Consider the following 288,358-nt stretch of genomic DNA (forward strand, 5'->3'; position numbering starts at 1 on the left):
GGGGGGCTCGAGCCACCTCAACCCCAGCTTGGATACGTGCTATTGACAATAATAGGGTTATAGAACACTCTCCGTTTTGTCTCGATAATTATTTCTCTCAGATATATAAATTTATTTTCTTCACATTATTCAAGACGCCAAAAATCTAATTTTATCTAGTGTAAATTGAAAAATTTCCTGAGGGAGGGGGGGGGCTCGAGCCATTAACAATAACAGGAGTATAAAACATGCTCCGTCTTGGCTCGATAATTATTTCTCTTCTTACATTATTTTCACATTATTTAAGAAGCCAAAAACCTAATTTTATCTAACGTAAACTGAAAAATTTCCTGGGGAGAGGGTCGAGCCCCCTGTGCCCCATCTTGGATACGTGCTATTATCAATAACAGGGTTACGGAACATTCTCCGTCTTGCCTCGATAGTTATTTCTCTCCTTAAATTATTGTCACATTATTTTATTTCACACCACAAGAAATCAAAAACCTCATTTTATCTAGTGTAAACCTAAAACTTTCGGGGGGCTCGAGCCCCCTAAGCCCCCCTCTGGATACGTGCCTGTACATGGACATTTAAAAGGTCATTAAAGTAGTTCTTCCATCTATTTAGAATATCGCATTAGTCAGCTAGAAAATCACCATCTTTATCTTTTATCAAGTTTCCTTTAGGTTGCCACCCCTTTCTAAATTCATTTACACCTTTATATAAATCTCTGATATTTTTATTTTTGCTGTTTGTTTCAATTTCGTTAATTTTGCTTTTCAAGTAATCTCTTTTTTTACTTCTAAACGTGCGGTTAACTTCTCGCTTTATTCTATTATAATTGCTTAGATTTGTATCATACGAGTTATTTAACCACCTAAGTCTAGCCTGATTTCTTATTTCTATTAGATTATGACATTCATTATCAAACCATGGCTTACTTTTTCTTGGTTTATGGTATCCTATACTTTCTTTAGCTGCTGATTCTATTGCATTACGTATGTGCTCCCAATTCTTATTTACGTCTGTTTCAGTTATATTTACTCTTTGGAACTTAATACGTTAAAAGAAAAAGCGAAAATAATTACTTGGCTTTTAAAGGATTAGCACTATTAATGTCAATAGGATGTTGCAAAAATGCTGCTAGTGACTCTAGCTTCTATGAGAAAGTGATAGATCATCCTTTGTAAAAAAGAAGTATGAAATTACCAGAGTTCATTTGAGGTTAAGTTTTCAAAGAAAGCTCATACTTCTTGCCACAAAAGATAAACAGGATAATCTCCATCCTTTTTCCTTTCCTTCTCAGTCTTTCAAATAGACGACTGACGTCATCCTTATCATAACGTTTCACTTTTTACCCCGTTGTCATTAAGAGATCGCTGGCAAAGGGGTGGAGAGCTTTTTTCTTATTTCCTTTTGCATGGGTAATCGAAGTTGATTATACGTGAATGATGTATAGGTTCTAGGATTTGGCGATATATCGCCGTCCACTCCCTCCTAGAGACAAGAAAAGCTAAAACATACAAAATGTAGTAGAAAATAGGGAAGAAAAGTGACGGAGAGAGAGCGTTTTCTACAAGGAGGGGGAAATGGCCGCTGACATTAATATCGTACTTCGCTTCAAAAGAAAAAAAGATTGGAAAGAACGAAGAAGAAAAAGGAAGGAGTAAAAAAAACTCTACAAAGAAGGATTTCGATGCCGTCGGCGTGTTTTTTACCTCTCTCTCGCATTTACATCACAATAGCTGCTGAAATACTGAGCATTCGATTATCATAATTGAATTGGATATTGAGTATGAAATGCGGTCGAGGAAAAAGCTGGATTTCTTTTTGAATCATGTGACTTTATGTGACCAATTGCTTCCAACATCTTCGTTTCTATAGTGGGGAAACTAATGTAATTCTCGTCAGGAAGAAAAGTTTCGTCTGACTGATTTAAAAATTACTCTCCCCTGCAACCTTTCCGTGGTTGAGGAAGAATTTTTTTTACCCAGAACCAGAACTGGTAGAAAAATATGGTTCTCTTGTAATTCCAGTATTGAGAAGTATATCTGTCATGAAAATCTAGCACTGTGATGCCAGTATTGCCTGGTTCGAATCGTGAGTAAAGCATGAATGTTTGCGTTTATTCTTTCCCATTATAATGGGAAATAATTATCAACATTTATATAGGTTAAAAAGCGACATACATTGATTACAATACATTTTCAATCAGAAGCGAAGGATGTGGTCATCACAATTGCCATATCCTTCAAGTTAGGCAATACAAATCACTTCACTAATTGGTTGGTTTGGTATATTTTGCTTCTCCTTTCTTCCACTTTTGGCTAATCACGAAAATAAGGATGAGTGATCATTGATGAAATTGATGAAGGAACACTTACAAAGAACATGCATGCCCAGGCCGAGATTCGAACCCAGGAACGCTGGAGCTGTGCTAACCACTCCGTCGCGGAGGCCGGCACAAATTGCTAATCATGGAAGGATATCTGTTCCTGTGAATAAGAGCAATACAAAAGGTTATGGGATGGAAACACTAGCAAATAACGCATTTCCAAGTACTAAAATTTACAGTCACCAGTTAGAAAGTTTTGAATTATGATACAATGATAATTTATCAAAACTCTCAATACATCGAATGTAAATTTTAAAAGAAATATATTCTCTCTTGTGCACCATTTACTTTATAGACGCTGGTAATGTACTGTCCGCGGAAGAAATAAATAAAACATATGTCGAGGTTGTAAGCTAACACCGTGGGTGGCATATACCACCATAACAGGAAAATGTCGTAGCTGGCCACACTGGCTGAAGTTAATCTGTGGTGTCTCTCAGTTATCCATGGCGAATACTGGAATGGTAACTTTAGAGAAGTTCCTTCATCAGTTCCTTATTTCCTCACATCACCCATCAAATACCTCTAAGACATTAAATGTTGACTACATGCACAAATTCAAATATTGAATTTTGCATGAGCATGATCTTGCAGAAGTTATTACCAACTAATTCAAACTGGAAATTATATTTTACAGGGCAGATTCCTGAATCCAACTGACTCTTGCGTATGGATCTACACAAGCCAAGAATCTAACGGCATTGATATTTATTGGCCATATTATGGGCATGCAGCGGTGGTAGAAAGCAATAAACCGAACGGATGGCTCATCTGGAAGAGTACGAAAGGCTTGGGCGGTTAGAGGAAGACAGAAGCATGCCGTCTGCATTCCCCACAAAACCCACCATTCATTGCTCGTTACATGAGAAACACAAGTTCCTCTCCCGCAATAATTATGTAATTAAAATCAGAGCTATTGATCGTTAGTTGCTCCGACGACGTCCATGCCGATGGATGCCGTGCCGAAGTGTTTGGCTGGAAGCGTTTTACGGCGAGGGGCAACCTATTCGCTGCACAAGTCAACTTTCATTGCAGCCGCAAATGCTTTCATATCTAGTGAGGGCCCGCTGCGAAAGATGCAGACGTGGAATGTTCCTCTGCTTGCGGCACAAATCAAAGGCTGCTTTGATGGCCCATCATCCCTGAATAGAGAACAAGGGGAGATGCTCCTTTAGAGTTTTCTAAATATGTGAACTGAAAATAGAAAAGCCTCAAGATTCAATGTTAAATGAGTTTTGAGTTTGAGATTTTGTTTTAAGTCCGCTTAATGCACAGAAAGGTGACTTGGTGTTTTAAGTCCATGTTGTGTACAGTAAGGATAATAAGGACTGGACCTACAGTTTGAAGTGGGATCCGAACCACTGTGTGCCTCCACCGGTGTATCGAACCCGGGATCTTAATGTTAAATGATCTAAATATGTTAAAATTCTAAATATGTCTTAAATAATTCGAAGTTTAACTCCTTATGATTCATACATTGTATTATTTGTTCATTCCATATTGTTAGGGACATTGAATTTTCGCGATGCGCGAAATCGCGAAATGTAAAAAAAAACAAACAATTTTGAACATTCTGCACGTAACTACACCCCCAATGATGAAATATGCAGGAGTTTTATTCGCGAAGTAATGCGAAATGTGTGCTTTTCCACGAAATGAACGCTTTTTCGCGAAATAACCGTGAAATATCATCAAATTAAGTAGAAAACACGCAAAAACCGGCAATCGAGGTTGCGCGCGCAAACTGTTGATTTGTAACGAAACGTTTGCCTAAAGTTTCCTACCACTAGCAGCTGAAGAACGTTTTATCTTCGATCACATCAGGAAGACGCTGCAAATTGGGATTTCCCATGCACATAATCTCAGTTCGAAAACTTCGCTCCCTGTCAAGCTGCATTCCTTTCTTCCCCCGAATGTCTACTCAACTTCCAGTTTCATTGAACTTGCTAGCTGTAGCAGCGATAAGATTAGTCTGTTCCCGCACATCAAGGGAAACAATGGTGTCATTGGTGTTCAGTCATGAATGAATTTTGTTTATCATCATGTGATTTTTAACATGTGTTTGTGTATGTACAGAAGTGATTATTTTATTTGTTGGACAGCAAGGATATCCTTTAAATACATACAATGAATAAATCACTTGAGATAAGCAATTTAGAAATGAAGTGATTTTGTGTTGATGTTTTCTTTTTGCTTGGACAACTAAGTACTTGTGCATGTGTACAGTTTATAAAAATGAAGTAGTTTATCAATTTATAGGTCTTTTGTATGTTGTTTCCTCTCATAATGAAAAAGTGTGTGCATTTTTTTTTCACCGCTGGTATATACCGCTGATCTAACATTTTATTTACCGCTCTCCTCAGTTTTTATTTACCATAAATTTGTGTCCCTACATATTGTCATTACTGACACGACTCCCTTGTATCTCAAAAATCCGCAATAAGAAAGTATTGATATATATTTTATATATATAGATAGATATATTTGTCCCTTTACGTGAATTTTTGTGGGAGGCAGAAAGGGCCCTGACCCCCCCCCCCCCCCTAAGTTGGCGCCTATGGTCGCCAGCTGCCGCTAAGGTAACAGTAGGTACTTTACTTCATAATAACACATTTCCGCGAACTAAAAACAACGTAAAACGTTTATAAACAAAATAATCTTCATAAACCATGCATTTTCTTAAACTTTTAGCAGGGGTACAGAGGGTTAAGTCAAGGGAACCGTTACTTCTATTGCAAAAAAGTAACTTGTCACAATTACATTAACTTCCAAACATGGGACTTCGAAATAGTTCAATGCATTTTTTAAAAAAGGTTTTTATGTTCAAAAATATTCAAATGGAGACTGTAGTCACATTAGAGAACCATAGGCGTCACAATATTTTCCATCTTGCGCAACATTTTCTTACAATAACTGTGAATGAACAGTATTGTTTCTATAAACAGAATACGAAGTGGCACTGATAAAAATGACACTTGTATTTCAAAACAGCCGTTCAAATTATTTTCCTGTAGTTTACATTGCATATGCAAAAAAGTGCAGATTACAGCACGTCACTGATAGAGAAACTAATATAATACTTACCTTAACTGTAGTTGCAGCAGAGCGTATAGAAGGAATAGTGTGTGCACTCCCTGAGTTGCCGTGGTCCACCGCCTAGATGGCAGTGGTGACGTTTGAGACTGCGCGGAAGATGTTCGCGTTGCTTACATAGCTAACTACATAAGAAACAAAAATGCATGTTACTTACGTTTGGAGAAGAGCTCAGCAGCTGGATAGTTTCGAGAATTTCAGAGATGATTTTGCTGTCTTCGAGGCACTTAATTCCTTTCTTATCTCCTTGGTGCGGAAGAAAAATTGACATTTCAGATAGTGAAATACGAGTTTAGGTAGCGTACGCAGCACATGATCTTCACAGCATCCTAATTGCGAAGTTTTTACAGCAATTATATTTAAATTGTCCGAACACTCAAAAAATATATCACCCCATAAACTATTAGCACATGATAATTTCTCTGCAACAACATCTTCCACTCGTAACAGCACATCATAAACACTTTTCGATGCATAGGTAAGGTATTTACAGCCGTCACCCGAACCATAGTCTTGGACAGCGGCGCCGACTTGTCAAAATTATTGGGGGGGGGGGCCTGTTCACTGAAATAAATTAATGAATGAATCACTCTACATTTTTTAAGTTTTGGCCTCAGTGTTCGGAATCTCATAAAAGCCCATGAATTCCTCAAAAATATCAATTTTAACAATACTCATAATTACATACTTAGTATATAATAATAAGTCATGTGTTTTGCTGTCTCTGGTCTTAGCCCCCCCCCCCCCCAAAGTTGATGGTCTAGAACATTTCAAATGTGAATTTAAAGTTAAGTTCATGTGGCACAATTCAGCCCCATGGAGTCGGCGCCTATGGTCTTGGATTAGCGTAAGTGAGGCAGGTACGTTAGTTCGTTCCCCGTGCAGAAAAGTTGTACACAGTTTACAATGCGTCACTTTTGAAATATACCGCACTGTGTATCCTGCCAAATGATACACCAAGTATTCTTTATCAACACTTTGTTCATTTAAGTACGGTATGTTGTTTTCCCAGTCCGGTATTTGAATTTCATCTTCAACAATGGAAATTTTTTCCCTTATTTTATTTTCAGGTTGCTTCTTCACCGAAAGATTTTTATTTTCGGTTGCTCTTGCCAGAGTTCGCATTTCATTAACAAAAGACGTCAGAGGAGATTCAGTCCTGTATTCACAGTTTCCGCCCGGAAATAAAGCAAGTTTTGCTGGTACGTAAATTGATTGCACATATAAGTGCACATATGTAAGTGCAGAAAATCCACAGTGGAGGGATGATCATCACAAGTGAACGACCGCAATATACCAAAATGGTGTTCTAGGGGATCTTGATTAAATTTTCCTGTCAAAACGTACTTGTAATTGTTCTTCCACAAATATTCGGATACTTCTAAAGTACTTTCTAAAGTCACTCTTAAGGACTGAAGCGAAGGAATTTCGATTATCTCTAAGGACAGCATTCCATTTTATTAAAGTTGTATGTGCTTCTGATCCTTTATATATTGCCTGTGCAGGAGCCATATCCAGATCTACAGCCGGGTACGAAACACGTAGTTTTCGCTCGCTGCTGTCTCAAACACAATAATAATGCGTTGAACACAACACAAACTAGTCACAACGGATCAATCACAAATCTAACGACACTAAACTGAATAACGTAACAACGTTGTCATTAATAAAAGTACACAATGTTATTCTAGCACAACAAAACACAACGCTCTACATAATGCGCGGCCGCACTGCAAGCAGAAGACGCTCGTCGCAAGCGTAGGTGCTGCCAGTATTTCGGTGGGGCACCGCTCTATTCACTTGGCTTACGGGAAGAAACCGAAGTGCGCATTCGAACAGCACTGCTGATAGACGAACGTAGAACTACACGGTGAAACAAGTTGTTTCAAATATCTGGATGCTGAATGTTCAATTTTCACTAGCCACTTCATTGTGAAAGTACACATTCACAGAAACTTTCGGCTGACAAAGACGAGTCGCGTTAAAAAATGTGGTAATTTACAATTCATTCGGTGCTGCAGCAACCTTGACCCTTACCAATAGCATGTTTTAAAATATTGGAATTAAACAAGCTCCATTGCTCAAACACTTTTCACAAACACACAAAAAGGAAAATAGTAAATATAGCACGTCTCAGTGTAGAGATTTTCCGTTAAAAATAAAACACCACCACTTCATCTGACCCTTCAACTGTTTCACTCAACAAGTAGACTAGTGGCGCCACCTACAGAACGTAGGTTGAAGGCATGAGTCATGTAGCTAGTGCAAGTTTGGCTCCTTCCTTGGAAAGGTAGAAGGAAGGAAACCTGCTACTTTCGATCTCGTTTGGCGTTGAGCAGTTCTACCAGTAAGTTAACCATGGCCATGGAATGAATGAATCGATAAGACAAAATTGAAGTTGAAAAAAGATCTATATCTCAACATGCATTCGTATCTAAACAATAGGGAAGCCTGCGACGTGAAATAAAAAGGAGATATGACCCATGTTCAACTATTTGAATATTCTAACATTTTGATAATAAACCTGGCCAACAATTCACATGCATCTGTATTCCTTCCAACGTTATCGTTTCTCTTACTTTCCGTCAAGTTCTCACCTCTGTATGTTAATTACGATGATTGGGCTTGATGATTGGAAATATTTTTTTAAAAATAATTTACGAGAGGACGTTCCGGTGTAGCGGTTAGTGTATCATACTGTTATAATACAGTACGTCTATTTGATTTGGTCTGGCGTTTCATTGCATAAATTCAAAACTGAAATTCATGTCCCAATTTACCCAATGATGTTTGACGCGGCGATGAGCATGAGTGATGATGAGATAAAATTGGTAAAGTACACTCACAAGGAATAACCATGCCCGGGCCAGAACTCGAAACCGGGAACTTCAGTGAACGTATCAAAATTTGATCGCTTAACGCGCTTGCTACAAAGTCAGCTTACCCAATGCAAGAAACGCGACATAATATTTTTGAACTGGTTCTCTAATATAATTATAATATAATAACATCAATATTAATGTCGGCGCTTTGTAAGCAATGGGTCTCGGGTTCAATACTCGGTGGAGGCACACAGAGGTTCGGATCCCACTTTAAACTGTGTGTCCAGTGTTGATTAGCCTATCTGTGCATAAAGTAGATTTCAAACTGTATATAAATATCTGATCCTGAAGGAAAATTTGATACAGTACATGAATATGGGTTTAGTATTGTTCCATCCAGGAGTGTAAAGAGTGGACCGTAAAGCAGGTACCAAATGTCAAATTTTCTTTTACTTAGTACACCCTGTACTGCATTTTGAAGACTAACGAGGGACTGGCGTTTGGTCTCACAACAGTATAATTCTCTGTGTGGCTCGTGTCTTGCTCTGTCCATGTGTGTTTTATGATTTCATCAATTTCGTCTCGTCCACATTCATTCTCACCTTCCCGATTAGTGGCGAAAAAGCGAAGTAAAATAAGCAAATCAATCAATCAGTCAATAAGGATTGTTTCATTCGATATCTTAGAATTTTTCTTTTTAAATATTACAATAAGGCCCGTAGCCAAGATTTGATTTCGGGGGGAGGGGCTCATCCCCAATCAGCGCAGGCGTAGAGGGGGCAACAGGCCACTGACAAAACTTGATTAGTAGAAATAATAATGGCAATAATAATTATTATCACGGTTATAATTGTAATTTTACAATAATAACTATTATAAGTTATTAAAAATAAACCAATTTTAACTCCAAATTGATTGTTATTATTATAATAATTGTATAATTGTTATTAATATTATTATATAAATGGAGAGACTTTGCTACTCGATCTCGATGAGTGAATATTCAACACAAGTGCTGTTATTCTTACATTTTGTACAGTTAGTGTACTGAAATTTATAGTTATTGTATTTCTTTGCTATTAACTTTCATACATTCCGTTAAAAAAAAGACTTTCAAATTTGCTGCCAAATTTTACTCATAAAGTTTATATTGTGTGAACTCTCACAAAGAAAACTATACATTTTGAGAGCTGTGGATCCATTTATTCTTTGGATTAAGTGGTAGAATATAAAAATATAACCTTGTTCCTATATTATACACTAAACTTTTTTCAATCTAATGTTTAATCCTGCTAAGGAAGTAAAATTAATTACCACTACACACTAATTAAATTAGATATTTGTGGGATTTCGGGGGGCTTCAGCCCCCTTAGCCCTCCCCCTGACTACGTGCCTGATTACAATTATATACATATTCATGCAATCATCTAATCGGTAAAGAGAAGATTGCATTTGAGGAATAATACACCCAATTTAGTGAGCAGGACTAGATATATAAACTATGTATCCTCAATTCACACTATTGTTAATCTTGAAAAGAAGTGGAGAATCTATGTTTTACACAGTAATTGCTTTATGTTAACAAAATTGTTAGACTTATCATTTGTCTATGTGTAGAACTTTCCCATCAAGGGGTAGGTTTTCTGACAATTGTCAACTTCGTGAGAAATAGTGGAGTAGTGGTATTTATGTGAACTACTTGTGTAGTTAGTAAAATGTGTTTGGATTGATTGAGTTGGGGTTTTAAGTCTACTTTATGCACAGTAAGGTTAATCGGAACTGAACCTACAGTTAAAGTGAGATCCGAACCACTATGTGTCTCCTACGTATCGAACCCGGGACCACTTGATTAGAAGGCGATGATGCTACCACTACGCCATCGGGGTTTGGAAGCAATTTTTTAAAAGCTTTTCTAAAAGCTTTGTTAAATTTAAATTATACAGAAGTTTCTTTAATTAAACTTTGAAAATGAAGGGACGCACCTGATACCTTTGCCCACTTTTTTCAAAAGCAATTTATCATTTAGCCACATTGACAGGATTGCCTGAAGTCGTGATAAATTGCCATTGAAACTCAATACCTCAACCGTTACCCAAATATAATCTGCAAATACGATACGAATTTCTTGCTGCGGCTTCTGTTCTACGTGAAGAATAACCGACGCAGGTTGAAGGCTTAGAAAGTGACAACGCAATGTAGGTTCTGAACGGGGCATTCGTTCTCTTCGCTTCCAACAAAATCCCTGCACATCCGTCATCTTCGACGGAATTTCTCCTTTGAAGAAGGTCCGCGACGGAAAATGTGGAAACGATTTTCCCGACTCCGCTGGAACAAATCGCGTTAATAATGGCGTCTCGGTGTTTTTTGTGGGGGACAGGGGAAGGATGTCCGTCCAATACTGGAAAGTGATTTCCATTTCTACGATTCTTCTGACAGACTAAGATCACAGTATGGCAAGTAAGAATGTTATGAGCGCTAGGAGTACCATGTATTCAGCTTCATGTAACTGTTATTTAATACACGTGGAAATTGTTTTGTTCATTCATCCACTTCATGATAATAGATCATCGTCTGCACCATAATTACTATGATTGACCATAAATACATGACATCCAATCGTCATTGTTCAGTATTGCAATATAAAGTTGCTCGCTAGATGGCACTGAGATGCTACTGTGCAAAGGGTTAGTAATGTATGACATAAGTATACTTGAGTTGTGTGTGCAAGAGTGAACGCGGGTGCAGTCACGAATCGTGGTACTTTGGCGTCTTCAAATTGTGTTATTTTTTGTGTAGTACATGTGTTAATTCAATACATTTTGTACAGTAACCTGTGTGGGCTCAACACAGGTTCTACACACTCCAGGACTTACAGAAGTTACGCCAAGTGATGGAATAGTGTAATGACATTCTTTCAAGGATTTTTTCCAGAAAAAAAATGTAGGGGATTAAGCTCATTTAGGCTGATATGAATGTAAATCTATTACCAAATGATCATAAAAACATATTTGTGACAAATTTCAGTAGCTACTGCAGTACACTGGGCGATATTGGAGTTGTTCACTGCGTCCAAAGATCAAATTAATAGATTAACTAAATTCATCCAAAAGAGACAGAAAAGCTTGATTGATTGACTGATTGATTTGGTTTGTTTTACCTTGCTTTTCTGCCACTTTTGGCTAATCGCAAATATGAGGATGAGTGATGATGATATGATTAAATTGACGAAGGAACACTCACAAAGAACACCAATGCCCAAAAAGGGATTCGAACCCGGGACTCCAGGCGCCATAGGGTACTGTACTAACCACTCCGCCACGGAAGTCGGCATGGGACTTACAAGAATCTGTGACAAAATTCTTGATTGATTGATTGATTGATTTAGTTTATTTTACTTCGCGTTTTGTGCCTCTTGGCTAATTTGCGAAGATGGGGATGAGTGATGAAATGATGAAATTGATGAATGGACATTCACAAACAACCAAGCCCGACCAGGATTCGATCCCGGGACCCTTGGCGTCGCAGCGCGATGTGCTAACCACTCGGCCACAGGGTCGGGCTGACAAAATTCTTGTCTGTTTTCTCCAGCGGTCCCAGCTAAAGACAACTCAGAATTTTCGGAAATCAATTCTGATTCTCCTCATTTCCAAGGAAGTAGACTTATCTGCCCCTTTCTCTCTCTCTCTCTCTCACACACACACACACACACACACACATTCTTACACACACACACACACAGAGAGAGAGAGAGAGAGAGAGAGAGAGAGAGAGAGAGAGAGTGAGAGTAAAAATTGAGTAGCTCAATGATCCTGTTTTGAATTCAAAATCTCCAAACTTGGCCAGTTCGATATTAAAAGAATGAAAAATGTGGAGAGGTGGTTTCCCCCCCCCCCCCCGGCTAAGATAATTCCCCAGTTAGCTCATTGTCACCGTGCCAAACCAAGGGAGCATCATCCCCCAAGCTAGGCCCATGGCTCAGCCAAACATTCCCCCGGCTAAGGATTTCTACTTCAAGCGCTGGAAGAAGGTTGTTTTGAAGATTTCACGTAATCTCACGGATACTTGTGGGTTGCAGCGATCCTATTGAAAGTCAACGAGGTCGTTCCAACCCAGACGTGTCCGTGACTGTACATGTTTCTCCACAAGAAGTCACATCCTTGAATGAAACAATGTTTTCTTTTACATGCTTGATGTGTGGGCAGACTTGAAACTATGCGATGCCTTCTAACACAGCAACGCTTGTCTTGGTAAAGAATGAATGATAATAAGAATGAATGGCTGGTCGGCTGATGTGGGAAGAGGTTCAGCCGAATAAAGGTGCAGAAGAGTCAGTTCACGCCTGTTCTTTGCTATGACTAACGAGTAGCAAGCAAGATTTACACTCCACCAGTATTTTCCATGAACTTACTCGTGGACAGTCAACTCCGCACGGAAAATTAAATGCATCAGCAGAAACAAAAAATGCAAGAAGTCTGTATCTCATACAGAATGTGTAAGTGCATCGTCGAAAGACATGCAGGAAAGTGCATCAATCGCTGCATTTCTGGTTCATCAAATAGGAACACATTTTATCTAAATAAATGCCATTAAAACCTAATTACATTAATACATAGCTATATCAACATTGATTTTCTTTTGTTTTAAAGTCCACATTATGCACAGTAAGCCTAATCGGGACTGGACCTACAGTTTAAAGTGGAATCCGAACCACTATGTGTCTCCACCGGGTATCGAACCCGGGACCCCTTGATTACAAAGCGACGACGCTACCACTGCGCCATCGGGGAGGCACATCTGTGAAGCAATGGTACCAAATAATTCTGCATAATCAGAGGTATGGTCAGTAATTTCGTACTTCTATATTTAGACAGTTGTGTTAAATGGTGGCTTTCTCTCTCGCTTTTCTATTTCTCTCTTTCCTTAGCTCTTCTCTCTCTCTCTCTCTCGTTCTCTCTCTCTCTCGTTCTCCCTCTCTCTCTCTCTCTCTCTTTCTCTCTCTCTGGCTTATCTATTTCTTTCTCATGTCTCCCTCGCTACTCGCTTTCCCTCTCTCTCTTTCACTTCCCTATTTCTTTCCATCCATCTTTCTTCCCTAGTTGCCTCTCTCTGGCTTCCTTAGATCCCTTCTTTTCCCTCATTCTCTACCGCTTCTTTTTATATTTTTTTCAGTCTCCCCCAAAACACTTCCTTCTTATGATGACATGTAAACATGATGTCAATATATCTAACTCAAGGGCGCAACTTTTCGATTTTGCCGTCCCTTGGAAAAATTTCCGCGGGAACCTATGTAGGAACTACACAAAATATTGTAGTATGTTCATAAATGGTCACACATATTTATTTCGTTAAAATATAGTGTTGTTATTTTTATTCTCACCTATAAAAAGGTGCATGTACGGCGTGTATATATATATATATAAAAGTACTGATTAAATGCAAAACTGTTTTGTAGTCACTGTGCAGAGTAGAGCAAGGATGTAGAACTGACTTTTAGGCGTAATTACTTTCAAATAAATCAGGGGTACCCAGTCCTTCAAAGGCCATCATGTCACCAAAAAAAATCGAATTATCCAAAATTCGAATTATAAAAACACGCATTATTAAAGAAAACTAACAAAATTACTGCATTACAGCATAAACAAAAATAATGAACATGCAGTGGACCTTATCGTAAAAATTGCCGTATTTTGTGCGTGGTCATATATGGTGAAAGCCATAAACAATTCCTCTGACAGTACGGCTACCAGTAAATGAAAAACACTTTTAAGTAAGTACACTGTATTATCTCACAAAATCACATACACTTGTAACAACATTAGCTACCTGTTCTCAGTTAAATAAGTTGGTCATTTCTGTTTACTTTTGTTTGTTCATTTTCCCACGATTTACAAATCTTCAATTTCAGCTGCCTTGGAATTATCCAAATAAGAGGTTCGAAAATTCGAATTACATATCACTATTTAACATTGGTTTCAATAGGAGTTTCAAGGGAAATAATGTTTAGTTCGAATTACCGAAAAATTCTGATTATCCAAGTTCGAATTAAAAAGAGTCTATTTTAAGGACAATGAAGTTAGTAATAAGGTGTGTTTTGTACAGCGTATAAAGTATACACTTGTAGATTTTATTGTATCTTCTGCAAATATGCTGTATAAAGAAACAAACTGTCGGAGAGTGAGGTGAGTGTACATGTTGAACTTTATATTATTTTATGGAAAAAATCCCCCTGGGGGCACCCCTTAAATGAAATTGGAAAATCCACATCAAATGTGCTTGCTCTTTCTAAGATGTTAATACTTACAGGCATTTATTACAAGGACAGTCACTAAACAGGCAGCAGGACATCAGTGACGTAGCATAACAGAAGAGTCTCCCTTTGCCTCTTTCTTTCTGCATGCTATGCAAACAAAACGGAAGAAAAATGGCCGTTATTAATGATGGGAGATATGGCAGGACTCTGTTCCACCTGAGTAACCATTCTAGGAGAGCAAGAAACGCTAGTTTGAAAAAGAGGATCATTTTTCCTACGGATGAATCCGGATTCAGCTGAAAGCATTACTCGTACAGGACGACAGTGTGAAGGTTGCAGACAAGCCCGAGTCATTCCTCACCATCAAACTGTGCTATCTGTCATACACGGGGTGGGGCCGTGTTTACTCGCTGCTCTCTCAGGGAAATTTACGGGCGAAGGCTGCGTGTGTTGGAAGCTAGCAAACCCTGACGACTTTCATGTAGGCTGGTTCCTAAAAGGCAGATTGTTCCTGCAGCCTCACCCGTGATATTCATCAAAGAGACAATGCGACCGTTTTTGTTTCACTTCAAAATATAGGGTGGAGTGAAGACCAGAACTCTTGGTCTTCACAAGAGTTTCAACGAGTTAGAAAAAATAGACAAAAAAAGCCACAAGAGAACTTCATTCATTAAAAACTTTCATTTAATTACTTCCACTTACATCTTTTGACAATGCTAATTAATGAAGCGTGGAAAAACCAGACAGAAGTGAACACAGGGTACAAAGGATGGCATGTGGATGTTACATACTGGTAAAGCTGTTGTATACATATATTACAAACATACCAAGCTAAGCCTTTAAGAGGTTTTTCCACGAACTCCTCTTTCTACCCGGAATATCGAAAACGCACACGCACATCCACACAATAATGTGTGTTAACATTTCCTCGTGTGCGTGCTTATGTGTGGGAGAAAGGGGAAAGGTGGCTGCTCAAAGTTAGAAGCTTATTATCAAAAAGGTTTTTTCATGTTTCAGAACGTTTCCCATTTTAACATAACATCACAGAATCTATACCTCTGTGCCGGTTATCTCTAGAGCAAGACCGCGCATAACGGTAGAGAAGGGGACAAATCGAGTGGAAGAGTGAAGCAGTACACGATGCTGCGAAGGCTGGCAACTTCAGTCGCTTTCCCTCCTTCACGCAATCCCATTCCCTCTCACGTGTTCATTGCTACTTGCGCAGAGACTTGTTTTCCTTCGCTTGCTCCAGAGATAGCCGGGACAGAGTATATAACATATGATAGAAGATGAAAATCTGCAATATTTGTTTCTGAAGATGTTTCATATTATTTTCCAGACAGATTTTGCGATGCAATTTTCTTGCATTCTTGCAAAATATCCAACAAATGTTATAATTTCTACATATGTGTGTGTGTGCATAGGTACACCCAGGAATTTTCTACGGGGAGTTCAACCAGATGAAAAATTTGTGGTTGTTCTTATTCTCAAGCAACAACTTTGCTGGGAGATGAATTGACATTCCTACAAAAGGGTTCAAAGATTGATAAATGCTGCTGTTTCTGTTACTTAAAAAACACATATGAATGATGAGAAATGTTCCATAATAAAATTGTGGAAAAAGTAATTTGCTGAAAAACATGATGACCCAAGGAGGGAAGATTTTTGTTCCCCATAAACCCCCCCCCCTTCGTGCCCATGCTTGTGTTTGTGTGTGTGTACTAAAAACACATCGATTACGATTTTAGATGTTTCCTTCTCTTTGTATGTATATAAATGTATACTTCTCTGTTTCATATTTTTACTTTTTAGTTGCTGAAGAATTGGTCTGATAGACAACTCCTGTCCTACGAGTTCTCCTTCGTATGATCCTCTCAAAGATATCAATTCTCAGTACCTACCGGGATAATTCATTCACTTATGTTAGCCTCTTCAGCACATTACAGTTATAGTGGAACCACAAGGAAAGAAACCTGCGCAGACCCGCGACTCCCGTGCAACGTACTGCCGCGAGGAGGGGAGGGGGAGAGTTGACCATGCTTCCTTATGGCCCGAGCTGAAGAGAAGAAGGGAAAGCTGCGCGGGGACTTTTCGTCCAAGGTTTTTTCCTTGTGGTCGCTCTATACTTTTGTGGAATTCTAGCTGTAATTGGATACTTTTAAAGATAAGGAGCTGTAACCGCAATAGAGTTACATCTTTGCAATAGAAGTAGCATTATCGACATTTACTATTTGCAGTTACTTTACGACACTTAAAATGTTTGTTCGATACCCGGTGGAGGCACATAGTGGTTCGGATCTCACTATAAACAGTAGGTCCAGTCCCGATTAGCATTACTGTACACAAAGTGAACTTAAAACACCAAATTAAATCAAACCAAAAACTTCAAATGTTTAACTAGAAAAGTTGTGACTCGAGGGTAGAGCTATATTTGGCAACTCTGTTTCCAACTATGTGTTTTCTCTGGATGCGAAAGTGAAAGGATTTCGTGGAATCGCCTAAAACATTGAAGCTAGGCTTCATTGCATGCTAAATTTATGCAATTTGTCATTTCTAATTGCACGCGAAGACTTCGATGTTTTAGGAAGATTGCTGAATTCATTTGGGACGTTGCAGTCGAGCTAGAAAGATATCATTGTCAAAGGAGCTTGTAATGGAAGAGAAAGAAAACAGGTGTAAGTAAAATCAATGGCATCAAATATAAAGAAAATAAATTATCATTCAAGCATAGTTGACACCTTGTTCCATCATTTTTTATTTACTGTAATCAGTAATCAGTGGCTGCGATTAGGGGGCAGTTGCCCTCCTCTTTTTGACCCGAACTATGGCCTATTAATGTTAAGCCTTGTCTGCTAAGAGAAAGTAAACTGTCCCAGTTTTGGCACCAGTGATGAATCCAGCCACTTTCTCCCCCGGGGGATCAAATATCATAGGCACCAAACTATAATACTAATATTTTTACAATGTCCCTTACCTCTGATGTGCAATTAAATTAAATTAAGTGTAATTAGGTGTAATTAACTACGAAAAAGTTGGAAAAAGTACGTTCTGCATTAAATTATAGTTAATGATACAAAGCGATATAGTCAACATGGTGGCCAAATTTCTTAGCTGTTGTCTGAATGCTCTGCCAGGGTATTGAAGTTTTCGTTGGGGGTACTTTTTAATATCCGGAATTCATCACTGTTTGGCAACCAAATCGCCGCCACTGATTGTAATAAGAAAAATACATGAAGACTTACATTATGTACCAGAGACATAAATAAAACACATCAAATATATTTTTATTTTGTTAGCGTTAATGTGTAAACCCTGTACCAGCTAACTGTAGACCAGGCGAACGAGAACAAGTCTCTGCGCAAGTAGTGACGCGAGACGGCTCCACCAATGAACAGTGAGAGAAACGGGATTGCGTAATGAACGACTGGAGTTACCCGATTTCCCTGCTTCGCTCTGCAGCGTTGCAAACTTATGAAAACGATAATACCAAACGCACATGGCAAACGGACCGTATTTTTGTCTCCAGTTCCGTACGATTGGTTTAAGAATTTCTTAGGGAAATATTAGGGATATAACAGGAAGTGCAAATTTTGACAAGCCGTACATTTAGCGTAATGATTAAGGTCTGTACCGTAAGTCCGTACAAGCCATGAAATTTCCGTACATTTACGATCAGGACCGTACGGTTGGGAACTCTGCGCTTTCACCACTCGATTTCCCTCCTCCTCCTCTGCCGTTATGCGCGGCTCTGCTCCACAGTTAGCTGGGTCAGGGTATAGTTTGTTTGTTTAGCAGTTTTTACAGTTACTTTTCAAGTACCAGTAACTGTGACTGAGTTACTTTTTTAGATGATCAACTGTAACTCAGCTACTTTTGAACTATGTAACTGTAGCTGTAGAACAGTTGCTTTTAAAAAGGAACTCTCCGAACACTAAGATTCAAACTCACGTCATAAATAATTGCAGATTTTACAATGCACAAAAAAAAATCCAATATTTCCTCATTTGTGAGGACTCTACCATGGTTCAGAGAGCTTTTGTGGCAGGTGCAGTCGATGCTCATATATTCCTCTGCCGTACTCTGAATAGCAAATGTGCAACCTCGTGTTCGATATCCACATCTGCCAACTCCCCCCGAAGACCTCACAATAGTAACCAGAAATCAAGATAAATTATTATGCGTGCACCCAATATCTAATTTAAAAATGTTCGAACAACCAAGAGAATATTTATCACGATGGTAGACAAAGGCTCTCCAGATAATATAGTGAGAAGCGAGCTTTAGTGATTAATGGTAGTGGGCAGAAGGTAACATATGTGTTAGTTAAGTTACCAATACCCAGGAACACGCACCGAATCAACGCGAAGATAGGTACGTACCACGTAATCATCAATAACGGTTGTCTGCACCCTGAACAATGTAGCATTTTGCTACTGTCAAACGCAAAATTACCTCGCATCGCTCCCACAATTCGATTATAGTGCGAACGGTAGAGGCAATAGTGTTTTCATGTTGTGAATAGTGCACGAATTGAAGGAAAGCAAGTATAATGTACACCCAACAGAAACAGTAGGCGAATTGTCCGCCATTATTTTTATTCGATCTGTATTACACAATGAGATGATAATGAATTGAAATAGTGACGTCAATAAGCAGAAGAGGGCAATGGCTGCTTCGAACCAACATAGTATCATTCATTAAAACAACATAGAATGTAGAATAAAAAAGTAATATTTGCCGTTGACTACCAGGCACGTTTCTAGAAATATATTTCTGGGAGGTCCGAACCGAGTCTCAATAATAATGACAATAATAATAATAATAATAATGATAATAATAATAACGATAATAATAAATTAAAATAATTATAATTATATGAAATTAAAATAATATTAATATGTAAATTAATTTATATCGTATTATTATTACATGAATACGTATAACAACTGTTTAAGAATAGAGATATGACCACATGTATTCATTATCTAGCTTACGTCTAGTTAGGGCCTCCCCGATGGCGAAGTAGTAGCGTCGCCGCCTTGTAATCAAGGGATCCTGGATTCGATATCCGGTGGAGGCACATAGAGGTTCGGATTCCACTTTAAACCGTAGGTCCAGTCCCGATTAGCCTTACTGTGCATAAAGTGGACTTAAAATACCAAATCAATCAATTACGTGTAGTTAATATCGCCAACAACAACAAAAACAACTGCCTGCCAAGACTGTTTCATTCATGTCAAATAGATAGAAAATTGAATATTTATTCAATAACAAAAAAAAAATGTTATATCCAGTTGACGAAAAGAAAAGTTCGTGATTAATATTTTAAACATATTATTATAAGTAGTAGTATGCATAAATCTTCTTTGGTACTCACTTCTTTGGTCACTCAAAGCCGTTTGATCTGAATCTAATCCTTGCCTTCCAGTAAGGTCGGAGAAAATAAATAACCTTCGATTACACAAAAACGCTAAATAAGTATATTTTCATTATTTAATTTTAGTACTTGGTAAGTCTTTCGTAGTACAATTTTACAGCGATGCAAAACAAGTATTGAACAAGTGGTTCGATCCGGTCCCGATTAGCCTTACTGTGCACAAAGTGGACTTAAGACAACAAATCAACCAACAAACATATATGGACAGCACCAGTAGCGTAGCATGGACATTTCGGGTGGGAACGCCAAGTCCGAAGGAAGGGCCGGCCCTTTCTTGCTTAATAATTTACTTATGGTATTAGTCGCCACAGGTATTGCTTATTTGCCTGAAGTCAGCTGGGTTTTCAGACCTACTATAACGGCTGGGGATACGTCGGGCTGACCCCCCGACTATTCCAATACTTGTTAAAGATCTCTACGGTTAGAGGTGACGAAGGAAAGCTTGGGAGGGAGACCGGCAGTCGGTAGGTATACCTAGGCCCTTCATGGGCTGTTGCGCGACGGATTTTTTTAATGCATGTTTTAGCATAGAAAACCTAACTTTTCTATGGTTTTAGCTAGAAAATTAGATGCCTCACTATGCCACAAATGTTTTGAACTCTGGTGTTTTATACTTTTTTTAATACCTTTCTGCATGACGCAAGTCATTAAAAACCTACCTGAATCATAAGTGCCTCTGCACAACAGTAGACGTCATTGTTGTGGATGATCCAACTACTGATTGATTTGGTTTATTTTATTTCGCTTTTCTACCACTTTTGGTTAATTGCGAATATGAATATGAGTGATGATATTGATGAAGGGACACTGACAAAGAACACCCGTGCTCTCGCCGGGATTCGAACAAGGGACCTCTGTCGTCTTGGCGCACTGTGCAAAGCAGAGTGGATGATCCAAATATCGTACACTCTACTGACGTAACAGTGCCGATTAGTAATTCAGACCACTGTTTATTACATCTTGAGAATGCTGATAAACATTTTAAAATAATTTTGTCCAGAGACCATTCGATGTTAAGAGTTTTCAAATGAATGCTAAACATTTCCATTGACACAATAATAAGTAGTTAGATAATAACGAAAAAATACAATAAAAAAAATTAATAGTTTTGCGGGTTAAGTGGTAGAGCAGCCACAGGCTGAATTTCTACCACGAGGACTTCACCAACTTACTTGACAAAAACTGTGTTGATCTTTTAGTTTCTAATGCACATCGCTGTTCGTGCGATAAATTATACAATGCAGTGGCCATTAAGAAACAGTATATTTGAGATTGGTAAAGTTACGTCAGTCAATATTGCGTATTGTAGCATCACATAGCACGAGTTGCATGAGCGCGAAGAGCAAAGAACCGGGTAGGAATTCTACCGCTGTCGTCTGCTTCAGAAGGCAGGAAGGGTCACATGAACCAATCACGGTAGACCTCTCTGCTCCGTACCGTACGCTGGCGTACGAGAGAGCATTTACGCGCGTGTTGTAGAAATCGAAGCTTACCCTCCAGAAAGGCAGCACGGAATATAGAATCCTGTACGCCGAACCTGCTCGGCGTCCGGCCTGGAAAGGCATTGAAAAGAGATGCTAGAACGAGTGTTGAGAGTGGAGCGTTGCAAGCGGATCGCGAAAAATAGCTATTATAATGCCATGAAGGTCAAACATTTATGAAATTAGTCACGTTTTACTTTATAATCACAGCATTTAAGCATTTTTGAAATTTTAAATCTGGGAACGCCGGGCGTACGGGCGTACTATAACGCTACGCCACTGGACAGCACACAACAAAAGTCCCACAGAGCATTATACTGGCCATGGGTGAAGACGCCAGTCTCTCATTAGTCTCCAAAATGCAGTCCAGTGCGTACTACGTGAGGATGACATTTGGGTGTCTTCCAAAAGGGTCACATGCCGACCTCCGTGGCGGAATGCTTAGCACAGCGCGTTACGACGCCGGGTTCGAATACCGGCATGGGTGTTCTTTATGAGAGTTTTTATGGCATTTTTGGATACCAATTAGGGCCGTACTAGTGAATGTACATCCTGAACGGTGCATGCTGCGTTGAAAATTCAAGCACTTAACATTGAAATTCACCTACTTCCACTAACTTTCGCCTCTTTTCATTTATCGCTATATGCACTAATAACGGAGTTGCACATGGAACCGAACTTTTGAGTCACCCTGTATTTCTAATAAACGGGAATTTAAACATCATATTCATGTATGTTAATTAAAACAATATTGTATTCGATTTCTATTAGACCTTTACTTTTGAATATTAGGAATTTGTCTATCAAAATCTGTTATCATTCATTACCTAACCTACTCTAACCTAATCTAAATCTAACATAACTCCGGATTCCATTGTCGTCCCATTTTTAAATTTTGTATTCTTATTGAGTAATAGTGTATGTATGACATGTAACTTTTTGAAAAAAATTAAGGAACCATTTTTAAGGAACCATTCTTTACACCACCTTCAATTGTTTTTACCCTGGCGTAGACATGCTATATCTCGTGTGAAAGAGCCCTTCAAAACCTTTCCAACGCCGTCCGAATCACTTCTATAGCTGCCCTGGTTGACGAAATATTGCATTTCAGAGTTAACAAGATGTTTTAAGAAATGGTCAAAATCGCACAGTTTGCAACACTGTAATTTCGGAAATACAAAAGATATGGATCTGCAAAGTTGCATATTTTCCTACCTCAAGTGGCCCTTCCAGTATGCCAAATTTCAAATGAATGTAAGGTTGAGGACCTTGTCGATTTGACATGGAATGACTGACCCACGTGCTTTTATATCTATATTCTTATACAGTCTTTTTACCTATTCATGTAATAACAGCAATATAATATTAATTAATTTACATATTTAATTGATATTATATTAATTAATGTAATATATTCTAAATTTACATTATTTTATTATAATTATTATTGAGACATTTGGTCGGACCCCTCTCTGAAATGTATTTCTATGCCTGACGAGTGCATCTCCTCTGCTCTAGTAACAGGACCTCTTTGCTTTATCTCGAATGTCTTAAGCTAGGATTATTTTACAAGCTCTTTGGTGCGAGTCCAACCATTTTACCGCCATAAAAGCAACCGAGAACTTATAGGTCTGTTCTGCAATGTGGCAGAGGGTCAGAGTTAATTTCAGTCGAGAATTTAATTTCAGCAGTATTGGCGTTAGTCCAATTTCGTTGTTACGCGTATCGCATATACAAGTATGTACGAATTTCTCTTGCAATGAAGGATGGATGCTGCATTTAATTGAGCAGTTTAACTTATGCAGAATCACGGCATTGGCCGACCACCATCACGTGCTAAAGTTGAAGAATCCAGAGTTTAGTTACCTATATTGGTTTCGGTAGTGATTGCTGCCATTACAGTTTTAAGCAATATGATTGGCTGATGTGACGCTAGGTTAGGTTAGGTTATTCTGGGTTGGGTTAGATAGAAGAAGAAGACGAAGAAAGAGTGTTGTGGTACTAATTCCTACCTATTTTTTCAACCACTTTTTTAAAATTTAAAATAATCAGTCCTTTGTCTGTATGTTTATGTAATTTTAGTCGAAATTTCACACACCCCAGCTTAGGCTTTACTCACTTTATTGGCTTTAAAGAACATATCCATCTAATAATATACATAGCCGCACCCAAAAGTTTTTAAGGGGGTTCATCTGGGCAGGAAAATGCAGCGAAATTATTATATTGACCTCTTTTCTTCAAGAAAAGTAAGTGCAAAGGGAGATTTTGACCCCCTATAACGGGGGGCCTCTATGCTAATATATAAATTTCGCCTCACCATCTCAGTTAACTTGGAGGGCTTCGTATGACTGAGAGCAAGTAATTCTGTATTTATGATAAGACACATCAAGGAATACTTAAAAAAGTAGTGTATCGCTAATGCGAGTTTCTTCTGATAAGTGGGTTTGTGAACAGAAACAATGCGAAGTTCTGAAGCAAAAGATACTTCACCATTTCTTTAAGGTGTAATTTCTCGCAAGGCTCTTGGAGGTTGAGGCTGAGGCCGGCCCTTTGTAGGCTGAATATCTCTGGTTGCTACACGCCTGATTTTTGTGCAGTCGCACACGACACCTCTTCCTGTCAACATGCCCTCTTCGCTCACATTTCAGGGAGAGGCAAGGAATCTGAGACCCATTCGCTTGCTGAGCTGCATGACACCTGTTTTGAAAACGACTCGAAAGGAAAAATTTGGCAACGCAGAATACCACGAGAATTTCCCCTCACCACGGCAACTGGACAAAGCCGATTGTTTCAGCAGTTCATGTGACCCTCCGTGGCTTTCAACAGAAAAAATAAAAATAGAATTTCCAAGTCCATTCTTTGGCCGGAACCACTGTATCTGTTCCTATCCTGACCAAGATTTATCCACTCTTTTCCACCCCTACCGATTTCCTTCAGGTTCATCTCCAACGATGTCCCTCAATCCTTGTCTCGGCCTTCCTACTGGTCTCTTGCCATCAAGTTTCCCAACAAGAATCCTGTAAACTCCTCTGTCCTCTCCTATTTGTGCCACAAGGCCTGCCCACCTAAGTCTTCTTGATTTAATCATTCTAATAATATCTGGACATGAGTATAAATTATGTAGTTCTAAATTATGTAACCTTCTCCATTCACCTGTCTCCTCATCCCAATTAGGTCCAAATATTTTTCTAAGGATTTTATTTTCAAATACTCTTAATTGATGTTCCTCTTTTAATGTAAGGGACCAAGTTTCGCTTTCATGTAATACTACAAGCAAAATTAGTTTTGTATATTTTAACTTTTAGTTTCTTACATATTATATGAGAAGATTAAAAAGTACTTCTGCCGAAAATAACCATCAACGGCTTCTGCTTCAGTTTTACAAGAAAATCGTATTAATAAAACTTACAAGTTTCATCACCAAAAAAAGATTTAAAAAAAACGACCCTCTAAAAATGCCTTCTCTGTGTCACCCCTAGTTACTTTGAACTGGTGTCCCCCATCAATCTTCTTATATATATATATATATATATATATATATATATATATATATATATATATATATATATATTGTAACTTCAATTATGCTGATCTAAATCCCATGCATGTAATCAAGGGTATGTTATACAGGGAGGTTATTTCAGTCGTTTACCGCGAGCGTGTCGGCCGCTTAGCGGCGCCTTCATGCAACAGGTCACGGCAAATTGCGTTACAGGAAGTCCGTAACAGAAACAGCACGTTTTGTAATGTTTCCACTTTTCACAAGTACAGTTACAATTACAATTGAAATAAGCACGCACCTTGTCGCAAGGATGCTGGAAAAGGTGTCCTCCCAAATACAAATATTTCTGGCACCTTATTTCTGACATATAATCTTAGATTAGACATCGCTACTTTATCCTCAGTTGACAGAAAGGGAAAACAGCATCCCGGCGCATAAAGCAAACCGGAAGCGTAAAATGATATTTAAAAGTAATAATAATGATGATCACTAACCTCCTGTTTTATAAGTAGAGCCCGGAAGTTCAGGCATTTATTTTCGTTAAAATAGACAGGCAAAAAGGCATTTATAATGTGGAAAATAGGCACTAAAAATGGGAAAAAAGGCAAAATAAACTGAAAAAGGCACATTTGAAAGTCACTTACTTTTATCTATAATTTCTGGCAAAATGTTAATGAAGCATACATAAAACAAGCAAATGTAGCTGGACTCATTTCGATAACAGCTTTTTTACCTTTTAGAATATCACAAATTGTTTTCAATTGTTTCAAGTCATCATTGCACTCACTACCCATTTGCACTTTTCCACAACAGCTGATTCCTTTTCTCCTGACACGTCCATCATCTGCTGCATAGATTCCTCGAAGATTTTCAAGGATACTACAAGAGTCTCACCTCTTTTTTCTAGCTTTGTAATTGTCTCTGGCAATGCACCATAATGTGCAAAAATAAACGACAGTTCATTCTTCAGTTCTGAATAGCACAGGAGTTTTTTCACTTCACGAATTGAAGCCGCTTCATTTTCTGGAAGAGCATCGATCACCTCACTGATATATAATAATATATAGCTGCTCCCCATCTCGTCAAGACTGGTTGCGGAGGTAAACTAAGCTCAGGTGCAACTTCCTGAAATGTTCGGGTTCGAGAGGGAGATTTCAGAAATATCTTCTTTGTGTTCGAAATCAACCTGTCCACTTCTGGGTGCAACACTCTAACTTTTTCAGCGATTCTGTGCATTGCGTGGGCTACACATGTGATATGAAGCATGTTCGGGAAGAGACTTTTGAATGCTATAGCAGCCTTCTTCATATAGGGAGCTGCATCACTGATAAAAAGTAACATGTCATCATGATGTACACCATCTGGCCAATAACTGAGCTATTGACGAACCATTGGCTCTCTCTAGTAGACGTGAGAAGAAATGACGAGGATTCTCCGCATGTTGGTTCCATAGTTCATATGATGACGTTGGCTATTCAGCGTCCCATAGCGTCAGTACTTTCATCTGTTTAAATCCAAACCTTCTTTCCACCAACTTCAGCACGAATTCTTTGCAGGGCCTCCCCCATGGCGCAGTGGTAGCGTCATTACCTTGTAATCGAGGGGTCCCGGGTTCGATACCCGGTGGAGGCACAAGTGGTTCGGATCCCACTTTAAACTGTAGGTCCAGTCCCGATTAGCCTTACTGTGCATAAAGTGGACTTAAAACACCAACTCAACTCAACGAATTCTTTGCAGAACTTCTTCATAGCAGATGCTTAAATATGTTTTCCGCAGCGTAGATTCCGACCGCACCGTTTCTTTAGTGTATTTCTCCAGGAATTTCCTCAGTGACTTGTTTTCCACTTTCCAGAAAGGTATCCCTGCTTCCATGAAAGCTTTGCACAGTTCAAGAGAAAACTGAGATTGCCTGTTGGATGAAGTGCCCACTGTTGAAATTAGGGATATCTTCTTCTGTCCAACCTTTTTGGCAACTGCAGATTTATGTTTTGCTGTTGACACATGCTGAGATATAAAGTATTTTTTCTCATGGTTGAATGTTTTTTCACATATCTTGCAGAGAAGAATAGTACCATCTGTCAAAAATGTGCTTTCACCAAATTCATGCACGTAACCATGTATCTTACCACTTAATAGCACACTAAATTTCGGCATGATGACAACTACACGATCCTTTCCTTCCAAAGTGCAGAACTAAACTTAAGATAGAGAACTTGATTTTGGAATTCATGCAAAGGCCCTTGGGCATTAGTGCTGTTTCTTGTCAATAACCTCCTGACATGAACGCTGGACGTGATGACGTAATTGTGCAGGTGTTCTGCAACAGGTTTTCAGCAGTCAATCATTCACAAGGACATGTTAACGGAAAGGCAATATCTTAACTCAGCATGAAATACTATTTTTTTTTAAACACACTTTTCTCCTTCAGCAATGTTGAAACATAAGTGAGTTCAATATTACTTAAATAAGGCGAAAATTATTCACATAATAAACGGAAGAAAAATAAATGCCAACAACGTTTTTTGGGAGAAAAATAATTTATTTACACTTTTTTTTAAAAAATGTTCAAATTTCATTGAAAAAGGCAAAAAAAAGGCATTATAATTAAAACTAGGCAGTGGGGTCCCAAATAGGCAAAATAGGCAAAATGAAAAGGCTTCTAAAACATTCGAAACAACATAAAAAACGTATATCCGGAAAATTTTTATCAATATACGCAGTAGATAAAAAGAGGCATTTTGCCAAACTTCCGGGCTCTAGTTATAAGAGATGTTGAAAATGACCTCCTTCAACAGCAATACAACACGTTTCTTAGGTTCAAGAGATCCTGTCTCTCGTAATTGCCTGACCACTTTTCTGCAAGAGTTTGTTTTAACGTAATTATCGTACATAAAAACTCTTTGTTCAAGACTATATTTGTTTAGCGGAATAACTAATGAATGAATAACAATTAACACACAATAAAGCACTAGCACACCAACTCAATAACACAGTATAAACAACACGCGTACTGATAAACTCAAACAGAATTGAACATGAGCTTTAACGCACTACGTCTGGTAGCCGACGGTGTTGCTAACCATTTTCCGGCAATGTCCCTAAAGACGTAGTCAAAATCTCCCTACAACTGACCAAATGTCCCTACGCCAAGTAAAGCGACTAAAAAAAACATCACCTCAAGAGCATGCAAAACAGAAGATAAAATATACACATTTACTTACCAAATCTTTCTGCTCGGTGCTTCCACAATTAATGAAGGAACGAATTTACAATACAGGACCCCTCCCCGATTTTTGTAATATTTCGCATTCTCACTAATTGAGGCCTCCTAATCACGAATTTGAAGTTAAAATTTGGGGGTCACGTGTAGAAATTGCAAAATAAGTTAAATTGAGTGGTACGCGATCGGCACGATTGCTCATTATTTACTGAAAGATTTTGTGTTTCCAATACTTAAGAAACGAAATGTACATTCCTGATATTACTACGACCCTAAATTTTAACTATGTTTGCCTATCCTAACCTAACCAAACCGTGAATGGTTCGTGGGACTATCCGTCAATGGTTTGTGGGGTTAACCGTGCATGTTTTTTCGACCCCAAATTTTAATTATGTTTGCCTTGCCTAACCTAACTTAATCTAACCTTACCGAGAACGGTCAGTGTAGCTATCCGTGAATGGTCTTGCGCTAATTGTGATTACGAACCGATAAAAAAAGGAAAAAATTCGTAGCAATTTAACGGCAAACGTTCATCATCGAAGACGCCATTTTCGTATCCTGCAATTTTACGATGGATGCACTGTTACCAAACTAACATGTAATCAAATCAATCCACATTACACGTGTTCTTCTACATCGTGATTTGCACTGTCACTGTCGGGCAATATACCGAAATCCATGAGTTTATTAATTATCCCACGGCCATCCTCCTGCACACTCCACCTAAAAATCTGTACAACATTAACAACTTTTTTACTGTGCTCTTCCGCCATTCTTACACGATCCATGCTCTCCAAGTATGAAATCAACAGTGTGGCAACGCTGTAGACAGCGTAACTAATTGCGAACGTCAATTGTTCATATCAACAAATATGGCTACCATACTTGTATACGGAGAATCATTGCGAGAATTGAAAAGCTTATTTTACAACTTCTACACGTTAATGAACAATTTTTCACCTCACCGCAACATGTTAACTTGAGCTAAATCATCATGACTAATTATTTCGTGAGTATAAGACGTAGCATAGAAATTACAGAAGGGTCCGGTATTGTAAATTCTTGCCTTAATCAATAATAGGGGTGTGCGGGACAGAATATTTTGGGTCGGGACGGGATAGGGACGGATTTTTTTTTTTTAAATCCCGACATTCGAGACGAAAAATTTGCAATTTCCGCACATTTGCGGGACGGGAAATGTTCGAAATTTCCCGAAGCTCTGGAAATCTCGAATTCTACACGTCATTTTCACTTTAAGTGATTGTTTTTGCATTTCTAGAATAAAAACTTACAATTTCCGATAAGTTCCAGAAACTTACAATGCACAAAACGTCCTGAATTTTTAAAGTGACCATTCGGTATTTCCCGACTGCTCGGGAAACCGAAAAGTCGGGATCGGGACGGGAAATATTTTTCCCGATCCCGGTCCCAACTGTTCGGGATCCCGCACACCCCTAATGAATAACGTTGAGTCATTTACTGTTGCTTATGTTATTTGAAGTCATACATGCTGCTGCTGTGAAGAGATAGATGTTGGTTGGTGATGCTGTATTTCCTGCAGTCTTTAACAATTCTGGTCCCATTTTATTTCTCTTTTTTGTTTTTGTATCACTTAACATTGAAAATATTCTTTCCGTTTCCGCGTTAGAATGTGGCAATGTTAGCACTATTTTCTTGAGAGTGGAAATGTTTTAAAAAAAGAACTTGCCTTAATAGTTCTTGGTAACCGATAACATGTTCCAAAATTCTGATGGAGATTTGTTTGTTAGTTCTTTTTTTCTCCTCCTCGCTAAAGTATCCAGATAAACTAATCCATTCATTCCAAACAGAGCACGAAGAAAGTGCAACTGACTGGCGAGTAAGCTTTGCACCTTTGCACAATAAAATGTTATTTTCCAAGATTGAAAAAAGTCCCTACGTTTTCCCTCATTTGGCAAATCTGTCCCTACGTCTCTACGCGGGCGAAATATAGTGAAAAGTCCCTATGCGTGCGGACTTCCTGTAACGCAATTTGCCGGGACCTGTTGCATGAAGGCGCCGCTAAGCGGCCGACACGCTCGCGGTAAACGACTGAAATAACCTCCCTGTATATATTTGTAACTATAATTCTGCTGCATCCATCCCATATATGTAATCAAATTATAGTTTCTTTAAATAATGAATTTCGAATGTGTGTATGGATGGATATATGTTCGTCCTGCAGTTGCATATATTTTGCTTTACTTATCTTGAGTGTATAAATGTACTTGTGTGTGTGTGTGTATGTATGTACTCTGCACTGTTATATGTTCATTATTTGAATATAATATGTAAACTTTCCTGTACTTGGAGATTTTTCTCTGTTGGAGGCAAATAAATAAATAAAAGTGGACATATTCGTACTGTAATTATACTGAAATATGTTATATGTAACAAGATGACATGTTCTATCCTACTACAGATAGAAAAAATCAGTAAGAGAACAAGTACTTTTCAAGATTTGCAATCTTCTGTAGTTGGTGGTACATCAGGAGGTACTCTTGAGTTTTCAGTGAATGAAGGAGGTAACATAATAAATATATTTTCATATTTATGATGTTAATTATAATTTAACTAATATTAATTTTAAATGGTCAACAGCAAAAAAACAAGATCCCACTTGCAGTTCATGTTTATAATACGTGTTTCAAGAGTTGTATCTTATCTAGCATGAAGTAACTGTTACTTTTAAAGGCACCTTCCAAAGATGGATTAAAAAGAAAGATGAACATCTTTAGAAAACATATTACTATATCATTCTGTGCTGTGTTAAATTTATAAAAGTTTATTCTGTGTTTTCTTATTGAAGGAATACATTAACAATTACAATCAAAAATGCTGCATATTGTTTTTAGTTTTCACTTTTGGTACACCTATGCATGACTTCTAATCTTATCACAAAATTTCACTTGAAGATACAGGTTGCACTGAATTTCTAAATGTTTTACTTTAAACAGAGTAAAAATATTTGAAAGGAAATGTTGCCTTCTCCTGCAGAACATTTTATGAAAATTTGAAGGAAATTACGTATAAGTCAGATTTAGTAATACCATATAATTTATAACTAGGACCCAGATTTTTAAGTAGCCAAGACATGTGAAATATGTACATAAATATATATGTAAAAATATGCAAGTATAATGATAAAATGAAGTTTCAAGTTTAATATACTCTATGTGATCAGAAGTATCCGGACACCCACCTGAAAATAAAGTATAAGTTTGGGCAACCCTCCATCGGGAACACTGGCAGTCAATACGGTGTTGGTCCACCCTTAGCCTTGATGACAGCGTTCACTCTCACAGGCATACTTTCAATCAGGTGCCGGAAGGTTTCCTGAGGAATGGCAGCCCATTCCTCGCAGAGCACCAAAATAAGAAGAGGTACTGATGTGGATCGGTGTGGTCTAGCACGACGTCGGCATTCCAAAACATCCCAGAGATGTTCTATGGGATTCAAATCAGGACTCTGCGCAGGCCAGTCCATTAGTGGAACGTTGTTGTCGTCAAACCACTCCCCCACAAGCCCTGCAGTATGGACGAGGGCTCGGTCATGTTGAAAGACACAATGGTCATCCCCGAACTGGTCTTCAACGGTAGGTAGCATGAAAGCTGTTAAAATATCAACGTAAGCTTGTGCCGTGACATTGCCATGTAAAGCAACAAGAGGGCCAAGCCCCCTCCAGGAGAAACATGACCACAATGTAAACTCGCCACCTCCGAAGTTCACTGTCGACACTATACAGGCTGGTAATGTCGTTCACCAGGCATTCGCCACACCCACACCCTACCATCGGACCGCCACATTGTGTACTGTGATTCATCACTCCACACATTTTCCACTGTTCTATGGTCCAGTCTCGATGCTCCTTGCACCACACGAGGCGGCGTTTAGCATTTGTCTGTGTGATGTTGGACTTATGGGCAGCTGCTTGGCCATGGAAACCAAGTTGCCGCACCTTGTGCCAAACGGTAATGGTGCTTGGAGTAGATCCTGATGCAGTTCGGAATTCCTGTGTGATGGTGGCAATGGATGATTGACGATAATGCTGTACGACCTTCTTCAACACTCGATGGTCTCTGGAGGACAACATGGGAGATTGGTATGCACGCTTTTGGGTTGCACACATCCCTTCACTATAACATCGGAAACAGTGGACAGAGGGATGTTTAGGAGGGTGGAAATCTCACACACAGACTTCCTACACAAGTGGCACCCAACCAACTGACCACGTTGAAAGTCTGTGAGTTCCTCAGACCATCCCATACTGCTGTTTCACACTGTCTGCAGACTACTGAGTGTGCTGACTATGTGTTCCATGTAGTAGATGGCAGTACTGTGTCGCCCTCTATGACACCTCTATCGCGGTGTGTCCGGATACTTTTGATCACATATGGTACCATTCACAATTTCCCTCTAAATTGTAGAGTAACACACTAAATTTAATTCAAACATGTAGCCATACTTCTGACTTGCTCTGTACAGTGGGATCCACAAGTATTGCTCAGCAAATTGTCCATGACTACTTTCATTAATTTCACTCTTGTATCCTGTTAGTTTTTTTAAGGAATTAATTTTTACTTATGTTGATGTAGAGGTTCACAGCAGCCTATTTGGTGTTTTGTTTGAATTCTTGAAGCTCTCATTGCGTACAATGGAGTCAACTTAGTGATGGGACAATTTGCTTGGAAATACTCATGAATCCCACTGTACAGGGTCAACGAAGTTAGTAATAAGGTGTGTTTTATACAGCGTATATTGATACACGCGTAGATTGAATTGTATCTTCTGCAAATATGCTGTATAAAGAAACAAACTGCTGGAGTACTTGTTAAGGCGAGTGTACATGTCATATTTTTTGCAGTCACTTACGACTCTCAACTTATTGCTGTATGCATAAATTTGTCCACATTTATTGTTACCGTTTTGTTGCAGTCTTTCATAGACTGAATTATGAACCATGAATTCTAGTGATCGAGTAGCTATGCCTGGCCATTTTCATTCTATGATATTGAGTAGGGATGGGACAGATTAATCGGCATCAGCCGATGTAAGTATATCGGTAAAATTAGTTTTACCAATCTGATATACCTATAAAGATTTTATAATTTAGTGCAAAATTCTGTAGTTTTGTTATAATTTTTATGGATAATATCCATGCCCTACTTTTAAAAAAAGTAAATGTCTAAATATGCAACTTCTATTGCATTGCAATCACCTCAAAACATGCATTTATTAAGGAAGTCAATGAACCATTCAGGTTCTTCAAGGACCATTTTGAATTTTATATCAGATTGGTAGAATATCGGTATCTGCCAAAATTTCATATCAGCCCATCCCTAGTGTTGAGCCTTGATCCTTGTGCTCCCTGCTCAACACAACTCTCAATATTCGAGACCAGTTTACTCCTTTTATTGGTTTTATTGGGGAGGCGAGATCCTGCTGCATCCACTACCAGCTGTCCAAGAACTGCTTCAGCACTGTTAGTCAGTAGATAATTTCAGTCTTTTCTAGAACAGTGCTTCACCTTTGAGAGACCACAGCCTGGTAAATGTTTCTTTTTAAATTGTTGAAATTGGAGCATCGACTTAACTCATAAAAATGTTTTAACTTCGCATATAAATTAATACAACCATTGAAATTAAATATTAATAAATAAATTATGATTAACTAGAGAAATTATATAGGGTGTCCCAAAAAATGTACACACAATTTTCTGATCTATTCAGGTTTAATCAATTTTAAATAATGGGTGAAGCCAGGCTAAGCTCTGAACAAAGGAAATTTAGCCAGAAATGCTACCATAAATTTGAAAATGTAGTTGAAGTGCAAAGGCTGCTTAGGAGAGAGTTTCAGATCCACCTGCACTACTTACTGTCACTCAAATTGAAGCAGATTGAACTGTTCAGAACGTCAACAAGAAACATTCCAGAAGACCATGAACATCACCGAGCCAAGAAAATCAGTGAAAAGCAGGTCTAAGGTATGAATTTCAAAATCAAGTGTTCATTGCATTTTGAATCCCTGGCAATGGAAGAATTACATTCCAAGAGTTCCATCTGCTCTCAATGCAAAGTTCCACTTTGCACCAAACCTTACACCACTCGACTTTTTGTATAAGCATTAAAGATAAAGTTTACAGTACAAAACCAGCAAGAGTTGAAGGCAGCGATTGAATGAGAATGCACCCAAATACCAAAAGGAATTATTTGTAATGTTTGACACTCCACTGCCTCGAGTTTCAAGCAGTGCCTGTACCAAAAGTCATCAGTTTGAAAACATTGACATGAAAAATAATATTCATGTCCATAAAATATTATAAATTTGGAAAAATGAACTATCTTAATAAACACTGATGTTACAATCATTCAGCGTGTATTCATTTTCTTGAGACACCCTGTATTCAAGATTTCCCAGACTCTTGGTGATAACTTTTTTTAAAAAATGGAACACACACAGCAAACTTTAGCAAAACACTTCAGTGATGAGTCAATTTCACAGAGATTATACAGTGGAACCCAGATTTTACATATCCTGCATCATACATTCAATCCTGATGGTGCCAACATAGTAAAATGCTATACAATTTTCCTCAATTTTGCATTTTTGTTTCTTCTTCCACCTGAAAAACTTAAAATCGAAGTTCCACTGTATTTTATTTTTCCTGTTAACCACTACAGGCTACCACCACAGCCTTGGCAATGACAAGACACGTTCAAGTTCTGAAGGTTTAGCCTCCTGTTTTTCAGTAACTACGAGGTTTACAGAAGACAATTTTGCATTTGTTTATACCTCCATAGTCCACTACAGTCCCATTTAACCGAATCGCTAAAAAAAGCAGTTACTCGTGCGTGACAGTGTTTTACGTGGGAGCACCGACGAAGCACTTTGGTCTAACAGTTACTTATCAAAGAATAAGTTCATTGTTACGATGCATTGGCTGTACTCACCTATTCCCCATCTATTTTTAGCACGCGTACTGTGCGGTATGCTCAAGGACAACACACACCTGCCAGTTGAGATTTGTAATTCAGTTTGGTCCACCCGAAATATTTTTGTTTATGGCTACACGCTGAAATACATATGTACTGTATATCAAAATACTGTACATAATAAAATTCACGTACTGTATATCAAAAAACCTTTATTCCGGTTTAACCAAATTTTCGTTCAACCAAAGCACCATCGGTCCCATCAAATTTGGTTAAACGGGACTGTAGAGTATCAACAAATACACCAACTTTCACTGAAATCTGAATCGATGTGTTTCATGGCCTGCGTGATTCGACATAGAATCAGTCTATAGCTATTTATACATGCCGATAAAACACTACACTGAAATTGCTACTCAACACCACGTGTACCACTACTACTCAACTGTCAATCCTCTCTGCAAAACTAGGAAGTCTACATCTGAACGTCTCCATTCTTGGCTGCCTCTTTCTTCCAATTCTACCAGTCCATTCAGTTTTTTATTCTTCTCTTATACAAAGAAACTTTCCAAAATGTTGCTATCCCCGATGGTGTAGTGGTAGAGTAGTCACCTTGTAAACAAGGGGTCCTGGGTTGGATACCCGGGGGAGGCACATAATGGTTCGGATCTCACTTTAAACTGTAGGTCCATTCTCAATTAGCCTTACTGTGCATAAAGGGGACTTAAAACACCAAATCAACCAGCCAACAAATTGAAGGAAAGATTGAGATCTATACTGAAAGACAAAAGATGTTTGATGTAAAATAAATGTTAATTGAATCATATAAAGTTGATAATTCAGATGATGGACAACCCCGATTGAACAATTAAGTATTACATAAGTAAAGTATCATGTTTCCTCATTGTAAATTGGATTGTTTTTTCCTATTACTCCATCCCACATGCTGTATCCTCAGTTAATGAAAGAAGCAATCCTTCGAAATTAGTCCCAAAAAGCAATCCAATTCGCAACGTAGAAACACTAAACTTTACTTACGTAATTAAAACCACATTTACTGCACCCTTCATGAAATGTTTAGTATGTTTTATTAAACTTATCACAAATACAGTGGAACTTTAATTTCACATTTTTGGGGGTACAAAGACGAAACATGTTCTTTATTGGAACCATGAACTTTGAATGCAAAATGCTGGAAAATGTAAAATTTGGGAATATAAAAGTGATGCTCCACTGTGTATTCCCCCTTCCCTTGCCTGTGTGCGCATTCTTGCAAATGCAGAGATCAACTTGTTTTGGGATAAATAATTCAAAGACTTTCCCAGGTATTTTGAAAATTAATTTTCAGCCCACTCTGTGGTGCTTTAACATGCAAATAACCACAGTTTAATGGTTAAACTGCACTTGCTATTCAAGAGAATGATGTCATTCAATACTTCAAAATAAATAACATTTTTTATGTAGAATATCTCCCACAAAGAAGATCCATAACGCTAGAATGGTGTTTTCTTTAACATCCCACTTTGATTTTTTTCCTCGAAATTTTGTGACTTTTCATAATTCTTTGTCCGTTTTCAGATGGTATATATAAATCTACAAAATATAAGTTATTTCTGTGAAATTTCATGTTATATCCCTAGAACAATGGGAGGGGAATTTGACCCCTATAGTTTCATTTATAGGAGCTGCAATATCAGCATCATGTTGCATTGCTGTATCATCCTGTTTTGAGCATGTTCCCACATGTCACAGTTTACATGCACATCCTCACGTAGGTAGTGTTCTTGGACTGGGAAGGATGTCTCCGAATATGAAATGTTGCATATGTAAGTGTTCAATTGTTGATGATTATAATTTGTATTCAAATTATATTAAAAACCACCTAAACACTTTCACTATAATACCTAAAACATAAAAATAAAATAAAGTTCCTATTACAAATTAATTTGAAAATTTCAAATGTACTTCTTATGAGGTTGCCTTTTCGCTATTCTAAGGTTAACAGATCTTGTGCCGTTCTCGTGTTAAAGACAAAAGTGGCTATTCATTTCCAAAATTTTGTCATGTGATTTCCCTGATGGATGCAAGTACACATGAGTTTCTTCATCTGGATTTGAACTCAGATCTCTAGATTCTAAGCACACAGAATACACAAGCCAGTTAAGAAAGGTTTACAACATTACAAATAATAAAAACTCATACTACAAAAGAACGTTCTTTACTAGGAATGAACTTTGCTAACATATACACCATCAGCAACTGACTTAGCTTTTAGACAAAATTTTCCATAAATGTAAAACTAAACCCCCCAAAAAAGTATCTAGTGAGGCAATTGCTGTACCCAGGTGAAGTACACGTACTTCACAGAGGCAGACTAGGAATTGAAGACATTGAATTTGACATACAGCACACTTAAGTGTAACAGCACATGTGATAAGAAAAGTTAATTGCTGCTGTCAACTTTCTCAAGTTGATTGCAGGAAATATTTTAAAATGAAATAAACAGAAAATTATGGAAACAAAATATCACCCTACAGCAACACATCCTTTGCCAAAAAAAAAGAAAGAATAATTTCACTTTTCTGTTATCGACAGTAGTGGAGAAATTACCATATTTTTTATCTATTACATGTTTACACTAGCATTTTTTTTTCAAACACACATGAAATATAAAACCCTATTACTATTCAAAGTGTCACTGTGATCTCATGCAACACATTTCAAATTCACAAACCGAATGCTGTGCAAAAAATGAAGCCCACAGAAAATTAATTACAAATGGAGGAATACATAATCAAGATGTTTACACAACTCTATCAACAGAAAATAACATTTGAATAAGATGAAAGAAAGCAAGGTAATGGAAAACTTTTAAAATACACAGATTTACATCTACAATAATTAACTGATAACAAGTATTAAAACACACACATATGGGTTAAATAAAAAAATAAGTATATGATTTGATTGTTCCTTAAACTTTTAACACATATGTATGTCTCACTGTCCAATATCCTAGCCATCGTCATCTTGCCATTTCTTCCTCACAAGTAATTAGAAAACACAATATAAACACGGATTGAAAAAGAAATATCAACATTTGAATGATACCATCGATGTCCCTTTCTGCACAATACTTGTTCATCAATCCTCACTTCAGCAGAAAAAGATATTAGTTTTATATGGAGCAAATTGTTTAACAGGACCACTGGAGTTTTTCTTAATGTACAATAGTGTGTATAAAACCAGTAGCAACATTGGGTCCCGAAGTTCACAAATCACACATCTCAATCATCTGCCCCTTCTCCAGCTCCTGCTTCCCTGTTACCCCCAGCTGCACCTTCTTCACCTGCAAGAAAAGAAGTTGAGTAAAAAATTTGGCACAAGAAAATGGTATCAATAGTAGTACAGCAGGGTGGCTACTTTAGGACCATGATACAATTCAAGTATAATTCCTTGTTTTGAAGGCAAACTTTCCCAAAATCCATGGGTACAAGCAGATGTTTACTTTATTTCAACCTTATGCCTTACCACCTATCACCACTCGCACACAAATATATTAACAATATAACGAGTTTGGGAAATTCCAATGTATCCAAAAAATTAATTCAATTAAACAGTTATACATTTAAAATATTTAACATTTGCCATTTCAGATACTCTTGACTCAAAATACATCTACAAACACAAGCCACAAATGTTACGGGATACACTGATCTATGAAAAATTGTTAATTGTATAAGAATTTCAAACTAAAATTTAAGTAATCAACTGCAAGACATCTTATCTTGCAAAAATCTTCCATCTGTTACATGGACTGTTCTGCAAGGACACTAACAAAGTAAATGGATGGAGAATTTTTTTTTTATTTTCTACACAGCTTGCTTTTCCTTTCTTGATAGGCTGATCTCGGGGTCTAATTTTATGGTGGCTGGCTAATGACAAAAGTTCAAAAATAATTATTGAATTTCCAGAATAAATTTTCAAAGTTTCAATGCAAAATATTTTAGGGTGTAAACATTAAAAGAAACTTTACTGTCTTCAGACCTATCCCAGAAATGTTTAAAGTCTGATAGTAGTGATATCCCAGCCATGAAAACTAAATTTCGTTAACACACTTTAGGTGCATTTAGTCTTTAGTTTTTGATGGAAATGTGAAATAACACCCTATAATGTACATTTTCCATGTCTTTGAAGGGTGCACAGTGAATTTCCCAGCCCCATTTTGTCACAAATCGAATGGCAAAATGAAATCTCATACATGAAAACCAATCAGGTTGGATCAGTTGCCATGGTGATGGGGAATTCTTGTGGTATACTGCATTGCTAAATTTTTGTCTTGGAGCAACAATTCAGGGTCGAAAGCACCATTAATCATAACGGATTAATTAGCATGGCTTGAGAATTAAACTGTGTGCTTTTGCTGATCAGGTCGAAAACTCTTGGAATCATTTGTCAAGTTCTCGATGTTCTTGGAAGACTGCTGTCAACAGAATTTCTTTTAGTTTGGTTTTTGCTCTGAAATCAAATCATAAAACAGGACATAGCATGGGATTATATGAATGTGTGTTATCATATTTCCGCTGCAAAAGAGAGCCTCTCACATGATGCTTTTTTGTATTCATATTTTTCTTCTCGTGTCACTTTTCTGACAGTATTGCCTAATTTGACACCTACCATCTGGGAACATTGTTCTATCAAGAAGAAAAACAAAATACTACAGAAAGAATGATTAACAGCAGCATTGAAAGAAAAGATGAAGGAAGAACTGAGGGACTCTCTTGTAAATTTTCGATGCTTTTTACAGTATGAAGGACTAAACTGATTCATTAATTTGGTTTATTTACTTCACTTTTCTGTCACTGTTGTCTAATTGCAAAGATGAGGATGAGTGATAATATAATGAAATTGATGAAGGGACACTAACAAAGAATACACATGCTCAAGCTGGGACCCCTGGTATAATTTCGTCATAGAGGTAGGTAAGCTGCTTTCTTTTTGCCAACAATACTTTTCCACAGCTGACCTCATGACAGAGTGGTACAGCACTCTACAATAGCAGGGGTTCCAGGTTTCAATCCCAGCCTGATTAGCTAAAAGTGGCAGAAAGGCGAAGTAAAATAAACCAAATCAATTATGTATACATAGAGTATTTCCACTCATATTTGGAGGTAATCAATGAAAGCTATCAGTACCCTGCATCTCTTGCTAGAATGTGACAATATTCATGTAAATATGCCTATGAACATTGACATATTCTAGCAAGAGTTACAAGGCACATAATAATTTTCATTGATTACTTCCAAACAATGTTTTCTAAATTACAACCTTCTTACAGGTAATAATTCAATTAAAAAAAACACATTAACATGAAAATCCTAACACACACAAAGTAACTCTGACCTGAAATTTCCCCACATTTTAAAGTTCTTTATCCTGTCCCCTGAAAGTTGTACAACTGAAATTCTGCTGAATTTACACTGGTCTTTTAAGTTACAAAGCCTCTTCCATTTAAAATTTTTAAATCATTTATTTTACTTATCAAGGAAGAAATATCACTGAATTTTACATGGTGACTGCCACCATGAGGTACTGTGGATTACAACCAACAGACCTTGTGCATGTGTGACATGAGAAAAATGTGAAAAAGTGCTCTATAGATGAACATAGCACAAACAAATGCAAACCAGAAAATAAGCAGGTTGATACTAAACTAAAAGCATTAGTGATACAAAAAACAATCAAGAACATAGTAGTATACAAATCAATCATTTTATATGTTCAGACAATCTTTCCTGGTTTCAGAAGCATAAGACACATTCCAAGTTCCTGTGTGTAGCATTTTCCAAAACCATTTCACATGTGTTTCTTTCTCATCCATGAATCTGTCTGCCCCTTCTTTGTTAAGAATTTGCAGGGCAGAATGACAAAATACCACATTTTCGGAACATGTAATGCTCAACCGCCAATTTAAAAAATGAAAATATGCAAAATGTTTTAACTTTTAGGAAATTTTGAACATTGGACCCCAAATTTAAGCATATTGTGAATAAGTTCCTTAGCTTTCATTATTACATGTAAAAGTAAAATATATCACCAAAAAGTAGTGGTTGAAGAGTAATACCACATTTATAAATTTTATTCCATCACGTTAGAAGGGAAAAAGTTGAAATTATCAAATTGCATTTGTTAATAAGTGACAATTAATATATTGTTTTCTGATTCGAGTATGTCATACCCTCATATGGACACACATGAACAAAATGACAGAACTGAAATATTGTGTGCATTTTTGAAGAAATGTGGTAATTGCTGCCATGTGGAAATGGTATGACAGGTATACAACTTGGCTTTGTGGAATATACAAGCTACATACTCATACTCTAAAGGTTAATGGTGATTAGATGTAATGGATCAAGGGACAATAAAGGTTCGCAAAATAATCTAACAAGTTTATTTTTAGTGGTTTTTATTTTATTTTATCTTTTATCAGGAAAAAAAAACCAGTTTACCTAGGAGGAAATAAGGACACACAGGACACTTCATTCCTTAGAAGTGTAGAGTGACTAGCCATGTGAGGTTGTGTTATTGTATCTTAGTGTAGTTTGAAAATGTTCTGGAAAACCAGAACTAAACATGGCAGATAAAAGATAAAATAAAATAAAAACCACTAAAAATAACAGTGTTAGATTATTTTGCATATATGGATATGGAATACCAACAAAACAAGAATACCATTCCTGGGGTGTACTACATGGAAGAGAGATTGACTTTTGGGTAGGAATAATACCTAACTACAGCAAGGTAGTAAAACCCATTATTTAAGCACTTATCAATGGTGCTTACCTACAAATAAAAATCAATTTCCCTTTTATTCTTTGCACAGTTGCAAGTCTGCAGTTTAGGACTTCGAAAAAAGTTGACTTCATAAATTCACAATTTTTTTTCTTCATATTTACCACATAATCATAGACATGCACCAGAAACACAGTTGGTGGCAAACCATAAAACCTTATCATATTAATCAAAATATGTCAAATTATGTGACTGAAACTTCTATCAAAGATATATATTTTTATTATATAAATAAATAAATATAAGGTAAATGTTAATTACTTACACCAATGTGAGTCTCCTTCATCAACATATGCTAAGTTTCGAATAAGAATGTGAAGCTTCTGTAGATTTGTGAATTTTGGATGGAAAAAAGTACACCCAAACTTGCACTGTTAATTCATTTCTGGATCCCCTTGTAACAATGTCAAATTAAAAAAAAAAAATGAATGAGGCATTACAACAAAAAGACCAGTGTGAACAATTGTATGATTTTCATGTTATTAACATTAAAAGTTACATGTTCTGTAACTTCTAAGTTACATTGTATTGATACGTACCTTCTCGCATTGAACCTGTGCCTCAATATTTAGTCATCCCGATAAAATCTCACGAAACCATTCTCATCTGGGATTGATTCTATATCACTAGTATGCACCGAACTATAAGATGAATGAAGTGAATGTAGAGATGAACTATGAGAAGTGATTTCTTCACTTCCACTGTCTCGGTCTCCTGCTTTGCGAGCTTCTTTGTCTTTGGAGTTTTCCTTGCCTTCGGCGACTTCTCCACCTGCGGTGACTTTTTCATCTATGGCGACTTCCCCACATGGGGCAACTTTTCCATCTGTGGTGACTTCTCCACTTCCGGCAACTTTTCCATTTGTGGTGACTTCTCCACTTCCGGCAACTTTTCCATTTGTGGTGACTTCTTCACCTGTAGCGACTTTTCCATCTGCAGAGACTTCACCTGTGGTGACTTCACCACCTTCAACCACTTCATCACCTTCAATGACTATAATCACTTCACCTTCTTCACCTAATACCAACAATATTTATTCAAAAAATGTGCATAAAGATAGACATTTTAAATTTGAATAATGTGCAGTGCACAGCATAGAAGTAGTATGTAATGTTTTAGCCATCCACACATGCACTATCAAGAAACATGAAACATTTAGAGAGAAGGAAGGATTAGAGAAGTGTATTTCAAATACGGAACAAATTACATTAGATGTACTGCAATTGGTTCTAACTGGAGTTAAGCCATTCTAGAAGTATCCGTTTGATTTAATCATCAATCCCAGCCAACACTGCTTGAAATTAAGCAAAATGACCAATATCACTACATAATACATTTTGACGCTGTGACAAAAGTTGCTATTATGTAGCTAAGTTGGCTCTAATTTTTATGATATGGGAGGCAGGGGGTGGGGGTGGTTGGACTGTCCTCACCTGAAATCTTCATGGGATGGATAACATTGAGTCTCATAAATTGGTAAGTAAATAAATCACTCTTTAATTAGTTATGGAAACTTGAGTTTCTTTTACAGACAGTCTACAGCTCAATGGATAGCTGGGGGGGGGGGGGGGGAGATTTTTCCTCCCCTCCCCCCCGCATCCATATATACATTCCATGTGCATACATTGTATGTAGTCCGAATCTATGGTTCATTCCGCGTATAACGGTACTTGATTCATCTATCTAGGGCAATTAGCCTCCAATATACAGGAGTTTCAAGGTAACTCTGCAATACGAGGCTTGAGTCAGTGGCGCACAGACATGTCGTTTGGGAGGGGAGGAGCACAAGTTGTGTTCTATTGCTCATATGATAACAGTGCAATTATTTTCTTGTTCCAGACATGCCAGCGAATATCCTGTACTTTGTTGTCCACGAGCGGAGAAGGGAAATTTTGAAATTTTCCAGTTCCTCCCCTCCCTCCACATCCATATATACACTAAACATGCATAAATTGTATGTAGTCCGAATCTATGGTCCATTCCATGTATAACAGTACTTGATTCGTCTGTCTAGGGAAATAAGCCTTCAATATGCAGGTGTTTCAACGTAACTGCGCATTTTGCTAAATGGCTGTGGTGTACAGACATATAGTTTTGGGGGGTACAAATAGTGTTGTATTGTTCATATCATAATAGCGCAATTATTTTCTTGTTCCAGACATGCCAGCGATCTTTCCATGTGTATTTTGACAATGTCCTGTACTTTGTTGTCCAGGGGCATTTTTTTCTGAGTGGAATTTTCCGGTCCCCAACCCCCCGCATCCATATATACACTCAATGTGCATAATTCTATGGTTCATTTAGAATAAAACGATATATCATTTGTCTGTCTACGGCAATTAGCATCCGATCTAGTCATTTTTATAAAACTCTGCATTTTGCTGAAAATCAGCTCAGGTGGCAAGGGGGTTACACGCGAAAGAGGCTCGGGTGGCTAAAGGTTAATGTAGGTTCGAAACGATACTGGCTCATCTCACGTTCCAACACAAAAATAATCCACACCCCCACACACACAGAAAGAGACAGCTGAAGGAAGGAAGAAGAGTCAGAAGGGCTAATACAAAAATAATACAGAGAGAGAGAGAGAGAGAGAGAGAGAGCTGAAGGAAGGAAGGAAGAACAGTCAGAATGGCTAATACAAAAATAAGACAGATAGCTGAAGGAAGGAAGGAAGGTCAGAAGGACTAATACAAAAATGAGAAGGAAATCTGAAACACCAGACACTACATGGTTCTGGATGTGACAGTAGGCTGTATCTTCAACCAGAGTTAATTTTTTTCTCTCTCTTGCTGAAGATGCAGCCTCTTTCTGCCAAATAATCAAAATCTTCAAGTGTGTTGAGTGTTTCTTATTTCCTTACAGTTTAATTCTCCTTGACAGAGTATGATGGCCTTTGAAACCATTTTTTAAAATATATTTTTATTCATTTAGCATTCATTATTGGGAGGTACAATGTACTACTCTATGTGATCAGAAGTATCTGGACACCAACCCGAAAATGAAGTACAAGTTTGGGCCACCCTCCACATCGGGGAACACTGGCCATCAATACAGTGTTGGCCCACCCTTAGCCTCGATAACAGACTTCACTCTCGCAGGCATACTTTTAATCAGGTGGCGGAAGGTTTCCTGAGGAATGGCAGCCCATTCCTCACAGAGCACCAAAATGAGAAGAGGTATCGATGTGGTCTAGCATGAAGTCTGTGTTCTGAAACATCTCAGATGTTCCATGGGATTCAAATCAGGACTCTGCGCAAGCCAGTCCATTAGTGGGACGTTATCATCAAACAACTCCCTACAACCCCTGCAGTATGGACGGGTGCTCGGTTGTGTTGAAAGACACAATGGTCATCCCCAAACTGGTCTTCGATGGTAGGCAGCATGAAAGTGGTTAAAATGTCAATATAAGCTTGTGCCGTGACATTGCCATGTAAAGCAACAAGGGGGCAAAGCCGCTCCAGGAGAAACATGACACATTGTAAAACCAACTACACCCGAATTTCACTGTCGGCACTATACAGGCTGGTGGATGTAATTTACCACACCCACACCCTACCATCGGATCGCCACATTGTGTACCATGATTCAACACTCCACACAACAGCTTTCGACTGTTCTATGGTCCAGTTTTGATGCTCCTTGCACCACACGAGTGGTGGCATTTGCCTGTGTGATGTTTGGGTTATGGGCAGCTGCTCGGCCACGGAAACCCAAGTTGCCGTACCTTGCACCAAACAGTCATGGTGCTTGGAGCTATCCTGATGCAGTTCGGAATTCCTGTCTGATTGTGGTGATGGATGATTGATGATTACGATGTACACCCGATCCTCTTCAGCACACTGTGGTCTCTGGAGGTCAACATGGGAGATCGGCCTGCACCCTTTTGGGTTGTACACATCCCATTACATTTCCACTTCACTATAACATTGGGAACAGTGGACCTAGAAATGTTTAGGAGGGTGGAAATCTTGCACACAGACTTCTTACAAAAGTGGTACCCAACCATGTTGAAAGTCCGAGTTCCTCAGACCATCCCATACTGCTGTCCCGCACTGTACTGTGTCATCCTCTATGATAGACACACGTTTCGTGGTGTGTCTGGATACTTTTGATCACAAAGTTCACCTCCACTAAAAGGCCTGTCATTCAGGGAGGAGGATTTCATCTCTACAATAATTAATTCTTGAGCAATGGTTTTTTGGCAAATTTGAAAACAGAGTGCTTGAAAAGACCCATTTGGAGATGCCATACATGTGTGCGAGGCTCCATCTGCTAAAGATTAAATAATGCAGGGGGAGGGTGGCACAGGTAGAGTATTTTCAACCTGCATGTTTTCATCCTTCCCCCATACACATGCTGCTGGACATTGTTGAAAAAAAAAAAAAAAAAAAAAAAAAAAAAAAAAAAAAAAACGCTGCTTTAACTAAGACAGGAGAGGAGGGACAAGATGTGGCAAATACGGGGAATCAAGGTAGGTTCATCATACTCTGGCAACAGAAATGATTAGGGCTAAGCCGATGCAGATGTATCTGTACTGGTTGATACCAGTGGTATCTACATCTGAAAGTATTGGTTGGAATTTACTAACAGATACCAGCCAATACTTTTCCAGCATTTTGGTCTCTCATGCAACCTGCAAAAATGGGGAGTCTAATTATCCTGAAAACTATATAAAATTCAAAGTTTAATTTTATTTGGCACCAGTTTGTGCCAAAAACTGGATATTGAGATTACATGATATGTATTTCAATATTCTGATGTAATTCTTGTAAAATTTAAAGCAAAACCCTTGGTGAAATGATTCATATAATTGAAGTGGAATACTTATGCACAATATTAATCAATATTTAAAACAACTTTTAATAATTACAATTTTCAAGCATAGGTAAAAGTGGGATTCAGTGATACTATCGTTCGAAGTGGATATCGGCTCAGCCCTAGTAATAATGATAATGGAAACATGGATTTTAATGTAATTTTCTCCTAAAATATTTTTTGTTGAATTGCAGTGAATTTCTAATTAACATTGTTGCAGCATGAACCAGAAACAGATGTTACACTTGGGAAAACATTACACCAGAACTTAGATTTTACAGAAAACATTTGTTAAGTTGAATGTAGGATAAAATGAAGTACTCTTTATTCCACATCATTCATGTTTCCCCAAACAATAGTTAATGTTTTATATATAAGAATAATGATGATTTGCACCTGCGTACAGGGACATCGAGAAAGTCAACAGTCATTGCCAGTATAATCGTCTTGGTAATAAATATGGTACCTATTTTTTTCAAGGGAGGAAAATAAAACCTGGAAAGTCGTGAATCAAGTCTTTCTGCCTGCTGACACAACACATTAACTAATCTGTCCCTTGAATAAAAGGAAAAGCCACAAGATTGTCTCATCTCTTGTTCAATCTAGATTACACAGGAGTCATTTTCTGTTAAAAATTTACTTTTTAAAAGTTAGAACAGTTAAAGAAATGCATCAATGATATTGAAAACTAGTGCACATCACGGTAAGAGGAGTTGTATTCTTGGGCTGGAGGTGACAAGAGATTTTATGATTACTGGGTCTGACATGGAGGTGCTACCTACACCTACTTGCTTGTAAGATCACCATATCAGAAGTCTAGTTACCCACGTAACTGCTCTAATTAGGGATTTCAAATACAGAGTGGTCCAAAAAAGACTTTACAACTTTGTAAGTGTATGAATGAAATCCCATAAGTAAAAAATTGAATCTTGGTATGTCAGATCAGGTGAACAAGGTGGCCATGCACTTGGCACCAACTTGGATATTAGATATTGAGGAAATCCCTGACTTCGGTGAGGTAGTGAGGTGTTGCATCATCTTGTTGGAACTGGATGCAGCTTTCAAACAAAAAAAAAAGAAAACACTGAGCTTGCTTTTCACCTGTGAAAGCAGCCACTTTTAATGGAACTGCCATGGAACTTGCAGAATTTGGTATTATTTCACAACGCTAGTCAAACTTTATATATTTCCTCACAAAATGACACCACAACCAGTTCTGTAACATTTCCAAATAATTTTTTATACACTTACAAAGGTGTAAAGTGTTTCTTGGACCACCCTACATAAAACCAGCAAATGAATGAATATTACTACAATTTATGGAAGAAGAGGGAGGGAGGAAGTAAATGGGCTGCTGGTTGTCACTTTTTACTATCTATCTTTTTTGAAAAGTTAAACTGATTCACCTTCTTCATTAAGGATCATTCTTGAGCAATGTTAGATGCAGAAAAACATAATTTGGAAAACATTAAATGCAGGAGAATCTTATTTTTTACCTTAACTATATGGGAGATTTACTGGGACTGACCAAAAAAAATGTTAGATCAGAAATTCACTGAAGTTCAACAAACCTTAAACCATGCATTTGACCTTGATCTACTATCTAAAGTAGGGATGGGACCGATTAATCGGTACTCTATCGGTATCGGCCGATATAGGCATATCGGTAAAATTACCGATTATTTTACAGATCCGATATATCGATAAATATCTTATAATTTAGTGCAAAATTCTGCCATTTTCTTGTAATTTTTATGGATAATCTTGATGCCCTACTTTTTAAAAAAGTAATTGTCTAAATATTCAACTTCTTTTGCACTGCAGTCACCTCGAAACACACATTTATTAAGGAGATCAATGAACATTTCAGGTTCTTCAAGGACCATTTCTAATTTTATATCGGATCGGTAGAATATCGGTTATCGGTATCGGTAAATTTTATATCGGTACTTTATCGGTATCGGCCAAAATTCCATATCGACCCATCCCTAATCTAAAGTCAGGAACAGTGAACTAACAAGTATTTGTAAGTGTTGCATGTAACATGAACTGAAGTATCAGTGAAAAATTAAGTTCTACTTTAGCACTACCATCACCATATCAATTACGAAGTGAAAAAAGGTGAGTATTTTGGTGTTGTTTTGTCCTAATGTAGCATTGAGGCATGCAACTACTTTCAGCATTGAAAATCAAATAAATACATGCAGTTGTGGTAGCTGAACATTTCTGGTGTTCATGATGTAGCTCACTGTACATACTGTTGGTATGCCAAGATAGAACAGACTATTTTCAAGTTTTCTTTGCAGAATCTGTTAATTGCATTCTGTGTTAATTTCAAAAGTCAGCTGCCTTCTTTGTGTTCAGATAATGAAAGCATCATGAAGTCTCTTGCAATTTGGTATTTTGGTGTTGTTGAAACTGTAAAAAAACATCAAGGTCCCTAATAATCAATCAGGAACACTGATTTTTACCTTGACGTTTTGATAGATTGCCCACATACCTTCATCACCTTCTTCTGCAATATCGTCTCCATCACCTTCTTCTTCACTTTCTTCAACCATAACATCTTCATCGTCATCACCTTCACCTTCTTCTCCTTCACCTTCCACATCTTCCTCATCTTCCTCTTCTTCCACAACCACAACGGCATCATCTGCATCATCTTCACTGAAAAAAAAAAATATGTTATAAAATACAAGTAAATTATGAACCATTATCAGAGCCACATATTTATGGTGAAAAAATATCAATATTTTTGGTCAAAAAATGGGCACATTTCAGGATGAAAAGCAGTATATAAAATGGCAATTTTTGTTAAAGTAGTGAATCTAAAACTAAAAACTACTAAACTTGTTACACAAAATAAACATTTACCTTCTAATAGCATATTTATGAAGTTACCAGAGTATTAAATTTATTCCTGTGCAATGGAGTCCATTTTTTGCTTCTCAAATATTTACAGCAGAATTAATCAATTTTATAATATTTACACAACTCACAAGATAATTCAGACTTCAGAAAGTATTCCATTGCTAAATAAACTCTAAATTTTTTGTTTAAAAGTTAATTTTGCATCTTGCAGTTCATTTCGCATCATTTCATGACAAAACAGATAGAAAAATGAACCTCACACCCTTCAAAAACACAAAAATTGTTATTTCACATTTCGGTTTCCATCAAAAACAAAATATGCATGCCTCTCATTATCACAAACATTCAGACAAATAAATTATGCACTGCATTACACGAGATCCTTTGTAAGGATGCAAGACTCGTTCTACTAGAGTAAAGATACCGTACAATAGCTAAAAATTAGAAAGAAGCTGGGACAGCACTAAATACACTGGAAACAATTTCACATTAAACTGAAAAGACTTAAAACTGTAGGAAAATATAAAATCAGGGTTCCATTCTATCTTTATGGATCTATTGGAAATTTTGCAAAATTCTTACACCAAAATTATGCAGCAAAATACAGGAAAAACTCAATATGATATTGGAAAATATGAAGCACCCTTTGATTCAAACTTCTTAACATTCTCCAGTAAATAAGATAGGATTTTTAATGAATGATATTCAACAAACAACTTCCCCACAATGCATTGCATGAAATGTACTCACATTTCCAGCAAACAAATCAGATCCTGTGTTGAAAATATGCCAGGTAAACATTGTGCAAATGATTTTTGCCGAAGTGATGCAAAGCATGATTATCATGATCATATGAGGAACATGTATGTATAAAATATGGCTTTAACTATGGGTGCGTTTCGAAAGTCTAAACGAAACTAATGAAAGTAACTGGCCTCGTGAACCTGGTGAAACCAGTTATTTCTCAGACTTATGGCATGCTCTAGATGAAATCTCAGGTGCAGCTTTTTGTTTATAGAAATTTTCCGCATGGCGTCCAGTGGAAGGCATGTCCTTCTGGCAGAAATAAACTCTGCTGCGAACAATGTTACTCATTTTAATCACATTGTAAGAAAAGTTAAGGCACACTAATCTTGCACATGTTGCTTCATATCGCTCTGTTAAAATTATAATACATTTTCCGAACTAGTGCAGTTTGAAGCCATCATGCACGCGCGTTGTCTGCAAGCAGCAGATGATTCTCACCGAACAAACCAGACTCCTCGCCCATGCATTTGGTGAATATCATTCTTTCACGAGATGCACAGAATGTGACTTTTGGGACAGGCAGTTACCATAACTCGTTTTGGGCTGGTTTTTCAATGTCCAGTTATCCTTCCTGTTAACTATCTGCCAGTTGGAGATAATCGCGACTCTTAACCAGCACCGGGTTTTTCAATGTGAAAGTAACTGGCAGTTAGCAAATCGTAACTTTGTACTCCAAAATTATATGTAGGTATTGCTGAAGTGTGGAAAAATAGCGGATCGATCTGTGCACCATCTATTAGTATAGTTTCAAACCACATCGATTGGCACACAGCCTGGCGTTTAAATATAGAACTACATGTGTGCCTCGTTCGAAAGCACGTTATTGAATAGGAAGCGATTGGAACAATGGCTGCGTATCCATTCTGTATGCTTACGAAATAAATTAACAAAAGCAAACACTACAGATTTGGCTTTCTTCTAATAAAGGTCAATTCAATTCCATGTTGGAGAAATGCTGATATCAGGTGCAAGCGCAGATACTTTCTTGTAGAAGAACTCTGAAATAATACGTGTTTAACTATGGACAAACTAGTACTCACTTTATCTGCGAAACTGTTTTTTCTTCTTTGCTCTATTAATTTCAGTGGCCACTACCACCATCCTCATTGGAACTCTCTGTACTGTTGCTTGGCATGTGTCTTTGTAGTTCTCCGGGCACCGCTAGGTGCACTGTTGTTAACTGTACGTCTGCTGCTATTTCCTGGTGTTAACTGTTCTAGTAGGGGACTCCAGGCGTGGTGTGCCTGTCCGCTATCGATGTTCATCTCATGCGGGAAGTGCATTATGGCATGTATTTCCTTGATTTTGGTGTCTGAGTGTGTTTGACTTAAACCTTTTGAATTTTATGGCTATCGTATTTGATGTGTTTGGCAAGGCCAGTAGTGGGTTGCGCATTTTTTGCATCCATTAGGTGCTGTTGGATTCTTTCACTGACAGATCTGTCAATCAAATCAAACAAATTACTGATCCTTAAGAGCATCTGCCAGCAAAAGCACCTAATCTTGTGTGCTCTGCCCAGAAATTGCAACAAATCATTGTCCCAGATTATCTCCACACATTTGCTAGCACCAACCTGTGCTAGGTAATGAAGGTAAACCAACAACGGTGCCAGAGGATGAATTTCGGAAATTTTCTCGCTGTACAGTTCGCACCCACGTTTAAACCATAGACCCAGTCCAGATTAGCTTTTCTGTGCATGAAGTGGAATTAAAAATTAACTCAAACTATCAAAGAAATAGCCACACTTATGTATGCAGAAATAAGGCTTTGGCGCTAATCAAAGGGGGACATCCTGGTTTGGTGACCATCCCCAGAGGGTGGTGCCCTGGTCAGTTAGCCCTTAGGCCACCCCTGTGTAAGTTCACAAATAAAAAGTTTATTCACTACTGCTACTGCACCCTTCCGAAGTCACAAATATGGTGCCTTTACAACTCACAATCTGTCCCAGATATAGCAGTAGTGAATAAACTTTTTCTCTATGTTCCATCGTGGACTTTCACGGGGGCGGCTTAAGAGCACCACCCTCTGGGGAGGGTCACCAAACCAGGATGTCCCCCTTTCATTAGTGCCAAAACCTTATTTCTGAATACATAAGCATGGCTTTTTCTTTGTTAGTTTGAATTAATTTTTAATTCCACTTCATGCACAGAAAAGCTAATAGGGACTGGGTCTGTAGTTTAAGTGGGTGCCAACTGTACAGCGAGAAAATTTTCTGGGAAAGTACTAGGAAGGATTACGTAAAAGTGCCTGTAAATAATTGTGAATAGTGATTGAGCCATGTTCTCAGTCCTCCACATATGTTTTTGTGGAGGGAGGGAAAACAAAGACACCTTAATCACACTTTTAGAATGTGTAAAAACTATTGTTTTGGCAATAGTGCACTTGTTCTCCAAGCTTAAGGCAGGACTTCAAGGTCGCATGGTGAATGAATGCAACGCAAGGGGGAGGGGAGGGGAGGGAGAGGTTGCCTGGCATACAGAACAGGCTTCTGGCAAATTTTGTCATCGGCAGAGTTTGGAAAACATATAAAGCGATAAACATAAGATCGAGATAAATCCTAATGCTCAACATGGTTTCTTGCAGGGAATTGGCTGAATGGATTTCTCGTGATTTTACAATAATTATTTAGAACAGATCATTGCAATACAGCAAACTTTGGTGCATATGTAGTACTCCTTTTCTTTCTTTGTGTACTTAATTTTATCATTTTAATTATCTTAATACGTTTTCCCCCTTCTGTCCCACATAAAACTTACAACTGAGATTTCACTGTATCTAAATACACACGCAAATTCCTTTAATCTTACCATTTTAAAAACCTGCTCCCTGTGCACTGGCTGACACCCTCGCAAAGGGAATGACAAGCTCTGGCTGGCAGAGAACAAAGCACATGCCATCTCTAGCACTCTTTTCTGAAACCACTCACAGACGACAGATAACAGAGTGGCAGGAGCAAGTGCAGAGCTGTCAGAATTATTCCATGTGTAACTTGGACCATAGTTTTTTGGGGTAAAAAATTTTGGAAAAATATGTGCCTTATACGTGTATAAATACGTTATTATGCTCTTACCTGCCATCTTCTCCTTCCACGCCATTTTCAACTTCTATGTCTGGCACCAAGTAATACTGCAAAGGATTGGGCCACATATCATCCTTGATGACCTGAAATCAGGAGAATATCAATTAAGACATGAAAGGAAACAAAGAATAAAGAATTAAACTGCATTAGGAAACTGGTGTTTTACACAAGTCAAATTTCTAAAAATAAAAGATTTGCATCTTTTTTCCTCATGTTGATTCATTTCTTTGCCACTTTGGGCTAATGACAACGATTTTTTAAAATTTTTTTTAAATTATTTTTATTTTTAAGAAATACCCAAACAGGTGATGAAAACTGGCACCTTCGTTGGTGAGATGATGAGACAACCACCAAAGGAGCAGGAAAATATTTGCTTTAATGTGAACTACAATTTTATATAAATGTTCACAGAAAAAAAATTATAATCTTAATAAAACCTTAAGTGGAGATGACCTCGTTACACCTGAAAGCATCATATGATGACAATATTTACACCAACAGTAGGGATTGGTTTTGTATTTTTAGAAAAAGAATTTGATTCTTGTGAGAAGTGAAATTTTGGTGTACACTCTTCAACAAGCACAATTAGAAGAAAATTTAAATTGTACACAAAAGTTCTGTAAGTGTGGTACAACAATTGAGAAATTTTTAAAACCATTACAAACTTCATCGTAATATAATAGTAATAATTGTATGATGCAACACTATGTTCACTAAGTAGGGGTCAAACATGGGCTAATGAAAGTCCATTGTTGAAATTATGCTTGGAAATGCTAGGTTACAATACTTCTTTTTGTATTGTGGAAATGTACATTACTTTTTATTTATGATAAACTAATCAACAATTTTCAATTAGACTTTACATAATTGTAGGTACATAGCGGCATTACATTTTAGAATTTCTAATCATTTTCGTTTATTATGGGGCCACAGTGTCATGTCTAAGAGGAATTTATTGGGTAAAATGCCAATTTTTTTTCCTTTTAATTCTACTTGTATGGAGGTGGGATTTCAACATTTTACTTCCCGTAAAAGTCCTGTCCTTTATATGCAAAATATGGGGGCAAATCTAAAAGCTGCTGTCACCTCCAGGAATCTAGACATTCTTCCCCTTTGTTTTAAATTTCAATTGGAGTCGCCTCTGGCAGTGATCACCCTGTATACACCCCAGTATGTTTTTTTTTCTCTCAGGGCCTAAAAACTTATATTAGAGCATGCCATATTTAATTCCTAAGAACTCTGGAACTGACTTGTGATCATTGTGGGACCACTGTTAGATCACTGCCTGTGCATATGTGGTAATAAGAACTTTGAGTGAATTCATTATTTGCCAGCATCACACTGGTAAGATAAAATGTTAGTTTATGTCTAATCCCCAAAGATGTGCAAGTCAGACGAAACTGGATACTTTTGGGTTCCGCTGACCCCTTGCAAGTGTGATAATTCACCTGCATAAGCGCAAATAGAGCACAACAGGAACCTTATTACCAAGCATAGGATGTGGCATAAATCCCCCCCCCCCTTTTGTTTGGTTTTGTCCTCCATTCTGCCACTTTCCTCCCTCCTATTGACCTGTGGGTGAGCACTGCGCAGAACAGGGAACCTCCCACTTTTTGACAATTTGACTTAATCCATAACCTTTACAAACGTTTTAGTACTTAGAATGATACTCTACTCCTCCGGGGGACAAAACCCCCTATACTATAGGTATGACACACCACAACACTTGTATTAATACCCACACATAAGCAGACGTACACATACCCAGACTTAGTTAGGATTATAATCAGCAAATGCATTGATATATTGATGCACCTCCGTAGTTAGAATTACTATGGTTGGATTTAGTGAACTAGTTTCAGAGGGGCCATATTTGTACGCATGTCCTTCTATTGTTGTCTACACTATAGAATCTGATGGATTTATGTCAGTTAGCATAATGTCTTAAATGTATTAAACACTAAAAACCCCCAGGGGTCAATGTGATCATCATAATAACCACGCCTTAGAGGCCTATATATATTAATCCCTGTATTACACCTACTTTTTATTCTTTATTTGTTTTGTTGCTTATTAAATCTTAAAATCCAACAGTTTGTTTTATGTTATTCCCATGACTATAAATATCGTAAGTCCACAGTGACTGTTAGTAAGGTAGTAGACTAAAGATTTATTCTAAGATTAAGCACTAAGAATGCCAAGAGCAGTGGTGTCTAAGGAGGAGGCACTCCTATCATCACAGTAGAAAGAGATGTTTGGGACAATCATATTTAATGTATCACCTAACACATACACAGACTCCCCCCTCCCTTTCATTTCTCCATTCAGGAACACCTCTCGCACAGATACATTCTTCCCTCAACATTCTAATTGGGAAGTTACTAACTTTATGCACCAAGATAGGTAAGTCTAGTCCGTAGGCACATAAGATAAAGGTATGCCTCCTACTCTTCCAGTGAACTCCGAATACAGACAAACTAGGTAGAGTCGAGTGACCAGCCGATGATCCCCACCACACCAGGAAATAACTACCCCTGTGTGCATCTGTTTCACCCCAGGATGTGACACTGCCCGTATTTTTTTCAGAAAATATTAGTGTTATTGAGAAACAGAGATATACATTCAATGCAATAGTTTTTCTTGGATCTGCCCAGTTTTAACTCTGCTGCTTCATGGCACAGCACTGCTGTTAGTTTGAAAAGATGGCTGTAGTACTAAACACATCCACATCGTATCAGCAGTGATGTGTTATTAGTTTTCTATGGAGCAAGGAACAAACCAAACGCCCATCGAAATCCATAGGAAAATGCAACTGACATATGGGAACAAGTGTCTTACTTTGAGAAGTGTACGGTGGTGGTGTTGAGAGTTCGAAAATGGCCGAAAAGAGCTTCATGACAATGAGGGGTCCTTGCTCACAATGGAAAACATTGCCCACATCGATGCAATAGTGAAAGCGGATCGGTGTGTGCATCTGAAGGACATTTCCAAGCTTGGCATTTCCTACGGCAGTGTTTACAATATCATTCACAAATCCTTGGGGTATACAATACTCATGTTGCACTGTAATTCAAGTATGGCATACCTTCACATGTATATAAATGAAACGAAAAAGAAATCATTAGTAGTTTTGGAGAATTATGGGATTATTAGCCATGTATACATACATCTCACAGCTGTCATGAGAGGATTGCATGCATCTGGAAATATAGTGTGAACTCAGATTCTATGTTCACAGATTTTACTTTTTCCTTTATTTTAAGTTCTACTGTACTAGTTATCAGTCTTGAAAGATTTACATGCAATAAGATGTGTGTCTTGGCCATCATTTACAAGTAAATATTCCTTCAATGGTTAAGCACTTTCTCACTGAATAAAGTCTCCATAGTATCTTTTGTCTTGCTTTCTAGACTGAAGTCTGCTACTTTTGAAATAACTCTCAGTATGTTGGGTGAACTAGTCTGTGGGCCAAGTAGCCAAAATCAAGTACAGTTGGGAGCTGAGAAGACTGCCAGTGCGGGGTGAGGTTCGGGGGTGAACGGGGAGGTAGTGTGGGGAGGGAAGCTTCGACTTGGTGTTCAATTTTTCAGTGTTGCCAGACATGCAGAAGTCCCTGTAGGAAAGGGTGAGAATCTGATAATGGAATCGGGACTTACAGTGTGAGGTGCAGTATGGCGTTCGCAAAAGTTCGTAACCATTCTTGAACCTCCACGGATGATGTCAGCCACGGGACATTTCAAAGACCAGCAACGGCATAGGAATTCACACTTCTTCCGTGTTTTCCGAAATGAATTTGTTTTAAAAATCGAATGAATGTTCTGGCGTGTGTGTATAAGTAAATGTATATGTATAGAGCAGACTATCTAGTAAACTGGGTCGCTGAAGGTTAACTATCAATAGAATTAACATGCAACGAAAAGAGGGAAAGCCGACTCGGGGGTTGAGCAAAGGTTTATTCAGGTTTTTTTTTTATTTGAGGGGTGTAAGTTTGTGTTTATGTGTGTGAAAAGGTATACTTAGAGCCAAAATGACCATAAATTTGTCCTTTTATGAAAATTGTGTGGGGTGTTAGCATGGACGTCCCCAGGATTCTTTCCAGGGAGGGGCAAGCAAGGTATTTTTTTCCAGGGAGGGGGGAAAGGACACATATTTTCATCTAAAATAGTGATGCCCCCTCAAAAAACACCGTTTCAGTCTGAAATTATCATGTTTCTTCAACGAATTTATAATAATTAACATAAATTACTGTGATTGAAATGAAATTATGTGTGAATTATATAATTTTTATGTACACATTCATTTTCCAGGGGGGGGGGGTCGTGGTCCCCTCTTGCCCCCTCCCTTGCGGACGCCCATGGGTGTTAGGGCGTAGTTGGTGGATATATCAATGGGGCCGAGACATTACAACTTCATGTTCCATAATCCGAAAGTTGCAGAAAATCGATGCTACATACCAAAATGTAAATACAAACGAGGGAGAAAATGTACTACCCTGCATAAGTTAAAATTAATTGATCCATGTCCAGGAAAGAAGCATTAACAAGATGCTAGGAAATACACAAAAAGCACGCACACACCCTTACTTTCTTAGTCACGTTGGAAGCAGATTGCTTTGATTTGTGAAGTTTTATTCCATTATAGTATTGCTTTCACTTGTTACTATGTAATATGTTCCATTCATTTGCAATGCGTTTTCGTACCATGCCTTTTTTATTTATGTCGCTGCCACCCTGAAGGGAAGATGAGCTGGCTGCACACGGCGACAACAGGCAGGTCAGTTTCGCATTCCTCAGCCTTGCAGTCTTCTCAGCTCCGAACTGTACAGTGGACTCCTTTTAACCTTTGGACTCCCGAGCAGGTTTAAGAAAATACCCCCGTTCTTGCTTGGGCTTCTCGGCGGGAATTTTAAATTCTAACTCTATTTGGAGGAAAATTGTTATAACTCTGGTACTATGGGAGCAAAATTTTGTTTTGCAGCTAGAACATCAGCGCATGCAACCCAGTACAATTCAGAATGCCGGACCGAGGAAGGGGAGTTTGGGGTGGCACGACCCCTGAATTTCAATGGAAAACACAAAAATCTGGAGTTTTCCCCCTCTTCTCCTGCTATTTTGGGGAGAAGGCGCAAACTTTAGTATTCTCTTCAAAGAATGGACATTTCTGAAGAGAATGTAACATGTTTCATATTCCTGGCTGCCATACAAGTTGAATAATGAGCCAAAATGTGAAACTCTGTTCGGAAATGTGGCATGGATATGTTGCAGAGGGGGGAGAGGGAGGGGGAGGTTGGTCATCAATGAATTTCACAGGCTTGCTCCAGACCTGTGTCAGAGTTTCCACCCAAACATAAGAGTATTAAGGTCCAAAAAACACATTCATTTTGTAATCAGCATCATGATACCATTTCGGGAGAGTAAAGGTTAATTCAAAATTGGATATCTTGAACATACGTTTATTCTCCTTGAGACCAATCTTAAAAATTCATGTGTAATTTGAATCTTCGAACCTTTTATTTTAGATAATTTTAAGGCAGCTGTACAGATACAGTCGTAGGTAAGAGAAAGTTTGTTTGCTGCCATGCAGCCTTCATCCTCTTCCTAACAATGTGGAATTGCCAAGCCTTTTGTGTTGGTCCTTGAACCCCCTCCCCTACTACAGAGTGACTACAAACAAAATAACCTTTGGCGAAAAGGCTCCATGCACATCCCCCTTCTTCCATTCAACTCTGGCCATAAGGAAGCATGCTCCACTCTGCACCTCCCCTCCAAGTGGTAGTAGGGTGCACAGGAGTTGCGATTTGTGAAATTTTTCTTATCTGCTCTCAACTGTCATTATGTGATCAGCTGGCAGTTGGTAGACAGGCACTGGCCCTCATGGGCTGTTACACCAAGGGTTTTTTTTCCTGACAATATACATGGCACATTTATTTATAGAAAGTGACTGGCAACAGCGATCAGATCACGCCTGTGCAGTAACATGTACTGGTCTATTATACTGAACACAACTCTAACTGGCAGCTGGGAAACAGTGAATCAGCTATCAGTTGAATTCTCTTCGACTGACATCAGGCATTTTCGAGTCACAAGGTACCGAACATTGTTCGCAGGATGAAACAAATGAGCATTGGGTCCACCACATGTTGCCAAACGTACTGCAAAGTGCGTGAGAGTTTCTCAGGCAATGATATTGCCAGCACCAGAAATCAGCGAGGTGTTAATGGTACAACTGCACCCGTGGTCCTACAAGAGGGAGTTTCACACGTAAAAATACAACTGGCAAAAACATTTCACACTTAAATATACAACTGGCAAAAACATAATGTTGCAATGTTGCTTCGGGAGAGCGATGTAACCCCTTTTGCTTTTACTTCGCACCTGAGTTTGTTGACACCCATCGAGCCTCACACCCCCAAAGATGATTGTGGGACAGAAACAGCAGTTAAGGTCAGCTGGCAGTTGGAGTTGCTTTCAGTATAGCAACCCAGCAAGTGCATTTTTGCTAGTCTGCTATTGGCTATCCCTTGAGTTAGAGCATGTTAAAATGTCTGCATGATAACAGTTGAAAAGTATGGTCTGTGATTCGATTTCCTAAAACCAAAAGGTCAAAATGCTGCTGAAATTCACCAAGAATTGCATGAAGTGTATGGTCAGAGTGTAATGAGTGAAGTAGAAGTACGGCAATGGTGTCAGATTCAAACCCACAAAGGGCAAAAAAGTTCAAGCAAACTATCTGCATGAAAAGTCTTGCCAACTATTTTCTGGGACCAACAAGGTGTTCATTTGGTGAATGTCATGGAGCCAGGGAAAACAATCACATCGCAGGCATACTGTGAAACACTATAAAAAGTATGACGTGCTATACAAAACTGACAAACTATGTTTTCTTTAGCTGTTCATATCCATGACATCTCCGACCGCACACTGTTGCCATTACTCTCCAGATGATTCAGAGGTTCTGATGGGAACTTTTGATCACTCCCCATCTAGCCCAGGCCTTGCACCTAGTGACTATCATCTCTTCCTGCACCTCAACAATTTGACGAAACTTTAGCATTGAAGACGGCAGTGTTGGATTGGCTCAACTCCCAGACAGTGAACTTCTATACAGAAGGTGATAAAAGAAAAAAACTTATTCCAGGGTACCCAAAGTACTTGGAATATAATGGTAACTATGTTGAAATATGAAGTGGATATGTAACCACTAATAAAGTGTTGCTACACTTCATCTCTTATTTCATATAATCAATCACCCCACCAACGTTTTTATTATTAAATGCACCTCGTATGCGAATATTACTGCAGGAAAATACTTCACACACATTGTGTGTAATTCCAGTGCGAGCCTCAGCTACTGAACAGGTCACAGGTGGCAGATAGTGAAACCTCCCTCAGATATGAAAGCTGTGAACAAGGAGAAACCCAAATAAGGAGTCCCTTACCAAGGTGGCACGGCTATCAGGCTGTCCAGTGACATGGACACACTCAGCATATACCACAGATACCCATTGACAGCATTGTGTCATGGCAAATAAACACCGCCATAAAAGTGTTTGTCCCCACTGCCTTGTGGGCCTGGAGGGATCCAGAGGGGCTAAGGGAGTCTGAACCCCAACAGAAAAACAAGGGTGTACCTGAGAACCCACAGGTGGCAGGCAGCCGAAAACATAAAAAAATCAAGAAAATAAAGAAGCAAACCGGACTGGAAATTGGAGAAGATGCGGGCTATGGATAGGGACATTGAAATTTGGAACACTGACAGGAAGGACTGAAGAAATTGTAGATCCAATGGAGAGAAGAGGAATCGACATCTTAGGAATGAGCAAAATGAAATTGAAAGGAAGAGGAGAAATGAAATTGAGGAAAGGCTATAAACTGTACTGGGCAGGTACTGAAGAGGGCAGGAAAAGTGAGGTTGGATTTGTAGTCAGAAGTGGAATAAGTGAGGAAGCAGAAAGGGTAAATGACAGAATAATGAAATTTAAAAAGAATGTAAGAGGGAAAGTAATAGAAATAATTCAAGTGTATGCCCTACAAACAGGATGTACAAGGGAGGAGAAAGAAGAACTTTAAGACTACTTGGAAGAACATGTAGGAAAGGAATGGCAAATTGTGATTTTAATGCCCAAGTGGGAAGAGAGAGGAAAAGGTATACGGAAACATTTGGAGCAGATGGATGGGGACAGAGGATTGAGGAGGGAAGGAGGCTACTGGACTTTTGTAAGAGACACGGACTGTTAGTAGGTAATAGCTGGTTTTAGAAGAAATATGACAGCCATGAGATTACAAGATACAGTTGGAATAATGAACAAAAGTCTGTAATAGATTATATATTGGTAAACAATAGGGATGTGCCAAAGCCGATTACAGATGTATGAAAATCGGCCGAAACTGCCTAATCGGCATCGGTATCAACAAAAATCCGATATTTAAACCGGTACAGATTATACTAGAGTTTTTACCTTCTAATAAGTTTTATATTCTAGTTTTGTAAGATTTATTGAAAATTTGATTATGATTCGTCATTATTGTAGAGTTTTTGTAATAAAATTATTGCAAACTCATTCAGAGGATCAACCTAACTATAAATCTGAAATAAAACAGTACATTGCTGAACCAGGATCTGCTGTTGTATTGGAAATTCAAAAATGAATATTCAAACCTGAAGCAAGTGCTGAGAAAATACTTGGGCATACCTGCTGCATCAGTATTCAGTGATTGAGTGTTCAGTGTTGCTGAACAGATTTGAGATAAGAGAAGAAGTAGGTTACTTCCTGAAGTGCTTCCAAAACTCGTGTTTCTAAAGTTGAATCTGGCAGAATAGGAATTCATTTTGCACTGAGTGGCCACAGTGGCTCAGGCGGTAACGCGTCTGACTACCATTCTCAAGGTCCCGGGTTCGATCCCCCGGCCGGTTCAAATCCGGGAACTTTTCTAACGTTGGAAGCGGCCCAGCGCTCAACCAGCATCGAATGACATGGGTACCTGGGGGGTAAAGGTGGTCAGGGGTGTGATGCTGATCACATCACCCTCACTCATGACCAGATCAAGAAAGTGTAGGGCGTTACCCCCACACCCCCTATATGCCTTCATGGTGTGGTGCTAAGCACAGGGGAGCACTTTACCTTTTTTATTTCAAAGAACTGATTGTGTACTAATGTTAAACCTCTTGGGAATCCATGTTCTTCTTAAAGGTTCACATAACATTTTGTAGATGCAAATGTACATTCGCATCTCTTGAGAATATATATGTATATACATATGATATAGAAATATACATAGCAAATTGATTTTTGTCATGCTGAAAATAACATCCCATTTCTGTTTAATAATCTCATGTATCGGAATCTGTTAAATATCAGCATCGGTTCCAAAAATTATCAGTGAGTACATCGGCATTGGTAAATTTTCAGGTTTCCTAGTAAACAAGGAAATAAAGAAGATAATGAACAACATTAAAGTAATACCCAGTGGGAACTTAGTGACCAGAGGCTACTAGTAGGAGATATGAGGAGATGGAAAATAAAAGATAGGAGGGAACAAGTAAGAAGGATGAGTGGAAATTGAAGGATAAGATAAGAGAGAAATATCAAGAAATATTGCATACTAAAGTGCCAAGAGATGAACCCAAAGGAGTAAAAACAGAATGAATAAGATTTAAAACAGAATTAGTAGAGGAGGCCGAACAGGTATGTGGAAGGACAAGCATGAAAAGAAAGAAACCCCATGGTGGAATGAAATAAATTTACAAAATGGTTTAAATTTAAATCACAAAAAGAGTACATGGAAAAGAAGAAAGAGGCAAGAACAGCAGTAAAGGAGGAAAGAACAAAGTGGATGAAAGAATGGGCCAAAGTGCTAGAAGTAGATGTAGATGGGAACAATACAGTCTCCCACAGACTGTGATGTAGCCTACGTGTAGTAATCATATTTTTGCAAGCTCAAAATTTGGCACAGTCACTAGCAATCATGTGAGGTGTGCAGACCAGATGTCGTGAGTGATAGTATGGTCAGACGATGGTGCAGCCAATTCACGGAAGACAAATCGAATGTGCACAACCTCATACCTACAGCTGAGTACATGCGGGCCCTTTGCATCACTTCAGGTGAGAGATCTTGGACCACTCCCTGTACAGCCCTGGCCTTGCATGTACCGACTTTCATCTCTTTGTTCAGCTGAAGTGGTTTCTGGCAGGACAAGGATTTGACAGCTACATCGCAATAGAGCTAGTTCCAGTCTTTGCAGTCAGACACATATGCCATGGGCATACAAAATTTAATGCCATGCTACAGCAAATGCCAGAACAATGGTGTTGATTATACCAAAAATTAGGTTAGGACTCACTGTTACTAATGCAATAAATTACTACTGATATTCTTGTTTTTTTAATGCCTAATCGGTAGGGAACTTGATTTTTTTGTTATTTTTTTTTCAAATTGGTGAATTTTTTTTATTTATTACTATTCGGTGTTATTTTCCCCAAAATTTACATGTTCATTTTAGTGCATTTTTTGGCAAATACCTGAAATTATACATTCATTGTGTTTTTAAACTACCATTTCAAATTGTAAGTCACATGGCCTATGCCGCTTCATGCGAGTTTCATACCGTGGAAGTTATTTTGGGAAAGTTATTTTCCAAACCACCTTTTTAATTTTAAGGTAATTGAATTTTCCCCCATATATACTGAAGGGTGCATAATGACCATAAGTGGCAATGTACCCAAAAAATTTAAACCAATCAATCTCTTGTAACAGATACCGATATATTATGGCACCAAAAACTGGCATTATCTTTTTTTGACTTGTAAGGGCAGCCGCACACCAGATCTGACACGACAAGTCACGATGCGACGATACGCAACACAACGGGACACAAAGCGACATGACGAGTCGCTTTGCTTCCAACAAAATGAAACAAATATTAATTATTCTGATCAGTGTTAGTTTTCGGTACAAGTTAGTATGTTGTTATTATTTGTTATTGTGTTTATCATAAGAACTGCTCTAAATATTGTGGCATATAAATGATCATTAGACCTCGGATTTTAGGTATTTAACCTATTTTTTTCCTTTGCAGGTAAATGTGAAATAAAAGTTACATCAGCGTTTCATTAAAAAATGCAACAACTGATGAAGTTTTATAGTGCCTAAAATAACCTACTGCTTGTTAGAACCTATTTTCGTTTTTTTTCCCAAATCAAACCTTTTCTTAGGCTTTGTATAATTTTTAAGGCTTTATATTATTGTTACATCACACAGAGGTATTTGTTGTGTTTCATAACGAAAAAATTCAATGACTAACTTGTTTGAAACATACTCTAGAGAGCAAAATTGCTAATGATTCAAGTATTAGTTTTACAACAATTAGTGGAACATTTTGAAAATGATGCATAGAAATAAACATTTGGTTAGAAAATTAATATTTTTGATGGTTATATATTTAACAATTGTATCTAATTAGTATTTTTCAGGAACTATGAACCTACTTCAGGATTCTTTTAGTCTAATTTAATATTTTTAAACATATTTTAGGAACCTAAAGTACATTTTTAGAACCAAAAAATCAGAGGTCTAATGATCATGCATACGTGTACTCTCACAAACACACACTTCTTTCATTAAAAATAAAATTATTTTAGTTTCATTCTCACATATAAAGATTACCGGTACCCCTGAAAAAAGCATTGATTTTTATTATTATTGCATCTAAAGTAAATGTATAAACACAAAATCTATGACATCTGTCATTTCAGAAAATTAGGTTTTCATTTGCATCTTAAACAAATAGCACTCACTGCAATATATTTCTTTTCTACATTTCCACCGACAAGATTACAAATTTAGTTTTTATCCATTTCTTCTATTCTTTACAAGAATTAATGTAACAAAGAATGAACTTTTGAATGGTGCATTACATAAATAAAATGGATGTCCAATGTCGCAGCAGGAACTGAGTTTTGCCAGAATGGAGTTCCAGTGGATATTGGCTCACTTTAAACACGGCTTCCCTCCAAAAAAGGAAAAAGTTTAATTCTCGTGCTGCAACCACATAGTTATTCGAGGAATAAATATCAAACTGCCCTGAACATTGTTTTCTTGTACAATTTATGAAATGTTTTGTACATTACAAGATAATTTCTAAGAAGTCTATTTCTTTCTCCTGTGCCACCTCATTCCATAGCACATCAATTTTGTCCTTATTAATGTACCCATAACCTTGACCGCACTGTCAAACTTGCATATATATGTGCTGCCAAGCAATACAGTGAGTCATGCAGGTGGTGTGCTGAGTGGAAAGGATTCGCGCAAGCACAGAGCATTTTGTCGCATCGTGCTCCTCCAAAACCAAATTCCCGGGACCTTCACTGTTCTGTCGCAATGTGACTCAAGTCAATTGTATCATCCAGTGTGCGGCGGCTCATAAGAGCCCCATGTTAAATGTTCCCTCGAGTGGGTTTGCAACAAAATGACTCGTCACATCAGATCCGGTGTGCGGCTGGCCTTAGTGTTAAGTTTCCCAACATTCTGCCAAATATACCAATACTTCCATTGTGCTTTTAAACAATTATTTTAAATTGTAATCCACATGGTCTATGTACTTTCATGACAGTTTGATATGTTGGAACAGATTTTTGAGGAAGTAAAAGTAAAGTGTTCCCTGTGCTTTGCAGCATGCCATGAAGGCATCTAGGAGGTGTGGAGTCAGGACCCCATACTTTCTTGATAACAGCCAAAGGTGGGGTGATGTGATCAGCACCATGCTCCTGGCTACCTTCACTTCCCCAAGTTTCCTTAAGGGAACCCACTTGATACGATGCTGGATGGGCACCGGAGCAGTTTGAACAGGTGGAAAAGATCCTGGTTCTCCCTCTCTGGGGATCGACCCCGGATCTCTTGCATGGTAGACAGATGCCCTAACAATTGAACTCCAATATTTCTTGCTCGACAATGCTGATGGTGCGCATTGAGCTTGGTAATTCAAAATACATTTTGCACGACAAATTATTAAGATAAGGCTCCCGTGTGGTGGTAGATACGCACTCGATCTCATGTTAAGCCCGGGATCAACTTATTACAAACCAGCATAACGTATCCCCGTTTCGTATCAATTTTTTCGAAAAAACTTGCAACGTTCAGTTTCAAAATGTGAGAAAAGATTGCTCATTTGGTTGTTTTTCCTCATCAAATCAAAGGAAGGATATAATATGCGGTGGAGGGGCATGCACAAGTTCCGTTGCCTCGTTGCATCATCCTTCAGAGTGTAGTGAGCTCTGTGAATGAGAGTACGTTCCATTGTCAATTTATTTTCTTTATCATCTTTATTTTGGAGTGGAATAAGGAAAATATTATTGCATTTATTGATATAAAGTTTTTGTATAATCCGCTGATCTGCAGGAACCACAAGTCTGCCAATAAGATGCTTCCATTATACAGTTCACGGTTCGCATACATGTTTGTCATCCACCATCGTCATTTCAGACCAGACGGAATAAAAAGAACGGACCACCGTATCATACTCCCGTATCAATTATGCTACAGAGTGGATGATACGGAATGCAGTCATGATACGCAACAAATTGGGATCCGTATTGTATCAATGATTGATATGGGATGGGGATACAATAACACTGGTTTGCAACAAGTGGATACCGGGCTTTAGAACCCTGCCACTTTGCTGTGATGCAAATTGTTTTGATAGAAGTTGATAAAATCGTGGTAAATACAGGATTTAAAGTGGCTGTCAGAATTATTCCACGTATAAATGAATAAAATGTTGGAAAACTTCTATGTACACAAATATGACACATTTTGTTTCTTTAAGCCTAGAAAAGTCAGACAAACTTTCTTAGTATAAACATATAACAAAAACTTAACGTTTCCACCCTCTAACAGGGTCTGTTAGACCTGATACAGAGTGGACATGTTACGTTTTTAGTGTATATATTTTATAAATTTTACCTTGGTCAGCATTTTAATATTCTATTAACATGGAAACAAGGCTTAACAGTGTTGACATTTCTTTAAAAAAAATTGATAAAAATGCATGTCCAGACATCACTGCACATTCACAAACACAACTTCCCAGAAATTAACATTTTTCATGGTTTTCAAGTTTGCAAAAAATTAAGGTCCTACTAATTGGAACTTCCTTTCTGGGCACCCCTCATATAAATCAGCAGATGAAGTGAAAATTTAGCAGGGCTGCCAGATAAAAGTCAATTCTTGAAGAAAGTGATATGCTCCTGTGATTGAATAATTCAAGCAAATATGATATTAAAATATTTACGTATTTATTATTAGTAGGGGCATGCATATTTCGTTTTTGACGAAAAAACGAAATTTGAAAAAACACATTGTAGTGTTAATTTTTCATGTTTTTGAAAGGTGTGAGATGCATTTTGTGACCATGTTTTGTCACGAAATAATGCGAAATGAACTGCAAAAAGCGAAATTAACTCTTAAACACGAAATTTACCATTTATATACCGACGCGACACTTTCTGAAGTCTGAAGTATCCTGTGAGTTATGCAATTCCCGGAAAATTGATTAATTCTGCTGTTAATATTGGAGAAGCAAAAATGGACTCCTTTACACAGAAATAAACTTAATACTCTTATAACTACATAAATGTGCTATTAGAAGTGAAATGTTAATTCTGTGGAATAAGTAGTTTTTAAATCAAATTTAGGAAAAACCAAAATTTCTTTTTATATACCACTTTTCATCCAATTTTTCACCGCTATAACACCGATATTTCATTTTATTTACCGCTTTTGAACCCGAAATTGACTCTGTTTTTGTACCGAAATTTTGCTTTTTTATTTACCAAAAATATGTGCCTCTAATTATTAGTATTATACCGTGCGTCCATTTCGATCTGCAGCCGAGAGATCGGGAGAATCGTGGCGGGCGGCACTGACGGAGATGCCGACATTTGTGGCCTGAAAAGCCCACTTATTTTTATGGACATATGCAGACATTTATATAAATATTGCAAAACGAGCACTAACCTGTGTTATAAGAGTATGGTTTTCATTTTAGCAGCTTAGTGACTGTATGTGCCGATGATTTTGACATGCCCACCTCTTGTGAAACACGGCGTAGAGGTTTGTTTGGAGAACGTTCTAACGCTGCACCAATATCATCGAGTTTTGCTTCGGTTAGAATCCGTTGTTTTTGCTTAGGTGTTTTAAAATTTAATGATACAGTTTCTCGTAATTTAAGGACAAGATGTCTAACCGTATCTCTGTGTGGAGTTGAAACGCATGGGAATTTCTGTACAAATTACCTACACACGTCTCGACACGAGTTTGTTTTCACGTAGGTACGTGTCATACATAAAAAAATATTTGTTCTAACGTGAATCTTGCGGCTGGCATTCCAATCGTCTCACTGACACGTCACACATACACACTACAATAACACAAACAAGTAACTGCAAGTAACCAAGAATAACACTCTTGCGCACAGTACGAAATTAACATGCTCTTGGCTTACATTGCTCGCCACTATATTTACAACTCTGTCTTCATCTAGTCGCGAAGGAACAAAAAACTCGAGCTCGGAGATTTCGGATTGCAAGGAAGCTCACGAACACTATTGACTTTTAACGGTTTCTTCTACAGCGTAATCTTGATACAGTGTTGCACATTCAAAACCTCCAAACGATCCCCATCGGCACAAAACTCTTTCAAGGATATAAACTTAAACAGGACGTTACTGGTCAAAACTATGATTAAAATGTTTTATTATCTGTGGCTCTTAACATCGTTTCTAAAGCGTATTTTTTTGTGTATATAAGAGCAGAACTTGGATGAATTACAGAAGAACTTTTGCGTGTTATAACACAGGTTAGTGATCGTTTTGCAATATTTATATAAATGTCTGCATATGTCTATAAAAATAAGCGGGCATTACAGGCCGCAAATGTCGGCATCTCCGTCAGCGCCGCCCGCCACGCTTCTCCCGATCTCTCGGCAGCAGATCGAAATGAACGCACGGTATTTCATAATATTGGACATTAATCTCAGTGAGAGATTAATGACCATCTCTCAAGAGTTTAAACAGACAGGACAGAGGGTGACGTTAATTTCATTACAATACTAGAGTTACAGTAAATTTGAGGTTGGGAGCATGCACTTGCCAAATTTTTATAAAGGTCACCAATCCAGATTTGTGTTTCACTTTTTCGTGATAGCATTCAACATATATCTAGTTTTGTTGGATTCTCCTTGATATCTAAGAATAGTGCAATGTCATTGTAAAAGTATGTTAATTTGTGCGAAACCAGTACTACATCAGGATGATGAAAGAAAACCTTCCTAAGCACTACTACATTAAATAAGGTTAAGTGAGCCAGAAGAGTAATAAAATTCCAGCAGCATATTTGCAGTGTAAGGCTCTTGTTTATGTATGCGATTTTTGTTGGAAGACATTAAACAAAAATCAATTCCATAAGATTGCCATGCATGAAATTTCTGTCGCATGTTGTAGTGAAATACTTTGTTGGGTTGCGATATTCGACAAAAATCATATGTATCAATGGAACCTATTTGTTTCCATGTTCTTTCAGTTTGTCCAACAAAATGCCTTACTACGACGTGACAACTATTGGACGAAGCCACCCGCTCCCACCCCCCTCCATCTGTGGACAGTTACTTACTACTCCCATATGGACAAGAAAAAAATGATAATTCAATGCACTTTCCATGTAATATTTAGAGGCTTAACACATTTTTCTGCCCCTCCGGAAAGTCTCATTCTCTCTCTCTCCCTCTCCATGCCGTGCCGTGGTTGTGTTGTGCATAAGGGGCCTAAAAGTTGGGGCCGAACCTTAGCAACAAGATTTTCTGTTCCTGTGCAGTTAAAAAAAAAAAAAAAAAAAAAATTTCCTGACTTTTACCAGTTTTCGCCACCCTGATACTGTACTATGAGCCATCACCTGTGGCACAGCAACGAACTTTCGCAACTTCGACACAACTAATCTTGCTCGTGCTCTCGCCCGCTGCCTTCGGCATAAAACAGCTGCAGTACAAAGAGGTCTATGTAGACTAGCTCATCACCTCGGTGGTCATGGACAGTAAGCTTTAACTTCGTGCTAGTAATTGTTAATTTATAGGGCCATGCATATTTTGTTTTTGATGAAAAAACAAAATTTGAAAAACAACATTGTAGTGTTAATTTTTCATGTTTTTGAAAGGTGTAAGATGCATTTTGTGACCATATTTTGTCACGAAATAATGCGAAATGAACTGCATAAAGCGAAATTAACTCAAACACAAAATTTAGGGTTTATTCACAGACGCGACACCTTCTGAGGTCTGAATTATCCTGAGTGTTATGCAATTCCCGGAAAATTGATTAAATCTGCTGTTAATATTGGAGAAGCAAAACTGGACTCCTTTACACAGAAATAAACTTAATACTCTGATAACTACATAAATGGGATATTAGAAGTGAAATGTTAATTCTGTGGAATAACTGTAGTTTTTAAATCAAATTTAGGATTATATTCACAATTTTAAAACCAAAATGTATTTTTATATACCACTTTTCATCCAATTTTTCACCGCTATAACACAGACATTTTATTTTATTTACCGCTTTTGAACCCGAAATTGACTCAGTTTTTGTACCGAAATTTTGATTTTTTATTTACCAAAAATATGTGGCTATTAATTTAATATGCTAATTTAAATTAATAATGTGGCTGGGTGCATATTACTCACTACATAATTTAAAGTGCTCCCCTGTGCATAGTACCACGCCATGAAGGTGTATAGGGGGTGTGGGGGTAACGCCCCACACTTTCTTGATCCGGTCGTGAGTGGGGGTGATGTGATCAGCATCATGCCCCTGACTGCCTTTACCCCCAGGGTTTCCCCTAGGTACCCATGTTATTCGACGCTGGGTAGGCACCGGGGCCGCTTCCATCATTAGAAAAGTTCCTGGAATTGAACCGGCCGGGAATATAATATAAATTAGGGATGGGCCGATATGAAATTTTGGCCGATACCGATATTCTACCGATCGAATATAAAATTAGAAATGGTCCTTGAAGAACCTGAAATGTTCATTGATCTCCTTAATAAATGTGTGTTTCGAGGTGACTGCAGTGCAAAAGAAGTTGAATATTTAGATATTTACTTTTTTAGAAAGAAGGGCATGGAGATTATCCATAAAAATTTCAACAAAATGGCAGAATTTTGCAATAAATTATAAGATATTTATCGACCGATAAACCGATATGCCTATATCGGCCGATACAGATAGAGTACCGATTAATCGGTCCCATCCCTAATATAAATACTAAAAATAGTATAAAATTAGTTTAAAGAACTACTTACGTGAGTATGCAATTGTTGAGGAACGACTTTCAGGGTACAACTGCCCCATTCATCAGGTTCATAATTGTTTCTAAGCACTACAACATAATGATGCGTTGTAAAGTGTAATATGAGGATTAGGTAGAGGGTTTGTTTAAAAACACTTAAAAACTGTTAGGTTCTTTTTTCATTGCTTTGTCCCACTTTTTGAAAAGCCTCACCCATCCCTCTTCCAATTACCATCATCCCGATTAAGTTTTACATTTCTCCCCTTGCAAATATTTGCAGCCTCGTAAACATTTCTATTCAATTTATTCCTTTCTTTTCTGATAACCTGCTCCTGATTATATGCTCCGATAGCCCTGTTTAGGGGAACCCTTCTCTAATGTCATCATGTTCCCATCTTACACGCATGCTTTTACCCATCTGTCCTATATACTCTTTTCCACATTCGCATATAATTCTGTATACACCATTAAATCCCTCGGGGTTTCCTTTCCCTTTATCCCCCTTTTTATAATCTGTAAAATGATTTTCCAAATTCTGGGTGGCCTTCATCCCACATTTAATACCATATTCCCTTACTGTATTTTCAATTTTCTCCGATACCCCTTTGTAGTATGGGATCTCAACAAAACTAACTATCCCTTTACTTTTTTCTTCCTCTTTCCTGTTTTTCTCATTCATGTCTAAGTTTGTCTCTCTTGATAATTCTCTGTGCTTTCCCAGCTATACTATTAAATTCATGTTTGGTGAACCCATTCTTTCTCCCCACCTCCATAATCCATTCTACTTCCTTTTCTTTTTCATCCTCTTTGTTGCATAATCTTCCTGCTGTAATGAAGAAATTAAGAAAAACATTCGCTTTTATTTTCCTGGGATCTTCTGATTTTTTATTTATGGACATGTCCCTGGCTATCTGTTTATGGTACATACCTGTCTTTACTCCCTTATCCAATTTTGTAATACTAAGATCCAAATAATTAATCCTATCGTCTACAAGGTTTTCCCTGGTTAATTTAATCCGTGAGTCTTGTTTTCTTAACTCTTTAAAAATATTATCAAACTCTCCTTTCTTTAGTATATCATTGACATACCTCCTGTAAAATTTGATATTAACCCCTGTTTGCAACAGAGCTGCCTTTTCTATATAGTGCATGAAGATGCTGACTACAATACCGGAAACTGGGTGCCCATTGCTAGCCCTTCTTTCTGCCTATAAATCCGATCGTTCACATAGAAAAAGTTATATCCAGTTACCAGTGTAAACCATCTAACATATTCCCAAGCTATTAATACATCAACCCCTTTCTCTAATAGCCATCTCTGTAGATAATCTGCTGCTTTCCCTCTGGGTACACTTGGATACAAATTGACCACGTCAAAGCTGCTAATTTCATCCTCTTTCTCAATTTCTATGTTCTCAATTAATTTCTTAACTTCCAACGAGTTTTTGACACTGAACTGGGTGGAACCGTTCACTTTATTAATCCTATTCACTAAAACTTTGGCTAACCCGTAACCTGGATGTTCACATGTTGGGATTATGGGTCTCAAGGGGACAACTATTTTATGCATTTTGGGTATACTGAAAGCTGTTGGAATCCCGCCCTCTTTGACATCTTTCATAAGTTTATTTTTTCCCCGCCTCCTAATGTAATACTGGTTTCAATCCTCTATCAGACTTCATTCTTAATTTTGTTAATCAGGTTCCCCGTGATTTCCTCAAAATGTTTTTTACAAGTTCCTGTTTCTAAGGGATCTTAATGGATATGGGTGTTTCGGTTTTAAAGGTCTTTTAAATAGTGAGGTTTTTTAAATTGAAATATGTCAAAGACAGTTTTTAAGTGTTTTTAATCCAACCCTCTACCTAATTCTCACATTACACTTTACAATGCAGCATTATGTTTTAGTGCTTAGAAACAATTATGAACCTGATGAAGGGGGCAGTTGTACCCTGAAACGCCGTTCAACAATTGCATACTCACTTACGTAAGTAGTTCTTTAAACTAATTTTATACTATTGTTTATATTTTTTAATATGCTAATTTGTTGTTCATGAAATGTACTTATCATGAAATTATGTTGCGAGAGATTACTTCAAGTAGCACACCTATGAGTGGAATTGGGCTACATATTCATGTGTGGATACATTACTATGCTAAGACCACAGTGTGAAGTACGTTCGTGCAAACAGGCCAAGTAAATGGAATATAAGTAGAGTTCGAAGTAATGTGTATCAGTTAATTGTCCCACTTGAGTTCCTTGACCTACCCAGCACATTGGATTTGATGACGAAGAATTGATGCCGATGACCAAGATACGAGCAACACAAGTCGGATAACCTTGGAGCCCCCTATCCATTCTCGAAACTGAGGAAGTAACTTGTGCCTCCATTCCAGATTCATTTTTCATCAATCAGAAGTAACAGGTATGTGTGAAACTCTCCAATTAAAGAAGTGCCAAGTCATAATTCCCTATACTCAAAAGCGTGCTTGTGCGTCGACAGCAACGTAAGAATCTGCTTCGCTGCAATTGGTGAATTAGATTTGTGTTCGGAAAATATGAATAATTAGTAATGGCAATTATAACTCTAGAACAGTAATTGTGTTTGGCGACTAACTAATTAGGAAAAAATCACGGCTAAAGCTTGCAATATACTATAAACGAGCATTAAACCTAGCCATTAGATTCACCCCCTTCATTTAAAACTTAATTGCATATTTCAAGAGTATCTATTAACAGTAGTGAGAGGACGTGCAAATTTATCAAAGTAGTAAGTAGAGAGAAATGGGGCATACTGGGCCACATGTTTTGATTTTTACTATCAGTTGATTGATATGAGTATTAATTGAATTGTGCGCAAGTGCACAAATTAAAAGGGTTTAATACAAATTAAATTGACTTGTTCTACGCATGTGTTGATATATTTGTGCAATGCATAATAATGAATACATCATATAACGACGCCAGAGAGATTTGATGCTTACCTTGTTGCAGGACTTTTTCCGGGGGGGGGGGGGGGGGGGGACACCCTTACTTGAGTTTTTCCCTCAAAAAACATGGGGGCCCCTTCTGGATGTCCATGGTAATTGATACACGTTAACCTTTACACTCCCGAGCAGGTTTACGAAAGTACCCCCTTTCTTGCCCGGGCTTCTTGGTGGGAATTTTAAACACTCTTTCGAGGAAAACTGTTACAACTCTGGCACTATGGAAGCAATCTGATTCGGATAAGTATTGCTTTGCAGCTAAAAAATCAACGCATGCAACCATGTACAATTCAAAATGCCGGACCAAGGAAGGGGTGCTTGGGGGGGACAAATAATAAAAAAAAAATCTGGAGTTTGCCCCCTCCTCTCCCGGAATTTTGGGAAGAGGGTGTGAACTTTAGTATTCTTTTCAAAGAATGGACATTTCTCAAGAGAATGAAACATGTTTCATGTTCTTGCGTGCCATACAAATTGAATAAGCCAAAATGTGAATTTTTTTTTATGAAAAATAGGTAATTTGCATTTTTGGAGGAAAATTGTTATCACTCTGGCACTAAGGGAGCAATCTACTTCGGTTGTTTTGCAGCTAAAACATCAGTGCATGCAACCGTGTACTATTCAGAATGCCGAACCGAGGAAGGGGATTTGGGGGGCGTGGCCCCGGAATTTTAAAGGAAAAAAAATTGGAGTTTGCCACCTTTTCTCCTGCTATCTTGGGGAGAAGGCGCAAACTTTAGAATTTGTTTCGAAGTATGGACATTTCTCAAGAGAATGAAACATGTTTCATGTTCTTGGGTGCCATACAAGATACAAGTTGAATAATAATAAGCCAAAATGTGATTTTTTTCTTTATGAAAAATAGGTTGGTTGGCCGCGGTGGCTCAGTCGGTAACGCGTCTGACTACCATGCTAAAGGTCCCGGGTTCGATCCCCGGCCGGTTCAAATCCGGGAACTTTTCTAACGATGGAAGCGGTCCCAGCGCCCACCCAGCGTCGAATAACATGAGCACCTGGGTGAAACCCTGGGGGGTAAAGGCGGTCAGGGGCGTGATGCTGATCACATCACCCCCACTCACGACCGGATCAAGAAAGTGTGGGGCGTTACCCCCACACCCCCTATACGCCTTCATGGCATTGTGCTAAGCACAGGGGAGCACTTTACCTTTTTTATGAAAAATAGGAAATTTGCAATTTTTGGAGGAAAATTGTTATAACTCTGGCACCATGGGAGCAATCTACTTCAGATAAGTTTTGTTTTGCAGCTAAAACACCTGCACATGCAACAGTGTAGAATTCAGAATGCCGAACCAAGGAAAGGGAGGTTTGGGACACGACCCCCAAATTTCAATGGAAAAAAACAAAAATCTGGAGTTGGTCCCTCTTCTCCTGCTATTTTGGGGAGAAGGGGCAAACCTTACTATTCTTTTCAAAGAATGGAAGTTTCCAAATAGAATGAAACATGTTTCATGTTCCTGGGTGCCAAACAAGTTAGTTGAATAATGAGCCAAAATGTGAAACTCTGTCGGGAAGTGTGGCATCAATATGTTGCGGATGGTGGGGGGAAAGGTAGTTAGTCATCAATGTGAATTTCTCAGGCTTGCTACAGACCTGTCCAAGTTTCCACCCAAACATAAGAGTATGAAGGTCCAAAATGCACATTCATTTCGTAATCAGCACCATGATACAGGCCCGTAGCTAGAACTGATCTCCAGGGGGGACTCACGATTTATCAGGGAGGCTTTGTAAACCAAGTCCACTTTTCAAAAGTTTAACAGTATTATATAAAGGTAAAATGTGTGTGTCGGGGATCATTAAGATAATTTAAAATATAAAATTTAGAAATATCATTCAAATACTACAGTTTTTTTCCTATAGCCTATATTCTAAAACACTTCTTGTTCTTGAAGTAGTAATGACTGCTACTAACACCATCCATTAATACACACTCCATGCTATTCTTGATGATACAGATATTTATATCATACATGTCAAAATGTACAATATTCACTTCAACCACAGTGCGTAGCATACATTCCAAACCCAGCCGAAGCAATAAAACTCCCCTTCCTTCTCAAAACTTGGGATCTGTTGACATTTGACGCAGCTGTTGAAGGAATGTGGATGATGATGTCAAAGTCACAGATTTTTGTCAAACGAGAGGCTGCAACAGGGGCAGGGATGATTCAGATAAACAAGGCTCCCTATGAAGGAAGTTTCTAAAGTCTAGAGAATCTTAGACTTCTGCTCATAAACAAGATGAACAAATAATATATTTTGTCTACATTTTCACTCCTCACCTCAAACAAATTAGAAAAAAAATAGTTTTACCTAATTTCAAGGGGGCTGGTGGAGTACCGGCGAGAGGGGCTAGCAGCCCCTGGCCCCTGCCTGGCTACGGGCCTGCCATGATACCATATGTTATCATCGGGGCAGTACGACCTTACTCGGATGATACCATATGGTATCATTGGGAGAGTAAAGGTTAATGAATTAAAGGTTAATGAAGGTAACAACCTTGTTATTAATTTCAAAATATAACTTGTTCTTGTTTCCTCGATTTAAAACCTAAAAATACAGTGCCTTTGAGTATAGGTTCAATTCTTGGTAAACACTGTTTAACATATATGTCAGCTGTGTGTACTTAATACTGTATTTCTTTTACAGGGCGATTGTAAGTTTTTGGATTGACTTGATTTTTTTGCGGGGAATTTTGACAATATTTGACATTACCTTGACCTTGCAAAGTGATCCTCTAACGAGATGGAAGTAAACGTACTACCATACGTCATAAACTTCTAAACCACAAGACTTTTACGCTTTACTTGGTCGGGGAATTTCCACCACCCAACTTCCTTTAACGACCCGAATAATGCCATAAGATGTAGGCAGTGGAGATGAAATTTTTAAGGAGTACAGGAAAACCTCGTTAATACGAAGTTCAAGGGACCAAAAAATGTCAACTTCGTATTAAACGACTTCGAGTTATCCAAACTTTTCAAGATGGCACCTGTTTTCAGGTGTAAATAAAGTAGAGTATAAATTAGCCCCACAAAGGATATTTTATACTTGGTGGTAGCTCAGAAAATAAGCTTTATATGTACTATATAATAATATTGTACGTTTTAAAGGAAGTGTAAAAAATGTTACACAAAATGAGAACACGGAGCTTAACGCGGACACAAAGATTCCATGGAGTAGGTTAACACCATTTATCCTGCCTAGTTATACAACCGGTTATGCACGGGATGCATGTCGTGGCAAAAAGTCTTATAAAAAACGGTATTTTCTTTTTAATTGTGCAAAGTCGTTGCTCTTCCACGAAATTCTTACAATTTTAGTTCATAAGAAACCCGTTTGCACGGAGACCTACGGAAAAGAAAACAATAGAAAACAATATCGTTTATTGCAAGAAGTGAATCTTGACAGTAGTCACACGATATCACGCGAGCAAGAGACTGGAGATAATCGAACAGAATGAATATTGGATTTTATGTACTAGAACATTGTCCGTTGCAGGATTAACTGGTAAGAGAAGATTCTCTTGGGAGAGAACACAACCTTTCCCTGGCACAAAACAAAACAAAAAAAAATCGGGCCTGTAAATTTCATTCTGTTTCGGCTGTCTAAAACACATCGTAAAAAAAAAAGTCACGTATTCTTTGCTTCAGTTAACTTCATATTCGCCCCCCTCCCCTTTTTCAGGGAGCAGTCCAAACTCTTCCTCAACTTGCATTGTAATCCACTCTGTAAAAGTAAACCCACAACTTGCGATGTTTGCACCCAATGTGTATCCTAGGACACATTAAACAGTGCCGCACTCGATAATCACTCAGGTTTGGATCCCACTTTAAACTGTATATTTAGTCCCGCTTAGTTCAGCAGTATAAAATGAACTAAAAACAAGTTTTACGAAACTTGCGTATTTTCAGATTAATCGACAATTTATTGTAGGTTTCAGGAGTATTCTGGAGGTCAAACACTCGCTCCGCCAAAACTTTTCCTCTCGTATTCCTACATTGAGCATTGCATTTTTTTTTTTAAACAGCAGCACGCTAATGGTTCTGAAGAAAAGCGGGGATTATATGGCTTTGCGAGATTCAAAACAATGAAGCTTATTCCTTCCCACTGGATGAGTCACTGCAGTTATCAGCAAGCCAGAGGTTTCCAGATGCTAGACTAAACACTGGCGCCAGCTGCAGCGTAAACACAATGAGACAGGCTGGAAGTTAGAGCAGCAGGTGGCAGAAGGGAAATCATCGGCATTTTAAAGATAACGCAGTTGTGGAAGACCGAACTTTTATCAGCAGTGTGAAAAATCACATTACCATGCACACCAGTGGCGGATAATGAGCTGTTGTAGGAGAAGGAAGGGGGTCACTTTTGTTTTACTTATCATGCGGTTTTTGTTCGTTTTAAAGAAGGTTTTCAGTACTGTTTGCTTTTTTGTAGACGCCAAAGGAGCCGGTGTGCGCACACGAGGAGCAAGAATATCAAGAATATCGTGGCTGAAACAATTAGCAACGGAACCCCCCTCCCCCCCGTTTGCTGATAGATAAAGGGGAGAAGTCACTCGGACAACAAAACACTGTTTTGGCAAATTTTATGACCGGCACAGTTGGGAAACGTATGAAGCGGGAAACTGGAGTTGCAACATACGTAAGATCGATGTCAACTTTTGCGGGAAACCTAGATGTCAACGCATTACGCGGGTTGACGATCTTTAGTTGGCCTATGCGGCTTTGATTATCTGTAACAGTTTCCCTTTTTTTATGAAATTCTACAGGGAACAAAGAACACGCTTTTAATGATTTTAATGAAAGTGGTTACCGGAAGTTGTCTTCTACCAGGCCAAAAGTTGCTCGCTCACGGGAAATTGCTGTATATCTAGCTCAGAGCTAGACAGATTGGTGAGACTTCCAGGCGCCACGCGTCTTGTATTTTGGAACATTCCTGCGATCTTATCTCGCTTTTCTCATCTGTCACTGATGAATATTTCCAAGGTGGCGCATTCAGCGGGGAAAGAGCTTGACCTCCCATGCACATTGACAAAGAATGTCAATGTCCAGCGGGCATTTCGGGCTGCTTCCCTCGAGTTGTCAGCAGCTCTTAGGACAAGGAAACATGTCAAGGTCAAGTTAAAATAACGTCCAAGCTCTTTCCACATTCGATCTTCTCTTGTCGACTTACGCAGGTGTCTATTTCGAATTAAGCGAAACTAGTTTTAAGGGTCTTGTAAACAACTTCGTATTAAAAATTATCCGTATTTCGATTTATCCGTACTGAAATACATTATAAATCCTATCTTATCGGCTGGGGAATGGGAAGAACTTCGGATTAAAGGGTACTTCGTATTAACCAATATCGTATTAACGAGGTTTTCCTGTATATAGAGGAAGACTAGAAGGGATAGAATAAGGAATGAGGAGATACGACAGACAGTGGGGATGGTGAAGCTTCCAGACAGAATAGATCAGGCACAGATTGGATGGTTTGGACACATGAAGAGGATATGCAGAAAGACTGCCAGTAAGAGCTTACAATGCACAAGGAGTGGGAATGAGGACAAGGGGAAACCAACATGTCGGTGGAAATAGCAGATAGTGGAGTGCATTAGGAGAAGGACAATATTGGAACACCATGGAAAGAGAGGAGTGGTGGAAGACCAGGGGAAAATGGAGAGGCCTGACTTCTATGCCGATCCAGCCAGAGGAGGAGGAGGATTTAAGGGGGGAAAACTAAAGCAGAAAGAGGACAACAGGGCTTTTTAACAAAAATCAAACAAAAGCCTTCATCTCTTAAATTACTCCTTGTAAATTTCAGATTCCAAATTGCTTAAAAAAGGATGAGGAAATTTTTTGAGAAATTAAAAGTATTGTCCATTTCAGTTTCGGAGAACTTCCACATACAATACTGCCTTTACTGCATGGCCAGCATGCAGGTGGTAAATTCTCAAATACTTATTGGCCGTCATTTAACATGCAGCCATTTCTAGTCAAGAGACAACTGCAGTTGTCAGGAACTTATCTAACATATGATGTGTGAACAATTGAACTGCACAGTCTTTCAAGTGTGCATTTAAAGTAATTTGCACATAATACCAGAAAGTATGTAAACAATCAAAAATGTACATATGAACTATAAATACAAATTATTTTACTACCAAAATGTTATAAAAATTCTCCTCAATTTTAAGTTTCTTTTCCAGTTTGGTCCACTGAAAAACATAAAATCAGACCCACTGTATGGAGTAAATTAGCTCTCCAACCCTGACTACCATATTACAGCACTTACCTCAGCTATATCATCTGCAGAAGGGTCGCCATGATCGGTGAACCACAAAAAGAAGTTCTTCATCTCGGCTAAACGCTTCCGACCTTTACCAGCATTCTTAGCTTTGCCTTTCTTTGTCAGGTCATTGCCCTCTTTCCACTTAATGGTGGTGCTTTGGGATGCTGGGTCACCTTGAATGTACACAAGAAAAATCTTTGATAATTTATGCCTGCACGTGTATAACATGTTTTATTCACATGTTAATTTTCTCTTGGAGTACAAATCGAGTGCCAATATACAAACAGAACAAAGAAAAGTAAAGCCTAATTTCCAGAGTACATGAATCCATTCCAAAGCAACAATGGCTACAATAATATAGTCACAGAGTTCAGGGTTGTAACGATCCCACAGAGCCAATGGGATTGTAACAATCCAGAAATGTCCGTAACTGGACCATCTACAACTCGAAATAAAGTTATTACATTTTCAATAATTTACAAGATGGATAAAAGATTCACAATGAGATATTCAATAGAGAATTTGGGCAAAATAAATTAACTTCTAAAGTAGAGTTGGAAGTGGTGTAAAAAAAAATGATCTTTTTTCGCAAAAAATTAAAATTAAAAAAAAAAATCCTATTTAAGAAATCTGGACTGGACCTACAGATTGAAATGAGATCCGAAGCACTCTGACCACTGACAACTGAACCTCAGACCCCTTCTTATTACAAGGCAACAGCATTACTTTATTCCACTCCAGAGGATCATTCATGAATATAAAAGGAACCTTCTATTAAAAAGTCACAGGATGTGCGCCATTGAAGGAGATTTCAGACTGAAGTCACAGATGACAAGTGACACAGTCTCCTTCAGTACACAGCAAAACATTCACCGTGCATGCAACAAAACAGACCAATGAACGCCATTGAGGAAAAAGTATAGTCCGAGAACATGCAAGTGACATTAGCTCATCGTCGCACATTGGTTCAAAGGGTTGAATGGATTACTGACGGTCTGCTTACAAGTGACACATGTCACGTCACTTGTAGTTTTGGTCTGAAAGTTCCGAGAAAACTAAACAGGCCAAGTGACAAGTGAAACTTGCAGCTTATGTTGCTTCGGTTCGAAAGGTTGCATTTACTTCTAAGGGTTGGTTTTCAAGGGCCATGTGTTGCTTCTGTCTCAAAGCTCCGTTAAACAGGATATATACATGCATTCATGTAATATGTAACCATCTGCACGTGTGTCACGAACAGTAAAATATATTTAATTGTCCCGAAACTCAAATATCTTGTTATTAACATTTGTTTCATATTTTATGACATCAACATTTAAATTGAGATTCAAAACATGTAAAAGCTTGTTTTAACCTTTTGCCGCCCAAGCATCTCGAACGAGATACTCAAAAGTAACCTTCACGGAATCAAGGTCGTAGTTTTTACGTTATAACTTTTCTATTTTTGGCTAGAATTTTGATTTTATTTTTTTATATTGTTCCTAACACATGTATTTAACAGAAATGGTTTTTTGCATTTTTTTTGTCTTCATGAAAATGGAGGGGGAAAGGGACTTCTCCTTTGAGTCTCTTTTCAAGGTCAATTTCGTGCCGACAAAGGAAGACCAGCTTTGTTGTTCTAAAGCAATGCTTTTTCACTCCCTCCTGATAAGTGCATTCGAAGGAAGCTTGTTTATCAGTATCCGATGTCAAAATGAAAGTTTTCCATGAGGGGTTGGGGGAGGGGGAAGACTGGTTGTTGAATCTGCGTTGCGAGAATGGAATTTCGAAGGAAACCTTTGTCTTTTTTAGCACAGGTGTCCACAAGTGGCAACAGGGGTTACCCAGCATTGTCTAAAAATAGAATTTTAAGCAGCTGCAAGAATTGACGCTCATTTTTTACTACGTTCTAGCTTTTTGTCCGTGAATGTTGTGCATAGGTGTAGTTTTGTGCCCAAGTGCGAGGACATTTTTTCGGTGGCGACAATTTTTTAAAATAATTTTTGGGGGGTTTTCTCCCCTCCCCCTCCATATATACACCAAATTTGCATAAATTTTGCATTTTGACATTTTTTTTCGGGGCGGGGGGAAACCATTTATTTTTTAAGAAAAGTATTTTTTTGGGGATTTCCCCCATTTCCCCCTCCATATATACGCCGAATGTGCATAAATTATATTGCGAATTTGCAAAAATTTCATATAATCTGAATCTCTGGTTCATTCCGCGTACAACGGTATATCACTCATCTCTCTAGGCCAATTAGCCTCCGATCTACACTCATTTAATTGAAACTCGGCACCGGCAAAAGGTTAAGTCCATTTCATGGACAGATGTGCTCATCAGGACTACATGTTTAGTTTCAACCCTAGTTTTACCCATGCCACACAAGAAACTTACATACCGGGGGCCAGCTCACAGGCCCTTATCACTAAAATTGAAGAAACTTAATTAAGAAAAGAAATTGAATTATTGAATCATTACTTCTGTTGCTGATTATATATGTGTAATTATTTATTAATTATAATAATTGCAAAAATTACTATCATTAATAAAAAATAACCAATTACTGCATGAGTGTGTCACATATACAGGGTGAGTCACATAAAATTACCACCGGAAATATTTCGTAAACAATAAATATTGAAAAACCTCTTCCGCAGATATATAGGTATGAGAGGGGCTCATGAAATTAGTGGACACAATACGTTCAACTATGTAAGGAAGTACAATTTTCAACCGAAACTTAGGTTTTTTTCATGGGAACCCCATTTTATTTTCAGTTCATTTGAAAGTATGGAAAAAATATTAAGAATTGCGTTTGTTACATTGTAGTATGTCAAGTGGATCTCAAGTAATTGTAACGTGCATACAGCCTGCACGCTTGTGCTGCATTTTTCCTACACTCGCCATAGATAAGTATCATCTCGGCCTTTTCAGAATTTCAAAATACTATTTTCTTAGCAACAGTTCTGACATATGTACAAACTTCTGGTTATCAATGTACTTTGTTAGGCCTTTGCCATGTTTCATAAATTTGTTAAATCAATTTGATAGAAAGAAAAATGTATAACGTGCAACGTATAGATGTTGAAAACTTAAAGATTTCTAATGACCAAACGCAAAGAGTTGATTGTTCCAATGTAATAAAAATTATGACGTAAATGAATGAATGTCAATTAAAAAAATAGAAAGATGCTAATGTACTAACCTTTATGAATGTAACTCATGGTGGAATGTTTAAAATTTATACTTTTTAATGTAAAAATATTTGTTAACTTTGAAAGATGTATCAGCACATTTTATTGTAACCCGCAGTTGTAGGAATGGAAAAACTTTCCTAAGCACAAAGCATAGTTTGCAGAAGAGTAACAAGTTTTTATGATACCCGAATGGCATCAAAAAGGGGGATATGTATGTTACGACATACAAAACTTGTTAGAATGTTTGTTTCAAGCATCAACTTCACGTTACAATTACATGAGAACCACTTGACATATTACAATGTAACAAATACCATTCTTAAATATTTTTTCCGTACTTTCAAATGAGCTGAAAATAAAATGGAGTTTCAATTTTTTTAAAAAAAAAAAAACTAAGTTTGTGTTGAAAATCGTACTTCCGGTGGTAAATTTAAGTGACTCACTCCGTATATTATCATTCACTACAACTAACAAAATCCATTAAAAAATTTTATTAATGATTTTTGTTTGTAGAGGTGCAATTGATTATTACATACAAAAATTACAATAATACTATCATTACCAAATAATTCTACACTGTCAATGGCATGAATGTCTTGAATGAGACACATTTCAAGATGGTGCCTGATATGCCCACCATGAGCATTTTGCCTCCTAATTCCATTACATTTAGGTTTTTATGGACAAAAGTAACAGAGAAATATTGGGAACATCCTAAAGAACAATGTAATTTATTTTCAGTCAAAAAATCTAAAAAATAGAGAATATAGAAAAGGAAAGTTAAAAATTGTACTTACGTATGTGAGTATAGTGCTCTTATTGTAGAACGACGTTTCAGAGACTGACTATCTCTTTCCTCAGGTTCGTATAAAAACTAAGTACTTGGCATAGTACTGCGTCAAAAATGTAATATGAGGATTGTGGTTAAGGGTTGGTTAGGGTACATTTAAAATATTAATTTTTTGCTATTAGAAGTACGTAAAAACCAAGCCGTTCCCTAATAAAACTTGTACAGTAGACCTATTCACAGGTAAAAAAGTTAAAAAAGTTAAAATTCTAAAAAAACCTGCATAAATCACAATGCAAACTGCAGGTTTGGCCTTTCCTACCCAACTGTGCTTATCTATCCACATGAAGGTCAATTCTCAAGGAATATTTCCCCTCCCCTTAATATTCTCGTTTCCCCTTATTACGTCACAAATCCAACGTGAATTCACGTTCCTCTCTTGCAGCTTGCATAACTTCCGGAGTGACGTGGAAACCGATATTGGGTTCAATCTTCCAGGCTTTATCCCATTTTTTGAGGAAATTGATCCACCCTTCTTCCAAATTTCCTTCGTCCCTATTAAGATTACTCTTCCCCCCCCTACAAATACTCGCTGTTTCATACACGTTTCTTCCTAATTTCCTCCCCTCTTTTCTGATTACCTCTTTTTTTGCGATTCTATGCCCACTTTCCAAAATATGTTCTGAGAGACCCGTTTTGGGAACTTTTTCCCTTATGTCCTTTTCATGCTCGCTCCATCTTTTACCCATATTTCGGCCCGTCTGTCCTATGTACTCCTTCCCGCATTGGCATTCTATTCGATAAACCCCCTTCTGTTTTTCCGGTATTTCCCTAGTTGTCTTTCCTTTCTTATAATCGGTGAAGTATTTTTCTACATTCTTTGGTGCTTTCATCCCGCAAACGATTCCAAAATCTCTCGTTATTTTTCCGATACGGATTGATGGTAAGGGATGCCAACGTACTTTACCCTCCTATTTTCGATTTTTTCCCCTTCTTTTTGATCCCCTTCTTTCCTAATAATTTTCCGTGCTCTCTCCGCTATCTTATCCATTTCTCTATTTGTGTATCCATTTTTTAATCCTGTTTTTCTTATCCACCGAATTTCGTTGCCTTTTTCTTTTTCATTATTGCATAGTCTACCGGCCCTAATAAAAAAGTTAAGGAATACGTTTTTCTTTGTTATTTCGGGGTGCGCCGATTCCTTGTTAATATATAAGTTCCCCGATAGGGGTTTATGATGTACTCCTGTTCTAATCCTATTCCCTTCTTTCAAGATACTAAGATCCAGGAAATTGATTTTTCCATCGCTTAAGTTTTCCCTAGTGAAGTTTATTCTTTCGTCTTGTTTTTCTAATTCTTCAAAAACCTTGTTCAGTGCTACCCCCTTTCCTATAATCAAGATATCATCAACGTATCTCCCATAATATTTAATACCCATTCCTGTTTTTTCCAAAGCTGCCTTCTCAATGAAGTGCATAAAAATGCTCGCTACTATACCCGAAATGGGGTTTCCCATCGCCAAGCCTTCTTTTTGTCTATAAATACTGTCATTGACATAGAAAAAGTTACACTCCGTTACAAGGTTATACCACCGTACATATTCCCAAGCCGTTAGGATGTCTATTCCTTTTTCTAACAGCCACCTTAGTAAACAATCTCCCGCCTGCCCCCTCGGCACACTTGGGTATAAGTTAACAACATCAAAACTATTTATTGTATCCTCGTCATCAATTTCCAGATTTTCTATACATTCTTTAACTTCTACGGCATTCCTAACGCTATATTGGGTGTTCTCATTTACCTTCCTTATTCTTTTTACCAGCAATTTTGCTAGCCCATATCCAGGATGTTCGTATGTTGGTATAATAGGTGTGTCTTAGGTATTCCAAAAGCAATTGGTATGTTGCCAACTTTAATTTCCTTAATAAGGATTTTCTTTTCGCTTGTGCCCAATGTAATGCTTGTCTCTACCCCTTTTTTGATCTCTCTTCTAATCTTATTAATAGGGTCTTTCTCTATTTTCTCAAAATCGTTACCTTTAAAGCTATCTTCTAATTTTTGGTGATATTCCTCTCTGTCCATGATAACCATCTTGTTTTCTTTATCAGACCTAATTAGAAATACGTTATTCGCCTTCACCCATTTTCTTACATTTTTTAAATCGCGTCTTAGGTTTTCGTTTACTTTCTCTTTCCGTGTTCTATCCCCCCCCCTTCATGTTAGTTTCCTTTTTAATTTCTTTTTGCAAGTGTTGTTCTACAATATTACGTATCCTTTGTCTAACCTCAGTTTTATCCTCCCTTTCGTCAATAGTTGTTACGATCGTTTCTGCTGCTATTATGAATTCCTCTTTTTCAAGTTTCTCTACCCCTATTGCAAATTTCTGCCCCTTGTTCATAATCCTAATCAACTCTTTAGGTGGTTCGTGGGTGGTTAAATTTAAAATGTTCTCATTATTTCCCCACTCCTCTGTTTTTTGTTTCTTATTCTCTAGATTATCCTTCCTATTCAATTTTAATTTCATCAATTTCCTCTCTCTAGTATTACTATCCCTAAATTTGATGAAATTAAAATTGAATAGGAAGGATAATCTAGAGAATAAGAAACAAAAAAACAGAGGAGTGGGGAAATAATGAGAACATTTTAAATTTAACCACCCACGAACCACCTAAAGAGTTGATTAGGATTATGAACAAGGGGCAGAAATTTGCAATAGGGGTAGAGAAACTTGAAAAAGAGGAATTCATAATAGCAGCAGAAACGATCGTAACAACTATTGACGAAAGGGAGGATAAAACTGAGGTTAGACAAAGGATACGTAATATTGTAGAACAACACTTGCAAAAAGAAATTAAAAAGGAAACTAACATGAAGGGGGGGGGATAGAACACGGAAAGAGAAAGTAAACGAAAACCTAAGACGCGATTTAAAAAATGTAAGAAAATGGGTGAAGGCGAATAACGTATTTCTAATTAGGTCTGATAAAGAAAACAAGATGGTTATCATGGACAGAGAGGAATATCACCAAAAATTAGAAGATAGCTTTAAAGGTAACGATTTTGAGAAAATAGAGAAAGACCCTATTAATAAGATTAGAAGAGAGATCAAAAAAGGGGTAGAGACAAGCATTACATTGGGCACAAGCGAAAAGAAAATCCTTATTAAGGAAATTAAAGTTGGCAACATACCAATTGCTTTTGGAATACCTAAGACACACAAACAAGGCATACCACTTAGACCTATTATACCAACATACGAACATCCTGGATATGGGCTAGCAAAATTGCTGGTAAAAAGAATAAGGAAGGTAAATGAGAACACCCAATATAGCGTTAGGAATGCCGTAGAAGTTAAAGAATGTATAGAAAATCTGGAAATTGATGACGAGGATACAATAAATAGTTTTGATGTTGTTAACTTATACCCAAGTGTACCGAGGGGGCAGGCGGGAGATTGTTTACTAAGGTGGCTGTTAGAAAAAGGAATAGACATCCTAACGGCTTGGGAATATGTACGATGGTATAACCTTGTAACGGAGTATAACTTTTTCTATGTCAATGACAGTATTTATAGACAAAAAGAAGGCTTGGCGATGGGAAACCCCATTTCGGGTATAGTAGCGAGCATTTTTATGCACTTCATTGAGAAGGCAGCTTTGGAAAAAACAGGAATGGGTATTAAATATTATGGGAGATACGTTGATGATATCTTGATTATAGGAAAGGGGGTAGCACTGAACAAGGTTTTTGAAGAATTAGAAAAACAAGACGAAAGAATAAACTTCACTAGGGAAAACTTAAGCGATGGAAAAATCAATTTCCTGGATCTTAGTATCTTGAAAGAAGGGAATAGGATTAGAACAGGAGTACATCATAAACCCCTATCGGGGAACTTATATATTAACAAGGAATCGGCGCACCCCGAAATAACAAAGAAAAACGTATTCCTTAACTTTTTTATTAGGGCCGGTAGACTATGCAATAATGAAAAAGAAAAAGGCAACGAAATTCGGTGGATAAGAAAAACAGGATTAAAAAATGGATACACAAATAGAGAAATGGATAAGATAGCGGAGAGAGCACGGAAAATTATTAGGAAAGAAGGGGATCAAAAAGAAGGGGGAAAAAATCGAAAATAGGAGGGTAAAGTACGTTGGCATCCCTTACCATCAATCCGTATCGGAAAAATAACGAGAGATTTTGGAATCGTTTGCGGGATGAAAGCACCAAAGAATGTAGAAAAATACTTCACCGATTATAAGAAAGGAAAGACAACTAGGGAAATACCGGAAAAACAGAAGGGGGTTTATCGAATAGAATGCCAATGCGGGAAGGAGTACATAGGACAGACGGGCCGAAATATGGGTAAAAGATGGAGTGAGCATGAAAAGGACATAAGGGAAAAAGTTCCCAAAACGGGTCTCTCAGAACATATTTTGGAAAGTGGGCATAGAATCGCAAAAAAAGAGGTAATCAGAAAAGAGGGGAGGAAATTAGGAAGAAACGTGTATGAAACAGCGAGTATTTGTAGGGGGGGGGAAGAGTAATCTTAATAGGGACGAAGGAAATTTGGAAGAAGGGTGGATCAATTTCCTCAAAAAATGGGATAAAGCCTGGAAGATTGAACCCAATATCGGTTTCCACATCACTCCGGAAGTTATGCAAGCTGCAAGAGAGGAACGTGAATTCACGTTGGATTTGTGACGTAATAAGGGGAAACGAGAAAATTAAGGGGAGGGGAAATATTCGTTGAGAATTGACCTTCATGTGGATAGATAAGCACAGTTGGGTAGGAAAGGCCAAACCTGCAGTTTGCATTGTGATTTATGCAGGTTTTTTTAGAATTTTAACTTTTTTACCTGTGAATAGGTCTACTGTACAAGTTTTATTAGGGAACGGCTTGGTTTTTACGTACTTCTAATAGCAAAAACTTAATATTTTAAATGTACCCTAACCAACCCTTAACCACAATCCTCATATTACATTTTTGACGCAGTACTATGCCAAGTACTTAGTTTTTATACGAACCTGAGGAAAGAGATAGTCAGTCTCTGAAACGTCGTTCTACAATAAGAGCACTATACTCACATACGTAAGTACAATTTTTAACTTTCCTTTTCTATATTCTGGATTTGTGAGTAACACGCGACAAACCTATAAAATGCTAAAAAATAGAGGTGGTGGGCCAGCACACCCCTGCCCCCCTCGGTAAGCTAAGGATAAAATTGTATCTGAACCACTATGCAATATGTGTCGTCCACTGAGATTGGCCAATATCTGTCTCTTGGCTGCTACATCACGTAATTTCTTTAGCTAGTTGTAAAATAGGTTAACTGCAATTGGTAAAAAGCCAAAATTTCAGTTTTATTTAATTTTAAAAAAGCCTGCTTTATATCGAAAGAAAAAAAATTTAATAAAAAACCCGGCTCTTTTATAACTCTACTCTAAGTGACACTACAAGTGAAATAGCCACAATTTGTAAAATGTGGCCAGCTTTTTTTGCAACTAACTAAAAGTTACATTCACACACAAACAAAAACAACTAACCTGTTGATCCAAGGTGAAATTCCTTTGTCAACATATCATTCTCAAAGTAGGGATTTGGCTCAAAAAACAACTTGATCCTGTAGATAAGAAACAAAAATTTTAAAAATTAAAGATTTTCTTTAAGGCACATCAGAGGAACAAATTTTGCAATACTAGATCCAACAATTTCCTAATGCTTAATACATTGTTAATACGGCTGACCACAACAATATTACTACACCACCTACACTGATATTAGAGAAAGGCACGGAATGTACAATGCACATTAGAAAAATAATCTTACTTCATAACATTAACTCAGAAAAGTTGCTACACATACAATACACATGTATCCAAATTTTCAGATCTAGATCCTTTTTAATGGCTAACAAGGATATAAACAATATTCCAGGCTTGAATAAACATTTGAGGTCAATCTGACAATTTGGACACAAAAAAGGGTACTATTTGCAACTTCTGCCTGGGTTAATATTACAACGTTGGCAACATGTGGTGTTCAGCATCAATTGCTTGCGGTCATATTTGAGAATAGTTTTCTAACAATTCCATCACTAACATGAATTTCATAATTTGCTGAACTAACATGCATTTTAAAAATCTAACACACATTTTTATGTTACTATTCAAATGTTTCAATCAACTTCTCTTATTTGTTTACCCTTATGTAACAGCTTTTGTGCCATAAGGTGATTCTCGAAGATTCATATTTGCAAAATTTCATGAGCTTAGTGTTATAACTAATTTCATTATGATCATGGTCATAGATTTGAAAAGTGGTGCAAGAAGTGTTCACTTTTTAAGTGTGCAGTTATTTAAATGTCATTTTAACATTGAAGCAGTTCCTATCTTTATTTCTACTGCTGAAACTGACCTTAAATCCCAGGATTTTTTCCCAGGGCCATGGTTGAACACTCATGTGAAGTTTCTTTAATTATTCTTTTTCTAATCAATAAAAATAAAACACAAGTCGTTATAGACTATGCATAAGATTACTAGTTACGATCTGAAATCTAAGAAGAAATAATTTGCACAATCATCTGCTATAATGGTAGCAACAACTAAATGTTAAAGTAGTCTACAGACAAGAGCTGGGAAGAAAGTAGTAGCAACACCATTCAACAAACCCAGAGTCACTAGTGCATGGCATGCAGTTGGATGGGGTACAAAGCTGTTATATATACAGGGTAGGAAATTCCACTTGGATAAAATCTAATTTTCTAAGTGTGAACATGTGCATAGAGTAAAATTGAGGGGGAACATGGTAGGAATGTGAAAGACTTGATGTTCCACAGGTCTGATTCAAGCATATATTTCATATAGGGTGATGGTCCTCTCAAGGGATGTGCAACCTGGTTCACCTGCAAAGGCATAACACCATTTCTTGATGTCCAGGTGGTGATGAGACACCCATTGGACAAAATTTGCAATACCCAAGAATGCCATGCAACACGATTCTGTGTGGGTTATTATCTGTGGCTAACTTCCTCACCAATCCACTTCCAGCAGTGATAAAATAACTTCTACAAGAAGCAGTACACCCAAACATGATAGCTGCTACTACTTTCTTTCCAGATCCAAAAATACTGATATCTAAATGTATGGTGGCTGGAAAGGTAAATTAAAATTAATTTCTGTACAGTATAACAATTATTACATTGTATATATATATATACAATGTAATAATTGTTATATATTTGGTAGAAAAGTAGCCATATTGAAAGAGATTTAAAAATATTTTTAAGTAATTTCTTTCTATCTGAAAATAAGAACAGCATTTTCTTTAAGTATTAACATCTAAGAAAAATAAATACTGTCATCTTTGAACATAATTTTCATTAAAATGTCATCCCACCCAATATGCTGAATAGTACATGTTGTTAACCAATTACCATACAAAAAAAGTCAGATATATGCAGTTTCGAACTATGATTACATTTTGGCCGATATCGATGTAGTACCAATACTGGACAATATGGTTCATTGACCTCCTAAATAAATATGTGTTACCAGATGAACAAGCTTTTGCAATGCAAAAGAAGCTACATATTTAGACATTTATTAAAAAAAAATGAAAGTACGGAATGAAGATTAAATGTTTAAATCCATCAAATTTAGAATAAAGTGGCTGAATATTACACCAAAATATATTATATTTACAGACATTTTGGATTGTTAAAATTATATATCAATGTTTAATTCAAAGTATAAAGGAACAAATGAAAATCAGTTACATACTTAGTGAAGTGAAGAAGTAAGCTAAGCCAATGAAAATAGCATATTGTTAACATGCTTTGCAAGCAATAACATATTTTAACAAAAAGAACGACAACAAAGAACTCTGCAAATGAAATATTGCACCTTACATCCCATCTAAGGGTTGGATACCTTTGATATCCTTTACGCTCCTTTCTGAGAAATGTGATTCAGCCTCAACCCTGCATTGCTTTCAAGAGTCCACTTCACTAACAAACAATAACAAAAATTTTCCAGTGTGGTCTAACATCATGGCATTCTTCCAATTAAAGTTTCTTTCTCGTTCAAATGAATGCCTACAGGCTTTTCCCCAGTTGTCTTCTGTCAAGTTTCCCACTGTCCCCAAATAATTTTTCAGCACCAGAAATCCTGAACTTAGCTACATAGCATATTAATTGTTCCCACAATAGTTACATGGGACTGTGGTTCATACAAACTTAGTGGAACCTTGCAACAGACTCGCCTGGTTGCATTTGTACGCAAAGCTCTTCCATCCTGAAAACCTTCCACAAACACTAGCAACAATAACATCATGACAAACACAGCTTCAATCATAATTTTCATCTTGCATTATGTATTCTGGGCCATACTGTGCCAGTTTGGGAAATCACCACAACACACTGGCCACTGAAAATATCGAGAGGGGCGTGGGAAGCTATAGTTTTGTAACAATGGTGGCCAGTTAAATTATGTAATTGGTTTTAAGTGATACAGCCAATGACTGCCATCTGCTCTTTGGTGGCAAGTCTGTAGAGTTATGTTTTTTGTTTGATAGTCATATACATGCATCCAGTGGACATAAACTTTGACAGCAAAGATACAGATAAGTCCACTTAATGCCCAGATATGGTTATTGGGACTGGACCTACAGTTTTCTAAATCTTGGGACTACTAACTTTTTGCTCTAATAATGCAACAACTCAAGCAAATTATGCAACAAAATCAAGTGTATTATTAGATTAATATGTCTATCAAAAGCCACATAGAAATATACCATTTCACCAACCTGTAACCTGACTTGATGTCCTCAAATTCTTCCACTTCCAATTTTGACAGGTAATGCAGGCATTCCTCCTCATCCTCATCAAGAATCGCAGAAATTTGGGGGTGATTTACAAACTAGTAACTAAGGAAAATAACTCTCTGAAACAATACACACATACATATGTACAATATATGGTCAGTAATGGCAATTTTTTTTTAAAAAAAACTGCTTTCACAGCGAAGGGTGGAAACACTGATTGATTTGTTTTAAGTCCACTTTATGCACAGTAAGGCTAATCGGGACTGGACCTACTATTTAAAGTGGGATCCGAACCACTTGTGCCTCCACCGGGTATCGAACCCGGGACCCCTTGATTACAAGACAACAACGCTACCACTGCACCATCGGGGAGGCCCTGAAGGGTGGAAACAAGCAGAAAGACAAAATTAAAGTATAATTCCTGAGTCCAACATTCCAGAGTGGTGGATCTATTATGCACTCTGGAGTGATATACTGTGGTGCTCCGATCCACAGAGAACTGGGTTAACCCCCACACCATTTTAAAATATCAACGAAAACTGAAACCAACCACTACCATAGGGATTCTTTATATTATAGATGGATTAGCATGTGCTGAACACTGCCTGCTCAATTAAAATATATCTCATTTTCAGTTATTAATTTGCAAAACTTTACATGTGATACAAATCCTGTTGCAAGTATAAAAAAATCACACTTATAATTTGACCTTCCTGGCAGACTGGTTAGCACAGCATGTTACAATGCCAGGGGTCCCGAGATGAAATCGCTGCCTGGGCATGGGTGTTATTTTCTGAGACTCTCTTGATCTATTTCATATCGTTACTCATCCTCTTCTTCCTGATTAGCCAAAAGTGGCAGAAAGTGAAGTAAAAATAAACAAAGCCAAATCAAATTAATTCCAATATTGTGAAGTATAAAAACATGCAAGTCCTACCATTTGTAAATATACTTAAAATCTCAAATGTGCAACATGATTCTCATGTATTGTAAAATTTATGGCCCAAGTTCAGACTGTTTAACTCTGAATTTGTCATGGTGCACAGGGATTTTATAACGCTGCAAAAAGATGCTGATCTGACACACAAATATGAAACTATGGGAGTCAAACTTATCCCCATTTCATTTCCTTACCGTGAGCCCTGTCATCCTATCAAAACCACGAAGGCTTTGATTTGAATTGGGAAAATCATAGCACCAACATGAAAACTGTACGAGTGCATGATCTTTCACTAATACATACACAATGTTGGACACAATTAACAGAATTCATAAAAAAGAAGCATTACCACATCAGCACTTCAATCACGCCCATGGAAATATTGCAGCAACAAGTATATTCTTATATATGCAACATTATTTTGCTAGATTTTCCTCAAACAGCTGCACCACTGATGTTAAATTGCACTTCTCCAACTGTGTCAAAAGTGGCTAAAAAAGGGTCTTCAATTAAGGGGGAAAATGCAAACAAATTAAGAAAATCAGAAGAAAAAACATGAATCGATAAATCATGCAACGTAGTGTATAAAGTTAATCATAACCAGGCCCCTGGGCTATATGTCCTATAAAACTGTAAAATATGTATGTAATTATGTCACAAAAATATGTAAAAAAGATGCATACATATTCCCAGTAAAGCCAAAACTACACACAGTACTCTCGAATTTCTCACAGTAACAGATTCCTTTGCAGGAGGCAATCTATTCACTCACATATTTACACATTGATAAATGCCTGGTTTAAACAACTATGATCTTAAAACACCCGTAGTTGATTGGCAACCGATTGAGTTGGAGCTGTAGTGCACCAAGTGTTATTCTTACATTTGAAACTTGTTTTTGTGAAGTAAAGTACATCTGTTCCTTTGTGGGTTACCTTACTATGAAGCAGAATAGCCCAAAGGCTTCATGCAAGTGAATATAGCACCCGACATGACATTCCACAACAGCAGCTATAATTTAATGCCATTAGGTTAGGATTGTTAGGTTTGGGACTACCAGTTATTTTTTGTGTTCTTTCACTACATACAAATGGGGTTTACTAATAAAAAGTTGCTAAAGAACTACTAAGGCCAGCGGCAAACAGGATCCGACACGGTAAGTCATTTTGTTGCAAACAGACTCTGGGAAAGTTTAACATGGGGCTCTTACGAGCCACCGCATACCGGACGAACATTTGACTAGTCACGTTGCGACAAAATGCTCTCTGCACACGTGCAAATCCTTTCTTCTCAGTGCACCACCTGCATCTGACATCACTGTATTGTTTGACAGCACATATTATATGTTAAAAATCGAGCTTGATCTAGAACTAATCGTTCTTGTGCAAGCAAAGCCTCCGCTGTATGATTGTTCATCAACTGAGCTCAACTATAAGAAAAAAATTGATGCGCTATGGAATGAAGTGGCACAGGAGATGAAGTACATTGAAATTACATTGTGAAAAAAAAAAATAGGCTTATTAGAAATTACCTTGTAATGTACAAAACATATTGTAAATTGTACAAGAAAAACAATCTTCAGGCCAGTTTGATATTTATTTCCCCTTTTTAGTGGGAGCAGCGTATAAATAGAACCACGAACCATGCACGGTACAGTTAGATTAGCTTAGGCTAACATAGTTGTAGTAATGTCAGGATATGCCAGGAGTGTTAGTATTGCTGCTGTTTGGGATTTTTTGTACGGGAAAAATGAGTGATAGTAGTCCGGAATAGGAGTTTCTTGTGCTTACGCAGGTCATACTTTGCGATCAAATAATTTTGTTATTTGTGGTTTCCTAATGCTGGAACCACTTTTGTATTACGTAAAACGTCTAAATCTGTCTATTAAAAAAAATCAACATAATTCTCGAGGGGGTACAGTGGGTTTTCCGATGGCATAGAAAAATATATCAACGGAAAGAGAATAGTTTGAAAAATGTAATTGTCAGGCGGAAAAGTTGAAATCTACATTTGATCACCTGTAACTTGAAGTTGATCCCCCATAAGGATTGGATACAGTTTCCAATCAGGATAATGGATTTCTTCAATTTTACACAAGAAAAGTTTCTTTAGCATTTGGATACTTCGTGGAAGTATTCTCTGTCATTGTAGAATCTGCTGGAGCGGAAAATCATGTGTTTTTAATGAAAAATCTCTCTCCGACGCACATTGCCGTTGCTGTTCCTTGCTTGCTCAACGTGAACGGATGTTAGGCGAAATGCCTATTTTTTCCTGTTCGAGATATGATGAAAACGAATGTTGCAAAGGCCAGGGGGAAGGGATTAGCTTCATTTAAAGGCAATTTGATTTTGCCTATTTTGCCAATTTCATACGATATTACCTATATTATTTCATAAAAGCCAGACATTGCCTATTTTATACATTTTGTATAAAATTTGGAAGTCTCAAGCATGCCCTCCATAGAGTTGCAGAGGGAATTCATGAATCATTTCCCGAAGTTGACTCTTTAATTTCCAATGCTAAGAAAATATTCCTCAAACACCATCCCGGGTTCTTTTGTTTAAAGAAACAGCCCCTCAACTTGCTTTGCCTCCACAGCCAATACTAACTGGATATCTGCTGCAGTATACTACACGATGACCAGCTAACAGAAGGTGGCTGAAGTAATTAATTCCCAATCTGAAGATGATGCAACATCAATTCGCATAACACAGCATCTCTTGAACAATTCTGTTGTGTGAAACGACTTACGATTCATCACCACCCATTATTCAAATTTGCCAGACACAATAACATTACTGGAAGAAAGAAGTGAAACACTGATAAATTCTATGGACCATTTTCATTCTGCACTTCACCAGATTTGTGCTGTACCAGGTGCTAAAGGTCAGGCTGTTCATGAGAAATGTCAGCGAGTTATTCAAGAAACTAATTAGCACAGTTAAGAGTTTCAATATGTATTTTTACCATAGAAATTATGATTTAAAAAAGAGCGTAAGCGAGCAGCTACTTTATGTTTGAGGTTGACTTGCACATGCACTCCTAGTAGTGAGGCTCGAAAGATGTTTCATGATTGAGACCAGGTAGTACACGATTAGGTGTTGGAAGCATGTATAGATGTTATTTAAATGCTTCGAGCCCTAAACCTGGCCCACCTAACCTAACAACGAAAGCATTTATGGAGCATGCATAAGAAGTGGATGGCAGCAGCAGAAGAAGTAATTATGCGACATCGACCGGATGGATTTCTTCAAATTTACATGAGAAACTACTTACTGAAATCAGTTTCTGTAGCATTGTCCTTCGAGGTATTTTCTTTCGCGGAAACTGAAAAATTTCACCATAGAATGCTGCAGAACAAGAAATAATCACTCTCTATGTGAGGAACTTGCATTTTCTGACAACATTAAGCCGTTGTTTCCATTATGTACCTGCAGATGGAACGAGTGACGAAAGTCATGCGGTCTCACCAGTGTTTGCAAATGTGCCTGTTCCTTAAGAGGTTTTCTAACTATGCTTACCTAAACCAACCTTGCCGGAAATGGGGCTATCGTGAATAGGGTAACGATTAGATAAGCCGGAGACACATTTCTTGAAATTTACAAGAGAAAAAACGAGAAAGTATTTATGGACTTTCTGAAGCCATGGAAATTGTTTTTTTCGAATCGTGCAACTTATTTGGCCTGTAAGTAAGGTATTTTTAGTCATTCATGCATCTCCGTTGCATGATAGCTCGTGCCACCATTACCATCGAGTACGTGAATCAAATGTTCCACGCGTTCGATTACATAACCTCCTGTCAGTGCAGCAACCAGGCGGTAGTTTTACAAGATGATGTGTGAGCGGAATTTTTGTTTTCCAATTTAATTTTCTATGTTTGCCTAACCTGCCGTGAATGGTTTGTGGATTAATAACAATCATTTTTCGGTTAATAAGTGTTAGTGTAACAACCACACGGTAGTTTTATGAGATGACGTGTGAGTTCTTTTTATATTTCCAATTCAAATTTTCTATGTTCACCTAACCTAACAATCTAACCTTCTGTGAATGGTTTGTGGGTCAATTTTCACTTAAAAACCTTTTGTGAATAGTTTTATCGGTTCATAAGTTTGGAAACACTGCACATCGGCTGAGGATACTGCATATCAGCTGACGATAGACGTGAGTGAAAAATTGCCCACCGAATTAGCAAGGATCAATAAATCATTATAATGTTAAAAATATCACGGTAAAAATTTACTATCTTTTACTTTTTAGTCAATTTTTGACATTCGTACTTACGTATCTGCTTCGCGGAACATTTCTGAAGATGTATCAAAGTTGTTTTGATGAAATTAATTGCAATTTTTCACATTACCAGTACGTCTTTCTGATAGGCCTTTTCGCTTGCCTAACGAACTAACCTAACCACACACCAATGGTTCGCAATTATTTCCAATTTCTAGATCCTGATACTAACACGACACCAAATTTTAACTATGTTTCATAACTTAACAGAACTAACCTATCCACGTGCCAATGGTTCTGCATCGGAGAATTAATTTTCAACAAACAACATGAATTTCAGCTATGAAACATTCCTAGATCACACAAAACACCTTCCCGATGTTCGACAATGCTACAGGAACTTATTATGGTAAGTAGTTTCTTCTGTAAAAATAAATAAATGTGTCCGAAGGATAGTAAACAAGTACTAATTTTATTTGAAAATAAACGAGTTAAATGTGTCTCCGGCTTATCTAACTGGTACCGCGAATAGTTTTTGGGGCTAACCGTCAATGGTTTGTGATGACAATGAATACGAAAGTAGGTATTTTTCGGTGAAGAAGGTTGAAACACTGCATACCCACTCCAAATCGACAAAACACAAGCATGACGCACGATTATCCATGACGAGTGCACGCCATATTGTCTGTTACCCAAGAGGAACAAGGAAGACAAATAATGACACTTAATATGAAAAGTTGACACTATTTTATGGAAAAAAGCATAACCTCACCTTAAAGAATCTTCCGCAATGTAGAATAGGTAAGTATCAATGCTAAAATTAATTAAATAAACGTGCGAGAGGTGTTCGGGCGATATCGCATAATTACCGCATAAGCTGACAAAACGAATGGTTGCTACCAAACGTCGTATATGAGTATAAGGAAGGGGAAAATCGGCCTATAAAACCATATAATAAGTAATCACCGTGACACGAGCATGTGTTAGTGGACATATAAAGAATTCGAGAATGTAAATATACTTGTGCGCCATCATAGTTCGGAATGAAAATAATCGGAACTTTGGCTTCATCAAGACCAAGTATAAAAAAGTGCAATTTTCGTCACCACACTGTCCGTACATTACAACTTATCGACACACACTCTAATCTTACACCGGTAGAGCTGGCGGGAAAGATGGCGTGATCGTCTTTTGTTCTCTGTGAAGGTGGTGACCGCCTTCACAGGTACCTGCAGAACCATCAACTTATAATTTTAACATTATGACAATAATATTTATGTCATGTTTGCATTTACTACTACAAGGCAGTTTGTCACTTCAAACATGAAGGAATATTCCGATACTTGCCAAATACAAAAGAACATGGCGGACACGACTGGCGAAACCGGATCCTCTACACGCATTTTCATACAATATGTACACACAATAGCATAAAAGGATACAGCTGTAACCCAAAAATTGGGTATCCTTTTAATGATATCATTCCTTTTTTCAAAGTATGGTCGACGTAATTTGTTGTACTTTTGTTCCACTTTCAATATTTCTTCACTGGCCTTTTCATTCAAAGCGTCTATTTCGTTCTGGCATGCGTCGATATCTTCCAGAGCTTTCTGCGTTTCTGCATCATAATCCCGTGCGTCTTCGCTCTCTGCTACACTCGTTGATCCTTCGGTCTTCTTCACTTTTTTAGGAGTAGCCCCACTTGTCGACATTTTTGCTTGAATATAACAAGTTTATGTAGTAATCGCACCTTGCACAGTTTTCAAACCACTGATGTCTGATCGAGCCTGTCTTCCGCTTCCCTGATAACTTACAAGCATTGCTATTGGCTGTGGTATGCTGGAAATGGCGAATTGCCGAAAAACGCGGCTTGACTTCTACCAATCCCAGATCTGCTTCTAAAGTTAACTAGTTGTAGATTCCATCCGGGTATTGGACAAATTTCAAAATGGCTTCTCGTGCTAACAAGAGTTGTGAATCAAGTGATAAAAATGATTTAAATACTGATATCTCTCATAATAGCGGACTTTTTGCAGAAGCAGGGAAAGTTACGAATTCAACATCGATAATAGGAATCCCTCAGAAAGTCTTGCAAAAGCGTGAACTGAACAGCTACAGAAATTTCCCAGGATTGGTTGCGAGCGCCTCTTCAACAAACTCGGCTTCCGGTTTAGATACTACCGCTGCTGTCATAGATGCGGAATATGGTGGTCTGATCATGGAAGATAGCAACAGTGGTAATACACCTGACAGCGTCAGTAATTCGGAAAGTGGAAAACGTAAAAGATTACTTCATGATTACAAAAAGTTAGCTAAGGCTGGTTATGTGGATGAACCTGTCAATCGAAGATACTCAACTGGTGTGCAACAGAACAGTGATAGTGAATCCTCCAAGACCATGGACAACAATCAGCAGTTTACAGGACGCACGTGTGATAAACACTCTACTCAATTTACCACTTCAGACCCTAAAGGTAAATTCACTGGTAAGAGAACTATTTAATATAATTTAACGAGTGGCATGTAAATTTTCTTGTGTAACTAGGTCTAACATGACACCTTCACATCTACATCGAAATGAAAATATGACGCAATTACCTAACGTTAAATTGCATAAACAACCCGAATCAGGTAAGAAGTCTAGAACCAATGTCATATATATTTCATAAGGATGGTGTAAATTGAATATGTGTGTTCATTATTAGATTTGTTTCACACGAAATCAACAATACTTGGTCCGTACACTACACCCATGAGTACTATTACCAGGCTCGTACCAAAGGGGGTAAGCATACCCCCCTCGAGTCGTGATATATATTTTAATGTGAACATATAAAAACCTACAAAAATAACATTGGCAATTTTTCAGATTTTCAAGAATTTAAGTTTTGTTTTTTGCATAAATAAAAGAATGGGATTTTCTAGAGGTAGACAGGCTCCACAAGTCTGTAGTTTGAACTATTTGGTAATTTTAGTTTTATAAGCATTAGTGCAAGGTAACCGGAAGTCCTGATTTTGTCAGGATAGTTCATCCTTTTTAGTCCTTTTCCAGACTTCTTTCTCACTATAGCTCTTTTCAGTTCTTACGGCAGGAGCTCTAGAAGCTGGCAGCGGAAGTGGTGAGCGGGGATTATGCAACAGACCAACCAGACAACAGCAGTGGCACCAAGAGACTCGACGCGTCCGGAAACAGTACTACGTGAAACTCGTTCTACTGACCCCTGCATTTCTTATCGTGCTGGATTGGTCGCTTCCCTGCTCCCCACTTCCCCTGCCAGCTTCTAGAGCGCCCGCCATAAGAACTGTAAAGAGCTATAGAATCGTGATACAAAAATGTTGTTTTTGTTAACTCCTACTCAGAAGACCAGTTCTTTAGTATAAAAATCTTTGTCAGTAGCAGAGATTAGGGGGATGTGAGGGGCGACCGCCCCCTCATATTTTTCCCACTTTTTGCTCAATTATGGCACCTAATCACCGTTAATGGTTATTGGTAATATGTATAATTTCATTTATAAATATACTGTATTATTTTGTTCTGTTAGAAGACGATGGGAAGGTAAAAATTTACTATCAGTCGGACACCTATAACTTCTTCGTTTTGTCAATTTTTGACTTTCATTCTTACCTATCTGCTTCGCGGAACATTCGTTAATATGTATTGTTTTTTTGATCAAAGTAATTGCAATTTTTCACATTACGAGTACTTCTTTCTCGTAGTCTTTTCCCTTGCCGAAGACACAATATGGCACATACACCTTCCTACATAATCACGCATCGTGCTTGTGTTTTGTCGATTTTCATTCGTTATGCAGTGTTTCAACCTTCGTAACCCAAGAAATACCCGTGAACAAAGCTCATCTGATCCATTTTTTTTAAAAAAAAAAACAACTTTTTAACATTGATTTACGAAGAAAATTTTAATCTTTCGTGGTGCTATCCATTAATGGTTTTTGGGGCTATCCGTCCCTGAGTCGGTGGGAAATTTAAACTAAAAAATTATTTAGTCCTAATTTCCCACAGATTCCAGGCTCTGCCCTTGGGGTAATTGACCTACCATGGCCCCTCTGCTCAGGCTACCTGGCTTTCTCTATAGAGTCCCTGTTATAGGCATGATATAAATTTACCGGAGTCACCTGCCCTCAAATGAGCCCCAAACTTTTAAATTTAAAGAAATCCGTTTCCAGGATACGAAAAACTTACCTGAATTTCACCATGCATCCACGACACGTTATATTAGGCATATACCCACAGCCCATTCCTTCTAACGAGTAGCTTACATTCACTGCCACATTTTCGACATTCCTTTCCTTTCTTCACGATCCCGTGTTCAATTAAATTTAAAAATCCACTGGATCATCCACACCCGGTACAAATTTCACCACGCATCCACGACACGCCATGTTTCTAACTTCTGTTGCAAACACAGACAGTTCAAAACACTGGACACCCAATGAACATGAACAAAACACAATACTTACTAACTGAGGCCTGCTAACGACGAATCTGAAGTTAAAATTTGTCGGAAACGTCTAGAAATTGCAAAATAATTGTGAACCATTGACAATAGCCCCACGAACCATTGATGTGTGGTTAGGTTAGGCAAACAGTTAAAATTTGGTGTTGTGGAAGTATCAGGAATATATATATTTCCTTGTGAAACAAAAAATTTCACGAAATTAGACTGTTTCCATTCCGAAAACTAACTCCTTATTTTTGCTTATTTTTCAATTTCTAGACGTTTCCGACAACTTTTATCTTCAGATTCGTGATTAGGAGGCCTCAATTAGTGAGTATGCCAAATATGAAGAAAATCTGAGAGGGGTCCGGTCATCTTAACTGATGATATTGCAAGTCTATAATATTACATCTAGCTCCAATACTACATAAGCGTGTGTCACATCCAAGGTGTACAGTCACCGACAGTTCTGGTTTGTAAAGCTTCCATTGAAAGTCAATGGGTGTCTCCATGAACGCTAAACATAGTAGCAAATGTTGACCTGCTACACCACACAGTTGTATGGCCTTTCCTGGTTGCAGAGTTGAGAGGTAGTGACGTTCCAGCTGCTAACAGTGCACATTGTGTTTGCCCTGTGGCGACTGCATCCAAAATAGGCAGTTCATGTGCTGTTGAATACGGTGCCACTATTCATGGATTATGAATTAATGGTGATGTAGGTGTGGATACCATTTTCCAAATATAAGTGTGTGGTAAAGCAAATGTATAGATCTAGAGATACAATTGGGGAGACATGTTATATTCATAAATTGAGAGCTCTAGTTACAACAAATTCTCCATGGTTGCAATTTTCGGCGCAAGTTCCTTTTGTTTTATTGCGATTTCATCATGCTACAAATGCAGTTTTTACATGGTTCGATTTCGATGTACTTCTATTAACACATACTGCGGGGTTTTGGCGATTACGTAAGGTTTTGTTCAATATACACTCTCGTGGTTAGGTTCCCTTAGCATTAAAATAAAGTCCCTAAATGCATTCTACTAAGGTTCCGATTTACTTCTACATTCATTCCCACGCTATACTGTCGCTTGTCGACTGAGAATATCTTGTCCATGAGAAGTGCCTAAGGTAATTTTCAAGTTGTTGTTTTTTTTTCAACATGAAAGTGCTCATTACTTTAAGGAAGGTTCAAATTTTGTGTGACAATGATTTCCATAATTCTACGACAATTAGTCTTTGTGCTAGGAGAAATCATAAAACAATCTGAACTGTTACTGTAATACCCCCTTCCTCCAATGCATTTTCTTATATCATACTTCTTAAATTAACAGTGCATTTCTTGATATCACGCTCCCTTGAAAAGTATGTATTTCAGACAGAAAATAGTCTTGATACTTGATGCCAAGAAAATAGTCTCCATACTTGTTGCCAATTTTTCTTGCAAAAGAAGGGAGATTCACAAATAACATCCCGGAGAAGTTAACACAGCACATTACGACTCCAGGAGTACCAGGTTCGAATACTGGCCTGGGCATGGATGTTCTTTGTGAGTGTTCCTTCATATTTTCACTCATTGCGGTTAGCCAAAAGTGGCAGAAATATGGAGTAAAATCAACCAAATCCATATATCGGAGTTTGAACCCGGAACATAGGCATCGAGAGTGGCACAAGAAGTGAAGTAAAATAAAGTAAATCAAACAATCATTTCAGAATTTGTTTCCTTCTGTTAGCTTCAGCTGCTTTAATTTCCATTTTTGTCTTGTATGGGCTTGACGTCAAATTTCACTTGTTTCACACAGTCTTTTCCTCTTAATCAACCTTCTCTTAGAATTGGATGAAAGTGGGGAAATTTCATTGATGACATGCTGCATGTAAAGTTGGAAGTGGTTGAGAAACATGTTTTTTTTTGGGGTGGGGGGAAGGAACGAGTTTTTATTAGTGGCTTTTTTGGTTGGGCATTTTTCAGCTTTTTCCCCAAAAGTGTCTCAAATCAATGAAAACAGGAGTTGGCATATCTTTCCTGTTCCATGGTTTTCGTGTTTCTCACTACTGTAAAATAGACACTCATTTCTAAATATGAAATTCATAGCTAGATGTAAACAGTGTTTAAAAAGAGACAGCTTTTTTGAATGGACTGCTTTCCTAGTGTTATCTTCATATTTTGGTAGACTTATTAAATATATCAATGTAGTACAGGGCATGAAGTTTGAAGTCAGTTGCCGGACTAAAATCTTTGGTCGCCACTATTTTATATTGATAAATAATAAACATGAGCAATTATTAAAAAGAACATACCTAGGAATTAATGTTTGTGTAGCGCTGTCATTCTGCACTGAAGTACCACTTATCGATTGCTGCTGCTGGGTCAAGCTCTGACGGGGGTGGGGGGGGTCCATTTACAGAAACTGTACTGTACTGTAAGTAGCCTTGAGTCTGTTGTGACAGCTGAAACCTCTCACATGAAGCTGTGCTCACTGATAGAACAGCACAAAATGTCAAAATCTGGACCAAATTGGGGAATCTTATTGAACACTCCTCACTGTGAATCTTCTCCAGCATCTGATTCAAAGTCAGAGAAGGAAACAAAAAGTTTGTATTCTGTCCTCTCACTTACAGAACATCCATTTTCTCATTATAAAGGCTCGGGTTCAAGTACATGTAGAGCTTCTTTATTTCTTCTATCTCAAACTTTTTGGGAGGCCAACCCAAAGTGTTGAAAACATGCAGAGATGCAATCACATCTGTTGATATAGATTGCAATCTTTCTGTGATGTACACCTTCACATTGTTAATGAAGTTTCCTCTAACAGTCTGAAACTCTTGCTCTCCATTTTGAATGTTTGTGAATTGCACATCCCTGATCTTCCCTGAAATAAATAATTTGTCCAAGAAATCTTGTTTGCTTGGTCCAACATTAGATTCTAGGTCATCCAGTGTTCAATTCTTATTTTCAGAGATGCAATCAAAAGATTCTTATTTTGTAGTGCCATGCTTAAAGGGTTCAATTAGCTGTAGAAATCCAAAACGAAGTACAGAAGCTTAACAATTTAAATTGCTTCAAACTTTTCAGTAAACCCTTAGCTTTAGCGCCATCATTGTCTTTTCCATGGGCCACCTGTTCAAGATGGGTCACAAGAGCTTTCCATGATTGCAAGAGAGCTCTTACAGCACTTTCTTTGCTGGCTAACCACCTAATAGTGTGGATATCACTCAGTTTTAGAACTTCTGCCGTTTCTCTCAAGAGGTGAAGTCTTTTAGCAGAGCCATGATAATAAATATTCCTAATCATGGAATCAAATGCTCTAAGATATTCAACTTCACCACATGGATCCAGCTAACTCGAAACTGTGTGCAAGGCAGTGAAGATTTATCATTTTATTACAAATAGCTTTCATTTGCACAGCCAATCCTGATTTGTGCCTGACCATTTTTGCTGCAGTACCCAAGCCTACAATGTAACACTTGTTTCTGTATTTATTTGAACTTATTGCCTTATCTAAATAATCAGTTATGGCTGTGAAGTAACCAGCAGAAGTACAATCTGGAAGCTCTATTACTCCTAAAATGTTCTTCTTGATGTGACCAATCATTTGCATCCACGTATCAAACATACACATCCATCAATCAGAAGGCTGATGTATGTATTTTTCTGGAACCACTTCACTCACAGGCAACTACCATCGAACCAAAAAAAATGAGGTAAACAGAACACACGTTACTACCACGTCAACCAACGTTCACGAGTGCATTTATTGCATTCTTTTGTCAACAAAGACTGGACACTGGTGCGCGCGAGAGCAGTTCACAACTGTGAAAACAGGGTTTTTCCATGCACAAGCAAGGAGCCTCCGTTGGGCCAAGGTCTACTCCACTCTACCCCTCCCCTTCCTACGTCAAGTCCACGTGGTGTACGATGCACACATACTATCTGCTGTGTCGTCATTTGGAAACAACAGAGTGGAGGAAAAGCAAAGCAGGGAAAATGGGTTGGATTGGGTTGCATGTGCATCCAAAGTGGTAGCATCCCAACAGTTGCAGAACTGTTGTGCCGATTAGATGGTATCGGCGTTGAGTGGACACGGGGTTTTCAATTGGATTGCTTTCCAAAACCATGTACAAACGTTGGATTGAGATGTTCGGGCATGTTTGACACACATTTGAAACAACGAAATTTTAGTCGCCAGCCCCAAACCTTTCGTCACCAATGGTAACCTGGCGACCATAAATTTTGCGCCCTTATGTAGTATAAACATATTCACATAACTAGAGTAGTTTTGCATGTGTTCTTAATAGCACCTTTTGAAAATCTAGTATCAAATCTCTCTACATTAAATTTTGTGTTCAGTAAAATATATTTGTATTCAGGTATTCCACTGCATCATGTGTAATTTCATTAAATGGCAGCTAAACCTGGTCACGGGGCAACTAGTGATGTATTTTGGCTGCTTGTTGCAGTGGATCTCAACCTTCGTGGGACCACAGACCAGTAACCCTGAACCCAAAAATTCCACTCATCAATACATACCTGATCTTGAACGTTTATATGGAAGTGAATATGCACCCTTAATACTAATACTGTATAGCAACTATGGTATAATCAAAGTTCAATTATGTGTAGACTTGCTGTCAAATATAAAATTAGATTTATATTGCATCAACCCTTGGGTGCAAAGGGACCTTTTGCAGCCCGCCTGTTGAAAAACACTGGCACTAAAACTGACACAGAAGCAAATAAGACTGGCCACAAATGGCAAGAAGAAATCTATTTAAGAAATCTGGACTGGACTAGACCTACAGATCCTAAGCACACTGTTTTCACTGATTATTGAACCTCAGACCCCATCTTATTACAAAGCAAGAGCTTTTCTTTATTCCTCACCAGAGGCCCATTCATGATAATAAAAGGAACCTTCTATCAAGAACCAGCCTTTTTCCAGCAACAGTACTTGCAATTTGTTCTCTGTGATTTACAGGCTAAATTATATCATAATCTCGGATGAAGTAGCTAACGATCTTGCATAGAGAACATTCAGACTGAAGCAACACATGACAGTGGGGGTGTCACACAGAAGTGACAAGTGCCCCTTGATTATAAGCAATCATCCACCGCACATGCACAAACAAGACCAAGGCAACATTATGCATGCCATTGAAAGAGCTTTCAGATTGTGAAGTCAGATGACAAGCGACAGTATAAAGCAAAACATTCACTGTGCATGCAGGAACAACAGACTGAAGTGGCTCATGTTGCACGCCATTGAGAAAACAGTATAGTCCGAACAACTTGCAAGTCACGTGTTTAGCTCATTGTCGTACTTTGGATCAAAAGATTGAATAGTTTACTGAGGGTCTGCTTCCAAGCGACACATGTCACTTTTTGTTTTTGTGTGAAAGTTCCCTGAGAAAATGGTACAGGCGAAGTGACAAGCGACACTTGCAGTTTATGTTGCTTAGGTTCGAAAGGTTGTATTTACTTCTAAGGCTTGGATTCCAAGAGCCATGTGTCGCTTCCGTCTCATAGCTCGGTTACATTCATGTAACATGTATACTTCTGCATGTGTGTTGTGAACAGTGAAGATTTTTAATTGTCCCGAAACATCGAATATTTTGATATTAACATTTGTTTCATATTTTTTTTTACATCATTTAAATTGAGACACGAACATTTAAAAGCTTATTTTAAATCCATTTCATGGTCGGATGTGCTCATGAGAACTACATGTTTAGTTTCAACCCTAGCTTACCCATGCCGTGCTCTTAGGCCCACACTTTTTTTTATTTATCACTAAACTTTGAGAAACCATTTTATTATTGAATTACTGATTCCTTTGCTGATTATATGTGTGCAGTTATTAATTAATTACAAAAAAATACTATCATTAATAAAAAATAATCAATTACTGCATGAGTGTCTCTCATATATTTTATCATTCACTAAAACTCACAAAGTCTATAATAACTTTTTATTAACGCTTTTTTGTTTGTAGAGGTACAGTTGTTTATTAAATATAATAATTACCATCGTTACCAACTAATTGTACACTGTCACTGGCATGAATGTCTCGAATAAGAAGCATTCAAAGATGGTGCCTGATATGCTCACCAAGTGCATTTTGCCTCCTAATTACATTACAATTATGTTTTTATGAACAAAAGTAATACAGAATTATTGTGAACATAGGCAGGGCTCGAAAAATCCTGGTCGCCATGGTGATTAAAAATTTCAGCCTGGCAACTGTGATCTTCTGCTGTAATATGTACAAAATTTTGATGATTCTAATTGCAGTAGAGCGTAAGTTAGCAAATGATTTTTTTTATCAACGTTCTGAACATTCCATAGAGTCCATAACAATTTCTTACCCTTTGTCTCCCAACACCCCATTTCCTGCTTTCTCAAATAATTTAGCGATGTTTTGAATACCGTGATACTCAGCATCCTATACAGAGTGTTTCAAAAGTCACACAACCCAAACTTTGAAAATATATATAATGAAACCGTAAGAAATATTTACACCGGGTTTTCTGCATTATAAAGCCTCATCCATTGAGATATTTTTCAATGTGAGTAAGAAAAATATGTAAGAAATTATCGAAGGGTCATAATTAGGCATTTGAGGACTGATGCCATGTCAGTCAGTCATTTGCAACCGATATTAGTCATGTGCAACGTTTGATGAATTTTTGACTGGCGATTTTATGTGTTGAGTGAAAAGTGCCATTTTTGGGACATATCTCCATATATGGCAACACTAGCAGGTCGAAATATTGCCAACAATTGCATGCAACATGTGTGTAAGTATTGGCTATACCTTTATGTGAAAAATCGTAAATCAAGATTTTGTGCCGAAATTGAGACTCTTGAGAGAATCCTAGGCTGCCCCTGGTTCCTTGAATTATCTTTGCTCACTTTCGCCGCTACTGTGCCTGTTTTTTTAATTGATTCAGCATTCAGTATTCATTGGAGCAGTGCATGTGCAACCAGTCAAACACCAACAAATGATCACACAAATTGTTTAAGAGTTGGTATTTATTGTTGAAAATCAGTTCTCAGATATTTTCAGCAAATTAACAATGTTTTTTAAAATAACGTAATTGCTTTAATTTACGTAGATAAATGCTAACATAAATTTATGAACCCAGTGATAGCCTACAGGATTAGTTTAGTGCAGAAAACCCGGTGTAAATATCTCTTACAATTTCCATGATATACATTTTCAAAGTTTGGATTGCGTGACTTTTGAAACATACTGTAGTATGCACAATCGCTAGTAGGTGCTTTCCTGGTGCCTGATTTTCAGAGCTGGCGCCTAGCTTTGAAGATAATTTTTCAAGCACTGAACATAGGGAACCATGTAATTTAGTTTCAAACAGTTGAAAAATGTAAGAAATATAGGTGGTGGGATTACCCTCTCAGTTGAAATTGTATCTGAACAATTGTGCAATGTGTGTCCACTGGGATTGGCCAATATCTGTCTCTTGGCTACTACACAGGGTGGCGACAGACCTGGAAAACCGGGAAAAGTCAGGGAATTTGAGGTGTCAAAAAAAGTCAGGGAAATGTCAGGGAATTTCGTCTTCATTGACCTTTTTTTTTTCATTTATTTAAAGATATCGTTATGGAACTTTGCACTGGAACAGGAAATCTCGTTCGTAAGTTCTCAACTTTTAGGCCCCTTTTATGCGCAACACAACCACGGTGCCAGAAACAAGTGATGGCAGGAGGAGGGAGAGAGAGAGAAATTTCTCTCGCCCAGGCTTTTCAGCGGGAATTTTAAATTCGAACACTCTTTGGAGGAAAATTGTTATAACTCTGGCACTATGGGAGCAATCTACTTCGGATAAGTTTTGTTTTGCAGCTAGAACATCAGAGCATGCAAACGTGTACAATTCAGAACGCCGAACCGAGGAAAGGGGTTTGGGGGGCACGATCCCCGAATTTCAATTAAGAAACCATAAAAATCTTGATTTTGCCCCCTCTCTTCTCCCGCTAATTGGGAAGAAGGCCCAAACGTTAGTATTATTTTCAAAGAATGGACATGTCTCAAGAGAATCAAACATGTTTCATGTTTCTGGGTGCCATACAAGTTGAATAATAAGCGAAAATGTGATTTTCTTTTATACGAAAAATAGGTAATTTGCACTTTTGGAGGAAAATTGTTATAACTCTGGCACTATGGAGCAATCTACTTCGGATAAGTTTTGTTTTGCAGTTAAAACATTAGAGCATGCAACCCAAGACTAGTAGAGTAGAAGGCTGGGGCCATACCTGATCACGTGGTCCTTGACGTCAGGCATGACGTCACGCACGGACAGATCGCTCTACGCTACGGTTTCGCAGCCGAATCAAAGCAGTAATTATGAACAAAAAAGAGCCGTAATTATGCCCAGAAGCTAATTGGGAGTGAATACACAGACTTACTTAGGATCCGACATAACGTATGTCCTTACAGTTGGATTACACAGCCATTTACGCACACATTTTATCGGTAGTTTATAAGTCGTCACATTCCTCTGTGAAACATTAGTTTCATGTAAAATTGCGGTTAATACACCTAGTAATGCATTTTGTTAGGGCAGAAAGAAAAATATATATATATGTTGAATGCGTAAAATAATTTTGTTAAATAAAGAAAGGCAGAAAGCCAAAATTATGGACAAGTTGAATATGTAAAAGAAAACAATCTCGTCTATTGCTCTCTTTTAGGAGTGAGAGAGGAGCTGTTTTCACTTAACTTCTTCAAATTTGGTAACTTTGCTTCGACTATTGGTATTTATTTCTTAATTAATTTTCCTTATTCAGATTATAATTCTGAGTCTTACGAGTCTTTGAACTACACAGGGAGGAATGTGAGGAAGTTCCATGTGTATTATGTAACACACACTTTAAAAAACTTTTCACTGAACGAAAACTTGAGACATAGAACTGAAGAAAGTCGAGGGTCACTTTATATACTTATACGTATATATAATCAGTGGAATGTCGAACAGGGGTGCCTACAGGCGGGTATGTGAAAGCTGGTTGAGTCCACTTAACTTTGGGGGGGGGGAATTGTGATGAAAATTTGACTGAATAAATAATAGAACAATGGAGGTCGGAAGTTGAACTACGTTGTCATTTAAGCATCACTCGTATATAAATAGCAAGTTGTGTATTTTGAAGTGTATGGTTGCCTGATGTTGTGTAATGAGACTACTGGTATTGCAATCCACTAACAAGTCTCGTTAGATGCGATGTGTTCAGTTATATATTGTCGCCCCCTGTTTTTATTTTTTCATCGGAGATCACGACACGTCGCAACACCTCACTGAAGGCATTGTTAACTGTAACACCTCACAACCCACCAGGGTGCGAAATCATTGAAAACTGGTGAGAGGGAAAAAGTTCGTAACCTACAACCCCCCTCCCCACAAACATATGTGTGAATTATACGATGTACATATTTGTAATGTTATTAAAAGTAAAAATAAATTACTCAATTAAAATAATTATTGTGATTATTAATTAGAAATTAATTTGTTACTTTCATACATATCAGATAGTGTAAAGCAGCTAACTAATTTCTTTACTAACCGGTTAAAGATGTTAATAAATTGTGGCAGTTGAAGTGGTTTTATTATGTGTAAGTTTTTGTTTAGTTTGTGCACTATGTTAATATAAATCAATTAGATTTCATAGTTATTATTGTTTTGCATTCTTGTTTTACTTTTACTGTGCGTATTGATGTAGATTTGTTAATGATCTCTTGAGACAGAAAGCATTCAACACTCACAACTACACTAATTTGTGTGTGTTTTCAATATTATTCTTAGTAAAGTATATTTGAAATTTAAAGTAATTGCTTATCTTTTCATTGTTATAACAAAAACTCTTTCCCCCGGGAAATTTTTTGTGTTTTTTTTTTTTGTGTGGCCAAGATTGTTGGTGGGGGGAAATCCCCCTCGTCCCCTCCAGGATTTCGCACACTGAACCCAACAATCGAGAAATACAAGAAAAAAGGAGCGAAAAGAACAAAACAGATCAGCCTTTCCATCTTTCTTTCCGTATGGGGTAAAGACTCAGCTGGGTTTTGTCCGCCCAATGACGTCACACCCGCGGCAGTCGCGAAAAGAGGCGTGTTTGACCCCAGCCTTTCCTTCTAGTAGTCTTGCATGCAACCGTGTACAATTCAGAACGCCGAACTGAGGAGGGGGGTTTGGGAAGCGACGACTGAATTTCAATGGAAAAACCATAAAAATCTGGAGTTTGCCCCCTCTTCTCCCGCTATTTCGGGGAGAAGGCTCAAACCTTAGTATTCTCTTCAAAGAATGGACGTTTCCAAAGAGATTGAAAAATGTTTCATGTTCCTGGGTGCCATACAAGTTGAATAATGAGCCAAAATGTGAAACTCTGTTCGGAAATGTGGCATGGATATGTTGCGGAGAGGGGGGAGGTTGGTCATCAATATGAATTTCCCAGGCTTGCTCCAGACCTGTGTCAGAGTTTCCACCCAAACATAAGCGTATGAAGGTCCAAAAATCACATTCATTTCGTAATCAGCACCATGATACCATATGGTATCATCGGGCGAGTACGACCTTACTCTGATGATACCGTATGGTATCATCGGGGGATTAAAGGTTAAGCCTCTAAATATTACGTGGAAAATGCATTGAATTATCTTTTTTTTCTTGTCCGTATTGGAGTAGTAAGGGGACTTTTCAACAGATGGAAGGGATAAGAGCAGACGTCGTAGTTAGGCATTTTGTTGGGCAAACTGAAGGAACATGGAAACAAATAGGTTCCATTGATACATACAATTTTTGTCGAATATCGCCACCCGACAAATTATCTCACTACAACATGCGACAGAAATTGCATGGGCTGCAACATCCAACATAAATTGCATGCATAAACAAGAAGAGCTTTAGACTGCAAATATGCTGCTGGAATTTTACTCTTCTGGCTCACTTCACCTTATTTAATGTAGCAGTGCTTACGAAGGTTTTCTTTCATCATCCTGACGTATTACTGGTTTCGCACAAGTTAACATACGTTTACAATGACATTGCACTATTCTTAGATATCAAGAAGAATCCAACCAAACGGCATATATATTGAATACTATCACGAAAAAGTGAAACATAAATCTGCATTGGTGAACGTTATAAAAATTGGCAAGTGCATGCTCCCAACCTCAAATTTACTGCAACACTAGTATTGCAATGAAATTAACGCCACTCTCTGTCCTGTTTGTTTAAACTCGTGAGAGATGGTCATTAATCTCTCACTGAGTAAGGTTAATGTCCAATATTATGAAATAAAATACTAATAATAAATACGTAAATATTTAAATATCATATTAACTCGAATCATTCAATCATAAAAGCAAATCACTTTCTTCAAGAATTTACTTTTCTCTGCCAGCCCTGCTAAATTTTCACTTCCCATCTACTGATTTATACGACGGGTGGCCAGAAAGTAATTTCCAATTAGTAGGACATTGATTTTTCGCAAACGCCAAAACCGTGGAAAATTGTAATTGCTGCGAAGTTATGTTTAGGAATGTGCAGTGATGTCTGGACACATTTTTCGCTCATTGGAAATATCCAAATAATGCGAATTTGGCATAAAATGCAAATTGTTGGCGTTTTTAGCGATTTTTATTAAAGAAATGTCCTAAAACAAAGAAAAATTCCATGAAATTCAACATTCTTGTCTTTCTAGGCCATGTTTGTGTACATAGAACATGCACGTTTTCCAACATTTTAGTCAAGAGTAAACTATAGATTTATACGTACATGGAATAATTCCGACAGCCACATTAAATCATTTATTTCCCACTATTTTTTCAACTTCTATCAAAACCATTTGCATCACAGAGCAAAGTGGCAGGGTTCAAACAGGAGATCGAGTGCATATCTACCGTCACACGGGAGCCAGATCTTCGTATTTGTTGCACAAGATATGTTTTGAATTACCAAGCTAAGTGCGCACCATCGGCATTTGTCGAGCGAGTAATAATGGAGCTCAGTCGTTAGGGCGTCTGACTACTATGCGAGAGGCCCGAGGTCGATCCCCTGCGGGGGAGAACCGAAATGTTTTCTACCTATTCAAACTGCTCCGGCACCCACCCAGCATCATATGAAGCTGGTACCTTGAGGAAACTTTGAGGGATAAAGGTAGCCAGGAGCGTGGTGCTGATCACATCACCCCCACCTTCAGCCGTGATCAAGAAAGTGTGGGGCCCTAACTCCACACCCCTACTATACACCTTTATGGAAAAGTGCACTGGAGCATTTTACTTTTACTTCCTCAAAAATCTGTCCAACATATCAAACTGTCACGAAAATACGTAGACCATGTAACCTACAATTTAAAGTAATAGTTTAAAAGCACAATGGAGTATTAAGTTTTGGTATATTTGGCAGATAAATGTTCTAAAAAAAAAACACGCAAATTTTGGGAAACGTAACACTAACAAGTCAAAAAAAGATAATGCCAATTTTTGGTGCTATAATATATCGGTATCTGTCACGTCAGATTGATTGATTTTAATTTTTTGGGTTCGTCGCCACATATGGTCATTATGCACCCTTCCGTATATACGGGGAAAATTCCATTATCTAAAATCCTTATCTTAAAATTAAAAAGGGGTATGGAAAATAACTTTCAAGATATCAAACTCTCACTAAGAGGCATAAGCCATGTGACTTACAATTTGAAACAGTTGTTTAAAAACGCCATGAAGGTATAATTTCTGATATTTGCTAAAAAGAAAATGTGAATTTTGGGAAAAATAACACCGTATTGTAAAAAATAGAAAATAAGAAAATACAGCAATTTGAAAAAAAAAATAACAAAATATCAAGGTCCCTACCGATTAGGCATAAATAAAACATGAATATCCGTTGTAATTTATTACATTAGTAACAGTGAGTCCTAACCTAATTTTCTGCATAATCATCACCGTTGGCATTTGTCGTAGCATGGCATTAAATTTTGTATGCCCATGGTATATGTGTCTGACTGCAAAGACTGGAACTATGTCTACCACAGTGTAGCTGTCAAATCTTTGCCCTGCCAGAAACCACTTCAGTTAAACAAAGAGATGAAAGTCGGTACATTCAAGGCCAGGGCTGTACAGGGAGTGGTCCAAGATCTCTCACCTGAAGTGATGCAAAGAGACTGTATGAGAGGTGCAATCTTTAACCTAGAACTGTCCTTAAACGGCTGCATTGCAACTGTACCAGATTACAGCTACATGCCACTTCTTCCTGCCTGCATGTGTGTGTGTCTATCTCTGACCACTAGTGCTGCATATAGGCACCATTGGATCTATTTTCAGGATGCCCCTCGTATATGAACTTTCAGAAGCTTTTATTATTAGAGTGTTCCTGTTTTAATATGTGGTTAGCTAAATCAGGTACCTATACAATGCAATTCTATAAATTCCTTGCGTTAAATTTCTAATACCTACATAGCCATTTCGTCAGCATTAATGGTATAACTGCATGTTGTCAGTTTCACAGTACTTCACTTGGATATACTGTACTGAAGCAGAAATCCCATTGATAATGTAAGGAAATATGACACTTTCTTTTGTACAATTCAATTGTTTCACTTATATGCAAGAGTTAAGTTGTTTGCTTTACAGAGAAGAGAGAAGTAACTTTATGCATTGAAAAATGAGTCCGTAGTCATGGTTCTTTGCAAGCAGAGGGTTCCAAACCTCAGTTGAAATATCAACATATAATACCGAGAATGTATAAGGAGACTGATAAATTACAAATTGTATTTCTTAATCAATCACTCTTCACTCTTATCTCATTTAGTCGTAACTTTAAAAATAATCAAGTATTTTATTTTAAAATACTGCGTATGACAAAATTGCGTAATCCTTTCCTAGCTTGTGAATTGTAATAACTTTTCAAATTCACTATTTTGCAGTTTCAATTCAAATCATAAGAGAATACAGAAATTAAGTCAATTTCATAGAAGATAATATTGGTACTTAACAAATCCATACCTGGATCTGTATGAGTTAATTATTTCCATTTGCAAAACATCGATTTAGTTTAGTTTGTAATTGTCAGGGAAAAATGTAAATTTTGTGCTGGAAAACCTGGAAAAGTCAGGGAATTTCATATCTGCTTGTTTGTAGCCACCCTGCTACATCATGTAAATTTTTGTAGCTAATTGTAAAATATGTCGCTACAAACCTGTAAACTCATAACAGTAACTTCAATTGAAATAGGTTAGCTGTAATTAGTAAAAAGCCAAAATTTAAGTTGGTTTTTTTTTTTTTTTTTCCAAAAAAGCTGTCTTTTTTGCAACTCTATGCACATAGGCAGAGGATGATGAAGTGGTTCGGTTCGTCCATGGGGCGTTTGAGGTGCTGTGTCTAAATGAAGTGGGACTATTGTGATTGGTTTGTGTTGTCGTTGGAGATAAGTGTCTATCATTAAGAGAACCATCTCTTTCAAGTTGACAATGACATGAAGTAGACACTCTGGAACAGTGGCGTGCCCAAGGGGGGTTGGTGGGTGTTATAACCCCTCCCCCTTTGGCCCAGTATTCCTAAAAAAAAGAATGTCAAAGGTAGGAAAAGATGGCGAAATGTGGGCTGACTACCAGAAAAAGTGTATATAACACCTCCCTTTCGAAAATCCTGGGCACGCCACTGCTCTGGAAGGTCCAGATGCAGACACTGCAGGAACCTCAGGTAGGCCTTTGCAGTCAGGAAGTTCACGTGTTGAGCAGAGGAAGTCTTAATCTGAGAAGACAGTTCTGTGCATGAACTTAATTCTTGAGTGTGAATGCTTGGACAAAACACGCGTAGCATGTAGAACACCTAACTGTTTTAGTCTGTCTCCCAGTGTACTTTTTGTCTTTCCTAATCGACAATACACTTGTCCCCAGTTTCTCTATTGCACTTTTCATGTCTTCTTTAGTCCACCTCCCTTTGTTTTTTTATTCATTATGTGATATTCCAACTGAGAAAGAATAAAGCCCAATTGCAAGACGAATGGTTTGTACTTTCTTCTGTCCAGTACTGGGAGCATTCCTACCATCCAGTACTGCACCCCATACATGTGTTATGAAATTCCCTCACCGACAATGCAAAGTTAACATGATAACAAAGGTTGTTAATGTGTTTCAATATTACTTAATCATAAATCAATAAATACCTATTATGATTCATGGCACTGACCCTTCAGGAGAGATTGTTCTGCTGCAAATTATCTTACATTGTTAATTTTCTTCTTACGATGTACAGAAACCAAAACACAATGGTCTGTTGTGACGTCGATTATTCCAACTGCACCAGTAGCGCCATACAGGCATATATTACATTTTCATTGCTGTACCTGTATGATATCTAGCGGGGATACAGAGAAACAGTTACTGTCCAGTACAGTGCAACTCTCCCCTAGGTACATAATATTTCTTTAATGTGCCAGCCACATCTAGGCAAAGGAGTTGCAAATTCCATGCAAGGGGTTTGAAAATCTATTCTTGTCCTGAGTGCTGAAATCTGTAACTATAGCCCTGATAAGATAACATTTTCTTTTGAGAGAGCAACATGCAATGAGACATTAATGCAAGACTAATATAAGTTTGAAATATTATTGATTTTTACTGATGTAAAGAAATAAGTAAACTCTTAATACATAATAAAAACATTCAAACTATTTTGTAATTTCTTGACATTAACAACCAGTCGGTAAATGAATTAATTTGCTAAATCATGAATGCAGCAAATGCATTCCATTGTATATATTGATTGATATTATTTAACTATTTAATAAGTTATATTCTTGGCTGCATTTCATATCATTGCTAATGATGCATCCAAGATATTTAAAGCTGTCTACTTGATCGGTTCTCTTACCTCTGATACTCTTATTTATATTCATCCCAAACTTTTCACAGTGTGTATCATTTGTGCTAGCTTGGCATTTATGGTTCTTTCATTTTCTGCCAACAGGGCCATGTTAATCTGCAAATCTTATACAATATATTTTCCTTCCTCCCTTGCTCTGGAAGAAGTATTTGACTATTTCTTCTAAAGAGATGTTGAATAATGTAGGGGAAAGGCCTTGTACCTCTTCCATTTTCACTTTCCTGACCTATTTCTTCTATTTTCATATATTATGAAATGAAAGTAGCCTCCCTCCCTCCATATTCCAGGGGGAGGGGGTTGATTTGTCCCTCTGTCACAGTACATGCATTTTTTATATGGTTTGATTTCTATTTATGCTTGTTAACGCATACTTCAGTCTGGACAATGATTTTTCCTATCCGTGCACTCATATATCATTCTTTATTTATGAGCAGCCATTCGGTTACTATCAACTTGGGGAGGAACTGATGCTGCCATCTACTTTATGTGCATTGAGTGAAAGGAGGTATTACATCGCATTGTTAGCTTAAGTAGGTCAAGGTTAGGTCTTTCAGCACAATAAAAGATCCCTAAATTATTTCATTAGGTTAATTGGGTCAGGGTTAGGGCTCTTGGTATTAGGTAGCTGTTCTGAATGTATAATGATTTTCGCCAGTCTTGTAAGTTTCTTGTACGGCACAGTTAAGCTAGGGTTAATAATAAACGTGTAGTCTTGATGAGCACATCTGACCATGAAATGGACTTAAATACAAGCTTTTACACGTTTGTGTCTCAATTTACATGTTGATGTCATAAAATATGAAACAAATGTTAATATCAAGATATTTGATGTTTCAGGACAATGAAAAATCTTTACTGTTCACAACACATATGTAGAAGTATAAGTACCGTGCATTCATTTCGATCTTCAGCCGAGAGATCGGGAGAAGCGTGGCGGGCGGCGCTGGCGGAGATGCCAACATATGCAGCCTGTAATGTGACTGGAAAAAAAAACCAGATTGATGTTGCTGTCAACCAACTGCAAGCATATCAAGGTCAAGCAGTGTATAACATGATATCCTGCCTATCGACTGTGTGATTGCCCAGGGTGCATGGTGCTCAGTTCCTGCTATAGCATGTGGACGAAGTGAACTGTACATCTGTGCTCCGTCAGAAAAATGTTAAGTGTGAAAGTGGAACAGTGTATCAATGTGAAATTTCTTACGAAACTCTGAAAATCCACCACAGAAACTTATGGTTTGTTGAAGGAAGTGTACGGAGATGAGTGTTTATCATGCACGCGAGTGTTTGAGTGGTTCCAAAGGTTTAAAGATGGACGAGAAGTGATCGCGGGTGACTCGCATCCTGCACGGCCTTGCACGTCAAAAACTGAATCAACATTGCAAATGTAGGTGAATTGATTTGAAAAGATTGTCGCTTGAGTATTCACGCTATTGTTGAATTCACAGGAATTGACTAAGAAAGTATTCGTCAGATTTTACACAAAAGTTTCAACATGAACAAAGTGTGTTTGCAATTGGTGCCACGAAACCTGACAGTGGAACAAAAGGACACTCGAGTGAACATTTGTGGTGACATTTTAACAAACATTGAAACAGACCCTACATTCTTAGTGATAACCTGTGACGAATCATGGTTTTTCACCTATGATCTTGAAACCAAGCACCAATCAATGCATTCGAAGAGCCCGAGTTCGCCATGACAAGAGAGAGCTCAAATGAGCAAATCAAAATTCAAAGCAATGATGATTGTTTTTTTAGACATCTGTGGGATTGTGTACGTTAATTGGGTACCTGAAGGTCAAACTATCAACCAACATTATTACATTACCGTGCTGATGACCCTTCGTGACGAAAACCTGCTTTGTGGAAAAACAAGTCATGGATTCTTCATCAGGACAATGCTCCTGCCCACATCGCATTGTCAGTGTTAAAACATCCACCTTATTAGCCAGATATTGCTCTATTTTAAATTTAATTCCCAAAGGTCAAATCAGCACTGAAGGGAACCGGATTTACGAACGTAGGATCTGTGAGAACAAAATCGACGGAGGTCATGAATATGGTTTCAGAAAATGATTTCCAGCAATGGAAGATTCGTATGGAGCGGTGTATTGATAGTGCAGGGGAGTACTCTGAAGGGGATGATGTTCATATTGTACAAAATAACAAATAAAAGATTTTGTAGCAACAGTCCGTTTTCTTCTAGCCACACCTCGTATGTCCTCTTTAACGGAGCTTTGAGGCCAAAGCAACACGTGACTCTTCGAAGCCTTAGAAGTAAATGCAACCTTTCAAACCCAAGCAACAAGTGACATGTGTCACTTGGAAGCAGGCCCACAGTAATCCATTCAACCTTTTAAATTGAAGTGAGGCAATGAGCTAATCATGTGACTTGCATGTTGCTCGGAGTATACTGTTTTCTCAATGGCATGCATCGTGCCAGTTTGGTCTGTTGTTCTTGCATGCACAGTAAAAGTTTTGCTTTATACTGAAGGAGACTATATCGCTTGTCATCTGTGACTTCGAAAGCTCCTTCAATGGTGCTCATCATGTTGCCCTGGTCTTGTTTGTATGTGTGTGGTGGATGCTTGCTTATACTGAAGGGTCCCGTCACTTCAGTGTAACACCCCCACTGTCATGTGTTATTTCGGTCTGAATGTTCTCTATACTTAACAAGATCGGTAGCTTCTACATCAGAGATTAAGGTATAATTTAGTCTGTGAATCACAGAGATCAAATTGCAAGTACTATTGTTGGAAACAAGAAAGTGTGCTCATGTTCGGTGCAAGGGACATTGATTACATTTTTGGTGCATTTTTTTTTGGTAGCTCAGTACATCACTCTTGGTAAATGTACCATCTAGCAATTGGAAGTTGGCCCATCACATTTTTCATTGGAAAGCTTGATATTTCATACTAATAACATACAATTTTTGGAAACATTTCACACGTTGTGATTGTTTTCTTTATGCAGATGAAACATGTTAACCAAACGATTGTAGATATTTTTGTTCTTCTTACGTAACCATACCATGAAATGTACACTGTAATTTGTGTTGCTGGCAACTGCGGGCATGTTCAGTGCAATGATGCTGTGTTTGCTATTCTTATTATGGATAATGGTTCTGAATGTTTAATGATTTTCACAAAGATGTATAGGAAGTATTTTAGAATACTGGAAACGTTTGGGGAAGTATGTTCAAGAATTGGAGAAATTGATTAGCACAGTTAACAACTTCAGTAAATAATTAGCACAGTTAAGAACTTCACTAAATATTGGTTACTCGAGGAATTATTACTTAAAAAGTTTCTTGCACGAGCATCTGCACTTCGCTCTGATCAGCCATTCTTAGTGCCTCAGACACTGAGTTTTACTGGATTTTCATATGAGGCTGGCTAGATGGTGGTTGCTATAAGATGTAGGAAGCAATTGGTGTTATTTCAATGCTGAGGGCCTTTGAACCTGACCCATCTAACCTAGCATTTTTTTTCTTCCTTTCTATTATACCAAGATACATAAGCTTAACATGCCTCGGCCAATAATGAAACTATTAGCGATGTAATACATCTTGGACCTCATGCACATGAAGTAGATAGCAACAGCAGTTCATATCCATAGTGGCAGTAATGGAATGCAAGAAAAAAAAAGTATATTTAGAGCAGATCTAAGGAAGAATTCATTCTCCAAACAAGATGCAGTGAGTAAACCCTAAGTCTGTGAACTATGTGTTAACAGGCATAAGTAGAAATGAAACATGCAAAAAAACACTGGATATCATGCTTAATTAGTAATTAAACAATCTGAACTTGTCCCACAAAGACAATTGTTAACACGTTTTTAAGGACCAAGTTCCAGTTGTTTAAGGGGGAGATGGACAATTCCCCCAGGACCTTCTCTCGGAGCCAGTTGGAAGCACTGTTGTGAACTTACTCCTTTGGGCCAGATCTGGCTCTTTCTTGCACTTGTTTGGCTGTGAACTGTTGCACCCACCCACTGCCCCACTATGATGCCCTCACTAGCCCTGGCCCACATAGACCAATTTTGCTATGCGTATACATTTTGCACGTGATGTGATATTATTATTATGTTGGCTGCATCATCCCACCCCCTCTTACCTCCCCAGCTACTTTTATTAGCGCCTTGACTTAGGTGAAGATGACAATATTGTTATCCTGTAATCCCTCATTTTCGATTCATACAACCATCGGTGGATTATTGAGATCTAGACAGTGAAATCTGAGAATAGATTGTCATCACTTTATAGATACCGGTATTAGCAAGGCCACCCACCCACCCCCTTAACAACTAAAACTACCATGGGAGGCACTTTATCCAGCCTTCGTAAATCTAGCTCCTGAATGTCAACTTTAGTTCAATTTAACGTGAAATTTAGCTCTTTTATGCGCATCAGGTTTGTCAACACTGCCAGGATGGACGTGGGAGGCAAGGAGAAATGCAAGATGCATATTTGAGAATTATTTTATTCTTTTTCTTGGGATATCAAACTTCCGATGGCGGAAGAAAAAATATGATCGGGTAGAGGATCCATTGAAGATGATATTTTCACTAGAAACAGTTGAAACTCCCATTTGTTTAATCGTTACTCGAATTTGAAGTTCTCTCTCCATGAGGAATACACGGGATATGTTTCTGCACTCAGGAATGCTTTGATATTGCTTTTGACACACTTAATATTTTGGAGGAAATATAACTATGTAAAATATTGAGGGAGGACTCTTGTGCCCTGGATCTCATCATGCACACTTTCCACGAACCCTTATAAGTGAATGGTTATGACTTTTAATACAATACAGTGTTGTGGAGGCATTGTATGTATTGCATGCCATGAGATAAAAAGGAAAATTCTTGACATGAAAGTGGAGGCTATTTGGCATTTTTGGTGTTTTATATTAAGGTACCTGGTTTTCTTTCGAAAACACCCTGAAAATGTGTGCGAGATGGAACTTATGTAAAAATTATTATTTTTATCTCTATGTATGTTTCTCTCCCCCTCTTTTTTACTTTTTTCTATCTCTCCCCCTCTCTCTCCTTTTCACTTTTTCATTGTTTCTTTCCCCTCTTTTTCACTTGCAATGTTTTCCCTCTCTCTCTCTATCTCTTTAACACTTTTCCCCTCTTTTTTTGTTCTTCCTTTGTCAATATCCATCAGTCTAAGGTGAGAGGAGGATGGAATGTTTTCACTCTCTCAAAGTTATTATCAGTAATGGTTTGTAGTTGGAGAAATCATCAGTTAAAAGCAACCATCTAGTGTAGTTTTTGTGCAGCAACAGTTTGGTAAGTTATAATACTATAGCAATTACATCTAACATCCCCATTCAGTGTGTTGATACTAGACCATTTCTATGCATTTGTCAACAAGAACTCAGTAAGTATTTATTATTTCTCCTCAATTTGTTCATCTAACCATGAACCAACAAGAGATGTATGTGCAGTATGATGAGATAAGTAGTCAACATTTGAAAGTTGGGCCCCTAATTGCTGTGTATGCCAGGGATATTTATTATATGCAAGTGCATTGAAGTTCTGACATTGTATGTGTGTTTTCAGATCAAGACCAATTTATCATATACTAATTGTTTCTGAAACTGTGCTACATTGTGTTTTTACTGCCTACGATTTTCAGTCGTTTTTACCAAATGATCAAACAAACTGTGCAATATATTTATTTTTATTCAACTGATGTAGCAAAACCGATTATTATTACTATAGTCTATACTTACAACACTGTCAAGTGTACTTATGTATATATGCATCTTTGTTTCCATGGAAACATTTTTTAGTGCAGGGTCATTTGATTACCTGCTTTCAGTGCTTAGGCTTATTACTGCTAAGTTGTTTTCTTTGCCATATTTATTCTGTGTCAAAACCTTGAGAATGCTCAGTACAAGGACAATTATTTACGTGTTTTTCATGTATGTTCAGTGGTGATAGTAATTATTTTTTTACTTTTTAATTAACTATACCAGATTGTGTTCACCATGCATACTTTGCAGAATGTCTCCTAATTCTGTGTAGGTTCAGCGCAAGAGACATTGATCACATGACTTTTGCCTTATTTCTTAGTTCAGGCATCATTCATGATGAATGTAACATTCAGCAATTGGAAGTTGGGCCATGACTTTCTACATATGCAAATGATGCTATTTTCATGGTAATAGTAGGCAATATTGGCAAACAATTTACTATTGTGAGTTTATGTAAAGATTTTGATTGCATTCACAGATTTCTACTTTTTTTTTTTTTTTTTTGAAAATAAACTCTGTAGTTTTTTTATATATACACATGAAACATGTTAGCCAAGTGTTTTTCGAAGTGTTTTTCTTGTCCTTAAGTAACTGCACCAGGCAATGTAGATTATATTTTGTGATTCTGAGAACTGCGCACATGTTGAGTGATGCATGGTTTGCTCTTTCTTATTATGGTTCCGAATGTTGAATGATTTTCACAAGTTTTCTTGAAGTATTAGGAATCACCTCAATGGCATATTCTTCATGATGCCTGCAGTTAATTAAATAAGTTAAATAAGAAGTGTTGCCGTAAACTGGGTTAAATTTACAGAATATGCTGTTGAACCACACATTGTGAAAGGTCAATCGATTACACTATTGTTATTCCTTAAACTTGGTAGCACTGCATGTTTGTATTTAACTTTGCATGAAACATGTTGAACTTATGTATAACTAACTGTACTACTCCTTTAGTTTAAAGTGAAATGAAAAATCATTGGCACTACACAATATAGGACCCACGCCAAGTGTTTTTCCCTTCCAACATTTATCCTGTGTGGGAACAAAGGGCACGTTCAGAGCAAGGATGGTAACAGTTCCAAATGTTCAATGATTTTTTGCAAGTTGTTTCAGATAACTATGAAGCACTTTACAATACTGGAAACAATTATGAATGTGTGTTTGAAGCCTGCAGTAACTAATTAGTCCAGTGAAGGCTTACCGGAGAAATTATGTATCGAAAAGTAGCTTGTGTCATCTGTGCTTTGCATTGAGCAGCCATTCATAGTTTCCAGTTGTCTCAGACACTGAGATTTAGAGGAATTTCATGTGAGGTTATTAGCTGTTTCCATGCATAATATGAGATGGATCGTCAACAGATATTTGATGTATTTAATCACATTATTTTAATGCTAAGAACACTAAAGCTGACTCAACTAACCTAATAACAAAGGACTTAGCAACGTTATACTTCTTAACAATCCGTGCACATGAAGTAGATGGAAGCAGCAGTTCATGTCCAAGGCAACAGTAAATGAATGTGTGCAAGCAAATATTGACAGGCATAAATGACAGGTTTGCTTCAGCATCTCCACTTTGCACAAGGAAGTCAGTCTTATTTTCCGTACATCTCAAGACATGGAGTTTTTTTGCAGATTTTCATGAAAGGCTCACAGCTGGTTCCGTGCTTCAGAGGAGATGATACGTGGTCTGATTCAGTAAGCAATTATGTACATTTTGTTACTGCTAGGCCGAAGTTAAAAATGTTTAATTCTGAGGTAATCATCGTAGACAAGGTTTTTATTTAAAATGGTTTGATTTCTACTTGAGCCTGTTAATACATATTTTAGACTTTTAGTTCATCTTGCCCCATATGAGCATAATGAGGACTTAAAAGTTAAAAAAGAAATAATAATCATAAATGATTTGTTTGAGCTTCTTAAAAAAGTTTTGCAGTACTTCCATGTCATCCCACAATCAGAATTTCACCTGATTGACTGATTGATGTAGTTTGTTTTACTTTGCTTTTTTATGCCACTTTTGGCTAATTTGCAAAGATGGGGATGACTGATGATGTGATGAAATTGATGAATGGACCCTCACAAACATCCGTGCCCTGGCTGGGATTCAAACCCAGAACCCTTGGCTTCGCAGCACAATGCACTAACTACTTTGCTGCAGGGGCCAGCATGAGTTTTACTTGATTTTCTTGCAATGCTTGGAGCTTGTTTCATGCTTGAGAGGAGATTGTATGTGATCCGATATTGGAAGCATTTAGGGATGGTATTTTAAGAGGCCTGAACAGAATTTAGTGATTTTCTAAAATTCTACGCCAAGAGACCTAACCTTGCAGTCAATGCACTTAAAATAGAAATTCACTTTTGCAACCCATGTACATGAAGTAGAAGCAGTTTATAGCCAAGACAGCAGTAAGAATATCTGGCCCAAAATGTAAAATCATATTGGAGCATACATAAGGGAAAACTCATTTTCCTGACGAGAGACACTAAGTAATCACTAAGGCTCTGAAGTATGTGTTCACAGTCATAAATAGAAATCAACCATACAGAAATTGCGCCTGTGTAAAAAAAAATTAAAAAAAAATAAATAAAGTAAAGTGCTCCCCTGTGCTTAGCACCAAGCCATTAAGGTGTATAAGGGGTGTGGGGGTAACGCCCACACTTTGTTGATCCGGTCATGAGTGGGGATGGTGTGATCAGCATCACGCCCCTGACTGTCTTTACACCCCAATTTTTCCCCCCAGGTACCCATGTCATTCGACGCTGGGTGGGTGCCGGAGCCTCTTCCAGCGTTAGAAAAGTTCCCGGATTTGAACCGGCTGGGGATCGAACCCGGGACCTTGAGCATGGTAGTCAGATGCATTACTGACTGAGCCACCGTGGCCCTGCATATAATTTTTAATTCATAATTAATCTATCTAAACTTGGGAGGCCGCAAGGACAATTTTTAATGTTTTCAATGTGTTATGTTTTTCTTTTGGAGCTATCATACCAGGTTGTGTTTACTTTTTTTTTAGCATTGCAGATTCTCTTAAGCATGTACATGTTCAGTGTAAGGGCCATAGGTTACATGGTTTTTCAGTTCATTTATTTGGTACCTCAATGCGTCACTCTTGGTAGATATACCATCTGGCAATTGGAAGTTGGGCCATCACTTTTTGTAAATGCAGAGGTTGACATGTCATACTAATAAAATATAATTTTTGGAAACACTTCGCAGGTTGTGAAGTGCACATGAAATATGTTAACCATGTGACCTTAGATATTTTTAATCATCTTAAGTAAACATGCCATGAAATGTAGGCTATAATTTGTGCTACTGACAACTGCGAGCATGTACAGTGCAAGAATGCATTGTTTGCTATCATTATTGTGGGCAATAATTCTGAACAATTTAATAATTTTCACCCATTTTGTTGAGGTATTTGGAATCATATGCAGTGATAGGGCAATTGATCACCTTTTTTTAAAATCCATCATTATGCTCATTTAGCCTTGCGCCTAAATGGCAACGTTTCAGAATATTTAATTATTTTTGGCAAGGTGTATACGACTATTAGGAAGCACTTTAGAATAATAAAAGGGTGTTTCATAAGTGCGCAGTTTTTTAAATGCAATAACTGAGCCAAAATTGCATGAATGTTGACACTTTGTTTTTATTATTTTACATATTCACTATGATTTAATAATTTAAAAGTGAAAACTGTCCGGCATATGCCCGTATGCGATTTAAAAGTGAAAAGTGTCCGGCATGTGCCCGTATGTGATTTAAAAGTGTAAAATGATGTCTGGCATATTTCCACCTCCGTTTTCTAAGCAGGCAGTAACTTGATCAGTGAAGTTCACCATGACTCTTGTGCAGACGTTTCTGTCGATTGAACCAATTAAACGTTGGATTTCCCTCTTCAATTCGGGGATTGATTGAGATTTTGGTCAGGAAGTGTGATTGGCCCCTTCTTTTTGAAGATTGGAACGAAAATGCAGTTATGGTAAACGGTCCTCGTTATCGGGACATGATCAGAAATTTTGTGTGGCCTGCTCTGGATGAACTGGATACCGTGAGTATGTGGTTTCAGCAGGACGGAGCTACCTGTCACACATCCAAGGAGACCATAACCTTACTGCAAAAAAAGTTTCCTGGCTGCGTGATCTCACTTCGTGGTGACCAGGAGTGGTCTCCGAGGTCTTGTGACCTTACCCCATGTGATTTCTTTTTATGGGGTTATGTGAAGTCACAAATGTACATGAACAAACCTCAAACAATCCCTGAATTGAAGAGGGATTATTAAATTATTAAATCGTAGTGATTATGTAAAATAATAAAAAAACAAAATGTCAACTTTCATGCAATTTTGGCTGAGTTATTGCATTATCAACAACTGCTCACTTTATGAAACACCCTTTAGAAAGTATGGTGGAGATTTGTTTGATCTTCGGGAAACCAATTAGAAAGCTTTCACTAGTTTCTACACTTTTCACCGAGTAGTCATTCTTACTTTCAGCCATCTCGGACACTCAATTTTAGCAGTTTCATGTGATGCTTGAAATGGCTTTAACCTTTGAGGCAAGATGGTATGTGATCAGTTGTTGAAATCATTTACAGACATTATTTTAATGCTAAGAACCCTAAACCTGACCTATCTATAAACTAACGTAAGAATTAAGACATGCTTTATTATGCTAAGAGTTCAAACCTTGACCTGATAACATAACAATGAAAGCACTTAGAGGTGTAATACCTCTTCGTATGCAGTGCACATGAAGTAGATGGCGGCAGCAGTTCATATCAAAGACAACACTAAACGTAATGTCTGCTCCCAAATAAATAATCATGTAAGCACAAATGTAAGGGAAAAATCATTCTCCAGACATAATGCCATAAGTAATCACTAAGACTGAAGTATGTGCTCACAGGCATAAATAGAATTCGAACCATGCAAAAAATACCTGTGTACCATGCTATGTAATTAAACAGTCTAAACTTGGGCTGCAAGGGCAGCTGTTAACCTGTTTTTAATTGATATGAATTACGTTAGTGGTGGTAATGATTTTTTTTTCATTGAAGTATCCCTACCAGGTTTTGTTTAATTTTCTACATTTCGTATGAACATGAAACATGTTAACCAAGTGATCTTGAAGATATTTTTTTTGTTCTTCAGTAATCATGCCCAGAAATGTGCTGACAACTGGGAGCATGTTCAGAGGAAAAATATATTGTTTGCTATTCTTATTATTAGCTAATTTGAATGTTAAATGATATTTTGTGTTTTTTTATTATTTTTTATTTGCATGCAGTTAATTTTGTACTGTCAATTTCATTATGAACTGTTGTTTCCATCTACATCATGTGCAAAGAAGTATTACATCACTAAGTGCTTCCACTATTGGGTTAGGAAGGTCAATGCTAGGTGCATGTGCTAAATAAAATATTCCTGCATTTTATGATAGGTGTGCCAGGTTTGAATGATTTGGTAGATCAAGTGCAGTACTTCCATGTATTCTTTCCCATTTCTAAAAATTAAAAATACAAAATATTTATTACTTACGTAAAATGAGTAAGTAATAAATATTTTTTGTATTTTTAATTTTTAGAAATATGAAAGAATATATATAAAAGTAAGTCACACAAACCTGAAGTATGAAGTACTTCCATGATCAACATGATTCATTTTTATGCACAGTAAATGCAAAACATGTTATTGCCACGAAGATTAAGCACTAAAAGATGTGATTAGTTGACTTGCATTACACATGCTTGTAATTCTCTTTAAGAAATGTGAAAATTATTAAACATTCAGAACTATTGCAAATAATAAGGATAGCAATCTATTCATTTTTTGCACTGAGCATGCTCCCAGTTGTCAGCACATTTCTTTTTATAGTTACTGGATAACTACAAAAATATATTTAAGATCACTTGTCTAACAAGGTTGCTTTGCATGAAAAAGAAACAGAAATGAACTTCAACACCGTTGGTGTTACTGAAAAACTAACTTCGCCACTCGATTCCTCTTGAAAAGCTAATGTTTTTTGATATGTCACACGATCATGTTGCCATTTGAAATAAGAAAGTTGAATCCAAGATGGCCACCACCAAGATGGCGGAGGACCACCATAACCACGTCATAACGTTTCCCCCTCCCACTAACATTGATACCAACTGACATCCGATCACACACAAACCCGGTTTATGAGATATTTAGCCTGGTCCAGACTTTTGACCACACCCTGTAGTTTTGTTATTTCTTTATTATACCAAGATATCTAACCTTACCATGCCTCAGCCAATAATGAAACAATTAGTGACATAATACATCTTGCACCCCATGCACATGAAGTACATACCAACAGCAGTTCATATCCATAATTGCAGTAATATAATGCAGCTATATGATTCTTTTCTAAAGTACTAACTGGTGCTGCCCTCTGTTCATAAACATACACTACGAAGAAGTATTATGTCAATTGCAAAATTCGTTAAACACTTGGAACCTAACATAATCATGAAAACGCTTAGGCCCTTTTAGTAAGTTCATTATTTTTATTACTTTCCAATAATATTGTCATTGTTAGGTAGTTAGACTTATCTTCCGTCCTAAATTGTATGTATATATGCTGCATGTGTTTATTTTTCATTATTGTAGAGTGATTCTTCCAGGATGCAATTTTCATGTTACCTGTTAGCAAGGTTTTGTTTGTTAGCAAATAAGCAATACACAAATACATGTAGCTGAATAAAGATAAGTTTCTGCACTGAGGAATGCTTTGAAATTGCTTTTGACACACTTAATATTTTGTAGGAAATATAACTATGTTCAGGGGCGTGATGCTGATCACATCACCCCCACTCATGACCGGATCAAGAAAGTGTAGGGCGTTACCCACACACCCCCTATACGCCTTCATGGCATGGTGCTAAGCACAGGGAAGCACTTTACCTTTTTTTGAAATATTAAGGGAGGACTCTTGTGCCCTGAATCTCATCATGCATACTTTCCACGAACCCTTATAAATGAATGGTTATGACTGGAGCCCGGATGTTCAGGCACTGAAAAGTATTAAAAATGGCAGGCAAAAAGGCAACGAAAAATTGAAAAAAAGGCAGTGTATGCTGAATAAAGGCAGTCAAGTTTCAGAAAGAGGAAGTGAAAATTGAAGAAGAATCATTAAAATTTGAAGAGAAGGACTTAAATTCTTCTTAAATCTTTAAAAATGTATTTACAAATAATAATTTGAATAACAAGGGTTATTTATTGAAAAACGAAATCAAATAGAAGAAGAGAAATGTAAGTTTAAAAAATGCCTTGTCGGAATGACAAAAGAGGCAAAAATGTTTGAAAAAGGCAGCGTAAGGTGAAACAGGCAAAGAAAGACAACATAAATTATTGTTCAGAATGTTAAGAACCTTGGGATCGGTGTTTTTTGTGTTTTATTTTTGTATACCAGCGTCGGAAACGAATAGGCAATTTGCCTAAAATCTGGGCTCTAGTTATGACTTAATACAATACAGTGTTGTGGAGGCATTGTATGTCTCATGCAATGAGATAAAAAGGAAAATTCTTTACATGAAATTGGAGGATATTTAATATTAAGGCACCTGGTTTTCTTTGAAAAACACCCTGAAAATGTGTGTGAGATGGAACTTAGGTAAAGTGGATGATTTTCTCCCTCTCCCCCTATCTAAGGTTCTTTCTCTCTCCCTCTTTTTTCACTTTGTTTTATTCTCTCCCTCTCCCTGTAACTCTATTTCCCTCTCTTTTTTGTCTTCCTTTGTCTTATCTCCTTCAGTCTAATGTCAGAGGAGGATCGAATGTTTTCACTCTCTCTAAGTCCTTAAAAGTGAAAGTTTGTAGTTCAAGAATTCATCAGTTACAAACAGCCATGTAGCCTAGTTTTTGTACAACAACATAGTTTGGTAAGCTATAAAATTAGAGCAATGTTTTGTACACCTAAGGAGTGAGTATGGTAATCAACCACCAAATTTATTTCTACAAGTTTGTTGCTGGGACATCAAATTTTTTAACATGCTTGTCCTACTCATTTGCCAGTTTTGTTAAGGGGATGTATTTGCACATGAAAGGACACTCATTTTGGTTATATGTAAACAATGCAAAACTGAAAGTTACATTTAATAACCCATTCAGTGTGTTGGCTCGAAAAGCATTTCTATGCAATTGTCAACAAGAACTTTGTAGGTATTCATTATTCCTGTTCAATATATGCATCTAACCATGTGTGTGCATAATAATGAGATAAGTAGTGAACATTTAAAGGTTGGGCCTCTAATTGCTGTGCATGCTAGGGGCATTTATTATCTGCAAGTGCATTGCTGTTCTGACTTTGTATGTGTGTAATCACCAATTTATCATGTACTGTTTGTATCTGAAACTGTATTCTGTTTTTACCGCCTTTCAATTTGTCGTTTTGCCTAAATGATCATACAAGTAGTGCAATATTTATTTTGTACTCAACTGCTTAGCAATACCGATTAATATAGTCTATACTTACAACACTGTTAAGTGTACGTATGTATGCAAGCATGCAATCATGTTTGTTTGTTTCCGTGCAAACCATAATCACATTTTTTAGTGCAAGGCCATATGATTACCGGCTTTCAATGGTGAGGCTTATTGCTGCTAAGCTGTTTTCTTTTCCACATTTATCCTGTGTCAGAGCCATGACAATGCTCAGTACAAGGACAAGTATTCACATGTTTGTATTTTATTTTTGTTAAGTGGTGATAGTGATTTTTTGGGTAAATGTCTGTTATATCTGAGACACATTTCTTCATTTTTACAGAAGAAACTAGTCACGGAAATGAGTTTCTGTAGTATTTTGAAAGTTCTTGGAGGTATTTTCTCATCGTAGAATGCTGCACAACAAGAAATAAGCACTTTTGATATAATAAACTTGCATTTTGTGCAAAGCGACAACATTATGCCGTTTCCATTATGTACCTGCACGGTCTGTATGACACGAGGTCTCGCCAGTGTTTCCAAATGTGCCTTTTTTTATACCAGAATTCTATTATTCTTATTTTTTAACTATGCTCACCTAACCTAACCTAACCTTGCCGGAAATGGTTCGTGGGGCTATCCGTCATTGGTTTTTCGGGCTATCCGTCAATGGTTTGTGATGACATAATGAACACAAAGTATGTATGGACCATGTTGTTTCCCTTGCAACATTTGTTGTGTTGGAGTCATGAGAATGCTCAGTGTTTTTCATGCATGTTACGTGGTGCTTTTTTCTTTTTTTCTGTGCAGCAACTGATACTCTGTGTAGGTTTTGCGGAAGACACATTCATCACATGAATTGTGCATTATTTCATAGTTCAGTGTATCACTCACAGAAGTTGAGCCACCATTTTCTGCACATGCAGTGGCAGCAATAGACAATATTGGCAAACACCTTACAGTGTTGGTATGGGCATTTTCAGTGCATGGACAGTTTATTGCATGTTTTTCACAGAATAAACTCTGTACTTTTTTTCCTTTGTGCACTTGAAGCATGTTAGTCAAGTTATCTTCTCTTGTCGTCAAGTATCCACACCAAGAAATGTGGTTTATACTTTGTGATGCTGACAACTGTGAGTATGTTTAGTGTTACATTGTTTGCTATTTCATATTATTATGATTCTGAATGTTAAATGATTTTCACAAGTTTTTTTTTTTTTTTTTTTTAAAGAATTTGGAACCAATTTTTTGTCATGTACATTTAAATTGATAACACCATTAAACCTTGTTTCCATGATAACCAAAAACTCAATATGCTGACCAAGGCAGAAATTTATTTTATTCTAAAACGTATATCAATCATATTGATTTTTCATTTTAATCGCTAGAAAATTTGTCTAAATTTTACAATACCGGATAATTCCCCGATTTTGTTCATATTTTGGATACTCAATAATTTAAGTCTCCTAATCACAAATCTGCACTTATTATTTGGCGGTCACGTGTGGAATTTCGAAAAAAAGGGGGTTCCATGATAGCACCCGACAATGCACGATTGCTCATTATGAAACTAACATTTTTTTTACGGTGCTCCACAAACCATTCACGCATAGCATTGTTTCGGTAAACGTGGTCACATTTTTCGAATACGTTGCTGAATCATACATTGTACAAGGTCAATTCATTAACTATTTTCAGTCCTTAAGCATGGTAACAGTGGCATGCTCTTTTTGTTTGTCTTCATTATGCACTAACTGTACTACTCGCATAGTTTAGTGAGATGAGAAATTGTTGACACTACAAAATCAAGTGGGATCCATATGTGTTTTTTTTTTTGCAACATTTATGCTGTACAGTAACCACAGGCATTTTCAAAACAAGGATGGTGACAGTTCCGAATGTTTAATGATATTTCACAACTTGGTTAGGATAATTAGGAATTGCTTAATATTACTGGAGACAATTTTGGACACACATTCAAAGTCTGTTGCAACTAATTAGCACAGTGAAACCTCACTTTGTATTAGTTAACGGACAATTTATGATTTCGAAGGTAGCTTGCGTAAAGGTCTGTGCTTTGCATCGAGCGGCCATTCTTAGTTTCCATTTGTTTCAGACACTGAATTTTAGTGGAGTTTCATAACTTATCAGGTGTTTCCGTTCATGAGACGAGATGGATTGTGATCAGATATTGTATGTATGTGGCATGATATGTTTCTAAATGCCCTAAACCTGACTCACCTAACCTAACAGAAGAAACTAGGGACCTTTTATTATTCTATGATTCCTAACCTAATAACAGAAGGAGTTAGCAACATAATACCTTTTCACACTTTGTGCACCTGAAGTAGATGGTAGCAGCAGTTCATTTCCAAGGCAACAGTAAGCAAATGTGTGCATGCATAAATGACAGGCTTTCTTGAGCATCTGCACTTTGCACAGAGATCCATTCATACTGTCCGGACATCTCAGATGTTTTTGTCCTCTCATAAGAGATTAAACAGCTGGTTTCGTATTTGACAGGAGATTTGCATGTTCAGGTATGTTAAGCATTTACGTACATTATTTTAATTCTGGGTCAAAGTTCCAAATGTTTAATTCTGAATTAATCATGGTACATAGAATTTTTTTTTTCTAAATGCAGAAAAGTATTCACAACTGCCAAGTGTTTCCCAAAATTGTCTATTATTAGCATGAAATATCCGTTTTTCTACCTACAGAGGGTGAGTGATAGCTCAAAGTCCAATTTCTATATGGAGTATGAGATATCCGTCGAGAGATTCATTGAGCTACCAAATAAACTCACCAGAATTCATGTTATCAATGTTCCTTGCACTAAACTTGACACACCTCAGTCTGCAATGTAAACACAAAGTGGTATGATTATTTTAAAAAAATATATCTATTGCCACTAAACTTAATTCACATGCTTTAGATACATATTACCATACGTCCTGGTGGTCAGAGTTCTGTTTGTTGAGCATGGGATCCAGGCAATTTTTATGTGTTTCGATCTCTTTTTATGCATGTTAACGCATACTTTAAAGAGGTCTTGTGACTACATTTAGAGTCTTGTTTGGACAACAATTTTTGCATTCTGTGCACTCACATATTATTTACAAGCATCCATTTGTTTACGGTCAAGTTGGAGAAGATGTGATGCTGCAATCTACTTCATATGCATTAAGTGCAAAGGGGTACTACATCGCAAAGTTCCTTCATCATTAGGTTAAGCAGGTCATAGCGCGGGACACACCACTCTGCCACAGGGCCCCGCAGGAGCATTATTTTATTTCCATGTAAAGCTAGGAGATATTGGAATTATTTAGGGATGCTATTTTAATTTTAAGAGCCCTCAACATGATTCACAAAACCTAACAACTGAATTTAGTGACTTTTTTATTATGCCACATAATATTATAATACAACCCATGCGGGTGAAATAGATGGTAGCAGCAGTTCGTATCCAAGACAGCAGTAAAGGAATGGCTGCTCCTAAATATTAAATCATATTGGTGCATATGTGAGGGAAAAAAATCATTCTCCAGACAAGACACGGTAAGTAATCACTAAGGCTCTCAAGTATGAATTCACAGTCATAAATTGATATCCAACCATGTAGATATTGCCTCTATATTATTATTAATTAATCAATCGGAACTTGGGCTGCAAGAAGAATTTTTTATGTTTTCAATGCATGTGATTTTTTTTTTCTTTTACTTTTGAATCTACCGCACCAGGTTGTGTTTACTTTTTTAGCATTCAGTGTCTGATAAGTATGTGCATGTTCAGTGTAAGGGACATTGAATTCATGATTTTCGGTGCATTTATTTGGTAGATCAGTTCATCACTCTTGGTAGATATACCATCCAGCAATTGAAGTTGTGCCATTACTTTTTTTCTGTAGATGCAAAGACTGATATGTGATACTAATAAGAGACAATTTTTGGAAACACTTTGCAGGTTGTGATTTCCTTCTTTATGCACATGAAATATGTTCACCACATGGTCTTAGATATTTTTATTCTTAAGTAAGGATATGATGAAATGTAGGCCATAAATTGTATTGATGACAACTGAGAGTGTGTTCAGTGCAAGAATGCAGTGGGTTATGATTCTGAATGTTGAATGATTTGTGCTTGTTTCCGTCGTTGCTATGCACAAGAACGCAAACTGTTTTCTATGTGTAATTGTTTTTCTCAAGTTGTATGGAACTATTAGGAAGCACTTTTGAATAATAGAAATAATTGTGGAGATTCTTTAAAGCTTCGAGAAACCAATCAGGACAGTTAAAAGTTGCACGTAGTATTAATTACAGGAGAAATTATGATTTCAAAACTAGCTTTCACTACTGTCCGTACTTTTCACAAAGCAGCCATTGTTAGTATCCAACCATCTCGCACAGTTTTCAGCAGCAAGTAATGCTAGAAAGTGGTTTCTTCTTGAGAGAACATATGGTACTATATCTATTCCTACATGTTTTGATAGGTTAGATGTGTGGGGTTTGAACGAGTTGGTAGAACAAGTGCAGTACTTCCATGATCAACATGATTTTTGCCTATGCACAGTAAATTGAATACATTCCATTGCGACTAAGTTTAAGCACTAAATACATGTGATCAATTGACTTGCACTACACATGCTCGTAATTCTCCTATGAAAAATTTGCGAAAATTATTACAGATTAAGAAATATTGTAAATAATAACAGTATGAGATGATGCATTTTAGCACTGAACTTGATCCCAGTTTTCAGCAATAACAAGAAAATTATCTTTAAGATCACTTGTCTAACGTGATTCCTATGCATTTAAAAATAAAACTTTAATTATGCATAGAACAACATATTATTAACTGCTCTTACATTGAACATGCTCAAAAATATTCACAAGTGTGAAGTGTTTCGAAAAATTGTGTATTAGCATGAAATATCTTTTTTTTTTTTAACATACAAAAAGTGATGGTACAACTTCAATTGCTAGAATGTTTCAAATGTTTAATGATTTTGACAAGATGTACAGTACTATCAGGATGTATTTCAGAATTGTGAAGGTTGTTAGGTGATTGGAGAAACTGATTAGCACAGTTACAATCTTTACGAAATATTGGATACACGAGGAATCGTTATTTGCACAGTTTCTTGTACGAGCATCTGCACTTTGCCCTGATCTGCCATTCTTAGTGTCTGGCCATCTCACACACTTGAGTTTTACTGGATTTGCATATGAGGCTAGAAGGTTGTTTCGGGCTTGATATAAGATTGTACGTATTCAGAAGTTGGAAGCTATTTGTGCTGTTATTTCAATGCTGAGATCCCTGAGCTTAACCCATTTTCCCTAGCAATACTAATTTTGCGATTTTTTTTTATTAAGCTGAGAGACCTCACGTTAACCCACCTAAGTCAAAAATGAAAGGAATTAGTGTCATAATACATCTTTCCACCCCGTACACATGAAGTAAATGGCAGCAGCAGTTCATATCGAAGACAGCAGTAAAGAAAAAATATTTGCTCCAAATTTTTAAAAAATCATTTTGTAGTGTATGTAAAGGAAAGATCATCCTCCACGCAAGACCCAGTAAGTAATCACTAAGACTTAAAGTGTGTGTTAAAAGGCATAAATAAAAATTGATACACGACAAGAATCCCTTTGTAGATATGCTTAATTAATAATTAGACAATCAGAACTTGTGCCGCAAAGACAATTCTTTACATCATTTTAAGGCTCAAGTTCAAATTGTTCATTTAATTCAAATTAATCATGTTACACATGTATTCTTTACATCATTCAATTTCAACTTATTCCTGTAAACACATATTTCAAACTCTTAGTGTGCCTTGTTTGGAGAACTATTTTTCCCTTTGATCACCTTCTATATAATTATTTTCTAAAGTAGCTATTAGTTTACTGTCAACTTGGATACTAACTGGTGCCACTGCCATCTGCTTCTTGGAAGGTAAGGTAGGAAGAAGTATTCTGTCGATTGCAAAAATCATTAAACAGTTACCTTATATAGTGGAACTACAGGCAAAAAAGCCTGTGAGGAACCGCAGAGAGCATCAGGGTGAACCATGCTTCTTTATGGCCCAAGCTGAAAATGAAGAGGGGGAAGGTGCGGGAATGTTTTTAGCCAAAGGTACTGTTGTTTGTGGTCGGTCTATAGTATTATTATGCTTATATACCTAACCTAACCATGAAAGGCATGGTAACAAGTATTTTGTTACTTTCCATTGACACCATGGTTAAACTTATCTTCCGTCGTAAGCAGCATGTATGTACGTAGCATGTGTATTTCCCCCTTTAATTGTAAAGTGTTTTTCCAGGTTGAAATTTTCATGTTATTGTTACAAAGGTTTTAACTAGAAATCAAGTTTTCACTTGTTAGCAAATAAACAATGCACAAATGCATGTAGCTGGATAGAGATACATATCTACACACTAGAATGCTTTGATATTGCTTTTGACACACTTAATATTATGAGGGAAACGTAATTATGTAAACAATTGGGGTAGGACCTTCATGCACTGGATGTCATGATGCACACTTTCTATGGACCTTTGAAAAGTAATGGTTATGATTTTTAATCCAATACAGAGTTTTGGAAGCGTTGTATGTGTCTCGTGCAAGGAAACAAAGGAAGAAATTCTTGACATAAAAGTGGACAAAATTCAGAATTTTGCATGATATAAATTAAGGTATCTGTATTTCTTTTAAAAGACACTGAAAATGTATGTGACATTAATCTTAGGTAACCTGGATGATTCTCTCTCTCTCTCTCTCTCTCTCTCTCTCTCTCTCTCTCTCTCTCTCTCTCTCTCTCTCTCTCTCTCTCTCTCTCTCTCTCTCTCTCTCTCTCTCTCTCTCTCTCTCTCTCTCTCTCTCTCTCTCTCTCTCTCTCTCTCTCTCTCTCTCTCTCTCTCTCTCTCTCTCTCTCTCTCTCTCTCTCTCTCTCTCTCTCTCTCTCTCTCTCTCTCTCTCTCTCTCTCTCTCTCTCTCTCTCTCTCTCTCTCTCTCTCTCTCTCTCTCTCTCTCTCTCTCTCTCTCTCTCTCTCTCTCTCTCTCTCTCTCTCTCTCCACATCTCTATTGTCACTTTTTCCCTCTTATTTCCCTCTTTCTCCTTCAACCTTGTTTGTTATTCTTTGTCAATCTTCTGTCTAAGGTGTGAGAAGGAAGGCATGTTTTGACTTTTGCTTATTCGTCATCATTATTGGAGCAATTAATACTTGTAGGCTGTGATCAAGCATAGTTTTGGCAAGTGTGTTAACATTGCATTTTTGCTGCCCATGCATTTGTCATTTTTACCTAATGATCATACAAGTAGTAAACTATTTTTTGTACTCAACTGTTGTAGCAGAATAGATTGTGATATGCTATTTTTGCAACACTGCCAAATGTAAGTATGATTGCATGCCTGTTTCCGTTCAAGCTATAATCACTTTTTTTTTTAGTGCAAGGTTAATTGATTTTCCTGCTTTCAGTGATTAGGCTTGCTGCCACTGTGTTTGCACATGATGTATGATGATCACAATTAATTGCTCCATGAAATTGTAGTTTTAAGTTCCCGTTATGCTCATATGAGTTTATACTCGTAGTTTAATGTGGGATGAGAAATCTTTTACACTATCCTAGATGGGAGAGCTTGTACCAAGTTGTTTCTTTTTCAACTTTTATCCTGTGTGGAAACCATGAGAATGCTCAGTGCAAGGACATATTTGTGTTTTTAATGCGTTAAGTGGTGATAGTCATTTTTTTTCTTTCATTTGAAGCAAGAATACCAAGATGTGTTCACCGCACAACATTGCAGAATATTTGCAAGAGTGCAAGAGACATTGATCTTCGACTTTGGAATGATTTCATAGTTTAATGTATTACTCATGGAAGTTGGGCCATTTTTTCCTATCCATCCAATGGCAGCAGTAGGCAATATCGACAATCATGGATTATTAGGAAATGCTTAATATTACTCGAAACAATTGTGGACATATATTCGAAGCCTGTTGAAACTAATTAACACAGTGAAACCACGTTAAGTATTACTTACCGGATAAATTATGATTTCGAAATTGATCTTAGATCTTTTTAAAGTTCTTCATTATTGACCTGTGAGTTAAATGCACATCACAATATGTTCAAAATTAGCTTGCGTAAACACCAGTGCTTTGCAATGAGCAGCCTTTTTTTAGTTTCTATTTGTTTCAGACACTGAATTTTAGTCGAGTGTAAAGCAAGGTTATCAGCTGTTTCCATGCATGAGGTCAGATGAATTGTTAACAGATATAGGATGTATATCGGGATGTTATTTTAATGCAAAATGCCCTTATCGTAATTCACCTAACGTAAGAAATGGACTTAGCAACATAATACCTCTTCACACTTTGTGCACATGATGTAGTTAGTTGCAGCAGTTCATATCCATGGCAACAGTAAGCAAATGTCACGCATCTACATTTTACACCAAGAAGGCATGCTTATTTTCCAGTCAACTCAGATGTGGATTTTTTTTCGTAAGTCTTAACAGGTGATTTCATGTTTGAGAGGAGGTGGTACGTGGTCAGAAATGTTAAGCATTTAGGTACATTATTTTACTCAGATGTGGAGTATTTTTTTTTTTTTCAATTTTTTGTAAGAGGCTAACAGGTGGTTTCATATTTGAGAGGAGATGGAACGTTGTCAGATATGTTAATCTAATAGGTACATTATCTTAACACCAGTTCCGAATGTTTAATTCTGAATTAAACATGGTACACAGAATTTTTTTTAATGCCTAAAAGTATTCACAACTGCCACGTGTTTCCCAAAATTGTCTGTTATTAGTATGAAATATCAGTTTTTTCACATACAGAAAGTGATAGCCCAACTTCCAATTGCTAAATGCTATATCTTTCAAGAGATGCTTTAAGCTACCAAATATATGCACCAAAATTCAAGTTATCAATGACCCTTGCTGGAAACTACACACACCGCAATCTTGCAAAAGTAAATTAAATACAAGGTGGTATGATTATTTCAAAAGAAAAAAAATCTCTATTGCCACTAATCATAATTCACACATACCTTATAAGCGTATTAACAATTCTCCTTGCGGCCAAAGTTTGTTAACTCTTTTTATACATATTAACACATACTTTAGAGTCCATGTGACTACATACAGAGTCTTGTCTGGACAACAATTTTTACCTTCCGTACACTCACATGTGATTATTTATTTACAAGCATACATTCGTTTCCAGTCAAGTTGGAGAAGTGGTGCTGCCATATACTTCATGTGTGATGAGTGCAAAAGGGTACTACGTTGCAAAGTTCCTTCATGGTTAGGTTAAACAAGTTGTAGAACAGTGCACTAACCACACTGCCCCATGGGCCGGTAGGAGTTTTACTTGATTTTCTTGCAAAGCTAGAAGGTTGTTTCGTGGTTGAGAGGAGATTTTATGAGATCCGATATTGGAAGCATTTAGGGATGCTACTTTAATGCTAGGAGCATTCACCTAACCTAACATGAGAATTTTTTTTTTATTATTATTATTATGCCAATTGACCTACCTTTGCCCTTCCTAACCTTGCAGTGAAATCACTTATTGTAGTATTACATTTTTGCAACCCATTCCCATGATGTAGATGGTAGCAGCAGTTCATATCCAAGACGGCAGTAAAGGAATACCTGCTCAAAAATATATAGTTCTTCTCTCTCTCTCTCTCTCTCTCTCTCTCTCTCTCTCTCTCTCTCTCTCTCTCTCTCTCTCTCTCTCTCTCTCTCTCTCTCTCTCTCTCTAGTTATATTGGAGCATTTGTTAGGGAAAAATCATTCTCCAGGCAAGCCACAGTAAGAATCACCAAGGCTCTGAAATATGTGTTCACAGACATAAAGAGAAATCCAACCATGCAGCAATTGTCTGTACATTATTATTAATTTATAATTAATCATTCGGAACTTGAGCCGCACGGACAATTTTAAACATTTTCAATGCATATGATTTTCTTTCCCTTTGAATCTACCATACCAGGTTCTGATTACTTTTTTAGCATTGCAAGGTGCATGCTAAGTATGTGCATCTTCAGAGTAAGGGACAGAGCGAATGTACAATATAGAGAATGTCTCTGATTTTGTTAATATTTGGTATGCTAACTAATTTTGGCCTTCTGATCACAAACCTGTTGTTAAAATGCTGCGGACACATCTGGAAATCGTGAAAAAAAGCTGATGTAAGTTGAATTTTTTTTACAAAAAAAATAGAAAAAAAGCTGTTTTGCGTTGTTTCATGAACAAAATTTAAACTATGCTTGCCTAACCTAAGTGAACCTAAACGTGCCGGAAAAGGTTTGTGGTGCTATTCGTGAATGGTTTTTGGGGCTATCCGTCAATGGTTTTTTGGGGTTACCCGTGCATAGTTCGTGGGGCTACCCTTGAATTTTTACATGCGTCTACAGCATTGTAACAACATATTTGTAATTAGAAAGCCAAATCTAGTTAGTATACTAAATATTACGTAATTAGAGACATTCTCTATATTCTTCATTCATAAGTAAGGGCCATTCATTTCATGATTTTTCAGTGCTTTTATTTGGTAGTTCAGCACTTCACTTTTGGTAGATATAGCATCTAGCAATTGGAAGTTGGGCCATCACTTTTTGTAAATACAGCAGTTGACATGTAGTCCAAATTTAGACAATTTTGGAAACAATGGTCCATTCCACCAATGACTTACATTTTTTCCCCCGCATTACCACTACAGTGTTGATAGATTTGGTAGAACAATTGCAGTACTTCCATGATCAACATTATCAAAGTTTATTACAGTGTTAACAAATGCAAGCCAGTGCCATGAATTCTAAACACTAAATACAGATGATCAATTGACTGACACCACTCGTGAACGCAACAGTCCTAATATGTTTGTGAAAATCCTTAAAAATTCAGAACCATCACCAAGAATGAGGATAGCAAACATTTTTACAATGAACATGCTCTTAAGTTGTCAGCACATTTCTTGGTATGTTTACTGAAGAGCAAGAAAAATATAATTTGGATCTCTTTATGTACAGTTTCATGTGCATAGAAAAGAAGAAGGAAGAAAATATACAACTCAGAAATTATAAACTGAACAATATATTATAAACTGCTCATCACAACTGGCAAGTGTTTACGAAAGTTGTCTATTTTTAGTATGAAATGTCAGCCTTTGCACATACAGAAAATGATGGCTCATCTTCCAATCGTAAGTGGTATATCAACACCGAGAGATGGATTGAACTAAATAAATGCACCAAAGTTCATGTTATCAATGTCTCTTGCATAAACTAGACACACTGCATTCTTGCAATGTAATCTTAAGGTGATGTTTTCAAGATAAGAAAATCTCTAACCCCACTTAATCTTGAAGCTTTCCTGGCGACAATTGTCCTTGCGGCCCCAGTTCAGATTGTTTAATTATGAATTAAGCATGGTACCCAGGCATGCTTTGCATGTTTTTATTTCTCTTTATGCCTGTTAACGCATACTTGATAGTTTTAGTGATTACATACCGAGTTTTGTGTGGACAACAATTTTCCCCTTCGGTTCGCTTGCACATGATTCTTTATTTAAATGCATCCATTCATTTATGGTCATTTTGCTCTTAGTATTAGGTAACAGTTCCGAATGTACAATGAATTTCGCAAGTTGTATCTGACTATTAGGAAACATTTTAGAATATTGCAAACAAATAACTAATTAGCAAGACTAATGTAATGGTTATGACTAACTTACACAGTTAAGAGTTAACCTGCACATGTTTGCACTTTACGCTGAGCAGCCATTCTTATTTTCTGATTATCTCACAATTGCAGTTTTACTTGATTTTCATGCGAAGTGACGAGGTGGTTTCATGCTTGAGAGGAGATTTTATGTGATCAGATGTTGGAAACATTTAGAGATGTTATTTTAATGCTGAGAACCTGACTCACATAACCTAACAACAGTGGTGATTTTTTTTTTATTGATGACACTAAACAATTGTGTGTTCCCAAATAAAAAATCACATAGAGCATATGTTAGGGACAACTCATTCTCCAGACGAAATGCCATAAGTAATCACCAACACTCTGAGGTGTTGACGTGTGTGTTGACAGGCATAAATAAAAATTGAAACATGCCATAACTCCCTGAGGCATGCTTAATTCATAATTAAGCAATCTGAACTTTAGCCAGAAGGACAATTGTTAACATGATTTTAAGGCCCAAGTTTAAATTGTTTAATTCCAAATTATTAATGGTACACATGTATTCTATACATAATTCAATTTCGACTTATTCCTGCGAACACATAATTCATTGTCTTAGTGTGCCTTGTTTGGAGAACTATTTTTCCCTTTCACCCACTCCATGTGATTCTTTTCTAAAGTAGCTGGTTGTTTACTGTCTACTTCCATACTAACTAATGCCGCTTTCTTTTTCATGAATGTAGTGTAGGAAGAAGGACTAGACTCTACTTTACGTCCTTATTGCCTTTTGGTGGTAACCGAAGGGACTTGACAACACTGCAGGCTCGTTTCTGTGTCCGCGTTGTGAATGTGTGTGCTTTGCTCATTTGCATTCTGTGTGGTGATTGCTACTTTGTGTTCGCAGTGCTTTGTGGTGTGTATGGTGCATGAAGAAGAACAGGTTCCAAAAACTTGTTGATAGTGTAAAATATGTTTTATCACCAGTAATAATTTAGCGCATCGTTTAAAACCATGCATGCACACAGTCGCCATCTCTTCGGGAATGTACCTTTTTCTTTTTACACTTTCTGTTCTCGACAGCCCCACTAACCATTTACGGGTCGCCCCACAAACCATTCAAGTTAGCTCCAAAATCCATTCACGATAGCCCCACGAACCATTCATGGGGACAAAGTTAGGTTAGGCCTGTTAGGTTAGCACTCATTTCACCCCTAAGTATGTGCTTCATCGTCGAAAAATTTCTTCTGTACGTTCAATTACGCGCATCCAGACAACATCGGTTTTTATCAATTTCCTCCTCCAGGTAATTTTTCCTTGCTTTGGGATTTACGTTGTTGAATTCCTTACACAATAAGCTTTCCAATGGTATATGACATGTATTTCTTAGGAAAAGGATGTAAAGTAGAGTCATACCGGAAGATGTATTAAGTCAATTGTGAAAATTGTTAAACATTTGGAATGGTAACCTAATACTATTATTGTTCTAGAAGACCTAACCTAACCATGAAAGCCCCTAGCAATTTTTTGTAAGTTCATTATTACATTACTTTCCAATAACATGATCATTGTTATGTAGTTACTTATGTTCCATCATCAAGGTTCCCATGTTTGAAATCATGGTCTGGGCATGGATGTTTGCAAGTGTCCGTTCATTATATCATCACTAATCCCCATCTTCACAATTCGCCAAAATTGTCAGAAATGTGAAGTAAAATGAAGCAAATGAATTATTGTCTGTCCTAAGAAGTATATATGCAGGTTGCATGTGTTTATTTGATTGTAAAAGTGATTCTTCTACGATGTAGTTTTCATATTACCTGATTGCAAAGGGTTTTTTCTTTGTTGTTTTTTAAAATCAATCAAGATTCTGCTTTATAGCACATGATCCATACTGATACACAAATGCATGTAGCTGGATAAAGATGTGTTTCTGCACTTAGAAATTCTTTGATATTGCTTTTGAGACACTTAATATTTTGGAGGAGACACAATTATGTAATCAATTGAGGGTGGACCATCTTGCACTGGATATCATGATGCACACTTTCCATGGACATTTTTACGGCAATGGTTTTGAGTTTTAAAGAATACGTTCCGAGTTGTGGAGGCATGGTACACGTCTCGTGCAATGATATAGAAAGAAAATTTTTTACATGTAAGAAAACTAAATTTTGCATTTTAGGTGTTTTAGATAAGGGATTTCTTTCAAAGAGACCCCAAAATTTTTTAGATGGAACTTTCATAAAATGGATGATTTTTTTATCTCTCTTCCCCCCCCTCTTAGTCATTTTCTTTGGTTCTTTCCTTCTCTTTCTCCTTCTTTTTTACTTTCTTTATTTCTTTCAACCTATATCACTTTTTCCCTTTTTTTTCCCGGTTCCCCCTTTTTTCCCTGTTTTTCCCCATTTCTCTACCTCAACAGTTGTTTTTGTCTTCCTTTGCCATTCTGCATCAGTCTAAGGTGAGAGTAGGATGCAAACTTTTGACACTCCTAAGTCGTGATTAGTAAATACGTGTAGTTAAAGAAATTATCACCTGAAAGCAGTAGTCAAGTCTTGACAAGTTAGAAATTATGTTGTAAGGTAAGTTAGCAGTGTTTTTTGTTTTTTTTGCCTTCAAATGTGTATTGTACACCTAAATAATGGGGATGTTGATCCACCACCAAATGTATTTCTAGAAGAATGTAGCTTGTCATACACATGTACCAGTTTTGTTATGAAAGAAACATTTGCACAGGAAGTGAAAAGGAAACGTTGTTTGAATGCAAATAAAAATCAACCAAAAGTAACATATTTAACAACCCCATTCAGTATATTGGCAATAGACCATTTCTATGCAATTATCAACAATAACTAAATATTCATTATTCCTCCTCAATTTCTGCATGTAACCATGTATCAACAAAACATTACGATAAGTAGTCATCATTTAGAAGTTGGGCCATTAATTGCTGAGTATGCCAAGGGTATTTATTATATTCAAGTTCATTGCATTTCTAACTTTGTATATGTGTGTTGAGATCAAGGCCAATTTATCATGTACTATTTGTTTCTGAAACTGAGTTACATTGTGTTTTTATTGGCTAGCATTTCAGTCATTTTGACCAAATTACCATGCAAGTAGTGCAATATTTTTTCAATTCTCAACTGTGGTAGCAATAACAATTGTTGTATTCTATAACTGCCAATTGTACGTATATATATATGCATGCATATTCGTTTCCGTCCAAACCATAATCAAATTTTTTAGTGCAAGGTCAATTGGCTATCTGCTTTTCGATCTTAGGTTTGGTATCACTACCTTGTTTTTGCCTCTTTCATGGTGTATGCACATAAAATATTGGTAAATGTCTGTTATATCAGACACACATTTCTTCATTTTAACAGATGAAACTACTTACGGAAATGAGTTTCTGTAGCATTTTGAAAGTTTGTGAGGTATTTTCTGCACAAGTAGAGATAAACACTTTTGTTATAATAATCTGGCATTTTTTGCAAGGCGACAACATTATGCCGTTATTTCCATTATGTACCTGCAGATGGCGCGAATGTCGAAAGTCACTTGGTCTCGCCAATGTTTCCAAACATGACTTTTTTTAACTTTTTTTTTAGCAATGCTTACGTAACCCAACCCAACCTAAACTAACCTTGCCAGAAATCATCCATGGGACTATCGCTAATGGTTTTTGAGGTTATGCATCTGGTTTTTCGGGGCTATCCGTGAATGTTATTGGGGCTATCCATCAATTTTTTTTAGGCTATCTGTCTACAGTTTTTGGGGCTATCCATCAATAGTTCGTGGGGCTATTCTTCAATAGCTTGTGGGGCTATCCGTCAATGGTTTGTGATGACATGATAAACATGAAAGCCGGTATTTTTCGGTTAAGAAAGTTGGAAACATTGCATACCCACTCCAAATCAACAAAACACAAGCCCGACTCGCGATGATCCACCGCTGTGCACGCTATATTGTATGTTCCGCAATGGAAGAAAGGAACCTAAGAATTACTCGTAATGTGAAAAATCGAAGTTATTTTCATGTATAGAGCATAATGGCACCTTCAACTATGTCCCGCAATACACAATTGATTTTCCGAAATATGTTGATCATGAAAGTATTGATCCATGAAATTGTTTGGAAAAATTTGTTTCAAGTTCTTGGTGTGCTCATTAGAGTTTAACAGTAATACTGTTATAAATTAAAGTTGGATGAGAAATCTTTTTCACAATGCTACCGGGTAGGAATCATACCAAGTTGTTTCCTTTGCAACATTTATCCTGTGTGTGATGCACAAGAATGCTCAGTACAAGGACAATTATTCATGCATGTTAAGTGGTGGTAGGTTTTTTTTTAAATATTTCTTTTTTTTAAAAGCAATCATATCAATTTGTGTTCACTTTGCAACATTGCAGAATGTCTGCTAACTATGTGTACAGCGTAATAGATATTGATCACATGACTTTTGCATTATTTTGTAGTTGTGTGCATCGTTCATCAATTGGAAGTTGGGCCATCACTTTCTATAATTGCAAAGGCTGTTTTATCATAATGATAGTTGGCTATATTGGCAGACACTTTACAATTGTGATTTTAATAAGACATTTTCATTGCATGCATAGATAGCCACATGTTGTTTTTTTTTAGAGACTATACTCTTTATTATTTTTTCGTGCACATGAAACATGTTAGCCAAGTGATCTTCAAAGTTTTTTTTTTTTTTTTGTCCGTTATGTAACCACACCAAGAAATGTGGGTTATACTTTGTGATGCTGACAACTGCAAGCATTTTCAGTGGTGCATGATTTTCTTATTATTGTGATTCTGAAAGCTGAAGTTTTTTCGAAGTATTTATGTCACACCAGTGGCATGTTCGTTTACTGACGGTACACAATTTGTTTTCATCGGCATTGTAATTGCCAGAAAATTTTAAGTTGTTTTGCTTCCAATTTTTGTTTACTAGCATGCGTGCATAGGTGTTGTATTTCTATTGTATCTAGTTAATATGTAATAAATACATACAGTAATTAGAAATGGTTGCAGTGAACGTGGTCACAATTTTAGAATATGCTGTTGAGTCACACATTGTATATTTATTACCTTTTTTTTGTGCTTAAACATGAAAGCACTGGCATGTCTTTTTCTTTACGGTGCGTTTGCATGAATCGTTTTAAGCATAGATGTTCTGCAAATCTTTAGGTTGCTCTTCTAAATCGTTCTGCATTTTCTTTAAAGTCTTCATTATGCATTAACTGAACTACTACTCACATAGTTTGGTCAGATGAGAAATGTTTGGCACTACAAAATTCGGGAGGATCCACATGTTGTTCCTGTGCAGTATCCACAGGCATGTTTAGAAGAAGGATGAAAACAGTTCCAAATGTTTATTGAATTTTCGCAACTTATAGGACTATTAGGAAGTACTTGATGTTACTGGAAATAATTTCGACATACATTCGAAACCTGTTGAAAGTTATTAGCTCAGACAAATTTCATTAAGTATTAATTACGGGATAAATTTTGATTTCATATGCAGCTTGCCTGCTTTGCATTGAGCAGCCATTTTTAGTTTCCAGTTGTCTCAGACATAGTGGAGGTTAATGCAAGTGTATCAGTTGTGTCCGTGCATGAGGCAGGATGGATTGCGAGCAGTTATTGGATGTATTTCGGGGCGTTATTTTAATGCTATGAGCCCTAATCCAGACTCAACTAACCTACTAGAATGAACTGGGGATTCTTAATTATTGTAAGATTCCTAACCTAATAACAAAAGGACTCAGTACGATGATACCTCTTCACACATTGTACAAGTAAAGTAGATGGTAGCATCAGCTCATATCCAAGGCAACAGTAAACAGTCTTCAGTAATAAAAGACACCCCGTACACATGAAGTAGATAGCAGCAACAGTTCATATCGAAGACTGCAGTAAAAAAAAAAATATCTGCTACAAATTTTAAAAAGAACCATTTTGTAGTGTATGTAATGGAAAAATCATCCTTCACGCAAGACCCAGTAAGTAAACACTAAAACTCTTAAAGTGTGTGTTAAAAGGTATAAATGAAAATTGATACATGACAAGAATCCCTTTGTAGATATGCTTAATTAATAATTCGAATTAATCATGTTACACATGTATTTTTTACATCATTCAATTTCAACTTATGCCTGTTAACACATACTTCAAAGTCTTAGTGTGCCTTGTTTGGAGAAATATTTTTCCCTTTAATCACCTTTTATGTGATTATTTTCTAAAGTAGCTGTTCTTTTACTGTCAACTTGGATACAAACTGGTGCTACTGCCATCTGCTTCTTGGAAGGTAAGGTAAGAAGAAGTATTCCGTCGATTGCAAAAATCATTAAACACTTGGAACAGTTACCTTATATAGTTGAACTACAGGCAAAAAGCCTGTGAGGTCCCGAAGAGAGCATCAGGGTGAACCCTGCTTTATTATGGACCAAGCTGAAAATTAAGAGGGGTAAGGTGGGCGAATGATTTTAGCTGTAGGTACTGTATGGTCGGTCTATAGTATTATTATGCTTATATACCTAACCTAACCATGAAAGGCATGGTAACAAGTATTTTGTTACTTTCCATTAACACCATCATTGTTAGGTGGTTAGACTTAACATCCATCGTAAGCAGCATGTATGTATGTATGTAGCATGTGTTTTTCCCCCCTTTAATTGTAAAGATTCTTCCAGGTTGCAATTTTCATGTTACTGTTACAAACGTTTTGACTAGAAATCAGGTTTTCACTTGTTAGCAAATAAACAATGCACAAATGCATGTAGCTGGATAGAGATATGTATCTACACACTGTAATGCTTTGATATTGCTTTTAACACACTTAATATTATGAGGGAAACATAATTATGTAAACAATTGGAGGAGGACCTTCATGCACTGGATGTCATGATGCACGCTTTCTATGGACCTTTATAAAGTAATGGTAATGATTTTTAATACAATACAGAGTTTTGGAAGTGTTGTATGTGTCTCGTGCAAGGAAACAGAGGAAGAAATTCTTGACACAAAAGTGGACAAAATTCAGAATTTTGCATGATATAAATTAAGGTGTTCGGATTTCTTTTAAAAGACACTGAAAATGTATGTGACATGAATCTTAGGTGACCTGGATGATTTCATTTTTTTCTTTATCTTCCTGTCTTACTTTTTCCCTGTTATTTCCCTCTTTTTCCCCCTCTTTCTCCTATGTTGTTTGTTATTCTTTGTCAGTCTTTTTCTGTCTAAGGTGTGAGAAGGAAGGCATCTTTTGACTTTAGCTTATTCGTCATCAATAAGGCATAGTAGTTGGAGCAATTATCACTTGGAGGTAGTGATCAAGCATAGTTTTGGCACAGTAATAGAATTTGTGTAATTTATAATTATTTTTTTTTTATTTTATTTTCTTAATTGTGCTTACCTAAAGAATGGGTATGTATGGTGATCAATCCCCAAAATGTATTTCTAGAAACATGTTGGGAAACAAAATTTGAACATGCTTGTCCTATTCATGTACAAGTTTGTTACGATAGATACTTTTGCAACACAAAGTTAGAAAAACTTTGGTTGTATGTAAATAAAGGTGAATCAAAAATAACATGTTTAACATCCCCATTCAGGGTGTTGGCACTAGACTTATTTCTATGCAATTGTCAACAAGAATTCAGTAAGTATTCATTATTCATGTTCAATTTGTGCCTTTAACCATGTAGATACAAAATATGTGTGTGCATAATGACGAGATTAGTAGTTAACATTTGAAAGTTGGGCCTTTAATTTCTGTGTATGTCATTATATGCAAGTACATTTATGTTCAGAGCAATACCAGTTTATCATGTACTATTAGCTTAGGAAAGTGTGTTACATTGCATTTTTGCTGCCCATGCATTTCAGTCATTTTGACCAAATGATCATACAAGTAGTAAAATATTTTTTGTACTCGACTGTTGTAGCAGAACAGGTTGTTATATGCTATTCTTGCAACACTGCCAACTGTACATATGAATGCATGCCTATTTCGGTTCAAGCTTTATCACTTTTTTTTAGTGCAAAGTTACTTGATTTCCCTGCTTTCAGTGCTTATGCTTGCTGCCACTGTCTTTTTTTATTATTTTTTTCTTTCTTTAAATCTTTCACAATGTTTGCACATGATGTATGATGATCACGATTAATTGCTCCATGAAATAGTAGTTTTAAGTTCCCATTATGCTCATGTGAGTTTATACTCATAGTTTATGTGGGATGAGAAATATTTTACACTATGCTAGAAGGGATAGCTTGTACCAAGTTGTTTGCTTTTCAACTTTTATCCTGTGTGGAAACCAATACTCAGTGCAAGGACATATATTTGTGTTTCTAATGTGTTAAGTGGTGAGTCATATTTTTTTTTATTTCTTTCATTTGAAGCAAGAATACCAAGATGTGTTCACCCCACAATATGTGTAGGTTCAGTGCAAGAGATATTGATCATATTACTTTGGAATTAATTCATAGTTTAATGTATTACTCACGGAAGTTGGCCACCATTTCCTATTCATACAATGGCAGCAGTAGGCATATCTGGGCAATATCTGCAATAACTTTGCAGTTTTTGCATGTGCATTTTCAGTGCATAGAAGTTTAGTGTTGTATTTCTACTGTATGTAATAAGCGTAAGAGGCTAACAGGTGGTTTCATGTTTGAGAGGAGATGGTACGTACAGTACGGACGCGATAAGAAGCGGCGTGCAATCAGAACACAGAACGTGACCAAATTCTGTCTCCTCGTTGTCTGCCATGTGGCGGGGGGGTTTCTATGTTGCCACGTTCGCACAAACACACGGACAGGCTAGTCAGCTGTTGGCAAGCTCAGGAAAAAGCAACACAGCAACCGAAAACCTTCACTGAAAAAAACCTTTGTTGTGTTTTTATTATGGTACATTGCAAGCATCAGCTACCGGCATGTTTTTACTTATGTTGTATCGTATCACAATTACCAACAAAAGAAAATGTGTCTTGTGCTATGAACAACACTGTGGCAAATCGTTTTCCTTTGATTTCATGCTGCCTCTCTTTGCCTTCTTTGTCACGCCCCGATTGTTGAAGCTTCAGAATGTACAAATGAAATGTATTTCTTGAAAATTAGGGCAAATTATGTATAAACAAATTACGTACAACTTCATTTCGTTAACACGTTTTTAAATTATGTTTTGAGGAACCTACAAAAATTCACCTCTAAAACAGAATTTTACAGAACTGAGTTACTGTATTACGGAGAAGAATTTATCAAGAACAAATCAATTGTGTGTGAATTGATTGATTGAGTTGGTGTTTTAAAGTCCACTTTATGCACACTACGGCTAATCTGGAATGGACCTACAGATGGAAGTGGGATCCGAACCAGTATGTGCCTCGAGAGGGTATCGAACCCAGGACTACTTGATTATAAGGCGACAACACTTACCCTACCACTGTGCCATCGGGGAGGCACATGTGGGTGTGTGAAGTGAAATAATTTGGGAAGCTATATGAGAATACAGGCTCTGGCAATACAGAGTTCAATAAATTACAACGAAACGCTTGGCAATTGCTCGATTTTCTTAACATTAATGATACATTTGTTGCATGTGTTATTAATGCTTAAAGCTACCTGTATGTAAAAACATAAAAAATGAATGAAAGAACAGAAGTAGTAGTTAAAGAATCAGTTGTTTTTGCTTACCGGCTACCATTGCAGTGGCGCTATCCCAAGATCATCTTCATTGTTGGTTGGTAAAGGAAAATCTTCATCTGAGCTACTACTGTCACTGCTGTCTTCTCCCCCAAGTGAAATTACAACAGACCACCGTATGTCCCGCTACTTCTGCAAGCTTGTCTATTCGATATATGGGGAACTGGGGTTTGTGTAACATACGGAGCTGCAGTAGTTCAGCCTTCCTCATGCTCATATCGCATGCTATGTTATGGCGTTCCAGCCAGGTTATGCTATGATATCAGCTTTGCGGGATGACATCGTGAGGGGCTTGTCGACTTGTGTTGAATGGTATGGCGCATTGTCAATGATTATTGAATATTTGGCACAGTTTGTCTACAAACCAAGAAATGTAACCCTCAGCGTTCATTTCTTCGTGGTAGTCACAGCTTTTCCTGGATTGAAACACCCACAGAGCTCCTTCCACAAACCTGTGAACCGAGCCAGCATGACACCCAATAATATGGCCCCCTTTACTGAGAGGTTGTTTCACTGAAGACGAAGTACCGCCATCAGTCTATATTCGTGGAATACCATGATTCGCCTTCACCCAGGTTTCATCTGTAAAAATGACATTGCTAAAGTCGACATTAATCATTTTGCGAAGAAAAATGCAACACCAAATAACAATGTCTTGTCGCTTCATCAGTATTTTCCGCCCATTGAATTTTTTATACTTACAATTAAGTGCGTGAGAAACAATTGAAAGCGATGTCTTCTCTCCACTGAACAATCCTGCTTCTTTTAATGAATTCACTAACTTTTTCCTATTTGGGATTTCACCGCGAGCGTAATACTGGTAAATCCTGAAGTAGGTCAATCCGGCAACAGCGCGTCGCTACCAGAGTGGGTGGTCCCACGCCGCTTGCTAGCGCATCCCGACTGTAGTCAGATATGTTAAATTTGTAGGTACATTATCTTAACGCTTGGTCAAGGTGCTAATGTTTAATTCTGAATTAATCATGGTACACAGATTTTTTTTAATGCCTAAAAGTATTCACAAATGCCACGTGTTTTCACAAATGGCCTCGGTGGCTCTGTCGGTAGCGTGCATCTGACTACCATGCTAAAGGTCCCGGGTTCGATTCCTGGCCAGTTCTAATCCGGAAACTTACCTAAAGTTGGAAGCGGCCCCGATGCTCACGCAGCGTCGAATGACAGGTACCTGTGGGAAACCCCAGGGGGTAAAAATGGTCAGGGGCATGATGCTGATCACATCACCCCCACTTACGACTGGATCAAGAAAGTGTGGGGCATTACCCCCACACCCCTATACGCCTTGTTGGTGTGCTGCTAAGCACAGGGGAGCACTTTACTTTTTTACACGTGTTTCCCAAAATTGTCTTATTATTATGAAGTATCAGTTTTTTCACATACAGAAAGTGATAGCCAACTTCCAATTGCTAAATTGTATATCTGTCGAGAGAGAGGCATTGAGCTACGAAATAAATGCACCAGAATTCAAGTTATCAATGACCCTTGCTGGAAACTAGGCACACCGCAATCTTCTAAAGTAAATTAAATACAAGGTGATATGATTATTTGAAAGGAGAAAAATCTCTATTGCCACTAACCATAATTCACACTTATCTTATGAACGTGTTAACAATTCTCCTTGTGGCCAAAGTTCTGGTTGCTTATTTTGAATTAATCATTGTACCCAGGCAATTTTTATATCTTTCGAACTCTTTTTTATGCATATTTAGAGTCCTTGTGACAACATACAGAGTCTTATCTGGACAACCATTTTTACCTTCGGTACACTCACATGTGATTATTTATTTAAAAGCATCCATTAGTTTCCAGTCAAGTTGGAGAAGAAGTGGTGCTGCCATCTACTTCATGTGTGATGAGTGCAATGGGGTACTACATCGCAAAGTTCCTTCATGGCTAGGTTAAACAAGTTGTAGCGCAGTGCACTATCCACACCGCCCCATGGGCTGGCAGGAGTTTTACTTGATTTTCTTGCAAAGCTAGAAGGTTGTTTCGTGGTTGAGAGAAGATTTCATATGATCGGATATTGGAAGCATTTAAGGATGCTGTTTTAATGCTAGGAGCCCTCTAATCTGATTCGCCTATCCCAACAAGAATTTTTTTTTATTATTATTATTCCAATTGACCTACCATTGCTCTTCATAACCTTGCAGTGAGAACACTTAGTGTAGTAATACATTTTTGCAACTCATTCACATGATGCTGATGGTAGTAGCAGTTCATATCCAAGACAGCAGTAAAGGAATACCTGCTCGAAAATATATAGTCATATTGGAGCATTTATAAGGGAAAAATCATTCTCCAGGCAAGCCACAGTAAATATCAGTCAAGTTCTGAAGTATGTGTTCACAGACATACTGAGAAATCCAACCATGCAGCAATTGCCTGTGCATTATTATTAATTTATTATTAATTATTAAAATTGTCCTTGTATACCAAGTTACAAAACATTTTCAATGCATATGATTTTGTTTTTCCGTTTGAATCTACCATACCAGATTGTGTTTACTTTTTTAGCATTGGAAAGTGTGTGCTAAGTATGTGCATCTTCAGTGTAAGGGACGAAGCGAATGTAGAATTTAGAGAATGTCTCTAATTTCGTTAATATTTGGCATACTAACTAAATTTGGCCTTCTAATCATGAATCTGTTGTTAAAATGTTGCGGACACGTCTGGAAATCGTGAAAAAAGCTGATGGAAGTTGAATTTTATTTTAAAAAAAACCTGACGGCCCGAACCTATCCTTTCCCAGAAATGGTTTCGTGGTGCTATTTGTGAATGGTTTTTGGGGCTGTCCGTCAATGGTTTGTGGGGCTACCCGTGCATAGTTCGTGGAGCTACCCGTGAATTTTTATACTCGTGAACTGCATTTTAACAACAGATTCATGATTAGAAGGCCAAATTTAGTTAGTATAGTAAATATTAACGTTATTAGAGACATTCTCTATATTCTTCATTCATACCTAAGGGACATTAATTTCATGATTTTTCATTGCATTTATTTGGTAGTTCAGCACTTCACTCTTGGTAGATATACCATCTAGCAATTGGAGATTGGGCCATCACATTTTGTAAATATATAGGTTGACATTTAGTCCAAATGTAGACAATTTTTTTAAACACTTTCAGGTTGTCATTTTATTTTTTATGCACATGAAATATGTTAACCATGTGATGTTAGATATTTTTATTCTTCTTAAGTAACCAGACCATGAAATGTGGGCTATATTTTGTGTTACTGACAACTTCGAGCATGGTAATTGCATGAATGCATTGTTTGCTTTCATTATGATATTATGCATAATGATTCTGATCATTTAATGATTTTCACATTTTTATTGAAGTATTTGGAATTATATAGAGTGCAAGGGCAATTGATCACTTTTTTTAAAATTCATCATTATGCTCATGTAGGCTCAACTGTTCTACTTCTATTGTTTAAAATGAGATGAGAAATCCTTGGCACTACAGTATATGGGAGGATTGATTACCAAGTTGTTTCATTTCCAACATTTATACTGATCTGGAAACATATGCTTGGTTACCGCAAGGTTGGTAATGGTTCAGAATGTTTAATTTTTTTTTTACAAGTTGTATAGGAATATTAGGATGCACTTCAGAATAATACACTGCTCGCCATTAAAATTGCAACACCCAGAAGGAAATGAGATACAAACACGAAACTTGGCAAATATGTAGTTCATAATAAGATAAGAAAATGATTACAGTTAGAGCTCGGTGGTGTGACATGTGACAGGTAGAACATGGTTGCATAACCCCAAGGAGCTAGTAGCATGTACTGCCTCCACGGGCGTCAATAACTGCTGCAACACGAGGAGGCATGGACAGAATGAGTCTATCGATATCTGCTTGCTGTATGGCATCCCAAGCGGCTTCCACACGGTGCCAGAGGTCTTCAACATTATGTGCCGGAAACCTGAGTTGGGCCAGCCATCGACCCACCATGGACCAGACATGTTCAATTAGTGACATATCCGGCGAACGTGCTGGCCAAGGAAGCACTGGCACGTGGTTAGCTTCCATAAATGCGAGGACATTCCTTGCAACATGGGGGTATGCGTTATCCTGTTGAAAAGTGGCATTATGCAGTGCATGGATTAATGGGACAGCAACAGGGGTGAGAACCTGTGTGATGTACTGTTGGCTGTTCAATATCCCTTGAATGCATACGAGATGCGAACGAACACCTATGGCAATGGCACCCCATACCATGATACAATGAAGACCCTGTGTGATGATGCATGATGCAGGTGTCATGAAGCCTAGTGCCATGGTGCCGCCACACGCGTGTACGTCCATCATGATGTTGTATACAGAAGCGGGATTCATCAGAGAACACTACAGCATTCCACTCCGCCATCCATGCACGACGGCCTTGGTACCATCTCAGACGCAAACGCCTATGCTCTAGCGTCAGAGGAATCCGCAACAGTGGGCTTCAGGAAAAAATTCCCGGTTCGCCAAACGACGAAGCACGGTTCGTGGGGACACTGGACATTGTAAAACATCCCGTACTTCATGCGCAATCCTCGTTGACGTGGCCGTTAAGTCTGTAAGGGCCATGCGTATCAGACGTCTGTCCTCTCGTTCCGTCGTCCGACGTGGACGTTGTGAACCTCTACGTCGCTCTACAGTGCCTTCCTGGACCCACTGGTTTCATACACGGATCACTGTGGATGCATTCCATCCTACACGTGCACCGATCTCACGGTAGGATAATCCGCATTCACGGTATGCAACAATTCGGCCGCGATCGAACTGGGAAACCTGCTGGAATCGCTGCTGTATTCGACAACGTGGCATTGCTGACCGATTTTAACACATTACACTCACGACCATGCACTTTCACGGCTCTTCTGCACCTATCTGACCTGCTACAGGTACCACTTACCAGATGGCATGGCAGGCGCACATGACGCATGACGGGCTTGAACACCTAATCATTTCCTTCTGCACCTCTCCTCTACACACTGTGCACATTTCGTCCGATTCCGATTACTCCTTCTGGGTGTTGCATTTTTAATGGCGAGCAGTTTATAAATAATTGTGGAAATTTTTTCGAGCTTCGGGAAACTTAAAGCTTTCACTAGTTTCTACGCTTGTCACCGAGCAGCCATTCTTAGTTTCCAGCCATCTCAGACACATAGTTTTAGCAGTTTCATGCACTGCTTGAAAGTGGTTTATTATTTCAGACCAGATGGCATGTGATCAGTTGGGGTGACACCTATAAATAATTTATTTCGCACTTTTTTACATTTGCTAACATACTATTCTGCATTGAGGAACATTTCTTTAGGTGAAATAATGAATTTCTAATGAAAATAATGTCTATTTCTTACATTTACGAGTACTTACTCTACTCGTTATTTCGATTCTGTAACACATTATGGGGATAGCATACTGGTTCGTCGCACGTTGTGAGAGTGTTTTTGTCCATTTATGCAGTGTTGCAACCTTGTTCACCGGAAAATACCTACTTTCGTGCTCAAATTTGAAATTATGCTAAAACCTTGCAAACCATTGATGTTAGCCCCACAAACCATTATCCGTAAGAGTAGTTTAGGTTAGGTAAGCATAATTTAAAAAAAATAATAGATTAAAAATACTCAAAACGTCATGTTATAGTGGAAACACGGCAAGTTTGAAACACTGACTACGGGGTTTACGTATTCTAACACACGGAACATTGTGCTCTCGTGTAGAAAGCAAATGGCGGCAGCAGCAACAGCATGTCGGACAGAAATTTTCGCAGAAAACAACATGCATTCGCGTTAAAATGGATCAAAACTACATTCATGAACTTCCACATTGCTACAGAACATGATTTGTGTAAGTACTTTCTCCTGTAAAAAGTAAGAAATCCATCACCTCTATAGTAAAGTGTTACCAATGTCTGTTTCCAAAAAATGTGTTTTAACATGAAATATCATTTTTTTTTCACATACAAATGTGATGCCACAACTTAAAATTGCTAGATGGTATATGTACCAAGAGTGATGCCCCGAGCTTCCAAATAAATGCTCCAAAACTAATGCAATGTTGCAAAGGACACACAACCTGGTATGGTTATATTGAAAGAAATGAATTAATATCACCATTTAACATAATTCACATGCATTGAAAACTGTAAGCGTTCTGAATGTTTAACGATTTTCCCAAAATGTACAGGACTATCCCAAAGTATTTTAGAATTGTGAAGTTTGTTCGAGGAATGGAGAAACTGATTATCACAGTTAAGAACTTCAGTAATTATTTAGCACAGTAAAAATCTTCACAGAATATCGGTTACTCAAAGAAGCATTATTTGAAAAGTTGCTTTTACGAGCATCTGCACTTTACTCTGGTCAGCTAGCTATTCTTAGAATCTGGCCGTCGTACTCTATATTCATATGAAGCTGGTTAGTAGGTTGTTTCGTTCTTGATATAGGATTTTGTGTGATCAGATGTTGGATGCAATTGGGGTGTTATTTTAATGTTAAGAGCCCTGAACCTGACCCATCCTACCTAACAATAATAACTTTGCGATTTTTTTATTATGCCAAGAGACCTAACCTTAACCTCCCTAAATCAATAATGAAAGGAATTAATGACATAATAAATCTATCTCTCCAACCTGTGCGCATGAAGCCACACTTCATATCCAAGAAAGCAGTAATGAAATGCTTGCTCCAAATTTTTTAATAAAATCATTCATTTTGGAGTACTATTTTCTGTTTCTTTTGCTCGTATGTGTTTCTTTTCCACTGTAGCAATTCTTTACTGTCAGCTAGGATACTCACTGTTGCTGCCACCTACTTCATGAACGTAAGGTAGGAGGAAATATTCCTTCGATTGTGAAAATCATTAAACATTTCGAACAGTAACCTTATACTATTATTAAGCTAATAGACCCATCCTAACCCTTTTTAGTGAGTTCATTATTTTGTTACTTTCCAATGACACCATCATTGTTAGGTGGTTAGCCTTATACTCGGTCATAGACGTTATGTATGTAGCATGTGTTTTCTTTTTTTCATTATTGTAAAGATATTCATCCAGGATGAAGTTATCATATTACCTGTTGGCAAGGTTTTGTCTAGAAATCCAGGTATTGCTTGTTGGCAAGTAAACAATGTACAAATGTATTTATCTGGATAGATACATTTCTACACTCTATAATGCTTTGATATTGCTTTTGACACTTAATATTTTGAAGGAAACTTAATTATGTAAAGAGTTGAGGGAGGACCTTTGTGTGCTGGAACTCATGATGCACACTTTCCTAGGAGCTTTATAAAGTAATGGTTATGATTTTTAATGCAATACAGAGTTTTGGAAGCATTGTATTTGTCTTATGCAAATAAGCAAGAGAGGAAATTCTTGACATGAAAGTGGACAAAATTTGAAATTTTGGTGTTTTATGTTAAGGTGTCTGGATTTGTTTTAAAAACACTGATAATGTATGTGACATGAAAAAATGGTAACCTGAATGAAATTCTCTCTTTCCATATCAATATTGTCACTTTTTCTATCTTTATCTTCCTATATCTCTTTTTCCCCTCTTTCTCCTTCTCTCTCTTCTTTTGTCATTCTTTATCAATCTTCTTCAGTCTAAGGTGTGAGGGGGAAGGCATGTTTTTACTTTTGCTAATTCATCATGAGTAACGGATAGTAGTTGGAGAAATATTCACTTAGAGGCAGTGATCAAGCATAGTTTTGGCACAGGAATAGATTTTGTGGAAGTTAAATACTTTTGCTTTTTTCTTTCTTTCTTTTTTTTGTATTTTAAGAAGTTTTATGCTCACCTAAAAAATGGGTATGATGATAACCACCAGATGTATTTCTAGAAACATGTTTGGACAGCAAATTTGAACATGCTTGTCCTATTCATGTACTAGTTTGTTAAGGAAGATATATTTGCAACACAAAGTATGAAAAACTTTGATTGTATGTAAATCAAGTTAATCTGAAAATTACATATTTAACATCCACGTTCAGTGTATTAGCACTAGACCATTTCTATGCAATTGTCAACAAGAATTCAGTAAGTATTCATTATTCCTATTCAATTTGCAATTTGTGCACGTAAGCATGTAGATACAAAATATGTGTATGCATAATGACGAGATAAGAAGTCATCATTTGAAAGTTGGGCCATTAATTTCTGTGTATGTCAAGAGTATTTATTATATGCAAGTGACTTGCACTTCTCACTTTGTGTGTTCAGTTCAATATCAATTTTATCATGTACTCTTTGTTTCGGAAATTGTTTCTCATTGTATTTTTCCTGCCCATGCATTTAATTAGTTTTCACCAAATGTTCATACAAGTAAGGAATTTTTTTTTTTGTACTCAAGCAAATTGTTATATGCTATACTTGCAACACTGATAACTGTACGTATGAATTCAAGCCTGTTTCCATTCAAGCCATAACACATTTTTTTAGTACAAAATCTTTTTTTTTTTTTTTTCCTGTGTTGAGTGCTTAGGCTTGGTGATACTATCTTGTTTTTATCTTTCTTAAATTCTTTCACAGCACTTACACATGATATATGATGATCACGAAGGAACTACTGCATTTATTTGTTTCGAAAAATTCGTTTTAGGTTCCCGTTACACTCATTCTAGTTTATTGTGGGATGAGAATTTTTTTCCACTGTGCTATGAGGGAGTACTCGTTGTTTCCTTTGCAACATTTATCCTGTGTGAGAATTATGAGAATGCTCAGTGCAAGGACATATATTCTTGTGTTTTGCATGCATGTTAAGTGGTGATATTGATTTTTTTTCCCACTTGAAGCAACCATACCAGGTTGTGTTCGCTTCACATCATTGAAGAGTGTCTGCTAACTATGTGTAGGTCACGTGAAAGACACATTGATCACATGAATTTGTATTATTTGATAGTTTGGTGTATCACTTATGGAAGTTGGGCCACCACTTTCTATACATGCAATATCGGCAAATACTTTGCAGTGTTTGTATGTGCATTTCCAGTACATGGAAGTTTCTTCAAAGTATTAGGAATCACAGCAGTGGCATATTCATCATGTTGCTTGCGGTAAACAAATTTTTTCTCGTGTACATTGAAATTACCAGATGATTTGAAGTTCTTCCACTTCTCATTTTGTTTTACTTGCATGCATGCATTGGTGTTGTATACCTATTGTATCTAGTTAAAATCTAATAAATACATACAATAAATAAGAATGGTTGCAGTAAACGTAGTCACATTTTCAGAATAGCCTGCTGAGTCACACGGTGCAAGGTCAATTGATTACCTTCTTTTAGTGCATAAACATTGTGACACTGGCATGTTTTATGTTTACTGTGAGTAAGCATGAATAATGTTGAGTATCGATGTACTGCAAAACTTTAGGTTGCTCTATCAAATCGTTCGGCATTTTTTAAAGTATTTGTTATGCAATAACTGTATTACTCGCATAGTATTGTGAGATTAGAAATTCTTGACTCCACACGCAGCGTGATTAACACATTGTGCTATGACAGCAGGGTTCCTGACTTGAGCATAGATGTTTGTGTCATTTTATTATATTATTTCCCATCCCCAGCTTCACAAATTATTAAGTGGCACAAAAAGCAAAGTAAAATAAGCAAATCAATCAATGTTGACTCCACACAATCAGGAAGGATCCATACTATGTTGTTTCCTTTCCAACATTTAGCCTGTACAGTAACCACAGGCATGTTCAGAACAAGGATGGTAACAGTTCCGAATGTTTATAATGATTTTTCACAACTTGTATAGTATTGTTAGGAAGCACTTCGTATTACTGGAAACAATTGTGGACCTATATTCGAAGCATGCTAAAGTAATTAACACAATGAAACCTCACTAAGTATTAGTTACCGAATAAATTATGATTTCAAAGGTATCTTGCGTCAAGTTCTGTGCTTTGCATCAATCAGCCATTCTTAGTTTCCAGTTGTCTCAAACACTGAAATTTAGTGGAGTTTCATGTAAGTTTATCAGCTGTTTCCGTGCATGGAGTGAGCTGGATTGTGAACAGATATTGGATGTGTTTCGGGATGTTCCTTTAATGCTAAATACCCTAAACCCTATTCACCTCACCTAACAGAATAAGCCAGGGATGCTTTCTTATTCTAAGATTCCTAACCTAATAACAGAAGGACTTAGTAACATAATACCTCTTCACACTTTGTGCACATGTAGTAGATGGTAGCAGCAATTCATATCCAAAGCAAGAGTAAGCAAATGTCATGATTTCTTGATCATCTACATTTTGCACCAAGAAGCCATTCTTTTTTTCCAGTCAACTCAGATGTGAATTTTTTTTTTCGTAACTCTTAAAAGGTGGTTTCATGTTTGAGAGGAGATGGTACATGGTCAGAAATGTTAAGCATTTAGGTACATTATTTTAATTGTAGGCCAAAGTTCTGAATATTTAATTCTGAATTAATCATGGTACCCAGAATTTTTTTTATTGCCTAAAAGTATTCACAACTGCCACGTGTTTCCCAAAATTCTCTATTATTAGTATGCAATCTCAGTTTTTTCACATACAGAAAATTATGGCCCAACTTCCAATTGCTAGATGGTATATCTGTCAAGAGAGATGCATTGAGCTACCAAATAAATGCACCGAAATTAATGTTATCAATGTCCCTTGCCCTAAACTAGACACACTGCAATTTTGCACTATAAATACAAAGTGGTATGATTATTTGAAAAGGAAAAAAATCTATTGCCACTAAACATAATTCACATACGTTATAAACATTTTAACAATTCTCCTTGCGGCCAAAGTTCTGTGTTGAATTTGTGTTTCGAACTTTTTTGATCCATATTAACACATACCTTAGACTCCTTGTGACTACCTACAGTGTCTTGTCTGGACAACAACTTTTAAGTTCAATGCACTTATGTGTCTTTCCTTATTTACAAGCATCCATTGTTTCCAGTCAAGTTGGAGAAGAAGTGGTGCTGCCATCTATTTCATGTGTGTTGATTGCAAAGGGAAACCGTATCGCAAAGTTCTTTCATTGTTAGGTAAAGCAGGTTGTAGTGTGGTGCACTAACCACTCCGCCACAGGGGCCGGCAGGAGTTTTACTTAATTTTCTTGCAAAGCTAGAAGGTTGTTTTGTGGTTGAGGAGATTTTATGTGATCCGATATTGGAAGCATTTAAGGAAGTTATTTTAATGCTAGGAGCCCTCTAACCTGATTCACCTAACCTAACAAGAGAATTTAATGATTGTTATTATTATAGTGCCAATAGACCTACCCTTGCTCTTCCTAACCTTGCAGTGAAAACACTTAGTGTAGTAATACATTTTTGCAACCCATTCACATAATGTAGATGGTAGCAGCAGTTCATATCCAAGACTGCAGTAAAGGAGTACCTTCTTCAAAATATATAGTCATGTTGGAGCATTTATAAGGGAAAAATCATTCTCCAGGCAAGACAGTAAGTAATCACTAAGGCTCTGAAGTATGTGTTCACAAACATAAAGAGAAATCCAACCATGCAGCAATTGCCCGTGTATCATTTTTAAATTATAATTAATCATTCGGAACTTGTTTTTTCACATACAAAAGTGATGGCACAACTTCCAATTGCTAGATGGTATATGTTCCAAGACCGATGCCCCAAGATTCCAAATAAATGCCCCAAAACTCATGTAATCAATGCCCCTTGAACTGTTACGTTCCATTAGCACTCATTTCACCCCTAAATATGTTCTTCATCTTCAAAAAATTTCCTCAGTACGTTCAATTACACACATCCATACAAAATCTGTTTTTATCGATTTCCTCCTCCAGGTAATTTTTCCTCACTATGGGATTTACACTGTAGAAATCCTTACACAGTAAGCTTTCCAACGATATATGGCACGTATTCCTTTAGGAAAAGGACGTAAAGTAGAGTCATACCGGAAGAAGTATTAGGTAAATTGTGAAAATTGTTAAACATTTGCAACTGTTACCTAATACTACTATTGTGCTAGGAGACCTAACCTAACCATGAGAGACCCTAGCAATTTTTTGTAAGTTCATTATTACATTACTTTCCAATAACATGATCATGGTTAGGTAGTTACTTATGTTCCATCATCAAGGTTCCCATGTTTGAATCATGGTCTGGGCATGGATGTTTGGGAGTGTCCGTTCATTATATCATCACTAATCCCCATCTTCATAATTAGCCAAAAGTGTCAGAAGTGGGAAGTAAAATGAAGCAAATGAATTGTTGTCTGTCCTAAGAAGTATATACGCAGGTTGCATGTGTTTATTTGATTGTAAAAGTGATTCTTCTAGGATGCAGTTTTCATATTGCCTGGTTGCAAGGGTGTCTTTCTTTTTTTTAAAAAAAAAAATTAATGAAGGTTCAGCTTTATAGCACATGATCCATACACAAATGCATGTAGCTGGATAAAGATATGTTTCTGCACTCAGAAATGCTTTGATATTGCTTTTGAGACACTTAATATTTTGGAGGGGACACAATTATGTAATCAATTGAGGGAGGACCATCTCGCGCTGGATTTCATGATGCACTCTTTCTTTGGACCTTTTTGAGGTGATGGTTTTAAGTATTCAAAGAATACTTTTTGAATTGTGGAGATATGGTACATGTCTCATGCAATGGTACAGGATAGAATATTCTTTACATGTAAGACGACAAAATTTTGCATTTTAGGTGTTTTAGATAAGGGATTTCTTTAAAAACACCCTGAAATTTTTTAGATGGAACTTACATAAAATGGAAGATTTTTTTATCTCTCTTCCCCCTCTTATTCACTTTATTTGGTTCTTTCCTTCTCTCTCTCTCCTTCTTTTTTTAATTTCTTTGTTTCTACCTATATCAATTTTCCCTCTTTTTTTTCCCTGTTTCCCCCTTTATCCCTGTTTTTCCCCCATTTCTCTACCTCAACAGTTGTTTTTGTCTTCCTTTGCCATTCTGCATCAGTCTTAAGGTGAGAGTAGGATGCAAGCTCTTGACACTCCTAAGTCGTGATTAGTAAATATTTGTAGTTGCAGAAATTATCTGCTGAAAGCAGTAGTCAAGTCTTGATAAGTTAGAAAATAAGTTGTAAGGTAAGTTAGCAGGTTTTGTTTTTTTTTGCCTTTAAATTTGTATTGTACACCTTTCTATTACTATTACATTGTGTTTTTATTGACTAGCATTTCAGTCATTTTCACCAAATTACCGTGCAAGTAGTGCAATATTTTTCAATTCTCAACTTTGGTAGCTATAACAATTGTTGTATTCTTTACTTGCAACTATATATATATATATATATATATATATATATATATATATATATATATATATATATATATATATATCAATGCATATTTGTTTCCATCCAAACCATAATCAATTTTTTAGTGCAATGTTAATTAGTTATCTGCTTTCACATATTAGATTTGGTGCCACTGCCTTGTATTTTTCTCTTTCATTGTGTACGCACATGAAATATGGGTAAATGTCTGTTATATCAGACACACATTTCTTAATTTTTACGGATGAAGCTACTTACAGAAATGAATTTCTTGTAGCATTTTGAAAGTTTGTGGAGGTATTTTCTCACCATAGAATTCTGCACTTTTGATATAATAAATTTGCATTTTGTGCAAAGCAACAACATTATGCCATTGTTTCCATTATGTACCTGCAGATGTCGCGAGTGTCGAAAGTCATGTGGTCTCGCCAGTGTTTCCAAACGTGCCTTTTTCACATTTTTTTGAAACTAGGCTTACCTTATATAACCTAACCCATCCCAACCTAACCTTTCCAGCAATGGCCCATGGGATTATCGTGAATTGTTTTTGCGGCTATCCGTCAATGGTTTGTGATGACATAATAAACATGAAATAAACATTTTTCGGTTAAGAAAGTTGAAATACTGCATACCCACCATATTGTATGTTCCGCAACGGAAGAAGGGAACCTAAGAATTACTCGTAATGTGAAAAATCGAAGTTATTTTCATGTAAAAAGTATAATGGCACCTTCAACTATGTTCCGTAATACTCAATTGGTAAGTACGAACCATCCGAGACACATAATATCTAATTTTAATGTGTCTCCAATATAACAGACATTTACCAAAATACCTTTATTACAAAAGTATTGATTCTTGAAGTTGTTTGGAAAAATTTGTTTCAAGTTCTTGGTGTGCTCATTAGAGTTTTAACAGTAATACTGCTATAGATTAATGTGGGATGAGAAATCTTTTTCACTATGCTTGCTACCGGGTAGGATTCATACCAAGTTTTTCCCTTTGCATCATTTATCCTGTGTGTAATGCACAAGAATGCTTAGTACAAGGACAATTATTCATGCATGTTAAGTGGTGGTAGGTTTTTTTTTATTTGTTTTTTTTAACCCATCATATCAATTTGTGTTCACTTTGCAACATTGCAGAATGTCTGCTAACTATGTGTACAGCGTAATAGATATTGATCACATGACTTTTGAATTATTTCGTAGTTGATTGCATCATTCATCAATTGGAAGTTGGGCCATCACTTTAATAATAATAATAATAATAGTTGGCTATATTGGCAGACACTTTACAATTGTGATTTTAATAAGACATTTTCATTGCATGCATAGATAGCCACATGTTTTTTTTTTTTAGAGACTATACTGTGTATTATTTTTTAGTGCACATGAAACATGTTAGCCAAGTGATCTTCAAAGTGTTTTTTTTTGTCCGTTATGTAACCACATCAAGAAATGTGGGTTATACTTTGTGATGCTGACAACTGCGAGCATGTTCAGTGGTGCATGATTTTCTTATTATTGTGATTCTGAATACTGAAGTTTTTTTCTAAGTATTTATGTCACACCAGTGGCATGTTTGGTTACTTTCACTTTTTATACATTCAATACGCAATATCGGTACAATTTAGGTACATTATTTTAATTCTAGGCCAAAGTTCTGAATGTTTAATTCTGAATTAATCATAGTACACAGAAATTTTTTAATGCCTAAAAGTATTCACAACTGCCACGTGTTTTCCAAAATTGTCTATTATTAGTTTGAAATATCAGTTTTTTCACAAGCAGAAAGTGATGGCCCAACTTCCAATTGCTAGATGGTATATCTGTCAAGAGAGATGCATTGAGCTACCAAATAAATGCACCGAAATTAATGTTATCAATGTCCCTTGCCCTAAACTAGACACACTGCAATTTTGCACTATAAATACAAAGCGGTATGATTATTTGAAAAGAAAAAAATCTATTGCCACTAAACATAATTCACATACGATGTAAACATGTTAACAATTCTCCTTGCGACCAAAGTTCTGCTTGTTTAATTTTGAATTAATCATGGTACCCAGGAAATTTCTATTTTTCAAACATTTTTGATGCATATTAAGATGCATATACCTTAGATTCCTTGTGGCTACATACAGAGTCATGTCTGCACAACAACTTTTAAGTTCCATGCACTTACGTGTCATTCTTTATTTACAAGCATCCATTATATTTCCAGTCACGTTGGAGAAGAAGTGGTGCTGCCATTTATTCCATGTGTGTTGAGTGCAAAGGGATACCATTTCGCAAAGTTCCTTCATTGTTAGGTAAAACATTTCGTAGCATGGTGCACTAACCACTCCCCCACAGGGGCCACCAGGAGTTTTACTTGATTTTCTTGCAAAGCTAGAAGGTTGTTTCGTGGTTGAGAGGAGATTTTATTTGATCCGATATTGGAAGCATTTAAGGATGCTATTTTAATGTTAGGAGCCCTCTAATCTGATTCACCTAACAAGAGAATTTAGTGATTATTATTATTACGGTGTCAATAGACCTACCCTTGCTCTTCCTAACCTTGCAGTGAAAACACTTAGTGAAGTAATACATTTCTGCAACCCATTCACATGAAGTAGATGGTAACAGCAGTTCATATCCAAGACTGGAGTAAAGGAATAACTTCTCCAAAATATATAGTCATATTGGAGCATTTGTAAGGGAAAAATCATTCTCCAGGCAAGAGCCAGTAAGTAATCACTAAGGCTCTGAAGTATGTGTTCACAAACATAAAGAGAAATCCAACGATGCAGCAATTGCCTGTGTATCATTTTTAATTTATAATTAATCATTCGGAACTTTTTTTTTCACATACAAAAGTGATGGCACAACTTCCAATTGCTAGATGGTAGCTATATGTTCCAGGAGCGATGCCCCAAGCTTCGAAATAAATGCTCCGAAACTCATGTAATCTATGTCCCTTGAACTGTTAGGTTATGTTCCATTAGCACTCATTTCACACCTAAATATGTGCTTCATCACACATCCGGACAACATCGTTTTTTATCGATTTCTTCCTCCAGGTAATTTTTCCTCGCTTTGGGATTTACATTATTGAATTCCTTACACAGTAAGCTTTCCAAAGATATGTGGCAGGTATTCCTTTAGGAAAAGGACGTAAAGTAGAGTCATACCGGAAGAAGTATTAGGTAAATTGTGAAAATTGTTAAACATTTGGAACTGTTACCTAATACTATTATTGTGCTAGGAGACCTTACCTAACCTAACCATGAAAGCCCCTAGCAATTTTTTGTAAGTTCATTATTACATTACTTTCCAATAACATGATCATGGTTAGGTAGTTACTTATGTTCCATCATCAAGGTTCCCATGTTTGAATCATGGTCTGGGCATGGATGTTTGGGAGTGTCCGTTCATTATATCATCACTAATCCCCATTTTCACAATTAGCCAAAATTGTCAGAAATGGGAAGTAAAATGAATTATTGTCTGTTATTAGAAGTATATATGCAGGTTGCATGTGTTTATTTGATTGTTAAAGTGATACTTCTAGGATGCAGTTTTCATATTACCTGATTGCAAAGGTGTTTTTTTTTTTATTTTTTTTTTTTTTAAATCTATCAAGATTCTGCTGTATAGCACATGATCCATACACAAATGCATGTAGCTGAATAAAGGTGTGCTTCTGCACTCAGAAATTCTTTGATATTGCTTTTGAGACACTTAATATTTTGGAGGAGACACAATTATGTAATCAATTGAGGAAGGACCATCTTACACTGGATATCATGATGCACACTTTCCATGGACATTTTTACGGCAATGGTTTTGAGGTTTAAAGAATATGTTCCGAGTTGTGGAGGCATGGTACATGTCTCATGCAATGATATAGAAAGACAATTTTTAACATGTAAGAAAGAAAATTTGCATTTTAAGTGTTTTAGATAAGGGATTTCTTTCAAAGAGAGCCCGAAATTTTTTAGATGGAACTTACATAAAATGGATGATTTTTTTATCACTCTTCCCTCCTCTTATTCACTTTCTTTGGTTCTTTCCTTCGCTTTCTTTTTTTATTTCTTTATTTCTTTCAACCTATATCACTTTTTCCCTCTTTTTTTTCCCTGTTCCCCCTTTTCTCTCTGTTTCCCCCCCCCATTTCTCTACCTCAACAGTTGTTTTTGTCTTCCTTTCCCATTCTGCATCAGTCTAAGGTGAGAGTAGGATGCAAGCTTTTGACACTCCTAAGTTGTGATTAGTAAATACGTGTAGTTGAAGAAATTATCAGCTGAAAGCAGTAGTCAAGTCTTGATAAGTTAGAAATTAACTTGTATGGTAAGTTTGCAGTTTTTTTTTTTGCCTTTAAATGTGTGTTGTACACCTAAATAATGGGGATGTTGATCAACCACCAAATGTATTTCTAGAAGAATGTAGCTAGTCCTACACATGTACCAGTTTTGTTATGAAAGAAGCATTTGCACAGGAAGTGAAAAAGATAGGTCCTTTGAATGCAAATAATAGTCAACCGAAAATAACATATTAACAACCCCATTCAGTATATTAGCAATAGACCATTTCTATGCAATTATCAACAATAACTCAGTAAATATTCATTATTCCTCCTCAATTTGTGCATGTAATCGTGTATCAACAAAAAATATCAGTGAATAATGACGAGATAAGTAGTCATCATTTAGAAATTGGGCCATGAATTGCTGTGTATGCCAAGGGTATTTATTATATTCAAGTTCATTGCACTTCTGACTTTGTATACGTGTGTTGAGATCAATGCCAATTTATCATTTCTATTTGTTTCTGAAACTGAGTTACATTGTGTTTTTATTGGCTAGCAGGCATTTTGACCAAATTACCATGCAAGTAGTGCAATATTTTTTCAATTCTCAACTGTGGTAGCTATAACAATTGTTGTATTTTATACTTGCAACTGCGAAGTGTACGTATAGATATGCATGCATGTTCGTTTCCGTCCAAACCATAATCAATTTTTTAGTGCAAGGTCAATTGGTTATCTGCTTTCAGATGTTAGGTTTGGTGCTACTACCTTGTTTTTTCCTCTTTCGTGGTGAATGCACATGAAATATTGGTAAATGTCTGTTATATCAGACACACATTTCTTCATTTTTACAGACGAAACTAGTTACGGAAATTAGTTTCTGTAGCATTTTGAAAGCTCCTGGAGGTATTTTCTCACCGTAGAATGATGCACAACAAGAAATGAACACTTTTGATATAATAAACTTGCATTTTGTGCAAAGCGACAAATTATGTCGTTGTTTCTATTATATACCTGCAGATGGTGAAAGTGTTGAAAGTGTTGAAAGTCGCGTGGTCTCGCCAGTGTTTCCAAACGTGCCTTTTTTCACGTTTTTCTTAACAATGCTTACCCAACACAACCCAACCTAACCTAACCTTGCCAGATATGGTCCATTTGAATATCGTTAATGGTTTTTGGGGTTATCCCTCAATGGTTTTTGGGGCTATCCCTCAATGGTTTTTGGGGCTATCCATCAATGGTTTTTGGGGCTATCCGTCAATGGTTTTTGTGGCTATCCGTCAATTTTTTTTTAGGCTATCTGTCAATGGTTTTTGGGCTATCCATCAATGGCTTGTGGGCTATCCGTCAATGGTTTGTAATGACTTAATAAACATGAAAGCAGGTATTTTTCTGTTAAGAAAGTTAGAAACAAAACACAAGCTCGACTCGCGATGATCCACAGCTGGGCGTTCCATATTGTATGTTCTGCAATGGAAGAAAGGAACCTAAGAACTACTTGTAATGTGAATGATCGAAGTTATTTTCATGTAGAATGCATAATGGCACCTTCAACTATGTCCCGCAATACACAATTGATTTTCCGAAATATGTTGATCACGAAAGTATTGATCCATGAAATTGTTTGGAAAAATTTGTTTCAAGTTCTAGGTGTACTCATTAGAATTTAACAGTAATACTGCTATAGATTAAAGTTGGATGAGAAATCTTTTTCACCACGCTACCTGGTAGGAATCATACCAAGTTGTTTCCTTTGCAACATTTATCCTGTGTGTGATGCACAAGAATACTCAGTACAAGGACAATTATTTATGCATGTTAAGTGGTGGTAGGTTTTTTTTTTAAACATTTCTTTTTTTTTAAAGCCATCATATCAATTTGTGTTCACTTTGCAACATTGCAGAATGTCTGCTAACTATGTGTACAGCGTAATAGATATTGATCACATGACTTTTGCATTATTTCGTAGTTGAGTGCATGATTCATCAATTGGAATTTGGGCCATTACTTTCTATAATTGCAAAGGCTGTTTTATCATAATAATAGTTGGCTATATTGGCAGACACTTTACAATTGTGACTTTAATAGAACATTTTCATTGCATGCACAGATAGCCACAGGTTTTTTTTTAGAGACTATAGTCTTTATTATTTTTTCGTGCACATGAAACATGTTAGCCAAGTGATCTTGAAAGTAGTGGTTTTTTTTTTTTGTAACCACATCAAAAAATGTGGGTTATACTTTGTGATGCTGACCACTGCGAGCATATTCAGTGGTGCATGATTTCCTTATTAGTTGTGATTCTGAAAGCTGAAGTTTTTTCGAAGTATTTATGTCACACCAGTGGCATGTTCGGTTGCTGACGGTACACAATTTGTTTTCATCTACATTGTAATTGCCAGAAAATTTTAAGTTGTTCCGCTTCCATTTTTTGTTTACTAGCATGCGTGCATAGGTGTTGTATTTCTATTGTATCTATTTAATATGTAATAAATACATACAGTAATTAAATATGGTTGCAGTGAACGTGGTTACAATTTTAGAATATGCTGTTGAATCATACATTGTATATTTATTACCTGTTTTTATTCCTTAAACTTGAAAGCACTGGCTTGTCTTTTTCTTTACGGTGCGATTGCATGAATCGTTTTAAGCATAGATGTTCTGCAAAGCTTTAGGTTGCTCTGCTAAATCATTCGGCATTTTTTTAAACGTCTTCATTATGCATTAAATGAACTACTACCCACATAGTTTGGTCAGATGAGAAATGTTTGGCACTACAGATTTGGGATGGATTCACATGTTGTTCCTGTGCAGTATCCACAGGCATGTTTAGGAGGAGGATGGTAACAGTTCCAAATGTTTAATGACTTTTTGCAAATTATATAGGACTATTGGGAAGCACTTTATGTTACTGGAAATAATTTGGACATATATTCGAAGCCTGTTGAATGTTATTAGCACAATGAAACTTCATTAAGTATTAATTACAGGATAAATTTTGATTTCCAAAGCAGCTTGCCATTCTTAGTTTCCGTTTGTCTCAGACATATTGGAGGTTAATGCAAGTGTATCAGCTGTGTCCGTGCATGAGGCAGGATGGATTCCGAACAGTTATTGGATGTATTTCGATGCATTATTTCAATTCTATGAGCCCTAATCCTGACTCACCTAACCTACCAGAATGAACTGGGGATGCATAATTATTGTAAGGTTCCTAACTTAATAAAAAAAGAACCCATTATGATGATACCTCTTCACACTTTGTACACATGAAGTAGATGGTAGCAGCAGCTCATATCCAAGGCAACAGTAATCAGTCTTCAAGCATAATTAATACCCCGTTCACAGGAAGTAGATGGCAGGGGCAGTTCATATCAAAGACAACAGTAAAGAAAAATTATCTGCTCCAAATTTTAAAAAAATCATTTTGTTGTGTACGTAAAGGAAAAATGATCCTCCACGCAAGACCCAGTAAGTAATCACTAAGACTTAAAGTGTGTGTTAAAAGGCATAAATAAAAAATCATACATGTCAAGAATCCCTTCGTAGACATGCTTAATTAATAATTAGACAATCAGAACTTGTGCCGCATAGACAATTCTTTACATCTTTTTAAGGCTCATGTTCCAATTTTTATTTAATTCAAATTAATCATGTTACACATGTATTTTTTACATCATTCAATTTCAACTTATGCCTGTTAACACATACTACAAAGTCTTACTGTGCTTTGTTTGGATAACTATTTTTCCCTTTGATCACCTTCTATGTAATTGTTTTCTAAAGTAGCTATTAGTTTACTGTCAACTTGGATACTAACTGGTGCTACTGCCATCTGCTTCTTGTAAGGTAAGGTAGGAAGACATATTCCGTCGATTTGCAAAAATCATTCAACACTTGGAACAGTTACCTTATATAGTTGAACTACAGGCAAAAAGCCTGTGAAGACCCGTAGAGAGCATCATGGTGAACCATGCTTCTTTATGGCCCAAGCTGAAAATGAAGAGGGGAAGGTGCGCGAATCATTTTAGCCGAAGGTAATGTTGTTTGTGGTTGGTCTATAGTATTATTATGTTTATATACCTTACCTAACCATGAAAGGCATGGTAACAAGTATTTTGTTACATTCCATTGACACAATCATTGTTAGGTGGTTAGACTTATCATCCATTGTAAGCAGCATGTATGTATGTAGCATGTGTTTCCCCCCCCCCCCTTTAATTGTAAAGTGATTCTTCCAGGTTGCAATTTTCATGTTACTGTCACAATGGTTTTGACTAGAAATCAAGTTTTCACTTGTTGGCAAATAAACAATGCACAAATGCATGTGAAGCTCTTTTCAGTTGTTACAGCGTGCGCTCTAGAAGCTAGCAGGGGAAGTGGAGAGTGGGGAAACAACCTATCGAGCGCAACGAGACAGGCTGGTTAGAGAGAGAGACTACAGCATTGCCAGAGTAGCGGGAAAGGGAAGTTGAAATCGAAAGAACCATGAAATACAAACGTGCCATTGTTCGCGTATGGCCTGAGAATGCGTATTATCCCCATCTTGTGGTCAGTAGAATACCGATAAGTGTATGATATCAAGTGTATACATTGTAGGAATTGTTTCCAACTGTACCGAATAGTAACTAGCACTGTCCATTACATCCACTGCGTCTTTGATGTGTCTTTCGTCAAGCATATCTAAAAACTGCAAACACCACTGAAAACTAATTTACATTCCTGTAGAAAACCAGTGTGACTGGAACCTACGTGACAAACAATAATTCGCCCACCTTTACCCACGGCCACTTTTAAATCCCCTGTACCCTCTTTACTTTGCCACATTTTCGTTATAGCGTAATTCTGATGTATGTACGTTTCATCTAAATAAAATACCTATATAGGACAAAGGTTCCTTATTTTTTAGAAGATGCATTTTTCACAAAAACGTTACTCTGGCTGTAACTATATGATCTCTCTCCATCAGGAATCTTCTACCGTCGTTGCTCTTTTTGTACTTGAACCCCATATACTTCAGTATCCTCCAGAATGACGAAACTCCCCACTGAAAGCTTATTAATGTATGCAAATCAGCGAAAACTTGTTCAGTGTTGGATATTCACCCTTTACATAATACCCGAGGATAATTCTTCTTGTTATATCTTTATCGCAACCGTCGATTGCCTTTGTGATACTGTTCCTTTTGATTCGTTTGTGCGGTGATTCAAATTACGTGGAACTTGACACCTCAAGACTGTCTTTGCCTTCCCTAAAATTACGCTGCACAGTTCGCTTACTCACTCCATAATCTTCAAACACTCTCTGTTGCACTTTGTGCACACTTCTTCCTTTTGAAAATATTCATGAACCCCACTGATTATTTTCCTGCCTTGGCTATGAACTAACTCCTTCCTGTTCGCCATCGTACGATACTTACTGCGTTGATAAACACAAAGCTCCCAATGGAACAACGAGAGTACAAATAAATGTCACATCACATGCCACTACACGTTTATCGAAGAAACAATGCAGTTAGGCAATACACGACGCGACAACAATTACTCCCACGTATGTTATTCCTACATTCCGCTCATACAACAGGAATCAACACTGGGCCAAAGCACCATCAGCAATGCGGTGAATTGGCAACACAACAACGTGCAGAACGAAGTTAGCGCTGCAGCTTCCTCCCGCGAGTGCGTAACTCTCGGCTCTACCGCTAGATGGTCTGTTCTCTGGTTGGTCAGCGGCATGTTCCTCGCTCCCCACTTCCCCTGCCAGCTTCTAGAGCGCACTCCATAAGAACTGAAAAGATCTATAGATGGATAGAGATACGTATCTACACACTGGATTGCTTTGATATTGCTTTTGACATACTTAATATTATGAGGGAAACATAATTATGTAAACAATTGGGGAGGACCTTCATGCACTGGATGTCATGATGCACACTTTCTATGGACCTTTATAAAGTAATGGTTATGATTTTTAATGCAATACGAAAGTGGACAAAATTCAGAATTTTGCATGATATATATTAAGGTGTGTGGATTTCTTTTAAAAGACACTGAAGATATATGTGACATGAATCTTAGGTAACCTGGATGATTCCAAATAAATGCTCCAAAACTTGTAATCAAGGTCCCTTGAACTCTTAGGTTACGTTCCATTATCACTCATTTCACCCCCTAAATATGTGCTTCATCATCGTGAAATTTCCTCAGTACGTTCAATTACACGCATCAGGACAACATCGGTTTTTATTGATTTCCTCCTCCAGGTAATTTTTCCTCGCTTTGGGATTTACGTTGTTGAATTCCTTACACAGTAAGGTTTCCAACGATATATGGCACGTATTCCTTAGGAAAAGGATGTAAAATAGAGTCATACCAGAAGAAGTATTAGTTCAATTGTGAAAATCGTTAAAACATTTGGAACTGTTACCTAATACTATTATTGTGCTAGGAGACCTAACCTAACCATGAAAGCCCCTAGCAATTTTTTGTAAGTTCATTATTGCATTACTTCCCAATAACATGATCATTGTTATGTAGTTACTTATGTTCCATCATCAAGGTTCCCATGTTTGAATCATGGTCTGGGCATGGATGTTTGGGAGTGTCGGTTCATTATATCATCATTAATCCCCACTTTTGTACTTGATACAGAGTCTGATGAAGACCTTGCTAGAATTTTGAAACTTTACGTTTAGTTTATGTTTTTCATAAAATAAATTACTGCCTTGGTCAGCATAGCCTATTTAGTTTTTCATAATAACCATCTTCACAATTAGCCAAAAGTGTCAGAAAAGGGAAGTAAAATGAATTATTGTCTGTCCTAAGAAGTATATATGCAGGTTGCATGTGTTTATTTGATTGTAAAAGTGATTCTTCTAGGATTCAGTTTTCATATTACCCTTTTTTTTTAAAAAAAAAAATCAGTGAGGATTCTGCTTTATAGCACATGATCCATACACAAATGCATGTAGCTGGATAAAGATGTGTTTCTGCACTTTGATATTGCTTTTGAGACACTTAATATTTTGGAGGAGAATCAATTATGTAATCAATAGAGGGAGGACCATCTTACAATGGATATCATGATGCACACTTTCCATGGAACTTTTTAAGGTAATTGTTTTGAGTTTTCAAAGAATACGTTCCGAGTTGTGGAGGCATGGTACACGTCTCATGCAATGATACAGAAAAAAACAAAATTACATGTAAGAAAACAAAATTTTGCATTTTAGGTGTTTTAGATAAGGCATTTCTTTCAAAGACCCCGAAAGTTTTTAGAAGGAACTTACATAAAATGGATGATTTTTTCCTCTCTCTTCTCCCCCCCTCTTAGTCATTTTCTTTGGTTCTTTCCTTCTCTTCTTTTTTTACTTTCTTTATTTCTTTCAACCTCTATCACTTTTGCCCTCTTTTTTCCCTGTTTTTCCTCATTTCTCTACCTCAACAGTTGTTTTTGTCTTCCTTTGCCATTCTGCATCAGTCTAAGGTGAGAGTAGGATGCAAGCTTTTGACACTCCTAAGTTGTGATTAGTAAATAAGTGTAGTTGAAGAAATTATCAGCTGAAAGCATTAAAGTCAAGTCTTGATAAGTTAGAAATTAAGTTGTAAGGTAAGTTAGCAGTGTTTTTTGCCTTTAAATGTATATTGTACACCTAAATAATGGGGATGTTGATTAACCACCAAATGTATTTCTAGAGGAATGTAGCTTGTCCTACACATGTACCAGTTTTGTTATGAAAGAAAAATTTGCACAGGAAGTGAAAAAGAAACGTCGTTTGAATGTGAATAATAGTCAACCGAAAATAACATATTAACAACCCCATTCAGTATATTAGCAATAGACCATTTCTATGCAATTATCAACAATAACTCAGTAAATATTCATTATTCCTCCTCAATTTGTGCATGTAACCATGTATCAACAAAAAATGTCAGTGCATAATGACGAGATAAGTAGTCATCATTTAGAAGTTGGGCCATGAATTGCTGTGTATGCCAAGGGTATTTATAATATTCAAGTTCATTGCACTTCTGATTTTGTATACGTGTCTTGAGATCAATGCCAATTTATCATGTACTATTTCTTTCTGAAACTGAGTTACATTGTGTTTTTATTGGCTAGCAGGCATTTTGACCAAATTACCGTGCAAGTAGTGTAATATTTTTCAATTCTCAACTGTGGTAGCTATAACAATTGTTGTATTTTATACTTGCATGCATATTCGTTTCCGTCCAAACCATAATCAATTTTTTTAGTGCAAGGTCAATTGGTTATCTGCTTTCAGATCTTAGGTTTGGTGCTAGTACCTTGTTTTTTCCTCTTTCATGGTGTATGCACATGAAATATGGGTAAATGTCTGTTATATCAGACACACATTTCTTCATTTTTACAGATGAGCTACTTACGGTCATGAGTCTCTGTAGCATTTTGAAACTTCGTGGATGTATTTTCTCACTGTAGTTTTCTGCACAACAAGAAATGAACAATTTTGATATAATGAACTTCCATTTTGTGCAAAACCACAACATTATGTCATTGTTTCCATTATGTACCTGCAGATGTCGTGAGTGTCGAAAGTGAGTGGTCTCGCCAGTGTTTCCAAACGTGCCTTTTTTCACATTTTTTTAACAATGTTTACCCAACCCAACCTAACCTAACCTTGCCAGATATGGTCCATGTGACTATCGTTAATGGTTTTTGGGGTTATCAGTCAACTTTGTTTTAGGCTATCCGTCAATGTTTTTTGGGGCTATCCATCAATGGTTCGTGGGGCTATCCGTCAATGGTTTGTAATGACATAATAAACATGAAAGCAGGTATTTTTCGGTTAAGAAAGTTGGAAACACTGCATACCCACCACTGTGTGTGTCATATTGTATGTTCCGCAATGGAAGAAAGGAACCTAAGAATTACTCGTAATTTGAAAAATCGAAGTTATTTTCATGTAAGAAGCATAATGGCACCTTCAACTATGTTCCGCAATACACAATTGATTTTCCGAAATATGTTGATCACGAAAGTATTGATCCATGAAATTGTTTGGAAAAATTTGTTTCAAGTTCTTGGTGTGCTCATTAGAGTTTAACAGTAATACTGCTATACATTAAAGTTGGATGAGAAATCTTTTTCACAATGCTACCGGGTAGGATTCATAGCAAGTTGTTTCCTTTGCAACATTTATCCTGTGTGTGATGCACAAGAATGCTCAGTACAAGGAGATTTATTCATGCCTGTTAAGTGGTGGTAGTGTTTTTTTTTTTGTTTTTTTTTAACCCATCATATCAATTTGTGTTCTCTTTGCAACATTGCAGAATGTCTGCTAACTATGTGTACAGCGTAATAGATATTGATCACATGACTTTTGCATTATTTCGTAGTTGTGTGCATCGTTCATCAATTGGAAGTTGGGCCATCACTTTCTATAATTGCAAAGGCTGTTTTATCAAAATAATAGTTGGCTATATTGGCAGACACTTTACAATTGTGATTTTAATAGGACATTTTCATTGCATGCACAGATAGCCACATGTTTTTTTAGAGACTATACTCTGTATTATTTTTTCGTGCACATGAAACATGTTAGCCAAGTGATCTTCAAAGTGTTTTTTTTTTTTTTTTTTGTCCATTATGTAACCACACCAAAAAACGTGGGTTATACTTTTTCATTATGAGAACCGCGAGCATGTTCAGTGGTGCATGATTTTCTTTTTATTTTGATTCTGAATGCTAAATTTTTTTTTCGAAGTATTTATGTCACACCAGTGGCATGTTCAGTTACTGACGGTACACAATTTTTTTTCATCTACATTGTAATTGCCAGAAAATTTTAAGTTGTTCCACTTCCAATTTTTGTTTACTAGCATGCATGCATAGGTGTTGTATTTCTCTTGTACTACCTTGGTGACAATGAAGTTCGACCAGAAAGGAATACGTGATTAAATGCACAGAGGCATAGGCGGTGGAATGGGTGACCCACAGAAGTGAGGCATGTGAGCAGGCAAGAATCGTGATCCCAGCATGTTGTACCCAAGGTCACGTAAAGAACGAAAACGGGGAACAATACGTGTGACATTGAACTTCGACCAAGCACCAGACCCATACCGAAAATTCCAGATAGTGGCGCATTTGACGGAAGCATGACGTCACGGACACAATAAGGGAGTCCGCCATATATAAGCGCATGATGTGCACCGAGGAACCGCAGTGCATCATCACCATGGCCAGGGGCAAACCTATTGACAACACCGTGAGGAGAAGAGTGGTGGAGTTGCAACAGGATGGACTCAGTGAACGCGAAATAGGGCACCAACTGAACTTACCCAAGTCAACCGTCCACTGCATCATCAAACACCACCAAAATACGGTTACTACAGAGCCAGGTAAGGCCCCCGGTCAAAAACGCCTGCTGAGTGTCCGTGACCTATGGATATTTAGGCGCTATATCCAGACCAACAATAATGTTTCTGTGGCCGAATTACGCCTGTGGACTCGAGAACGCTTTCACATTGAAGTTTCAACCAAAACCATTCGCCGTTACCTACAGCGATGGGGTTATGGAGTGTACAAGGCGAAACGTAAACCCTTCCTTTCCATGTTGAACAAAGGCTATCGACTACGGTGGGCACGAATGTACCGGGGATGGACATTTCGGCAGTGGATCAGGGTTTTGTGAATGGACGAATCCATTTTCAATGTTGTGTACAGGAAAATACGGAAAACAGTCATTTGTCGGAAGGAGGAACAGAATGAAGCAAAATGTTATTCACGTCGGGTACAGAAACCGGCATCAGTGATGGTATGGGGGATGCATGACGGCATCTGGGGTTGGCCCACTACACGTCTGTGAGGGCATTGTGAATGCACACGCCTATACAAGCATACTGGAGCGGCATCTCATCTTTCAACACGACAATGCCAGGCCTCATACAGCACGGCTGACAAGAGAATGGTTGACTCGCCATCACGTGCGAACTCTGCCGTGGCCACCATCGAGTCCCAACCTCTTGCTCATTGAGAATGTGTGGCGTGTTCTTAACCAAGGTGTGCAACAGAGGGGACCCACGACAGTGGCTGCTCTTATCGCCTGCCTGCAGGAGGAATGGCACCATATCTATGTGGAATACCTTGAACGACTCGTCCTCAGCATGCTGCGATGCATTGCCACAGTTATTCGCCGACGGGGCGGAGTCACACCATGGTAAACAGGATCCCCTCTAACAGTGGTCGATCTTCATTGTCACGTGTGGATGGACGAAAATGTTTTATTTTGTGTGGACACCATACATTGCTGCGTTGCAGCGGAAATTTATATTTTCCTTTGTTCCATGTAGCCTGCTGAATAAAATATGTTCAGCATATGCATGTGTTCTCCTTCTTTCACAACACACTCCTATATTTGTGACTGGTCGAACTTCATTGTTACTAAGGTTTTATCTAGTTAATATGTAATAAATACATACAGTAATTAAATATGGTTGCAGTGAACGTGGTCACAATTTTAGAATATGCTGTTGAATCACACATTGTATATTTATTACCTGTTTTTAGTGCTTAAACATGAAAGCACTGGCATGACTTTTTCTCTACAGTGCATTTGCATGAATCGTTTTAAGCATAGATGTTCTGCATAGCTTTAGGTTGCTCTGCTAAATCGTTCTGCATTTTTTTTAAAAGTCTTCATTATGCATTAAATGAACTACTACTCTCATAGTTTGGTCACATGAGAAATGTTTGGCACTAAAGAATTGGGGAGGATCCACATGTTGTTCCTGTGCAGTATCCACAGGCATGTTTAGGAGGAGGATGGTAACAGTTCCAAATGTTTAACGACTTTTCACAAGTTATATAGGACTATTAGGAAGCACTTTATGTTACTGGAAATAAATTGGACATATATTCGAAGCCTGTTGAATGTTATTAGCACGGTGAAACTTCATTAAGTATTAATTACGGGATAAATTTTGATTTCAAATGCAGCTTGCCTGCTTTGCATTGAGCAGCCATTCTTAGTTTCCAGTTGTCTCAGACATAGTGGAGGTTAATGCAAGTGTATCAGCTGTGTCCATGCATGAGGCAGGATGGATTGCGAACAGTTATTGGATGTATTTCGGGGCGTTATTTTAATGTTATGAGCCCTAATCCTGACTCACCTAACCTACCAGAATAAACTAGAATGTCAGTGCAAGGACATATATTTGTGTTTCTAATGCGTTAAGTGGTGATAGTCATTTTTTTACTTTAATTTGAAACAAGAATACCAAGATATGTTCACCCCACAACATTGCAGAATATCTGCTAATATGTGTAGTTTCAGTGCAAGAGAGATTGATCATATCACTTTGGAATTATTTCATAGTTTAATATATTACTCATGGAAGTTTTCCACCTTTTTCTATACATACAATGGCAGCAGTAGGCAATATCAGCAATCACTTTGCAGTGTTTGTATGTGCATTTTCAGTGCATAGAAGTTTAGTGTTGTATTTCTACTGTATATAATAAACGTGAGGTGGTTTCATGTTTGAGAGGAGATGGTACGTGGTCAGATATGTTACATTATCTTAACGCTAGGCCAAGTTATTAATGTTTATTTCTGAATTAATCATGGTACACAGAATTTTTTTTAATACCTAAGAGTATTCACAACTGCCACATGTTTTCACAAATGGCCATGGTGGCTCAGTCTGTAACGCATCTGACTACCATGCTAATGGTCCCGGGTTCAATCCCCGGCCGTTTCAAATCCGGGAACTTTTTTAACAGAAGCACCCCCAGCACCCACCCAGCATCGAATGACATGGGTACCTGGGGGTAAAGGCGGTCAGGGGCGTGATGCTGATCTCATCACCCCCACTCACGACCGCATCAAGAAAGTGTGGGGCATTAACCCCACACCCCCCTATACACCTTCATGCTGTGGTGCTAAGCACAGGGGAGCACTTCACTTTTTTTTTTTTTTTTCCCCACATTTGTCTCTTATTAGTATGAAGTATCAGTTTTTTCACATACAGAAAGTGATGGTCCAACTTCCAATTGCTAGATGGTATATCTGTCAAGAGAGATGCATTGAGCTACCAAATAAATGCACCGAAATTAATGTTATCAATGTCCCTTGCCCTAAACTAGACACACTGAAATCTTGCACTATAAATAAAAAGTGGTATGATTATTTTAAAAGAAAAAATCTATTGCCACTAAACATAATTCACATACGTTATAAACATGTTAACAATTCTCCTTGTGACCATAGTTCTGTTTGTTTAATTTTGAATTAATCATGGTACCCAGGCAATATTTATGTTTCAAAATTTTTTGATGCATATTAAGACATACCTTAGAGTCCTTGTGGCTACCCACACAGTCTTGTTTGGACAACAGAATTTTAAGTTCCATGCACTTACGTGTCATTCTTTATTTACGAGCATCCATTTGTTTCCGATCAAATTGGAGAAGTAGTGGTGCTGCCATCTAGTTCATGTGTGTTCAGTGCAAAGGGATACCATATCGCAAAGTTCCTTCATTGTTAGGTAAAGCATGTCGTTGCATGGTGCACTAGCCACTCAGCCACAGGGACCACCAGGAGTTTTACTTGATTTCCTCGCAAATCTAGAAGGTTGTTTCGTGGTTGAGAAAAGATTTTATTTGATCCGATATTGGAAGCATTTAAGGATGCTATTTTAATGCTAGGAGCCCTCTAATCTGATTCACCTATCATGATAATTTAGTGATTATTATTATTATGGTGTCAATATTATTATTATGCCAATTGACCTACCCTTGCTCTTCCTAACCTTGCAGTGAAAACACTTAGTGTAGTAATACATTTCTGCAACCCATTCACATGAAGTAGATGGTAACAGCAGTTCATATCCAAGACTGGAGTAAAGGAATATCTTCTCCAAAATATATAGTCATATTGGAGCATTTGTAAGGGAAAAATCATTCTCCAGGCAAGAGCCAGTAAGTAATCACTAAGGCTCTGAAGTATGTGTTCACAAACATAAAGAGAAATCCAACCATGCAGCAATTGCCTGTGTATCATTTTTAATTTATAATTAATCATTCGGAACTTGTTTTTTCACATACAAAAGTGATGGCACAACTTCCAATTGCTAGATGGTAGCTATATGTTCCAGGAGCGATGCCCCAAGGTTCGAAATAAATGCTCCGAAACTCATGTAATCAATGTCCCTTGAACTGTTAGGTTATGTTCCATTAGCACTCATTTCACACCTAAATATGTGCTTCATCACATATCCGGACAACATCCGTTTTTACAGATTTCTTCTTCCAGGTAATTTTTCCTCGCTTTGGGATTTACATTGTTGAATTCCTTACACAGTAAGCTTTCCAACGATATATGGCACGTATTCCTTTAGGAAAAGGATGTAAAGTAGAGTCATACCGGAAGAAGTATTAGGTAAATTGTGAAAATTGTTAAACATTTGGAACTGTTACCTAATACTATTATTGTGCTAGGAGACCTAACCTAACCTAACCATGAAAGCCCCTAGCAATTTTTTGTAAGTTCATTATTACATAACTTTCCAATAACATGATCATTGTTATGTAGTTACTTATGTTCCATCATCAAGGTTCACATGTTTGAATCATGGTCTGGGCATGGATGTTTGGGAGTGTCCGTTCATTATATCATCACTAATCCCCATCTTCACAATTCGCCAAAATTGTCAGAAGTGGGAAGTAAAATGAAGCAAATGAATTATTGTCTGACCTAAGAAGTATATATGCAGGTTGCATGTGTTTATTTGATTGTAAAAGTGATTCTTCTAGGATGCAGTTTTCATATTACCTGATTGCAAAGGTGTTTTTCACTTTTTTTTTTTTTTTTAATCAATCAAGATTCTGCTTTATAGTACATGATCCATACACAAATGTATGTACTGGATAAAGATATGTTTCTGCACTCAGAAATTCTTTGATATTGCTTTTGAGACACTTAATATTTTGGAGGAGAATCAATTAATCAATTGAGGGAGGACCATCTTACACTGGATATCATGATGCACACTTTCCATGGACCTTTTTAAGGTAATGGTTTTGAGTTTTCAAAGAATACGTTCCGAGTTGTGGAGGCATGGTACGAGTCTCATGCAATGATATAGAAAAAAAATTTTTACATGTATGAAAACAAAATTTTGCATTTTAGGCGTTTTAGATAAGGGATTTCTTTCAAAGAGAGCCCGAAATTTTTTAGATGGAACTTACATAAAATGGATGATATTTTTATCTCTTCCCCCCTCTTATTCACTTTCTTTGGTTCTTTCCTTCTTTTTCTCCTTCTTTTTTTTACTTTCTTTATTTCTTTCAACCTATATCACTTTTTCCCTCTTTTTTCCCTGTTCCCCCTTTTTCCCTGTTTTCCCCCCATTTCTCTACCTCAACAGTTGTTTTTGTCTTCCTTTGCCATTCTGCATCAGTCTAAGGTGAGAGTAGGATACAAGCTTTTGACACTCCTAAGTTGTGATTAGTAAATAAGTGTAGTTGAAGAAATTATCAGCTGAAAGCATTAAAGTCAAGTCTTGATAAGTTAGAAATTAAGTTGTAAGGTAAGTTAGCAGTGTTTTTTGCCTTTAAATGTATATTGTACACCTAAATAATGGGGATGTTGATTAACCACCAAATGTATTTCTAGAAGAATGTAGCTTGTCATACACATGTACCAGTTTTGTTATGAAAGAAAAATTTGCACAGGAAGTGAAAAAGAAACGTCATTTGAATGCAGATAATAGTCAACCGAAAATAACATATTAACAACCCCATTCAGTATATTAGCAATAGACCATTTCTATTCAATTATCAACAATAACTCAGTAAATATTCATTATTCCTCCTCAATTTGTGCATGAAACCGTGTATCAACAAAAAATGTTTGTGCATAATGACAAGATAAGTAGTCATCATTTAGAAGTTGGGCCATTAATTGCTGAGTATGCCAAGGGTATTTATTGTATGCAAGTTCATTGCACTTCTGACTTTGTATATGTGTGTTGAGATCAATGGCAATTTATTTAGTACTATTTGTTTCTGAAACTGAGTTACATTGTTTTTTTATTATCTAGCAGGCATTTTGACCAAATTACCATGCAAGTAATGCAATATTTTTTCAATTCTCAACTGTGGTAGCTATAACAATTGTCGTACAACTGCCAAGTGTACACACACACATATATATATATGCATTCATATTAGTTTCCGTCCAAACCATAATCAATTTTTTTAGTGCAAGGTCAATTGGTTATCTGCTTTCAGATCTTAGGTTTGGTGCCACTACCTTGTTTTTTTTTCTTTCATGGTGTATGCACATGAAATATGGGTATATGTCTGTTATATCAGAGACACATTTCTTCATTTTTACAAAAGGAACTACTTACGGAAATTAGTTTCTGTAGCACTTTGAAAGTTTGTGAAGGTATTTTCTCACCGTAGAGTGCTGCACAACAAGAAATAAGCACTTTTAATATAATAAACTTGCATTTTGTGCAAAGGTACAACATTATGCCGTTGTTTCCATCATGTACCTGCAGATGTCATGAGTGTCGAAAGTCACGTTGTCTCGCCAGTGTTTCCAAGAAACCTGCCCTTTATCACAGTTTTTTAACAATGCTTACCTAACCTAACCCAACCTAGCCTAACCTTGCCAGAAATGGTGCACGGGGCTATCCATCAATGGTTTTTGGTGTTATCCATCAATGGTTCATGGGGCTATCTGTCAATGGTTTTTGGGGCTATCCCTCAATGCTTTGTGATGACATAATAAACACGAGAGCAGGTATATTTCGGTTAAGAAAGTTGGAAACACTGCATACCCACTCCACGCATGGCATGCGATGATCCACAGCTGTGTGCGCCATATTGTATGTTCCGCAATGGAAGAAAGGAACCTAAGAATTACTTGTAATGTGAATAATCGAATTTATTTTCATGAAAAAACATAATGGCGCTTTCAACGATGTTCCGCAATACACAATTGGTAAGTACGAACCATCTGAAACACAAAATATCCAATTTTAATGTGTCTCCAATATAACAGACATATACCGAAATATGTTTATCACAAAAGTATTGATCCATGATATTGTTTGAAAAAATTTGTTTCAAGTTCTTGGTGTGCTCATTAGAGTTTAACAGTAATACTGCTATAGAATAAAGTGGGATGAGAAATCTTTTTCACCATGCTACCCGGTAGGATTCATACCAAGTTTTTTCCTTTGCAACATTTATCCTGTGTGTGATGCACAAGAATGCTCAGTACAAGGCCAATTATTCATGCAAGTTAAGTGGTACTAGGGTTGTTTTTTCATTTCTTGTTTTTTCTTTAAGCCATCATATCAATTTGTGTTCACTTTGTAACATTGCAGAATGTCTGCTAACTATGTGTACAGCGTAATAGATATTGATCACATGACTTTTGCATTATTTCGTAGTTGAGTGCATCATTCATCAATTGGAAGTTGGGCCATTACTTTCTATAATTGCAAAGGCTGTTTCATCATAATAATAGTTGGCTATATTGGCAGACAATTTACAATTTTGATTTTAATAGGACATTTTCATTGCATGCACAGATAGCCACATGTTTTTTTAGAGACTATACTCTTTATTATTTTTTCGTGCACTTGAAACATGTTAGCCAAGTGATCTTGAAAGTGTTTTTTTTTTTTTTTTTTTTTGTTCGTTATGTAATCACACCAAGAAATGTGGGTTATACTTTGTGATGCTGACAACTGCGAGCATTTTCAGTGGTGCATGATTTTCTTATTAATTGTGATTCTGAATGCTGAAGTTTTTTGGAAGTATTTATATCACACCAGTGGCATGTTCGGTTACTGACGGTACACAATTTTTTCATCTACATTGTAATTGCCAGAAAATTTTAAGTTGTTCCGCTTCCAATTTTTGTTTACTAGCATGCGTGCATAGGTGTTGTATTTCTATTGTATCTAGTTAATATGTAATAAATACATACAGTAATTAAAAATGGAAATATGTTACTGGAAATAACTTGGACATATATTCGAAGCCTGTTGAATGTTATTAGCACGGTGAAACTTCATTAAGTATTAATTACGGGATAAATTTTGATTTCAAATGCAGCTTGCCTGCTTTACATTGAGCAGCCATTCTTAGTTTCCAGTTGTCTCAGACATAGTGGAGGTTAATGCAAGTGTATCAGCTGTGTCCATGCATGAGATAGGATGGATTCCGAACAGTTATTGGATGTATTTCGGGGTGTTATTTTAATGCTATGAGCCCTAATCCTGACTCACCTAACCTATTAGAATGAACTGGGGATGCTTAATTATTCTAAGATTCGTAACCTAATAACAAAAGGACTCAGTACGATGATACCTCTTCACACTTTCTACACATGAAGTAGATGGTAGCAGTAGCTCATATCCAAGGCAATAGTAAACAGTCTTCTGGCATAAATGACAGGCTTTCTTGTGCACTTTGCTCTGAAAGGCAGTTTTTTTTTTCCAGTCATCTCCGACATGGAGTTTTTTTGTTCACATTTTCGTAAGAGGTGATTTCATATTTGAGACGATATGTATGCTAGGTGGTTTGATATAGTAAGCATTTAGATATTTTATTTTAATGCTATGCCAAAGTTCCGAATGTTAGATAAATAAATAAATAATTAGTTTGAGTTTCCTAAAAATTAGTTCTGCAGGACATAGTCATGTGTATACACAGTAAACAACGTAGCATGCAAGTGCTGCAAAGTTTAAGCACTTGATACAGTCGATTAATTGCCCTTGCACTACATGTGATAGCTAATACTTCTCTGGAACTATGTAAAAAAAATAATTAGAATCATTACAAATTTCAATTACAAGCAATGCATTTGCACACAATGTAATTACATTTTTTGTATGGTTACTTGTGGACAGGAACATCTTTTGGTGAACATGTTTCATATACATAGGAAAAATAAATATTACAGAGTTTATTCTCTGAACAAGTGCAAAGTGTTTACTTACATTATATATTAGTGTGAAATGTCATGTTAATAAATATGAAAATCCAAATTGATCATTGGACACAGGTATTTTTTCTTGGTTCAGTTTCTTCTTTTGCCTGTTAACAAATACTTCATAGTCAAAAATAGTGTCTTGGCTGGAGAACTATTTTTTCCTTATTTGTGAGCACCCATTGGTTTAATCGCAACTATAATAAGAACTACTGCTGCTGACTACTTCATATGTATTGAGTGCGAAGAGGTAAACAACATCTCCAAGTGGTTTTATTGTTAGTCAGGTGAAAGTTAGGTTTCTCAGCATAATAAAAGATGCCTAAATTCTTTTGATAGGTTAGGTATGCCAGGTTTAAAACTGCAGGAGTCCTACAGATATCAATGGTGGCCCAATTGTTTAATTTCATGTACTCCTGCAGTTTGGAAACACTCTTAATCTTGGCTATCAGTGTACCTTCCTGTAACGGGCCATGAACTATGTTTTGTTCAGCCATTATTTGAAATATATCCATTGTTGACTTGTTATAGAGCTCATAATTTCAGTGGAGCAGAATAGTGATGTACGCTACCATTGAGTGGAGTATCTTTGGACATGTATAAATGTTTCATGTGGGTATGTTCAATAATGGTCTGTGCCACCAACGATGCATATTTTTTCCGTTTGAGCACCTCAGTGTTGAACGAGTTGGTAGAACAAATGCAATACTTCCATGATCAACATGGTTCATGTTTATTCACTGTTAACGCAAAGCATGCCAGTAGTGTCATGATGTTGAAGCACTAAATACTTAGGTAACAGTTTCATACATTGGAGACACATTTCATCATTTTTACAGATGAAACTACTTACGGAAATGAGTTTCTCTAAGGTTTCCAACATTAGTAGAGGTATTTTCTTTCATTGTGGAATCTATTTGACCGGGAAATCATGTATTTTTAAATAGAAATATCTCACTGATGCACAATTGCCATTGCTTTCCTAAGTGAACCCGATGCTCCATACTTTGGATGATGTAACCCCCTGCCAGTGTTTCCAACCCCCTTTTTTTTAAACTATGCTTGCCTAACCTAACCTAACCTTATCAGAATGTTTTGTGGGGCTAACTGTCCGCTACCCGTGCATAATGTACAATTTGCACACTTGACGAACACAATATTAGGTATTATCGGTGAAGACGAACAAGATATTAGGTATTATCGGTGAAGAAGGTTGGAAACACTAATATTTGAAAACAAAAGAAGCGATATCATTCGCAAAGTAAGCGATATTGCACAATTACGTGCGTTCGGTAGCACTTAGAAAAATGTGTTATTTTAGTAGAAAAGATGTTTGTTTTCGTGTAAAAAGCATAATTGCACCTTGAACTATGTTCCGCAATACACAATTGGTAAGTATCAGTGTCGTGGCGTGAGATTTTTAAAAGTGTTACAGGTTATCAGTAGGACATTAAGGAAAGAGTCGTAAGACTTGGGTGCCTCTCCACCTCATGCCCATGCCCCCCCCCCCCCATGTCTTCCAAGTAGTTCGTATATTATTATTCTGGTACGACTGCAATTCTATACATGATTTTAGTAAAGTTATTAATAAAAAAAAATGTTGGCATAAGCACTGAAGTTGCCCCCCCCCTTTTTTTGCCTGCCAATTTTGCTCCCGCAATATGCTAAATCTTATCTACCAAGGAAAAGTGAACTGTCCTTGCCCCCCTAGATTTGGAATCGGAATCGCTGCTACTGTTAGGCATGTATGCTGTTTTTCAGCAATATAATCCAGGACATTAAATAAATAAATTCATGCATGTGCTTTTGAAAGCTTAATTTCTCTGGTAACTTATACTTGGTGAGTTGTAACTGTGCTAATTAGTTTCTTTAGACTTGTTTAATATGTTTAAAATGTGTAGAGGAAAGAAACAACACTGCGTGTGGAAAGTAGCTTGCTAGGCCAAAGTTCTGATTGTTTATTTCCAAATTAATAATAGGTCACAGGCATTTTTTGCATTGTACGATTTCTGCTTATGCCTGTTAACACATACTTCAGAGTCTGTAAGAACATTTTGCCTGGAGAGAGAGGTTTTTTTTCTTCCATGCACTCCTGTATGATTCTTTATTTGTGATCAGCCATTTGTTTACTGTCATCTTTAATGGCTGTTCATTTATCGGAAATCAGCTTTGTTATGTCACTAATACAAGTACTCACCATATATCCTTAATATAACTTTTTCCATTAGATTGTTTTCCTAATTTTGTAATTTCTTTTAAAATGATATAATTTATTCCAGATGTGACAAAACAGATGAATGGTGATCACGAAAAACACTTTAAGAAGATAAAATTTAGGGATAAATTTAAAATTAGCCACAGCTCAAACATGGATATAAATAGAAGTATTGAGGTAAGTTTTATTCAGTTCTTCTTTTCATAACTCAGATAATTTAGTAAGTTAGGTAAATTTAAAAGCTTCATGGGACAGATTAATCTATTGCTTTGAAAACAGAATGTCTTAATACATTGTCTTTTATGTTTTTCTTAATCAACTTTTTTATTTATGTTTTCATGAAAATTTAATGTAGTGGGAAGGGATCAGTTTGATTGCAGTGTAGTTTTGCTTCCTCTATGTCAATATCAAATCAGCCCAAGCTGAATCACTACCAGTTCATACATGATGACCTTCTATGCCACACAGTTTTATAGGTTTTCCTGGTTGCAGAGGTGAGTAGCAGGGAGCAACAATTGACAATCATATCTCAGTCCATGCTTTTCTCACTGCATGTCAAACTTTGCTGAAGGGCCAGGAAAGTTAAGAAAGATATCTATTTACATTCATTTATATCAATAACTATGAACAATGCTACAAAGCGTATTTATAATCATGTATACATTGATGCCTTTATTCAGAAGTCATCTCTTTGTGCATTATACCCTTCAAGCTATTCTTCTTGTGGTTTTTGTCCGCCATCTTGCCACTATAGCTCTTTTCCAGCCTTACAGCAGGCACTCTACATGCTGGACAGAGAAGTGGGGACTGGGGAAGCGACCAATCCAGCGTGATAAGAAACACAGTAGCCTGTTGAACGAGGTGGGGGTAGAACTTCCTCCCCTCGATGCCACCGTTGTTGTCTGGTTGGTCTGCTGCGTATTTCCCGCTCCCCACTTCCCTTGCCAGCATGTAGAGTGCCCACCGTAAGAGTAGAAAAGACCTATAGGAGACAACTATGTTCACTGCAGGTAGTGCGTGAAATCAATGCAGCTTGAAGTAGCAATTGCTACCTCACAATACCTAGGTAGCAAGTGCCTCCAGGGGCCTTGCTACTTCGGTTTTCCAAGGTGCCCTTTCAGTACCGTGCCATTGTTATATGCAATCAAATAATGAACAGACAAATTAACCTCTAACATACAATACCCCTCCCACCTGTAAGCCTCTGCAGACAGGACCTTTTTCAGGTACGTGCTTTTCAAATGTGCCATGATATAGAAAATTAAATTGTAACAGGAGAACTAATTGTTGTACAGATGTGCTTTTTCAGAATGACAGGCTTCTCAGGTGAAATTAGATTTATACATTTTCCTCAATTATGATGGTTTAAAATAAAAAGAAGAAAATTGAAATTTTTAACAAAAATGTGGGCTGAGCGGATACCACTTTAAACTAATACCGATACTCTCACAGATTCCCACCTATACCAATACTTGAAAATTTTTATAATTGAATTTGTTTTCAAAATATTGATCAATATTGGTGTGTAAATAATCTCTAATTATATGCATGAATTTACCAATACATTTGCATTAGAATATTCAAGAAGTACATTGGAATATTAAAAATAGATGTTATGTAATTAAAAAAATACAGTTTTCCTTTCATACTTTGTGCAAAATAAAAGGAAATCGTGCAAAATTCAGGCTTTCTAAGATAATTAGACTCGGTGAAAATGCCGCATGCCATTTTTGTGGACCCTGTGAAAGACTAATATGCTGGAAAAGTATAAGTTGGTATTGGTAGACTATGTCCAACTGATAATTTCTAATACTGATACCACTGGTATGGGCCGATACTGATGCCCTAACAAAAAACCATCTTTGGCAGCTCACAGTGGCCACCACAATAAGTTGAAATGAATGATAAAATTATAGTGGTTGTGTTTCCAGCTGGCAGCTGTGAAAACAGCAAATCAACGATCAGGCATTTTCGAGTTGCAAGGCACCAAACATTGTTACAAGGTCCGAAACAAAGGAGTGTAGGATACACCACATGTTGCCAAACGTAGTGAGAGAGTTCTCCGACAATGATGTCAGCATCAGAAATCAATGGGGTTCGCAATTGTTACGTAACTAAGAATGTCTGCTCGACATTGTTTTGTGGCCCTCCATGATGAAATTTTCGGAGTGGCCAACCACAGGTCAGTTCACAACTGACAAAAACTAAAGTACGCTTGGCAATTTTTTTTGGGAGAGCAATGTTACCCCTACAGCTTTTACTTCACAACTCGGTTTGTTGATATCTACCAACTCCCCCTGCCCCCCAAAGACAACTGGGGGAGAGAAAGAGCCAGAAATAACCATAATGGTCTACTGCTACCTGGAAATGCGACCAGTATAGTAAATGCCACTATTATGTTCCTACAGTCATGCGAAGTTACTTTGAAAATCATTACTTACTTCCTGGGGAATATGTCAAAAACATATTCAGATGAGCTGTTGCTCTTGTCCACACTTCTAGCCACACTGAAAATCTTTGGTATCTCTAGAAAAAATTCAACCGATGCCAATACTATGTATTGGTATCGGCTCAGTCCTGATTTTGACTACTTGATTTTTTACATTTACATTTTTTACATTATAAAATCATTAAGAAAATTATACATATTTCTGGTTTAAGAAATGAGAGTTATCCAAACGAATGATCTTTCAGAACACCAGGTCCACATAGTAACAGGTGACTCATTGAATAGGTATGATGTCATTCACTCTTGATCGGCATAGCAACAGCTTTACAACCTACAACTAAGGAAGCCATTCATTTCTTGACTTGAATCATACTGCACATTATATAAATAATATAATTGTTTGTCACTTTCACCCATCAAAATCCAGGGTGCGCATTATACATGCACACGTAAATACAGGTCTTACCCTTTCATGTCCCGGATGGTGTAATGGTAACTTCGTTGCCATGTAATCAAGGTTTGTCAGGTTTGATACCCGGTGGAGACAGTGTTCAAAGTGGAAATTTTTAGATGAGGGAATGTTTGCTCAAGCCGTGGGTCTAGCTGTTGTATGCTGCTATGTTTTAAAATAATAAATAATAAAGTGGGACAGATGGGAATGCTTTGCACAAATATTTCTACCTTTGAGATACTCCCCACATCGTTTTCCATTTTAAGCACTGGATGTATACATAGTGGTGTGGATCCCATTTTAATCTGTTGGGACAGTCTCTACTAGCCTATCTGCATAAAACAAACACAAACAAACAAACTTTTATTCAAAACTATTTCTGGATATATTCTGTGATAGCTTTCAAGTACGTATTCTAAAAATGTTCAATGTAATTAGGATCAGCAAATGTCTATTGTGGTTGGCTTTACTTTTAGTTGATGATGGCCTGGCATCTAGCATAGAACTATGAAATACTTCGTGACTGACAAGCACATAGCTTGGGTGAACTGCTAATAGATGTTGCTCGCACCGCCGACCTGATGAAGATCACAGCTCATGTCATTTAAGTCGCACACCTCTGGTTGCACCAGGGGATTTCCCACATTGAAGTTGGCGGGAAGAACTTCTAATTCCTGTCCTTTATAAAATATATTTATCAAGGTTTTACTGTAACAGTTTATTTTTGGGTGCCTGTCATCAAGGTGCAGTTTTTGTTTCTAAGTTCTTTTAATCATAATACAGAATTTTGTAAATGAATATGAATGATTTATTTATTTTTGTCTTGCAGGATTCCACCACATCTAACAAGACAAGTTCACCCACACTTCACACAGGAGTTAATGAAAGTTTGGATTCGTCACAGATTCTTGGGTCGCTAGAAACGAGTCCGACTGCTCTGGAATGCGGAAGTGGTACTTGTTCTGCTCAGAGAACGGTGGTGTTGTCCACAAGTCCATCTCAAACGTCACAGCATGTAGCAGGACAGTCTACTAGAACCAGAACATCCACTGATCTGTATCCACTTTCTTCTGTCGGTGAGCCATCTGAAGAGCACATTGAGATAAGTTCTTCAAATCCATCTCAGTACCTTGGCTCATTGGAAACTGGCCCCACTCCCATTTCGTGTTCTAGGGTGAGTGATCCTGCGAGCGATCCTCTACTCTCATTGTACTTTCTCCGTTCTCCAATAAAAGACTCATCACAGTCACTGGGTTCACTGGATGAGTCTCCTGGAGGTGCTCAGCTAATCCCATCATCTCAGTCGAGTGCGGAAGACAGTGCCGTACATTCATCACCTGGTACATTGTCTTTTTCGTCAGCTCCAAGTACACCATGTGCAGCACTAACTTCATCGCAAGCCAGTTCAGTTCATGTGGGTGATGTTCATAATAGTCATGTTACACCTCCAGAATGTATGGATGAAAATAGGGTTGCACCATTATCAGTTCGGGATATTCTGAATTCTCAGGATAGAGATTACCAGGATGTTGTAGAGCTTGTGTTCGATCTTGTGGAAGTCATTAGCGAATCTCACAGAATGGAACTCCTGAACCAAAGGGACAATGTTAGGTTACAAGAAGCTCAGTTGCAGCCACAAGATGATTTATTGAGTGCAGCCGAACTTACTCCAAATAATGAGGTAGATCAAGTAGTGTGCCTCCCACATTACAGTGAGCCGAATGTGGTTGCAGAGAGTACTTGCCCAAATCGTGATACTCCAGTGATTGCTAGTACTGCTGCTGATACTGGTAACACGAGCAATGAAACCATGGCAGATGTTATGATCTGTGAACTTTCTACATGCGAAGATGGAACAGTGCAACATCCTACTTTACCTGCATTTCAGTTGAACACTTCAGTTATGTTAGATGTTGCTTCAGAGTTACACATTACTCAGAGCAACTTAACTTGTGTGTCTAGTCTGATAGACAATTCAGTGGAAAATAGCAACAACAATATTGAACAGTTATGTGCAAAAGAGGATTCTGTGAACAGGTCAGCAGGTGAACAGGTAGATTCAGCACAACAAAAGAAACCAAAGATGTCTGTGTCTGCTCCTGTTAAGGTGAGAACGTTGGTGGGGGGCCCTTCTTCGAATGTCCACATGTCTCAGATAACAGGATTGCCTAATGAACCCAGCAGTATTGCAGTGAATGAAACAACTGACAAATCAGACCCTCCTGTAGACAATGATTCCAGAATTTCAGAAAATAGAGGTGATTCTGAACAGTTCCTTTCAGGATCACACCCTGATGTGGAACTATTTCCTAAACCAGACTCAGTGCATCAAGGTTGTGAATTCGTGTCTGATACTCATTCGAATATAGTAACTAAGGACTATGAAGAATCCTCTAAGTGTATGAGTAGTAGTGTTGATAGTTCCAAGCAATCTGGTGAAAGTGCAGATGGTAGCCGTGGTGAAAGTGCAGATGGTGGCCGCAGTGTGCAGAAAAGTAAAAAAGCTAGTGTTCCTTTGCAAGTCATTAGATTACACAGTGAAAAATCTTCACACGGTGAGAGGAGCAAGTCACGAAGCACTCACAAATCCAGCAAAGACCAATCAAAAACTGGACATGGTGATAGACATAAGACTTCTGGTGACAAGAGAACTCATTCTAAATCTCATGGTAGAGACAAGCAATCAGGTGCTGACTCCAAAGATAAGAGTCATCGTTATGGGAAGTATTCTTGTAAACGGTGCTACAAGCGTTCGAAAAGGAAAAATTACAGCATTGGAGTACAGTGTAGAAGAGACAAGACATTGGATAAATATGTCTCTACCACATCATCATCGACTACTTCATCGTCTACAACTTCTCCATCAACGTCCTCTAGTGACCAAAAACCAGATCTTCATAGCAAGCATTTTGCACTGCCGAGGCCATTGCCTTGTGTTCATGCTCCCACTTCCACTGAACATTTAAAGTATGGAAAATTCATCCACATTGAGACATATCCGAATGGAGGTGCAACCATTGTCCACATGTATCAGGATGAAATAAGAAACTTAAGTCCTGAAGAAACTCAGGAATTGGCACAAGAATATTTCAAGGTTAGTATTATTAGGAATTACGTTTCTTTTTCTGCATTGTTTCTCCTTAATTCTTCAATATTCTAGGGATGGGACAGATTAATTGGTACTCTATCGGTATCAGCCGATATAGTCATATCAGTGTATTATTTAAAGTAATTGCCTAAATATGCAGCTTCTTTTGCATTGCAAAAGCTTGGATCATTTGGTGACTCACATTTGTTAAGATGGTCAATGAACCATTTTGGAATTTGGTGTCTGATCTGTGGGAATATTGGTTATCAGTATTGGTGAATTTTATCATGTTGGTCCATCCCTAGAATATTCTAATATTGATGTTTTAGGTCATGATATTTTATATTTGATTTATTTTACTTCGCATTTTGTGCCACTTTCGACTAATTTGTGAAGATGGGGATAAGTGATGATACGATAAAATTTATGAATGGACTCTCACAAACATCCATGCCCAGGCCAGGATACGAACCTGGCATCATAGCACGATATGCTATCCACTCTGCCACGTCTGTTAGGTTATGACATTTAGTAAATAAATTGTTTGTAATATTTGTTTGGCACATAATCAAAATTGCAAATGTTTTAAAGTGGTGATATAAAGCACTTGTTGAATCAATTCATTTAATTTAACCTTTTGAGTCCCAAGGCCATTTTCACAAGTAAGCGCCTCGGTCCCGAGCCGATTTTGAGCAAAATGCAGAGTTTCAATTAAATGAGTGTAGATCGGAGACTAATTGCCCGAGAGAGTGATATACCGTTGTACGCGGAATGAACCAGAGATTCAGACTATATGAAATTTATGCAAATTAGGCATATATGTGACACGGGGGAGGGGGCTAACTCTCAAAATTCCAAAATTTCGGAAAAAAAAAATTGGTTCTCCCACCCTCCCCCCAAGAGAAAAGTACATGACAGTGTCAATATGCACATGGAAATAATCGCTGACATGTAAGGAACACAAAAATATTTGCATTATTATCATATGACCAATGTAACTTGAGTTGTACCCCCAAAAGGAATTGTCGGCACACCACTGAATCAAGCTTCAAAATGCAGTGGTACCTTGAAATGACTATAACTCAGAGACTATTTTCCCTGGAGATATGAATGATATACCGTTGTACGCAGAATGAATCACAGATTCAGACGATATACAATTTATGCACATTCGGCGTACATATGGAGGGGTAAAGGGGGGAAATCCCCTCATAAATACTTTTCTTTAAAAAAATGGTGTTTCCCCCCACCCCCCCAAAAAATGTCAAAATGCACAATTTATGGAAATTTGGCGTATATATGGAGGGGGAAGGGAGAAAAACACCAAAAATTATTTTAAAAAATTGTCACTTCACCCAAAAAATGTCCTCGCACTTGGGCACAAAACGACACCTACGCACAACATTCTTGGACGAAAAGCTAGAACACAGTGAAAAATGAGCACCGATTCTTGCAGTTGCTTAAAATTCTATTTTTAGACAATGCAGGGTAACCCCTGTCGCAACTTGTGGACACTTGTGCTAAAAAAACAAAGTTGCTTTAGAACAACAAGCCGGTCTTACTTTGTCGGCAAAAAAATTGACCTTGAAAAGAGACGCAAAAGAGAAATACCTTTTCCTGCATTTCCCCCCCCCCCCATTTTCATGAAGACAAAAAAAATGCAAAAAACCATTTCTGTTAAATACATGTGTTAGGAAAAATATATATATTTAAAAAATCGAAATTCTAGCCAAAAATAGAAAAAGTTATAATGTAAAAACTACGACCTTGACACAGCATCTCAATTGAGACGCTTGGGACCCTGAGGGTTACATTTGGGTATCTCGATCGAGATGCTTGGGATCCAAAAGGTTAATAAGCACAATTTAATTGATCTACTGCTACATTTGTACCAGGGTGGCCACATTAGTTAATCTTTGGTGGTGATTACTGTGTAATCTGTATCAAAAGTGTGCAAATAGTTTAGTCTTTCAAAAGTTGCTTTTGCCTTGCTCTATTCTGCTCAGTGGAGGCAGACATATTGCTACTTGAACCGAGGCCAGACATTTCCATAGACATGTGTAGTTGAAAAGGGAAGACAGAAGTTTGAGTTTAATGGGGGAACTTTGCCTTGTTAAAATGTATAGAAACAGCATGCATGGTGGAAGCTTGTACTTTTCCTACAATATTTTTTTTATTTTGTTAAATTTTAAGCATCAATTTCCAGTGACCTGGATTTACAAACTTACAATAGAACTTAGTTAAAAAATGTAATGAATAATTGGCTCAAGAGTACGAAGGGGTCCCAGGTTCTATACCTGGTGGAGGCACATACTGGTTCGGATCCAACTTTAAACTGTAGGTCCAGTCCCGATTAGCCTTACTGTGCATAAAGTGGACTTAAAAAGAATTATGAATATGTCTGACCATGTGTAGAGAATACTGTATGGCTGCCTTAGCTGAGACCATGGATGGAAGTGTGAATGCGCCAACTGGGCGTGTTCATTGGCAAAATAGGGCTGACTGCACTTTGGGCAGGAAGATGGTCTGCTGTGAAAACAAATTAAGTTTCAAACGTAGAAACATCGCTGCTAAAATACGTAGAGATGTTTACGAGTTATGTAAGGGTACAGAATGAAAAATAATAGCCATCCATATACTATATAAGCAAACAGAATATATATCAGGAAAGTATTCATCATGTCACATTAGTAGATAAACTTGTTTGTAAACCAGTAACATTTTGGATTATTTAATTAAATTGATCTCCTTAGTAAATATTATAATTAGCACAAATGTACACAGCAGTAATCAGGATAGTATCCACTAATAATAGTATTACTATTTACTATTATTACACATAGTATTATAAATGTAATAAAGAAAATGAAGTAACTGAATGGTTTGTGGCATTGTGTATTCGAGGGCGTTTTGTAGAATGTGCAACAGGAACCAAAACGACAGTTTTCTTTGTTCCACTTCGAAACGATTTGTTACGAATTGTACGAGACCTCACAAACACAACACAGCAAGCAGTAATAAACACAACAAGCGAACCCATACAAGCAAAATGCCACAGGGTGGTTTGGTGTCTTGTACCTGCTTCCCCTCTCGCGTTTGAAATCTTAGTTTCCAGCTAGTTTCATTTCATTTGGCCGGACTGTATCCTTCCTTGAATTATATAAATAGCTGCTTCTGTCATCATCATCATCCTTCACTGTTTCCTGCCTCTGGCTGGGTCGGCTGCTTCTGTACCAGTGTAAAATCTGTGAAGATATAATGCACAAACTGAAATTTCTTCTCTGCATATAAGGATGATTGGTGATATGAATTCTTAATTGAAATATCAATGAAGTCATTGAAAACATACAAATGTACCAAAAATATACAAGTATGAATGCAGTGGGACCTCGATTTTATGTTTTTCAGGGTACCAAACTAAAAAAAACTTGGAATGCAGGAAAATGCAAAATTGGGGAACATTTTGTAACACTTTGTTATGTTGGAACCATCAAGATTGAATGTATAATGTGGGGAAAATGTGAAATCAGGGTTCCACTGTATGATGAAGCTATTTTTGATAATTGAATATCAGCTGAAAATGGAACATCAGAATGCTTAAATTTCTTACTTCTGTGATACCTTTGTGCATGTTTAATACAATAGTGTTGTAGTGTTTTCCTGTAAGTAAAAAGCAAGAAATATGGTTCTGAAGCTTCAAAAATATTCTGCAAGTATACTGAAACTACACGCAAAAGAACCTGTGCATCATACTTCTACATGGAGGGGAGGGGCTGAGTGGAGTAGGCTTCCTTATGGCCTGAGTTGAATGGATGAATGGGAAGGTGCATGAAGGATTTTGGTTGTAGGTTCTCTTGTTTGTGGTCACTTTGTACATGGAACCTGTAAATCTCCTGCTATGTCGTATCACAAATTTCAAGTAAATAATTTATGTCTGATTCATTTGTTGTTAATACAGTGGAACCCGGATTTTACATTTTCCTGCATTTTAATTTTTTTTAGCTTGGTTCCCTGATGAATATAAAATCGAGGCTCCACTGTATCTAGTATCAGCTGTTGTTTAATCAGTTTGATTCAGTCACTACATCAACAGATAGTTGTCAGTCTAAGTAGTAGATTGACATCTAAAAAAAGTAATTTACATGTTAAATAACATCTGTTTTTAACAATTCCAGTCTCTCTCTTTTTCAACTGCATCAGATCTTATAGATGTTTGGTAGGTGGAAACTTGTTTACAAAATCCCCAGGCAAGGTACCAACTGATACAGAGTCATTTTCAGGATTGTAAGGAAATTAGCCAAGTATGCGGAAAGCTTCTTTGCAAGTGTTATTTGTTTCACTTAAATTTTGTAAACCTTTGACCATGCGGAACGGGCAACATAAGTATAGAAGTTTTTCATGTAATTCTTTACTGTGTTTTGTCTGGAATTCCTGCATACTGTGCTATTTGCTAATCTTTATGTTGTGATATTCTAGGTTGTATTCGCAGAGGATGAAAATGGTGTCCCTCTTCATGTTGTTGGAATTGTCCATGATGCTGCTCGGTACCTTCCAGACCTCCTAGATCATATGGCAGATGCATATCCAACACTGACTGTAAAGTGTTCTGTTCTTGGAAGAGGATCGGATATTGAAACCACAACTATGTCCCAGTACAAAGAACAAGTGAGTTTTATTGATATCTACATTATTTTCATGATACCAGTGGCATATTCTCCCATGTTATTTGGTTTACCACTGGCAAACCAACTTTTTTCATGTATAGAGAGAAGTTGCCACAAAATTTGAAGTTATGAGACTTCTGTTTTTGTTATACTTGGTGTTTTATTTCGATTGTATCAAATTAATATATAATATATATACAATAAATAATAATTGTTGTCTTAAACCAAGTTATATCATATTGTTGTGTGACCATAAATATTGAATTTATAGTGTAAAAAGTGTGGCTGATCCTACAATTATACTTCATCTATAATGCGCAGTTCAATTTAGGTTCAAGAAATGGCTTTCTTAGTTGAAGGTCGTAAATCTGTTGCTATGTGGACCAAGAGGAGAATTTCGTCTTGTGTATACAATGAGACACCAACCCATGTCACCTCGCCTGTTTCTTATTTTCTATTATTTCTTGTCCGACAAATACTGCTGATACTGATACATACTGATGTGACGGGAGGTGCATGCTTGAAATCTGCCAGAATGGCATTGCTTTTCTCGGTGCCGTAAAATGTTCCGTTACAGAGTGAAAAATCATGGGAAACTGCCATTTCACTTTTTTTTTTTTTTTTTTTTTGTTTTACACCCTGGTAATTTGTATTTGTGCCCGTTGATGTATACGTGTTATACACAGTGACATAGTGAAAACATTCATGGTTTCAAGTTGCCTGTCCAAATTATTCCAGCATAAGAGTACCACAGTTTTGGGGGCAAATATTTGGGAAAAAAGTGTGCATTATACATGAGTAAATATGGTAATTACCCTTGTTACAGATATTTTTTTTATTTCCATGTTATTTTTCTTTTTAGGCTATCAGCCATTATTCTGAAGGAACTGTCAGATATGGCCCATTAAACCAAATCAGTTTGGTAGGAACTGTTCATGAAGAATGTGGTGGCTATTTTCCAGATCTCCTCGCAAAACTGGAAGCAAATGAGTTCTTAAGGCTTGTAAGTAGCTATACCATATTTATGCATGTATAACATATTATGTCTTGCATGTAACACACAGCAGAATTCAGGTTGAAGATAAATCTTTCTTAGCTGTAGATCATAAAGCTGTTAGTTACTGTGTCAATCAAGGGTGAATCATATCCTACCTATGTAAAGAGCCACCACATCTTGCCATGAGGACGAAGATGGAACCAAGCACACATACCTCTCTCCTCTCTGTCTCTCCCTCCCCCCACTATGTTTAGAATCCCAAACACAACATAAATGTGTGACTTGGAAATTCAATGTTGGTGAGGCAAGGCTACGAGAATGGCAGAAGCAAGAAAAAAAGCTGTTGCAGATATTCAGAAGTGTAGCAGCAGCTGTACAAATATTTAGGGATGGGACAGATTAATCCATACTCTATCAGTATCAGCCGATATAGGAGTATTGGTTTATCAGTAACATTACCGATTATTTTACCGATCTGATATATCTATAAATATCTTGTAGTTTAGTGCAAAATTCTACCATTTTGTTATAATTTTTATGTATAATCTCCATGTCCTACTTATTTAAAAAGTAAATGTCTAAATATGCAACTTCTTTTGCAATGCAGTCACCTGGAAACAAACATTATTAATTAGGTCAATTAACTATTCAGGCTCTTCAAGGACCATTTGGAATTTTATATCGGTATCATTAAGTTTTATATCGGCATTGGCCAAAATTTCATATCAGCCTATGCCTACAAATAATTGTGGATTTTCAGTACTCAGGAAGTTTATTTATGTTATTTCTTGTGCAAAAAATATTGATGATATGGCTCTTGTGTGACAGGATGTGTAATTTGTATTTGATTTAGATAAATTTATCTGTTGTATGCCGTGACATAATGAAAAGATGCTTGAATTCATGTTAGCTGTGCAGATTAAGAAATTCTTGACTTGGGTCAGCTTTAGGTAGAGAATAACTCGCACCACACGTCAACATTTGCACACAAGTAGAGGTTCCTTTTGGCATGTCCAGTGGGATGCATGTCCGATGTAACTTGACAAATCGAAATATCGTGAGAAATATGCATCGAACAAAAAAATTTTCCATATGAGAGTACTGTATAATAGTATTGTGGAACAGGGGACAACGTTGAAATGTTAAAAGGGAACTCCTATTTTTTATTGCAGATTCGAATTCGACATCCTAAAATACGTAGGTTTTGTCAGACATATTTTGTTCCATTCGTGATAGACAGGTGGTGCCGTAAGTGCAAAGTGTTGGTTGTGTCTCACAAATGCAGTGGCTGGCAAGTGTTTGAGGAGGGATCCTGTGGCCTAGAAGCATGGTGCTTGTGCTCTCAGTAGTCAGTGATTGTATGGTCAGTGCAGTGTGACTGCAAAGAGTCGAACAACACAGTTAAGTGGGGTATTCAACATCATGGATTATCTATCGGTAGAAGATCTTGGTTTATGGTGAATGCAGAAGGAACATTAATGATCCTTTGACCCTTTATGCAGAATGTTTTCCTGACAGGCTACGATTGCATTCTTAGTTTGTTTGAGTTGTCAAACAGTTTTGTGCCGAAGGAAGTGTGCAACGTAAAAGAAGGGTTTGTAGAGCAACTGCCACTGGAGAACATAATCAAGTTGTAGTCCTAGCCACGATGGCTCATAATCCCCAGGCAAGTACATGATTAATATCATCGCAGTCAGGAATTTCTCGCAATAGTATTTGGATAATATTGAAACATCACAAATTTCATCCCTATCACGTATCCATGCATCAGGAATTTCATGGCAATGATTTTCACAATCGAGTGGTGTTTTGTAAATGAGCACACAAACAAATACTAGTCCGCCAGCAGTTCTTTCGTACAGTACTTTTCTCCAACGAGTCAACCTTCATAACCCATGGTCAGGTTTATCATCACAATATGCATATGGAAACCCACATTGGTTGCATGAAGTTGAATGTCTACGTCCTTGTTTGGTTAATGTGTGGTGTGGAATCATAGGCAACAAACTGATTGGTCCCTATGTTATTGACAGTACTTTGGACGGTCACAAATATCGAACGTTTTTGCATGAGGAATTTCAGACATTGCTTGATGGCGTAAACCTTGCACTGCAACAGCACATGTGGTTCCAACATGACGGTTGTCCAGCACATAATGCAATAGTAGCACGGGAGGAATTAAACCGCATGTACAATGGTTATTGGATCGGTAGAGGCGATCCAGTGCATTGGCCTGCCAGATCGCCAGACATCACGTCGCTGGTGTTCTTTTTGTGGGGATTTCTGAAAGAACGTGTTTATCAATATGTGCCAACAACCCGCACAAACGTGATCGAATGAATAAGACATGCTTGCGCACACATTGATGCAGATACACTTCTGCATTGTGTTCAAACATTTGAACAACGGATCAACAAATGCATTGAATTTCGAGGACATCATTTCGAGCATTGCATGGAATACTTACATCTAGCACCCCGATGGTAAGAGGCGAACAGACGGTGCCATCTATCATGAATGGAACAATGTGTCGGACAGAACCTACGTATTTTCAGACGTCAAATTCGAATCTGCAATAAAAAATAGGGATTCCCTTTTAACATTTCAAGGTTGCCCCCACAATACTATTATACTTTCATATGGAACTTTTTTTTTTTGTTTGATGCATATTTCTCACGATATTTCGATTTGTCAAGCCATGTTCATGCACTTTGTTTTACCCAATGAAAACTTTAGGAATTAAAATAAAATGTCAAACATTCTGCTGACAGCTTCTACATCAGCATACTTAAAATCTATTCCTGAAAAATGTGTAGTATGCATGAGAAAAAAATATTAAAAGTAGTCACTGAGAATTTGTCAAGCAGTACTTGTGTATACCACTGTAACCTCTAATTTCCTCTAGCATTCACCACATCATGAGACTGGACTAGATTTGGGCCCAGATAATGCAGAAGATAGGTTGTTGAAGAGTTACCAAGTTAAAAACAAGCAAACAGTTGCCCTAAGTTATTAGCCAGACATGAAAGATTGGAAATTATGTTATGTTAGAGATGTGACTACCCTGTTTTTCTATCGCATTTTAGCCCAAATCTTGTCCAGTCTTGTAATGAAGCCACATGGTGTGCTGAAAACTATAGGAAAGTAGAGGTACACACCAAATGTGGGCATTACATAGGTTAACTTGCCCAGGTTTATATGGAATATACACCCTGTGTCTAAAAAGTTCGATGAATGGTATCAGAAAACAATCAAACAAAAGTTACAAACAAATTACCTTTATTGGTCTTCAAAATACTTGCCATCTGCCATAACACATTTTTGGCAACGCTCGTGATGCTTTTGGAGGCCTTTTCGATCGCACAACTGCTGTCACATGTTCTTGGATTGGACGATTGTATGCACTGCATCCTTGCAAATGCCCAATTCCTTCACCATCAATCGTGGAGTCAGCCACTAATCTCGTGCCAGAATGTTGCACTCTCTCGATCATGGCTGGGGTAAGAATTTCTTTGAGTTTGTTTTGGTCTAAACAGCGGAAATTGAAAATAAGCAAAAATTGAGCAATGAGGAACACAACTGACATTCCCAAGATTTTGGTAATCCACACTTTAGGATCCACAAGTGTAGTGCATTCAAAAACCAGTGCTTGGGTTCATATCCCTTGAGTATGTCTTTGCATTTGTTCTTGGATCTGTTCCATCACCTATTTCCATCCTCATGTGATTTTCAGATGGTAATCTTTAGTGCTGATTATTTGGTTCACCATTCCCTTTCCAAACGTGGTTGATTCAGAGATATGCCATCATCATTTGCAGTTTCCTGCCTCTGGCTGGGTCGGCATAGAAGTCAAGGCTCTCCATTTTTTCCTGGTCTTCCACCACTCCTCTCTTTCCACGGTATTCCAATCTTGTACTCTTCTCCTAACACTCTCTGCTATCTTCTCTTTTCACTGACATCTTGGTCTCCCCCTCGGCCTTATTCCCACTCGTTGTGCATTTTAAGCTCTTCTGGCAGTTTTTCTGCATCCATCTTCTTCATGTGTCCGAACCATCTCATCTGTGCCTGATCTATCCTGTCCTGAAGCTTCACCACCCCCACTGTCTGTCGGATCTCCTCATTCCGTGTTCTACTACCTCTAGTCTAGTCCTGCAGTTTCTTGGTAACAATTCATGATTGGTGGCATGGGGCGTTATCGACCTGCAACAAGGTTCTCTTCTGACGCATCAATGTTGGGTACTTCTGGAGCATAATGGACCCGCTGCAGTTGTACAGCGTAAAGGTTCCCATTGACAGCATGACCATCTTGTATGCGTTCCCAAAACACTGGACCATCGATATTCCACCATATGCACAACATGACCTTCTTTTCAAACCGTCCACTTTAAACAACTGGCATTGCTTCTTGCCGTGGCCGCAACCACTGCTTACCACAGGCAGAAAATCGAAGGAAGATCCACTTTTCATCACCTGTGACAATTCAACACCAAAACCTGTTGTCCTGTGGATTTTCAAGCAATTGTTGACAGATTGAGACTCGTTCAGCCTGTTGTGGTGTCAGCTCGTGGGAAACAAGTTGAGGCTGCTGAGAGACAAAACCCATTTGGTGAATAGAGCGAACCATGGTGCTTAGGGACGATCCAACCTGTCATGCCAGTTTGTCCTGTACTGACACTTGCATCGGCTGTCATGTGTCGTAGCAGAGCATCTGCATCCATGGCACCCGGTCTTCCACATCGGAGCTTGTCTTCCGCACTCATGCCCCTAGACGAAAACCACTTGAACGATTTCTGTGCTGTCTTAATATTCACTGTGACCTCACCTTCCACCACACAAATTTCCCTCGCAGCTTTCATCCATTTTTCCAATGTCATAACAAGATACGCATGGCCAGTTTGTTGACTTCCATGACGAACCGGCATAATTGCACTGTGCCTTGTCAAAAGTCGAAATGCGTTGTGCCTGTGTGAATATGTGTATCAGGTTGCATGCATGTCGCCTGCCCACCTCAAGATCCTCACTTGGCTTTCTAGACTTCTCCGGCTTCAATGTTTCCCATGTTAAAAAAACAAATGAACTTTTTACTCACCCCGATATTACCTTCTTGCATTTCATAGGTATAGATCAACCACAAGGAAGAAAACCTTGGGACAAGAAGTCCCCATGCAGCTTTCCCTTCTTCCCTCCACCTCGAGCCATAAGGAAGCATTGTCCACTCTCCCCCTTCCCTACTCGTGGGGGTACGGTGCACAGGAGCCGCAGGTCTGCGCAAGTTGTTTTGCTCGTGGTTCCACTATACATCCCTGTCCCATACTAATCTTCAAACGCTTTAATATAGTCCACCACACATTTGTCCTCTTCTGTTTACCTCCTCATCTATTCTTTCACTTCTCTCAAATATGCTTCCTAGATATTTGAAGCTCTCTGCTACCCTTAACTCATCTGTGTCCATCATTATTCTTGGTTCATTTCTGACTCTGTTTCTTGTTGTTATTAGCATCTCGCTCTTTTCTGCACTGAATTTCATTCCAGCTCTCTTGATTTCCTCATTCCAACTATCAAGCTCTCTCTGTACTTCTTCCCCCTTTCCCCACATCACCAAGTCATCAGCAAATAACAGGGCCTTCATCTCTTCCTCTCCTATCTTCTTACCCACCTCTTCATTAATTGCATCCATTGTAATTATGAAGAGCAGTGGGGAAAGATCCCTTCCCTGTTTTATTCCATTACTTATACTGAACCACTTTGTTCTTCCCACTGGTGTCTTCACACAGCTCTGGTTGGCCTTGTATGTGCTCTGCACTCTACATACACGATATCTTCCTCAACTCCTTTCTCTCATAGGAGCTTCCAAATCTTTGTTCCGTCCATGCTATCGTATGCCTTTTCTATATCTTAGAATGCCATAATTAAATCATTTCCATACTCGTAGTGTTTGTTCTCCTCGCCTTCAATTCCAGCTCATGTTTAATTAAATGTAAGATCGTAAAAAACAGTAAGTATGATTCCAATCTTTACAGAATTTTTACCTACTGTAAATTTAACTTAGTTTTATCTTAACTCTAAAATTTGCACCACACAATTTTTTTTCTTATTCTTTTTCCTTCAGACAATGCCGTGGGGCCCACTCTCAGTTGCAAGGATGGAGACACCACAAGAGTCAAATGATGGTCCCATCCTCTGGATCCGTCCTGGAGAGCAACTCATTCCAACAGCTGATATGCCAAAGTCGCCTTCTAAGAGAAAGAGGTAATTATTCTGTTTTTACTAGGGATGCCTGTTTTTGTTTTTCTTTCTTTTTTCTTCTTGAAGTGAACATCTTTTTGTGAAATATGATTGATAGAGGCATACAATGTTCACTTTTCATGTTTCTGAAAGGTGTGAGGTGAATTTTTCCACCATGTATTGTAATGAAATGATGCAGAATGAACTGCAAAATGTGAAATAAACTTTTAAATATGAAATTTAGTATTTCTTTGCTGACCTGACACTTTCAGAAATCTGGATTATCTTGCAATTTACGCAATTCACTGAAAATTGATTAATTCTCCTGGAAATATTTGAGAAGCAATACTCTGATAACTATATAAATATGGTACAGAAGGTAAATCTTCAATTTGTGTAATAAGTGTGGTTTTTAAATCGAATTTATGGTTTTATTCACCATTGTACAATGATATGCCATTTTATATGCTGCTTTTGATTCTGATATGTGACCAGTTTTTGTATTAAAATCTTAATCTTTTATTCACCAAAAATATGTGGCCCCTAATAATTTGGATCAGAAACATACAAAACACAGCAAGTTTACTTTGCCAATTTGTGACTGAAGATAGCAAATCAAGTAGCACTTCCTGCCCCAACCCTCCAATCTCTATCAGAAATCCAGAAATGTGTCCATTGTTTGTAAATATATGGCCCTGCTGAAATTTCTGATGCAGCTATCCTAGGACTAGTTCAAGTTTATTCAAATTAACATTATGTTGTCTATTTATGTATGAAAATCAAAATTGTCTGTGTCACTTCTTTTCAGGTTCAGTATTTCTTTGTTTTTATTACTCTTTCAGAACCGGCATCAATGAGCTGCGGAACCTCCAGTATCTACCAAGATCATCTGAAGCCAGGGAAATTATGTTTGAAGACAGGACCAAATCTCATGCTGATCACGTTGGCCATGGGTTAGACCGCAAGACAACAGCTGCTGTTGGTAAGTACTGAAATCTCACTATTAGAGCAAATTTTGCAGGTTGAATTGATGTTGTTAAGCCTAAATATAATTATATGTATGTATATATTACAGAATTCTTTGTCTATGTATCTGAAAAAGCCATAAGCAGTGTGTATATCTGTTAATACGGTTTTGTGTTTTATCTGCAAAATGATATCTGGTCAGCACCTCACTGCAGCATTTAGGGCCAGTTTTTTAATATTCACTTCATCTTTCTGTTTACATCAGCCAGTTTGAGATATCACCATTCTTAACCAGCACAGAATGTTTTAATATGAATGTAAGCAGTAGTTAACTAATCATAAGTTTAATCTTGAAAATTGTGTCTTGACAATACTAAGCACAGAAATATCTTATCTGTGCACAATCACTTGGTATAGTTTCAAACTGCATTGATTGGCACATAGCCTGATGTTGAACCTTTAGCCCCCGGACGTCTCGCGTGCTGGTGCATTTTCAAACCCACGCTTTTCATACTTGCTGTGAAGTACAAAAAAAATCATAGCGGAATTAAAATTTATACATTGTGCCTCCCATTAATTAGTGTTAAATGAAGAAGGAGAAAGTTGAAGTTGTCATACAGCATGCCGCTCATGAGAAGATCCCCAAACGAGGGTTGATGGGTAGCAGGTGTGAAAGGAAGTACCGGTTCATTTGCAGATTTTAGGGGTAGCAGAAAGCCTTCCGCTATGGCTTTTCGAAGTGCGTGGGAGTTGATTTGCGTCAATCATGCAGAGCGGGTGTCCGCAGCAACAGTTTGCTGCTTTTCTTTCAGTGGCCAGAATACTTTTGTGCATTATTTAGACTGTATTTCAAAGAATATACGGCTACGACTTTAGGGTTACCAGATGACAAACTTTAAAAAAGAGGACATTTTTAGATTGCAAAATGTTGTTAACTTTAGACGAAGAGACACGTTTTGTACTTACTGGTGTTTTGGTGGGCTTATAGATCACACACCCCTGTAAAATAATTTTACACCGTTTCCGTATAACTAATAATAGGCCTCGTTGTAGGCAAATATCTGAATATTCTAATATTTATTCACTATGCTCCTAATATTATACGGTTGTGAAGCTTGGTCTCTTACTTTAAAATAATAACATAAATTGACATTCTGCCTCGGGAGTTTTTTCTTCCAGGCCTAAAGTCAGAAAACCGTTTTTGTAAGTCGTCACTAAAAACACATTTGCATTTTGGCATGGTTCAGATCGCTGATCGACAGAACTTAACTTCTCCACTGCCATGTAACAACTAAGAGTACAGCAGTTAAAAAATACTGTTTATTTCTGAATTTTGTCATGAAACTCAAGTCAAAGTAAGCTGCTGCTAATTGCATATTCTTACCTATTGTCAGAAACGTGCTGATGTCACAAATGCTTTCAAATCAAAACTTCACGCGGCATGGCGGTGACAACAGAAGAGATGCAAAGGTCCAACAAATTGTTATTTGTTGCAAGAAAAGTTTATTTTCTTTGCACTTGCAACTGAGAGTGTTGTATTTCTTTACTTTGAAATTGGAAACTGAAACAGTATTAACAATTATTTACAAATAACATTTTGTTACTAATCTTGAAGTTAAGCAGTTGTGTGTGGCATGTGAGAGGCAGTAATACCTAAGATTGAAATAGAGAAAAACATCTGCTTGTACCCTTGATTTTTTTAAAGTTTGCCTTGAAAACTGGGAATTATACTTAAATTTTTATCATGGTCCCAGAGTGGCCACCCTGATCTATTTAAAATTGTGTAAATTGTCCATGTAAAATTAAGTTCATACATTAAATACCTATTTGCAGGTGTGCTGAAGGCTGTACATGGTGGTCAGCCATATGAATTGAACCGAATAGTTAAAGATGTAGTTGCATTTCATGCAGGTGATTTCACAGAACTTGTCGAGAAGCTTCAGTTGGATCTTCATGAACCACCCACATCACAGGTAATAATAGTTTTATCTCCAGTATAAAATTCGAAACAGTTTAATTATCTGAAGTCATACATTGGGGCATTCCATGTGAAAGTGCTCATGAACCTCAATTTTTAAAATTAAATGCATTGTTGTAACTTTATCATATCTAGAATTGTCTGCTGGATGAAAATTCAAGTATTATACATAATTATGTTAGAAAGTAGAAGGTATTTTACATGTTATTCATTTATTTTAACTTTTCGATTTAGTTGTGTTTTCTATTGTGTCCCCGGGCCTCCCCAATGGTGCAGTGGTAGCATCGTTGCCTTGTAATCAAGGGGTCCGGGGGGGGGGGGGGGGGTTAAAAGATGTATTATGGCAACACTGAAACAGTTGTTGAACGTGTTATTATGGCTGTTGTTGTGGATGGCAACTGTGAAGTCAGAGGTTTGGGTGGAGGAGCGATGGTTATTGAGCCTAAGGTTCGGGGGGATGGAGGTTTCACCAAGGTAGAAGTTGCCGCAGATTTGGCAGATGAAGTTTGATGAGTGGCAGGTGCACTTAGGATGAAGGGTGAAGTCACCTGCCACGGTGGGGATCTGGAGGGTGGGGGAGGTGATAAGTATGAGGCAGGTCTTGCACCTGGGTTTATTGCACCTGTGAGCTGGGGGGAGTGGGAGTGTTTTGGACCAAGGTGTTCTTGAGGTTGGGGGGGGGGACAGAAGATGACCCTAGGTTTATCCCGAAAGATGTCTCTGGTGTCAGGATCACTGTGCAGGATGGGAAGGAGGGAGTGGCGGGTATGTCTGATTTTTGTAATGTGGGGGTGGTATTGCTGTGATCAGAGCTGGAGGGTTGGTTTTGGGTTGTTTGGTGCGGTTGTGGGAGATTGCTCTTGTTATTTGTTTGTTGATGAGGGTGGAGGGGTAGCCATGGTTGGTTAGGTCTTGGTGCAGGCGTAGGTTGTAGTACATATATGCTTATGCCATAGTTTCATAAAGTAAATATGTTTCTAAATGCAATTTCATTTTCAAAGGAAAACCCACTGCAATCACCTGGTTACATGCTCTAAAGTATTAAATGACCCATCCCAGTTCTTCAATGTTCAAGGAACATTCATAATTTTATATCAATTTAGTAGAATGTTAGATAATTTGTAGATCTGTACTTAATTGGAATCAGCTAAAATTTCATATCTGGTACTGGTGTTTAGACATTCGCTTTTAACAAAGCTGAGGTATATGAATAATAGCTTTATGTTTGTAAAAACTTTATAAAATGATATAAATTTTAAATAAGTTTTAAAGCCCAATTTTATTTAAAGGTATAGGAAAGAAATTTGGAACTGAAAGTTTATTTTTACTCAAGTCCATGGTTTTCTTGTTAGGCAAATGAAATTACCATAAGACTTGATACACTTTTTCAGTAAATTTAAAACCAGAAATCAAGGCATCCCGGGTTTGGTACCTGGTGGAGGCACATAGAGGTTCGGGTCCGACTTTTAACCGTAGGTCCAGTCCCAATTAATCTTACTGCACAGAAAGTGGACTTTGAAAACCAACTCGTCAATCGAGAAAACTTTGATACCCTTTGCATAGAGCCATATATTTATGGTGAATAAAAGATCAAGACTTAGAAGTGCAGTACTGATCATGAACCCAATTTATATGTTCAAAATTTTTTCTGATGGCCTTTGAGTTTGTGACTATGATGATAATAGTAATTGAATTAATTCATTTTACAGTGTGTGACGTGGGTAGAAGATGCCAAGTTGAATCAACTACGTCGCCAGGGAATAAGATATGCTCGCCTACAGCTCTGTGATAATGATATATATTTCTTGCCAAGAAATATTATCCATCAGTTCCGAACAGTCTCTGCTGTTACAAGCATTGGTAAGTAGCTTCTTTAATTTCATCTGGTACATACTAGGGATAGCCAAATCTGGCTTTTTTAAATCCAGAATCCAGATAGTAAAAACAAGGAATCTGGATTTCAGGGTGATCCAGATTTCGAATTTGACCCACCCTGGTTCACACTTATTTTAAATAATAAGTTCAATAGCACGTAACCAAGTCTACTGAATCTGTTTGTAGGCAAATCCACACTGAGAAAGAGGAGAAGTTTGGTAATTGAAAAGCAATGGGATTAGTGGTGTTGCAGCAGTATTGTAAATCTATGGCAGTTCTTTGTTTCAGCCATACATGCTCATATTGCTTGATCAGTGCACGGGCAGTGCAGTAGCAGTTGCACAAGAGTGGTATTTTGATAGATTCAAAAATTTTCATGCTTTAGGTAAATGCGCAAGCACCTTCTGATGCCAAAACAATCTAATCATATTCATTTGCTTCTTGAGATTTTACATGCTTGAGAGCTCAAATAATGGAATCGTATACAACACAAAATGTCATATTTCCTTCAGCTTTCGACCAAACTTTTCTTGCTCTCATGTCATACATGCAAAAAACATTCAGATTTCATCTGATTGTAGCAGATAAATACCAAAAAAATAGTACTCACTTTTTCCACGAAACTGTTTCATTTGTAGGTGAACGAGGATGGTGTGTAGCCACTGAAATTAATAGAACTACAAATAAAACAGTTTTGTGGAAAAGTGAGTACTATTTTTCTCTGTATTTACATTCTTTGTTAAAGTGTGTGACAGATCAGGTACTTTCATCACCAAAGGCACCATTTTGGAAACATTCATGAGTGCCAGTGGCACAGGAGTGGGGGTACAAATATGTAATCACATGCTGCAACTTTGGGAAAAAACTGAAATTATGGGATTTGGAAATTTTGTATAATTACGGAAAATTTGAACTTTGGGCCTTTGCCCCCTCTTCCCCCCTAGACCTTTAATTGACCAATGTGACTTAAAATTTTGCTTTTTACTCATTCTTACATTTAGAATTTAAATTGTTCAAAAAGATGCAGTGGTAACAAAGGGATTTTTCAAATTGTGCTTGTTAATAATAGTAGCAATGACTGTATTGTTTTGTAATTCGAGTATATACAACCTTGGTGACAGTGAAGTTCGACCAGAAAGGAATATGTGATTAAATGCACAGAGGCGTAGGCGGTGGAATGGGTGACCCGCAGAAGTGACACACGTGTGTAAGAGGAGGCGTGTGAGCAGGCAAGAATCGTGATCCCAGCATTTTGCACCCAAGGTCACGTAAAGAACGAAAACAGGGAACTATATGCGTGACATTGAACTTCGAGCAGGCACCAGACCCATACAGAAAATTCCAGATAGTGGCGCATTGGATGGAAGCATGACGTCATGGAAACGATAAGGGAGTCCGCCATATATAAGCGCGTGCTGTGCACCGAGGAACCACAGTGCATCATCACCATGGCCAGGGGCAAACCTATTGACAACACCGTGAGGAGAGGAGTGGTGGAGTTGCAGCGGGATGGACTCAGTGAACGGGAAATAGGGCACCAACTGAACTTGCCCAAGTCAACCGTCCACTGCATCATCAAACACCACCAAAATACAGGTACTACAGAGCCAGGTAAGGCCCCCGGTCAAAAACGCCTGCTGAGCGTGCGTGACCTACGGGTATTTAGGTGCTATATCCAGACCAACAATCATGTTTCCGTGGCCAAATTACGACTGTGGACTCGAGAACGCTTTCACATTGAAGTGTCAACCAGAACCATTCGCCGTTACCTACAGCGATACGGTTACCAAGTGTACAAGGCGAAACGTAAACCCTTCCTTTCCATGTTGAACAAAGGCAATCGACTACGGTGGGCACGAATGTACCGGCGATGGACATTTCGGCAGTGGAACAGGGTTTTGTGGATGGACGAATCCATTTTAAATGTTTTGTACGGGAAAATACGGAAAACAGTCATTTGTCGGAAGGAGGAACAGAATGAAGCAAAATGTTATGCACGTTGGGTACAGAAACCTGCGTCAGTGATGGTATGGGGATGCATGACGGCACCTGGGGTTGGCCCACTACACGTCTGTGAGGGCATTGTGAATGTACATGCCTATACACGCATACTGGAGCGGCATCTTCCCACAATGCGAAGGCACCTGTTCCACAGGCGGCGTCTCATCTTTCAACACGACAATGCCAGGCCTCATACAGCGTGGCTGACAAGAGAATGGTTGACTCGCCATCACGTGCGAACTCTGCCATGGCCACCATCGAGTCCCGACCTCTCGCCCATTGAGAATGTGTGGCGTGTTCTTAAGCGACGTGTGCAACAGAGGGGACCCACGACAGTGGCTGCTCTTATCGCCTGCCTGCAGGAGGAATGGCACCGCATCGATGTGGAATACCTTGAACGACTCGTCCGCAGCATGCCTCGACGCATTGCCACAGTTATTCGCCGACGGGGCGGCGTCACACCATGGTAAACAGGATCCCCTCTAACAGTGGTCGAACTTCAATGTCACGTGTAGATGGACGAAAATGTTTTATTTTGTGTGGACACCATACATTGCTGCGTTGCAGCGGAAATTTATGTTTTCCTTTGTTCCATGTAGCCTGCTGAATAAAATATGTTCAGCATATGCATGTTCTCCTTCTTTCACAACGCACTCCTATATTTGTGACTGGTCGAACTTCATTGTCACTAAGGTAGTAAGGAGACATAGACATAAACTAATGAACAAAAAAAGACAGAACTGATATATTGTTTATAGTTTTCAAGAAATTTCATGAAATTGCTGCTATTTTCCAACATGTGGTCTTGGCAAATTTTGACAATTGGGCCTTTGCCCCCATGTCCCCCCTGAATCCTTAATTGTCAAACATTGCTTAAAATGTTGCTTTTTACTCATTCTTGCTTGTAGAATTTAATTTTTTCTAGAAGTTGAAGTAGTTCAGAAGTTGTAGCCACTTTTATAAATCTATCCTATAATTATACGGCTGTAGCAAAGGAAAACTAAGAGAAAATAAGAACTTTTTCACACTTTTCTTGTTAATAACAATGGATATATTGTTTTGTAATTGGAGTATGTCATACCTTCATTTATACTAAAGATCAAAAAAGACATAACTGAAATATAATGTGTAGTTTTCAAGAAATGGTGCATTAATTGCTGCCACTTGCTGCTGGTCAAAATAATATCCATCCTCAAGGTGTGGCGGTCGAAATTTCGACTAGTCAGATGCTAAAGGTTATTATTATTTTTTTTTTTTACTTTTATTTTGATGTTACGTGTTCATGATTTTTTTCTGTATTTTCTAGCTTGGCACGTCAGGCTTCAGCAGTATTACCCTGATCCTACACCTTCCCCAGGGGAACAACATACACCAATGGTATGTTCAACACAGTTGGTAGAAATAAAGTCAGAGAAGTCTGATTCTGTAGCTAAAGACAGGAAGGAAGAATCGCATGAAAGTAAGCACAGAAGGGACAAGGATAAGAAGCAACATGATGAAAAGAGAGTGTCAAGAGATGATAAGTCAAACAAAGAACATAGAGATGAAAAATCCAAGAGTGACCAAAAGACCCATAAACGTGAAAGAGAGAACGATGATGGTGAACGGAAAGAGAAGAAAAGAGTAAAGACTATGTCCACTAAGTCTGAAAGCTGTAAGGAAAGTGAATCAAAAAGGAAAAACCGGCCCAGTTTGGATAAGAGATGCAAATCTGAAGGTGAAATGGAGAATATTTCTAGTTCAGTGAAGAAAAAAGATCAAAGACATGAAAAGAGACATGAAAGGCTTGCAAATACAGATAGTATTGAGAGCAATGGCAAATCTGCTATATCAAGATTGTCGACTTCATCGTCCAAAGGACATATCAGTGATGTGAATGGCCAGTGTTCATCTAACCCTGTAAAGAAAGCTGTCCAGTCAACTAAGGTGTCTGCATTGGGCAAAAAAGACATTTCCACTGATGTTACAAGTAGAGACACTTTTTTATCGAGCATGAAGAAAGAGCAGTGCATTAATGTTTGCAGTAGTGAACATACAGTGAGTGATGGACAAAAGGATCCTGCAGGTAAACCTGAATCATCAAAAGGTGTTGCCCCTAAAGTGCAGTCACCTTCTCTTCCTTCAGGTGACATACTGGGTCAAATTATGTCCAGCATGACTCCCATAACTAGAGTGGTTGAGGAGAGAGAAAACAACCTTTAAAAAAAAATGTTATAAACCCAGCATTGCAATCATTTATATTTTAAAAGGTATTGTCTGTCTGGTTTAATTGTCAATATGCAGATAAGTGAAAAAATAGTTTCTGCATATTGAGACACAGATTGTTCTAGAATGTGGGTTGTTAGAATCCATTTGTTACTTGCTGTTGAAATAGGCCTAGCAACCATCATTGATACATTCAGTTTAAGAGTGTAAATGTAGAAAACCTTTTCAACAACCTTTAGTGTTACCTATTTTGACAGCCAGTATCGGAGTTTTTAAATATTGATGGTTAACTTCTTAAACAATGTTGGTGTGTGTGTGTGTATATGTAGTATCACTGATAAAAAGAATATCATTTTTGTAAGCTCATAATATACATATTGATACCATAGACATTTCTAAGTTACGATTTCTGAAAATAAAATACACACATGCTAAAGTTTTTATATATATATGTTCTTTTGAGATTTAAGAAATGTTAGCCTGAATGGGACCATTTTGAGAACTTTTCAAGAAAGAAAAAAAAATTTAGATTTATATTGGGAAATATGTTTCATTTTTTTTAATTGAGTTGTTTTAGTACAGAATTGAAAATATTAGCCATTCGGTTGCGCATTAATCCTTCCATTTACAATTTTTGAGTAATTATTATTTAGTATGTAATAATCACAACCTGTAATCATCTTGCAATAAATATTCCATCAAACTTCAGCACAGCACTTAACATTAAAATTTTACTCACTCTCACTTTTTTGGTAATTGTAGGAAGGATTTTATGGATGCGCCCAGTTAATTGCATGTTTTTGATGCAATTATGTAGTTAGTGTGTTCTTTTTCATAGTTTATTTGATTTTTTTACTTTCATACTCGTTCTATTTTACATTATAGGATTTTCAAAATCAGTTAAAGAAAGATGTTTAATTGGCATTTTGGTGTTATAACTGTGAATAAAAAATGAAAATTTTGGTACAAAAATTGGGCATATTTTGAGATCTCAAGTGGTATAAAATTACATTTTGGCATGAAAACATTGAGTAAAAACCTAAATTAGAAATGTGAAATGTGTGAACATGAATGATTTTGGTACAAAAATTGGGCATATTTTGGGATCAAAAGCAGTATATAAAATGGCATTTCAGTGTTAAAACAGTGAATAAATTATAAATTTGATTTAAAAATTATTCTTATTAGTAGAGCCACATATTTTTGCTGAATAATAGATCAAAATTTCCGTTCAAAAATAGGGCATGTTTCAGGATCAAAAGCAGTATATAAAATTGCATTATGATGTTAAAAGAGTGAACAAAACTGGGCATATTTCGAGATCAAAAGTGGTACATAAAATGGCATTTTGGTGTTAAAATGGTGAATAAAACCCTCAATTTAATTTCAGAGCTTTACTTATTACACTCATTTCCCTTCTAATAGCACATTTATGTATTTTTCACAAAGTATTAACTTTATTATTGTGTAACAAAGTGCATTTTGTCTTCTCAAATGTTTGCAGCAGAATTAATAAATTTTCCATGATTTACATAACTCTCAGAATAATTCAGACCTCAGAAGGTGTCGCATTGGTTGAGGCACATAATTTTGGTAAATAGAAAAGCAAAATTTCTGTACAAAAACAATCAATTTCGGATTCAAAAGCGGTAAATAAAATAAATTTTCGGTGATAAATCGGATGAAAAGTGGTGTATATAAAAAAAATGGTTTAAAAATTGTGTAAATAAAACCTAAATTTTGTGTTTAAGAGTATTTTGCATTATTTCGTGACAAAACATGGTAGCAAAATGCATCTCATCTTTCAAAAACATACAAAATTTTTGAAATTTCGTGTTTTCGTCAAAAATGAAATATGCCTGCATCTACGCATTGGTAAATAAAACCTAAATTTCATGTATATTTTTTAGCCGCCTGAAGTTTCGAAATTTCAACCACCATATGTGAACCCCTTAATACCAGATGGTCGATATTTCGACCAACAGCATATGTAGAGTGCAACACGTGCATTACATATCCTCATAGAGAGGTATTTTGTCATGCTTCCTCCAGCATCCATAGGGCAATTCTAGAAGCAAAATTCTGAACATTGTCCCAAAACGGGCAACACTGCCATTTTATACAAGATTATTATTCTTTTTACTCAAGATGTATCAGTCTGATTTCAACAAAATTTTGCATGGTTGTAGGAATGTACCGCCGCTCCATACTACATTTTTCATTCACTTTGGTCTGTTGAGGTTGGTACAGGGGTGTGCCATGCCGTATGCCAACTTTTTTAAAACAAAATTCAACTTTCTTCTTCTTCATTTAACACTAATTATTGGGAGGCACAATATATATATTTTACCTCCCGTTAAAAGCTCTGTCTTGAAGAAAGGAAATAAAACCAATTTCATCTGTTTACGACAATTAGTTCTTGAGTTGATTTTTTTTGTGCTTCGCGGCAAGATTGAATAGCACGTACTTGAAAATGCGCCAGCGTGCATGAGAATACAGGCATGTGAGAGGTCCAGCAGCTAAAGGTTAATAATTTATTTTGCATTTCATTTCAAATCATTTCATGACAAAACATGGAAGGTAAATGCACCTAGCACCTTTCAAAAACATAAAAAATTAGTGTTACGTTGTGTTATTTCATATGCATGCCTCTAATAATTGAGGGTTTACTCTCTAATACCAGTCTCCACAACGAAATAAAAATTTGGTACAAAACCATTAATTTGCTGTTGAAACTCCGTATATAACATGACATTTCAGTATTATGATAACCAAATCTCAATTTCGAATTTTAAAAACATTTCAGAACAGTGAGATGTTGACAATTTTGTAATCAGAATATTCATTGCATGTATGCCACCTAAGAGATCCTCTTCACCTTATTGATGCAACAATCTAATAAGCCCAAGATTGTGTTCTAAATCATTATTAAGGCTGTGAAATTGGATTGTAGATTTTTAGTAGTTCATTGTTATTAAGTGGCATTCAGTAGTGAACAGATAGTTTCTGATTTACATAATGTGTCACAAAATCTAGCAACTGTTCTTATATTTTAAGACTTTCTCTCAGGAAAATGATTTGGTGCGCATCTTGTAACATACATTGTAGTGAAGTTCTGTTGAAAATTAGTCTGCTCAAATATATCACACATCACTCTTCTCATGTGAATATTCATGTGTTTTATTTATATTTGTTTGTCAAATTGTATTAAATATCTATGTATATTCAAATTTGTGAAAATGAAACTTATTATATTTTAAAAAAGAGCAGATTTCTGTATTGAGTTATTACCAAAATAAGTCTTGTTATATTTGCATTTTAGATTTTACCTGTTTATATTATTTAAAGTAGATTTTCTTTAATATAGAATGTTATAAACATTTGTATGGCTTGAGTTAGTCAGTAGCATTTCCATATACAATGGTGGTTGCTAGATTTTTAGTAGATAATATTAAGTTTTTAGAATAATGTTTATTGGCACCTTGTAGATGTTATTCTATTTCCAACCATGGAAAAAGCTTTCATTGTTTTTCAAGTTACAGTAGTCTTGCTGATTTTGATAAGATCCTGAAGCTGTTGCCTAATTACGGAGAATGGTTTAAAGTTGTAACCAAAAGAGATACTGGCAAACTTGACTGTATCAGGCTATTCTTTTCCTATATAGAAAATAACTTGAAATTTGTTAAAATGGGTTTGGTTTCAAAATAAATTTGCTTTTGATACTTCATTAATGTTTTTCAAAGGAGTAATTAGTTTTATCACATTTGTGTAGAGCATTTTCTATTCAAACAATTTGTAATCACCTGGTGCCATTTTCACAAGAGTTATTTGAATAGATTCTATAATTTTTTATTAAATATTGCATAGGTGCAAGAATCCTGTGTAGAATTGGAAATCGATTCAGGCAAAGAGTTTAGCATTTGTGATGATTGTTTGTATTGACATACAGGTTTTTCAGGTACTTCACGTACTTAGTGACATATGTCCGGAATTGCATAAACATATCTCGCTCAGTTTCCAGTCTTGATTTCTTTTGTTACTTTACTGATTAAATTTAACACCTGTTTGGTTACATTTCACAATAAACATTTTTTCCTACACATTTTTTCCTTGTTTGATTGAATTACTTTTCCTCCCTTCTGTTTTTTTTTTTTTTATGTTTGATGTTTTCATTGAAACAGAGTTTCTAATTTCACAGCGTTTCAAAGTGCATTTTAACACAATTGGTTTAATTTTAAGTTGAAAATCTTGTCACTAAAAGTTATTGATATCGAAATACTTCCTAAACTTGTGTTACCCTGATAAGATTAAGTGAAAGGAAGTATAGTATTTTCAGCAATAGTGTACAAAAATTCAGATTTTTATTATTCTATCTTTTTTTCACTAATATGTTACCTCTTTTGTATCGAGATGGAGATTGATCGTGAAAAAAATGAGAGGCAAAATGTTCTTGCCAATAGAGAGAAATGCAGATAAAGCACATTATCTGAAGAAAATAATGCAATAAACTGTTCAATTCAGTTGACCAAAAGAAAGTGATTCCTTAATCTAAACTGAAATAATGTGCACTACTTTGAACACAAACCATTAAAACTGTTGAAATACTAGAAATATATACAGTAAATCCTCAATAGATCCATAAGGTGCAACAGTGTTGAGCTTTATTAGGACTATGTGTGTACTGCAAAATTTATGGAAACAAATGTTAAAGAAGACCACATAAAAGAATTATTACAAATAGAAATTTGCTTTAAAGCCATTAAATACAGAAAAGTCCACATTAAATGTCCATCTCAATGTTATCCTGGTTGACTAAGATTTGATTCAAAAAGTGGAAGTGATCTGAAGTAGACCATCTGTCTAGTGTTTTGGTGTGATTTGTGAAGAAGACAGGTGCATTCGTTGATATAGTTGTCAGTTTCATCTACCTCACTTTAGGACACATTGTAAAGCTCCCTGGGAATTCTTGCAATTTTCATTTTTGTAGCTTTCTTGAACATTCAGTAAATTCAAGTTTAGGTTCAATTGCTGGCATGTTTTCTTTTAAATACATTCATTTATCACTTAAAAATTTATTCAGTCATAAAGGCGCTGTAACTAAAATTGAAACTGATAATGTGAAAAAAATGTTTTAAAGTAGTTTATTAAAAGCATTGAAATTCTTAAAAAGATTATCCAAGTAATGATACTAATCTCAACAAGTATTAGGTGGAATATATCAGATTGAATGTGACCACAACAAGCTGACTACTACAGACATTCTGCATGGGGAAAAATTTTGTTCTGTACCAAAATGTAAATATAATCTAGTATTGTTTTGTGTATCACATGCATATACTTCATCTGATAAGTGATGTGTGGAGCAATGTGATAAATTTTACTGCAATTAGTTTCTAACCTGATTACCATCACATGCCAAATTGACAAGAGTGAAGGCTACAGAGCATAGCCAGACTGGTCTGAAAATGGAGGAAGTTGCGAATGAAATTTAAGCATACAATCAAGAAACAATTGACAGGTTACACTTGAAGTAAGTCATCATTGCTTAGACAAATTGTAAAGAAAAATTCGCAAAGTTGAAAGACTAATGCAAAATATCAACAGCACAACCAGGGGAACTTAAATGTTAATTTTCTACTTGCTATACATCATTAACTGGATGTTGCAGTAAATTATTCTTGAAATTGTTTTATTTCCATAATTCGCCTCTTGAAAATCTGAAACTATTTTTAGGAATAACACGAAATTTTTCCAATTTGAAAGGCAATAAATAAATAGTAAATTGGTGACTATTTTTGTGGATGTATTAAGGTATGTAATTGAAATTAGAAACATGCAGTTGAACCTGTATTTTGCAAGTATCTTGTTTGGAACATGCATAGTGTTAATCACTATAACTTACTAGTGTAAGAATGCCAAATGAAATCAAATTTGTTCCAAATTTACATTGTTACATCCTGGAATGTTAGATCATGTATGCTTACATGTACAGTCACGGACACTGCCAGCTTGTAATGATTCCATTGAGAGTCGATGTATTCATTACAAGCCGGCAGTGTCCGTGACTGTACATGTCCATTCAACAATGCTGTTGTGCCTACATTTTCAGCTAAAATAAAGTCCAGCCTCCACATTTCAACCTATCAATATTTGTGCTAAAATTGTTCACAAAATTGCAGCTTTTCTTGTCAACATTAGTCATTTTAGCACATATAGCGGTAAGCTAACTAATATGTGCTAAGAAGACTCAGATATTATTGAAAGCACTTTGTAAAAACAACAGCAAACTGAAAAATGTGGAGAAACCCAGATTGACTTAGTAGCCACATTCTTCAATTTTGAAATCTCATTTGTTATTGTAACATTAAACTTGACTGAGTGATGCTGTGATTGTTGCTGATTGATTTTTCTTTAAAAACTGAAATGTGTTCTAATTATTGGTAGGCTTCACTGCATTGGATAATTTCAACTTAACATTCAATAATTTGTCATATTACATAACACTATATGTGTTCGATTTGTAATAATAAAACTGAATCCTTGATGGAAATAATTCATAATGTCTGCAAGATCACAATCTAATAAAAGTTAGGCAAGATGATGATTGTACTAAAGTATATTATTGTTGGTTCACCAGATTCAATTATCCAGAGAGATGCATATAAATTTGTGAATGCAAAGATGTTCATAACGTAAACATTTATATATAAAGTTTGGTAATATTGTTTTAAACTGCAGTGTGCCATTTGAATATGATTTTAGATCGGAGATAAAAAAGTGAGTAATATAATAGACATTACACACACAAACTTCATTTTCTTATATCCAACTATGTAGAAAAAAATTCGTTGATCTGTAAGACCTACCAATATCTTTTCTCATTTCTATTCTGTTGTAAGATTCCTCACTTACATGGCTGCTTACCACTAAGTGAATCACCTTCTGTTGACTTTTATGTTCGTTTTTGGCTAGTTTAATTTTCTCACAATGCCTGTTAGTGCACATCTGCACCATTTGCAACTTGAACACCATTTATACAGAGCAAGATACATTTTGAATATCTGTTTTTGATGGGTGAAACCTTGTTGCCAAGAAAGTCTCAAGAAATTGTTGCCTGAGCAACAATGAATAGGGAAAACCTCCAGGTGCTAGCTAGCATCAGCTTGGGCAGTAACTTCTTACATGAGATTTTTCTTAAAGGATGAGGGATACAGTTTCCACAAAGAGCTGAATGAGAGATCTATGGAACCTGATGTCAGATGGGTAGAGTACAGTAGGAAACTATAGGAACAAATAGAAGAAAGAAATGTCAAACCATGTTCTGATTAGTGAAAGTGTTAGTTGAAAAATGATAAGTTTTCAGTCTGCATATGAAATGCATAGGAGTCTAAACACATTTGTAGAAAGATCAAGTATTTTAAACACATTTTCTGATGGTATTTTTACTAAAGTTTATTAGTTTCATAATAGACTTAAAGAGCTGCTTGCATATTCCAAACGAGTAGAAATGCTAGTATAGATTACATTGGAGAAACTGCTTCATATTCAAAAGCATTTCAACAATTGGAATAAATGCCCATTTTATGTGAAACACGGATGGCCACTCAATCTAAAAACTGGAAAATTCAGGAATGTTTACAGAAATTTGTATATGAGGCACCTTTCCTTTCAAAATTAACAGTAGATAAGTAACAGTGAAATATATGTTCTTTAATATTAGATATTTCATATTAAGTCCTCTAAAATATTTAAAATAATTTTAAGTTCCATGTCTCACAGTTGGAAGTATGTCACATTCAATGAGCTGTGTAAATTGAACACTATGGTTCCCAATTATCTGTGCAATAAATGATCAAATAATTACAAGGATGTTCAAAAGTGTGGGTTCTTTTTTTCAGTGTGAAGTAAAATTGTTACGTATTGCATATTTTCATATCAGAATGTTGCAAAATATATTTTCAATAGCAAAGTTTAAATGGAGGCTTCATACAATAAATTGCTCTACACAATGCATTAAACCAGCATAAACACCCACTGCTGCCTGGCAGTACATATTGTAGTATAATTATCACTCCAAAGAGCTTAAAACATATTTATCAACATGGTAATTTATATTTCTTTTTGGAAATGTGGAAATTCATTGAATTTTCGTACAAGTTACCACTCTAGTGTGCAAGTAGAGGATTCATAAAAGAATTATAATGATTGGGGGAGATGGAAAGAATGCAATTGAAGAGACTACTTTTCTTAAATGTTCACTATTTCAGGTAACTTTCTCAGGACATAGGACACGAGAATGTTAGTTAAAATGCATATGAGGGGATGGAATTGCTTGACTAAGATTTGTCATGGCACTGTATATGTAAAGTTTTGAACATGTGTCATGTTCTTACCACATTATTATGCGTCAACTAGTGTCTCATTGTCAGAAAGCATATTTGATCAGTGTTGTTAAATTATTGACTTTCACTGGAAGATTAAAAGTGTTTACATTCCAAGGAAAGGAAAATGTGATGAGAGATTAATGTGCCCAAAACATTTAGATGGTGCATTAAGAACCTGTTCCATTAATAGTGTGTATTTTAAGAAAACCATGGTATTCTGGGTTATCACTTTTAGCTATGCTAAGCATGTTGTGCTAGCATTAAGTAATTAATTAATGAAGAGATATTTGGATGTAGAGGTATATTGATGTGTATGTAATATAAAACTGTTCATTGCTAACATTCAATGAGTACATGTTTACTGTGTTTTGTACATAAGCAATCACATTTTCAAATATTCAAGATGCCTTCTGTAATGGTATGTGACTAAGGCATTGCTAATGTCATCATAATCATTATCATTTAGGTATTATGTTATCTTTGTTCCTGATCCTGTATTTCCTAGGTTTTGGAATTCCTTACTGCAAAATGTGCAATAATGGTTTCTGTTTGTGTGTTAATGTGAAAATTGAAGGAGTCTCTTTCACATCAACTCTCTGTCTGACACATTCTAATCACAGTCAAGATGGTGTGATGGGACATCCTTGCTTTAGACTGTTTCAACACCATGCACATAAGTGTCTTCTATTGCAAGCATCATGATTTCAAGATGACCAATTATAATTATATTTTCTGTCACGATTTTCTCCATCAGTAATGATTCAATAAACAGGAAAAAATTGTCATTTAATAAATAGCTTGTTATCAAGTTTACATTGTGGCATAGGTTTATTGATGTTTGACTGCATACTTATTGCTTTTAGTCACGGTCTTCTGTTGCACCATCTTGACTTGAGTTCTTAGTTCTAGTACAGGTTACAAACTGAAAGAGTCCAATATTTGATATCTTCTTTTGTGGCTGATAAATTCACTATATTGTTGGTTTCTTTCTGGAGTTGAAAAATCAGTAAGTTTTATTCATCTATATTTGACCCCCAAAACTATTCACATACATTTATCTTTTAACATTATTTTCAAGTATGAAAGAGTGAAAAATATATATTAGTAAAACCCATGTAAAATATACTACTTGCCCCTCAGCTTGCTTGTTATTGCTTCATCTAAAAGAGTCACCAAAAATGTATTTTGTACTGTATAATTAGTCATTCTAAATATTGGTCAAATACCAAAACTACAGAATGTGAATCAATATTTTCATGTGTGTGCAAAAATATATCAGTTGAATGCATATGAGGTACAAGCATTGATTTGAAAATTGTGGGTGTGACACAATATTTTCATACTGTCCAATGACTTAGACCAGTTATGGGCATTACAATTTCTTTCTCTTGCCCATAAGAAGCATTTGACTGAGAAGTCAATATCCATGTAATTCAAGCTGTCTGCACCAAGCTGCAGCCAATATCTCTGACAAGTTCATCTATGCCAGGTTACAAGCCATGGTGCCTTACTGTAATAAATACTTGAAATATATATTGGGAACTGGGTGAATTTGATATGTACCACTATAATACAGGTCATGTAACTTTTTTTTACAAAAGTTTTATATAGTGTGTGATGTAGTAACTTCAATATAGCTGTAGTTGTCTGCACTTATTTTTCAAATTATGGTTCCTCCTCATCCTCCGGGTTCAAAGCTGATAACAGATATCTGGAACCGCAACATTTCATAAGAAACAATTACGAGGTCTATTCAGAAATCAACTTACAATTTGCTCGTAAAAAACAATACATAACCGCAGCATGTGCAGTTCCCAGCAATAATGTGTAAATGCACTCCACCCAAAATCGCAGTCCATTTGCTTTCAACAGTGTGCAAGTAGGAACTGACAAACTTGGATGCTCGTATTACTGCTCCTGCCAGCCGTGAGGAGTCAGCAGGAGGAGTCAGCGCAGCTGAAATTCATTATCGATTGGGTCCTGTAAATTTGAGGAAATTCCTCGGAGAGTTGCGAAATTGTGAAATGGCATTTTGCTCGTACAATTTCTTCAGTTTGTCGGGCGAGTTCATCGGTTACAATTGAAAGTCTTCCTTGATCTCCCTCATTGTGCACATCTGCATACCCAGCCATAAATTTCCTGCATCAGTCTCTCACAGCACTATCACTCATAACACCATTGCCATAATCACGACACAATCAAATATGAATTTCAGCTGCACTTACTCCTTCTGAATGAAGGAATCAAATTACACCATGCACCTCACAACTGATGGGAGCAGTATTACGAGCATTCGTCAATTCCTGTTTGCACACTGTTGAAGCAAATGGACTGCAGTCATGGGTGGAGTGCATTTACACATTACTGCTGGGAACTAGGCATGCACCATGTCGCTGTGGCTACATATTGTGTTTTATGAGCTAATTGGAAGTTTATTTCTGAATAGCTATCATAGATTTTATTGATATTGAATTAGAGCATCTTCCCCTAAAAGGTTACCAGAGCACAGCTTTTATCTAGATGCAACATGTGTAACTTGATAGTCTGGTCATTTGTGAACTCAGTCCTACTTCATGTTGCATTTTCAAAACTACTTTTCTTTCCAGCAGAAAGTGGCCTTCTGTACTGTCCTAAGATAAATAAATATCAATACCTGTAAAGTGTCACCATATAGTGTATCAAATTTAACAATGCACAGAAACCATATTGTGGTATGCAAAATAATTCTTACTGTTCAATATTGTTAGGGTGACCAACTCTCCAGTTTTCCCCAGGGCTGACTCAGTTTTAACATTTAAAGTTCTGTGTCTCTGGCACAAATATTAATGTGTGTAACCATTCTTAAGTAGCATAATTACATTGACTAATAAGAATTGTAAATTTACACTGCTTCACAATTCCTAGGCTACAGAGACATAATGTGTCAAAACTTTTTTGGACACTTATCCAAGAAGATCAACATTATATGCACATAAGTGCAGATACTATGCCATTTATGACCATAGAAGCAGGAACCAGAGCTTCATAGTGTGATGGCAGAAAATGTATGCTCCCCATGAATGCTAACAGATGTGGCAAAGTCAGGAGGGAGTATGACCACATTGAACAAGTGCATGATGCACCTGTTTGGCATACACTTTATCAGCTGTTTATGTGTCCCATTGCAATTTTGTCTAATTCTTTCTTTATGGTAGTTGTAAGATCCCGAAGGGTTGGGATTGGTCCGAGAACATCCCAGGGAATATGCATGTCATTCTTTTGCTCTCCACTGCCTCAGCACCTTGACTGGTTCTGTGTTGTCCATGACCAGAAGGTTAGTACCCATTCCATCAAGGAAAAGACCAAAGCTGTCTGTACCTGATTCAATTGTTATTGAAAGGGAGAATTCATGACCCAGCAAAATTGACATTTGAATGTGTCTGAACAACGTTCTCATTGGGAACCTTGAAAGGTCTGATATTGACCTTTCAAGGAAATATTTGACAATTTCACATTTCATCGAAAAGAATGTTCCACCTCTCCTTCTTTCCTTTCTTCCAAGTCACAAACGCATGTTTACACTTTCCACATTGCTTTCTCTTCACCACAGAATACAATTAAATATCATTCTGTACATCGATGCCTCTTTTCGGTAATTGATTTCAGTTGCATGTGCTCTGATTGGTCGACAGTCAGTCATAAAAGGCTTAATTTAGAAGTGTTCTTAATTAGAAATTTTTTTATGGTAATCATGAATGTGACGTGTGATCTGATGTCACTTCCTTTAAGTATGGAATTCAGTGTATTGTTCACGTTTCATTTGATCATGTTTGGATAATTTAACACAGTCAGAATCTCAGTACAATATCTTTCTCCTGAGAGAATGTTGTCAAGACATTAATTGTGATATCCAGTCATATGATACCAAGACCACCATAATTTTCAATCTCATTAATATTTTCTTCTCAATAACACCTTTTCCTTCTGTCCACACTAAACTGGTGTGCAGAACAGCTTGTAACACTGATCCAGGATTCATCAAAACTGAATGACAATTCCTGCTGAACCCAATCAATGCCTTCTACAAAACTGTAATCTATTGCAGCAAAGGCAGGGACATAATGGGACACACATGCATACAATTCATCACTGTTAAGCTAGCATGAATGGTTCTGAGGGTTTTGTGGTTATTAAAGCCAACTGGGATACATACTAATTCTTCCAGGTTACTCCATCCCTGATCACCACCATGCATGGTTATTCTGGAAGGAGTAGCTTTTTAAACTCAAGGAATCATACTTTTTGACACACCCATCCACAAACATGCCAACTAAAATGAGGTCTTTCAGACATTCTGCAACCAAATATTTACTGTACAACACACAATCCAACTTGATGCTATGGTTTTCGATCATCTATTACTCTTTCACCCTAGAGACTCCTGGCCGATTTCTCATGAAGTCAGCTCAAGCAGCACTTGCTTATACCAATGGCAGAGAATACACACCAGTGGTTTCTGCAGGTTATCTGAATCAGTTGTGTATCCGCAGAAGCTGAACATCAACTGTTTGCAGTCAATTATCAAGCAGTGTATATAGCAATTTTAAAGTTATTATTGGATATTTGAGAAATTTGATCTTAATGCAGAAAAATGTTTATTCCCTGAGGCTTATTTTATTACTTCATAAATTAGTTTATTTTATGGGTTGTTAAAAATCTAACAAGTAAAAATATGGATTATACAGTTTTTCCAAATAAATAAAACATTTTTGTTCATTTTGTGTTAATATATTTATTTAATACATTTCTTTTAATAAAACAATGACAGATAATTGCATTGCTCTCACTTTAATATTTTTGCTCTGGTGTGGACTTGGTTGCCCTACACACAGTTTACAATTTTTGTCAACTTTGGTGATGACAGATAAGTCTGTACTTCTTACCTAAAATGAATGCTGTATAAGAATAATATGTGTGTTTCTTAAGAAAGCAATGAGGTTTCAGCAGTGTAGTTCCATATCAAATATAAACATCATCATATACAAAAATCCAGTAAAGAATCCCTTATATTGATGCTAAAATCTACCATTTCCAAGCATCAATGTCCATACATTTGTGCCAAATCACTTTCAAAAAAGTCTGAATATTCTACTAAATTTCTACTACTCTTGGAAAACTAAAGTGGCTACTTCAGCATCAAGACCTACCTGGTAGCTTTTCATTGGATCGTGCATGGTCAGCACATAAAATCCCATTGCTACTTCTAATTGATTTCCTGCACCACTATCTGCTATTGCTTGTATTTTCAAGTACCTTCTTAATTGATCTCAAGATGCTGAGTAATCACTATTTTTTTATTATTTTAATGGGTGAGATTATTAACAATTTGACTTGGTGAGCCCTCTACTACCCATAGACTAGTTATTAGTAAAAAAAAAATGTTTCCCATGCTTCAACCTTGTTGCAAAGTAAGTTGTGAGAAATGTATTGCCTGCAGAGCATATATAATATACTAATCTAATGAAAAGATGATTATATATAACCAAAAGTAATGAAGTTCAGAGCCTATCCATCTTTATTTTTTCTCAAGTTACCATTTCGGAAAATTACATTCACAAAATTATATATCTTATATGTTACCACGTTTCCATAAAATGAAATTTTTCTGTTTTGTTTCCTCCAAACGTGCAATAAAATTATCTATGTAGCAAAACAGTTGTTACGAGAGAAAATATCTGCATTTAAAGTATGTGCTACTGTTATACTATGCAATACTTATTGATACAAGGAAAGGTATTAATTTTTTTCCTGTTTTGAATATCACAGGCATGGTTAAAATTGTAGGACAATATTGTAATGATATAAAAATTATATAGTGTAGCTAAGTTTAGTAAATGTAGTATGACTTGAAAAATGTAATGTTATTTTCATGGATCATCTTGTATGTCCAAGTTATGCTGTTGTAAGAGGTTAATTTTTTAAGTATTGATTATTTCACTTATTGGACTTTAAAATTTTGCAATATTTGTGGTTTAAATTTTAAAAAGAAAGGAAATATATGGTGAAATTGTAAAAGAATCCAACTTTGTTGCAGCACAAAAATACAAAACTGAGCATATTAAAATTAATTTCAAATTTTCCATCCTGAATGAGAATTTTCTATTCTCCCCCAATAATCTGTTTGATAGAATGCACATTTGTTTAGTCACCCCTCATACCTTATATCCTTTATTACTACAGCGACGTCTTTGAAATTCAATAACAACAAAAGTTACAATACAGCAAAGCATTAGGACTTTTTTTTTCACAAGGTGATCAATGGCCACTTTTTACAAGACACACTATTAAGTGAAGGCTTTGGCATGTAGCAACTGGAGACAGTCCTGAGAGGTCTTTCACTTGAGCAACTGATCACTTCTTCCTTCCTTCATTCTAACTCCCAAGTTGGGGCATTGGCTTCAAATATTGTCTCTCACTGGTCTCTAAAATTAATTTAAAATTCCACTCCTCATTTACAGCCCTCTTGCAAGCACTTGCACTCTTCTTTCTTCCGCATTCCTGGACACCATCTCAGCTGCCAACTCCAGCTAGGAGTCAGTGAGTGATTCCACTGAGCTACAAGATCCATGAGTAAGTGACAAAGGACTTTCTGATCTTCTGGAAAATGTTTAATAACTAATGTGGGTATACAACTGTGAAAGGTAAGGCATGCCTCCAATCTGTGTGCATAAATCAGTACTTGGAGTGGGGTTGTATGAGTGATCAAATGTATCCCCATCCTAAACAGCAAGATGCTTCTTGAATCATTGGCCATGTCCAGAAGGTGCAAGATTGTACTTGAAGCAAACATCCTCCAAGAATGGTCTCGCAGTTTGGTCTTGAAGTTGAGGACTGGAAGTGAAAGTCTTTCTAATTGCACTTTGACTGCAGCACCAAATAAATAGGATCAGTAGATAAAACTGAGGACACATTGTTCCCCCCCCCCCCCCCAAGTTTTAAACACTTGTTTTTAAACACAGAAATCACATGGCATTTACAAATGTTCTTGTACATACATTTCCACACATTAGAACTTCAACCAACAACTTGCAGGCTTTTTACCTCCGTGATTTCAAACAAATGAACAATGAGTGCACAAGTCAAGTACTCTAGTCTGCAACAATGCGTGCTTCGCACTGTGGTCTTACATTAGTTGCTCATTTAATTGGCACTTTCGAACTGCACTATGTGGTGACACTTCCGACAAGACCATACTTCGAGTCTGTTCTTTGTATCTTTCAGACACCGTGATAAGCCTTCCATTTTTTTCTTGAATGTGATTGTTCACTGATCTTGATGTAGTTTCTTTCATCTTCTCACCATAAGCTCTTGAAGTGAGAGAGGCAGAAGGTGATGCTATCTCCCCAGCTAGAAAAAATATCCAAAAGCATCCTCCCACCTGCCCATTGTCACCATGAGAAATACAGGAGCCTCCTCCGAGCTGTCCACAAGGCATGTGCAAACATCCTCACACCTATTGATTTTCATTTCAAGGGCAGCTCACCATGACATAATGGTCAAAGGACTTTTACAGGCATTTATATGGAGTTTTATTGAGTTCTGGAACACTGTATGCCATTCCCACAATTGACATATGTGCAGCAGGTGGCAGCCATTAGTACAGGCAGCTGATTGTGGTCATCTCGGTTGCAGTGATTGGTTTTCTCATGTGAAAGAGGGCTAAGTAATATTTTGAGGTAAATAAAGGTAAAATTCTTATTTTGCTCTGGCTGTACTAGATATTTTAAACCACTTGGAAATGGATAATGCTCTTTGTTGCATGTGATCCAAAATTTAGTAGTTTATATCTTGCTTCTCTGTTTTTTGACTGAATAAGATCTGACACAATGGTGTGCCGGGGGGAAGAGGGGAGTTGGTGGGGTCATAACCCCCCCCCCATCACTTTTGGTCTAGTATTCCCAAAAAAAAAAAAGGTCAAAGGCAGGAAAAAATTGCAAAATGAGGGCTTATTACAAAATGTATACACATAAATATGTAACCCCTTCCTTTTGAAAATTATGGACATGCCACTGCTCTGACACGCACACAGCTAGTTTGGGATCATGAGAGTATGGTAACATAAACTGAGTAACAAAATCTCACCATTACAAAGGTAGATTGAGTTTCATACCTTTAGCAGAGCCTAATAAAAAATTAAGAAAAGAGAAATATTTATCAGAATAAAATTCATTTTAAATTAATTTCAATGCAAGGCCTATTATTTTTACTCAACTTTGAAAAGTATTTTATCTACGATTACTCAGCAACCTGTTGCTCTCATCCTCCATTCTGAAGTTATGCATCATGATGATCTTGGTCAGTGATTGCCTTCTAGTTTGAAGAAACTTAGCCTCTCAATTTACCAAACTACTTTTACACATAATTCGAAAGTGAAGAGCTGCAACGAACCAATCGACAGATTGATAACCTTTTTTGATAACCATGAACTTTATATTTTCTGAAGCAAACCATTCTAATTTTGATACCAATTTAGTTAAAATTTGAAAGCTGGCATTGTTATTATTCTCTACTATCCCGTATGTTCTCACAAAGGTTGTGAAAAAAGTTCTACCCTGAATACAAGATTTTCAGTAATTTTACATTAATTCCCAATTTCCTGTCCTCCCCCCTCATCATATTTCCACATAAGAAAACACCATTACAAAATTTCCTAATTGGATAGTCTATGTTTCATTCTGTTTATATTCAGCAATTGTTAAATTATGTTGTGTGGTGTGAATTGTTAAATAATTTTGTCAAGCTCTTATTTGTTTATGCCCATGGCCTTTACGTACACATATATACACAGGGTGTCTTAAAATAACTTCAACAATGGCTGAGTGCTGGTACATATCACAAAACAAGTGATGTTTCCTTATAAATATTACCTTGAGATCACTTAGTTTCTGCACTACAAGTGCTGAAAATCTAACCTCTATGTATGCAACCCAACACAGAAAACAATCACTCTGATGTTGTTCTCTGTTGAAGTTGTTTTAGGACACCCTGCACATATATATGTATATATATCACACAAGAATATTTCAAAGAAAAATTAAATTATTGGAATGATGTAAAAGTTTACGTGAAAGCTGGTTGTGAATGAAATGTATTCACATTATTTTGGTTTCATGTTCATTATACTGGTTAAATTGCATGTTATAATAAAAAAAATGTGGCTATAGAATTTCTGTTGTCAACCTCTCAAGTTATGATATAGGTACCAAATTGATTTGTAATGTATTTCGATTCACTTTAATAAGCTCACAGTTTATTTTTTCTGCCCAGTTTTTGTTCTCGGACAGGTGGCAAAATCGATCGTGAACAAAAACTGCACAGAAAAATTAACCATAAGCTTATTACAGTGAATTACCACTCTCTGCATAACCTCCAAATGGATATATTTAGATACAATATATTTGCATTGCCAAGAATGAAAGTTGTTTGCATCTTGTGTGCATTTCTCATATTATGACTGTACTTTCATAATTTTAGCTATACAACAATCACTTTATTCACACATAGAGGTTCATAGGTATCAGCAATAAGTAGTTTGCTAATGTGCAATAGGAAAGTGTATTGGTTACATTTTATTTTAAATTACTTCTGTATCTTTCCTATAGATGTATGTAGTGCAATTTCAAGATTATATTTTTCCAAGTAAAAGTAAATGTTAATTGTTTACCAGAGTTTAGAAATGTGTTATTGTAAATGAAAATTGATGTACGTGTAACACCACATTTCATCACTTAACTATTATAAAGCAAGCGAGTGTGCTATTCAGTCAAACATTTTTCAAATCATCAAGTGAATTACTGTAATCATTATATTTAATATATGATGCAAAAAAGATGACCTCAAACTGCTGTTAACAAATGGAATTATTTTGTGTATGTTTACACAATATGCTGAAACTTAAACATTAAATACTACAGTATATATGAGATGTGTTTCTTTTTCATTGCAACTTAAGAATTCATTTACATAAAAGCAGTTTGGAAACATTTTAAGGAGACTATCACAGTCTTGCCTAAAATATTGTTTCTCATTTATTTATTTAGTTTTCAGGCTAAATGGATCTGTTATTGGTATTGGTTCAGGTATATCAGATTATCAGTAAAATTGCTGTTTGTAACTCAGTGCAAAATTAGCTATTTTGTTATTTTACTGAAGTTTGAAGGTTCAAGTTTGTTTTAAGTCTGCACTTTATTCACAGATGGGCTAGTTGAGACTGGACCTACTGTATAAAGTGGGATCCAAACAACTGTGTGCCTCCACCAGGCATTGAGGAGCCCTTTTTTGTTACTTTTTGTATATAAAAATATAATTTAGTCTCTTTGCAGTCAACAGTTTACATGCATTAAGGAAGTGAATAATGTATTCAATTTTTTACAGGACGTATGTAATATTATATTTAATTGTTAGAATGTCCGTTATTGATATTGGTAAATTTTAGGCTGATTCTTCATTGGAATCAGCAAAAAAATTTCACATCTGTCCATCCCTAATTTATATCATTTCTGATATTTTTACAAAGGTATGCAACTGCCTTAACTGATTCCATTCTTCCCCTAATTGCAGTATTCAAGTTATTCCTGTTTGTCATTATGGTGTGTTCATGATATTCATGTGGGGGAAATTACCATACATGGAGAATTAAAACTTCTTTTTTTCTTTGTTTCTAATTTGGTTATTGTACTTTGCTTTTCCATCTCTTGGGTTAATTGTAACAATGAGTATTTGATAAACTAAATAAATGGATGATGAGACAAACACAACAATATATCCATGCCTAATCCAGGGTTCAAACCTGAGACCTCACACTGCTGACCACTCTACCATGGAAGCAAGCTAATTAAATACTGTATATACAGGGTGGAAACCTGATGGTTTTTAAAATGATATAACACAGTAAAAAAAAGAGAGTACATCTTTATTCATGTGCTAGCCTTACAGACATATATATGTCATTATTCTTTTAAATAAAATATTTTACACAAACGTTGAGTGCAAAAAATAACATCTTTGGAAATGGCTCACATTTTGATCCACACACTGCTGGAGTCAGTCAGTCCGATTGTGCTGAAGAATATTCCATGATCACCAAGCAAAAGTCAGTGATGTATTGCTAAAGAACTGGGTGTGAGAAGAATGTCTGTGCAGACACCTGTCCATGAATTGGGAGTTTTTTTCATATCCTATGCAGGTTTGTTTGTTTGAATTGTTGTTTTAAGTCCATTTTATGTACAGCTAGGCTAAGTGCAACTGAACCTGCAGTTTAAAGTGGAATCCGAACCACCTAAATAACCAAAAGTAGTTGGCCAAATATAAGAACACTGTTTGGCAACAGTAATTTTGGCCATGGTTCAAATGCTGGGTCAACAGGTAGTTTTTAAGTTGGGCCAACATAATGACAACTAAAGTTTATGTACAGGTGGTGGGCATTGCAACTGAAACACCTGGAATGCAAACACTAACTTTTATTAGTATGGTGGTGGGATGCTGCAGCAACACATCTGAGGAAGGACCGATAAGAGGTCCTGCACAGTGGTGAGTGGGATTTGCAGCCATTCCTCCTGAAGCACACCAATGATTTCATGACATGTTGTTGGTGGAAGTAAACGCCGTGATCTCCCAAAATACCCCATAAGGGCTCAATAATGTTCAGGTCCAGTGACTGGGTGGGCCATGGCAAATGTTCAACCTCAGGTTCATGCTCATCGAACCACACTGTTACTTGTTTAGCAGTGTGTATTGGTGTGTTATCATCCTGGAACACTGCACCACCAACCAGGAAAAATATTTGCACCATAGGGTGGAGATGGTCCTCCACAATGGCCCTATAGTCTCTTGCAGTGACATGTTCCCCTAGAACGATCAGTGGTCCCAATGTCTGCCATAATATTGCACCCCACACCATCACAGATCCACCCCCACATTTCACTCTGGGCACTAAGCAGTCTGGTTAGTATGCTTTGGATGGACTTCTCCACACATAAACTTTTCCCAATGTCGTAAAAACAGTGAAGGTGGACTCATCCGAGAACACGACAAATTGCAGGTTGTCTAACGTCCACGATTTGTGCTGCTAGCACCAGTCAACTCGCTTTTTGGCATTGATGCTAGTGACCAAAGGTGTCAGTATAGCAACACTGCCATGGATGTTGGCCCTATGAAGTTCTCGACAGATAGTTTAGGTAGAAACAGGTTCAGTGAAGTGTGTTTTAAATTCTGAGGTGACTTTTGCAGCTGTGGTTTCACGCTTCTAGGACACAATCCTTTTCAACACCCTGACGTCCCTGTCAGACAGTTTCTGCTTTCCCTGACAGTTACTCCCCCTGGATGTGGTTCGACCTTCATTCTGGTATTTTGCCATGACCCTTAATACTGTGGATTTTGATACCTTACAAATATTCACAGTCTCCATTACTGATGCACTGGCGCAATGAGCACCAACAATTTGTCCTCTTTGGAACTCTTGATATGTCCCCAATTTTATACAACCTTTTCGAGCAGGCCTCATCTCCAGGAAGGTATCAACTCGGGTCAAGAACCAGCACCTACTGACCTGTTGGGTGAGATGAGTCAAGGTAAGGACTTATAAAACCTTTTCCTGCTCTCCCAAAAATAGGCAATAGTTAAGCTGGAGAGTTTGATGAACCAACTGATCTCCAACCACGCACTGGCAATGGTTAAGCTGGAGAGTTTGTTACATATGTCCCCAATTCTACTGTGCGCAACTGAATTTTCAATCAACAGTCCAGCTACTACTGTCCCAACGTGACTGGCAGACACACATCTACATGCTCGAATGTCCGCTATGCTGTGCATGACAAACAGGTGGCAGAGGTGAGCCCTCCAGCAGCATGTTATATAATCACTGGTGTTTCAGTTTCAATGTCCACCACCTGTAGGTTTGTGTTATGATATATATAATTTATTATAAGCCCAATATAAACTTTAGTACAAATTATTAGTGCAAAATTAAAATTTACACAACACTTTCTCATTCATATGCTATCACTGTTTTCAAGGTACCTTCACTTTCTAGTTTACTTAGTTTTACAAATTTCAAGGAATTCAGTCTGTGCATAGCATTGTTCATCTCATAAACACAGTCAAAAAAGTTTTGCATCACCTGAGAAATTATGAAAATAGCGTCCGCAACATGCCGAAGCAGACAAGAGACGATGAAGCAGAGCTCATTGTGCGAAGTAACGCCGTCGACGTGCAATACCGATCATCACAGACGATTAACGGAGTCAGCAAGCGCATGCGTGTGTTCGAGCGTAGCACCACGGTAGTCGGCGAAGGTTATATGGTGTTCCTTGTGTCCAGTTAGCGAAGACAAGCGAGTGCAGCTATGTTCAAGGCATGCCTAGGCATACGATAGTGCAGTTTGATCGGGCCAGGATCATCACGCTACTGCAGGCTGGCGTGTCACAACGGGTTGTAGCTAGGCCTGTTGGAGTGGCGCAAAGCGATGTCTGTAGGACCTGGAGGCGGTATACAGACACAGGAACAGTAGCAGATCGTCAACGGACAGGTCGTCCACAGGTCACAACACCAGCACAAGACCTCTATGTTCGACTCAGCTCGGCGACCGAATACCATGACGGCAAGGAACATCACTCATGCCCTCCAGGCAGCCTCTGGTGTGTGTGTGTCAAACCAAACTGTCCGTAACAGACTCCCAGAAAGTGGTTTACATTCCAGAAGACCTCTCCGGTGCCAGAACCTGTTGCCACGACATCGGCGCGATCGTGTGCATTGGGCCCGTGCACATCGAAATTGGGGACCCGGTCATTGGGCTCATGTGCTCTTCACCGATGAATGTAGGCTATGTCTAAGGCCAGATCCACGAAGAGGACGGGTGTGGCAAGGCCCTGGACTGCAGGAGCGGCTTCGTGGTGTCTAGGGGGTCCATCCATACCAAGGAGGAGGAATCATGGTGTGGGCAGGGATCATGCTCGGACATCGAATGCCCCTAATTCCAATTAGAGGGACACAAACAGCTGTTCGTTATGTCAGGGACATTCTCCAAGCAACTGTGAAACCATTTCATCAGGAAATTGGTGATGAATTTGTCTTGGTGGATGACAATGCCCGTCCACACCACGCACAGATGGTGCACGATTATCTGCAGGTGGCGAATATCCGTCGCATGCTCTGGCCAGCGCAAAGTCCCGACATGAATTGCATCGAACATGCATGGGCAATGCTAAAAAATGCCATTGCAAACCGTCCTGTGGCTCCCACCAATCTTCGTGAAGTCCTTCTTGCGGCACAGGATCGTTTACCGCAAGATCACCTTGATTGTCTCATCCTCAGTATGCCACAGTGTGTTCAAGACCTTCTTGCAGCCAGGGAAGGATACACCAGGTGGTAGACAATGTTTCTGGTAGATCCGCTATGACGAAAAGTCTTCTTGTGACAGTTCTTTGTTTTTGCGCCTCCATTATAAATTGTGCCATTTTCGTTTTAAACACATTTCTGAGAAAATTGTACGTTTTTTGTTCCCTTTTCATTCAACATGTCTTGTTCTTCATCTTCTCTTTTGTATTCTCACTGTCATTGGCAATAAACCTTGTGCTTCATATATGTTTTGTCGTTTTCCGTTCTGATGCAAAACTTTTTTGACTGTGTTTATATACATATAAATAATGAACAACTTTCACAAGAATACCTGTAAGAATGTTCTTGTTCTGTTGTTGTTGAGTTGGTTTTTTAAGTCCACTTTATGCACAGGAAGGCTAATCAGGACAGGACCTACAGTTTAAAGTAGGATCCAAACCACTATGTGCCTCCACCGGGTATCGAACCCAGGACCCCTTGATTACAAGACAACGATGCTACCACTGCACCATCGGGGAGGCCCTGTGTTCTTGTTCTGCTACAGCTAAACGGACAAACCATAAGTAATTCCCAACACAGAAATATATTTTATCCATGGCAGCTGACAAAGGACTGGTGAGTGACTACAAGTTATGAATAGCTTGTACTTTCATTAACAACAAGGCCTGTTCAAAAAGAAATGGAACTCCTTTTGTAAAATTTGTACATAAATTCGTTGAAGAGAACCAACAGTGGTGGTGCTGAGATGCATCCTTAGTTATTAACTTGGCTGTTTCCAAGCTGTTGCTAACCACAATAATGCAGTAGATCACTTTGAGTGCAGGTGTGTTGAGTGCCCACCACAATATTCAGTTACCATAGTATGAAAGAACTGAAAGCGAAGAAATTGGAAAAAACTTTCAAAGAGATGTGACATGTTACATGAAGCCTATGGCGAGAAATGTTTCAGTTGAACACAGTGTTATGATTGATCGAGTTGTTGTTTAAAGTCCACTTTATGCACAGGAAGGCTAATCGGGACTGGACCTACAGTTTAAAGTGGGATCCGAACCACTATGTGCCTCCACTGGGTATCAAACCTGGGACCCCTTGATTACAAAGTAATGACGCTACCACTGTGCCATCGGGGAGGCCCACACACAGTGTTACGAATGGTACAGACGTTTCACATCAGGTCGAGTCTCCATCGAGAACAATGAATGAGTAGATCCAATGTTAAAGTGATGTTGATCATGTTCTTCAACTGGTAGGGGATCGGGATTTGTGCCACATTGTTCCACAGTGAGTGCAGCATTCTACATTAACATCATGCAATGATTACATGAAAAGGTGCAGTGCAATAGGCTACAGATGTAGTAGAACAGTCCTGGATGGTCCTGGAGGGTTAGGTGGGAGAACAGCGTACGCTGAACCTCGCCCGCTCAATATAGATATATTATTATTATTATTATTATCAAGATAATGCATGTGATCATTCCTCACTTGTTGTCCAGGAGATCTTGGCAAAGCACAAGACACCTGTTGTTCCAAAACTGGCCTACTCTACTGATTTGGCACTAGCAGACTTCTTCCTCTTCCCCAAGTTGAAATCAATCCTCAAAGGTCACAGATTCCAGACAATAGAAGAGATCAAAGTAAATTTGCTACGGGACCTACAGGCCATTCCAAAACTGGAGTTCCAGCACGCATTCATGGACTGGAAGAAATGCAGGAAGCGGTGTGTGCACAGTGGAGGGGAGTACTTTGAAGGAAACACATCCAAATAGCTGGTAAAAATTACCATTTTCTCAATTTTGTAAAAGTTCGGTTTCTTTTTGAACAGCCCTTGTATTATTTTTCAGTATGTGCTGTGACTGAAATATTATGAAAGTAACACTGTTACAAGTCATTCATTTTACACTCTAGAATTTATAGCATACTCTTCAGTATAGTCTTAACAGGAAAAATAGATTCTAAAACTTATTTTGACTCACTTTTCAATGGTTGGGCAAGCATTGGCAACAATTGTTGGCCCAACAAGACCAACTTAAATTTCGCCAACTAACATAAATCCAACCTTTACACATAAAAACTGTAGCTGACCCAACAGTTCTGGTTACTTGGGCACTGGGTATCGAACCTGGGAGCCCTTGATTACAAGGCAACGATGTTAACACTATGCCATCAGGGAGGCCCTATATTGTATGCAGGTGTGTCATCAGTTACAAGAAGTGGATAAGAATGACAACCATTTATTTTGTGCTTGCACATTGACCAATGTGTACAAATATGAACATTTCCTTGCCAATATTTGGTTTTCAGATGAATGTCACATTACTACACTGAATGGTTAAGGGAATAAACAAACAAGATTTTTCAGATTTAAATGTCCTACTGAGATGATAACATGACATTTACACCTGCAAAAGTTACTGTGTGGTGTGGCATATCTGCTAATGGCATAATCTGTCCCTGCCTTATCAAGGATGATCAAGAAAATTAGGTTGACATTACTCAGGAAAAGTACAGAGAATTGGTTGGCTCACAGTTGGTGTGTGGTCTGAAGGGAATTTGCCAGGCTATGAATGTTTCAACATATAATGGTTTCACCTAGATGGCACAACACCACTCACCACCAGGGAATACTTACAGCTTCTGCAATAAATACAAGAAAGCCTTGTTGGAAAGTAAGGAGATTAAAAGGTAAAACTATCCCCTGTGCATTGCTTGATTTATTGGTTTGGTTTAATTTACTTGACTTTTCTGCCAGTTTTGGTTAATGGCGAAGATGACTGAGAATGGGTGATGAATATGGTGAAAGGACACTCACAAAGAACAGCCATGCCCAGGTTGGGATTCAAATCTAGGATGTCGTACCATGCTATGCTAACCACTCTACCACAGAGCTCAGCCCTGTGCATTGCAGAATGTCATTAAGGCACATAAGGGGGTATGCAGGTAGGATCCCACACATTAAGGATATTGTATTTTATTTTATCTGATATTGTTCTCCTAATTTCACTAAGCATGCATTTGCTCATTATAATGTATTGTACTAGGTCATTCAAATATGACCAGGACTGATTTTTTTTTACCAAATCCTTTATTGTCAAATATTTATTTGCACACGTCACCCTTCAAAGTACTCCCTTCCAGAGTCCATACATTTTCTCCAATGTTCTGGAAGCATCTTAATGCCCTTTTCATAAAAGTTTTTTGGTTGGCTGCGTATCCACTCCTGAACGCTACCGATGACGGTGTCGTTATCCACAAACCGCATGCCTTCCAAACAGGTAGAAATCACTTGAAGCCAAATCAGAACTTTATGGTGGGTGTGGCAGAAGGTCTCATTTCAATTTGCTGACAGTTGCCATAGTTGTTTTGTTTGTATGAGGCCATGCATTGAAGGAAGGCTACTCGCTTTACACCTCTCTTCCGCTTGGATCGGATCTTTTCCTTCACTTCTGTTGTCAGGAGTTCTGAGTAATAAGCTGCAGTGACTGTTCTGGCATCTGTAAAAAAGTCTACATGGATAACCCCCTGCCAGTCCCCCCCCAAAAAGTTGCCTACCAAACGGATCCTCCGGCCGACGATCATGTGGTTCATTCTCCATGCACTTTCTTCCCTCTCTGAAGTACTAACACCACTCAAACACATGGGTTCGTGAGAGACACTCTTCCCCATCCTGTTTTTGAGTCTGCAAAATTTCAGATGGCTGGAATTTCTCTCCAACAAGAAATTTGATCACAATGCATTGTTCCTTGCTCCGCTGCACCTTCTGTTTGCTCATAACTCTAGCAACACTCAGACACGACTGAGCAGGTTCTAACCTGCGTGGGAAGGGGGGGGGGGGTTGTGGCTCTATTCTCCCAAGGATGCACAACTGCTGCGCATGGCAGGTTGTTTGAAAAAACATTAGACCCGGTCATATTTGAATGACCTAGTATACCAAAACCACATTTAACTTCATCAACAGAAGTGTATGACTCAGTTCAAATCAATGCTTTGTACAACTGATCTGGGAGCTGAACAAGACCACTTTGCTGACTGATTCATTAGTATTATTCTAACTCATTGCTTTGCCCTCTGAGCACATCCCAGACTGGAACACAATAGTATGTATGTGCAGTTAGTTCCTTTTCGATTGATTGATTCGGTTTATTTATGGTTAGGTGGGGAAAATGCCCTAAAATAAAGAAAATTTGAATTTTACTTAACTGTTCTGCCACTTATGGCTCACTGCGAACATAAGGATGCTTGATGATATGAAGATTTTCATGACTGACACTCACAAAGAGCACCCATGCCCAGGCTGAGAATCAAACCTGGAACCCCTAGCACTGTAGCACAGAGGTGTTCATTTTATGTCAACCTCCCCTCACCCTCCGAGATCGCAGTCGCCCTCGCCCTCCACCGCCCTCACCCTCCGAGATCGCAGTCGCCATCGCCCTCCATCGCCCTCACCCTCCAAGATCGCAATCGCCCTCGCCCTCCACCGCCCTCACCCTCCGAGATCGCACATCGCCCTCGCCCTCCACCGCCCTCGCCCTCCACCGCCCTCACCCTCCGAGATCGCACATCGCCCTCGCCCTCCACCGCCCTCACCCTCCGATATCGCTCTCGCCCTCACCCTCCACCGCCCTCACCCTCCGAGATCGCAGTCGCCCTCACCCTCCACCGCCCTCACCCTCCAAGATCGCAATCGCCCTCGCCCTCCACCGCCCTCACCCTCCGAGATCGCACATCGCCCTCGCCCTCCACCGCCCTCACCCTCCGATATCGCTCTCGCCCTCGCCCTCCACCGCCCTCACCCTCCGAGATCGCAGTCGCCCTCGCCCTCCGAGATCGCAGTCGCCCTCGCCCTCCACCGCCCTCACCCTCCGATATCGCTCTCGCCCTCGCCCTCCACCGCCCTCACCCTCCGAGATCGCAGTCGCCCTCGCCCTCCACCGCCCTCACCCTCCGAGATCGCAGTCGCCCTCGCCCTCCACCGCCCTCACCCTCCAACATCGCAGTCGCCCTCGCCCTCCACCGCCCTCACCCTCCAAGATCGCAATCGCCCTCGCCCTCCACCGCCCTCACCCTCCGAGATCGCACATCGCCCTCGCCCTCCACCGCCCTCACCCTCTGAGATCGCAGTCACCATCGCCCTCCACCACCCTCACCCTCCGAGATCGCAGTCGCCCTCGCCCTCCACCGCCCTCACCCTCCGAGATTGCTCTCGCCCTCGCCCTCCACCGCCCTCACCCTCCGAGATCGCAATCGCCCTCGCCCTCCACTGCCCTCACCCTCCGAGATCGCACATCGCCCTCGCCCTCCACCGCCCTCACCCTCCGAGATCGCTCTCGCCCTCGCCCTCCACCGCCCTCCACCGCCCTCACCCTCCGATATCGCAATCGCCCTCGCCCTCCACGACCCTCCATCCTCCCTCACCCTCCACCACCCTCTACCAACCCTCACGTCATTACTAGTGGGTTGATTTTTGCTGATACCAGCTTTAAAATCTTAGATGTTAGTCAGTTTTGCATAGAATGGTGATTTGAAGTGGCTGCTATGTCAGTGTACAGAGCACCTGAAAGTAATGTAGAATTTTTTATCGAGTGTGTGCAAAATATTATTTCGTACCTAGACAAAAACTTTAACAAACATAAAATAATTATTCTTGGAGACATCAATTTTGACATTCGAAACAGTGCCCCTAAGCAAATACATCTTCTAAATATTTTAAAATCTTTCAACTATTACTGCGCAAACAATAGGCCAACAAGACTAGACTCTTGTCTAGATAACATTTTAACAAACCTAGATAAATACTACTATGAGATAGGGATATTCAATACATTTTATTTAACGGACCACAAAGGCTTATGGTTAAAATTGAACAATAATATACCTCTGAATACTATACATAAACAAATTAAATCTGTTAAACTAATTAATGATAACAAGCTGAATATACTAAGAAACAAATTAAAAGACGTTGATTGGATTCATTTAATTTTCTCAAGTGCAAATGTCGATGCATTATTTGAGAAATTTATGAGCACCATCTCTGATATATGTAACGACTGCTGTCCTAGAGTCCAAAAAAAGGAGAAACCAATTAAAGCTAAACGCGAACAAAGACACTTAGGTGAATGGTATAATCCACACTTGAGTAAATTAAAAATCTTGCTTATGATGTATTATAATGGATTTAAAAATGGTAACGCAGATAAGAACAGATATATCAAATTAAGAAATATTTACAGATCAGAAATTAGAAAAGCTAAATGCACAGCAAATGATAAATTTATTAATAACTCCAATAATAAATGCAAAGCAGCTTGGAATGTCATTAAGGCAGAATTAGGCAGAGGGAAACCCAGAAGAAAAGAAAATGTTCCGATTACTCCAAGCGAATTTAATGATTTCTTTGTCAGGGTAGGTAACAAATTGGATACAAACCACAATTCTATGAATCAATTTGATTATGAATATAATAATCTCATGTCACAAAACATCGGTAACATTTTGACTGACTTCCGGTGGCATGAGACCCAACCTGCTGATATTTTAAAAGCAGCACAAAAACTAAATAATTGAAAATCGGAAAACTTTTATGGAATGTCGAACTTTATTTTAAAAAGAATCATTGATATTCTACAGTACCCACTTTGCATTCTCATAAACTGGATGATGTATTGTGGGCACTTTCCTTCCTGCCTCAAGCTCTCGGTCGTCATACCTGTGTATAAAAAGGGTGATAAATCGAGCCCCGACAATTACCGTCCTATATCACTTGTTCCCATTGTCTCAAAAAATATAGAACACTGTTTATATAATCAACTCGATAGCTATTTCACAAATAATAATTTATATACAAGTGCACAATATGGTTTCAGAGCCCATTTGTCCACTGTGAAAGCGAATGAAACCATTGTTTCCACAGTGTTAGATGCATTTGAATCCAAACTTTCTGTAAGTGCAACACTTATCGACCTGAGTAAAGCCTTTTACTCTGTTTCCCATCAAATATTAATAAAAAAATTACACTTGTATGGCATCAAAGAAACTGAACTTGCTCTAATAAAATCCTACTTATCAAATAGACAACAAATGGTCACTGTAGACAACATAAAATCAGAATTCTTAAATATAAAAAATGGAGTTCCACAAGGTTCTGTCCTCGGCCCATTGTTGTTCAATATTTATATAAATGACTTACCTAATATTATTCCTCATAAGACTGTTTTATATGCAGATGATACCACATTCCTTACGGTGGGCAGTGACAAATTTACAGTTGAGAAGCTTGATAAGGAAATAGAGGAAAGGTCCACTTTTTGGTTTGAAACAAATCAACTTACAATTAATGAAAATAAAACAGAGAAAATATTTTTTACATTAGGAAATGGCCATGAATGGACTTCTGTAAAACTTCTTGGTTTACACTTAGACTCCAAATTATCTTGGGAGTCGCAAACAAATCACCTATGTTCCAAACTTGCCAGGGTGGTATTTCTACTTAAAAAGCTTAGAACATGCATTAGCAAGGACTTGTTGCTGCAATCATATTATGCATATTTTCATAGCCTTCTGACTTATGGAATTCTCTTGTGGGGAAACTCATCTGGTGCTGGGGATGTATTTATCTGGCAGAAAAAAGCTTTACGAAGCATGGCAGGAGTCTTTGATCAGTCTGTTTCCTGTAAAAATCTCTTTAAAGAACTAAAGATAATGACTGTGCCAAGCTCATATATATTTACCTGTCTAGTGTATACAAAAGAAAATGTACATAATTATAATGCAAGACACACTGTGCACAGACACAATACAAGATTCTGTTACAAGCTCGACACACCATCAATCAGATTAAGTAAAACAAACACAAAATAGTTACAAGTATTTAGGAATTAAGTTATACAACATGTTACCAGAAGCTGCTCACAGTGTCTCTCTTAAAAAATTTAAAAGTGTACTTCAACCCTGGTTAAAAGAAAAGGTCTTCTACAATCTAGAAGAATTCGAAATCCATCCCAAGAATGATTTGTATTGTTTATTTCCTGTTTTATGAATTATTGTTATGTATATTGCCACTGCCATATTTATATTATTTCATCGTCACTAATATTATAATTGTCTTATGTCTATGTACTCTTACTTTATATATGCATATACTCTCATATTAGTATCTATAACATATTGGAGTTCCATGTAATCCCTCTCTCTATATATAATTATATATTTACATATATGCAATAACAAATATGTAACCAATAACTGACGACATCTATTGCATTGTACAATGTCTAACGATGAATAAATATATTGTATTGAGGAAAATTCATATGCTTTCAACGGTTTCATTCATATATATATATATATATATATATATATATATCTTGATTTGGGATACTCTGGCAACCTTTTAGAGTTCTATCACAGGTGTTAGTGTATATTTGAGCTTAATGTGCTTATTATTGCATATACGTATTGGCAGTAATTTCCATGCAATCGTTCATTTCAACTTTGCCTCTTTTTGTGTGAGTGTGTGTGTGTCTAATCTGTGCTATATGGCCTGTGGGCTCTAGTTGGATGGGTCAAGAACATCCAGTTATTGGAAACTACTGTTTATGCTAAGATCAAGAAAAACTCCTCCCACATCACATCACCCAGGGACATCTAGAAGAATGAGTCACATTTCTAGGTGCCAGAAACAGTAGCAGGGATGCATTATTTGTTCATTATTTGTTGATTATCTTTGTAAATCTGTGTGTCTGTCCATGCCTGAGTGATACCTGTTTGGGGGAAGGTTAAAAGGGGAATTTCTCTTTCAGCTTGCAAATGTTCATTCTTTGGGGGATGACCCCTTCTCCCCACACACACATACATAAATAAATATACATGCCAAGGTGAGGGCTGTCGCCATCCGTTTGAAAACCTGAACAAATTGAATAAATATTTACACTTTATGGAAATGTGAATAGTTCATTAAATAAGTAGATATGCAGCAGACCCGGAATACAACGGAACTCTGTTCCGGCAAATCAGTTTGGTGGTGGAATTTATTTCCTTCTATGGTATGGCCGTAGACATGGGTTGGTTCAACAAAAATTTTTGGGAGGGATCAGACCATTGATCAAATTTCAATAATATAAATAATAACAATAATAATAAATATTATTATACAATGTTAATCAAAATACCATAAAACTTATATAATTTAATTCCATTCTTATTATTATTATTATCATAATTTTCATTATTATTATTATTATTATTATTATTATTATTATTATTGCTGTTATTATATCCGTGAGGAGACTTTCGTTCTCGATCCACCAGATGAACAGCATAGCTGTTTTACATTGTATATTTTACATTTAATACAGTTAGAGTACACGACATGTGTAGTTATTCTTTTTTGTTAATATCTTTTATATTCGTTATTCAATAAAAGCTTTCAAAGTGAGACAGCTGAACATTTTATTTAAAAAAAAAATTGGAATTTTCAAAACTGTGGAACCATTTATTATTTCGATTAAATGGTAGATTATGATATAAGTATAAAATGGTTTCTTTAATGTACACTATTTTTTCGATCTAATGAAACTTTTATTTTTGTTATTCTGTTCGAATACTAACTGAAATTTATTTCTCTTATTAATAATAAAACTGTTTTGTTATTTCTCTTATTAATAGTAAAAATGTTTTGTATCTTGAAATAAACTATGCAAATTCCAGGGGGTCCATGAATCGGTTTGGTTCGATCCTCTCCTCCCGATGCTCATAATTGTTCTTGTACTTACCAAACAGTCGACAGACGACAGTCGCTATGCACTAAGTACGTGTTTTATAGGACTGCATGTATACACTACATAGGCCGCTGGGTGGAGGGTGGTGAACGTAACGCGCTACGAAGCTGGAGGTCCTAGGTTTGAACTCCTGTCAAGGAGGATTAAAACCTTATCAGATGGGGCAACTTAAAGGTCGGAAAGACAATTTTGGGACACCCCAAACCCATTTTTCAGTCAGAACCAGAAAAATACACTGAAAAGACAACAGCAGAAGTGAAAATGGAGCAATGGAGGTGGGCTGTGATTCCGAGAAAAAACTGTTTTGCACAAGTTTCGGGAATTGCAAATGTTTGAAAATTCTAGCTCTATCATTTGATTGATTTGGCCTTCTTTACTTCGCTTTCTGTTACTTTTAGCTGATTGCAAATATGAGGATGAAAGATGATATGATGAAATTGATAAAGGTACATCGATCGTCTCAGCATTGTCCCCCCTCGTATTTTGAAAAGCTTCGAATAAATTTTTGAAAATGAGATACTGATTTTGGTTCCTGGACGTCCATTAATACAACATGTCAGAAGTTTCAGGGGGAGGGAGGTTGAACCTTTGAACATCCAAAGTCCCTCTCTAAATACGGCCATGTGCTGTGACACTGGACAAAGATTTTATGTACATAATACGCCATACAAAAGTCCATCCTTTGTCACATTAATTCTTATAAACAATAGATGAAGAGGAAAAGTGAAAGTTCTTGTACTAAATTTGTCCCCGGAAATTTAGGAAAAATAAATTCGATTTAAGATGAAAATGAAATCGTACCGGCATCATTTTATAAATGGCAGTTAAATAAAAACTCCATTACGTTGGGGATGGGAGCTCAAACACGCATCCAATAGATAACATTAATCACTCACATACAGCTTCTACTTTATGCGGCAGCGGTAACGAATCATATAAATTACTTGAATGTCTTATCACTCGAATACTTTTATTCTCGTTCTTTGTCTTTCAGATGTGCATATTTTAAGACTGTTATTGCTTTTATTTTCTGTTACCTACGGAAATCTTTCTAGCACACATGTAGACACTCCAGGAAAGGAAATATATGTCTCTCCAAGAACTTCAAGTGGCAATGGCATCTGAAATTATACGATTTGGTCTTAATTGATTTCATATTTTAATTTTCGCTCTCAACGCCATCATCGACCGAGTATTTACTTTCTGAACACATAGCACGTGTACCAGTACTGCATACCATATTTTGATAAACCATGCTCTAGTGGTAGGTTTTACCCCCATTGACCATAGACACTTGGAAGTTTTGGTATTTAGTTCCTTCCTTTAATTATACATCTCTACAGATTTACAGTTCCTATACAGATATAAACATGAGCTTATTGGAGATGAAAGAAAGTTACAATCCTTTCCCTGTACTCATTGGGTAGAACGAGGCACTAAAAAGTTAACACATTTGCCCTATGATAATATATATATGTCATGTCATTCCATGTCAGTTCAACCAAGTAAAAAAAGAGGTTTTGGAACCTATGTTCTCAGATTTTGATGAAACTTGGCACATTTAATCCTTTCATGCTGGTGAGAAACTACATTTTTTTTTCTCTAACTTGTCTGGTTTCATTTCTACAGTTTCTCAAACTTTCAGTGATTCATCCTTTCCTCTATTCCCAAAGCCTCCAAGTGAGCTGCACTGTCTTCGAAAAATAATTCTATCTCCCTAACAAATATTCAATCTTTTTGAAATTTAACAACAATGATAACCAAGTAATAAGAATTCCACTTATATTTTAGTAGACAATTAAATTAATAAAATAGTATTATTATCTAATTTTTTGGGACCAAAAACTTGGTTTACTAAAATTTCAATTATCATCGAGAGGGAAAGGTGCAACACCAACACAAGTATTTTTGTAATGAACTTATATAAGATCTAACTTACCCAGAGACAAAATTGATAGCTTTTTCTTTCCTTCTGAAAATATGACAACTTATTTCTGAAAATGTTTAAAAACGGCTACCGGATTTTATATTTTTCAAATTAATTTAAAATCTAAGATTCTAATTCAAAATATCATTGAAGTAAATGTTTAGAGCATACAATTTTAAATAATGTTTTCCTGGATGCACAGAGGGCTGGGCACGGGGGAGGGGGGGCCGTGCCACCATCCCTGGAAAATGAAGGTCAACCAAAAAGTACGCATTTTACACACATTCAGACCTCTCCGATAGCGCAGTGGTAGCGTCGTTGCCTTCTAATCAAGGGGTCCCTGGTTCGATACCCAGTGGAGGTACATATAGTGGTTCGGATCTCACTTTAAACTGTAGGTCCAGTCCCGATTAGCCTTACTGTGAATAAAGTGGACTTGAGACACCAAATCAATGAAATCAGTTCACACGCATCCTTTTCTTTCAGTCATTAAAAGGGTATTGCAGGGACATGATAACTTCATATCTACAGAGTGTTTCTTTCAGGGGGCAACACTGTTGTGTAGGAATATGCCTCATTTACACCCCTCTCCCCAACCAAAATAAAAGTCCTGCTGATGTCCATGAATTGTTCTTATTAATTATTAGATTGAAAGCATGCCCTTATAATATCTTATATTGTTTTTTTACATTTATTAGTAAAAAGACACATTTTAAAAAGTAGTTGATATTCTAACTTTTAATACACGGAATGAAATTAATGAGAAATATACTTTGCATTATAAGTTGTAGATTAAATAGCTTTGGTGACTTTGATGTCAAAAATACTTAGTTCCCTTGGCCATCCACATTCATTTCTTTGCATACGAATATTCCAAAAATCTATTCCATGACAGTTTGCAAAAATTTTGGGATGAATATTGTTTGTTGCTGTATGCTCAGATGTGATAATAGGAATAATGATACTACTACGACATTGGGGAGGCTCGTGTGATGCTTTTTATTCTCTTATGATTGTAGTCATATATTTTGTTAAATTGCAGCATATTTTAATGTTGCTTATTACGTGATTTATGCATATTGTTAATGTAATTCGTTCATTTGCACCGATTTTTAACCCATGCTAGTTGATAGATGAGGGGGAAGAACTAGCTCCCCACCCACAACCCCCACCCTCATACACACGGAGATATAGAGAGGGGGTTAACAACATTGTAAGGGCACCCTTACATACAATTTCAGTACAAGCATTTTAAAAATGATGTTTCGGATAGTCAATATGTTTCGAGCACATTACAAATATTTTCATTTTGTGGCATTCAATTTCTCCTCTATTGAATGGCTTTGCTGGTTCCAGTGGCGGCGATTGGGTTCCAAAACTGGGGATGGGAAGGAGCCAATACTGAGGGGGCAAGGACAGTTTACTATCTCTTGGTAGAGAACGTTTAGCATAGTGCGGGGGCAAAAGTGTCAAAAATGGGGGGAGTTAACTGACCCCCTTGCCCCCTAATCGCCGACACTGTCTGGTTCTGTGCAGCGAAAGTACTATGAGGTAGGTTTTATTATTTATTTTAACTTACACGGTCCATACTTTGGGATCCAATATCTCCTATTATTTGTGATTTCTGCACTCGGAAACACATTTTATACGTATTACATCATAGTATAAATCTATTGAGTGCTTTCCCGATGGCGCAGTGGTAGTGTCATCGCCTTGTAATTAAGGGGTCTCGAGTTATAAACTCGGTGGAGGCACATATAGTGGTTCGGATCCCACTTTAAACTGTACGTCCAGTTCCGATTAGCTACTGTGCATAAAGTGGACTTAAAACACCAAATAAATAAATCAAATCAATCAATCTTAATCTATTGATTAAAAATTTGACATAATTCATTCTCGAGGGCTATTGTCAGTTAAGGGTCCTGGACATAACCACTCCTAAACCACCCACTCTAATATAAGTAATTCTAAGGGTATGCTTTCAGTCAAATAACCAATAATCATGGGCATACGCAGATTTAATTTTTTCGTGGAAGGATTGTAATCGAGGAATATTCCCCCATAATAGTGCCGCACCCTGAAAGAAATACTCCGTCGATATGAAGCATTGATTGGAAGCAACTAGTTACAAGTAACAGTTACTTTACGACACTTAAATTGCAAACTTGAATATTTGTGGCGTGGGACAAGAGCTACATTTGGCAACTTTTAAAGATTGTCGTGGAGACACCTAAGCCAAATTTTCAAGGCTGACTGAAAGCACAGACGCCAACTATCTCCTCGTTTCCTTGTTAAAAGAGCAGGGGAGGGGGAGAGCGCATTTAATCCTTCCCAGGACCAGAATCTGTGGCCAGGTCTCTTGTCTTGACAAAGATTTCCAGATATAAACGTTCCTCATACTGAGAATGGAATCTGCTTCAGAAAGTCGCCTAAGGGGTAACAAACAGGTCCACTCGGTTCATAGCTGCAGAACAACGAGCCCCTTTATTTGATCTGTGATAGTGATAGAGAATGCAAATATTTTGTTGCTGATTTTCTGCAGTGGTAAATCGCTACTGCTCGCAAACCAAAATCCGCGAATGAACATAGCAACACCTACAGGCATGTTGTGAACGTGGATGTTAAATAGTTCTTTATTATTTCGATTTCCTTTTTGAAGTTATATTGTTCGTCTACACGCAGTGTATGCTTGCTTATAGACTGAAGGGACCTGTGTCGCTTGTCGCTTCGATAGCGAAGAGACAGGCAACAAGCGACACGGAAGTTTCAAGCCGAAACGACAAGCGACACTTCAGTCAATCTGCATGCACTCGCCACGAGACAAACTGGGGCACAAGACGGTATTCAGTCCGAGCATCAAACGTCAGTTCGAAAGGTTTCATGTATTATTAAGGGTTCGTTTCCAGCGACACGCATTGCTTGTCGTCTGTGAAGGGACAAACGATAAGAGAGAATTCATCGCCTATTCCAATAGACCGAGCGACACGTAAGCGATAAGCGACACCTGTATGCACTTCTATGCACTGTGGAAATGGATTGTTTTCTTTAAATTCTAATCTTGCCGCTGTGAAGAAACAAAAAATATATTTTTAAATGTGTGTAGTGCGAACACAAAACCTATCCAGAACTGCAATATTTAGTACAATACACAAAAGAAAGGATTTCCTAAAAGCTTCATAAAATGTTTCTCGTGCATTAGAAATGGGAACTTTTAAAAGAATAAGCAAATAATATATTTTTTTTAAAGAAGCAAAGCCCTCAATTTTCTTTATACAGTTTACAATATTTTCTTGAACTGCCCATTCCCTAGCACAATAATTTTCACAAAAACTGAATCTGTATTGTATGAATTGCATTTGTATTTGTAGTTTTAACACAACATACAATTAATAACCTTGAATAAATTGAAAAATGGGAAATAACGATGGGTTACTTCCAATTATTAAAAAGTATTTAAAAAAGTTTAGATATTCGTTCATTACTCTTTGTACCTTATCCTTTTTTAGACGTAATGAACGCTGGCCTGGGTTTCCAAGGAAACTACGTTTTTCCAAGTAAATAAATGTTTGCAAATGTTTAATGTTTTTGTTTGTAATTCTTCTAGACGGGAAGAGACTTTTCACGAGCCGTCTTGTATTGTCTCGTGTCTCATCGCAACAGTGAGCCATGACAGGCATTCAGTTTCATTTCGAATTTCAAAAAGCTTGTCCCATATCGTGTCTCATTTCGTGAGCAACACTATAGATCATGTATATATTTTATTTATTTTAATCAATTGCAAAGTAAATCCGTCAGTGGCAGCCATGGCCTTGTGCAGCTCAGTTTTATAAATTCAGGATAAAATTATCCTTTTCCGAGGATTAGTTGTGTCGAAATGTACAAAAATGTTAAGAAAATTTGTTTGTCTCGTCCTCTATAGGCTGTGAAAGTTTGTGCATCGGCATGCTTGTATGTTTCTTATGCTACAGACTTCAGACGAGACCGCAATTTTTCCCCTCGAGATCGAGATTGGTGCTTACAACTAGAGCCGAGATTATGCTAAGTCTTGTCTCATCTCGATACCAGCTTATAAGATTCCTAATTCCAATAAAAAATTTACAATGAGTTTGTAGTATATTGAAGAAAATTATTATGACATGTTATTTATTGTTGTTATGGGGAATTCGAAAAGAGGTTTTCTTATTTGAAACTCAATCCCCCCTCTCCACTAGAAATAATTGATAATTTGTCCCCTCCCTACAGGAATACTTTCCGCCTCTAATGAATAATATAAATATATGAAGACTTATACAATTAAGACTTATTAAAACTTCCGAACCAGCCAGAAGCATAAATAAAATGCATGTAAGTCTTCACATATTAGTTTATTCCAATTAATGATTTTTAAAACAAGTAACTCGGTTACTTTTTAACTGTAACTGTTTTAAAAAAAGTCACTTTCCGAACCCTGCATATGTCCCTGCGATATCCATTTAATAATAAACGCAAATGACTGTGTCAAATAAAATTATATGTGTGAAATATATCCTGTGCCCCGCCTTCTGGGAATTATTTACAATTTTATACTCTAAAAAATTGCTTCAATGATATTTTGAAGCTAAAATCTTAGATTTTAAGTTAATTTGAATAATATATACTCCGGTAGCCATTTTTAAAAAAAAAATCAGAAATAAGTTGTCAAATTTTCAGAAGGAATGAAAAAGTTATCAATTTTATTTCTGGGTAAGTTAGATCATATAATAATAATAATCCTATAGCGCAACAGTCCAATATCGGGCCAAGGCTTACCTATCGACTGCTGGCCTCCCTCCCACGCGAGCCACCCAGGGGGCATCTGCAACCAGACTAGGGGGACGGGTGGTCAGCCCGACCGACCCCCAGCCGTTGTAGGACTTCGCGACCGGATTACGCTCACTCACTCGGAGCTCCCCAATTTCCTCACGAGGGTGGGTTGCCACCGGCCCTATACGTAGGCCGAATAAATTCCGACCAGAGCCGGATTCGAACCTATGCCGTCCCGCAGCGAACGATCTCAAGACGAGTGAACGCCTTAACCGCTCGGCTACGGAGGAGGACAAGTTAGATCATATATGTTCATTATAAAAATACTTGTGTTGATGTTGCACCTTTCCCTCTCAACGATAATTGAAATTTTAGTAAATCATGTTTTCGGTCCAAAGAAAAATAGAAAATACTATTTTATTAATTCATTAGTGTACTAAAATATAAATGTGAACTGTTAAAATATATTTTTCTGGAATCCTTATTGTTTGGTTAACATTGTCGTAAAGTTTACAAAAGATTGAATAATTTTTAAGAGGGACAGGATTATTTCTCCAAGGCAGCGCAGTTCATACTTGCAGGCTATGTGAACGGAAGAAAGGATGAATCACTGAAAGTTAGAGGGGCTATAAATATGAAACCAGGCAAGTAAGACACAAAAGAAAAGGTCGTTTCTCACCACCATGAAAGGATTAAATTTGTAAAATTTCATCAAACTTTGAGATCATGGGTAGCATGGTCTGGTTGAATTGACTTGGAATGACCCATAAACCTTTCAAATATACTCAGAAGGGACACAGATTTCTAAGCACTAAAGCACATTTAAAACACGGATTTTAAAAGATGAAACAAATTTGAAAAAAAAAATAATAATAATAAAACGAAGGCATGTGTTTTTTCAACATTGATTATTTTTGTTTAAAAAATCATGGCTAGAAGTTAGTTCGTACCTGTGTGTGGTTTTACTTTACATATGGCTTCAAATATTTCCGAATATTACTACCCTTATAAGGTCTTTATCCATTAAGGGCTTTAAACGTATTGGATTGTTTTTCTGTGTCTAAGTAAAGCTTTTCTAGTCAAGTGAAAATATCTGCCGTTAAATAAAGTACCAGCAGTCTTTCCTTCCCACGGACGCTTTCTATGAATCATCCAGCGCATTCTTCATGGTTCCATAGGCACGCACACTGTCTACCAGCAGGGTGGAATGAGCAGGTAATTCTTAGAATTAGGCTTCAATTTCATTAATGCCTTAATGCCTCAGAAATAGACATTTGACGCTCATAGAAATTTGTACGAGATCTTCACGAATAAATCGTAATATCTCTTTTTGAGCTTCAATTCCATTCGATGTCAGGTCAAATAGTATTCGATGTAAGTTACAACGGGAAAAAAATATTATCGAAAAATTGATATATTATATTGGGTGAAGTAAAGTAAAAACAAAAAAAAGTAAAGCGTTCCCCTGTGCTTAGCACCACGCTATGATCCGGTCGTAAGTGGGACGTGATCAGCATCACGCCCCTGACCGCCTTTACTCCCCAGGGTTTCCCCCAGGTACCCATGTTATTCGACGCTGGGTGGGCGCCGGGGCAGCTTACATCGTTAGAAAAGTTCCCTGATTTGAACTGGCCGGGGATCGAACCCGGGACCTTTAGCATGGTAGTCAGACGCGTTACAGACTTTTTTTTATTTTTTTTATTATTATTCCTCAGATACATTTACAAGAAAAATCACTACAAAAATTGCATTGCTTTACACCATACAATACAAATTATACATTGCTAGTATCCCAAAGAACATCTTTATACAACAAATGCAATCACTCGCTCATATGCACATTTGTAAATACACTTCTATAAATTTTAATAGTAGACGTTACTACTGAATTGTGATGACTTTTGACACAAACTTTTCTCAAAATTACATTCTTATGCAACACAGTAATTTACCATTTTTCTTTCATACAGTAATTTTACAGGTTTTGGATAACAATAGTTTTTTTTTTAACATTCCATCAGCACCTTTAAAAAATGTGCAAATAATATTGTTCTTTTATCTTGAGACACTTTATGATATTCCTGTTTAACATATATTAAAATTGATCATGACAATCTATACCTTTATATATGCAGACAAACAATATATAATGTCCAACTAACCATTGTACACTACGCAATTTAGTACATGGAAAATACGAAAACGTAGGTAACATTATGTTATGCACAGTAAACGCATTGGGATGGGTGCGACAAATTTTTCCTAATAACACACATAGATATTTCCATGTTTCACGTGTCCGTATGCATTCACTTAGCCAGTGTGAAATCGAACCATTTTGTTTACACCTACCACATAGTGGGTCTTGTAACAGTTTTAATTTATGTAATTTCTCTTCCGTCACCACTATATCCTGCACCACACAGTACCACGCAGATTTTACCAAGGGCGATAAATGTGGTGCGTGAACATTATTCCATATTTTGTGCCAGGGATGGGTTGGTTGATTAATCATTATCTTGCAGCTAGGCAATGTTGCCAAACAACGTGACTAGTATAATTGAGATACTTTTGGTATTTCAAGAGGTTTCGCTGAAAGTAGTAGATAGCAAATTTCTAGCACTGATTCTTGTAAATATTTCTACTGCGGTGGCACCGTTGCTATAGCGATCGGAGACTGCAATGGTATGGTGTCCAAAATCTGCTTAAGTATCACGCCCGTTAAACTGTCTGGTAAGTTTACTAACATTGACATATCTGCTTGTACTCGGAGAGCCTGGCTTTTTAAATCCACGTGAATCAAGCCAAGCCCCCCGCACCGTGCCGGCAGACATACATTCTCGTGACTCACCCGCAACATTTGGTGTGCCCAAACAAACCAGTTTATCGCACTCCTTATCTGTACAAAATCCAATTTCCTCATCGGAAGCACTCGTGCCACAAACCAGAGCTTTGAACTCGCATAAATATTTACAAAAGCTACCCTGGCAACCAAGCTAAGGGCACGAAGTTTGTTTTGTTTAAGCACACTTTTCAGGCCAGCAATACATATTGAATAATTTTGAGCAATCATTTCTTGTAAAGAGTGGGTAAAAATTATTCCAAGTATTTTCAGTGCATTTACTTTTTGAATTTTATCATTTTGATACGAGTGGTTTGTAGCATCTAAGTGCATCCAATGAGTTTTATTATAGTTAAGCTTTAGTCCAGCCACCGAGCTGTACTTTTCTATCACATTTTCAAGTATTTCCATATCTGTCGGCAAATTCACAAACACCGTGACATCATCAGCATAACCTAATAATTTTATCGTTGTTGAGTGAATATTTAACCCCTGCAATTGCATTTCAAGTACCTTTAAAAATGGCATTAACGCTACACAAAAACTTATCATAGACATGGGATCACCTTGTCTGACACCCCTTTGTATAGGAAATGTCTTAGTTAAAAAAACCATTGATTTTTACACACGATTTGGCATCAGTATATAAACTCTTAATCGCATTTACAAATTTTGGACTACAACCCATCCTTAAAAATACAGCATATACAAATTTGTGCTGTACAGTATCAAAAGCATTTTGAAAATCCAATGCCACTATACCATGGTGACCTTGTATGTTCGTATGTCTATAACTAGTTATGACATCACGAATTGTCTGTAAAACAGTAAAGATCGATCTATTATTACCATAACAGTATTGATGGACACCGATCATTCTTTCCATATAGGGCAAAAGACGACGAAGTAAACATCGTGCAAAAATTTTATAATCCGTGCACAACAAAGATATAGGTCTATAGTACTTTACTATCGTAGGGTTAGGAACTTTGGGAACCAGGACGATTACACCTGTGTTGCTCGTCCTTCCCAAGCAGTGTTGATTAAATACTGCATTTATCCAGTCTGTCACAATATTACCTACCAGTGACCAAAATCGTTTATAAAATTCTATGGGAATACCATCTATTCCTGGCGATGAGTTATTCTTCATTCCCAGAATCGCTTCGTACACCTCAGCAGCTGTAAAGGTCTTTTCAATCCGCAAGTTGTCATTTACAGAAAAAATTTCCGGAACTTGTTGTAAAAATATTTGTTCCTGAGCTGGATCATAACTTGTTCCTTGAAATCTAGAGTGATAAGCGCGGTAAAAGATTTCCTTTATGTCAGTCACATTACTATGTTCAGAATTATCTTCGTCTATTATCTTATGAATCGTTTGGCGTTTTCCACGATTACGTTCATGTAGAACATGACTAATATTTGCCATTTCAAGAGGGTCAAAAGGTAAAAGTTTACTACGTATTTTGCACCCACTTCTTTTTTGCGCGTGTAATTGCAACAATATTGCCTGTACTTGTTTAATGTTCTGATGCACTTTTCCCCCTCTTACCCCTTCATCAGTTAGCTCTCTCAACACTTTATAATAAAAATTGTATTTATTATTCCAATCCTGGTTCCTTTCCCTACTATATTGTCTACAAAATCGTGTGATAGCTGGCTTTAGATATTCATCCCACCACTTAATTATATTTATTTGTTTCGCCCTTAATCGTTCCCAATACTTCCATTTCCCTTGGAATTTGTCAGCAAAAAGTGGATCATCAAATAAAGATACATTCATTTTCCAATATCCATACCCATATTGTATATTTGGCAGTTGCATATTTACCGCCATTATAATTGCACTATGATCTGAGAAGCAAGTTTGCACCATATTAACATTAGTGATATTAGGGATAATTGATGGTGAAACATAAAATCTATATAACCGTGAAGCACCCCCATCCTTTACATATGTGAAGCCTGCACTTGTTGGGTGCAAAGTGTCCCATGCATCTTTCCATTGAAACCCAGTTACCAACTGTTGCGGCCTCCCGATGGCGCAGTGCTAGCGCCGTCGCCTTGTAATCAAGGGGTCCCGGGTTCGATACCCGGTGGAGGCACATAGTGGTTCGGATCCCACTTTAAACTGTAGGTCCAGTCCCGATTAGCCTTACAGTGCATAAAGTGGACTTAAAACACCAACTCAATCAATCAATCAAACCAACTGTTGCAGCGCATTGGATGTATTAAATCCAGGGCGCTGGTCTTTTGGCAACAAAACACAATTAAAATCGCCTCCACAAATAATATGTTGCTTATTACCTTGAAGTTCCGTCGCTACTTCAGTTGCAAAAAATTCATTGCGTTGCTGCCTTTGATTACTACCAGAAGGCGCATAGAGATTACATATCCACAGGTTTTCCACTTGTACAGTTGTAATTCTACCACTCGGATGGTATTCTACATTTGATACAGGTATATTGTCTCGAACTAATACAGCTGTTCCTTGCGCTGAATATGTGGAATTATTATAGACAATATAACTAGCGGGTAACTCATAATTAGTTATTGCTACTTCTTGAATGAGAGCAATATCTATAGCGGACTGAATTAGAAAGTCCCCCAATGCACTTTGTTTTGTTTTGTAGTTTGTTTATGTTTATACTAGCAAGTCTAATGGTGGTAAGCATCACTATGGATATGTAAACACTTGCTTTTACAATACTGTTAAATATATACATTGTTTTACTGTTGTTAGGTCTACCTTACACACAAAGATTCTTAAAATATAACAAAAAAAAATAGCTATACTTTATACTCTGGCTATGTATGGAATATTTCACACCAATCACCTGATCAAACATCATATACTGAAATTTATTCATATTAATCGTGGCTAAATAAAATATTGTCTTTTGCGCCATATCGTTTATGGTATTCCAATCTAGGTTATTCGTGACAAATAATATAAATACACACCAAAAAGTACCCGTTACTAACATTTCTGTTAAATATATCTCTTAACTCAACCCGTAAACAACACCTTCTCTTACACTCAATACCAACAAAAGGGGGTGAGAGAAGGGAACATGAACACTTCTAGTTAATAACACATCTTTAATGTCAAATGTTGGATAACAAAAGTACTTACAGACTTTCTGTAGAGCCATTCTTCATATGTTTATCATCAAGAGCAAGGGTTGTTTCCAGATTGTTGGGGACACTTTGGGACAGGTTATCCCTCACTTGCGAAGGGGAACGTTGTTCACTTGGTTTCTTTGCTGGAGGGCCATTGATCGATTCGACGCGACGATTCCTCCTCCGTCTCTGCCTCCCCACTGTAGGTGATGATGCGATCTGCACTGATGAACGTGCTGGAGACTGGTCTCTGGTAGTCATCTGCAAGGTATTTTCATCTGTTGTCGGTGCATCTTCAAGTGTTTCCCTTGGTTCTCTTTCCTTAAAAGGGTTGGTGATCGGCAAACTGGGATCCTCGTCTTTGGTTGACACTGAACTCTCCATAAATTCTTCAGTACTTTCCTCATTTGACGTGATTTGTTCTTTTCTGGTCGACATTTGTGGAACACCCTGTATTGTCTCATCACTGACACATGCAGGTGGTTCGTTTTGTTTCTTGGTCGTTACACCCGAGAGTATTGTAGGCTCACTGGTGATCACTTCTTCTGTGCTGTTCAGGTTATACGGGATGGGTCGGACTTTTCCTGCATACGAATTGTCACCCAATCTTGCTGATGATCGCTGTCGATTGGGGCATTGATTGAAGAAGTGTTCCTGGGAATCGCACGCTGCACAAGTCTTAGCTTGACCATTATGTGTGACCCAATACCTCCCTCCACTTATAGAAACGTAAGAAGGTATGAACGGGTCAAGGTCATCTTTACAATTTTTCTGCCCGTACGTACTGGATATATATGATCATCATTATACTTCTCATCTACTAATGTATGTATGGTTCCATATTGGTTCAACACTACTCGTATCGGGTCATCGTCTAATTCACTTGGGATCACATGAAGTCGAACTATTACTGTTGCACTGTCCGCCCATGTCATTAAAACTTCATGGGCACCTTCCGAATCATTATACACATAACATCCATTCGATTGATTCAACAACCGTTCACACACAAGCTTCGAAACTAGCTTCAGATACAAACATTTTCTAAAGTGATCTAACTCGATACTCACGACCTGATCCGGTGTTAGTTTCAATGTGTCGTTTATCCATTGGTGTAATCCCGTCGACGTGGGTTTGTCTCTGATGTTGATGAAATTAATTTTCAGAGTGTTGACCCTTTTAATCGCCATTTGACGTCGATGTATTAAACTTCCACAAGACACTTACGTAAAGCACTGGCTATGCGTACGCGTGATCGGGAGTTGTACGAGCGAGCGTTCGCACAACTTCCTTGTATCGCAGCTCCCGCCAGACTTCGGCTGAGCCACCGCGGCTTATTGGGCGAAGGAAATTTATAAAACAAAAATAAATTTAATTTAATCCTATCTCCTCGTGTCTCGATCTGGCCCCGCCATAACCCTCACCCTCCATCGCCCTCCCCCACCCTCCACTTGCCCTCACCCTCCAACACCCTCCACTTGCCCTCACTCCGCACGCCCTCAACCTCTGAGAGTGCAGTCGCCCTCCACAGCCCTCACCCTCCGTGATCGCAGTCGCCCTCGCCCTCCACCGCCCTCACCCTCCGAGATCGCAGTCACTCTCATCCTCCACCGCCCTCACCCTCCGACATCGCTCTCACCCTCGCCCTCCACCGCCCTCACCCTCCGAGATCGCAGTTGCCCTCGCCCTTCACCGCCCTCACCCTCCGACATCGCTCTCGCCCTCGCCCTCCAACGCCCTCACCCTCCGACATCGCAGTCGCCCTCGCCCTCCACCGCCCTCACCCTCCGACATCGCAGTCGCCCTCGCCCTCCACCGCCCTCACCCTTCGACATCGCTCTCGTCCTCGTCCTCCACCGCCCTCACCCTCCGAGATCGCAGTCGCCCTCGCCCTCCACCGCCCTCACCCTCAGAGATCGCAGTCGCCCTTGCCCTCCACCGCCCTCACCCTCCGATATCGCCCTCACCTTCCGAGATCGCAGTCGCCCTCGCCCTCACCCTCCGAGATCGCTCTCGCCCTCGCCCTCCACCGCCCTCACCCTCCGAGATCGCAGTTGCCCTCGCCCTCCACCGCCCTCACCCTCCGACATCGCTCTCGCCCTCGCCCTCCACCGCCCTCACCCTCCGACATCGCTCTCGCCATCGCCCTCCACCGCCCTCACCCTCACAAGTCTTCCGGAGGGTGAGGGTGAGGGTGAGGTCTGACCTCACGAGGGTCGCCCTCCGGAGGGTGAACACCTCTGCTGTAGCATGCTGTGCCAAACATTCAGACACTGAGGTCAGCCAGTTTCTTTTCAGGTCATACATACGAGATACAGAAGCACGTAGTGAGAATGTTAATTATTACGTACGTATCATTTATTTTTATGAAATGATGAAGCGAAAGAGTATAAATTCAACAATGATCTTGCAAGACAATATCCAGCTTTTAAAGGAAGGAAGAATCGAACATGGGGTAAAGTGTAAGTTGGCTGTCACTTTTCCCTGCTGTTGAAAGAGTGCTAGACATGTTTGCGGAATTAAAATAATATTTCTTGTCCCAACCTAAACTGTGCTACGGTGCCAGGAGTCCCACGTTGTCTGATCTGGGCATGGGCATTCTTTGCCAGTGTCACTTCATCATATAATCGCTCATCCCCATATTCACAAAATAGCCAAAAGTGGAACAAAATGCAAAGTAAAATGAAGCAAATAAATCAACCAATCTAACTACCTAAAATTTAAATTCAGTATTTTAAAAATAAGCGAAGCTTACTTGTTACACTTGCATTCACTTATGGGGATATTTCATTCTGATATCCAACATTTGGAAAATGAGCAAAATTCTGTGCTTCAAATTGTAGCTTTTCTTAATTATTATTGTCAAGTGTTACAAAATAGATTGGGACAGGGGTCTTCAACCTTTTTGCTGTCGTGGCTCCCCGCAGCTGACAAAATCTGCATGCACCTCCCCACAATAATAATATATAAATACACGTGACTGTGAAAAACCAACACAAAATCTATTCATCTGTTTATTTACTATTGGTGCACACAAGTAATGGAAACATAATGTGTGATTAATATAAATTTTTTTAACATTTAAAACTAGTGCCAATTCACTCAGCGATATGATATTCATGAGAAAAAAGGATAATACAGACAGTATGAAAACCTTGATAATAGATGTAAATTACAGGCATATTAACCCGGGAGTACATGAGTGGCAGGGATTTGACCGCAAATTTCTTTCTTTGCATCCATTCTTGCGCATTCGTGTTGGTTTTGCTCCATCCCATCACCTTATGCATGTTGGACATGTGGGGGGTGTGCTGGATAGCCAACAGTTTTAACAGTGGCCTTCAACCATTTAAAGGGTACAGTTCAGTTTCATCTGCGGTGTTTTTGACAGCGTACCCTTTCTTGTGTTATAGATTTAACAATAGATCTTTATTGGATTTTCCCCAAAATTATGAACCCAGAAGAAGAGGTTCAAATTCATGGTCTTCAAAAAGGAGGAACAATGTGATAAAAGAACTTGGAAGGCAATATGAAAGACAATATGGCGACGAAGAATATAAATAAAAAGAAAGGAAATGCATCCACTGTTCACTCTACACATGCTGTGAAAACATAGTCTTTTAATGTGTGGAATGTGCAAATGGAAATTTTGATGACAAAAAGGATGTGGAGTAAAGAGATGATATGTATATATATAAAAACGAGTAGTAAACATAGAAAATATACCACAATTGTAAATACCTTTTAGTATCATAATTTTGATCTCTCTAAAACCATTGCATTAAACTTACATAATTATATTGTATATTTACAATAATGAAAATGAACAAGAACAATTACACATTAAACTTTGGTAAGATCGTGTTTCTTTTGACTATTATATTCTTATAAAAATAAAGAACAAAACACTTTCTCTAAAAACTGTATTAAACTTTTGAAAACTCATACCAGTTTTATATATTCTAAAAAAAAATTAAAATATATATAAAAAAGATAGAATGGAACAAGTAATACAAGAAAACAAATTTCAAAATACAATGAAACAAATCCAATAGACCTAAATATTCGAGCATGGTAATTTTGAACGTGCGCGCCACCCCACGTAAGATGTCGCTGCGTTGTCGCTCCCAGGTTAAAATGTTTAGCAAAGTCAGTTGAACATATGTGCTTGCTTGGCTTCACACAGTTTTTCACATGGGGGTACATATTTTGAAATGGGAAGATGCATATCATTCTGGATATTTACTCATAATCTGTATTTGGACTTGATCACCGCCATAGTTGAAAATCCAGTTTTGGCAAGGTATGGCATTGCATGGTTTTCTTCCATAAGATATGAGAGCAATTTCTGTCTCAGTTCAAAAACACGGGAGATGACATTGCCAAGGGACAACCAACGTTATGTATAGTAATTTGGAAGAAGATATTAACATATTTTTATTTACACATATTAAACTTTGAAAAAAGAATATTTTTTCAGAAGTTGCCGTGCCTCCCCAGTGAAACTTGGGCACCTCCCCAGGAAGGCATGCCTCAACAGTTTGAATACCACTGGATTAAGAGATTGCTTTATTTGCTTCAAGGTAAGAGGAAATTATTGAAAAAGACCATCTGAGAAGTATCTGGGTAAGAATTTACAACATAGAGATATTGTACAATTAGTTTACTAGTTGATATACTCACTAAATATGCAGTCGTACATAAGTATATGCACATAATATTTGGGGGTAACGTGTTTAAATTGCACATTGAGTTGTAGAACTTATAAAATAACGTTGTTAATTATCACAATGATTCCCCATAAAGAAACATAGGAACCATGTTTGATGATGTGAAGAAATGATGATCAACGTCCGTTCCGCTGTCTAGACGCTGTTCAGAGTGATTCTCTTTGGTTCACAGCATTGGTTGTGGAAGAATGGCGGAGAGGAATGAAAAGATTGTTAATGTGCTACAATTATATAAGAGGATGGTCGTGGTTTGCTTAACAAATTGATGGAATTTGGTGTTCTGCCAAAGGAGGGGAGTTACATGTGTCCACGCGGGCATGCTTTGAAATTCTACAGAACCCATGCATGTATTGATAAGAGCATGTGGAATGCAGATTTTATTACAGGTAAGTTTGAAAACGGTGATTCAGTTCCTTTGATTAAAAATGTATCTTCACCCGTTACGTGATACAACAGTGTAGAACCATGGACGTATAGGTCACGCACCATTGGCGAATAGCCCCCCATGCACCATTCACAGGAAGGTTAGGTTAGGCAAACAGTTAAAATTTGGGGTTGTTGCACCATGCACGCATAGGTCATGCACCATTGGCGAATAGCCCCATGCACCATTCACAGTAAGGTTAGGTTAGTTGCAGTTGGGTTAGGCAAACATAGTTACAATTTGTGGTTGTAGTATATCAGGAATATGTATATTTCGATGTGAAATGATAGATCTTGCGATAAATAATGAGCAATTCTACATTGTTGGTTGAGATAATGGACCCCCTTATTTTCCAATTTCTAGACGTGACCCCAAATTTTAAGTTCAGATTCGTGGTTGTGAGGCTTAAATTAGTGAGTATTAACCAAACTGGAGAATATCTCTAGGTAAAATTTTCATGTCCGCAAAACGTATTTCTTCAATTTTACAGGAGACAGTACTCACCGAAATGAGTTTCTTTATACTATACGAAGGTCTTGGAAGTGTTCGCCTCGCTTAATTTTTTTTGTTCTGGTAAATCATGTAATTTTCGACAATAATTTCACTCCGATGCACGAAAGCTGTTCCCTTGATGTCCGTCTACTGCGTGACCCAAATTTTTGTGTGCCTTTCATGATGTAATAACCAGTCAGTGTTTCAAGCCACGCAGTTTTGTAACTGTGTAACAGTTGTAGAATGTAAATAAACAAAACAATTTTAACTATGTTTGCCTTACCTAATCTCGCCATGCATGGTTTGTGGGGCTATTTATGAATGGTTCGTGGGGCTATCCGTGCACTGTTCTTGGGGTTTTCAAACCCGAAAAAATATATTTTTCTAATTTTAAAAAACAATTTTAACGCTTTGCCTTACCTAACCTAACCTTGCCGTGCATGGTTCGTGGGGCTATCTGTGCATGGTTTGGGGGGTTTTCGAACCCGAAAAAAAATATTTTTCTAATTTTAAAAAAACAATTTTGGTAATAATGCGATATCGTCCGAACACCTCTCACTCGTTTATTTAGTCTATTTTAGCATTGATACCTATTCTGCATTGCGGAAGATTCTTTAAGGTGAAGTTATGCCTTTTTCCATAAAATAGAGTCAACTTTTCATATTACGAGTCATTATTTGTCTTCCTTGTTTGGCTTGGGTAACAGACAATATGGCATGCACTCGTCATGGATCATCGCGCGTTGTGCTTGTGTTTTGTTGATTTGGAGTGGGTATGCAGTGTTTCAACCTTCACCGAAAAATACCTACTTTCGTGTTCATTGTCATCACAAACCATTGACGGATAGCCCCAAAAACCATTCACGATAGCCCCGAAAACCATTCACGATAGCCTCGAAAACCATTCACGATAGCCCCACGGACCATTTCCAGCAGGGTTAGGTTAGGTAAGCATAGTTAAAGAAAAGAAAATAAAATTCTCGTAAAAAAAAAAAGACACATTTGGAAACACTGGCGAGACCGCGTGACTTTCGACGCTCGCGCCATCTGCAGGTACATAATGGAAACAACGGCATAATGTTGTCGCTTTACAGAAAATGCAAGTTCCTTAAATGAAAAGTGATTATTTCTTGTTCTGCAGCATTCTATGGTGAAGTTTTCAGTTTCCGCGAAAGAAAATATCTCGAAGAACTTCGACAATGCTACAGAAACTGATTTCAGTAAGTAGTTTCTCCTGTAAATTTGAAGAAATCCGTTCAGGCGATATCGCATATTTACCATAATTTTAACCCTGGAGCACTAGCGCCAAGTCTTACAGACCCAAGCCACATGCTTTTGCAAACATTTTTTGGTGGGTGTGGCTTAGAGAAAGGTGCTTTCGTGTAGCTTCCTGCCTTCACCTCCCAGTTAATGAGTGGATTTGACCATTCACTAGACAATATTGTTGGCAGAGAATAAGGCAGTTCGGGTCTGATAGACTAGGCGCTAGTGCTCGTGTTATTCAAATGTGATAAAAATTGTATTGTAACAGACTTTTGTTTCGTGTTTCTGCAGGTGACGAATAACAGTGACACTCGCAGGTTGTTGTTATATACTATAGGTTATTATAATATTGAGCAAATACGTTGATTACAATGGCAAGTGAACGAGATCGTGAACGAATTAGACTTCTTCTAGAAGAAAGCTTCGGCAGTAATCCGGATGAGGAGTTTTTGATTCTCGATGAGTCTGACGGCTAGAGTCTAGTTTACGTCCTTCTTGCCCACTCCTTCTTACCCGTTTACGTCTTTCTTGCGCACTCCTTCTTGCCCGTTGACAAAACCGTGCTAGCAGACAGCCGGCGCTCCAGCATCCGTAGAGTAATTAAGTTTTTCTTTTTACACTTTCTGTCACTAACCATTCACGGGAACGAGGTATGCCTACGAGGTTAGGTTAGGCCTGTTAGGTTAGGTTCCATTAGCACTCATTTCACCCCTAAATATGTGCTTCATCATCGAAAAATGTCCTCAGTATGTTCAATCACGCATATCCGGACAACATCGGTTTTTCTCGATTTTCCCCTCCAGGAAACGTTTCCTCGCCTTGGGATTTACTTTGTTGAATTCCTTATAAAATAACCTTTCCAACGATATATGACACGTATTCCTTAGGAAAAGGACGTAAACTAGACTCTTACCAGTCTGACCAAGATGAAGAGGATTTTTGAAAGAAACATACCTTTTTGAAATAAAAAATGTTACATTAAACATTAAAATAATAAAAATTTCATTTTTTCAAAAGAAATACAAGATTATATTGTCAAATACAAAAATGGGTCTCTGAGACTAGGTGCCAGTGCTGCAGGGTTAACTATGTTTGCCTTACCTAACCTAACCTTGCCATGCATGGTTCATGGGGTTTTCAAACCTGGAAAAAAATACAAAATGAGTAACAGGAAAGTAGGTATTTTTCTATAAAGAAGGTTGCAATACTGCATAACCACTGATCATGGACAACGCTAGTCATATTGCGTGTAACGCAAGAGAAAGTGATATGTCCAAATTTGAAATTATTTGCGTGGGAACTACGAAATGGCAGTCAACAATCCTTAGGAATGCAGAATACGTAAATACCAATGTGAAAAATAAGGGAATTTGAGACGTTTGGCAGTTACTGAAATTTTACCCTGTGAGCAAAGTGTTGGTAAGATTGTTTACATTGATTAAATTATGAGTAATGGCAAATGTGTTGTCATTTTTTGTGATGTCCTCTTTCTTATGACTTTGTTCTCCTTTATCACCATACTCTGTACTCTTTTTTGAATGTATGTGTCTGGTCACCCTATTGGTGTAGTCATGCCAAGATGACCAGGATTTCGCCCCATACTTATGCAACCAGTGCACACCCTGTCTCATACATAGAACAGTAAAGGTTTTAAATTTGCTTGACATTTTTTTAAGTGCTTTCATTGCATGACACTAAGAATTCTAATTGACTACATATTAGAAAACTTGAACTCAGGATCCTTGAATGAATGCTAACAGCTTCGATCTGAGGTACAAGGCCAGTCATTGCTTCATCGTATTTTCCACTTCTGTACGTACATAATATTTTACATAATATATTAATTTAATTAACACTTCTTGAATAAAGCTTGCGTTGTGGAGTGGAGTATTCCAAACTGGAAAGATATGTGAATATCTCACTGAATCAACAAGATTCTCTTAGTTGAAACCACAGAGAAGAAACTACGCTACACTGATTCCGTAACGCAGAGCAGAAAATACAGACGAAATGCTGTGCAGATAGGGAAAGTTTTAGAATTCACGTACGTACACTACATATATTAAAAAGAAAATGATAGGAGAGAAAAATCACCCATTCTAGTACTACTTGGAAAGGAAAACAATTGTGTTACAAAATATGACAACAAACGTATCCTGGTCAGGGTTGTATTTCAGAATGATCTCGGCCTGGTCAGGCCTACCTTGTGCCAAACTAGCCATCAGCTGCGATACGTGCTTCAACTATCATTTTTTTTAAACTACAATTAAATTTCCTTCCTGCCGCTAATCCACATTTTATTGACAATCAATTTGCCATCCGTCTGAAGCTTGTAGTTTTCGTTCATGGATTACTGCATATTAGTGCTCAAGTGGAAATTCCAGGCTGGGGGATTCTTGTCTGGATGCAAATTATCCTAGCTGGGGGAGTACTTTATGATTCTGACTCCCAGGGTTGGCATGTTTAAAACAAAAGTGTTCAAAACACTTTGTTTTAAACGTTTAAAACACACGGCTTTGTTTTTTTTACAAATGTTTTAAACGTTTAAAACAATGTGTTTTAAACATGTTTTTTTTACAAGTGTGTAAAACACATTTTGGTGGTATATATTTTATAGTCTGTGATAATTTTTTTGTTTGGCAACCCTGTTTTTCATTGAATCTGTGTCAATTAACCCGTGCTTTACAGGTCTCACTTATCTCACAACACTTGGGCAACCTTATTTTCTGACGTCACGGGAGAAAGCTTTTTAATTTTAGGCTAAATGTCTATGTTGTTAGGTTGTTCATACAGCAGGAAATATTTCACCGTGATTTTTTTCAGGTCGAGGATAGTAATTCTATAATATTTAGTTTCTTGAAATGTAGATGAATATAAATCCTAACCTACTTCAGTAGTGGCGGAAAAAGGAGGGCTATTACCCACAACTTTTGTCCCTGCAGACACGGGCGCCGACTTGTCCAAATTATTGGGGGAGCTCTGATCAGTGAAATAAATTAACGAATGATTCACTCCCTCCCTTTTTTAAGTTTTGGCCTCAGTGTTCGGAATCTCATAAAAGCTAGGGGTGTGCGGGATCCCGAAAAGTCAAGGCCGGGATTGGGAAAAAAATTTCCCGTTCCGATCCGGACTTCGGGAAATGATTTCCCGAATTTTCGGGATCCCGTGCAGTCGAGAAATACCGAATGCTCATTTGAAAATGTCGTTATTTCTCGACGTTTTCTGCATTGTCAATTTCTGGAACTTGCCGTAAATTGTTAGTTTTTAATCCAGAAATCACTTAAAGTGAAAATGACGTGTATAATTCGAGATTTTCAGAGCATCGGGAAATATTGAACATTTCCCGACTCAGTAGGGAAATTGAAAATTTTTCCCGTCTCGATCCCGTCCCGCGCACCCCTAATAAAAGCTCATGAATTGCTCAAAAATATCATTTTTTTATTCACAGAATATTAATTGCCCACGGATGGATATGTCACATGTTTCGTCAACCATAATAGCAAAATATTCCCGACTTTTATTATCTGCTACCACGGAGCGCAAAACAGATCTCCCTAATATATCAATGATCTCGTTCTGAATGTCATACGAGAGCCATTTGTAGCCCGAACGTCCCATCCACTATCCTAGTTCATGCACATCGTCTTTTGAAACTCTTTTTTAGTAAAAATTTTAACAATACTCATAATTACATAATTAGTATATATTAGTAATAAATCATGCGTTTTGCTGTCTCTGGTTATAGCCTCCCCAAAGTTGATGGTTTAGCGGTTTCAGTCCCCCAAAGTTAATGGTCTAGAAAATTTTAAATTTGTATTAAAAGTTAAGTTCATGTGGCACAATTCAGAGTAAACTTTACAAGAGAAGCAAAATAATACATTAGATCCTCTTAAGCAAAATTATTTGGGGGCTCTGCCCCCACATTGTTAATATTGGGGGGCTCGATCCGCCCTAAGCCCCATGGAGTCGGCGCCTATGCCTGCAGTAGAGATGTGCGGGATCCCGAAAAGTCGGGACCGGGATCGGGAAAGAAAGTTTCCGTCCCGATCCCGACTTCCGGAAATGACTTCCCGACTTTTTGGGATCCCAAGCAGTCTGGAAATTCCGAATGGTCATTTTAAAACGTCGTCAATTCTAGACGTTCTCTGCATTGTGGTTTTGTACCAGAAGTGTAAAAACAAGCACTTAAGATGGAAATTACGGGTAGAATTCAAGATTTCAAGAGCTTTGGGAAATTTCGAACACATCCCGTCCCGAAAATTTTCCGACTTTTTCGGGAAATTGAGAATTTTCCCCGTCCCGAATGTCGGGATTTAAAGAATTTCCCGTCCCGACCCAAAAAATTCTGTCCCGCATACCTCTACCCTGCAGTATGGTAAAACTTATCTCCAAAGGTAAATAAACTGTCCTTGTCGCCATTGTACTCATAAAAATGAGTATTTTTTCTTTTTAACGACTTTAAGTCTAATTTACTGGGAAAAGGTTGATTTTGTTTTGTTTAAAACATGTTTTTTTAACTCATGTTTAAAACTATGTTTAAAACAAAAAAAACATGTTTTAAACAAAAAAACAGTTTGTTTTGTTCTTTTTAAAAAAAACACAAATTTTGCCAACCCTGCTGACTCCCCTACGCGTTCCCTGGCATTCTCTTCCCCACTTCAAGCACTGCTTAGGCCCGTAGCTAGGGGGGGTCAACTGCCCCCCTGAGAGCCTGCTTTGCGCACTGTGAAATATACATAACACCTGATATTCTCACTCTTTACAATTATATCCTGTATTACTCTAGCGGAAATAGAAAGCCAGCAACACAGGTTAAATATACGTTATGGGTCAGCAAGTTGTTGGTTAAAGTGGTTCTAATGTGTGGAAATGTATGTGTACGAACATTTAAAAATACAACGTGATTTCTATGGTGAAAAACAAGTGTTTAAAACGTGGGGAAAACAAAGAGTACTCGTTTTATCTACTGAACGTATTTGGCGCTGCAGTCGAAGTACAATTTGAAAGACTTTCACTTCCAGTCCACGACTTCAAATCCATACTCGGAGGATGCACATTTCAAGTACGGTCTTGCACCTTTGGGACACGGCCTTACACTAAAAAAATTATTCGCTTATTATTGTGCTCGCCTTAAATATTGTATGTAATCTTGTAAAGATGGCGCCTAACAAGGTAGACGTAGGTATCTCGTGCTCTCAGTTCTCAACGTTTTTACAAGATAGTAAATGTGGTAAATGGTATCATTTCTCAAAATGTTCTAATGTTAATGAGGCCAATATACCAGAAAATGTGTGGGCGTGTATAACTTGCGTAAACTATCAGAAAACTGTGACAAAGGAAAGTGCACAACGTGATGATTATAATATTCAGAAAGAAGACTATGAAAGTATAATTAGAAACCTTACGGAGGAAATGGAGTCTTTACGAACAATAAATCAAATCCTCCAAAAACAATTACAGTGCAAAAGAGGAGAATCCGAGGACCTTTACAGGTATAGTCCCAGTAAAGACTGGCCAACTCTACCGGGTAGGCCAAATTCTAATGTTAGCAATACATGGACATCTGTAATAAAGAACAAGAAAAGATCTAAGAGCCCCCCCCCCCCACATTAAGGAAAATTCCGTCAATTTCCAATCACGAAACCGTTTCGAGATACTACAAGATGTGTCCACCGTACCTGAAGAAACAAACAGTTTAAAGTGCAAGGCAGACTCCTATATAGTACAAAGCGCATTTCCGCTGGTAGAAAGTCTTTGAAGAACACAAGTTATAAGGGGAAAATATGCTTGTATACCGATAGTCAAGGAAGGAATGTAGCTACGCAACTACAAAATCAAGTAAGTAACTCAATATTCAGTATGGTGAAACCTGGTGCAACTTTCAAGGAAGCCACAATGGAGGTGTCTCAAGAAAACAAGCAATTATGCTCAAAGGATCTCGTGGTTTTACTAGCAGGAACAAATGACATTGCTAGAAATGAAGCAAGTGTTTTTATGAGAACTTTGAGGAGACGATTACAACTTCTTCTGCACACAAATGTTCTTCTGTTCACAGTGCCTCACCGTTACGATCTCCTACCTTGGTCATGTGTAAATGTAGAAATACACTCTGTAAAAAAAAAAAATAGCATCACTGTATTCTTATTACGGATGTTGACAATTTTGAGTTTCGCATGCATGCATCTTTCCTGCACAACTTGAAATCAATTGATTGAAGCATTGGTCTGGTATCACTGCATAGTGTGGTGGTATTCTTTTGTTGATTTAGTGCTTGGAGTGTCCGCTAGAGGGTGTTGCAATCAGTTACTGCTGCAAGGCTTTGTAATCAATTGCAGAAATCTGTAAAACGATTGTTAGTAGTGCAACTTGTGACGTGTTTTATGTTGCAACTACATGTTCATTATTGACAGTTTGGATACGTTATCATATTTGTGAAGTGTTCTGGTGGTGTGTAGTGTATTTGAGCGTGTTTTCTCAAAAGAAATTGGCAGAAAGTGTGACATTTCACCACGTAAGCAAGGAATGGTTCTTGCTTTGCATATGGATGGTCATTCTCAGAGAGAAATTGGTCGACAACTTCAACTGCATCAATCCACAGTTAGCAGCTGCCTGCAAAAGTAACAAGAACATGGAAAATCATCACTGAGAAATCACTGTGGCAGAAAGAAAAATACATCACCTTGACTGGATCGTATGATAAAGGACATGGCACTGAAGAACAGAGGAATGAGTTCACGCCAAATTACACATAATCTTCAAAATGAGGTGGGAGTTAATCTTACTCATGCTACTGTAGTATCCCGACTAAAGAAACAGGGTGTTTCTAAACACGTCCCACGTAAAAAAACCAGACTAACTGACGCACATGCAAAAGCTAGACGAGAGTTTTTCACACGTTATGGCGCATGGAATGATACAGATTGGGAACATGTGATATTTTCTGATGGAAAACGATTTAAATTGCTGGGAAATGACAGCTCAGTTAAACTGTGGATGCGGAAGGGAGAAGAACTTGCAAAATCTTGTATTTTAGAAACTCAAAAGTTTTGTGGCAGTGTTATGATTTGGGCATGTTTCTCTGCAAAAGGGATTGGCAGGATGCATATTTGCACATGGACCGTTAAGGCTCATCAATATCTGGAAATCCTGAATCGGAAAGTTCTACAAACTGCAGGAGATCATTTTTCTGGACAGAATTTGGACTACTTTATTTTTCAAGACGATAATGAAACCTGTCACCGTGCTCAGGTGGTGAATAACTGGTTTCATGATATGAATATTGAAAGACTTTGGTGGCCCCCCAACTCTCCAGACATGAATCCTATAGAAAACCTGTGGGCTATTATGTGCAAAAAACTTGGTAATCAGACGTACAGGTCAAAAGAGGAACTTGTGACAGCAAATGTACATGTTTGGAATGAAATTGAGGTCGAATATTGTCAAAATCTCATTCATAGCATTCCTCGAAGGTTGGAAGCACTTAGGAAGGCCAGGGGTGGCCACACTAAGTACTAGTCAATGTATTTACTTACTATCATTTCAAATTGACATATCATGATGCATTTAAAACCTTTGTTCAATCTTTTTACTTGTAAAAATTGTCTTTGTGCAAAAACGTTCCACAAGCTATATTTGCAATAATTTTGTTATTAGTTCTGTCAAGTACATTATGTAAGTAACTATGACTTAAACAATAAAAATATATTGTACAGATATAGTGTTTTATATATTTGTTAGGAAAACAAATCAACAAGTCGAATTAAATTAATAAAACAACTGATAATTCACGAGCGAAATGCTGACGACCAAAAATAATGAAGTGATGCTATTTTTATTTTACAGAGTGTAGATCGTGTGAATCAAGAAATTTATAAACTTAGCAAACATTTCAAAAGTGTAAGTGTTGTAGACATAAGTTTGATAGGCAGAAGGTTTTACACTAGCCACGGACTTCACCTTAATAGGCTAGGTAAGAAATATGTCTGTTATGAAATACAGAAGGTAAGCAATAAAATATTTGCAAATATGTACAAGGAAATAATACCAATGAACTGGTATGAACAGGGAAACTCCCTTGTGAACCTGACTCCATAAAAAAAACTGCTTCAGTGTGGAGCCAGGTCAAACAATCAAATCTAACGAAACCACTTCAAGATAGCCTTTATAAAGTAGTACGTTCGAATAGTAATAGTGGCAAAAAACAAACTTCACAGCCTGAAAGTGCAACTAATTTATTACTTTTTCATATTAATCTACAATCTATTAGAAATAAATTACCAGAGTTGGAACTTTTTTTGGATGATTTTCCTTGTCATGTTTTTTCCGTTAATGAACATTGGTTGCTTAAGGATGAAATAGATATGTACATCCCCTCAAATTACAAGTTAGCTAGTATTTTTTCTAGAAAGTCTATGATCCATGGAGGTGTTGGTATTTATGTACGACTCGATTTTAATAAGGAGTATCAACCCTTAGATATACATCACTTATGTGTTGAAGGAGTATTCGAAGTTACCGGCATTGTATTTAACAGTTTGAAAGTTGTGGTCATATCCATATACCGCATTCCTAATTCAGATTTAAATGTGTTTTTGTTACAATGGGAAAAACTTACAAGGTCCATTGATAAGTACAAGCAATTTGATGTTGTTTACTTGGGAGATATAAACATAAATGTTCTAATTGATAATGCTGTAAAGAAATCATTCTGTGATACTCTCAGGTCTTATGATTATTATTATGCTAATGATCAAGTAACTAGAATGAAATCTTGTATTGATAATGTGATCACTAATGTTAACAGAAATATGATATCCTGTGGAACTATTGATCCCTGTTTATCAGACCACAGCGGTCTGTGGCTTATTTTACCAATTTTAATTTATACCACACCCCCCACCACAAAAACTACAAGTTTTAGATTGCTTGGTGAAACTAACATAAGAAACCTCAGAGATAGCCTTAATGAAAAAAATTCCTATGAATTGTTAAGTACCTGTAATAATTTGACTGAAGTATGGAACAAATTTACACATACAATTGTCGATATTTATAATGAGTGCTGTCCAATAAAATACAGAACTATCAGCACTGGTAAGAAGAAAATGAGAACACATCTAACATGGTTCACTCCTAAATTAGCGAACCTTAGAGCTATTATGCTCAGACTACATGATAATGCCAAAAATCGCGATCAAACTTCTAAATTGAACTATAATGAGATTAAAAAAAATTAGAAAGGAAATAAAATTAGCTAAGCTAAAAGCTAATGAAGAGCTAAGGCAAGTAATAAATGCAAAGCTGCCTGGTCAATAATCAAAAAGGAAACAAAGATAACGGACGAAACAAAGTTACCAAGTATCACACCCAATGAGTTTAATAGTTTCTTTATAAACAATCAAGAACATTTAAACAAAATTCCTGTGAACTATGAAGAAAATGTCAACAATGATCTTAATGGCTATCTTGGTAAGCAAAGTTTCCCACAATTTAATCATATAAATTTTAAGTGGATACAGATTAGTACGGATGAAATTTTAATTATTGTGTCAAAAATGAAAAACTCCTATAGTGAAGATTTTTTCGGTCTATCAACATTTATCATAAAGCATATAATTGACATAATAGCACTTCCAATTACATATCTTATTAATGGGACATTAAATGATGGTATTTTTCCTGATAACCTAAAAATATCTATAACAGTCCCTATCCACAAAAAGGGTGACAGAGATAACCCTGGTAACTACCGACCTATATCCCTTGTTCCAGTGTTTTCTAAAATTATAGAGTACTGTGTAAAAAAACAATTGACCCCTTATTTTGAACAGAATTCACTTATTAATGTAGCCCACTTTGGATTCAGATCGGGGTTATCTACTATTAATGCGGTAGAGACTGTCGTAAATGAGATAATTAATGGTTTCGAGTCTGGCTCATATACATGTACAACTTTGATAGATTTAAGTAAGGCCTTTGATACAGTTGCGCATGAAATCTTGCTTAAAAAACTACAATATTATGGAATAAAGGGTATTGAACTATCCCTTCTTAAGTCTTATCTCACTAATCGACGACAGATAGTAAAATTTAATAATAAGAAATCTGATGAGCTAGACGTTTTGTCTGGTGTCCCCCAAGGATCAGTATTAGGTCCATTTTTGTTTTTAGTTTATATGAATGACCTACCTAATTGCCTACCGTATAAAACAGCTATCTATGCTGATGACACTACCTTTATTACAAATGATCATAGTATTCTTAACCTTAGTATCAAAAATAAAGGAATGTTAAATGCTTCCTCTTTATGGTTTAAAACAAATAGCTTGGTGTTAAATACGACAAAAACAGAAACTCACTTTTTCTACTTAAATAACCCACCATGCACCTTAAATAATCAGGATTATGTAAAATTGCTTGGCATATATTTAGATACAAAATTAAGCTGGTCAATTCATACCCAGGAACTATGTAAGAAACTTGCCCGTGTCTTATATCTATTGGGGAAATTAAAAAGGTCTGTAAGTGAAGAAATGATGGTCTCTGTGTACTACGCTCTTTTCCATTCACACTTACTGTATGGAAATTTACTATGGGGAAACTCTACAGGTGAAAAGGAAGTCTTTAAATGGCAAAAGAAGGCTATACATTGTATTAAAGGAGTACAGGATATGGAGTCATGTAGGGAATTCTTTAAGGAATACCGTATTATGACAGTGCCCTCTATAAATATTTATCATAGTTTAATGTACATAAAGGAAAACCTCCCCAGTTTTAGGTTGCGTTCTAATGTACATGACTATAATACAAGGCACAATCTGAATATAGAAATGCCATACGCTAGACTATGCAAGACTCAACAAAATTTTAAACATAATGGAATGAGAGTATTCAATTTGCTACCAGCTTCTATACGTAATTTAGAAAACAAGCAGTTTGCTAAACACATTAATAATATATTAGTACGATATTGTATATATAGTGTCACGGAATTTGAAGAACACTTCCGTCAGGGCCTGTAAAATGTAAATGTCTACTCATAATGCATCACAGAGCTGTAAATTGGGTTTTTGTACATGACTTGTATCATGCTTGTATTGTAATCAAAATAGAGTACTATTTTCCAATTGCTTTCGCTGTAATAAAACATGTAGTGTAATTTGCAAACTGTATTGTTGAATGTGTAATATTTTAATATGTATTTTTAATTTTCTTTTCTTTGTAATTTTTTATATTAGTATTTATATACTTATTATGACGAAGTCTATTGCAATCATGTTGTCTAATGACTAATAAAGTATTCTATTCTATTCACTATTTGATTGTGTGATTTAATGAGGTGCGTGGGATTCCGAATAATGTTGTAGTAGGATTGGGGGGATTTCTTCCTGATTCAGACTTTGGGAAATTATTTCGTAATTTTCAGTATCAAGAACAGTTATGACATTTTGAGAAGTCTTATATTAAAGGTGCCTAATGTGTTTGGATGTTTTCTTGGATGGGTTGGTATGAAGTTTGAACTACTTAATTTTTTGGATATTTAATTTTTGTTACTTAGCTTTGCTTTTCTGCCACTTCTAGCTAATCGCGACAATGACTGATGACGTGAAATTGATGAAGAAGAAATCGCAAACAGTGCCGCAACCACAGAGGGGCAGGGGCATTGTCCCCCCAACCTTGAACGGAAGTCCATTCAAGGGGGTCAAACATTTAAGTAAAAAACAAGACTAGCAGAATCTAAGAATAGTAGGACAAATGGATACTCAAGATGGAATTAGTTTTTTTCTTCCAGACGGCTAAGGGAACTTGCAGGGGGGGACACAGAGGGTGAATTGCCCCCATTGATTTCAAATTTTCGTAAAATTTTCTTGCTCGCTTTGCTCGCAATCTCTGCTATTATTATAGTCCAAGTTCAGAGCCATAGCTATGGGGCAAAGCGGTCTAAATGAAATTAAAAAATGTGTTAAAGAAAAGGCCATGGCGCCCTGTAAAATTTCTTGCACCCTATAAAGTTTTCAGTTTGAAAAATTTGGATCTAAAAATTTTCTTTCTCGCATCGATCTCAATATGATTGTTTTCTGTAATGCATTCTAAATTACCCGAGAGAGAAGTAAGACCAAATATCAGTGGCGTATGCTGGTGGGTAATCTCCGACACTTGATTCATCCACCCACTCCTGAAATCTTCCTGCAAATTTACCTCAACATCCATACAGGATTTATGAATATATGTGTTAAAAATTTTACAATATTGTTGCGACCACTGTGTAATAATTGTTCTGATTGCACTTGCAGTTAATCTACGTTTAGAATTTCAAATAATTAAGCAAGAAAATATAATAAACCTATAAGAAGAAACCTGTAACAAAGAATATGAAAGGAATGTGGTAGTGAAATAAAAACCCTCAATATTAATTGAAGTGTAAAACGCAAGTTACCCCAGTACCCAGTTACTCGTGCATTCCCGATTTTTGTTTTTATACACGGAAGTTTAAGTTCAAGACCTGTGGTACAAGAGATGCTACTGACCTATCTACATTAACTATTTGCAATTTCTCCGGAAAAGATCCCGTTCCAAATATTTTCACACGCAAATATTGTATTATATCCATTGCCTTTAACTTCAGTAACACAGCACTAGCACGAATACTAAACCACTAACAGCTAAACAAATATTAAATTCTTGAATCGCTACAACACGCATTCAATTCCCTGCGCCAATCTTCTATTGTGGTTCCTTCCTGCTTGACACAATTAAATTTCCTATGGATGCTGAAAAATTCCCTTTCCCAGCTTTATATTCCCTGCGATACGCGAGGTTCAATAAGTTGGAATCATTGAGTTTTTTGTTTATATATTTTACATTCAAACATCTTTTATCATTATGATCATTTTTAATCTAAAGAGGGGGGAAAGCAACTTAAATTACCTAATATATGTGTACGTATATATATATATATATAATTTATTTCCGATAGCTTTCCCTTTTAAAAAAATCTTCATTTCTGTGAAAGAAGTACTCTCACTGGCTTTGAAGGCTACAAAGAAAGTAATCACGCATTTTAAAATACAAAAATGAAAAAAGTAAGCATATGAATAATTTAATTACTTCAATAATCGATTGATTAAATTGTTATTTGACGTCGCTTTTCTGCCACTTTTGACTAATCACTACGAGTGATTATATGGAATTGATGAAGGGACATTTACGTACAAAGAACACACATGCCCAGGCCGGTATTCGAACCCTGGAGCTCTGGCATCGTAGGGAGCTGTGCTAAAACTCCGCAACGGAGGTCGGTGTAATTTCTTGAATTTCTAGTTCAAATTTTAATTTATTTAATTACCTTCATCTTCAATATTAAAGTGTTTTTTTTCCTTTGACAATATCTGTTGAAATTGCAGAGATCAGGAAGACAGAAGCAAATGTAAAATGAGAATTAACATAGAATTGGTTCGCAAATGTTGTTCAGATTTCCCTGTTTCTCGCGCATTTTCAGATGTATTTTCTCTACTTTCCTTTTCAGTACGTAATTTGTGAACCCAGAATTCTGTTTCCTGAGAAATTTCCCTGTCGTAAACAACACAGCTCCTACGATACAAAGGCCATCGGGGAAGAATGGCAGAAGAGGGTGCCAGCCAAGGGAACGGCAAAGGTTCTGGGGTGGAGAGTGCGACCGATGGACTCTCTCCAGAAGGAGGTTACCCTTGCCACGGAATAACCGCGCCTGAGAAGCAGCGTTTCCTTCCCCTCCCTCCAAGGGATTTAAAGGGGGCCGGTGGAATCTTACCCTGACGTCACCAGATTCCACCAGCTGGACATTCCGCGGCAAACGGTTGAAAACATTCGCGCGCTTGAAGCAAACAAATATGTGAATCAAAGATTGGTTCGGAAGAATATTGCGAGGATATAAAAAAACAACTTTTTAAAAAATTATAGCGGGGTCATCTCCGATTACCTAGGTGACCCAGAGTATACGCCGCTGCCAAATATGTAGCTACTTCAGACTGTTGCTGCTAAAAAGTTTTGTCTCAAATGCACGAATAATTTTTTTGAAGAAAAGGAGACAAAATTTGTATTATTTTTACAGTTGATTTGTTATGAGGCGGATGAATTGATTATGTAATGTATTTAATGTATTCTCATTAATATATATATATTAAAGAAACTTTGAATGCATACACATTTTAGCGTTAACATGTTGCATACTTATGTATTTTCTTATTTTACGTCGTTCCATGTTGCATAAATAAAATATATGTTGTACATGAAAATAGTCATATGTACAAATATAATTATGTTCATCATGCATTTTGTGTCTTTCAAAAATACAGTTGTGGGCTTGTTTTCCAGTATTAGCTAATGTGAAACTGAACGTGTTGGAAAAATATTTTCAAATAATTTGTTCCATGACAAATGCTTTAGCAGAGACTTCTAACCTCTTGTTGCGTGATTTTTAATAACGTCTTTGATGCTACTATTATTACTACCACCACTATATTAGAATTATTATTAATATTTGCACGTTTGTCCTGGTACTGGCCCACCTCCAGACAAAAATTCGTGGTTGCGCCATAAACATTGGTGAGGTCTTGCCCGGGCCCCACCGGAACTTCCGGTTTAGGCTAGTCCCCGTTGTTGCCAGTGCAGATTCACCGGCGTACGAAGTAAGAAATGAGCGCTTGTTTTCATAAGTTGTGCGACGATAGTCAAGAAAGGTATTTGTTAAAGTTCTACTATGAAGGAGTGGACGTCTAGAATCCGTAGGAAGATCAACTGCAGAGCAGATTATTAAAATATGACGTGTCTTTGTGGCCGCCAGTTGTATAGCATACTACATACAAGTGTCTCATGTACAATCACGACGAACTCAAAACGTACAAAAGTTTAGACATATTCAATTATTTTGTAAATGGAAAAGCGAGGGAAAGATAATTGTATAAAACTAGTGATATCATTATATTATAAAGTAAAGTAAAGCTTAAGTGAATCTTTGCCAACAAATCTGCAGAAGTAATGATACATAACAAATGCTAAAGTAAATATATGTGCTTTCAACGTCGCCTTTCCACCTGAGGGATTTAGGGAAAACCTATGATATGGCATGCCACTTTCACTTGCACGAATATACTTCAAACAACAAGGGAGTTTTCAGACTGAAGCGACAAGCGATATCGGGATTTCGCACAGAAGCATTGGATCTAAAGCAAACCATTCACCAGCCACGCTTGTGCAAACAACAGGCCGGGGCAACACAATGCACGGTATTGATAAAACGGTCAAGTCCGAGCGACAGGCGACACCTCCAATTTGTTGTGTCGCTTTAATTCGGAAGGTGTTTTATTTTTATTTTTGAATGTTGGTTTCCAAGAAACACGTATCGCTGCAGTCTGAAAGCTTCGTTTCGAACCAATTCATCACGAGAAAATGCACGTGTCGCTTGGACTGGACTGTAATTTTGTCAGCA

At 37.4% G+C, this 288,358-nt stretch overlaps 2 protein-coding genes across 3 annotated transcripts; one reads left to right on the forward strand and one right to left on the reverse strand.

The window, feature by feature from the left end:
* Positions 1 to 37,331: 37,331 nt before the first annotated feature.
* On the reverse strand, positions 37,332 to 100,985 carry LOC145984253 (protein SET-like). Its single transcript, XM_083117856.1, has 7 exons — positions 100,560 to 100,985; positions 93,933 to 94,045; positions 90,674 to 90,750; positions 81,167 to 81,336; positions 53,548 to 53,639; positions 49,300 to 49,466; positions 37,332 to 38,478 (listed from the first exon to the last, which is right to left on the reverse strand). The coding sequence occupies exons 1-7, from the start codon at positions 100,827 to 100,829 to the stop codon at positions 38,417 to 38,419; spliced, it is 951 nt and encodes a 316-aa protein (XP_082973982.1). The 5' UTR covers positions 100,830 to 100,985; the 3' UTR covers positions 37,332 to 38,416.
* A 19-nt stretch (positions 100,986 to 101,004) lies between these two features.
* LOC145984252 (uncharacterized) lies at positions 101,005 to 224,879 on the forward strand. 2 transcript variants are annotated; one of them, XM_083117854.1, is made up of 10 exons: positions 101,005 to 101,603; positions 193,943 to 194,055; positions 197,608 to 199,872; positions 204,343 to 204,531; positions 205,393 to 205,533; positions 211,637 to 211,776; positions 212,595 to 212,734; positions 214,552 to 214,691; positions 216,406 to 216,556; positions 219,879 to 224,879. In XM_083117854.1, exons 1-10 carry the CDS (start codon positions 101,066 to 101,068, stop codon positions 220,772 to 220,774), a joined length of 4,713 nt encoding a protein of 1,570 aa, XP_082973980.1. In that variant the 5' UTR covers positions 101,005 to 101,065; the 3' UTR covers positions 220,775 to 224,879. The 2 variants fall into 2 exon arrangements, with proteins under 2 accessions (XP_082973980.1, XP_082973981.1); XM_083117855.1 differs by having other exon boundaries at positions 101,005 to 101,591.
* Positions 224,880 to 288,358: the final 63,479 nt, after the last annotated feature.

This window comes from Lepisma saccharinum, chromosome 2 (genome assembly GCF_977018435.1).
Source record: "Lepisma saccharinum chromosome 2, izLepSacc3.1, whole genome shotgun sequence".
In the NCBI taxonomy this organism is placed as follows: domain Eukaryota; kingdom Metazoa; phylum Arthropoda; class Insecta; order Zygentoma; family Lepismatidae; genus Lepisma; species Lepisma saccharinum.

Coding starts and splice junctions, on each gene's coding strand:
- LOC145984253 (XM_083117856.1), bottom strand. CDS start 100,829: ATGTCGACAAGTGGGGCTACTCCTAAAAAAGTGAAGAAGACCGAAGGA. Junction 90,751..93,932: donor GACATCAAGTCAGGTTACAG/GTTGGTGAAATG, acceptor TCTTATCTACAG/GATCAAGTTGTTTTTTGAGC. Junction 81,337..90,673: donor ATTTCACCTTGGATCAACAG/GTTAGTTGTTTT, acceptor TGTACATTCAAG/GTGACCCAGCATCCCAAAGC.
- LOC145984252 (XM_083117854.1), top strand. CDS start 101,066: ATGGCTTCTCGTGCTAACAAGAGTTGTGAATCAAGTGATAAAAATGAT. Junction 204,532..205,392: donor TGTCCCAGTACAAAGAACAA/GTGAGTTTTATT, acceptor TTTTCTTTTTAG/GCTATCAGCCATTATTCTGA. Junction 216,557..219,878: donor CTCTGCTGTTACAAGCATTG/GTAAGTAGCTTC, acceptor TGTATTTTCTAG/CTTGGCACGTCAGGCTTCAG.